Here is a 280572-nt window from a genome sequence, read left to right as displayed (position 1 = left end):
TGATCACACTGTATGAACAACAGATCTTTTAAGTTTAGCATTATATCATGGTTTTGATATACTGATCAAATGTGCAGGGTTTTTTGTTTCTAGTTTTGTGAAAGGATTTGTTCAGAAGTTACACCACACAAAATCAGGAAGTTTTGCATCATTTCAATTTCTTTCTTTAATAACTGATAAAACATGCCTCTTTTTGTTTGATATATTACTTTTCATCTTCTTAGAAATTGTATTTAGCAGGGTCCCTCTGGAGACCAGCCACTGTGCTGAATGGGCCACCCTGCATAAAGAAAGTTTTACCTACCTACCATCTATTCAAATAACCTAAGTGGAATTTTAGCTGTTTATCTCTAATTATTGGTTCTCAAACTGAAATCTTTCAGTGAATTTTTTGCACACCTTGGTTATTGTTGAATTCTTATCCTTGTAGGCTATCTTCACATAATCAACGGTGAAAGTAACTGCAAACTCAGCTAGCAAACAGTACTTCTTTGTCTTGTTGTCCATCAGACTGAAGTTTCCATGAGGTGGAGGTAAAGTTGGTTTTGGAGTCGTTGTTGGTATGGGAGTTGTTGTCGGCTTAGCCGTGGTTGTCCCATTGGTTGTTGGCTTGGCTGTCGTTGTTCCATTACTTTTGGTTGTCGGTTTAGCTGTCGTGGTTGCATTTTTGGTTGTTGGTTTAGCAGTGGTGGTCGGTTTAGCTGTCGTGGTTGCATTTTTGGTTGTTGGTTTAGCAGTGGTGGTCGGTTTAGCTGTCGTGGTTGCATTTTTGGTTGTTGGTTTAGCAGTGGTGGTCGGTTTAGCTGTCGTGGTTGCATTTTTGGTTGTTGGTTTAGCAGTGGTGGTTGGTTTAGCTGTCGTGGTTGCATTTTTGGTTGTTGGTTTAGCAGTGGTGGTCGGTTTAGCTGTTGTGGTTGCATTTTTGGTTGTTGGTTTAGCAGTGGTGGTCGGTTTAGCTGTCGTTGTTGCATTTTTGGTTGTTGGTGCCGCTGTCGTTGTTGCATTTTTGGTTGTCGGCGCAGCTGTCGTCGCATCAGCACCATATCCAACACCTTCAGACAAAACAGCAAGAAAGAAACATTATTAGTTAACGACTGTCTGGACTTCTAAGCTACTAAACCAAGGAAGGCACAGTGGCCTAATGGTTGGCATATTGGACTTCAAATCGAGACTTTTGGGTTCAAGTGTTAACGAGGGTCAATATGTCAGCAAGACACTTCACTCTCTCAGCCGGGTGTCTTTACTGGACCTGGTGTATTGGGTACTGGCAAATTGTCAGGGCACAAATTGCTGGGGGAAAACTGCAGTGGACTAGCATCCCATCCAACACAATACTCTTTTATAAAATAAAATTATAAATTGCCACAGACATAACAACAGACGAAAAGACAAATAACATTCAAATTAACACTTCATTAACTTATTAAAGCAAAAACACAAAACAATTATTGCATTTGATGTAAGAAGACTACACATGAAATTTAAGCCAAGGCCACAATATTATTACCCACATTGACAATGTTTTACCTAGTTGATCAATGTAGCACCTCTGATAACTCATCATTAGCAGTTTATTATGTTGAAAAAAATGTACAAAACAAAATTTAACAGTCAGAGACACTTCGTGGATGGCAGTAATGCTGTCACCAGTGTAGAAGTTCTGGTCTCATCTCTGACATCTTAATGAATGAAAACTGAAAACTGCCACCCAAATAAAAAGGTCTTTTATGTGGTTTATGACCACAAAGAAAAAGCAGATTTTAGCAGGGATTATTAGAATCCAAAAAGAAGATTGAGGGTAACTTGATGGTTTGACTTATAGAAAACTGTTCAAAACCTCAATTTGCATTTGTGACAGATACAAATTTCTTTAAAAACTTGCCAAACTAGACAACATAATTCGCAAAAATTATACAGTTAACTCTCACTATAACGGACACCTTTGGGACCACAATTTGGTGTCCACAATAGTGAAAGTCTGTAGTAGCGTGAATTATTTTTAGTTATTCTCATTTGCCGGGACTTCAACTCCTGTCTATACTAACAGGGTGTCCATTATAGCAAGGTGTCCGCAAGACGGGAGTTGACTGTACTTCATACAGTTTTACAAGTCTTGTTCAGTCCCCGACTGTCATTCATGCATGACGGATAGAATAAAAGAAAATTTATGCATAATTAAGTTCCTGATGAAGTTCCTGTTTACTACTTGGTACTGCTAGTTGTTCACAGACTGTAAGCATTGCATGGCCTAAGCAGAAACCTAAGTACTAAATAAGAAATATGGCTAAAATGAAAATCTTACTAACTTTTAGGTTTTAGGTCTATATACTTCCAAAAGGGATTGGTTTAGCTACAAGTAATTCCCTTTTTTTTTGCAGGAATTGTTTGTGAACATGGTAAGGTATTGAAACTTCAACCCTATATGCACCGAGCACTTAGCCTAATTAAACAATACAGTCGAGAAAGTAATCAAGAAATACTGTGTATACAGCCCTGTTCATCCTACTATATTTAACGACAGGAAATTAGCAGATTCACAGAATTTCCTTGTTTCGATTTAATGAACTGTATCCAAAATGAACCTCAATTCATGCAAGCTTGCATGTAGCGTGATAAAGAACAATCTTGCAATGAAAATGATGAAGCATATAAGTTTTTAACACCCGATTTTAATGTGTTTATAAACAAACGATTCGACGAGCTAAAATTCTTTAACAAGCAAGGCGCACAATGGTCACAAGTTATCCAAATGACTCAGAGAAGCGGAAATTATGGTTTCCCACGTTTCAGGCAATTCTGTAATTCAATACGACTTTGCAGTATGGCTCTTTGATCCTTCAACGTTGTGTTTGAGAATCCACGGAAGGCAGAGAGGAAGGCAAGGGGGCAAAGAGAATGTACAAAAGTACAACTTTACCTTCATGTTTGATGGCTGCCACAATCAACAGACTGCGAAATTTTGGCGCAAACAATGAAACTTGCAGAATTTGCATAAGCTTACTATGACAGTAGAGTCACGTATAGAACAAGATGAAGCAATATCGACTACGAACATCAATCGAAAGAGTTTGAAACGAAAAAGCAGCGATCTAAAGGTGAATTTTGGCTTCTTTTAGTTATAACACCAATTCTGTCCAACACAAGGTCGATCAAAAGGCGCTTTTGATCAGTATGCTTAGCACTGCACAAACTTCGACTGATCTAAAATATAATGAAGAAATACCCATAACAATAGTGTCAGACGAAAAATACTCACCAAAAGCAACACTCAAGCAAACCAGGATCACAAAAAGCTTCAGCATCTTGAAATTTTCAGTTTCTTGCAGCCTTTGAGACTTGAAGCACGATGCCGTTGCGAAAGGACTGAAGTTCCCGGAAAAACTGTGATGTAAAAGACAAGTCACATGACAAACACGAGACCTCTACCCATAGTGCAATTCGGCTCGGCGGGGGCGGGAACGTGTAAGCGCAAGCACAGGCATAAACCCAAAAGACGCTTTATTACAGGGATAAAATGGGAACTGGATTTTGCCTTTTTTCACTGGAAAAATGGGATTTGGGTTACTGGGACTGGAAGGCACAAACAAAAAAATGGACTGGAATTTGGGCATTAATTAGACCGGGAAATGGTATTTATATCCCCGGGGCTATAATCCCCCTTTTATAGGACCCTCCCGGCCAGAAGAAATTACCTTATTGTTACTTGTTTTCGCAGGACTTAATTTTCGCGGTTTTAAACACCCACAGAAATGTAGTAACAATAAGGCACTCCACATAAGAAATTACAGACTAGAAACAAAGAGCAGAGAGGGGAGCATCCAAAAACCTCCCGAGGCCCCTTTGCAAGTAGGATGCACCGTAACATCTAATACAGAATGTGGAAATGGATATAAAAACATATAAAATGTTTGTCAGACTAAACTTAAAAGCCCTCGGCATTATGCCGTATTCACTTTTTTTTTTGTGTGCTCCCACCTAATTATATATAAACTCAACAAACTTATGTTAACTTTTTTTGTTTTTAATTTATTTGCTAGAAAAAAAATTCTTTTGGTCATTTGTCCCCGGATCCTCCAGTCTTATTTGACAAATCCAAGACCCCCTCCCATTGTTGCAGAAATATTGTTTCTTAAAGGAGCTCAGTCACGGACAACTAATTTTGAAAAAAACTGGCAAGTTTTTTCAAGTTTGTCAGTCGTAATCCGTCTTAATCTTCGTCAGACGAAACCATCCATGGTTATTTTCGGGTTTTGATTACTCTTTTGTTGTTTTCCTACATTACACAACTATTATTTTGAGGTTGGAAGTAATATCAGAAAAATGACTTTAAACATCGTGACAATGCTGACCATGTCCCTTTAAAACTGTTAGCTTCGCGTGGCGGGTGCTGCCGGTCACGGAAACAAAATTTATCTGAGCAAAAAACAGAAACGTTTTTTTGTTATTCGGAACAAATTTTGCTTCCACAACAGATGTTGTGAGTACGTGCAAACGGGAAAAGATTTAGGGAAACAATGTTTTAAATTTTTACCCTAAAGAGTGAGGGTGACCTGGATCACAACTTTTACTGAAAACTGTATAATGAAAATAGAGATTCAAAACTCATAATCAGTTACGGCTTTGCTAAACCTTCATCCCATTTCTTGGGGCAACCTCGTTCCCAGGGCCTCTGTCCTTTTCCTCCCTTGTCAACGATTGCCTTATACACAATCACTCGAAAGTCCGTCTCGGGTCGGTTGATTGCTATAGATTGATTGCTAGTAAGGAAAAGTGAGAAGTCATGGGAAGTCTTGTAGGGCAAGGTTTGTTCAGTGCTGTTACATGTAAACGTTTCCATTTTATACGCTTTTCGTACCTTTTACTCCCGGTCCCGCTCCTTCCTTTGTGGTTCCCACCGCCGTCCCCGCCTCTTTGTGATATTTCTATTGTAAAATATTACAGAATCTTGCGAATTTTGTCCTCAATTTCTCCCGGTTTTCCGCCACCTTGGGAATAAAACTCCCCACCCTTTCTTCTCTCGCCTCCCGTAGAGTTTTCGTCCCCTTTACTTCCGGGTTCCCGCCCTCTGCCCCCACCCCACAAGCGAGGCTTGTGAAGAAGTTGTTTTCTTTCCGAGGTATTAAAGAGGTGCGTGAAGAAGGTGGGGCGTGAGACAGAGCCGAAAGAAATGTGCCCCCTCGTGCTCTTAGAAAGTAATTACCCCTACACATTTAAGCTTAAGTGGTTGTTGATACGAAACTCCGCAGAATGTAGAATGAGTCAAGCAGCAAGTGAATATTCGCGTTCTTTCGTGTAGTCATTATCCAACCAAAAGCCGAGGATAGCGGTCCGGGCCCTTCTCCATGGCACGGCACTGACAGCTTGCAGTTCTTTTTTTTTTTTTTTTGCGCCGCGGGTTTTCGCGTCCCCCCCCCCCGCGCCCCGCCACCCTTCCCATACAAAACCATTACCAAAACCCGAGGCGACTTGTGGAAGTCTACTTCATGGCTTCTGATTGGATTAAATCTGCACCAAAGAATGTGAATAAATTAAAAAGTGGGTATACTTTTGTCTTCTTGCTGTAAAATCTTGCAGGTTTGCCACATAGCATTAAAGAACATGCATGTTGCAGGTAATAACAATACAAGCATAAAAACCCTTTAATATTGTTATTTCATACTCTCTGCACTACTCTACGGATCTGAATGTTGGAGAATGACTGTGCATGACTTGAAAAAGCTGCAAAGCTTTCACACATCTTGTCTCCGAAAATTTTGCACATCTTTTGGCCACAAAAGATCTCCAACAAAGAGCTCTTTAAATTGACAGAACAGGAGGACATGAGTATTGTTCTCACACGGAAACGATGGAGTTGGGTTGGTCATGTGCTCCGTAGAGAATCTACCAGCATTTCTAAAGTCGCTCTCAGATGGACACCAGAGGGAAAAGAAAAAGAGGCCGTCCAAAATCCACCTGGAGAAGAACTGCAGAAGCAGAACTTCATGCTCTAAATCTTACCTGGGGGCAAGCTTCGCGGCTTGCAAAGGACCGACAGGAATGGAGGTGACTTGTTGATGCCCTATGCGCCACTGGGCGTTTAAAGGATTGATGATGATGATGATGATGATGATGATGATTGTTATTTCATGCACAGGCACAATACTCGCTATGGTCAAGTAATGTAAGTAATGAGTATTTATTTAGGAAAATAACACCTGTCAATTACAGAGATAGGTCTGTACAAATATATAATACTGTCAAGAACTGGTGTACCTTTCATCATTATTTTAGATTATAACAGTCAAGAATAAATTTTTAAAAATTTACAGGTTTAGATAAGGACCTGGAATTGTCATAAAATATTTAATGTTGCATTTATTTAGTGGCTTGGAAGATAACACAGGTACAGACGTTCTTTTCTTTTTTCGGAATGTTGTTGGCTTATTTTGTTAGTTCTGCCAACAATATATGATTGAAAAAATAACAAATTTAGCAAACTGCAAAGTGGGCAGGAACAAGATGATTGAAATTGTTTACTGAATTGTACGCAAAAGCAGACACATGAATATTGACTTCAAATCACAAAGGAATATTGGATACTGGCTTGTCACAGAGAAATTAATTACAAATATTGGCCCAGAAAGATTGAACATTATTACTAACAGCAAAGGCAAATCACTCAATACAGCTTAGTCTTTTGCGACTAGACATTACATATATATGTTAAATATTTAACACCTTTATGAGTTAAACCACTTGTTCTTTTGCTGCTTTCTTTGAAATCTAACTGCATTAAAATATATACCTAATCCCACGCAATATAAACTAATGTAATCAGTCAGCAATGTTTGTAAAGCCACACATGCACACAAATGAATCTAAGTAACTTAATTGGCACTGAACAGAAACAAAATGCATTTGAAAGCAACAGATCAGAAGTGGTCAGTTATTTAATATTTTTGGGCAAAAACTCATTTAATGACCTTTTAAATAGTGTGCTTCAATTTGTATTCCCAGAAGGGAAATAATCATTCTGAGAATTACCATGAATGGATCTATGACATATAACAAGGTTTTCAATAAGAGCATGTGGCCAATGAAATAAATTCCGTGCAGTACACACTAATATTTATGCAACAAAAAAAATACCAGGAAATACAAATACAATAATACAAATGTAATCCTCACACTTCGTCATGAACTCTGAACTTATTGAAAACCCTGTTTCTGTCAATTATAGTCTTCTCATTCATGTACAGTGATCAAGCTCAATAATAGTCTAAGCTTTCAAACAACTTTCTCTTGATCACATTCAAAGTCTCATTTAAATCACATTTTTTCATAGCCAGGTCTCTTGCAGCGGCCTACAAAATACGTAATGATGAGAATGACGATGAGCCCAGCCAACACACATCCCACAGCAGTTGGCACAACTGTGTCCACAGGTTCAGCAGGGTTGCCACCAGAACTTGAAGAACATACATCAGCTAAAAAGCAAAAAGGACAACATTAGAAATTTCACTACTTACAGCAAAAAATGTACTGCATCTCAACAGTTAAGGATTCACTTTGAAAAATTAGTTGTTTTGATATTAAAACCTACTGGGGACCAGTACCACAACATTTCTGGGTTTTTTAGACTGATTTTTTTAATTCTCTTTGTTTTTTCAACGTTTTTCCAGGGAAAAATTTTGAGGTAAGATTTTGTTTCATTCCCGCTTTTTGGCATGCAAATGTACAGATCAGTAATATTTTAGCAACCAAAATTTTCTTTTGGCAACTTCACATAAATAGATAGTCCCCAAATGGTCACTAAGGGAAAAAAGTTAACTTGGAGGGCTGCTTAATTATAATCTAATTAATTATTATTTATCTCATATATGACCCCACAAGCTTTTAGCTTTAAAATTAATCGTGTAAAAACAAAGGCTATCTTTCAATCTTTTACATACTCTTTGCGCATTGTTCTTTAACATGCTATCAAAAAACTCTAGTATAAACAATGCTAAACTGTAAAAATTGGTTTATAAATAGATAATCATTAAATTTAAAGTTGATTTATTGACAATAAGGCAAACTAATATATTTGATGTTTTCTTACCATCACCAAATTCACTGCCAAATGGCTGCACTTGTATTTGTTTCATGGTTACCGTCACTTTGACGTTGCCATTTAACACTATGTCCAGGCTATCAACACACTTGTAGCTTTTCTCTTTGCTTGCTGTTATTACCAGCTTGCTGGAATCATTCTGCACTGCACTTACAACATCACTCACTTCAAAATAATATATCAAAGGAATTTTTAAGAAATCAGAAAACTATTACTCCATGTAGTCCACAGCTGCAGTGAATCTTAAAACTGGTAAAACTAGTACTTTTATTTACTCACCCCTATTAAGTGACCACCAGTAATTTAATCCACATAGTGTGGCCTTGTTTTAAAAAGCTGATGGCAGATAAGAGTGTGAATTCTAAAAGGTGACCACTGATAAAACATTCAAACACATGCTAGTTGGTGGGGACAGGGGGGTCTAAACCTCCTGCCCTCCCGCACCTTTTACTCCTGCTTCCCGCCCCTTTCTGTGGTGGTTCCCTCCTCTTTGTCCCATATCTATTGCAAAATCATGGCTGCAAATAACAGTAGGTCATTGGCCATTTACCGACCAAAATTTGCTTATGTCCGACAAATCCCAAGTGTGGTTGGACATGATGTCCGAACAATTTTTTGATCGTAAATCATTTAACAGCAAAGATGAATAAAAATCTGCCGTGAGTAAATCTCACTTTGTGTTCGGCTTTCGTAAGTCACTAAACAAGATTTGTGATGTCTGACCATATTTTTTTTGTCCAACCAAGATGGTGTCTTAGTAGGACATATGTCCTTTCAAGTGAAAATTATTTGCATCCCTGAAAATATAACAAAATGTTGCAAAAGTTTACTCCTTTTCTCCTGGTTCCCACCACCTTAGGAATCCTGCTTCCCACCATTTCTTCTCCTGCCTCCTGCCCCTTTTCTCCCAGGCTCCCGCCCCCATAAAAAAAGTCGGAATAAGGGAGAGAAAAGAACAGCTACAGCAACACTGACCTGTTCCATTATCATTAGTTTTCACAGTGAAAGCTAAGCTGGTTGTTTTCCATTTTTCGTCGCCTTTCATAAATGCCACGGACAGAGTCAGGTTTGTTGTAACATCATTCAATTTTGTTTCCCAAGAAAGAGACACAGATGATGTTTGATCATCGCAGGTTCCACTTGGTTGAGCATTCAAAGGAAGATCATAAGTAGTTGGACGTTCCTAAAAAATATCAAAAGATTGTGATCAGTGGACATCAATCAGTGTCACAATTCCTTTTTTTTTCCTTTTTTACTTAACAGAAAACACATAATTGTATTTAGGGGGGCAGGGGGTCCGAGTTTCTCGTACCTTCTTCTCCTGCTTTCCGCCCCTTTCCATAGCAGTTCTCTCCTCTTTGTCCCATTTCTTTTGCAAAATATAACAAACTGCTGCAAAATTTTTTTGGATTTTTTCCTGGTTCATGCCCCCTTGGGAATCCCACTTCCCGTCTCTCTTCTCCCACCCCATCCCTTTTCTCCTGGGCTCCTGCCCTCCTATCCCCCTCCACTATTTAAGGTAGGCTGGTGGGAGGCATGGCAGCCTAATGGTTGGTACACTGTGGACTCTAGATCAAGTGCTTCATGCCCTGGCTGTGGTCATTGAATATTCTTGTTGAGCAAGACACTTTACTCATTCAGTGCATCTCTAACTGACTAACTGTTAGGAAAACCTGATAAAGTGCTTTGGGGTGGGGGTGGGGGGGCTGTGACAAACTAGCGATTGATACTTCGAACATTCCCCGGGGTGGGTACTTGACCTAAGTTTAGGTATAGGGGTGCCGCTGGGGGTTTGAAACCCTGACCCTGTTTAGGACAATTAAAACTTAAAATACCTACCCTGTGTAGGACAAAATCCCCTATTTTAAGACCCTATTTAGGACAAAGGACAACATCAACAATCATTTACGCTTTATTGTGATGGCGTCCCGTACGCAATGTTTGACGCATTGAAATGCGAAAACACCGATCCCACCAAATAAAAAAAGCTTTTTATTGAATCGAAAGCGAAAACAATGTAAATACATGGACGACAGTCTTGCATCCATACCCTGTCTAGGACAGCTTCAGACCCTGTTTAGGACAGAGGAGCTTGAAATTATATACCCTGTTCAGGGCCGGAGGAGTCAAAAACCATACCCTATCCAGCAGCACGTCCCCGTATAGGCCATATAGGGAAGTGCCCCCCCCCCCGGGGAACATTCTACCTCTGAGCTATATAGCTTCATCCATGTTACAGAAACATGAGTTAAGCCACATTAGTTGTGGGTCATGAACATATTATTTTAATAATTATTATTAGTTACAGTCAAGGCGTGCCGCCTAGAATTACGGAATAGTTTTGAAAAACGGCTAACGGATTACATTTTTTTTTAAACGTTCAAATTCAATTTGAATATTGTAAATCATCCAACCGTAAACCAGGAACACGTGAACCTGTCAAAAATTAACCAATTTGACCCACTGATAAAATGTTTAGCCATCTCTTGTGCAAAGAACACTTAAAGTAGCACAACTCATTTCAGTGAGGTCACATACAATCACTGACCTAATCTACATCATACTGTATGTTTCGGTGATAAAAAGTGTTATTGGGCAAGCGCATTGTTGCAGTTTATGTTGTGCACGTTAGTTTGAAATTAACAGTCGACTCACAGTCGTGTATGAATGATCGCATATGAATTAGCTCATGTAGTATAATTAAACGGTTTTAATTCAGTTGATCACAAAACTCCGTGTTAACCAGTTAGTGCTAACCAGTAATGAACAGATCAGTGTTAATGAACAGCCGAAATCAGAACGAAATCAGCACAACAGTTAATGCCATACAGAGGCAACATGAAAAGTGAGTTGTATACAGTTTATCATGGTTTTTGTAAGTTTTCTACAAGTTGTATGCGTTCAAGTTATGTTGTTAGCTAGCGCTTGTAATCATTAAATACGATTGTTGAACCTCTGTGTGGCTTGTGCTTTGTCGACGGAACACAGTAGTCACCCATAATTGTTATAAAGATCAGCATAATGCACCCAAATAATGAAAGATTTAATACACAACTGTTTACAGAGCATAGTGAGATGTATGCCATTGGTTTTAGTATATATATTTTTTAATTGATTACCAAAACTGAATACAAAATGTACTTACAGTGTTGTTCACCTGGAGTTGGGCAGTAATAGAACAAGATAAATCCAGCAAGATGCATATTTTTCCATTTTTGTTAGTTACATTAAAATGGCCATATCCAGATAGTGGTGCTGGAGGCATTGGCATTGGCGTGGTATTATTACTAGGATCAACAGCAGTATTTGATCTAACCATCACCAGACCTTGAAATAAAAAAAATAAGAATTCAAAAATAAAAATATTGGACAAACTCCAGCCAGACTGGTACACACTGCCAGCGCTTGTCCCAGTTTCCATTGCTAACCCATCACAGCTTAACCCTCAATCTCAGGGACCGTGCAGCAGTGGGGGGAGGGGGGGGGGCTGGAGGGCTTAGCCCACCCCCCAATATTTCCAAATTTCCAAAAAATAAAGACTTTCTAAGAGAAGAGTCTCTAAAGCACAGGGAAACATCTATAAGCTCGAGATGGTGCAGCGTCGGGCAGCGAGATTTGTCCTTGGCAGATACAACAACACATCTAGCGTAGGGGACATGCTATATGAGCTCGGCTGGACTTCCCTTCAAAATAGGAGACAGACACTTAGACTCTGCATGATGTATAAAATTCATGAAGGCTTGATTGCCATGGAGGCCCAAGAGTTCATGACGCCACTTCAAAGGAGATCGCGGCACGTAAATTCAAATGCGTACAAAATTCCTCGCTCAAAGACGGACTACCACATGTACTCATTTTTCCCGAGAACGATACGAGAATGGAACAGCCTGGCCAATGAAACAGTTAATGCACCAAACTTGACGGCCTTTAAGAAATGCCTGCCGTCTGACCAAGTGCTAAGCAAACGATGCTGACTTTGACCTTTTTTTTGTGTCTATTTTTATTCATAGCATTTAAGCCTTTCTTTAATTTGAATAGTATTTATTTATTTTGTTAAGTAGTTATTTATTTTAATACTCACGAGAATCTTCACTATTGAAGGAGGTGAGTTACGTGGAAGAAGAAGAAAGCCCCCCACTTCAAGTTACTAGTCAGCCCCCCCCCCTCCCCCAATAAGAAAAATGCTCCGCAGTCCCTGAATCTTTTGTCAGGCCACTGGTACCCATTTTTCCTGGATGCATAGAGAGAGGCACTGTTTGAGTACTAGTTAATATAGTAGGAGTCTTGCCCAAGAACAACACGATGAATAATAGAAATAGTTTATCAATATTTTTTATAGCTGCTGCAGCGAGTGAGCCTGAAGCGAACGAGCGAGGCAGCCCTCTAATCGGCAATGGATTACTTTATAGGGTCTGCAATCACTTTTTTTCACCAAATGCAAGGAATTGTGGTCGGCGGTAAGATCAAAGACGCAAGGAATTGTGGTTTATATGCGCCAGTAGAAGATTCAAGATGTGCAGTTGAGTTTGTGTGATCCTCGCGCTAATGCGACCTCGTTGATTTACGCTTTGATATGTGACCAGGCGCGAGGCAGGATTTTAAACAAGTGACATTTTTAAGATAAATGAAACAGCACAGTACTCGGCTTTTCAATTGGAAATTTGTCACTCGAATCGACTCAAAACTCACTTCAGTTTAATTATACCGCTGTGACCCTTCCGGTGTGACTTGCAACTTGAAACCGACATGAAGGCCTGCGTGAAACATTGTGTGTCACGCAACAGGGGGGAAAGCCTGGCGTGAAACTTTTTGCATAACCACTGCCAGTGCTGTGCGTCATAAAAACATGTGATTGACCGAAAGTACACACAAAATCGGATCCTGCCTGAGCTCTTGGGCAGACTAAATCATAAATCGCTTCCTGAGGAATTATGTAGTACACGTCTGTTAAACTTTCATTAATCCTTCAACACCTTGCATCGGCCTCGCCCGCACTTCCTAACCTTTGGTTGTTACTGACTAGTATAGTTTTATTAAAGAGTTTCAGTTTCCATAAGTCTCCTTCAACTTATGTTTAAACTTCCTTGATATTGCTAGAAATGTCTGAAATATGGCTTGTTGTAATATTAATTCTCAGTTCAATTTTACAATAGTACAGTTCATAAAGTTACTGCAAGCATCAGTTCTACATCATTCTTCCGCTTTCATGCCCTTTGGCAGCATTTCTACCTTTTTGGTACTCTAGTTAAATAAGTTTAAATGAAAGCTATCTATTTACACAGTTAAGAATCTATTGGGAATTTGATGACACACTTTTACAAATACCCAGGGGTTTTCATATCACCCCCCCCCCCCCTTTCAACTCTTCCCACATCCTACTAGAGACAGGAGTATGACCAGTTCTTTGATCTTCGCTCTGCATAAGTCATCAAATCAGAAAGGAAAAGGGAGATACGCCCGTCGAACTCCAGCTTAAACCCGCCGATGGAGATGTTCAAGTTGGGTATTTAACATACAAATACGCAGAACACAACAGGCAACGTCCCAAAGACGAATCCTGCACGTTACAACAGAGGCCGGACAAATAATTTGTAATTTACATGTTTATAAAAGCGTAACGCTCCACAAAAAGGCTTTTCAGTCGCAAAATATCACAAAAATTAAAAGTGATCATGCATTAATAAGAGTAGTAAGCTTGTACTCACCCACAATAACATAACAACACAGTCGTAACAAAGAAGTCTTTGCAGCCATCATGCAGCTTTGTGTCGCAACAGGCTACTAGCAGATCTTGGAGAAAATCTTGTACTTTCGCACAGTCTTCCGATTAGCAAATCCGAAAATCGCAAGATGTAGCAGGTAGTGGATATTTGTTGTACGCTAAAGCGGTATTTTCTAATGCGATTTCAATATTTGTAAAAGAGCAATCAACCACGCTGCGACAAGAAAACAAATCCCGACCAGACGAAACGTACCACGTGACAACAGGGGCAGTCTCAAACTCAGTGGGGGTGGAGTAAGGTGGCCGAAACGCACTTCTGCACTCCCCTTTTGTTGTTGTTTTGTCTCCTACATCAGTTTCCATTTAATTCTTCTTTAATTTCTGAAAACATGATTAAGCAATTTCGATTGGCCAATGCCATTTAATTGCAGAATTTTGTAGTAGTACCGGTAGGTTTTTTTGAAAAAATGTGGAGGATTTACAAATGTTGCTGAAAAGATCAGGACAACAACAACAATAGTTTGTGAAGGGGGACAGGAGGGTGGGAGCCTGGGAGAATAGGGGCGAGAGGTGGAATTCCCCATGTGGTGGGAGCTGGGAGAAATTGGGAAAAATTCGCAACATTTTGTTAGATATTTGCAAAAGAAATGGAACAAAGAGAAAGAAACCACTCAAGGGGCGAGAAGTGGGAGAAAAAGGTACAGGAAACGGGAGTAGTGGAGTAAGAGTTATTGGAAGCAATAAGCAATAGCCTGCAAACAGGTATCTATAGCTGATGTATCAGATTCCCACATGGCAATCATGTAAAGCAGTTTTAGTTTAAGTTTCTTACTTTAGCTTAATGTAACTGATGGTTTCCCGTGTATAAATAAAGTTTTACATTACATTACATTACCTGTTCGCAGGCTAGAGGTTCAACTGTATCATGAATTTATATTTATTTTCTTTTTCACCTGTTCACAGGCATTGGGTCACATACACATGCAGCAAAGTCAAAGGAGCCGGCAAGCAAATTGAGGCAGTGGGGAGCGAGAGCTTCCCTGGTTCCCATTGTTCCCTGCCTGGTCTTGCGCATTTGAACCAAAGGTGAATCTGCTCACAGGCTACCTATTTCGAAACCATCTCAACAAAGATCCAAACAACAACTTTTTACAACTACAGGAGCCAACTGTCTCCTAACTTCATACTTTATTTACATCATTGACTATATATTTTCAGGGCAAGAAGTAATGTACAAATAGTTATTTTTTAATTCTTCATTGGAGGTCATCGTCATCAAAGAGATCATCAAAATCTATTGAGAAAACAAAACAAATTTGTACGGATTAACCCTTGTGATATATTTATTTTTTGTAACAATGTGGGCATCAGTTGTAACATACACTTACGCTGTTCACAGCCCCCTGTTTTCTCATAGTTTTCTTTAAATGTTGAATACAGGGAAAAAAATCATGAGGAAACTGGATGTCGGGGGGGGGGGGAGCCAAGGCACTTCCACGAATCGTTAGATTGTTTTCAAAACCCCCCCAAAAATCCCTACTTAAACCAAGCTACCCAAAAAAATTCTTGCCAAATTTTCCTAACCAAAAAAATCCCGGAATAGAAAATTGCAAACCCCAAAAATCCTTTGATCATCCCCATCACTTGAAATCCCGAGTACTCCTCCCCCCCCTGGGATCCATGTGGTGTCTCTGATTGTTTGTTATTACTCGCTTAGTTGTTATGACTCAATCAGTTTATACAACATGGATCTCTATAAAGCTAAGCCACCAGTACAGAATTTTGGTTGAGTTCAGAAAGTCCCAAATGCAACTCAATGGATGGATTGCGTGCCAAAAATGTTTCCTTAAGCTATTAAAATCAGGACGAACAATCATGCAAAATCTGAAAAGGAAAGGATGAAGGATTTTGTGAAGAGTTTTAGAGATTGAGCTGGAGGACTGGGGTGTGCAATTTTTTTCTATTTTTGGATAAATATAAAAGTCTATGAACCACTATAGCTAGGAAAACATGAAAGGGGGCGTCACAATCGATATTTAAACCTGATATATAGTACAGAAAGGTATATATTTACTGTTAAAAAAGTCCCCATGAACTGCTCTCTCATTTGCTGCTAGTTCAATCAGCATTCCACCGCCTGATGCAGCCTAGCAATGAAGAGCAAGGAAACAAAACCGGAAAATATGACCAACAGTACACAACGTACAAATTTTCCTGGAGAAAACAGCTTCACAGATTAAAATCGTTTAATACCTCGTCCATTTCCATCCACCCAGCATCTCCATCAGGAAACATTTCATCTTGGGCCACAACTGCAGGCTTCATTTTGTGAAACTATAGCGCAGAGTACTCAAGAAATTTCTGAGGAATGAACGTTTGAAAACTCGAGTGTATTTTCAACATGAACGCTGCGCGCGAAAAGAGTAGTAGTTATATGAAGTACCAACTTGTCCTGACATTTACCGCTGAGACATTTTTGAGCCTGCGAAAATACAAATGGTGGTCGCTGAAAAACACTTTCATAGTTATGATATCGTAGCCCTTTGTTGAAAATTAAGGATACAAAATGACTATTTACAATTTGTATGTATTTGATCGGAATGGCACATGTCTTTATTACGAGTCTTGGAACAGAAGGAAAGAGTCGAATATGTCCAAGGACGAGGTAGGCTTTCGATTCAACCTAGACACTGTCATACATGTACTGTATGTACTTGTGATAGTTTTAATGAACCCACTTTCTGGGGTTCGACTGTACTTTACACAAGCTGCTTAGTTAAATTAAAATAGACAACAAGCTTCTCGTCTTGCATTATGAATTAATTTTGCTTGTTTTAGGAATTCAAGCTGATGTATGGAATGTTGTATTCAATCAAATCATTTGTGGCTCGGATGTCGCCCTCTGAATCGTATCCTCAATATTGTTTAAGCACTCTTGAAATATCCATCAACTTAGCAAGTTCATAAGAAGCTGTTAAGACGACATGCTCCTGTTTCATTCAAGTGGGAATCAATAAAAAATGGCACGCAATGCATGCAGAAGCGATGACGTTTCACAAGGGGTCTTACATAATTTTGAGGAAATTTGTCAAAATCGTATCGTAAATAAAAGTAGCTGACACTTTGTGCGTGAAAAAGACTGTTATCCAACTGCAGCTTACATTTTTCAAACATAAGAAGCAATGTAAGTGATTGTATAAATAGCATAGCATAGTTAGGATCTGATTGAATTTAAATAAATACAGTACTTATAAATTCACAGGCAAAAGATGCAATTAATACATTTTCTTTGTAGATTTGCTCAATTGAACAACAGTTATATTTTATTTTATATTCTAATTTTTTTTAGATTTCCCTATGTTGTCTCAACAGAGATTGCGTTATATTATAGTGTGACATCTGATGAACGACATACGATACGCGCTAGCAAGCTTTTAAAGAAAGGTCAAACGGTCTCTTGCTCACAGCGGCCCTTTATATTATAAGCATTAGAAATTTCTGTCTACTTAATCTAATAGATCCCATCATTTATAATTTATCTCGTTCGTTTATACATTGTAGTGTTCCATTCTAACTGCACGGGAGTATTTTGATTTTGTGTTCTACGCGGCGTTTTCTTGTTTTAAGTTAAACTTGATTTCTGTTCGATCGCGACAGAATAAAAGCGCCCGTCGTGCCATGGCAATAAGCGATTACGTCATCGCTTAAAAAGATGTGTAGGCGAGGTTCACTTCCTGTTCTCTGTGCAGTGTAGAGAAGTTCTGAGTTGTTCCTTCCTCAAAAGTCAAATTTATCAAGTGCCAAAAATGGTTCAAACATCAAATTTTGATTGTTACATTTATCATACTTGAATAAATCTTTTCAGGAAGTAGACCATGTTGGAAATTTAGCACTATCATGAATGTGGTTGACCTTCCATGCCTCTGAAGACAGGGCTATAGGCAGGTGGGTGCCATGGGTGTGTCCGCACCCCCTCACAGGCCACAAAGGTCTGCCTAATCTGGGAGTGAGGGTTAAAATGATTTTCAGAGTGCAGGAAATGTGGACTTCAAGAAATTGTTTTCTCAAAATTTCCCGCAGGAAAATAACCCGGACCCCCTAGATGCTCATGCCTCTGGTGCTCGCACCCACCCATGCAAAATCCTGCCCACAGCCAGGGTATAATTATTGTAAAAACCCATGACTAAGTGGCCACTTATGGGACTGTTGTATGCCTGGTCCACTGGGGTAACCGGTCATCTACCTTATTTAACTTGTTTATAATTATTTATGTCTGGTATCTGTCATGAACAGTTGTTTTCCACTAATGAAATCCTTAACTCAAAAGCAGAAAAGATGGCTTCTTAAATTATAGAACAAGCAAGTACAAGCTGCATTTCTATGAAACACCAACAGGGCTCAAGTTCATCATGAACACAGATTTGAGTGTGGGAAGTACAAGAGATGTTCTCTTCAATATATACAGCAAGGTAAGTTTCTGTCAGCTTGATAGGAAATACGAACAAATAAAAACAAAAAGGCTGACTGGTCAGTCTTTCTGTTTTTATTTATACATTTTGCTGATCAGTTGCACCAGGATTTGGTTCTTTGATGTATTGCTCGTTGGCCCTTTCTTAAGTTAAAACTGTTCACTGATAGGAAATGCAGTTTAATCTCATCTCATCACCCACCACAGGACTTGATCAAAATTACTGACAGTTATTTCAATAAATTAAACCTTTCTGTGCATCACAGGGTACAAGAGTTGGCAACTTGTAGATGCTTGCATAATATTCCCAACTAACCTCAGCCGCACACCAATGCATTTGTGTTCATGAATACCGATAGTACTTTTCTTTATACTTTCAGATTTATGTTGAGTATGTGGTAAAGAATCCTCTTTGTCGCCTTGATGAACCCATTCAGAGTGAGCTGTTTGCTTCCAAGTTGGACACATATGTCAGAAGTTTGACTATCTTCAACTGAGCATGCTTTTACAGACATCCAAGATCCAAATGGAACAAAAGTTTTGATAAAACATGATGGACTAGTAAGACTGCTAGCAGTCCTCCATTTTCCTTTGTGGACTGTTAAGCAAGAAGTGTAAAATACAAAAAAAATGACTGTGAAAAAACTGGTTTCCGTTATCAGTTTCTCTGGTATTTTCACTTCTCATAGGGTGATCTTTGATCCAGAGCAAAATGAAGTGTAAAACTGGAGGCCAGTGTTTGTAATATAGCAAAGTCGAGTCTGAAAAATTTTTTTTTTTTGTAATGTGGTGACAGAAAGGACAAAATAATGCAAGTGTTCATAGTAAAGAGAAGCCGGTAAGGTGATGTTTAGCAATCATGTCAATTAGCTTAGTGTGTCCACTACATTATTATATATATATATTTTCAATCCTGTCGATCTCATGCCAGAAAGATTATTTCCCTTGCTGATTGCATTATTTCTTAGTGTTACAGTGTTTACGTTCTCAAACAACAACAACAAAAGTCATGACAGACAACTGTTTTAAATCAGATTAGACTTCTCTCAGGTGATAATTTATTGGAAAATAAAGCTATATTTGCTTCGCTCTGTAAAATGTATCTACAAGTACAAAAATAAATGACAATGAATAGAATCTATCTCCAAGCGTTAATCTTTGACTGTTTCCCAGCAGGAGCAGGTTTTACTTTGGTTTCTTTGCTTTGTTGCCCTGGTTTCGCTGCAGGTTTAGCACCATCTTGTGTCCCAGGATGTCTGAGCGGAGGGCCTACATGACTTGATACTTGTTTGACTGGCTGTTTGTAAACTTTTGTCTGGCCTGGTTGCTCAGCAGACTTCGTAACCTGGCCACCTGATGGGACAATAGGGTGACCACTTACAGAAGGGCCCTGGGGCTGACCACCTTGAACCTGAAGAACAAAAGTAGCAAGTCGGAAAGTTGAAATTGTTTCAGTAAACCAGAAAACTTGGTTAACTTAGTTATGTATGCAGACTCCCAATTTGCAATGACATCTACTTACAGAAAAGTATCATTGTGTGTTCTTACCTGTCGTTTGTGAAAGTTGGTGTCCAGACTTCTTCTAGCCTTGTTGGCTGCTATTTGTTGTCTGTGGGAAGCCTGGGGAGGAGAGTCCCTTACGCTAGACCCAGGCCCTGATACATGCTGGTCATGTGTACTGTGGCTTTTTGTGCTGACTGGGTGTGGTCCTGATGAAGCGTTGTTCCCTAATGAACTGATAAAAGAGAAAACAGCCATCAACCATCACTTTCACTGCTGTACACAATTAGTGCATATTACCAAGGCTTAACAACCAAATTATTTTTGGTTTTTGGTCAAAACCAAAAATAATTTGGTTCTAGTCTAGTTAATAAACCCTAGTTTATTAACGAATGGTTGCAGTTTACAATGCCATCAATAATCAGACGTCTCTGGAAAAATATATGATTATGTCTGTCAGTGGGTCAAAAGGTCGCGTCTTGGGTTGTAATGGTGTATTTCAATCCCTTTGTTTGTTTCTGTAAGCAGGGTTTGTAAGTTGTCAATGTAATAATGATTGATGGCAGCATAAAATGAAACTGTTGGTAGGTTTTACAACATACTTGTTTTGAACTCCTCTGAGGTAAGCAAATAGTTGCTCTGCTGTAAGCTGTGGCTGACCAGGTCCAGAGAACAGACCAAGCATTCTAGACAACTGACCAACCTGGTGAGGAGTTAGAGCCCCTGGGGGAGGAGGCTGATCATCACTGTCTCTTTCTCTACGGGGTGGTGTGTGAGGGGCAACTTGAGCTAATCTTGTATGTGGCAGTTGAGATGGCATCTGTTGAAAATGATAGTGGAGACATAATTAATTAATTAGTATTACAGTTAACTTCTGCAGGAGCTCAAGTCCCAGCAAATAAGAACTACTGACTGAGACAATAGTAGTAGTAGTTAGGCATTTGTCAAACCCGGAGGATTATGGATTTGTGCCTTGGGTGTCTGTCTGGGAACAGCATCTGTTGTGACTGTGCAGTCCTTTGTGGGAATGGCAATCCCTGTTGCAGTGGACGCAGGTGAAGGCTGAGGCAGGTCTCTTCACTCAAGACAAAAGTGACAATAATGCTGAGACAATAACTCTTCCACATGTAACTCTGTTATAACAGACTTTCTCTATTACAAATACCAAATTGTGGTTGTGCAGGTGTCCGGCTACAGTGGGAGTTGACTCTATTTCTGTGTTTTGATCCTCAATGTGAGTAATGCAGCACAATAAAGTGGAATTAACATTCATTCAAGTGTTTCTGAACTACTGACAGATAAATTAGTGCTGAGTTATTGTTTACAAATTTATGTGTTGTCCAAGATTTCACTCTTATCCCAGTTGACACATCTTGAGATGCTTGTACATACAAGCCAGGGAGGTACCTCTGCAGAGGTGTCCAGGAATCACGGCAACCCTAATACAGGGTTTGTCCTCCTTTGAGCTTTTGAAATTCCATGACCTTTTCCATGACTTTTCAAAGTTTTCCATGACCTAAATTTGACCATTTTTCTTGGAAATTGTCAGATAAAAGTCTTTCAAGCCACAACTTATTCATTACCTGAGTTGTAAAACCAACATCTCTCCTGGCTTGTGCTGGAATGCTGAATGCAGCTGGGGTGACTGTAGTCTTTGTGAAGGCAGGCTGTGTTGGGTGTCCTGTATGTTTAACATCCTGAAAATAAAATCAATACCAGTACTTCTTAGATCAACCACCTTGCATTTCAAATCACTTTTAGTCGAAGTTTTCTTATGGTTTCATAATGTTCCAAAAATATTTGATAAACAATAATCACAATACCTGATAGGAGTGACTACTTGAGCTTGTGGGAGGGTAGAGTGGGGTGTTTGCATGTCTTTGTTCAGTCTGATGATCTGATTGGATGGGAGATATCACTCCTGATGAAGAAGATCCATCTAAGGTTGATGAAGAAAACAAAGTACTAATCAATAAAGACGTAGCCAGTCCAAGGAAGCCGATGATGCTGTGGCACTGTGAGGCTGCAAGTGCTTTTGACATATTTAACTACTTTCAATAGGACATTGCAAAAATGTGAAATAACAATAAGACTGGTGATGAATACACTAGAAACCTTCAATTCAGAGTCTAAGATGTTTCTATTTTTATATTGACATGTCTAACAATAATTTAGGCTCTTTGGGTGTGATCCCTTTCCTTATGTATAAAAGTTTATATGTTTTTTTTTATTACTTTTATATAATGGGTGTTTAACTTTTAGCCTAACACACAGATTTTTTACTGTATAAAAATAAAATACATTTGTAAGATAAAAAAATCTTTTTTCAATAACGAAGTAATGCCCTATGATAGAAAACGTTTGAGAGTTTTAGGACAGTGAAATAGCACTCTAAGTACAAATTGGAAAAGTTCAACACAAATACTACAATATTTTACAGCCTGTCTAAAGTAAGTTTGACAATGTAATTGCACAAACCTCGCCCCTCGGCAGTCGAAGGAATTAACATCAGGCCATTAGGGAGGTGGTGTTTCTCCTGCTGTAACATGGTTCATACAAAAAATAAGAGTTTGTTACTTGAGGAATTTTTTTTCAATGTTTAGGAGATATAAAATTAAGTCTTGTATAGTACAATCTATTTTAGGTGCAGGAATGGCGCAGTGGTGAATGCGCTCACCTCCCACCAATGTGACCCGGGTTCGATTCCGGCCTGGTGCCATATGTGGGTTGAGTTTGTTGTTGGTTCTTGTCCTTGCTCCAAGGGTTTTTCTCCGGGTTTCTCTGGTTTTCCTTCCTCCACAAAAATCAACACTTCTAAATTCCAATTCGATCGGGAATCCGAGGGCCACAGGTTTGTCAGTCGCAAGACTGTTACGTGCTAGCCTACCCTCGTAAAATGAAGACAATTTATTTATTTACTTTTTTTTATTTTTCTAGGCATTCTTCTAAGTAACAAAGTTAGTATGTGTAGAAGTCTTTGGCAAGGATTTTAAGGATCTTGGCCTGAATCTCAAGGATCCAGAAAGACCTATGTAAATGATTGACGATATGACGATATGTTAGCGATTTTCAAAGATGTACTCATAACCATGATGTACTCCATGGTTATGAAAACACCAAAAGCAAAACACTTAATATACCTTTGTTTAAATTTACCTCATATTGTTGATCTCCAGGTGACCTTTGAAGAAGCTGTAGATTAATAAATGAAATTCAATAATATGTACATGTGAGGAGACTGGAACTGCTGGCTCTTATTTGTTATCTTAGTTTAAGAATTTACCATTTTCACATAGTGATTTAATTCTGCCTGACGTGATTCCTGCTCTTGAAGTTTCTCTGAAATAGTATCCTCAGTCGTGACAGCTGTAGGTGAGAATTGCCTGTTGACCAAAAAAATGCAACATGAATTTAAAATCGTACAAAAAAGATATTTGTAAAACCGTTTTTATATTTTCATAATTCTTTCAATGCAAAATGAGTCATACTACCCAAAATATTAATCTCAACCCCTTTAATTATAGCCCTATTTTGATTCAAAATGTAATTTGTTTTGTTTCCTTGTGATGCCCATACCCACATGGCTTACTATATATGAACACAAAGTATTCAATACTACTAGTAATGGTAGCTAACTCACCTTTGCTGCTGAGTGTGGAACACTGACAATAGAGTGTTATCTGTTTCTAGTTCTTGTTCCAGAAGGGTTCCTTCCTTGTCATCAATACCATCCCCATTGATTACCGACTGTAAAGAGTCAGGATTATTTTAATTCATTTGTAAATAATAAATTGATATTGATTCTGCAGTAAAGCCCTAAGGCATCATACTTTTCATGCAGGCAAACTAACAAAACTGTAAAATATTGTTGAGAAACTGAGCCTCTTAATTTTTTTTAAAAACACACGAACATACAGTACTGTATCTCAGTATAAGAATGAATTATAACCACACCACTGAAGGTCATCATCCTTAAAAACTGGTCTGAACAGACAATGAAAGCTTGTCAGCATACCATTAACCATTTTTAGTCAGCAGTACCCTGTTGATAACAGTACGTTTACGTATGTGTACTGAAGGGTCATCCTGGGTAAACAGTTGATTATTATCATTATTTTTGGTTGCAAGGTATTTTATTGATCTCATGATCAGCTACTCATGGTAGCTTGTGTTTCCTTATTTCTTTGCGTATGTTAAATAAGCCCAATTAACGAAGTCATACTGAGTGCAAGTTACCTGTCCACCGATGATACTTCTGTCATTGTCAACAACAGCATGAAGTGGGAAAAACTCAAGACCACCAGACTGGTCATGCGATAACACCCCATGCTTTTCACCATCGCCATTCATGCTGAGATAACTTGCCGAGTACATGCCACTGTCTGTGTGTGAGCTATCGTGGGTAACATACACTGGTCTGGAAGATGGATGAAGACTTGACAAGGATTTTTCTGGTATTTTCTGTTGTTTTTGTTGTTGTAGTTGTGAGGATGGAAACAGGGCTGCTGTGATCGGCACTTTATCAGGCTGGCGTTCAGTGTCTTTTCCCCATTTGAAGGATGCATCTTTAGTGCCTTTCATAAAGGAGCTGTGATCTTGGCTAAACTGAAAAGAGGATGTCTGAAAGATATCAAAAGAAAAATTCTAGTACAGTAGAACCTCAATATAACGAATGGCCAAGGGACTGGCAAAATATGTTCACTATAACGAGGGTTTGTTATATCGAGGTTCTTTTCCATATATTTTACAATAACTGGGGCGAAGAATATCGTTTGTTATATCGAGGACTTCGCTATATAGAGGTTCGTTGAATCGAGGTTCCACTGTATTAAGCAACCAGTAGGGTTTAAAATTGAGCCACTGCATTTTACAATGATCACTATGTGGTGGTAAAATATTTATAATGTTATAAACCAGTGGTTGATCATTCATTCATTACTTAAATAAAGATATCAAACAATGGTTTCTTAGCCAATAAGTTTTATCTACAGGGATCTGCCCAGGCTGTGGATTATTTCAATGCTACGTTGCTAACGAGGCTACATCAGATTTACTGTTAGTAGAATAATTTTATGGTTTGAATTGTTTAAATACCTGTTGTGTTCCAGATAAGGGGGAAAGCGTAGTAGCACTGGAGTTTAATAGTTTAACAGCTTCATCACAATGTGCCTGCATCATATACTGCAGTCGGACTGACAGTGCTTGCCTACAAATAAACATTGAACATATTGTAAGAGGCTTATGTATTTACAACCTGCAAAGTAATGGTATAATTTTAAAACTTACAATGAGTTGAATTACAAAAGTTCTGCAATATTATTATATTACAGAATCTGAATTTACCTTTCTTTCTCCATGTATTGTCTTGTGTTGGAAAGTGATGCCATCTTCTCTTGGAAACCACTGATTCTAAGAAAAATAAATACCAGGAACATAACATAGATCTTCAGGAATGTTTTTCACACTTAATTAAATATGTAAAAATTGACATTACATTCGAGAAAAAAACTTTTTACTTCAAATAGGGAAAAGAAAAATTTTAAGAGTCATTTACAGTGTAGTATTACATAAAATATTTACATGCCATTGAACATCTGTAGGTTTAAATGGAAAACAGTGCAAAATCGAAAACTGAATGTGCATGTATACCTCTCTTCATATTCATCAGTTGTAGACTTCAGCTTAAAGTCTTTTCTTTTTAACTCCTGCAAAAAAATTGGTTAGATAATAATTGTTCAGCCTTAGTACACAATGGTATTTAGTATTAGTAACAGATCCAAAATATTTGCTCAAACGTTGACCAGGCAGAGTGTGGGTAGGGCTTTCCATGCTCGAGAAAGGGAGCCAAAAATGTTCAGCCTTATGTTTTTGTACAACCCTTGCTTGATCTGTTTTTAAGTGGACAACATGGACGGTATGCAACTGCATTTCAAAATCATACTCTGAAGTTTAAACCCAACTACTGATTGGGTTAAAACCATTTTTTTGATGTCGAAGAAACAAACAAACAAAAGAATCAAATTCTACATATTGCAACCCACAAAATGTGGCCTGTTGTACCCCCTGAAGTAAAAATTGTTTTATGAGATGTCCGCTAAGATGACTGATGACAGCATAAAACAAGGCCATCAGATATGAGGTGAGATTTACATTTCAGAGTTCACATGATTTTAAAAGTGCAGACTAATAATTATTATTCATTTGTACCAACCTCATGGAATTTAGAAAGCTGTTGCTCAAGGTCTTCTTTATGTTTCTTATTCATCTCTAGAAGCTTTTGGAAAGATCAAGAACATCATTCAGCAAAAGATTGTCAGTGATTTCTCAGTTATTCAATATGGCAATCAAGGGTCATTGAACTAACTTCACTGCAGGGCCACATGAGCATTAAACAAGTCAGTCTCCTGAAATTAATTTATTACCCTGACTCGTAACACAGCAGGGACCCTGCCGCAGCACACCCAACCTTCTGGCTCCGGCCACACTTTCAGAATTGGAATCAGTGGTAGTGGTATAAGAGAGTGGGAGTAAGCAGGACCCTGGCAACATAGACCAGCATGGTGCAGGCCATGCCACAGTCACAGTAACCCCACCTTCCAACCCAAGGACTCACGCTCTCTGAGCTAGTTGACCAGTGGAAGGTCTTATCTATCAAGGCAGCTCAAAGAATTGGGAGAGAAGGGGATAAAAAACAACATTGTGATGTCCCAGCAAAGTATAAAGTAATCAATTTATGTAGGTTTGAAGAATACTTAAGTATTCTCAATTTGGAAAAAAATGAACTTTGTTTGTGAAAAGTGGCAATGTCAATGTCAATGCCTTTTTTTTGTTTTTACGGAATACCTGTTTTCTGTGTGATTCCCTTATCTCTGTTTCGGTTTTAGACATTTGCTCATGGATCTCCTCCAACCGCTCTGTCATCTGTTTAAAGGTAAAAATAGTAAATTATTAAAGAGGTCAAAAAGTGTTTTGGAAATAATATAATTTAACTTCTAACTTAGAGGTGTTAACCTGCACTGCTTACCTCTCTCTCCAGTTCAGCTTGCCTTTCTGTCTCCTCCTTGGTTCTATTTGCCTCATGCTTAGCTTCCATCAAGCGCAGCTCCATTTTTAAGCTCTCCTTAAAATTAAGAAAGCAATTCCTTATAAGTTACAATGAAAGTAAATTAAAGAAACACAAAATGTCAACAAAGATAGCCTAGAGCTTATTTAAGTCTTTTGTACAAACCTAAAGGTTAAAACTGAAAAAAACAACATTGAATCACAGTCACCCCGCTCCGTCCTTTTCAAGTCTTTAAACGTGTAGACAAGAAGACTGACTGCAAGAGTCAAGCTACTATAAACAGGGGCAGATCCAGTATTTTTCCAAGGAGGGGGTGCACCACCAAGGAATGGCGTAACTGACTTTTTTTTTTTTGCAGAATGCCAGTTGTAATGCTATGCAGGTCGTCTCAGCACAGGCTTACCATCCTATGTTTGTGAGGTCACAGCATGCCCATATGAATATTCAAATTTCTTCACTTATTGCTATCGTAAATATCAAAGCTTTCTAAAATCGGCTTTTACGACTCGTATTTGTAATAAAATAAAGTAGAAACATTTTCGCATTGTTTAGGTTTGTTTTTATGCCGTTTTCTTGGTGATTTGTAGCGCGCGAGAGCTGTTTTGGGAGTTTAAGTTTTCGACTCGTGTACTGAATACAAAATTAATATTTACACAAGGCGTGCAACTCCGACGTCGAAGAATCCGGTACCGCCTCTGGAATGTAGGCGAAAAATCAAATTTCCTTGACTCGCTTTCATCGGAGATCCCGGTCCTCGAAAGAACAGTCTTCGAACTATAGTCTGGCCTAATTTGAGTGTGATCGGTTCACCCCGTTGCTCTTTTAAACTAGCTGGAATATCAAATTAGGTCGTAAATTTGCCTATTTACGATGATCTGTACCACCTACTTGGACAATTTATGCAATATTCGCTGAAATTGGTCAAAATTACTACCTATGCTCTCCCCAGAAAGCAAAACATGTTTCACTGCAAAAGTCCTCTGGGGTACCCCAAAGAAATACTGCTCGGAAAACACGACGGCGAAGCTTTCTGGGGAGAGCATAGGTAGTGATTTTGACCAATTATAGCGAATATTGCATAAATTGTCCAAGTAGGTGGTACAGATCATCGTAAAAAGGCAAATTTACGACCTAATTTGATATTCCAGCTAGTTTAAAAGAGCATCGGGGCGAACCGATTGCACTCAAATTAGGCCAGACTATAGTTCGAAGACTGTTCTTTCGAGGACCGGGATCTCCGATGAAAGCGAGTCGAGGAAATTTGATTTTTCGGCTACATTCCAGAGGCGGTACCGAATTCTTCGACGTCGAGTTGCACGCCTTGTGTAAATATTTGTATTCAGTACACGAGTCGAAAACTTAAACTCCCAAAACAGCTCTCGCGCGCTACAAATCGCCAAGAAAACGGCATAAAAACAAACCTTAACAATGCGAAAATGTTTCTACTTAATTTTATTACAAATACGAGTCGTAAAAGCCGATTTTAGAAAGCTTAAATATTTACAATAGCAATTAGTGAAGAAATTTGAATATTCATATGGGCATGCTGTGACCTCACAAACATAGGATGGTAAGCCTGTGGTCTCAGGGTGTGAGTCACCGATCACACCACCTGCACCCTCCCCCAAGATCAGCCCCTGTATAAAGCTTTGTAGCTGCCTGAGGAGACAGGAAATAAACGGCTTAGAAAAGTTCGACTGAATAAGGCCAGAAATACCTTTTCTCTGTTCCTTGTATCAAGCTCCATTTCAAGACGTTGGACTTCTTTTTGAACTGATGCAAGAACAGCTTGGCCATCCTATTATTATGACAATGCAGAAATCAATTTTTGGAAACATGGAAAAGCTGAAGCAGCAAGTTGTCATTAGCTAATAAAGTTTCAATAATATTATTAATTTTCAATTTTAAAAAACATACTTGCCTTAGATGTCTGTATTTCTTTTTGAAGCTTTTCCTGATTAAATAATTAAAAATGTTAACAGAAGTGTAGATCTTGAGGTAAATTTTTTATATCCCTTTTTTGCACACTTAAAAATTTATTTTCATTTATTAATTGGAAAAGCTTGTACATAACCATTCCCTTTAATTTATGCACCCCTCTCTAATAAAAGTTTTTCCCCACGTGAAATGTCTTGAAAAGAAAAAAGCCATTAGTTCTGCGATTCTGAACACTCTAAAATCTGGTTACTGTTGCAAAACAAAACTTATGAAAATAATTTATTACTTACTACAATCACACTAGATACGCAAAGGCATTTTTGACCCTATTCAGTTTAAACAGAATAAAAAATTGTACCTTTTCTCTTGCCAGAGTCCCCTTGTGTTCAGCTTCAAGACTGCTAATCTTTGACTGTAGTTCTTCAGAAATCCTCATTTGCTAAATATAAACAGTTTAAATGGATTACTTTGTGGCTTTAGAATTTACTATCGAGTACATATCTATACAACCTGTAAATGACTTTTTTTTTAAACAGTCTGGTTACATCAGAGGAAGAAATAAAACAGATTAAGAATTAAAAACCTGACAAAATTGGCCATTTTTTTTTCAACATATGCTTTTCATGACATTGCTCTTTCAAACTTGTATTGTTAACCACCCCATTGAAGGTCATTGTAAATTTTAAGGGGGTGGGGGACCTCAAAAGCCAAAATTATTAAAGGAAAGTATGAAGCTAAACTGGAATTTCCAGAGGGATGAGGAGGTTCTACCAAAAAGCCTTCAGGGGGGGAGGTATGGATATTTTCTGGAACAATAACATCATTTGCTTTAAAAATGGAGATACAATGTAAGAACAACCATAATTTGTTTACTTCATTCAAAGCTTGATCAGCCTGAAGATACTTTTGCTCTTCTTCTTCCTTTTCCTTCATCACTTGTATTTTTTCTTGTTCCATTTGTGACACTGTTTCCTTTTCTTTTGACAGGCATTCTAGTAACTTGCTTCTCTCCTCTTTTTGTTGCTTCAGCTTAAAATAATTCCAAAACTAAGTTGGATCTCAAAATATTTATTAAAGTTACAGGCTGTTACCATCATTACAATCTTTAATTTGCAAAGGCCTGTCTTCATCAAATGACCCTAACTGGTATTGATCTGTACAAAATAATGCTTATGCCATAGCTTGCTCTCTATATTTGTTTTACTTCCTTTGCTTTGAAATCAAATCCTAAAAGAACCAAAAATAACACCTGATTAATTAACTTTTATTAGTTATTTCTTTTACATTAAAAGATTTTACTACCTGTGTCTGTTTCTCTCTTTCAGCTTGTGCAGCTTTTTCTTGCTCCTTTGTTAAAGCTTCCACAGCTTGTGCTAACTCTTTCTCAAACTGCAGCAACATCTGAAATATGACAATAATCAGTAAAAAAACTTTACATCTCTTGACAAAAGTGAAACAATGCAAAATGCGAGTGAAGGTAATTTAGTGCCACATACACTGTAATCCCTAAGTTACCCAAAGTCATGCTAATCCTTATGCAGAGGTCAAATGTTAAAATCCCATTTTTACCACTGGCTTGTGTGGTTTTTTGATAGTTTCTGCTATGTTTGTAAATAGCCAACTGGTCTGCCTCTACCAGGTGAGATTTTTTTAACCATTATTATATTCACTTACAATATTTTTTCAGTGATTGGTTACACAATCCAGTACAACACTGTTACCTCTTGTTGTCGTTGTTGAGACTGTTCCGCAGTTTCTCTTTCCACTTTCAGCTGGTTGATAATGGCTACTTTCTCATTTTCATGTTTCTTCCATCCATCAACAACTTTAGCTAATGTCTGCAACAAAAGGATAGTTAAAAATCAAAGTTCAACCTTTCCAATTGTTCTTTGCAGAGACATGTCACTCTTTACTCTCTGCAAGTAAAAATGCAAGGCTTCAACATAACTGAGTACCAAAAGGGAAGCATCACCACACAAACCTTGTCAAGTTGTTCAATCATGGCATCCTTTTTCCTTTCCGCAGATACAGCAACTGCTAGCTGTTGCTGAGTTTCCAGTAACTGTAATACAATAATTAAATAGATCCATTTATCTCTCTTACTGAATACATATTCTGGGTAGTACTGACTAGCTATAGTCTACTGTGTCCAAATGGTTTTAAATAACAGTATTGTATTAAGCATGACAGTGTCAGATGTATGTGGTGTCACAGTTTCTGAGTAAGTCGTTTTATTACTGGTACATCGAAATGTTCTTACTTTTCCATGCAGCTCTTGTATTTGTTGCTCACAGTGCTACAAAAATAATAATAAAAAAATGTTTAGCTGTATTGTGAAAAATGTATTGACAAAATTGCTACAGTTTGAAGTCTATGATTGTTCAGAGCAGTTTTCAAAGTTATCACTCTGGCCAATCATAAAGCACACAGACAATCCAATGAACCAATCAAAACTCAAAGCAAGGACATGTCGCAAGCACAAAGGATGGGAAAACGTGTGCGAGCAAGTCATGATTGGTTATACCGTTTAAGTTATACTTCAGATCTGATAGGTTGAGAAAGTGGCACAGTCAAGTTGTTTAAACTGGACAATCACTTAGCATAGTAATGCAAAACCAAACCAAACGGGAAAAATTATTACTTTGAACTTGACACTCAACTGAAAATCTTTCTAAAGGGAAGAAAAAAACAAACTCCCCCCAAAAAACCTGGGTCAGTTCTCTGCCATACAGTAAACACCCGCATATAAGAACACATGAATTCGGAGGTCAGGCTGATCGGGTTCTTATTTAATGGGTGCTTAGTGACAAATCAGCCTCAAAGTGTTCTTAAAATGTTCTTAAATTCTATATTAGTAATACTACCCAAAAATGCCCCTAGATGTAAAATTAGCATAAATCTCAGAATAAATTTTCTTTGATTTTAATGATCACAATCAATACAGTATCATTGAGCCTATAGATGAGATGGTTGGCTGTCCTTCATTATAGGTAATGATGAATAACATCACTTGTTTTTTATGTAATTATGACACCTTTTCCATTTTATAAGAACATGATAAATTTTTCAGGCTGATCTTGTTCTTATAACTCAGAGACTCAAAGGACAGTGCAGAATGCAATGGAGTCGACAATTGAAAGTACATGTATTGTTTGATGTTCGTGTTTTTATTTGCCTTATTTTACTTGCAATTAGATGTTGAAACACCACTTGTATTCTTTCCCGGGTTTTTGTTACGCTAATCTTTGAAAACGTAACACGATACTTCTGTTCGTTTGTAACAAGATACTTTTGTTGTTTTCCTTGAAAATGCCGTAACGTGACCCGTGGCATTTGTCTTCCTTTCAATAATAAAGCCAATTATTTCACTTTAATTTAATTAAGTTGCATTTTAAACTGCACGAAAGGCTTTTCTCAAAAAGTAAAGAGCAAATCTAGTCAAAAAACATCTCTTTCGAAAGGTTTTTTTAAACGCAGTACAATTGTTTCCTGGTTATCAGGAGTTTCACGCCGAAAATCCCGGTGCAAGTTTTTGCATTACTAATTACGAAAGCGCTGTGAAAGTCTAAAAATCTAATTAAATTAATTTGCGGTTTTCTCTTGGCGCCACGAAGTCTGCAGCAATCCTACCACAAACACGCAATACACGCGATGTTCATGAGAGTTCCAGCAAAAACGTATACTAATTTGCGCATGCGTTTGGCGTAAAGTACGTTGCCCTAGAACGTCGAGTAGTACCACAAGGAGAACAAAGGGTTTTCTGAAACAAATATATACCTTTGAGATCTTCATATGAAAGTAACGTAGATGTGCTCCAGGTTTTACCTAGGGGTACGGTCAGGTGCTCCCCACCCCCACCACCCTTCACAAGGAATAATTAATTAATTGTTATTAATTAATTAATTGACTATTAAAGTTTACACCTTAGCGGGTTAGCGGACGACAGCCCCAACAAACCATCACAATAGTGCATTCTGCACTAAAAATGGGGCTTTATTGGCCAAATTTCAGCCTGGTGTTCTTAATCCATTTGTTCTTATATGCGGGTGTTTACTGTATTCTCCTTTCTGACTGGTATAAAATGTAGGTCTGAGGACTCGGTGGTATGTGTATCAAAACAATATTCCTTGTTGACGAGTTTCTTAATTCTTATCAGATCTCTGTTTGAAGATGTATTGATTAAGTAATAAGAAATCAGAAGTTGATCATCACAAACCTTTCTTCTAAACCGTTCCTTCTCCACCTGATCTCTCAGCAGGGAGTTCTCAGACAGAAGTGTTTTATCACTTGTAACTTTACTGCTAGGAATCGCCTTAAACCTTCTTTCACCAGAAAACGACACCATCTGTCTGCTGTGATGATCATGAGATGGCATGCCTTGCTCAGCAGTTTGAAAATGGACCTATTACAAAATTTTAAGATTCAATTGCAGGCTTTCAAACTGTGAGACCTCTCTCACCTTTTTTGACTACAAGTAGTCCCTCCCTTTTTTAGAGTCAGTTAAGTGGACAAGCACTTGAGAAATGAGAAAACACAATGCCGAGGCCGAGGAAAAAAAATGAGGGGCTACAAACAGACAATGCCAGAGCGAGGACTTTCAAGGCCCTAAATTTGTTTTTTTAGGTGTCAGAACTGAAAGCTGCAGGACAATTTGCGTGACTCTTAAGTGACGTTAGTTGGAAAACTGGTTTGGACCGGTAAGACAGCCATGAGGCAGTTGAGTGAGCAAAACATGTGAGATGTTAAGTGAAAGTGTAAAATCAGAGTTAAACTAGAGTGGGAATAAAACTACTGTGAAAATCGTTGTGACAAAGGCTTTCAAAGTGCATATGAACCTGGCCTGATATCACTGGCTACAAACAGAAGTCAGAACAAAAATAAAAATAAAAAACACAACATTTTCCAATACCTGTAGTTCAGATAGTGGGGAAGAGTTTGGCAGTAGTCTTTGTAACAAAGATGTAGTTTCCACACTGGCGATGGATTCTTTATCAGCTTCATTACCTTGTGTTTCATAGTCTATAACAAAAACCTGAGCTGTCATTTGTATTCTACTTCATAACAACAAAATCACTTACAGTAAAAAAAAATTTCCAATCTTAGCTAAATTTTTAATTAAAGAGGAATTATGTCACATATGAACCTAGTAAATAACCCAGCTTGCCACTGGTCCCCCTGTACCTCAGTGTTAATAGGATATCTAAATGCTGTGGGGAAAAAGAAAGGGTTCACTTTCCCTTGAGGACTCATTTTAATTTTTCTTTGTTCCACAATCATGACAACCTGAATACAGTTACCCAGGTCTAATACATGAACTGGTGCCAATCTAGTTTCCAGAAGATACACATTTAACTGTTGCTCAAGACTTAGCTGCTGGAAGAACATTTGTAATAGGCTAAAAGGCTCATGATCTGACTACAAAATCTGAGATGTTTGTCAGGCCATGGTGGGGATGCAGGGTGCTTACCATCTTGTCAGAAGTGACTGGCCAGATCGGTGGTTTTGAATGTAAAATTAACCTTTTTCACTGCTTTGACAGGACAAATCTGACTAACAACAGATTCTTGAATAATACCGGTCAAGTTGGCCAGTTCTGACTAATGGTAAGCAAGCTAAAAAATATCATACTGATGTTATAGCTCTTTAGAGATCCATGTAGTGTCTCAGTGATTGGCTTAATGCTCACCAATTTATCCAAGACACTACTGAATATAGATCTCAAAGGAAGAACCTCAGTCATCAGTTTAAAATCTTTAGGATTAATTTTCAGACATCTCTCAAACAGGGGCTAAGCAGCAGAAGACATTCACGTAAACCAATCAATAACAATTTATTATAACCACTCTTGTTCACCTGCAGTTGTTGTACTTGGGGCTTGTTCATAATCTCCCTGATCAGTTAATCCTTTACAGTTCTGCAGCATTAGTTGAAGATGTTCTCTGACTTGCTCCATTTCCTGAATATCTGTATTTGTCATACTGCTTAACTCCCGTGCTGGCTGAAAGAGAAGAAATTGATGGGAAAAGATAGTAAAGAGGAAGGAAGTGGTAAAGAAAAGAGGAGAAATAGCAACATACATGTAATCAACACAGATGAACAAAAAAGAGGAGGTCTGTCCTTTTCTTACAAAAGCGTATCATCTTATAAACATCAAAGCATAAAAAGCTCCATCTAATACCACATTTATTTGACTATAAGCCGACTCCGGCTATAAGCCAGGACCCTAAACTTTTGTTCATTAGAACCAGTAAAACTCTGACAAAAAACAGACCCAAAACACTCGGCTATAAGCCAAGACCCATTTTTTTTCATCCAACATTATGTTGGGTGGACCAGTTAAACGATCGAAATGTTGTTTACCACACAAAATGCTGAATGAAAATGTTTGATCTAGTTAAACATTTTATTTCCAAGATTTGGCATGATCATTCATCCAGTATGTTTATTCAACATGATGTCCAAGCAATCATAGAGACGCAGTCAAACCCCTTAATATGGCAACCAAAGGGTTAGTAAGAATTATTATAGACAGAGATTGCATCAATTTTAGTTTCTTTGGGAACAAGTAAAATGTCTGTAATACAGAGCTGTCTGTATTATGGAGGTTTCCTAATGATGATGGGAGCAACTGCAGAATACCCCGCAAATGACATTCACAGAGTCGGGACTCATTGAAGGACAAGGCAGGAAACAATAGGAACTATTGTTATTCAATAAGATGAATCTCATTAGCAGGGTAATTTCTGCACTTTAGCCTGATGATCGATGTTTAACTATATTCGATCATTAGCCTCACGTTGGACTTAAATTCTTACTGGAGCTTCTCTACTCTGCATAGAGTATCCTCCATTAGCCATGTGTGGAGGAGGTGATACGTCAGGGGTAACAGGGTTGAACAGTTGTCTGTGTTGAGTCTTGATGTCATCTGCTACTGACATGGTGTGTGTCAAGGTGGAATCATATGGGACAGATGAAGCTGTGGATTGCGGACTGTAATCCATGATGGAAAATTGAGGATGGTGATCTAGAATGTTCTAATAATCTGGAAGAAAACAAAGTTATAGGAGTTTACCATTTTACATGTAGGTTTTTCTGGTCACCAGTAAATAGACAAGCCATACCAAAAATCCAGTGTAATAGCCTTCCCTGGACAACCTGACCCGTTCACTTGAAGGGTAATTGATTGGCAAATGAAAGATCTGAGTGTAAATTTAATATACAGCAGTACTAAGCTACAGGGATGCATATAAACACATCTGACAAATGAAGATGAAATGTTCAACATGACACGAGCATGGGACAAAGAAAAATTCAGAGTCCCTGACGGGAATCAAACCCATGGCCTCCCAGATACCGGTTGGGCGCTCTAACCAACTGAGCTATGAGAGACTCGTGGAGAGCTGGGCCATTTACTAGGTTGATATGTGACACGCGTCCTACGTACTGCTAGAAACAGCAATGTCGAAATCATCAAGTTTGTAGTAAATAATAAAGGTGGTAAATTTTCTTTATTATTTACTACAAACTTGATGATTCTGACATTGCTGATTCTAGCAGTATCAGGACGCGTGTCACATATCAACCTAGTAAATGGCCCAGCTCACCACGAGTCTCTCATAGCTCAGTGGTTAGAGCACCCAACCAGTATCTGGGAGGCCATGGGTTCGATTCCCGTCGGGGACTCCACGTACATTCGATCAGGCAAATAAAAAAAACTGTGTCATATACACTTTAAAATTTACCATCTTTATTATTTACTACATCTGACAAATATCATGTGGTGAAACTTTCAGCCAGGAGAGAGTAAAGATGCAACAAGTTAAAGATAAAAGGGAAATATAGACTGATGCGGTCATTAGGATCAGTAGAATGTCAGTAATAAGATAAGATAACTGTTTATGAGCAATCAAGAAAGCGAATGCAGGGCTGGCTGCTGAACGATCAAGTAAACTTATAAGAAAATATATTGGGCAGCCGCGAGCTCATGATCAAGTGTTCTGCTGCTAAATTTAATTGCGATCTGAAAAAACGCCCAAGGCAACCAAGATGCAAACACTGAGATCCCTTCATAAGCTTATATTCATTAACAACGAAACTGTGTACAGCAAATTGAAAACGAAGCATTTGACAGGGCTCTTGCTGGAAGAATCAATATTGCATCAAGTGACCCGTCACGCCATCAGCTTATGAGGACGAAATTAGATACAAACAAAACCAACTTACCTAAATAATGTGCATCGGAAGGAGATCCGCTCAATTTGGGAAAGAACAATCGTGAAAATAAGTGTTGAAATGCAGCAACAAAACACTTGACTTGAACTCCGACCGTTGTGAAAGGCAAACAAATCGCAGAGTACACTAGTACCAGTCCCCTACGTGAAGTATCCACAGACTCACCGGTAGAGGGTAAGTCGGAAAAAGCCTCCATCGATTGAATTTTTTCTTCATATACAACAGCGGTTTCATAAAGAACTTTATATAAGGAATGTAACATTTCAAAAGTTTTAAAACTGTACTAAAATTGTTTTGGGCTATAATATCACCGTCAGACTGAGAAATAAAAGCACTCTCTCACCCCACCCTACTCAGAAGTTTTGTTCACTATTGTGGCGGGAAGTTTTTGATCTCCGCTGCGAATTTTGTCTTCGTTCAGAACTCTTCACAGGTCTGCGCTTGTAAATGTAAAACTTGCGGGAGCCGAATGGAGCCTGATAATATAAATCCCACAGAACATGAGTATGAGACTCAGTTCTTCGGTTTTACACCTGAATCCTTTGTAGATGGAGGTATATCTCTTATTTATCTCTTATTTCAGTTTAACTTTCTGCGGTCGCCATTGAAACAGTGGCAGTGAGCGATGAAGGATCAAAATATATTAAGCGAATGATCAAGTTCCTTGTGATATAAGCTTGCTTTAAAACTATATGCATATTTTGCAGTGTACAATGCAGTTAACGATTATGTTGTTGACTGCTTTCAAGAACTGGAAAACCTTCTCAAAAGCGAGGTAAGTTCGAACTATAAACTGGAGGGACCGACCCCCCCCCCCCCCCGTCTCCTTCTGCAGAATGAATAAATGAAAATGGCAGTGGGGGGTCTTGATCTAAAAAGAATTAGTATCCCCACCTCCCCTTTACCCTTTTGCTAAAAGACACAATTATGCCTGATAGGTTTAAAATCCTACCTTTGCTCTGCCCCCTCCAACTGCTTTTCAAATTAGAAAGGCCCCATCTTAACATTTTGCCCCCCCCCTCCCTTAGATATAAATCTAGCCTTTGCTGAATGCTGAGTGAATAAAAGTGTTTTTAACACAATCTCGTGTTTTAACTTAGCCCTCCTTGTCAAGTGACGTTACAGAAGAACAACTTCATGCGGTAAGCAAAAAAGTGATTGTAATCTGTCAACTTAAATTAGGAATTATTAAACTCTGGAAATTTGGGCTATTGCTCAAAACATCAGATTACCAAATTTGCATGCAACAGTGCTTTTATTGCTTTTTATCTGTCAGTTGTGATTGGTAGATTTCAATCCATTTTGTCTGTTTCTGTTTTTCATGGTTCATTGGCTGTCGCATATCACTGAAAACCGCAATAAATTAAATTAAAATTAAAATTTGCCGTAGTTGATAATTGACACTGAACATTTACAAAACTTCACTGCGTATACCAGTACTTAACATGATTTATTTCATTTTATTTTAGGAAAGTGATAAAATGGCCAACAATTTTTACAGGAGCATTGATGTAGCTTTTGACAGATTTGAGGTAAAACAGGAACAAAGAAATGCTATTAATACTGCATGTAGGAATTTTACCTTGGGAAGATTATCATCTAGTTATTTCAATATGCAGAATGTTTAAATGTGGCTGAATTAAGGCTAAGTTAAAATCATGAGACAATGCTGGCAGTTTCCATTATAAGTATTTGGGGCAGTCCCTTAACCTTGCAGGGGTGGCTCGGGATTTTACAGAGCTCTCCCCTGTTGATGGTCAGGTCATTTTGTTTGTGTTGCCTTACGCACACATTCGCAAGTTTGCTTCTCCCCTTCCCGGCCCTCCCTTTTGGTAAGTATGTGGTAAATATAGTTACTGATTAGCATTGTGGCTGTGCCTGTGTGGAAGTCACTCACAGGGTTGTCATGGTTACCAACTGCACTCGGATGCAGTTCTTGGCTCCACCATCCTCTCAGGCACCTCCCCCATGCTTATGTATTGTTGATGAGTTTAAATTCAAATAAGTTTTTTTTCTTCTTCACAGGTCTATGTTAAGAATAATATATTCAAGATACCTGCTAATATTCTATTACCAGAAGATAAGGTTAGGGAATTATTTAGAGATGTGAAACCCTGTGTTTAATCTGTAGTGACGTGGTTAAAATACTGCCATTACTAGGGTAGGGTTGTACATTGGGCTAGTAATGGATAAAAGTCACTAACCTTCAGAAAATCCACTAGCCCTGGACAAGACTTTCTTGGCATGCCGCACTACAATAAAATGATGGCCACTAACAGTCAAACTGGTCCAAGTGGAAGGACTACCCAGCCTCCCTCAAGTAGTGACACTGCTCACAAACAGACATCAATACACTTAAATTTGTCACAAGCATAATCCATTCTGCCATTTTTTTTTCAAACTTAAGGTACATCATGACCATCAATACACAGTGGAAGATGAAAAAGAGATTGATAAAGAACTTGAAGAACTTGAAAGGAAAATTAAGGCAGTAAGTATCACTTAATAAATTTTTAATGTAATTTGATTATTACCGGTAAGCAGAAATTAAAAAAAAAAGAAATGGAATAAGCACTTGCCTATGGGGCAAGTGAAACGAAGAGTTTAATACTTGCCCAGCAGAAAAATATACTGTGCTTGTCCCGGACAACCAGACAGCACTTTTTTGAGCCTTGATTAAGTTCACTTTTAGTTTTATCAACCCTTAGCAATGTGATTTGTTAGAATCATACACATTTATTATTGTCTTACAGGCAAAGTATGTAAATTCAGCATTGAAGCAGGAAGTTAAAGACTTAGACAATGCTCAAGAACAGGTGACGTTAATTGATTTCACTATGCAGCTGATGTTTGTCTAAGTAATTAAAGCTGACTCATCTGTATGATCTACACATCAGTGTATGACCTACCACTGAATTAACCACAGAAAGCCGCCGAACTGATCATTTATTGCTAGCTGAACATGGCAGTTTTCTTAATTTTTGCATTGTTTTTTTTTATTTTTAGAAAACACTAGTCTCCTTGCAGCTGTCGTTTGGGGTCGTCACGCCACGCAACCTCCCCAAACAACAGCTGCAAAGGAGACTAGGTAGATGTAAAGCCTGCTATCAAGCCAAGTGGCTCATCAGGCTGGAGTTATCCCGGTTTCTGTAGCATTAAGTGGCTAGGAGTGTTTATACTCCCCCCTGGATGGGATGCTAGTCCATCACAGGGTTACCCCCCCCCCCAGCAGTAAATTTGCCAGTACAATTTATACACCTGGGTGGAGCCAGGCACTATGAGAGTAAAGTGTCTTGCCTAAGAACACTACGGCACTGCCCCAGCCAGGGCCTCGAAGCCGGACCGCACGATCCGGATTCCAGCACTAATCATTAGGCCACTGTGCTTCCCGGAAGGAGACTAGTATAACACATAATTGGAATCAAAATTAAAACAAAATTGCATCTAGATAAGAAGATAAGTTAACCATACAAGTTAGTTAACAGTGATTTATACCTATAAATAGTGTAAGCTAAATTCATTGCAAGCTGCTGTTTACAGTAAAATTAGCAACTATACTGTATGCAAAGGTAGTGAACTTCTTATAAATTATTTTTAATCTTTTGTTTTATAGCTCGACAATTTTGAAAAACAAATAGATGCAGTAGAGAAGGTTTTTGAAGGAGCTGGAGGTAAAATAAAATTGTTTTGAAAGGAATTATGAATTATAGTTGGGATTTTGTTACATTTAAAATAAATATTGTCATTTAATCATTTATCATGCAAAACAGACATCTACATGCAAGATGAATTTTCCAAAAAAGTTATTCTGTGGGGTTTCGAGCTATAGTTTAAAGTGCTTTTTCTTGTCTAAATTTTGATCATTAATTTTCTATGTGTGCCCCAGAAATTTTTGAGTAAAACATAAAGCTTGTACCTTGTCTTTCACAGTTGTATTGTGTGACCTTCATGATTTGTTCATGTCTCTGTTGTTTTCCAGGTTTAAAACAAGGCCTGACTTTAATACACGAGGAAGCAATGAAAGTTCATGATCTGTTAGCAGATGGACTCAATGCGGGTGCTTTCCATGTTCAGGTATAAAGCTATAATTCCGCTATGGTGATTCTATATGCGTGTTATGAGAATTTAGAAGATTGTGACCCAAAGTTGTATTGTCCTCTCCCTATTCTACTTTTCAGATGCCATCTGGTGAAGGATTGTCTACAAGCAAGAGCAAACAGAAGAAAATTAAACTAGGATGAACATAGACTTGATAAATCTACCACAGTTGCAGTGGTTAAAGTAAGAAATATTTTCTGACCCCATACCCATCACCAACATGTCCAGCAACGTGGATCAGATTTCAAGTCTTCTTTACCATGATTGTAACAGGCACACTGGTCATGTCATAAGTTACTTTCTCAAAAACTCAAATCTAAATCAGGGCTCAAAAAAACTGCTGTCCAGTCAGTATATTTCCCTACCAGAAAAGTAACTTTTCATGCTGACTAGCCTGATCAGTGATGGGTGGGGGGGGGGGGGAGAGGGCATAGACAAGTTGTCTAAACAGGGATGTAGCTAAGAAAACACTTAGCTGGCTCATCAACAGGCCCAGCTAGCTTTTCTGTCCTAGGCAGCTCTAAAGGTTTTGTCTCTGTTTTCATGTGAAATTTCAGCCGGATTTAAGTTCTCTTTCAGCCAGTGAAATAAGCTGGCAGCCAGCGCTTAGCGACATCCCAGTGTCTGCCAACTAAATCATACTGAAAAGTAAGCTAAGACAAGCAAACAATAGCCCTGGGCAGGCAAAATTTGAAAGCTGCTTGTTCAGAGGTGACAATGTTAGAAAAAAGGCTTGACTTCTGGCTGTTGTGGGAGTCCTGTTGTCATGCTCCTCTCAACTGAGTGCTGCAAGGAATGCTGGCTCACAAAGCAGATGGAAATCGAGCCTTGCTAGAAAGTTGACACTGAGGAATATGCAAAAATGCTTGACTGCAAGATATTGTAACTGCATGCCACATTTCCAGGAAAATTTGGTTGTATTGGTTTACTGCCATTTTGTATACGTAATTGGACTACATGCTGTCCAATTTGGAAATAATTTGATGAAAAGAATTCCGAGGGCAGCCAAAATTGGACGAGGCCGTAGGCCGAGTCCAATTTGGCTGTCAGAGGAATTTTTTGAATCTAATTATTTCCAAATTGGACAAGCATGTAGTCCGGTTACATATTAATTATATAACTTGTAGTCAGTCAATCCAGCGTAAACAATAAACTAATGTCCAGAACGGGAAAAGCATTCAACAATAGTAGGCATAACACAGCACATGCAACTCACTCAAAGCATTGTCTTCACAAACAAAACGTAAACAAAACAGTGCAATTTATTCACCTGAGTTTGCGAAGCTTGCTACAAAGTAAGTGAAAACACTGCATCAATCAATGAAAGTCGTAAACAAAGTGTCCGAAGAGCTTTACAACTTCTTGAATCTGACATACTGCTTTCCACTTTCTCGTTCGTACTTCATCGCCGTCTTTTCTTTTCGAATTTCAGCAAAAAACGACAAAGAATCGCATCTAGCTCATGGCGATGAATATCTGACAGATTTCTTGCTTCGCTTTCGCTGCACTTACTTTCACCCAAATTTTGTACTATTGGAGGTGTTTTTCTCTTGGTTTTTGCTTTTTTGTGTAGCTAGCTCTTCTGACAACGTAGAAAATTTCTCTTTGTTGTTACTTTTGCTGAAAAGCTCAAAAGGAAATAAGGAATGGAAAAACGTAGCAAACTTGCCTTATAAAAATTCCGCCATTGTCGACTAACAATGCGACAAGTTTACAGGGCTGACGCTATGCTTTGTGCTAATTGGCTACTGTCCGTCACATGTTGTTTTTTCTTCGATTTGATTGGCTGAGACAAAACTGTCCAATTTTTCTTAAATTGGACAGTTTGTGCATTTTACCTGAAAGTCGTAATTGAAACTATCCAAATTTAATCCCAAATTGGACAGTTCTCAGAAATTAAGTAAAAATAGCTGCGCTGACAATATAGGATTTACTGACAGCTATATAGTTAAGTCTGAGAAACAAAAATCCAATTTAATTCCAACATTTTCCTGGCTTTCATATTGTTGGGAAAACTAAAAACCACAGGTGGGTTGGGGAGAAAAAAGGAGAAGAGCTTGTTAGCTTCCACATGCATTCTTCTTCTTTTCTCTCTAACTCATTTTTGCATTTTCCCTCTCAATCTGAAAGCTTAGGCAAAAGTGCATCATACCCTTTTCTTTTATTGAAACAAAACCATAGAGTTATAATCTTTAAATATTTTTCTCACACACCACTGGTAGCCATGCCAGGCCCCCACAAGGCCAACCCCCACCTGTCCTTTATTACAAACGCAACAAAACCATACATGTACATCATAGGGAGTGTTACACAACGGCAAAGGTTACAAAAGATACAGCGCCAACTAAAAATCTCTGGGCGGGTGGGTAGGAAAAGGTCAGTAATGGCAGAGGCAACAAAAACAACTGCCCACCAAAGGTCACATGACCCTTTCCCAGGTCCCAGCAGTGTGTGAGAAAAACACTTCCCACTTATTTCGTTTCACTTTGTCTTAGCCAGTCGAAAATAACACTTTGTAACAAAATATTTATTTGTATTATATTTTCAACCTAGCTTTGTACAAACGTTAAATGCAAAAATAATCTGTGCTGTGTTTAAAGATTAATTTGCTAATCATTTAACTAGCTTTTCAATATAAATCCTTATTTCTAGGCCTATAGCTTGTTTACTATCAATAGTTACAGAGAACAGGTATACAACATCAGCTTTAAATACGAGCAAAATGTTAAGTGAATAATTTACCTGAAATGATCAAAATAAATATAAACAGAATATTTCAGTCAGTCTTGTCACTTGTACCCTTAGGGTGAACATCTCCACCCCACCCAGGCCAAGTTGATCAATATTTACTGCCACAGTGGGCTAATAAACTAAGGCTTTTACACTTCCTAAAAAAACCTGCAAGTACTACTGATTCACCCTTCCATAAATAATAACAGGGTTCGCACACGCCTTGAATGTCCTTGAATCTCAAAATAAAAATTCAAGGCCTTGAAAGTCCTTAAAATATTAATTGGCTTTCGGTCCTTGATTTTTTTATTGAACCTCAAAAGGCTTCAAGGCAATGAGAAGACCGCCAAAATAAGCGATTTTTTTTAGTTCTTCAGCAAGCACATTAACTGTTGATTTGGGTAAATTTCATGAAAAAAAGTCATTGAAATTTCCAAGAAGGGTCTTGGAAAGTCCTTGAAAAGTCCTTGAAGTTTTGGCCTGAAAAAGTGTACAAACCCTGTAATAATTTCTTAGTTTTTGAGAAAGCCTGTGACAATTTGCTCCAAGAACAAACTACACTGTTTTGCCACCACATCCTGTGGCGAACATTGCCAATAATATTTTATTACTGTTGGGGTGAATAGGAATATTTTGATATATAACAAAAGAATATTCTCTTGTATATAATGTTTGGTATCTTATCCTTGCTAGCAAGAAGAATAATTCTTGTAATTTATCAAACTGTGCCCATAATCCAGCCATGTTTAGACTTTTGCTTGTTTTTCAGATCAGCTTTCTTTTTTAAGAAGCATCCTTGCTTTGTTGTCAACCTCAGACTTTTGTCAGTTGTCAGTTGCCACGTACTTGTCATAAATAATTCCACTATCCATAAGGAGCCAGTATCAGATTTAAAGTTGTTTTGCAACACACAACAGTATCCTCAGTGAGCATGGGTAAATTCCAAAAAATCTTGCAAAATGGCGTGGCATTGCAATACAGCGCTAGCAATTGACATCAACATGCTCCCCAAGTAAGTCTCTGCACATGATCAGTTTTCTGTCGAGTCGACTTGATGAATCCAAGAAACTGAAGTTCAGATACAGCCTGGATGAAGCGAGCACTACAGCTAGAGTTAAGGTAGAACTGACAAAATAAAAATTTTTGTTTGATATTTACACCTATACGAATAGGGTAGAAATTATTTAGAAAGATACTGGAGTAGTTCACTTGTTTTCTGTTTCTTCTTTGGTGAGCCTTTTGGAGACTGATGTGCTTCTGGAGGCTCCAAAACAGCTGTGAAGGCCTAAAACAAAGAAAAGCTTAGTTGCAACCAAACCACACTGTACAAACATGCACCAAACTCACAATAGTGCAGAAAAGCAAAAAAAAATCAACTGACCTATTTCAAAAATAAGAAGAGTGATTAGTATTCTGTTGAAGCAAGCATTTTGGAACTGAAAAGGTTTTAGGACAGCTTGCACAAGACATGACTATGTGTAGGATTTGCTACAAACCTGAAGCCAGTCGTAGAGGTTTATTAATCTGCCGCACTCCAAGTGAAGTTTATAAGCTATACAAATGTCTGGTAAGGTGTCTTGAACTGTTCCCACATCTGTCTGACAACACTCACACTAAAAATTTAAAACTAACAATGTGAGGGGCTAGTTTGGCATGAAGGAATTGATATCAAAATGTTCCGGCAGTGCACTTAAGATTGCAACATGCAAGTGAACAAAAAACAAACCAACAAATGTTTAGGCTAATACTTCTAATTTAACTGACAGCAAAACCACTAGCTGAGGGCATTACTTCCCTAATTATAAGGGGGCAGGGGTTACCTAGTGATCGATAGCATTACATCACTTCATTTCCCAGCTTAAGTCTGGCATGAATGTCTAAACTGTATTGAATTTTATTTTATTATTTTATTGTTTCCAAATTAAAAATTCTGTTAGAAGCAATTCTAAAAAGATTAACATCTCCAAAGGTGACAAACAACAACAAGCTAAATATTATTCTGGGGTTTAAAGGGGCAGTATCACAAGAATCCTTCAAAAAGTCAAAGTCAAAAGAAATATTTATATTAATGAAAACTTTAAAATAATTGTATAGCCTTGTTAAAAATAGGGCCCTAATGGGTCCGTGTGTTCTGCTGGAATAACGTATCATCATTGATAACTGTCTTCGGTTTTTCGGCTTACACCAAGATAATTCGTCACGCAAGTTATTATGACATTTGAAACCTTTAAAAGTCATGTGCATGCAAAGCAACATGCCAGCTACCGCTGCGTACGTCACAAACCACAATAAGATCTGTTTCAGCGCGTATAAATAGCAAACGTGCAAACTGAAAACAATCCAATAGTTTTTTTCTGTCGATAGCTCGTTATGCTTTCACACCGACGTATCTTTGGTTATTTTTTATTTCACGTTAGCTAACGGGCGGTGAGGGTTTATTTTTTTTCACTCCACGGAAAAAAAGGCTGATCGCGTATTCGTCGTCGTTAGCGACCACTGCGTACGTCACGAGCCACAACTCTGAAAGCAGCTGAAACCCGTCGTACACACACGTACCAATAGAGCGGGCCAGAGAGCTCTTAGCAGGAGCCTGGGCTCCCCATTGTTACGCTCTTTTGTTACAAATTTTGTATTTACATGCACTTTTTTTATATCAGAAACCGAGAATTTTTTTGATTTTTGTTTATTTTTATGATGTAGACTAGTTGATTGTTAAGATAGCAAATTTAAATGATAGATATACCTTTTTATTAAGTCTAAAAATAGGAAAGTATCTGCTATCTATTGTTACAGACTTCCATTGTTACATCTTTCTATTGTTCTAGACATTCCATTCCCTCCTTCGATAGCAATATGTTCTGCTTGGCATTATGCCATCTGGCATAATAGCAGCAGAACACAAAAATGACTATAACAGTCCACTAAAGTAACAAAAGATGTATTATCATGAGTAACACAGGCATGAAACTTCAAACAAAAATTGAGAACAACTGGCAGACGTTTTCAAACTCTGACCATGTGCCATGGACAAATCGTTAAAAACAAAATACATTTCTCTCCTATGAAATACCCACGTAATATCTTCACCTGGGTGTTCTCTGCGCATCTTGTGAATGAGTGAAGCTATTGAGGCATAATTTTAGCTCCGTTTGGCGAAAATGCATCAAAATCGCCACGATACTGCCCCTTAAAGGTTTCAGTCATTGCAGGTCTTAACAACAACAATACCTCCCAACGAAAAGGTTCCAATCTTGTAATTATGTACTTACTTGAAGGTAATGCTGTGGATTGCTGAGAGCTGTTTGGATAGCTACACGGGGCATCCCTACCAAGTGCTAGGATCGATAAAAATATCAGAGAAACTCTAGATAAGTATGGAGAAATCATGTAATCATCTATATATTGAGTAAAATTAATCATTATACAATGACTCTAACCAATCGTAACATTACAAAAACGTCTAGTACAACAGTTAAACTTAGAAAACAAACCCAGTAAACACATTGGAATAATATGCAAAAAGTTTGCAACTTATATCAGATACAACTAAAAATGCTTGGGGGTTGCACTGTGTTGTCACACATTTTATACTCTTATGCTGGTGGAATAAATATTACTATCATAACATAAACTTTATTTTCTCGTGCACTTCAGTGAGCTAAACTTGTACACAAACCTTTTTTATCTCCTGTACATTGTCATAGTACATCACTTCATTCAGAGGAATATTACGTGGACAGATCAAGAACTTTCTGATGAGAAAGAAATGATCAAATAGTTATTCAGAACATAGTTTGTTAGTGGTTTGAGGCTGAATGTTTTTTGATGTTACTTTCCAAGACGTTTCGGCTAGTCCACCTTAATTAATTAAGTGTGTAAAATGTAAAATGCCTCTTTTCTGACCTTATATTTACTTTAAATTAATAAATGGCGGTTACCCAACTAGTCAGTTTAGCTTTTCAGTTATTTTGGGTGACCAGCAACTGTATGTATTTTTAATTTATATATTGTTTAAGTAGTAACTAGTAATTTTGCAGTTCAAATAAACCTTGTTGTTGTTGTTGTTGTAGTCAAAGCACTTACAAACCATGACATCCCCTGACTACAATTACACTATTTTTAAAAGTATTCATAACACTACTCTCCAACTTATCTCACCACACCCTCTCTGATAAATGAGCGGTACCTCTATAAATTACTATAACTGAGCATTACCCCAGTTATGAAATGAAATTCTGTTTGATTAGCGAACTACATTACCCCAGTGTGCTATCCAGTTCCCTCTGTACCCCACTGCATGTATACAATCCCCCACCTCAACCCCCATGCTAATAGTATCCCTGGCCCTGGATAATTACACCAGAAAAAGTTCTCCAGAATATTATTGCCCGGTTAGATGCTTTGTAATAGTGTGGGCAAGGTACAGATCCATGTGACAAAGTACAAGTACAGTGTATTTTTTTACCTAAATATCTCATCAAGAGTGTCAACTGTTTTTTGACGTAGCTTATCATATGGAGATTCTTTCCTCTTCTGCTTTGCTGCACTCATTAGTCGCTGTTACGAGATTAAAAAATAAAACAGAAAAGGAAGTAAGAACTGAGGTGGAAAAAGAAAGTGTTTGAAATACCATACCACTCTGTAAACCATCATTCTAGGTTAATTTTGAATATAGAAAGGTGATAGCTCATGAGGACAAACATTTGAAGTACCTCTTGAAGTTCAAATCTGTTTGTAACAGATGAGAGTGTTTCCTTCTGAGTTGAAGTTGAACTCTGTTCTCGAGTCTCTTGAATCTCTGTAAGTAAGAGCAAAGGTATATATGGCATTTAATCACAGAATGGTAGCATAAATATTTTTAACAAATATAATAAGTTTAACCTGTCGGCAAACATCAAGGTAACTCAAATAAGGATCCCTTCTAGGAATGGTACCTATAATGGGGACTGTTCCTAGGGATTTCCCTTTGGGACTGCCACTGCGCCCCGGGGGGGGGGGGTACTCCCTATAATGGCCTATATGGGGAGGCTCCGCCCAAAAGGGGTACCTTTTTCAGGCTTAAGGTATATGAAAGGGTAGGGATTTCACAAGTTTAGGTATATGAAAGGGTATGGAAATCTGTCGTTTAGGTATTTAAAAGGGCCTTTAATTAAATTATTTCGAACAGACGCAATTTACGGCTGTATTATTTTAATTTATTAAGCGCTACATGAAAATAACAAGAAAACGTCCTGTTCTAATTCTATGCCATGTCTTTTAGGTATATGAAAGGGGTACCTTTTTTCAGTAATAGGTATACGAAAGGGGTACAATTTCTGTCAAAAATGGTATATAAAAGGGTAAGGGGTCAGAGCTCGGGGCGGAGCCTCCCCGTATAAAACGTTTTTGAGTGCCCCCCCCCCCCCCCCGGGCCCACTGCGCCTCCCATCATAAGGATGTAGTGCCTACTATTTAATGTAATAAATTAATAAAAGTACTTTTTACCACTGAGATCGTTAAACTGTCTAAGAAGTCCATTGACAATGTCTCTTGATTCCCTGAGCCCTTGGCAATAACTAAAACCAATTTAAGACAAGTTAACTGTAAGTAGATTGTTACTGACATGGTAAACAAGCAAATGTTTCCCAAAACACTGTAAAATTGTATGTGTTTACCTTTTAGTTTCAGGCTTATCTAAAGCATTTCCCAACACATCAACACATTTCTGAAGAAGTGGAAGAAGTTCGTCTCTAGAATATACTCTGTGAATAATTAAATCCAAATTAAAGAAGCTAGACCATGCCACCCATCACTGAAAATAATGCTCTTTATAAGCCTGTAAACAGTGGAAAAATGCCTACATTGGAAAGGACAATTTGGTACAGTAGCTATGACCAACCTAATTATAACAATATTATGTAATTATCTTAAGCTACATGCAGGTGTAATAGAATAATCAAGCCAGAAGCTTATCAGGAAGTTAAAAAGTGTGACACTCTTATTTGCCGCTTCTCTTTTTTTTCTCATTTTGACTAGTAGAAAACTAAGTAGAAAACTCTTGAATGTAGTCTTTTAAGAGCTTTGCATTTCCATTTGCTGGGTGCATTTTACACATTCACGGCTGCTCTTGAGTTTCTGGATTACCGTATTTACTCCTTTTAATTTTTTGCATCTCAAGTGCAGCGCTTATTCGAGGGCGGCACTTATTTGAGGGCGGCGCTTATTTATAATTTGGACGCCATAAAGAATCTTATCTTTTACAGTAATTGGAAATAGCGTCTTTTGATTGTCAGTCTTTGTCTCTTGCTGAAGAAAGAAGTAGCGCTAGCTGTCTTGCCGAAGTTCGCGGCCTTCACAACATTTACAGACCTGCGAATTGCAAGAATGTTGGATAGAAGAACTAATGGGCGAGCGGTAAAACAATAACATTGAACTGCAAAACATCGCTTTTGATGAAAAAGAAATTTCCAAGTTTGTTTTATAGTTGCTTTGTAGTGCTGTTACTAGTTAAACGGAATTCCTCAAATAAGCGCCGCATCGGGACTGCGGCGCTTATTTGGGGGCGGCACTTATTATCTTTTTTGTCCCAAATGCGGCGCTTATTCGGGGGCGGCGCTTATTCGAGTAAATACGGTAAACAAATTATAGTAACAAATTGTTATCAAAGATTGATTCTAAAACATCAAATCATACCTAAGCAAAGACATAGCCTCTTTATATGCATCCTGATCATAGATATTACTTGAAAGACTGTTTTCATAAACATCACAGGGCTGATGGCATCAAGAAAGAAATACTTATTACAAACATCACTAACAGTATCACTGAGGTAACAGTGCTACAAGGTACTGTACATTTAAATCTGCTAATACTATTTGAACAAACTGACCGCATGGCAACAGACAGCTGACCATGAAATTTTGAAAACATGAGATCATATATTTGAACTGCAGATAAAGAATTAATGAAGAGAAGATTTTCGCAGTTATGAACACAATTTAAGCAATGATATCATTATTACAACTTAAGCAGTTGTGAAAAGAAAGCTGGAAAAAAATCAGGCTTGCCCAGACTCGAACCAGTGACCTCTGCGATACTGGTGCAGCGCTCTAACCAACTGAGCTAACAAGCCAACTGGGAGCTGGTCATTAACACTAAAATTGGTTCGTAATATACCCAGGAAAGATGAAGATAAAATTATGAATATATGAAATCATATAATTATTATTATAACTGCGGATGATCATGTTGACAAAATATATGAAGATTAAATTGAAGACCAATAGGGTATGTGCCTCACTTTTCCGGTTGGGCGCAAATTAAATGGATCACAAATAGTCCTATTCTAAGACCTCGACTAAGAACAAGTGCTAATTGTCTTGATTTTTTATACAACCTTCTTTCCAAGAGGATGTCGTGGTAGATTGCAGGTGAGGGCATGTAGACACTGTAGAACTGGGAAGAAACACCAATGATATGTATCAAGATCATCCAGCAGCTCAGCTATTACATCCTGCAAGAATTAAACCAAACACAAACTTCCAACAAAATAAGAAGTATTGTAGTTAATAAGCAATCAGGGGTAATCTGAGGTTTTGTTTTGATCAGCTAATTAAATGAAACAGAGAAACAACTTTCATAAAGATAGAGCACGCACTTGCTTCAGCTGTTTCTTTGTCTGAGAATTAGCTGCTTGGTTTTAGAGTTTAAGGCTATTGTCTAAGATTCTTTTCTGTAACAGTTTTATAGAACCACTGTTGACTTTAGCACAGAAATCAGCCACGATTTAGAAGTGTCTTCAAAAGCACTTTGTATCCATCTTGTTTTGTTGATGATCAAGATATTTCCAAAATATAGCTTTGCAGCACAATAATGAAAAGGGGCTAACTTGTCACCCCCAATACTACTTACATATCTGTGACTCACCTTTGTGAAGGAATCGTCCAATAACAGCTGAGGTTGCTTTGAAGGTGGTTCACCTTCAACGTATCTACAATAAACAGACAGGATATCTTAACATCTTCATCCCTCACATTAAAAACAACTCAGTCTGGGTAAAGTTGGTCAAATCTAACTACATCAGAGCATAAAAAAATACAGCGTCAACTAAAAAGCGCACAAATTATGACTTACCTGCGGAAAGACATTGTTTTTCTACACATTTCCACTTGTTTGTGACTCATTTTATCCAGAATACCTTCCCTGTCCTCTGGTGAAACACAGCAAAGAACACTTAAAGGACTCTCAAAATAGTGTTCCATTAAACAAAACTGAAATAGAGAAATAACAAAACATACAAATTAGTGTCCAACTGAAGTAAAAAAGCCCCAGCATCCAGAGCAGGAGGACGCGATGTTTAGATTCTGGGCAAACCATCACTGGTGAAAAATAAAGGATGATCTTTAGGATTTTTGAAGGTCTTCAAAGACCTACCAAGATCCTCTTTAAAGATCTGTTAAAAGATCTTTAGTATGTCTCTTTAAAAACAAAGATTTGATTTAACATCACTGCAAAGGCAAAATTCTTAGCAAAGCTCCTTGTAAAGATCCTTGGATTATTGATGAAGATCGTGGAAGATAGCTGGGAAGAAACTGAATAGCATTCCATCCCTAACAATTCACAAAATGTCATTGGATAATACCTGAAGTCCTCTGGCAAAGTTTTGTAGTGAGAAATCATGGAACAGAAAATTCTCATAGAGGAATCTAAACACCCTTGCACCAAGCTTGAAAGGAAACTTGGCCGTCATCAATACCTACAACAAACAGGGATTGAAAATAAGACAACAGACCTGTTTTGTTTAGGATTAATTAGCATTTAATGTTGGCATTAAATGATTTTGATTGTCCAATCAGAAATAAGACAAGCACTCCAAAGTTGACAGTTTTTTAAAATCAGAGTGATTTCATAAAACCAGTGAAATCGCCACTTAATAAACAATCAGATACTGTTAGACATTTATTCCTTCATCCTCTGTAATGCTTAAATTCAGGATTGGGACTTAATTTTGACTGCTACTTTTCACCATCTAGACAAGTGGCTTTCAGAACTATGATCAGCAATGAAAGTCTTGGAATGATTGAGACTAGACTGGAGCAAGTGGGGTAGTTTTAAAATGTTTTCATCCTGGAAGAGTTTGTTAATTTTGTCATTAGAAGTCGCATTAAAGTAAAAAACATCCAGGAAGTGAAGATCAGATGCACTTGATAACTTAATAAACTAGGCTCTTGCACCAGGAATTCACCGAGTTATACAACCTTGTTTATGATCTCCAGAACACAAATGTGGGATGGTTGTGATTGAAATCTCTCGATGGACAATACACTAGACACAGCATGTGGAAGAACTTTGTGAATGGTTGTCACCGCTGTCGCAATACCAAAGACTAAAAGCAAGGGAAGTTCACTCAAGTATTGGCTGCAAAACAGAAATTGAGATATCAATTTAGCTGAAGTCCGTAGTAAAATAGCAAGTGATTTGCTGAAAGATGAATACTACCCATTTGTAGATGCTAAATAACAATCTATCTTTCTGCATTTTTTGAAGGCCGATGATACTAGATTATCTCTCTGCGCACATTGCAGACCTATGATGCTAGATGATCTAACACTCTGCACACAGTGCAGACCTATAATGATAGATTGTCTATCTACTCTCTGCACACATTACAGACCTATGATGCTAGATGATCTATCTCTCTGCACACAGTGCAGACTTATAATGATAGATTGTCTATCTATCTCTCTGCACACATTGCAGACCTATCATGTTAGATCATCTATCTTTCTGCACACATTGCAGACCTATGATGTTATTATCTATCTCTCTGCACACATTGCAGACCTATGACGTTATTATCTATTTGCACGCATTGCAGACCTATCATGTTAGCTCATCTATCTTTCTGCACACATTGCAGACCTATGATGTTATTATCTATCTCTCTGTGCACATGTTAGCCCTGTGACAGTTGGTTATTTTGTGTTCAGTTACATTTTTCCACAAGTCAAGGTACTTGGTCAGGGGTGGCTTTTACTTTCTTCCCTTTTGAATGCATGTAAATTTAAAATCAAATATTAAGATGAAATGTTTAAAATTATAAATGAGGCATACCTGCAAATTGTCACAAAGTTTTGAACAACAGTGGGAAGGAAACCTTCAAAGTCCTCAAAAATGACAACCAAAGGAGGGCGATCTGAGAATTGAGGAACATTGGTTAACTGATATTGACAATGAATGAACAGTTTATCAACTGAAAAGTCACATAGAGTTAATCAAGACTTACAAATGAAGGGGAAATAAACTCACTTGAGTATTGAGACTGCTGTTTGCTGCGTCTTCGTTTTGAGTCATTATTCTGAAAGGAAATGATTCAATCAGTTAGTATTGTCATTAAAGAAATGCCTGTAACAAGGCTGCAAATAACAGTTGGTCATCGAACATTGACTGACCAAAATTTGCTAATGTCCGACGAAATCCCATGTGTGGTTGGACATAATGTTCGGACAATTTTTTGATCATAAATCATTTTGCAGCAACAATGAATTTTTTTTTTATTATTCATTTAGAAAATAACACACACAAAAAATACTTACAATATTACAACGCTATTTACAAAATACTATTTACAATTCACAACACAATACAGTGGCAACGGATCAGAAATATTACAAATTAATATAAGAAGTGGTGGAAATCTTTCCCTAAACAATATAAAGAATAAGCGAAGAAGTTGTCAGGTAGCTATTAGTATATACTTAAAGAAGTTGTTCTATTCTATATTTATAAATGATTTTACTTATTTAGTCCAAGATTAATAATGAATCGTTCTGGAATTTTAATTTTATAAATATAATAACACATGTATAAAAGAGTGTAGTTTAGCTTTCTCTTTAATTCATCATTCGGTGTATTGGGAAGGCCATATAAAATCTCTTCAGTATTGAATGAAAAGGACGAGTTGTTGGTTGAATTGAACCACTGCAACACCTGACAGCAACAATGAATGAAAGTATGTCCGACCACAATTTTGATTTGTCCGACCAAGATGGTGTTTTAGTAGGATATATGTCCTTTTAAGTGAAAAAAATTATTTGCAGGGCTCCCTGCTGTAAATAAAGTGAACTGGCTGTTAAGTTAGGGAGGTGAGATACAATCGAAAAGAAACAGTTTTCCTGTATTCAAAATCATTTTACAAATAGGTTAAAAAGTCCATGGAACTTCTTACAAACCTTGGTCATCTTCTTGTACCAATGGCAAAGCACGGGCATAGTAAAACTACTGATCTTCTTGGCTTGGCCAGGAGGGCTAGGATCATCTTCATCCTAGGTTACAAAATAACATGTCAAGACTGTCTTCCAATCATTATATAACATTTCTATTATTTAGCACTCAAATGGATCAGGCAGCTTAGACTCTAACTGATAAAGTGTACATGAAAGCAGCAAAATAATAGAATAATAAAAATATTATACAACATACAGCTAAACCTCACTGTGCAACTTGCAATACTTCTGCCCTTAAGTGTAAAAACACCTTTTGTAACCTTTTTCCTTGTTAAGCAGTTAGTAACATTTTGCTAGCATACCTTAGTATCAGCATTAATCTTAACCTATAAATTAATCTTTTTCTTTGTGTACATATATGTATTTATTTTCTTGTCACTGTATTGTATTTCATTGTTATTTAATTTGTATTGAATAGTTATTAAAGAAAAATCTCCCATAAGTGACCACTTTTCCAAAGTACCAACTGGAAAATTTCCCCAGTCAAATCACTATAATCAGAACCTCTCGTAAGAGACCCCTCCACCCCCTTCCCTCCCCCCACCCCCACCACCCATTGGATGTATTTGTGCATGGATTAAGCCTTTGAAATTACTATGGTTATGACTCAAAATTTAGACCCCCATGTGGTCTGACCAATCGTTAGCAATCACCTGAGTCCATAACTTAACATTTCGGGTGGTCACTTACAGAAGGTATGAATGTTTTTATCTCTAAATGTTTCTCTTCAGAGAGCAGCTGTCCAACATTGGCTTAAGTCTAACAAGTCTAAATTTTAATTAGCCACATACAACTAAACACATGAACTGTTTTTTACAACTTACTTGCACATCATGCCCAATGAACTGTGATATTACACTTTTCATGGTTGCTTTCATAACTAAAGAAAAAAATTACCTCCAAGTGAGCAGCAAATTACAGTTGAAATCTAGCTGCTCTTGGTTGACATTCTCCACTGATATACGACGATGCAAGGTTTACAACATGACCTCTATAATTTTTAGTGAGGGAGCTCTGCTTAAATTAGGCTTGGCTAAATCTATTTAATATTTAAAATAATAGTGTATTCTGGTGTTAAAGACAAATGATGAGTAGTGTGCAGTTGTAATAAAATTGTTGGTCTTTACAGCAAAAAATCAAAGATCTTATTCACTGTTAGTTTTGACTGCTATACTGTTAATGTTGTGGTTTAAATTTATCTTTGGTTTAAAACTATTCAAACCAGTTTTAAATTTTAGTTTTCATTGTCTCAAATTCAAAATCATTATCTGAAACAAAGGGAAATAAAAATCAAACTGGTTTGAAAATTTTTTAACCAAAGATAAATTTGAACCACAACATTAACATGCTGAGCTCTGATCTCCTTCGACCCTCCAAAATTCTCATCCCCAAAACTACATGCAGCAGCCCTACAAAACAGAGTAATGGAGATATTTCCCTCCAGAACTTTATGATCTGTTATGAAACATAAATATATTTAACCTGCACAATCTTTGGACCGCAGCAAGGCAACAAAAGGTGTAACTTGACTGTTGAGTTCAGTGGCCAGCTGAGAGAATATAACATCATGATCTGGCATGTTCACCCCTGCAAAATATACAATAATCAGTCAGTGTAAAACACAGACTGCAGACCCGGGGTAAAATGCAGACTGCAGACTGCAGACCCGGGGTAAAATGCAGACTGCAGACTGCAGACCAGGGGTAAAATACAGACCAAGGGTAAAGTAACGAAATTTGAGCACAAAGCCATTTTTCCCCGCCGGCTCCTAAGTTTGAAGGAATGTACATCAGACAATGTTTCGCACAAGTGATTATGAAAATGAACTGGCAATAAATGTCATAAATAGATTTTATGCCTACATAAATTTGGTCAAATTTAACTTTTTGATACAGCAAAGTCACTTTTAGCTCCCCAATATTTCCGAAGAAATAAAGACTTACTAAGAGAAGAGTCTCAAAAGCCCCCCCAGGGCTCGAAAAAAACTTGAATTCCAATTTGCCCATAGGGCAAGTAACTCTCAAACTTTGCTTGCCTGAGCACTTTCCCCCTTTGCCCAGGCTCTCAAACTAATTAATAATTCATGAAATTAAGTTAATTGATTGTTTGCCTGGGCCCTTGCCCATCGGGCAAGTGAGCATGAAAAGTCACTTGCCCGGCAGGAAAATCTACTTGTCCTGGACGACCGGATGGGGGTTTTGGTGAGCCCTGCCCCCCTCTTCAAGTCACTAAAGTCAGCCTTCCCCCCAACCCAATTGAAAAAATGCTCTGCGGTCCCTGTTTAAAAGCTCAAAAGTGTTGAATGAACTGACAAGTGCAAATACACAACTGCAAGTTTCGTATGATAATTCAGTCCAAACACGATTTCCTATTCAAAGAATAGTATACTGATGACAATGTATCCTGGCTTACCTGTTATCAGTGCAGCTGTAGGTATTTCCTGTATAACAGCGGTCCTTTCAGTCTCTGAGGATTTGACTTTGTGTGCACTCTTGATGAACTCCATAAGGTCAGAAAATATTTTGCTATTCATCTGCGACTGCAGACCCTTTGAGGATAAAACAAAATATTAGTGACATTTTCAGCTGTTCTCCAGGATCTAAAAAACAAACAAAGCAAAAAAAATGATGAACATTTTACCTCAATCTCACTTCTTATAGAGCCCCAACACTCTTTATAGTTTGCATATCTCAGTTTGCGATGGGCTGTACTTTCTCCAATAACTTCTGGAAAGTAATCCTCTACAAAAATATAAAGAAATTTTTTTTCAGAGATCAACCTGTTACACAGGACACCCAAGCTCATGATAAAAGAGCTTGGGATGCCTCTTCCAAAGATAAGGTTTACATCAACTCTCTCTCTTAAGGTATCAGCCACCCTTCAGGACTGTCCGCGTGCAGATCGCTCTAGCCCTTGTGTTTTTAATACAAGCCCCCAAAAACCACACATTTTTTGAAAGCTGATATTTCCAGATTATGGATTATTCCTTTAAAAATGGCAAAAACTTAACACAAATGCAAAATTGAGACATTTTTGGGAAAATATATGTCTGCATAAATCAAGCTCCAGGTACCCCGAAAATAAGCAGAAAACAATAGACATCGCATTTGCCTCTAAACGCATTCCTCTAAAGTGCCGACATGATACCCCCCTTTAGAAATAAAATGATTTTTCAAAACCCTTTCAGAAAAAAGTCAACTTTTCCGTAAACCCTTCAGAAATATTCTAAATATCAAAGGATGCCGACAGGGCTACTCCCTCTGGCCCCTCAGAAATGACTTTTAAAGCCCCTTCAGAAAATCTCATCTATGGGGGGGGGGGGTGGGTGGATATAAAAATGGAATGGCCCTGAGTGACAAATAGCTTGTACTGATTTACAGTCAACTCTCGTTATAGCGGGCACGCTTGGGCGTCGTTTTGTGTATTTTCAACAAGGCATTTTCAGTCAAACCTCTTTCGCCGGGGATTTGGATTTTGTCCGTAATAGCGAGTGTCAGCAATAGCGGGGTGTCCGCAAGGCGAGACTTGACTGTACTCACCCCAGTAATTTTAAACATAGTACAACCTAGACAAAGGGTGGCACTTGATAGTGAAAACGGTGTGGGGAAATCTTCAAAGAATTTTTTGGCAATGGTTTGCAAACCAGCTGAGGATGCATTCTATGTACATTTCCACGCTGAATTGAAGATGCGCCAAGCTAAAAATCTGTTTCAAGATTCTTCATTATTCTAACCCAAAATAACTCATCTGAACTCTACGGTGGCCTGGAAGGGACATCGACTTCTTTTTTTATTCGCGACTTCTTTTTTTCCTCGCGACTTCTTTTTTTATTCGCGACTTCTTTTTTTTTCTTCGCGACTTCTTTTTTTATTCGCGACTTCTTTTCTTTCTTCCCGACTTCTTTTTTTATCCGCGACTTCGTTTTTCCATCCGCGACTTCTTTTTTTAACCGCAACTTCTTTTTTTATCTTCGCGACTTCTTTTTTTCCATCCGCGACTTTTTTTCGATCCGCGAGTTCTTTTTCCTGTCTTGAGCGGACTGCGGGCTCAAATAACCTTTGCAGTCAGCAAGCAATATGGCAACGGCAAGTGATGGTCGGACAGACAGGGAGGGGAACGAACAATGCATGGTAAATAAAGGTGACGGGCCTACACGACTCCTACGTTCGTGACATTAGAACATTTGCCGTTAAATGTTTAAATTTGGTCTTTCGACCTTATTTGCTTCTGACTTCTTTCTGAGAGTACTGTTTTTTTTGGAGGCATTATGTATTGAAGAGAGCCGTCAGATTGCATTGTGGCCAAGGCTAGGGAGTGTCTAGATTTCATTAGTCCGCGCTGCGTGGTTTCCGTTTGTAGAGTTAAATGACACCTCTAAATCTGCACTCTGCCACAAGTTGTGCTAGTTTAGTTTGTTTTGGCTCAATTCTATTTGCTAGATATGCTTTAAGTTCTCAAAATGTCAGCCCTGGAAGGACAAGATCTGAAATGTTCCGTGAAAATGTAAACTACTTGCATTTTATTGACGCCAGGCCCGGCATTTTTAATCAATAATGTTGCAAGATGTATTGTCTTGTCACGGATTATCTTGGTCCGGCTACGCCAGAGACTGTTTCAGCTTACTATGAAAAAGCTGAAAGTTGGTTTCAGAGAAACATTCTGTGTTGTGTTGTAAAGGTTATGCTTCTTGCGTTATTTTGATCGAGCGCTCTGTCTTTTAAGCTCGATGTTTAGGATTTTTTACCTCCCTTGTTCGTTGCGTTACTTTGGCACCACATGATTCAATAAGAAGCGCCGCGGATTGGGAATAATACGTGAATTTTAAAAAGAAGTCGCGGATAAAAAAGAAGTCGCGGTTAAAAAAAGAAGTCGCGGATGGAAAAATGAAGTCGCGGATAAAAAAAGAAGTCGCGAAGAAAACTCAGAGACTCAAAGGACAGTGCAGAATGCATTATGGCCAATGCCGCCAATCAATCGACCACATGATAATAATTTTCCAGGGTAATTTCGCTTGAGAATAAGTCAAATGAGTTCACCTTTCAGTTCAGTATTGAAGCAGCAAATGTGATATTTGTGCTTTTCGTGCAAAGGTTTGTAACATGATACCTTTGTTTTTCTCTTAGACTGCTATGATGCGTTTAAGTCTAATTAAATTAACGCCACGGATTCTACAAGAATCATACCGCATTGTCTCCTTCAGCATTTAGAAAACGACCTAAAAAATTACAAATTTTCAGAACAGTGCACGAGCAGAGCACAAACTATGAATTACAAAGCATAAAATGTCGAAATTGCGACTTTTCCCCCGAAATTGTCGCTAAAAATTGCGGCTTTTTCCCCGAAATTGTCGCTAAAGCATTTCGTGCGCCAGATCATGCTCTCGCCACGGTCTGGTGAACACGTCACACGCTCACTCAAGCATGAAGCCGAGAAGCACGTAGTGTGAAGATTTCTTTCAAGAAATGTCGGAACCGTCACGAAAGCATGTTCAAACAACTTAAGAGGCAGAGGTTTTACAAAATAAAACGGAGGTTAGTTCAACCGATGGAGAACAAATCAAAGGAAAGGAAGTGACGGATGTAATATGATACTGTTGTTTTTCTCGCAGATCGCTGTGATGCCTTTTAAGTTTAATTAAATTAACGCCACGGATTCTACAGGAATTCTACCGCATTGAAAAGCACACCACATTAGGCTTTAATACAAAATTTCTAAACACGTCCCTGTTATTTTAATTTTCGATAGCTTGAATTTCAGTTTGATATTGAAACAGCAAACGAGATACTTTTGTTTTTATCAAAAACATGTAACATTACACTTTTGTTTTTGTCGAAAACGGATGTAACACGATGATATGGTAACGTGATTTATTTTCTGCAAACAAGGCGACATTGATTATAACACAGATATTATCACCTTTTCTAAGAAAACAGCGTTGCCATATCAAGAATTATTTCACATGAACTACTATGACGCCTTAGTGTTTAATTCAATTAATTTGTGGTTTTAACTTGGCGCCACGGAGTCTACCGAATCCTTCTGCAGAAGAAACACGCAATGTTCGTGATGTAGACTGATCTGCGCATGCGTTTAGCACAAAGTTGCAGAAAGAATTGTACCACAAGGAGAGCATAGTGCCTTCTGAAACAAATATATACCTTGAGTTCTTCAATTGTAAGTATCGTAAATATACTCCCCGTTTTACCAAGGGCACACGGTCAGGTTCTCTCCATCCCCTCCCCCCTTTACAGAAATAATTAATTAATTGATATTAATTAATTAATTGGTGATTAAAAGTTTACACCGCGTTAGCGGTTTAGTGGTTTAGTGATTTAGTGGTTTAGTGGTTTAGGGGTTTAGCAAACGCCAACCCACCAAACCATCACAATAGTGCATTCTGCACTAAAAAAGAAGTCGCGAATAAAAAAAAGAAGTCGTGAATGGAAAAAAGAAGTCGCGGATGGAAAAACGAAGTCGCGGATAAAAAAAGAAGTCGCGAATAAAAAAAGAAATCGATGTCCCTTCCAGGCCACCGTAGAACTCTAGTTAAGACATGCCTTCGATCGTACGCCAATACGCCATGCTTTTTTTTTTTAAATCCACGACGAAGATCTTCAGCGTCAAGATTATGACAGATTTAATTACTAACCTGTACCTGCGACACGCTTTCTTGGTGAGTGCGGCACAGATTTCTTGATCAGAAAGCAGCCCTAAAGTTTCAAACATTTCAATGCATGTTAAAACAAGAGTCAATTCAATTTAGTCCAAAGAAAAGTGTATTCAAACTCGCAAACCTTGGAAACTGAGCTTGTCTCCTCCGCCATCTTTGATAAGTGGCAAGTACTTCATGTAGTTCCAATTTCGCGGGCGCATTACTTCGGTCCCAGATCTCCGCGTGCAGAAGATTTCTCAAGACCGTCCAGACCTCCTAGCTCCCCCAAACCATTTCACAGACCTCTGACTTAATTTCAAACATAAAATACAGTAATATAGTCCCGTGTCTCACGTACAGGAATAACTATCTGTTTGCGGACAGGGCTTAAAAAATAACTCCTGAGTGTCGTGGGAGAAAATCAGTTTTTCTATCCAGGGTTCTATCTAGGATTTTTCGTTTGGGGGAGAAGTTGCGAGTGGCCGAAGGCCACGAGCTTCTAGGGGGGTCCGGATATAAATGGATATGTGCTGAGATGCAATCTGGTGTATTTTGAGACACAACCTTGATATATTTTCACCGTAATTTTATATTGTTTTTTGGTCATCACATGATTAGGTTTTGACAATGTTAGCTCGGCTGAGACGAAGAGTTCCTATTGCGCTATTTATACACTACAAAGAAGTGAATAAAAGAGATAAACAGCGGCAATGTTTCAGTTCTTAACTTATCTTCGTAGCGATGGAAAATTTCTAGATAGCAATGTAACTGCATGTACACTGACCTGAATGATATATTGATTTATCTATGTACTGTATAAATTATCACAAATTTTTTTTGGGGGGGGGAAGCTGGGCTGTTTGGGGGGGAAGCTTCTACCCCTGAACACCTCTAGATAGAACCCTGTATCCTGTAAGAGTTTCAGAGCCAAAAACACACGGCGCCCCACATAACCAGACTGAGCGAGTGAGTGTTGACACAACATGTTGACATCTTGCTGTCAACGCTAGTTAAACGTCAAAGTTAGATAAACGACTGCTCCCGCAGTCTCGCACTCCCGACGTCGAAGGAAAGGGATTAACATATATTGCACTTATTCCTCGCGCAACATGCTTAAAGGAACGAGAAATACACATCTAGTCCACTTATCCTTGTCGCAACACGCTTTAAGAACGAGAAATACCCATTATATTTCGTGACGTTTGTATTCAGTTGATATGTAAATTATCTCGACTGCAGGGAGCAGCTCCTAAAAGAGATGACGATTTCGGGAGTGCGGGGGCAGCTATTTGGACTTTTTATTTGGCGACTTTGTGACTGTGGGAGCAGCATTTGAAGATGTGAAGAAGTGGGCCGGTTATTCTGCTACTAGCCGAAGAAAAGTTGAATCACGTTAAATGTTTTCACGCTCATGCAAAAATCAAGGCGCTCGCTGTTTAGACTTGGCTGTTACGCTCGGAAGGCGTAAAACCGCAGCAATTTGATTATTAGCGTTGCACATCATGTAGGTAGGTAGATAGGTAGGTAGGTACAAGTAGGTAGGTAGGTAGGTAGGTAGGTTGGCATCCACACGGTTTAAACATCAGATTTGTAAAATACTATATACAATCCTTACAAAAATAATAAAATTCTAGTGATAAGCTAATTATAAAGAAAAAGCTGCTTTCCACAAATGCCGTGCCTTATAGTACTTGTTTTACAAAAGCTTTAGTTGCCGAAGGGACTCTGTTTGTCTTACGTTGGAAGGAAGGCTGTTCCATAAGATTGCGCCGCTATAGGTAACTATTTTTTAAGAGTTAGTGCGCGGTAATACGACATTAGGTTGTATACGGTTTCTCGTTTTTCAAATGTCTGTTAAGACCACTGATGCACGCACCCGACAAAACAGCTGACAAACATTTCTTCTGTTCAAAACCCAGCCACAGAGCTGAAAGCAAACCAATCACGATTGATGTAAGAAGTTTAGGGGACACTCATTTTTGTGCATCGACTACCTTGAAAAGTGTCACAAGAAAAGCACGCACTGCAATCACTAATGCGGAAAGTGATTCAGTTGTTTTGGAATACTGCTCGCAGCTTCGTCGCTCGTATATCACGCCCACTCGCTTTCGCGTTCATCCCTACGGATTCAGAGGCGGTGGAGCGTTTTGAAACGTGGGGGGAAGGGGGGGCATCGTAATCCAAGCCAAGCGCATACCCGCGCCTTCCACCGCGGGAGTGCATTCCCCTACTCAAATTTACCAAAATGTCTTTAACCGAGTGTCCGTTGTGTCCGCAATCAAATTGTGGCAATGCATAACTTGGCAGTTCAGACAATCCTGCTTCATGGTGCTTTTTGGGTTGTTCTTTAGACGTCGCAGGGCAGAAATGTACGCTTTGAAGTCGCTGATGTCCTCTCCTAGTAGCGTTTTTGGGAATTCAGTTTCGTTGAAAGTCCCTCACCATATTATTCCACAAAGAACGATTCTGATAAAACGATTTGTGTTTCTACAAACCAATTTTATGCTGCACTAGCGATACTTTTGGCACTGAAATAAGAGGTGGGGGCGGGGGGGGGGGGATTTTAAAGCATAAAAGAGACTGCTTGCGTAACTGTTTTCAGATCTTTGCACATGTAGTAGGTAATTCAATTCAATTCTTTATTTCCAATATATTTATTCTTTTTTACAAAAAGTCAACTAAATCTGCTACAGAAGCTCATGTACATAATGGCAGGAGATCTCAGCCAGCTCTGCCGAGCTTTTCTAAGAACCGGGGGGGTACTCGACATAATTTCGGGTAGGGAGGTGCGGACCGGCCTCCTAAACCCTGACCCTGTTTAAGACACGAACCTCTGATTTTTCCACCATGTTTAAGACAGAATGCCAATTTTTGATACCCCGTCTAAGACATAAACAAGTACCTCACTGGCTTTGTTGTGATCGTGAATTAAGCTAAGTATCAATGCCGAAATCAACCTAAGTCAGCAATACGGAAGAATTTGTGAATATTCGGCTTGTTACACCTCTGCAGGCATATAAGCCTATCCTGTTTGACATTGGTCCATGCAAAGATACCCCGTTTTAGACAAAAAGGGGTTACCCTTTTACGCTTTTTCTTCTAATTTTCGTTCGCTGGCGAACGATGACTTGACATACACGCTATGAAAAAATAATGAAGTTTTTTTTAAGTTGATCAGGTATTCTTAAGTATGAGAAGATTTTGCTCTGTCGAAACAACTATAATAAGGAAGAGACCATTTAAAATTAGCTGACTGTGATCTTGCATATTATTGAAAATGAAAAATAAAGGGTGAAAATCTTCCAACTTCAAAGTTGTCATATTTGCAAACAATTTTATCTATTTAACTGAAATCTTCTCAGTCAGTCTGTTACAGACTGTTATTACATATTTGAGCCCTAAAAAGCTCCTAGCACTTATTCTCTTGATTGTTTAACTGCAAATAGTTAACTTTCATAGGTTAAATATTACCAAAAATGTACATTTATGACGTCATAACTCCATGGGGGTTCACCTATCAATCAAAATCTCATCAACAGTAGAAAGCAAATTCTGTGCTCTTAAAAACCATATATAGTTTACCATGCTTTCAACTGTGTGTTATGCTTCTGATACCAGTGAAAACAAACCTTCTTAGAAAAGTCCACAACAAAAAAACGGTTAAAAGGTTAATCGAAAATAATTACTAATATAACTTGGTAGATAAACATTAAAGTATGAATACATAAAGAGTGCCATTTGTTCAGTATATTTAACTCGTATATATTTTAGAATCTTTAACGATAGGAATAGTGGCCTAGATTTTTCTCTGTAATTAGTAGATACCAACTACCCCGACTACGATCTCGAATATGTCATATTAATTCGGTGGAATAACTCCCCCGAATGGTGATCGTTCGATTATAGAACACAAACTCACACTGACGCTATTAAAGTTCAAATGAACAGAAATTTCGATTTTTGTTATTTTTTGCCCATGTGTTTATTAAGAGCCAAGTAAACATTTCCCAAAGTTTCAAAGTAATCAGACATAGCGTCGCAGAGAAAATGCAAGTTGAAAAATGCTTTTTTAGGCCTTCATAATCGTAGAGTGCTCGGAAAAATTGTCGGAAAATTCTCGGAAATAAAAACTTGTGACGTCATAATTGGTGTTTTTGAAGACGACCGCAGACCGATTCCGCAGATTGCACCTTAAAATTTAAATAAATGTGTTTAGTGACATTTCAAGCAGTTATTTTGTTCTCAGTCGGCCGTTTTTCAGTTGATTGATTGATTGTTGGTTGTTGTTCAGAGAGGCGCATAGGTAGAATGCACGCTGGTATGAAAACAAATTAGGAATCTTTATTGTTCTCTCTCATTAGCATTTAACGTTAATGAGCAGAATTATCTGCACTTGCGTTAACTATGCACGTACGTTTTGAATCTTGGTACACTCAAAGCCGTTCTCTGCCGAACAACAACGTGAAATGACGAAATTCTGCATATTTTGGACAATTCAAAGTCAGCCACGACGGCTAATCTTTGGTTTTTCTTTTTTGGGGTTGAACGCTTTCTTTGAATATTCATGGGGAGCTAGTTCTAAAAGCGATAAATAAGCTGATATACGTCCGGAAAGTTGCGAGATTCTCACGTAAAATATAAATTCATTTTCCACCAGACGTTGCCGTTGACGTTGCCGTCGGTGCGGTCTGCGGAATCACTCTGCGGTCGTCTTCAAAAACACCAATTATGACGTCAAAAACTCGTTCCATTCCTTCCATTTCAGTGCGCAGTCATTCAAAAACGTTTTCGTGAAGCCTTCGGAAACCTTCGTTTTTTTTTGCTGTAATTCACGCTTGGCTTGTAAGGCTCGGAAAGCAAAACTCTTTTTTACTCAATAATGTAGTTTTGCGTTTGGTTGGTTAAAATGGCATTTGAATCTTTCATGGACCTTAACAATTCTTGACTATAAATCTAGTTCAGATTGAACATAAGACGGCTTAAACTCACGCGAGTACGTGCAGTTATAAACGTGCTAGACGTCTCATACCTTTGATTCTAATCTTATTATCAAGGCCCTGTATCATGTTCTCACAGGAACCATTGGAAATCACAATCAGTAGTATTTGAGAATAAAACGCAAGATTGTTATTATTATTGTAAGCATTACTTTAGTTATCATTCAAAGTTTAGACCGGTGAATACTGGTTCTACGACTTTCAGCTGCATTTATCAAAAAATCCCACATGCATTATGTACTTTCGGCAAGTATTTTACTCGTTTTTAATGAGTTTCGAAGTGTTTGTTCTCGTTCTGTGCAATCAACTTCTTCATTCCAAAACGTCTTGAACATATCATGATAAACCTTGGGGTTAAGGCATTCATTGTGCAGATCGTCGCAAACTTTACAAGCATCAAAACTGCCAATATGCTTATAAGCAAACTCCTGTTTCCAAGAGAAGTATTCATTGTATGAGTGTCATTTTTATCAAGGAACAAAAGTATTCTGCCAAAGCTTTCACAGACGGGAAGTCTTGCACACTTATAAATGACCCTTGTGGGACCACATCAGGTCCATAATAATCTTTGGCGAGTACAATTGGCACTGAATTCCTTCCGAGTGCAGTCCAGAATTTCTCGGTGATATAATCTGTGCAAACTCCATTTTCAAACGCTAGAAAAAATTTGTAGGGCCTGAAAAGATGGTCACAGTTGCTTGAACGCGAACACTGGTTGTCTTGTCCGTAGACAGAAGAACATTTACCATAAATATCAACTTTGATGTATTTTAGAAGTTCCTTGACATACTTTTCTCGTAACGTTCCACAGTGCGAAACAACCCATAACACAAATTTATTTTTGTCTGCTGCATAGTTAAATTCTGGTGGATTTCCGGCAGATGGCAAACGAAAATATCGACCATAAGGATAAGGAAAATCCGAATCCCTTTTGTAAGTAATTGTCCAATTAAAAAACCCATCGGGTACTGCAACGCCATGTAGAGAGTCACTCTTTGCAGTTTCATGGCATAAAAATGCCATTCGTTGACTGGGACACCGGTATTTGTGAATTTGTTGTAGCTCTTTAGTTCTGAGAAATCTTGGCATATCTCTACAGTGAAAAATAACCAGATCGCTTTTTCCTATATCGTATACATTGTAGGAGATTTTACATTTCTTTTCCGGGCAATAAGCATGAGGCAGATTAAGCTCCGTTGAATCGAAATCGGGCCAAGGTTTGAGCCCAAACCAAGGGGTGAAGAATAAGATCATCTTTGTGTCGTTGCTGTAGCACGTTCGATTTGGCGTCCTTTGTGTCCCGCGACAAATCCAAGGCTCGAAATGTCGATGTTCGGATACTTTATACTGGAACAATCTGATAGAGTAGACCATCCAAAGGAGAAATAAGCCTACCAAGATTGTTGCGCACATTCTCCGGTTGATTCTTTTCATAGTAGAACCGATGATTGCTGTTTCCAAAGACAGTATTGCGTTCACGGTTCTGGTAAACTTTGTTGTTGGTTTCGCCGAGTTTTGTTTTATCTCTCTCCTCGCTTTCTGTCTCTTCCCTCAGGTACTGTTACTCAACAACAAAAAGTACTCGTCTGGTTTTGTAGCTGCTTCCTACGGTTGCTTGGATATGACGTGTCCGCAGTTTTGAACGTCGTTTCTTCTTTTTCTTCAGGTATATATCCAGGATATACTTCTCGATCGCTGTATAAGCTGATAAATATATGCCAGACTGGTGTTTGCGTATGGCATTTCAGTACAAGGCTTATTCGCACTTCAGTTTACGCTGTTAGCTCAAAGAACTATTGAACCACAATGTCACGCGAGGTTAACAACTATTCATAGTCAGTTTGAATTGGTAATTAGCTGTACAAAAGACGTGCTCTGTGACCCTATGTGCAATCTGCCGCGCCAGCGAGCAGTTGGCTCCCCGCCAACCCTCTCTCCGTGAGGAAGTCAGGTTTTGACGTCTCTGCGGTCTACTCAGCGATCTAGTGAGCCTGCTTTGGGCTTGTTCCAGGCCGAGGCGATTCACCATAACTTATCTTCACCTCATCCATCTCATGAATAATAATAACCAGAGTAGAACTGAACACTGTCAGGGCCGTAACTAGCAAGAGGCAGGACGAGGCACTTGACTCGTCTAGATTTTTGCCCAAATTAAGAACAAAATATGTTTTGTTGGGAAAATAATGCACAGTTGAACAAGATTGAGTTTTCTCAAGAAATGCGTCATGAAAAACGTCTCTGAAAGAGTTTCGGAGCCTTTTGATTTCAAAATGTTCTGGAGGGCTTGCCCCCAGAACCCACGAGCAAGTTTTTGCCTCCTCTATGGCAAGGCTAAGAATTTCAGATAGGTCCGCGTGGCGTACAGATGGTCACTAGGGGCAGACGCCCGTCTCATCCTTTCGGTAAGTTTTTGTTTTGTAGGAAGGGTATTGAAGGTCACGCATTCTGATTGGCTTAGAACGGGTCATCTTTCATCAGCCACTTGAAATTGCCAGGATGGCGGAAGGGGCATGGGAAGGAGGGATTGTTTTCCTGGTAAGGGCTTTCTAAGTCACTTATTCTGTTTGGCCTACTACTATACGGCTCATCTCTAATCAACCACTTGGAATTGCTTAGATGATATTCGGAAGAGGGATTTTAATTACCTTGCGTAATATGCATTTTGTATGAACTGTTTAACTCAACAAAAAATCCTCGCTTAGAACACAAAACAAAATAGAATCGGACAGTTAGAAAGGACTGGTACAAGATATAAGCGAAAGAGACAAGTTATATTTCATGCGTTTTAGTGTAAGAAAGAAAACAGACATCAAAGCGGTGTAAACAATCAAGCAGCCTTTGGACCTTACTGGCGGCGAAGTATCGTATTCTTATGTCGGTTTTCACGCTTCAATATAACGCAAAAAAGGAAATAACGCTACTAGGCCCGTCTATAAAGCCACAGGGCTTCGTGATATAAAATTATTTTTTTGTAGCCATAAGTGTGTTTTGTTACTCCACTAATTTTATTGGGATTCACTTTAACGCTGCTCTTGCAAGAAAATTAAAGCAAACTTTTTAATAGAGATGAGGCAAGTTTCTGTTTGAAAGTAAACATGTGAATTATGTGTTCTGTAAGATGTTTCGTCTTACTTCAGCACCAGAACAATAGCTGAGAAGATACGTCAGCTATATTGTTTTGGTTTTGAGGTAAGACGAAACGTCTTAAATTGAGATTTTAGTTTCTTTTCTGTGTTCAAATTTACTGCTATAAAGAAGCTTCTATAAATTCTATTTTGCATATCAGTGTGATAAAGGTACTACCATTCTAAGGGAGGGTTCCGGAACCCCTCTTTCGCGTTTCAAATACCGTAAATGACATATTAAATTTTAGGGGTCCTAGCGGCGGCGTTAAATAGATATGGGGCGTTTATTAGAGAGAGGCGTTTATTTCACTTTAACTATAACAACGTCAACAAAACAAATATATGTTTAACGCATAGTTTGCTCGTTTCAGTCATTTCCGTGTTTATCCATAGTAGTATAGTAGGCAGCGAATTAGCCGCTTTCTTGCGGTGCAATTTCATTAGCGTGCGGCTGAATAAATTAACTTGAATGACGTTATAGACACATGAATAAAATGCGGTAGATTTAATTAAATTGTGGGTGTATTATTTTTATCCTGGTTGGTATGACCAGTTTGACAGGATTTACAGTAGCGGTTTAACGTATTGCGCTTTTTTTTCATTTTATTTAAAATCACTGAACCATACAGACTAATTATGCAAGCCTCTTTTTGCATTAAAGGGATACTCTACACCACATTTCAACTTTTGCTAAAAATGTAGCATATGCACTACAAAACCAATTGAGAAACAAAAAAACTGGGTAAAATAAATTCTTATGCCTGAAAATTACGCCAGAAAAGCGAAATTTCACTCAATTTGAGGACCGGAAGTGAAACGGTCGACTTTGTGGACACGTGATGTATGACGTAGAAAGGAGAACTCGACAAGGTCTTTGCGTGTCTATGATAAAGTAATCATATGGAATCAGGGGAGTCGAGTAGTTCTTCTTCTCGTTCTTCTGAAGTAAGCCAGGAGGATTCTACCAAAGAAATGTCACAGGAAAGCTGTCAGGGGACTCAGCCGTACCTGTTCGAACCTTACGACAGTGAAACTAGCCCAGATAGAGATACCACAAATTCGAACAAATGAATCCGATGAAGGACAATTTGCGATTGCAAAACAGACTGGTGAGCGATCAATCTTCTTCTTTATATTGTGAGATCTTTTCGTTACAACCCGTAATTTTGTAACAAGATTTCATAAGCGAATGAATAAGCTCAACGTTACAATAAAGTTTCCTGCTCATATTCCTTTTGTTGTGAATTATTCTGTGTATTTTCGTGTGCGTGTCGATGTTTAATATTTTCCCGGTGAGAGTGCGTTTGTATTGTTTACATCTACATGTGATTCGATTTTTTAGGTGCGATTATATGCACATATTTCGATCGGAGATTTTAGGTGACAGTGTGGAAACTGCTAGAGACTTGATCAAGTTGTAGAGTGCGCGCATTTGGTGGGCCGTAATTGACTGCGTCGTGACCGAAAAACAGCAACATGATAGTTGCGCAATAGTATATACGTAGAGAAGCCAAACTTGCCTTCAGCGCTACAGCTGCTTCGAAATTATACAGAAACGTTTTCACTGTATTCTGGGTTTGGGTGGCCAACCTCTACAATTATAGACAATATTTCCTCTGCATAAACTGCCGATTGTAACCCCTTGTTATTATCTTCACCTGAAGTCGACTGCAATCCTTCTTTCTGTGTATGTTCCGCGGGGATATTAAAATAGAACAAGAACATTGAGAAGCTTGAGAAGCTTAAAATCGGGCGCTTTGCCTTGAAAGGCAGGGTTCAGTACAGCAGAAACCACGAAGCAGTTACTTAAGTAGCACTCAGTCCGACTGGGTTTGTGTAAGTCACGGGGCTTGCATGAGCTGTATTAGTGTGCATAACATAATATCTAGAACGTTGTCGAGATTGCATTATTACTTAATGACATGATGGTTTCAATTTATAAATGTATTTCGCACAATACAAATAAATGATTGAAGTAGACGACTAGAAAATGTAAAGTTTTAAGACTTAGCAAAGTGCAGTGTATTGGTAATACTGTAAGGTGCGGTTTCACCTGAAGGTCGTGTGCTTTTCGGTATTTTCCAGCCATTGCACTTTGATGGGACAGTACTACAACTGTTTACCGGGGAACTACTATTGTCAAGAAAATGATCACAACTTGTTGATAAATGATTGGAAATTTGTTTCATACCATTACTGTAATAGCAATTGATGAAGGATTTTAGTCCTGAACCAAAGTATAAGGACTGGGAAATACTGAAACCCATTATCAGCCACCTTAAACGGAAATATCTTGTTGGTGTTTCAAGGAATCCAAGGAAACTTCACTCATCCCATGTATCTATGTATTGCGGTATTTTGTAATTTTTTGAGTGATTTTTGGGGATGTTTGGCAGGTGATAGTTTTTTTTTAAAGAATTAGTAAAATTTAGACAACTAAGAAATATTGAAAATTTAATGTGAATTTAACATTGGAATTTGAAGTTAGAAATTGGCAGACGGACACCAAACAGTCCCGTGACATCCTGGAGTGTTTTTGCATGGGGGTCAACTGTGTGATGATGTTTCCATTTTTGTCTTCAATCCCCACTGATAAAGAACTGTTGTTGGTGTTATGTTGGTGTTATCACATGTCAAGCCTTTAACAAGGTAGAAAAGAACACAAGGATTTAAATTATTCTGGTGCTCAATTTTTGCGTAACTAAAATTAATGTTACTCAAATTCCTGATGGATTCTGTCTTAAACTGTTACGAGCTTAGTATTTCCAAATTATTGCATGTCAATGTAAGGCAAGACAAGACATGCCTTGGTTCTTATGTAATTCTCTTAAAAAGATATAAAATATTGACTATAATTTTTTCTGTGCTATGGTAATTCACAGTGGGGTGGTCTTGATGTGTCTTTAACTTGTGGTATATTATTTTTTTTTTCTACATGGCAGTGTGCAACTGTAACAGGCTACCAGAGACAACGAGGTGTAATAACTGTGGCCAGTGCTTCATTGGAAGACAACAACCTCTATGTCAAATGCACAAAAATACTATACATTTAATGGACTTGACCCTCTGCGTCTTTTGTAAACAGAAACTGTAAAGAAAGACTGAAAGAGGACTTGTTGGTGAAATTGGTTTGCATCAACAACTATTTTTTATAACGTTTCTTAAAATATATACTTTGCATATGGTTGTACCAGAAGTACATGATCTAGAAGTCGACATCTCTGGTAATGGGTCTTGTGCTATCGGATTTGCGTGTGTGCTATTTTTAGAACAGGCCTCGCGCGCGAGACGCGCGAGAAAATTACGTAGACGGCTTTTGGCGCGAACTAGTAACCAATCGCGTAAAAGTATTTTTTACAGCGCGCCTTTGATTGGTTGAACAAATTTTTGAAGTTGAGCAAGAAGAGCCGAACTGCTGAAAACAAGCGAACGGCACCACGAAATTTCTTACTGTTCAAGTTGTTGTTTATCAAAATGTGCATTTAGTGAGGATTTAAACCTACCGGATACGAATCACTGGTCTCCTCTTCTGTCGATGATTACAGCATTGAAGTCGCTAAAAACATTGGAGCATCCGGTAGAATGTGTTGTGTTTTGGACCCAGAGTAGAGTAGGCAGCGAGCGTAAAAGAACCGACTGCTTCGACTGCTCAAATTCAAAATGTAAAGACACTTCAGATGAATGGAACTCAAGAGAAAAAGACGGCTATTACATATTGGAGATGCCTTTTTACATCTTGGTACAGGTTTATTGCTATTGTAGAAAAGTCCGGCTGTCCCTGAAGTGGTTAAAATCGAGCGCATCGACTGTCAGATACACTGAAAGTGCGAACACCAGTTTGATCCATGCATGTGACAACAACTTTCTGCTTCACGATTAAGCCCTTTTTCGAAGCCTAAAAGGACAGGACGGCTACACAAGAGAAAGAAAAATTTTGGTGACTATTTCTGTGGTTCTAAAGGTGTCTTTGGAGTCCTTATGCGTGCAGAGCGGTGAAAGCACAATATTTCTGAACTCAAACAATTGTAAGGGAAGCCCGAGTACCGCATTTTAGAAATGCATGCCGTTTGCCTTTCGGATTCGGAAAATGGAGGTTCTTTTCGAGAAGTAAATCTGAGAACTTTAATTTAAGGTAATGTACTTGTTTATATATAAATGAAAATGCGAGTTAAATTCACTGAACGATCATGTTTTCATTCATGCTTTTCCAATATACCTCAAAGTGTACAGTTAGTTGGCGCCGCAAATAAATAAATTATAAATTTTCTATTTGTTGTTCAGTAATTAAGCTTAAATACGACGAAACTTTATACTTTCCATATGAATGTTTAAGGTACTTATGTTCATAACTCTCTCGTTAAAATACAAATATTCTGCATGTTTGTTTTGGGAGGTCGCTTATGGAAACCGGCGACCGGTTGTCTTTTCACTTGCCTACAAACTTCAAATTTCAACACTGTCAGACGGTTATAAATTAAAATCAAAATTTAAGAGTAATACGACTGTCAAAACGCTAGAGTTAAAAAAATAATGGCCAATGAAAATAATGTGTTTTCAATTGTTGTATCGCTCGCTTTTCGAAAATATTCCCAAACAATTTTTAGTTGGCAGTTTTAATATCGAAATTCAGAGAACGAGTATTCCAAACGAGCTTCAAGTCGTGGTTGTTTTTGTAGCTCAGGAGCAAAACAATATTATTTTGTTGATGTAAAGACGTTCAGCAAAGCGAAACATACTTTCTTTAACCAAAAACTAAATATTTTATTCTACCAAAGGTTTCGTTTTCTACGGTTTTTGTTCCCCCTTCGAGCGCGCATAATTTGCTTGTGTAATATTAAATTCAAGGCCAGCCCAGTCCTCGAAATACAGTACCGTAAATGATCTAATAAACGCCCGGGGCGTCTATTAAATTTTAGGTGTCCTACAGGGGGCGTTAAATAGATATGAGGCGTTTATTAGAGGGAGGCGTTTATTTCAAATTAACTAAAACAACGTCTACAAAACAAATAAGACACGAAGTTTGCCGGCGCGGAGTAAAACAGAAAACAGAGTTTGTGAGTAGGAGTCTAATCTATTCTGCGCTAATGCAAAGCTTGGAGATGCCGTTCATATTCGATATCGATGTTTTCACCGACATCGGGGTCAACCATGTTGGTCTCGTGGGCCTCTTCGATGTTCGAATCAAGCAAAAACCTAAATAAATTGCGTGATTTTACTCTATGGAGCGTTACCTTGGTTTCTGAGGCGATCTTTGGAGGGGGCGTCTATTAGACACGGGGCGTTTATTAGAGAGAGGCGTCTAATACAAACTTTATACCTCAGGGGGGGGGGGCGTTTATTAGATACGAGGCGTTTATTTGAGAGAGGGCGTTTATTAGATCATTTACGGTATGCCAAAACTCCCCGCTCTCTAAAGATAAGTCCTTGACGGTTCTTGTCGTTTTTCGGTGCCTATTCATCTTCGGCATCTTTCTCATCCACCTCTCGTTCTGTCCTGTGTCTGTCATCACACGAAAGAAAAGCTGATTCTCAAAAAATCTGCCACAAAAGGAAATTGACAAAAACAATATGAAAACCATATATCGAAAGTTTCTTATTCTAAAATTTTATCATACGTCTTAATTCAGAGCTACAAAGAAGTTCCTCCTTTTGAGTTATTGATACTGTTCTTACAGTACCTCTTTCCACTAGCGAAATTTTACAAAATTCCTTCGCGGCGAAAAGGTAGCGCGAATCCAGAACAGACTCCAATCGAGAGTGGGTTAATTCTAGATTACTATTAATTAACTATTACAACATTCATTTTTAAAATAGTTTCCCAAGCCGACTAAGCTAACTAAACGTCGAGTATATCTTTCAGTAAACAAAACATGCCGTTATGACGCCGGAAATCCAGCTCACGCATACTATACCCCGTGACTCACGCAAACCTCCGACTTACGTGCTACTACAGTCATTCCTTTCTAAACATTTTTTTTTTGACCACCACCGTACCTTTCTACCCAAAAAACTCATGAAACCGCCCGGTTTTAACCTGTTTTAACCTTTCAAAAATTAGAGCGTTCGAAACTAAATAAGATCCGTAATCACAAACAACATACAGCCGTTTACCAGCACTCTTTAAAACTCCTGAAACCCTTCAAAATCAGGCAAAATAAATCTTTGAAATAACCTTTATCAATGTTTCTTATTTTTTATTCAGTTCTATAAAATGCCTTTCATACACTACTGTCAAACAAAAATTTCAATTTCCTCAAAGTTTCAAGACAAAAGAATAACAAATATTTCGTGCACAATGTAATTTGATTAAGCCAATATTATCACGTCTAAAAATACTTCAAGCAATTCAGTGAAAACCCGTTTTTTTTTCGTATCAACGAAAACCACTTTCGAATAATCAATACATGAAAATAACAATAAGATCAAAAGGAAGAAAGGAACCTTTCTAATTATTTGAAGACTTTCAAAGCCGTGATATTATGCATCCAAACCGCGATAAAATTTAATTACAACAAAATCCAAGTTCTCATTTTGAAGTCCATTTTTTTCAGTTGATACCTTTATCCAACTTGTGAAAAATTCCATTCAAGTTCCTATTAATACTGTACATTCCCAATGTTTTGCTCAGGTCTTCAGAAGCGTCTTACTAACCAAATCTAAAATAATTCCAAAACATGCTGTACAAACATTCTACTCTTTGTGACAAACGACTTGACGACCAATTGTTCAGAAATGAAAATCGACACAGTTCTTGCTAAATAAAAAAAAAAGTTTTACGGCGGAGTCAGGCTCAAAAAATATACCGCAAGATCACACCCCCATTCATAGTCAGAAACCAGCAAACCATCTAGTTTGCTAAAAAAAACACTGCGTGACATCAATGACGTTACCTTTTTCATTTACAAAAATAACTTTAACTTGTCAAAGTAAGTGCAATTTCACAATAGTGAATATCAGTACAGTATGGGGCCCAGTTCTCGGCCGGGTCCAGTTCTCGGCCACTTTGTGTTTAACGCGTTTTTTCACACTCCAGTTGAATTAAAAGAAAAAGGTATTTCCTTCAAACGATAGACTGATTCATGTGCTTTAAGTATCTTGAGTTTGATCGTTCAATTCGATATAGAAAGCTCACACGTCGAGTTTACGCGGAGGTAGGTGAATTTGCATTCCCGAAAAATTTGTTTGTTTACGGCTCCTTAAAATTCATGGATGTAGTTAAATTCGTATTTTATCCAAAAGCCCCCACCATACGAGCTAATTTTTGGCATGTGAAACGTAGAATAATTCAGCTTTCTGCTTTAGTTAACTTTTCGTTGAACCGTTGTATTTTTTGGTCTTAATTTACTTCGAAATTTTTTCTTGCGACGTTTGCGTATTTGCCAGTTCTCGGCCACCCTGCTCGCTATCACAGCTTAGCGCTTGGTTTTTAATATAATTTCATCTGCTGCTGCCAGAATGAAAGAAATAAATGTTTTAAAAATAAAGTTCAATCTTATCTCTAAGTTTTGAGCTGACTCTTGTCTTGTCTATTATTTCTACAACACCTAAATCTTTCAAGACCTTTTCACTGCAAAATAAACCATCTAAATGCACGGGTCACACAATGCGGTTTTGCCAGAACCTGCACATAGGCAACTAGGCGCGTTAAAATCCTTCTTTTCTAAAGTAAAACAAAGCCTCATAAAAATAATTTGGGATCGATATAACATAAATAGGTTTACAGAGTGATTTTATGACTGTGAAAATTAATTGAGCATTTTTTTTACAGATAATTACGCACAAGCTTTTTAGTGGCCGAGAACTGGGCCAAGGTGGCCGAGAACTGGGCCCACAAATGGAGCTTTTATTTTTATTATTGCTCGGGCAAATTAATTTTTGACCGGTCGATAGCTTTACACCAAAAAGCTGAATAATGTAGCTAGCTCTGGGAGAAATTTCAAGTTCCTGCGGTTCTTCTGAGGTAAGAAATACAAGTTTACGTCAAAAGTGGCCGAGAACTGGGCCCCATACTGTACTTTGCCCCGTAAGCTTTTTTCTCTGTCCTTCCGCCGAAGCAAAAAAACACAACCTGATTACACATTAACCCAAAAGTCGACCAAGTGTGCCTGCAACGATTTCCTGTCAAAACTAAAATGAAAACCATTGCGGTATGCGTCACCCGTAGCGGTTTTGTAGCAACCCCCAGCTATCCCCGTCTTTTTGGCCGCGCCAGGAGACTACGCTCTAGGACGACCAAAGGGTAAACTATAAATCGGCCACGCCCGATTAATAAGACAGATAAGCATAATTCTGAACGAAGTTTGCGAACAAATTTCCCCCGCTTTAAATTTATAGTGACAAGTTTTAATTTCTTTTCAAACTTACCCTAGTAGCTTTTTGTTTATTATGATAAAGCTCTTCGTAGCGGCTTTGTATGTGCTTAGAGACCTTTTTATGGCACGGCGCCATCGTCGGGAGAGAAGATGTTTATATCGCATTCTCGCTGTTTCTTTGTGTCTGGAGGACCACACTTGTGAAGGCCTACTCCATTCTTGTGCGTGTTAGTACATCCACCAGCTATACAGCCATGTGGCATTTCAGGGGCATTAAAATAACGTGCGCTACATCCTAAATTCCCAGGTAAATAGTGTTGTACATGCACGCGGCCGAGGTCGCGTCGAACTGTTTGGGCTGGTATAAATAAGTTTTCACATATAATGGGCACACAACAATACTGCTGTTCAATAAACTCTATTTTACTTTATTGGTTAAATCAACGTCTTCATATACATGTTGATAGCTAACTTACACACGTGAATATACTTTCGATACAAAGAATCTTTGGATTACCATGCAGCGATTTAACTTGCAAAATAGTGTGGAAAAATTTATTTACGAGAGCAGAATCCGACGCCAAAATTATTCACAGAGAGAAACTAGTTCTTCTATGGTATTTAAAATGAAAGGGTTGACTATATTTTGGCACTACATACGACATGGAGAGCTTTATTATAGCTCAGCAGATCTTCCATAGCGTCAAGAAATCTTATCGGTGAGATTTTGCGAGTTCTCTCTTCTACGTCACTTCCGGTTCTTGAGCAAGAGCCAAAGCTCAAGCCGCAAGTCAAGAAACATTCCCCATTTGGAGGAAAACTAGGAAGATTGACCGCTTATAACTTTTCAATATCTTTTATTTGGGTTATAAGCTATCAATTTTTAAAATATTGTTCTGGGGTATAGAGTATCCCTTTAATCAAAAACAGCCGACATTATTGTTTTCGAACAATGGTTTTTAAACTACTCGATACGCTTGAGTGAACTCAATGATAAAAAGCGCTAACAAAAATGTCCTAGGCAAAAACGTTTGTAAAATTATATCTCCTTCACCGCCACAATTCTGTTGTTTTCCTCCACCACCACCACCACCACCATGTGTCTATGACGTCATTCACGTTAATTTATTCTTCGCCGCACGTTCATGAGATTCCAACGCAAAAAAGCGGCTAATTTGGTGCCTTCTATACTACTATCCTTTTTCAGCATTTTAAAACCGTTCAAAAACCAACAGTAGTTTCTTTTCAAACGAAAAACCAAGAGGCTCGATGTGTTAAGATAACCTGGAAATTTTAGTGAACTTGCCGGGCCAGTGTACACATGTACAGGTGTATCTTAAGTCTCGTCAGAGCTCATTTTTTCAACAAACATTGCACAGCTCGATCCTTTGAGTTTTCCGTTCATATTTGTAAGTTTCCTCCTCGTACATGATTTTCCACGGAAGTTTGCCAGCTGACCTTATTTTTCTTAATGAAGTTATATTGCTGTTCATTCAAGGGTTGCTCTTAGTAAGTTGGCTAAGAAAACCAATTCTAGAAATCGTAATAAGCTGTTCACTTTTAATTACCTATGTTTGTTTTAGCTTAATGTAAGTTCGTTATTCTTATTTCAAAGTTGCCATTTTTAATATAAGTTCTCGCTTTGAATTTGTACACTTCCTCCTGTTGATATAAGTTCGGTCTTGTAATTGCGATCGTTTCCTTCTTTATTGTATTCAATAGAAGGCTTTTGTTCACATTGTAAACACCTAACTTGTAGCAACGATATATAAGGAGCTACGTTGTAAAGAACTATCGAACATCGGTGATTACATCGACGGTGTGATTGCATCAGTGGTCACATTGACAGTTGTGATTACATCCTCGAGTAATAAACCTCCAAAACACAGTGCCAAAGGATAAACCTTTCGTCACAACAGCCTTTAATACCCAATATCTCTTGCGATATTTTTGTCTTCCCTTACGTCTTTGCCGTAGGTAAAAAGAGAGAAGGAAACCCTTGTCTACAGCAGGTGCCATTACTTTGGCGGCAGGCAAATCAAGTTTATACCCGCGATCTCCTTGCTTTTTGGCGCCAAAATTCAGGATGGCGGACATTAACGTACGTACGTTCAACGCACTGAAAAAACGAAACGCGTTTTTATAACTTTTTAAGCGACAGTGAAAATTTTCCAACGTACGATTTTAAAAGCACGTTTTAGGAACGTTAATATTACGCGACAGTGGAAATCCTCCTTCGCTCGGAAGGGGTAAAATCGCAGGAATTTGATTTTAGAGTAGCATATTAAGATCCCTCTAGGTCACCAGATGGGAGGACGGTAAACCAGATTGACCATGTCTTAGTGAATGGACGCATGAGAACATCAATCCTTGACACCAGAGTTACGAGGAGCAGACGCATACAGTGACCACTACCGTGTGAGAACCAGAATAAGATTGAAGTTGGCAAGGACTGAGGGGAAAAAGATAGCAAGGGAAAGGTTTGACGTATGCAAGCTGCAAATTGAAGAGATCAGGAGGAGATATAACATTGAGATGAGGAACAGGTTTGAAGCCCTAGGAGATATAGAGGAGCCGGAGGAAGAGCACGATTTGATTTTGGCAACGTATAGAGATGCTGCAAAGAAAGTTATCGGGAGGTCTGATAAGCAGAGCAAACCATGGATAGGTGACAAAACGTGGGAAAAGATCAAGGAGAGGAAAGAGGCAAAAAATGAAACTGGAGGGTGCTAGAACGGAACGACTAAAACAGAGAAGGGAAGAGTAGTATAATGCGAAGGACAAAGAAGTGAAACGGAGTGCTTGGGAGGCTAAGAGGAATTGGAGAGAGAAGAGGGCTGCAGCAGCAGTACAAGCCGCGGAGGGAACGGCGGAGATAACAAGTAGGAGTGAAAGACAAACATGGAGTGCTTAAGACAGAAATGCAAGAGAGGCTGTACAGATGGGTAGAGCACTTTAGTGAAATATTAAACAGAGATGACCCAGTGAATCCTGTGGAAGAGGATGAGATTGAAGAACCGGAAGAGATCGGGGAAATAGATTTAGGAAGTTGGCGATTACCAGAGGTTAAGGACGCACTAAAGGGGACAAAGCCTGGGAAAGCGCCTGGAGTAGATGAAGTGGGCCCAGAGTTATTGAGAGCGGACATGGAAGACACTGTACATAGGCTAACTACATGCTATAACCGGCTTTGGGAGACTGAGAGGTGGCCAGAAATGTAGAAGAAGGGACGTGTTTTCAAGATATTTAAGAAAGGTGGTTTGCGGGATTGTAACAACTGGAGAGGACCTTACTATGCGTCATTAGTAAGATATTCCGTAGGATGCTGCTAGAGCGAATCAAGAGTGGTGTAGACGAGAAGCTTCGAAAGGAGCAGGCTGGGCTTAGATCAAAGAGTAGTACAACTAAACAGAATATGTTAAGAAACATCTTGGATCACGCAAAAGAGTGGAGGACGGGTCTATATGTGCACTTTGTAGATTTTGAAAAGGCCTTTGATTCGGTACACAGAGAAAGCCTATGGAACATCATGAAAAGCTATGGGATACCACACAAGATGGTGAGAGTGATCGCACGCATATACGATTACCAGGACTTCGAGTGTGCAGTTGTTGATGGAAGTGAGACATCAGAATGGTTCTAGATCAAGTCTGGAGTAAAGCAGGGGTATGTGATGCCAGGATTCTTATTCTAATTGGCCTTGGATTGGACCATCAGGGAGGCAACAGCAGACAAGAGAAGAGCAATACGGTGGAATTTCACAACGGTGCTGGAGGACCTTGACTTTGCAGACGATATTGCACTACTGTCATCCAAGATTAGCGACTTGCAAGAAAAGACTGGGAGATTGGCAGTGGAAGCAGCCAGAGTAGGCCTCAAACTTTATGCAAGAAAGTGTAAGACACCGAGGACTGACCCATAATGTTCGTTTAATAAAATATATACTATTTACAAGGCTAAAAAAGTTAAAAGTTGTAAAATTAAAATGTTTAAAACCACACGCAAACAGCCGAAAACGTTTGGTTTTAACATTTTAATTTTACAACTTTTAACTTTTTTGGCCTTGTAAATAGTATATACCGAGGACTGCGTTTGCTCATAGTTCGGAGATCATCGTAGTTAATGGTGAGGAAGTAGAGGACGTTGAGGAGTTTGCATACGTAGGTGCTACAGTAAACAAAGAAGGAGGAGGCAGTAAAGATATTACGAACCGACTGCAGAAGGCACGTGGTGCATTTCAGAGACTAGGGAAAGTATGGCAGCCAGAGGAATAGGAAGGAGAACCAAGATACGCCTATTCAAGACTTTAGTTCGACCGGTCCTGCTTTATGGCTGTGAAACATGGAAGATCACTAAAGCTGATGAACGAAAACTGAACAGTTTCCAATGTCAGTGTCTGAGACCGATCAAAGAATTACAAACAAGAGAGTGGTAGAAATGGCAGAGGTCAATGACATAAGCTGCGGAGTACGACGAAGAAGGTGGAACGGGCTGGGACACATACCTAGGAGAGAGGGTGCGAACGACTGCTTCACAGTATTGGGAAGGACACCAGAAGGTCGAAGAGCGAGAGGGAGGCCAAAGACAACTTAGAGAAGAACGGTGGAGAAGAAAAGAAACGAGGCGGGGTGGACAAGCTGGAAAGTAGCCAAAGCGGTGGCACGGAAGTGTTGGTCAGGAAGCGGGACGGCCTTATGCGCCTACTGGCGCAATGAGTCATGATGATGATGATGATGATGATGATATTAAAGGCCTGGCTAAACTAGGAAACATTGTTGCGGAAACATTGTTGCGGACGGAAATGTTTCCCAGTTTAGCCACCCGGGAAACATATTTTTCGGAAACAAATTTTGCTTCACGGAAACAAAAAATGTTTCTGCCTCAAGTCAAAAACATTTTTGCTTCCCGGACACAAATTTTGCTCCCGAAACATATGTTGCCCAGTTTAGCCACCCTGGAAACAATGTTCAACTTGACTAGTTCATGCGCATGCTTGACAGTTTGTTCCCGGAACATTGTTTCCTAGTTTAGCCACCCGGGCAGCAAAACATTTTCCTTGCTCCCCGCTAATTTAGCCACCTAGGAAACATGACAAGGAACAATGTTTCGGCAACAATGTTTCCTAGTTTAGCCAGGCCTTAAGATCACTGATGCGCGCGACAAAACAGCTGACAGAAGCTATTTTCTTCTGTTTAAAACCCAGCCATATAGCTCATGTAGGAAGTATAGAGGACCCTTATTTTGTGCATCGATTTCCTTGGACAGTATAACAAGAAAAGTATGAACTGCAATCACTTATGAGGAAAGTGATCCAGTTTTGGTAAGCCTGGTTCTCATATAATCGCCCCGATCGTTTTTATCGCCTATGTCGCTTCAAAAAGTTTTCTTGCGATAGGGGCGATTATATGAATCGCCGGTGTTCTATCCTTCTAGCTTCTCTTTCCCTGTTTCGCCGTAAAACAGCAATATATAACTGACGAAATAGGAGGCCACGAGTTTTGCTCTTTCATTGAAGGCTGTCATTGTGTTCGATCTAGGACTCAAATGATTGTTTTTCGTGGGTCTTCGCTCATACCAGGCGATCGGGACGATCATATGAGAACCCCCGATCGCTTCCAATCGCTTCGATCGCCTTTGATCGTCTCAGTTTTTGCAAACGATCGATGCTGTCAGTATGCAATAGAAACGATCGGGGCGAACATATAAGAATCAGGCTTAAAAGTGCGTAACTGTTTTCAGATCTTTGTCTGAAGCTCCTGTCTTTGTACAATTTTCACACCGAACCATTAGCAATCAAAAATCAGTAGTATTTGAGAAATAACACGCAAGTTTGTTATTGTTATTGTAAGCATTACTTTAGTTATCATTCAGAGTTTAGACTGGTAGAAATTGGTTCTACGGCTTCACATGCATTATTTTAACTGGTACTTTTAGCAGGTAATTAACTAAAACCACCCGTTATAAATGAGTTTCGACAGTGTTTGTTCTCGTTCTGTGCAATCAACTTCTTCATTCCAAAAAGTCTTGAACATATCATGATAAACTTTGGGTTTAAGGCATTCATTGTGCAGAGCGTCACAAACTTTACAAGCATCAAAACTGTTAACCTGCTCATAGGCAAATTCCTGTTTCCAAGAGAAGTATTCATTGTATGCAGTGTCGTTTTTATCAAGGAACAACAAGTATTCTGCCAAAGCTTTCACAGACGGGAAGTCATCCACACTTATAAATGACCCTGGTGGAACCACATCAGGTCCATAATAATCTTTGGCGAGTACAATGGGCACTGAATTCCTTCCGAGTGCAGTCCAGAATTTCTCGGTGATATAATCAGTGCAAACTCCATTCTCAAAAGCCAGAAAAAATTTGTAAGGCCTGAAAAGATGGTCACAGCTGCTTGAACGCGGACACTGGTTGTCTTGTCCATAGACAGAAGAACATTTACCATAAATATCAACTTTGATGTATTTTAAAAGTTCCTTGACATACTTTTCTCGAAACGTTCCACAGTGTGAAACAACCCATAACACAAATTTATTTTTGTCCGCTGCATAATTAATTAATTCTGGTGGATTTCCGGCAGATGGCAAACGAAAATATCGGCCATAAGGAAAATGAAAATCCGAATCCCTTTTGAAAGTAATTGTCCAATTAAAAAACCCAACGGGTACTGCAACGTCGTGTAAAGAATCAGTCATTGCAGTTTCATGGCATAAAAATGCCATTCGTTGACTGGGACACCGGTATTTGTGAATTTGTTGTAGCTCTTTAGTTCTGACAAATCTTGGCATATCTGTACAGTGAAAAATAACCAGATCGCTTTTTCCTATATCGTATACATTGTAGGAGATTTTACATTTCTTTTCTGGGCAATCAGCATGAGGCAGATTGAGTTCCGTTGAATCGAAATCGGGCCAAGGTTTGCGCCCAAACCAAGGGGTGAAGAATAAGATCATCTTTGTTTCGTTGTTGTAGCACGTTCGATTTGGCGTCCTTTCCGTTTCGCTACAAATCCAAGGCTCAAAATGTCGATAATATACTTCATACTGGAACAATCTGATAGAGTAGAACATCAAAAGAAGAAATAAGCCTACCAAGATTGTTGTGCGAATTCTCCGGTTGATACTTGTCATAGCAGAGTTGATGATTGCCGTTTTCAAAAGAAAGTATTTCGTTTACAGTTATGTAAACTTTGAAGCGTAATTTGCATTTGAAATGAGTTGAGTCTCACCGAGATTTGTTTTCTCTCTCTCGCTCTTTGTTTCTTCCCTTAGATACTGTCACTCAACAACAAAAGCATTCGTCGTATTTTGCTGATGTTGTAGCTGCTAGCTGCGGTTGCTTGGATGCAGCGTGCCTGAAGTTTTGAACTTTGTTTCTTCTTTTTCTTCAAGTGTTCAGGGTATGTAAATGAAGTGGAGCTCAATCGCTGTACATTGTATAAACTGTTCGCGGAGTTAATAAATACATTACCACTTGATAAATATTTGCCAGACTGGTGTTTGCATATGACACTTTAGTAGTACAAGGCTTATTGGCACTTCAGTTTTATACGCTGTTAGCTCAAAGAACTATTGAACCTAAGTCACACAAGGCTGTATTCAGAGTGAGTGAGTCAGTTTGAATTGGTAATAAGCTGTACAAAAGACTTGCTCTATGTACACTACCCCCCAGCGAGCAGTTGGCACGCCGCCTAAACCTCCCTAGCCCTTGTGAGGAAGTCAGGTTTATAAAAGTCTCTGCGATCTACCCGGCGATCTACTGAGCCTGGTTTGGGCTTGTTCCAGGCCAGAGCGATTTCCCGTATGATTATCTACATCTCACGAATAACAATAACCTGGGAAGAACTGGCCACCTGGCTCCGTTTTTTAAATAGGTCCGCATGGCGTACAGATGATCACTGCATACGCTTTATTATAAAATCATTTTTTGTAGCCGTGTGTTTCGTTACTCCACTTATTTTTTGGGATTCACTTTTACGCGCTGCTCTTGCAAGAAAAAGCAAGAAAACTAAAGAAAACTTTTTATTAGAGATTGAGGTAAGTTTCTGTTTGAAAGTAGAGATTTTCATGTGAATTATTTGTTTTCTGTTCAAATTTACTGCTAGCGAGAAGCTTTTATAAATTTTATTCCCTATGCAAAATTGGTTGTCATTCATTTCTTTTGTTTGGTCAAGTTTCAGAAAATGTTGATGGTGACACTGGAAAGTAAATGGAATAAAATGCTAAACTGAGAAGTTTCAGTGTTTTTGGTTAAAAGTCTGCAGATTTGTGACTTGTTCAATTTTAAGAGATTTGATGGAAAAAGCCGCCCTGGCCTGCCTAGCCTCGTTTTCATGTTTTTGGCCATATAAATGCCCCTGTAACTTCCCGTTAGACAAAACTATAGCCTTGAAACTTCATTCATTGATTTACTTTGACTTGATCTTTAAGTAAAAATGATTTAATTTTGTTGACAAATGATTCTTCTGGAAGCTGAAAGTCAACGGCAGCCATATTTGCATTGCGCAGGAGCCCATGAACAGGTGATGGGCTCCTGCATTGGGTCTATATCAGTGCGATAAAGCTACTACCTCCCCAGGGGAGGGTCCCTGGGGTTCCAGAACCCACTCATTGAGTTTCAAATATTGCAAATGATAAGATTTGAGAACAGAATCGTCAGGCAAATCAAGAAAAAGCAGAGTTGAAATGAGAAACGCAAGCTTCTTCAAGAAATTTTTCCTTCTTATCTTACCAAAAGGAAATTAACGCGGATTTCAAAAATTTGCACTAGTTTAAGTCGCGTTAATTTTTTTAAACGTTATTTCCGCACCGTTAATAAAGTGGAGCGTTAGTTTCCATTTTGGCCCCAGTTTCTCGACACAGTCCAAACGTTCTTGACTCTTAGAAAAAGCATTATTTAAGCAGGGTGGAAGTCTGTCGGTATCACTGAAACTGCGAAGATCGCTCGAAGCGGGAAAGTAGCACGAACATTGTTTCCGTTTAGGATTTTACGCCTATTATAAAAAAAAACACTTGTTCGTGTTGTCACGACAACTTGTTTCTTTGTGTATATCGCGTTAATTTTCTTCATTTTAAAATGTTACCCCGTCTTTCGCGTTAATTTCCTTTATTGCCGGGGAAGTAATTTTTTGCGTTAATTTCAAATACCTTAATTACCACAAGCGTAAATTTTTTATAATAAGGTAAATATAACATACACATGCTTTCTGAGCGGCTGTATAACGACCTTTCATGAGTGACTGATTTCGGACATGAATGATGGAATCCCCCTTTTAAAAGACTGGGGACGCCCCTGGGCTAAGCTGTGAATAACTTCCAGACCGTCAGGGAAGTTATACGATCAAACTTGACAGGAGATATTTCTGATAATATAGATGTCACGACACTTTACAGCTAGGCTAGGACTGTCCCAAAAATACTCGGAAGTGTTTTCATATTTGGAGCAACATTTTTCTGTTCTAGTAACTTTTTTCTAAACAGTTTCTAGACCGAAGATTGCTGTTTCCGAATGTTGTTCGAAGGCCATACAAACGTTTCTGATCATTGGTAGAACTTTTTTGATGATAAACGAAGTTCCCCGAAGACTTCAAAGGAAGTTTCGAAAATGTTTGAACTCACTCAAGAGATGGAATTTCGTGACAAACCAATTTTACATGGCACTTGCATTATCTTCGGTGCCAAAACGTGGGGGGACTGAGCCCCCCAAATGTTGGCTTGGGGGACTACAGTCCCCCTGCCCCCCCCTGCTCCGCCACCTATGATGAGGGTATATTATAGGAAGACATACAGTCCAACAACCGCCATATTTTGTTCTTCCTTGACTGCAAATAAGAAATAATTGCACAACAAATCAACCATAAGGAAACTCAGAATAAAAATTCTGCACCAGATGGGTGCTCAGAATTTTTTTTCTGAGTTTCCTTATGGTTGTTTTGTTGTGCAATTATTTCTTATCTGTTATCTATTTATTTCTATCATCTGGACCCATTATTTGACCACACAATTTCTGGACTGATTTAGGCCTGGTTCAGACTCACAACATAACAACAAAGCACGACGATGATGATTATGTCGGTAGTGTGAACCAGGCATTACCAAGCTTTTTGTTAGCATTAATAGTTACAGTCGAAGCTCTCTTAACGGACACTCTCGTAAGCGGACAGCTCTACTTACGGCCGCCTTGTATAAAACCCCGTTTTAACTCCCTTACAAACTCTCTGTTTTTACATTCTCGTAAGCGGACATTCCCGTAAGCGGCCGCGGACACTTTCAGAGATTACGACTTAAACTTTTTCTTTGTTTTTAAGCTCCCGTAAGCGGACAAAATCCTATTTACAAACTCTGTATCTTGTTTTATATCAATCAACTTCACATCGCCGTTCGTCACAATGATTTTACAGTAATTACAGTACCATATTTCAGTGTTTGTTTTGTCGTCATCCACGTCCGGTTACATGTCGAAACACCACTTACATGCCTAAGTTCCCGTAAGCGGCCATCTATCCCCTACCCCTCTAGTAGCCGCTTTATACCAGAACCATTCTCGTAAGCGGCCAGCTCCAGTTACGGACACTTTTTTCGCGTCCCGAGGGTGTCCGCTTACGAGAGCTTTGACTGTATTTTGCAGTGACTGGAACCATCTTTTAGAGAAAAAATGTTAGTGTTCAGTCTTGACCAACTTTACTACGTATTTTTAGAAGCGTTACATGGCTTACTTCAGATTACTCTGGTTCCACACCCAAGGGGGAGGGGGAGGTCTCAATAAAGTTTATATGGGGAGGCTATGCCCCAAGGTTGACTCAAGGGTCCACTCACCCTTTAATTTTATATACCATTACTGACAGAAAAGGCAACCTTTTTATACACCTTCCATGGTAAATGGTACCCTGTTCACATACTTAACTTTTCACTTGTGTGACATCTGTACAAGATATGTTAAAATTGCCCTCTTAAATACTTTCTTATACTACAAATCATGAAATCCTACCCTTGTATATCTGAGCGATTTTCCAAGGACCTGGCCACCCATCACCCAAAACACTCCAGGCTCGCTACAAGTCCCTTTGGGCGGAGCCTTCCCATACAGTCCACTATAAGGACAGGCGCGTAGCTGAGGTTTTTAGAAGGGTGTTCGTATTCACAGGAACATTTATTAAGGGGGTTATTTAATTTTGCGCCGAAGGCGCGAGCCTCTAGGGGGGTCTGGGGGCATGTCCCCCCAGAATATGTTGAAATCTAGAGGCCCGGAAATGCTATTTTCAGCATTGTCTACGTCAATATTTCAAACTCGATGGAGTGTAAAATAACAGGTATTTTTAGTCATAACAACAATATTTCCGGCCTTACATTCATACATACATACCGGCTTAGTACACTAAACGTTTTACAAAAGCTTGACATATGCTGCAAAGGCATCTCTATTGATACTCCATTTATCAAATCCCAAACGCCTGTTAAGGAAATATTTTTTCAAGGATGGGATTATTTTAACTACATATAATACTAGGTCACTAGGATCCATTCTGTAAACAATTTAATACTTTTCCGATACTTTTAGCGTTTTCTTGCAGATTAATTTAAAAGCTGCAACACTCAAAGTTTGTTTTCCATTCCCCCACTATTTGCTAAAAGCTGAAAATCAACAGTTTGTGTTTTCAGTCCTCCATTATTGACCTCCAAAGGGGGTTCGTTCGAACCCTTCGAACCCCCCCTTCTACGCGCCTGAAGGAGAACTTTGCCCCTACTTGCATGACTAGTAGAGTGCAGGTACTTAAAGTTCAACCTGTTGCCTTCTAACAGACTTAACCCTTTGTCACTCTCTATCAATAAGTTTTAACAGTGTTTGTTCTCGTTCTGTGCAATCAACTTCTTCATTCCAAAAAGTCTTGAATATGTCGTGATAAACCTTGGGTTTAAGGCATTCATTGTGCAGAGCATCACAGATATCACAAGCTGCATATCGAAACCTAGACCTCTGCTCATAGACAAACTCCTGTTTCCAAGAGAAGTATTCATTGTATGCAGTGTCATTTTTATCAAGGTACATCAAGTATTCTGCCAAAGCTTTCACAGACGGGAAGTCTTGCACACTTATAAACGACCCTTGTGGGACCACATCAGGTCCATAATAATCTTTGGTGAGTACAATTGGCACTGAATTCCTTTTTGATTGCATTCCAGAATTTCTCGGTGATATAATCAGTGCAAACTCCATTTTCAAACGCCAGATAAAATTTGTAAGGCTTGAATAGGTTCTCACAGTTGCTTGAACGCGGACACTGGTTATCTTGTCCAAAGGTACCAGAACATCCACCATAAATATCAACTTTGATGTATTTTAGAAGCTTTTTGACATACTTATCCCGAATCCTTCCGCAACGCGAAACAGCCCACAACACAAATTTATTTTTGTCTGCTGCATAGTTAACTAATTCTGGCGGATTTTCAGCAGAAGGCAAACGGACATAACTGGCATAAGGTAGATGGAAATCTGAATCTCTTCTGTAAGTTATCGTCCAATTAAAAAACCCTTCTGGCAAAGAAAGGTCACTCTCTAGAGGGTCATTCATGGCAGTTTCCTGTGTTAAAAACGCCATTCGTTGACTAGGGCACCGGTATTTGTGAAGCTGTTCAAGTTCTTTAGTTCTGACAGATCTATCATATGGATCATATCTGAGCATATCTGCTCCGTGAAAAATAATCAGATCACTTTTTCCTACATCGTCTATGTCGTAGGTAATTCTACATTTCTTTGTTGGGTAATCAGACAGATAAAGTTCCGTCGTAGCGATACCTGGCCAAGGTTTGAGCCTAAACCAAGGAGTGAAGAATAAAATCGTCTTTGTGTCATTGCTGTAGCACGTTCGATTTGATGTCCTTTCCGTCACATTACAAACCCAAGGCTCGAAATGTCGAAAATAGGTTTCATTCTGGAACAAAATGATCGAGTAAAGCAGTAAGAGAAGAAATAAACCTACCAAGATGATTGTACGTATTTTGTGGTAGATTCTCAGCCTTCTGACACACATTCGCATTTCGACGGATTGATAGCGTGTGAACTAATAACATGTACTGATTCCACATTTGCATACCCAATCATGCTGGACCAATATAATGTAGTAACAAAGAAATTTCGCGATTGCAGAATACCCGGCCACTTCATTTACATGTGTCGGAACGCTTTATTTTAAATTGAGTTATCAAATTGTCACAACAGCAAAGTTAATACTTATACCTACCGGTAATACTTATACCTACCGGTTCAATAAATGTTTGAACGAGATGTTTTAAAAGTTATTAACACAAACGCCACTTCTGAATTGGTGAATTGAGCAAGACGCTCAAGAGACTTACCTTATTGTTACTTATTTTTCACATGGCTCGTTTTCCTTTGTTCTTCCAAGCTGATTATATTGAATAAACCCCGCTAATTAGCATCTGTCTGTAAAGCTTGTTTGGCAAGCATATTGATTGTTTTGGTCGGCGTATCAAAAAAGGAAAAAATAACCTGTTTATTATAAAATTTAACAATGTGGAAACCCCAGTGCGTCTTTTCGGAACCTTTTTCCTGTTGTTAAGTGTGTGTCGGGAAAACACATTCAGCGTACCTACATCAAAACAACGTAGAAAAAATGTTTCTTATTGATTTAAGCCACTGTTGATACCTCGCCCATGTGAAAAATAAGCCGGTTATTTTTAGGCTCCTCGGCGATATGCGATTTATTCACCTCGGGATGCGCCCTCGGTGAATAAATCACATATCCCCTCGTTGCCTAAAAATAACCCTTACTTATTTTCGCGGGACTTAATTTTCGCGATTTCAAAAAACGCGAAAATTAAGACCTGCGAAAAAAGGTTCTCGCGAAAAATAACGTCGCGAACTTAAAAACCCGTCTATATAGTTCGTTATGACTAATCAATGACTATGACTAATCAGTTTACCACATAATTATCTTGGTACAGTCGTCAAAAAGCTCTACTTTGTAACACAGGAACATGTCAAACTGTTTTAAATTTCGTTTTGTTATATGGTTTCGTTCAGTGTTATTGGAAACAATTGCTGTGGAAAATTAAACTTAGTTGTGCCAATTTTGAGACATACTGTTTGTTAATGCAGACCAGTATTTTGACAATTTTCGCGAAATTTAGTTCCTTTAATCGTACTTTTTTGGCCAAATCGCGAAATTTAGGTCCCGCGAAATATGCCCGTTGCATTTTCGCGAAATTAAATTCCCGCGAAAATAAGTAACAATAAGGTATTAAATTAATTGCGGTTTGCAGTTATTTAATGCCACGGAGTCTCCAGTAATAATATTTAGGAATCTAAAGAAGATAAGATTCCTTTCCATTTCTTCGACTCTTTGTAAATATACCCACTGTGTGCAAATGGTTTATCAAATGTAATTTTTACCACGGTCAGGAAAGCTAGCCTCCTCAAAACGAACGCTCGAATAAGACGAATAACAAGTTTGTGTTGGGCCTTTTGCTGACGGCGTGTGCGTTGTTAGCAGGTGAGCGTTACGAAAAACACGTTTTTAATCCAAGGTCAAACTGCCCCCGTGCATCACAACTCACCAATTCCGCCTGGCCTCCTACAAATCTACAATCTTCGAACAAAATAGCTCACTACAACTGTGTCAGATTGCTTCCCCCTTATAAACTTCAATTTGATTGGTTCTGATAGTACCTGAAATCTGATTGGTGTGACAAACATACTTCGCTGAGTCACTGACTGACTGACTGACTGACTGACTACACGGCCCAACACGCCGACTAAGAGCTATTTTTGAAAAAATAACTCAAAAAGGGAACTGTCAGCCTCGTAAATACCCGCGGGCCACCTTAACTGCTAGGATTTTATTGACACTTGAATGACCTCTTGAATAAGGTTTTATCATGATGATGATGATGATGATCATCATCATCGTCATCTAGCTTTTCAACAACCTGAGAAGGGTTCAACTTCAATTCAACACTTTCCAGGTGTTTGTTTAGTTATACTACACAGCAGAATTCACCTGAGTTAAATTTGACAACAGCTGTTTGTAATAATTACAGTTTGTTTTGTTTTTGCAGTCCCTGTTATTCTACAAGTAAGACTTCCTCATTTTTCTCAGGCTAGTTGAGTCTGCCCCCGTGCATCACGTCTCCTTGTGCAAGGCGATTTTCTCACATGCTTGCATGCTTGGCCCACTTGACTGACCGTGAGGAAAATGAGCAACTTAACTCGTTGTGATTGGAACCATCCTTTAGAGAAAAATTGTTAATCACCAGTCTTGACCAACATATTGGCTAACTAACTTTACTGTGTAGACTCTTACCGGTCGTTAGATTCAGCTATGTATTGTTAGTATTTTAAAAAGCTCTTGTTATGACAAAGGCCGGATTACTCTTGTTTTCATTTTACACCCTGGAGGGGAGGGGGAGGGGAATAGATGAGGAGTGCTCTAGGTAAAGTCTGCTTCGAGCCTAGTGGCCCATACAGGCCGGAGCTTATCCCGGTTTCCGTAGCATTAAGCGACTAGGAGTATTGCTACTCCCCCCTGGATGGGATGCTAGTCCATCGCAGGGTTACCCCCCAGCAGTAAATTCGCCGGTACCCATTTATACACCTGGGTGGAGAGAGGCACTGTGAGAGTAAAGTGTCTTGCCCAAGAACACAAAGCAGCGCCCCGGCCAGGCCTCGAACCCGGGCCGTTCGACTCGGAGGCGAGCGCGCTAACCATTAGGCCACCGCGCCTCCCACAAGTGCTCTAGAGTTAAGTTTAATATGAGGAGGCTCTGACCTAAAGTCCAAACACTTACCCTTTTATATACCATTTTTGACAGAAAAAGTAACCCTTTCATATCCCTTTCACAGAAAATGGTACACCTTTCACATACCCGTACAGAAGAAATACTGCATTCCTTTTCCAAACGTTTCATGTGTCGAGTAACCCTTAAAAAAATTAAATACATCAGCTGTTAAGAGCATCTGATTGAGATATTTTGAAATGCCCCTTTCAGAGATTGCTACCCCTTTTGAAGGAAAATAGGGAGTATTTTTAGTGCTGAAGATGAAAGCCTCTAAGGGGTCTGGCGGCATGTTCCCCGGGAAATTTCTGGCATTTGACATCATTTCTGAGTTAGTCTATAAGGTCTTTATTCTTTTCACAGACATTATTGGTGCTTTTCTTTACTGTTGTTACACTCAGATTGCAAAAGAGTACTAAAGATTAGCATTTTCCCCATGTTTTTTGAATTTCATAAATCAGGAGAATCTAAAAAAATTGGGAGAGCAGGAGGCAACGCATCAAATTGGGATACTCCCGATCAAATTGGGAGGGTTGGAATCTCTGCCTTTTAAATGAAAAAGGAACCCCTTTCGGAATGAGCCTCCCCATATAGTCAACTAAAAGGAATATCCTCCCCCTCACCAGGGTTCTACAATATTTGTTAGTTGGTGCATGAATTTTATCACTGATAGAGTGCAGGTACTTAGAGCTCACCCTGATACCTAAGCAACCATCTAACAGACTTGACTTAACTTATCCCTTGTCACCCCCTATCAATAAGTTTTAACAGAAAAGATACAGTCCACAGTCCCCATACAGTCCACTATAAGGAGAACTTTGCCCCTACTTGCATGACTGGTAGAGTGCAGGTACTTAAAGTTCAGCCTGTTACCTTTTAACAGACTTAACCCTTTGTCACTCTCTATTAATAAGTTTTAACAGTGTTTGTTCTCGTTCTGTGCAATCAACTTCTTCATTCCAAAAAGTCTTGAATATGTCGTGATAAACCTTGGGTTTAAGGCATTCATTGTGCAGAGCATCACAGATATCACAAGCTGCATATCGAAACCTAGACTTCTGCTCATAGACAAACTCCTGTTTCCAAGAGAAGTATTCATTGTATGCAGTGTCATTTTTATCAAGGTACATCAAGTATTCTGCCAAAGCTTTCACAGATGGGAAGTCTTGCACACTTATAAACGACCCTTGTGGGACCACATCAGGTCCATAATAATCTTTGGCGAGTACAATTGGCACTGAATTCCTTTTGATTGCAGTCCAGAATTTCTCGGTGATATAATCAGTGCAAACTCCATTCTCAAACGCCAGATAAAATTTGTAAGGCTTGAATAGGTTCTCACAGTTGCTTTAACACTGGTTGTCCTGTCCATAGACACCAGAACATCTACCGTAAATATCAACTTTGATGTATTTTAGAAGCTTTTTGACATACTTATCCCGAATCCTTCCGCACCGGGAAACAACCCACAACACAAATTTATTTTTGTCTGCTGCATAGTTAACTAATTTTGGTGGATTTTCAGCAGTTGGCAAACGAACATAACTGGCATAAGGTAGTTGGAAATCTGAATCCCTTTTGAAAGTTATTGTCCAATTAAAAAACCCTTCTGGTAATGAAAGGTCACTCTCTAGAGGGTCATTCATGATAGATTCCTGGGGTCAATTCAATAAAACTTTTACACTTGTAATTTACACGTTGGACCGTTGTTTTTACAAGCGCACGCGAAATCAAGTTCAATAAATGACGTTACAAGCCGGAGTTACAAGAGTCCGACTAGTAGTTACAGGTGTGGCGCTACGCCTGTAAAAACTGAAATTAAGCCACTTCAATAAAACTTTTTACAGGAGTCCAACTTGTTTTTGTCGCACTCGCCGCTTGTAAACTACAAGAGCAATTTACAAGTCATAAGTCACTTGTAAGCTTCGAAGACAAGTCGTTACCGGCTTTATTAAAGGAGAAAAACACGACGTCTTTGAGCGAAGAAGAAGTAGAAGAACTGTTACAAGACAGAATTAGACGAAAGCCTTGAAATGTTTAGCAAATACGGCTTCTTGACGTCAAAATTCACGCGACTTCAGATAGGTGTGTTTGCAGAGCATGGGAGGGCCAAGAGGACAGGCGATAGGAGCTATTGCAGTATTTTCTTTAGATCTGTGAATATGAGTGAGTCGATGTCGCAATGATGGGAAATGGACTAAACGACACTTTAAAAAGAATACCGAGATTTCTCCATTATTTTGTCATTAAGTACAAAGATGACATTACTTTACGGTCTGATGATATGCATATGACGACCCCTAAGAGACTACAGTGTAAATGAATTGAGAAAACTTTCAGAGGTAAAAGAATGAAAGGCAATGATGGCTTCCGTCCTAGTCAGTTAATGATTATAGTTTGATAAATAGCCCCCCTCTCTCCAATATTTTTTACAATGCCGGAGATTCACCAACATTTCTTGACTATTTATTTTTATTAATTAGCGGCGTGATAATTACTTTAAAAAAGTGATACAACTCCAAAATAAGTAACACGAATTTATTGACTTCCATCATCTTGAAATAACTTCCCCAAGACTTTTTTATCTGCAGTGACTTATTCATTGTTTGGACTCTCTAGGTCCTTCTTTAGCTTTTTTAATTTTAAGTTCGTGCAGTGTTGCACTTCCTTCTCCTTGTCTGTTACGTTGTTTGGCCTTTCTTGTGACAGTTTACGATAAGGGTAGAAAAACTATCATTTTATTTTCCTTCACGAGCTGTGCTATAAAACAGTAACTTTTGTGTTTTTTACAACATGCCATCAAAATATCGAGTAAAATTACTTTGCACTGAATTACTTTGCACTTGTAGCAAACAAGCAAAATCGGCGTCATTTACAACTGCATGGCTACAGTTGTAACTTACACGTGTAGTAAGACTCGCGCTACACGTGTAAATTCCGGTGTTTGAATTTTTTTATTGATTTCTTGTATTAACAAGTTGGACTTTACATGCGGTTTTTACAAGTGTAAAAACTACAAGTGTAGTTTCTTTATTGAACTGACCCCTGGTTTAAAAACGCCATTCGTTGACTAGGGCATCGGTATTTGTGAATCTGTTCAAGTTCTTTAGTTCTGACAGATCGGGGAATATCTGGACCGTGAAAAATAATCAGATCACTTTTTCCTACATCGTCTATGTCGTAGGTAATTCTACATTTCTTCGTTGGACAATCAGACAGATAGAGTTCCGTCGTAGCGATGTCTGGCCAAGGTTTGCGTCTTAACCAAGGAGTGTAAAATAAGATCATCTTTGTCTCGTTGCTGTGGCACGTTCGATTTGATGTCCTTTCCGTCACGTTACAAATCCAAGGCTCCAAATGTCGAAAACAGGTTTCATTCTGGAACAAAATGATCGAGTAAAGCAGTAAGAACGATAAGCCTACCAAGATGATTGTACGAATTTTGAGGTAGATTCTCAGCCTTCTGACACACATTCGATAGTTTATATGAATGTTGACAGCGTGTGAACTCCCGTTGTGAACTGTACTAAAAGCGATGCACTGATTCGTCATTTGCATTCCCAGTCACTCCACTATAACTCCGGATAGTACTTGGTGTAAGAACCAATATAATGTCCTGAGTTCGGCACCAAAATGCTTGTTGAAGCTCAAAACCTAGATTAACTACCCGGGGGTGGGGGGCACTCCCTATAATGGCCTATACGGGGAGGCTCCGCCTGAAAGGGGTACCTTTTTTACGCTTCAGGTATATAAAAGGGTAGGAATTTCACAAGTTTAGGTATGTGAAAGGGTAGGGAAATCTGTCATTTAGGTATTTAAAGGGGCCTTTAATAAAAATATTTCGAACAGACGCACCTTTTGGCTGTATCATTTTAATTTATCAAACGCTACATAAAAATGAGAATAACCCTTCCTGTTTTAGGTATATGTCATGCCATTTAGGTATGTGAAAGGGGTACCCTTTTTCAATAAAAGGTATACGAAAGGGGTGCTTTTTCTGTGAAAATGGTATATAAAAGGGTAAGGGGTTGGACCTAGGGGCGGAGCCTCCCCGTATCAAACCTTTTCAAGTAGCCCACCCGGGATAAACTACTTTCGTTTCATTAAATAAAAAGACGGCTATCCATGACATACATATGGAAAGTGGTCGTTGAGTTTCGAGTAATTTTGTGACAAGTCCGGCTGCGACGCAGGCTTAGTGTTAGGTGTTCTCTTTTGTTCAGGTTGGATGGGCGTCACCGCCAAAAATAGGGTCCAGCCAACCCGAGGGGGGGGGGGGTACTCTATATATTTCTGGGTGGGAGTGTGCCGCTGGGACTCGGAAACCCTTACTCTATACTAGACCCTGTTCAGCTGATTTTGCAGCCCTTTGCTAGACTAAACACCGAAAATCGCTACCCTATCCCAGACTTGCCGTTTTCAGAACTGTATCACGGTTTGTGCTTTTAATGGAAAACCATCTGTCAACAACATTGCCGCGATGATTTTATTTACGTTTAAGAAGGCCTCTTCCTCTTCCGAGTCTTTATTCCTATTCTGGATTTTATTCCTCGTACTACTGATCAGTTTTCCGGCAAATGATACCCTATTCTAGACCAAAACGGCTGATTTCTATACCCTATCCCTGACTAAACTCCTTGAAAACCATACCTTTCACAGCGGCACATACCTATATAGCTGCACAGATCGCACCGATCAAACCTCACAAGGAGTTGCGATGTACCGCTGGCCAATCAGCAATGAGCCAGGCATTTGAATCGGGCTTGGATTTTTGATTGGATTTGGCTCGGAAAACAAATTTACTCTCCTAAAGCACTGACCAAACGTAACGTGCACTTGCGAGCAAGTCTGTACGCAAGTTCAACTTGCGATTACTTGCGTTACCGTTTGGCCAGGGCTTAATGCTAACCACACTAACCCTACGCCTGTCAAACCAATCGGGAGTTTGCCAAGTGCAGTAACGCTATTTTAAGGAAATTGTTAAAATTACAGGCAATTTCAATCAAGTACAATCAGATTATGATCATTACCGTCATTATCATCATCATTGGTGCGTATAGTGGGCATGCCGGCAATGAATTCCTTTTGAGTGCAGTCCAGAATTGCTTGGTGTTTAATCTGTTCGACTCCATTTCAAAACGCCAGAAATAAATTATAAGGCTTGAAAACGTTCATGATTTACACTTTTTTGTACGCAAACACTGGTTGACTTTTCCATATATGACGCAGCCTGATGACGTAGATTAGCAGTCAAGAACATTTACCATAGGGTGTCGCTTAAGGCCGGGGCACACCTCAAGTGCAAATGATACTCTCCGCATGAAAAGCTGGTTTGATGAACGATACTCACAAAATCGTATGCATAAATTTGAGGCGATAAGGAAACCTTTGTGCGTTTGCAGTCTTTAATTGATAAATTGAGTCCCACACATAAAAAAAAATATATATATTATTCTTTGGTTTAACTTTATTACGAAAATGCTTTTTTCACCAACTTGTTCTCATTTGTGAAAAATATTTGGATATTTAAAATTCATGTAATCCCATTATAAGAACATTACTTTTATTAAAACTAAATAAATCATTTCTCATCACACACGACTAGCTAATTGCCCAACATTATGAAAAGTTAGTAAGAAATTTAGCAGAAAATTCTTTAGAAAAATTACTCATCTTTTACAAACCCCACCATTCATTATAAATGAACTACCATAAATGTTTGAGCGTTATTTTAAATCTTAAAGCCCTGTCCTATAATAATTTCTAATTTTTTTTTACCTGTTAACTCTGGCAACTATATTCACACTCTTGATTCACATTATAAATTTCAACTCACAAACTTTTGTAAGTATAATTCAATTAATATTACCTATAATGTATTTAGAGCAGTTTTCAACTGAGTGTCGTAAACTGGCCAAAACCCAAGAAATCACTCTGGCCAATCAGAAAGTACACACAATCCAGTGAACCAATCAAAAATCCAAGCAAATACATGTACCTGGCGCACAGCACAGGAAAATGTGTGTGAGTGAATCACAGTTAGTTTTGCTTTAACTTTTGACTGGATGAGAAAGTGGGGCGAGTTTTCTTAAGTCAACCACTAAGCGTAGTAATGAAAAACCAAATCAAACGCAAATCACTTTCTACACTCAAGTGAAAATCGCTCTAACTTAAATCATGATCTAATTACTTATTAAATGGTTATCATATTATCGGTATAACGTATGTGTAGCTTATTAGGCTGGCACTTGATTCTGGTTTCCATAGCAACAAGTGACTAGGAGTTGTCCATCACAGGTTACCCCCAGCATTTTTGTCAGGTTGCCTAGGCAACCCACTGGTATCCAATTATTATTAACTCTCCTAGGTGGATGTAAGGCACTGTGAGAGTAAAGTGGGTTGACAAAGAACTAACAACACAGTGACCCTGGCCAATGTTTGAACATACACCCATGATCCAGTGTCCAATATGCACTAACCATAATAGGCAAATGCGTCTCCCAGACCCACTAGAAAATACTCATGTTATAATAGATAATTTTTTTTACTTACATATTTTTGAAGTATAATTGAATTATTTTGCTACCTAGTGCGTAATAAACTTGGCCAAAGTGGCTAAATTAATCCTAATACGTGTCTCTGTTATTCAGTGAATTCCGGTCACAGGCACGACAGCAACTATAACCGTCTCTCGTGCATGTGTTGTATAAAGGTGCTGCTCTCCGCATAAAATATGTCTACATCAACGTAAGGGGATGTGCAATCGTTTCTGTGGCTGTGTCAGCCATTAAATAGTGTTACTTACTTTAGCTTGTGATAATATTATCCTGCAAATTTTTACAACACCTATGATCTGATTCTTTGAACTGAAACAGCAGAATTCTATTACAGTTTCTTAATATTTAACATCTTTTAGATACAAACAAGTTGGAATAAATAGTTACAACAGAACTACCACCAGTCTTAATTTTTGCAATTGAAACTGATATCTGTGAATTATCAATTAATAGAAGCTTTGTCACAAGTAATATAAGTCAGTTTTTTTCAGTCCTTTGCTTATTATCTCTCTCATTTGTCTCCAATCAAAACAAACTTATTTCATTTATTATTACCTCTTCAACGCTTTCCTGTTTTTTTTTTTTGTTTAAACTATTTTTTTGGAGGCCCTGTTGAGGGGGGGGGGGTATGTTATCCTTTATGCCAATAATTTGAGACAGTTATTCTCTATCTCTAAAATTACCAAAGCTGTTATCCCTATTATTTGATTTTCATTATCCCTAAAATTGAGTTGTTAATACCTTATCCCTATAATATTAAAAATAAACATTTATCCCTACCCCTAGAAAAATAATTTTGTGAGTTATCCCTTATCCCTAAAACCCATAACAGGGCCTCATTTGAGGTTTCCTTCAACTTAGAAAACAAAATGGAAGAATCGAGTACTGATCTAGTGGCACGTTACATTTAATTGTGACAAAGCCTCTTTTGAAATGCCTTTGTATAAGCCGTCATGGACAAGTGGAAAAGATTGAAGGAAAATGCAGAGATGACAAAAGGCCTGCTTCTTGTCAATCTTGTGATCTTTTGATTCATCTTAAATTATATTCTACATCAGCTTCTGCACAATCTATTTAACTCTGTAATTTGTTCTTGGCCTGGACATTTCAAAACTTTCGCTCAGTTTGAACTTATATATTGTTGCAAAAATTAAGACAGTTGTTAGATTGAAACTTTTTTAACTTAGTTAATAACTTACCAGTACTTTTAAAACAAGTGGAATTTCAAAATGAAAGTTTATTTTAAATGATTATTTACTAGGTATTATTATTTCAGCAATTTCATGATGAGACCAAACAGTAACAGAAATATTGCAGCGTTATGTGTCACAGTTGGAAGAACATCCTTTGATGAAGAATCTTTGGAAGAATAAACAAAGGGAAGCCAGTCCCGGAACAGCTGAAAAATAATAATAAAATTTAGAACACGTTTTATCAGTCTGCCACAAACTTGGTAAGCAACTTGCTTATCAACAATTTTGTAGTTTTTTGAAGCCATGATAAATTTTAACAAATTAATCTACCAACCTTTAAATTTGTGGGCTTTCCAAGACATCGTAACCTTAGATCTATGCTACAGAACAAAAATAAACAAAATGACTGTCAGCAAGCACAGACCAAACATGTATTATTTGTATTTTATATGGTACTAATCGGGAATGCTTGTCATTCCTTTTATGGGTTACAAAGATATCTCGATACCACTGAGGGTGTTCATAGTATAAGTAACACAAATATGGGCTAATGGTTGGTGTGCTAGACCTGACATGTGGTCTCAGAGTCTCAATTTCTTTTACAAGTCTAACACTTGCAGAAAAGATTTTGCTACAATACCCTCATCTTGCAAAGTCTCAGATTTACCATTTCTCCTTCCTAGACAGAACCTCCACATATATCACACAGTTAAATCACAAACCTGAAAAGAACGTGATAGTATGATCCTATGGCAGCCAGTGTATGCCATATTGCATGAAGCTGCGTAAATGGTCTTATAGGTGGAAACAGTGCACTTCTTACATCCCTGACAAAAAAGAGATAAATACAGAAAATTTTAAATGGCAGTGACTCCAGTGATTTTTTAATATAAAATTCAATTTTTTTGACTTGAAGTTTTTGTTATAATTTTCTGCAACTGCCTGCCATAGGAGGAAGAGTTAGTCTAAAAACTCGAACTGCAAAAATAAATAAATAAATAAAAGAAAGTAAAAAAAAGATAATGCTCAGCAGTTTCAGCAGGTGCTTTTGAAGATGGATATTAAAATTATTAAACAATTTACTTTCTGACAAAATTTTTCTCTTGCATCCATGATTTAAAGGGACTGTGTCACGGCTGAGTTTAAAGATTATTTTATTAAGCTTTGCCAAATACTCGCTATGAAACTTAATATTTGCAAATAAATTACTTCTATGTATCTAAATGACAAAAAATAGCTTTATTGCAGCCAAATGTGTATCCCGGGCGTTATAATTTATAGTTACAAGCAAACGAGACTAACTTTGAAAACTGTTCAGCCCACCAAGATTTCAAAAACCCATATCGCAATCCATTTCAATCTTCGTCACTTTTGGCCATCCACACCTTCTTAAATGTATTTGTTGTGTTATTGAAATGTTCCTTTACTGTTTTAAGAGGTTATTTTTTATATTTCACTGAATTTGTTGGTCATTTTCCATGCCTAAATTTGGCTAAAATCCGTGACACAGTCCCTTTAACAGTTTTTTTATGGGGTCGGGTTGCTGGCCTCACGCTCCTCCTTTACCCGGGCTTGGGACTGGCAGGGAACTGGCTGTGAGCCAATTCCCAGGCGGAACTGTAATAAATTTGTTAAGATGGCAACATTTGAGTACTTCTTACCTTACATACGGACAAAAGTTGTTGTCAATGTTCCAGAGAATAAATCCAACAGCATAGCTATAGAAAGATAGTTAATAACTTTTAATTAAATTCAAATCATCAAATCATGATTGACTATTTTGGTATTACCTAACTTAAATGTTGTTTATGAAAACTGTTTGGGAAATTATACACAACAAAAGTTTTTACCTTGCTAGTGATATGGTCAATAACCTTTTCGAACCATTGTGTTTTCTGCCATAAAAATAAACACAATAAATTGCGTGGCCAGCTAGGTCAATAGCTTAAATATATAGCCAAATTAGCCAATCACAATGCTAATCTCTTATCAATCAAGCTTGCTTGGGACTGAATTAGAAGAATATCGGTCCTCTTTCTTTCTTGGACATGCAGTGGAATCCTGATTTTACAAACCCTAGATTCCTTAAACCTCCCGATAACTCGAACCAAAAGTCATTTCCCTTGGATTTGCTACACTCAGTCAAACACTGTAATTTCTCCCCCTTCCCTGCCCCTGTTTTCTTCAATTCCTGATTTCTGTAACCAATTTTTTTTCCCCTTAAATGGTCGGAGGTTGGAGAACTCAGAATTCCACAGCTGTATTAGTTCTGACTGAGTTTAGCTGTCAAACTTGGCTAATAAGATAATTTAATTGTATGAAATGTCTTGCTAACAAATTAATAGAAATCAATATTGGCATGACAACTTCTTTCTTACCTACAAGCCATAAGAGCTTTAAGAACAAGAGTAGCAACAAGGACACCATAAGCCCACTGCCGAAAAAACAAAACAAAGAAGATTATAACCATTACTAGGGAAAAAAGTTATGTAACAGTGAACTTGAAGGTATTCAATAATGTTTTGGCATAATTTTTATGTTCAAGCTTGATTACATTCAACACATACCTGGAATATCAATGGGTTCACAACAGTCAGGTATACCTAAAGATTAAAACAGAGTAAGCTGTAGTTCATACCCTATTACTTAAAATAATATACCACTGGATGAAGCCCTGCCAGGGTAAATTCCGCCCAAAAAGTAGCAACAGCACATAAAATAAAATCGCCACAAACGACAACCCTTGTGAAACAAAACTTAAATTCCGACAAGGACAAGCAATTTTCCTTCAATTCAATTACCGGCAGCAACAGGAAGAGCGATAAAACAGTAAAACAGTGACACTAGACATTTTAAAATTTAGACAAGACCCCCCGGAAGGGCCTCTTGGATAACATAATAAAAACTTTTTTTGACTACAGGGTTTTTTTTTGTTTTAATTTATATAGTCAGCATAATCCTTCGTCAGATTTGAACTGTTTAAACAAAACACAGTTGACAAAGTGAGAGTTAGAGATAGCCTGTAGCAACCCCCCTAGAGGAACTCCCATGTGAAAGGGGTAGGGGTGCCCGTCGTCTCACTTAAGATAAAGAGAGTAAAGTACCTGTACCTTGCCCAAGAACAGAAAACAATGACCCCTAGAACCCAGACTACGTAATTCAGAGTCCTGCACACTAACCATTAAGGCCACCACCCCTCACACTAAAGAAATTACTATATTTATAGCAGCTTACCAAAGTGACCATGGCGCAACAGACAATAAGAACTAATGTGAGTGTGATGTTGTGCTCCCGTGGGCGATACGAACACTGCCAGCTGAGTTGAAAAGAAAAATGTACACAATGAATTCAATATGGATGCACTAATAAATATAACCGGTAACTACAAATAAGATTCACTGGGTTTTTTTTCGCTTATCCTTTCGTGGGTTCCAGGAAAAATCCATATCCACTCCAAAGGGGGTCATTGGAAATTCCAAGGGGGAGGGGTTTCATCCCCCTTCCATCGGAAGGGTATAGAAAATTTTTGAAACAACATGTACATTGCTTAAGACTTGTGTCAAGGGGATAGCAAGTCAACAGTTTTGAATATCAGGAAAAAAAGCTTAAAAGTAACCTAGCCCAGTGTAAGGGATAACAGTCTTTAACCTGCCTTTTAAAACCCTTTCTGCAAATGTAAAATATGGCCACTTGGAAAGCTATGTCATAAAAAATATATATATTTTAATTAAAGGTAAAATATTTTTTATTTGTAATTTTTCTTTTAATGAATAAATTTTAACTTGTAATTTTATTTTAAATAAATATAATGAATAACACACAAAAAAATACAGTCAACAAGACTTACATGCAAAATATCAACACACAAGTACCATAAATCATTGGCAGTTCATCAAGAAGCTGTGAAACAGAGAAAATACCCCATGAGTTAATCACACCAGGAAAAAACTGACAGCGAAGTGAAAAGGATTGCATACAATGGATTAAATTTAAAATATAAAAATGTTTAAAACAGATCTAAAAATATAAAATGATACTCTAAATTTTCGATCGCCTTCTGTGATCTTCCTCAGAGAATGATGGATTTTTTTTGCAAGGTTCGCAGAATTCTAATAAGCTACATCGACGTTATTGTTCGTTGTCCCCCTGGGGAGCAACTAGCGATGCGTAAACAACTAGCAACTAGCGATGCGTAAACCCTTGGGAAGGGCACTCTTTCGTTTATAGTGTTTTTGTCGAGGAAGGAATGCAAGGATTCCAGAAACAGTCTTTTGTTCTTGCTGCTTACACCTGTTTCAAGAATTTCGGCCTAACTTGGATGTATGTCGTGGCCGATGGATTAAATTCAATAACTTACCTGCATTTCATAAAGCAGTGTAGCATGAAAACATAATGATCCTATTCCCACAACTGGAACAAAAATAGTTATTTAGGTGTAAAACAAACAATAAAAAGCCAGATTTATCTTCGAGTATATTTAGGGTACTTTTAATTGGAAAACACATACATATATGGCCCGCATATACCTTACGTGTATCACTTAACAAAATATCCATACCTTCCCCACAGAAGGTTTTTTTGGTTTGAACCCCCCACCTCCACCCCCTCTGGAAATTCTAGTTTCACTTCATACTTTCCTGTAAAAAGTTTGGCTTTTTAGACTTTCCACCCCCTCTGATTTTGTGAGGTGGGTATGGATATTTTCTGGAATCACACCTTGACAGATCAAAACATCAACTGAGAACAATAGATGGTTATCTGCCGCTCTTAGACAGACCAAGACGTTGGACATGCACACATCTTTTTCTGCTTACAAGTATAAATGAGTCAGAGCAGCCTGACAACATACAACTAATTGGAGAAAGGTTTTTGGAAAAAAGCACAAATAAAAGTGCACCTGACAAGACCAAAAGGTAGTATGGGTAGAAGTTGAGAGCTATTGCACCTGCTGAATACTAATGAGATATAATGACACCACAAACGCAAATTTGTACGTCTTCTTTCTCTTCAGACATGTGGATACAAGTAACTTTTAGCTGCCCTGAATTTTAGAAGAATTTCTCAAAGACATGTATTTATAAAAGTAAAGCTACAGAAAAAGGCCTCCTGAGAGGAAAAACAAATCTTTACGTGCAAAAATACAAACATGTATATTTCCTCTAGGTTAATATGCAAAATTGAAGCGAATACCCAGAAAACCTTTCGGTCTTGTTGCATGCACTTTTGTGTTTTTTTCTGACAAACTTTCTCGAATTAGCTGTATATACTGGGCCAAATCATGACATGACTTACCACACAGTGAAATAAATGACAGGGTGTAGCGTCTCTCCAACTTATTCTCCCACGTTAAAATTGCTCCAAAGAAAGGTGGGATCAAAAACAACCAGTTGCTTATTGTGTTCCCTGGTAAAAAAAAAAAAAAAATAAAAAATAAAAAAACATTCGCTAGAGGATGACACAATATATAGTATGATGTATGGGATGTTGATTGACCACACTGCATTATTCAATATTTTGTCAAATATTGGTCGAGTATTTGAACAACAAAAGGAATTTAACATATATGTTTGTAAACAGTGAATACTAACTGTGTTTTCTTTAGTAACAATGTCTGAAAAAAAGTCTAGATCGGGATGGGAGGAGGGGGTGTTAATTTGTAAATTTAAAGGACCACACAAGCTCTTAACCTAATTTTGTTTTCTATAAGGTATTTTCACGATCTCTGTGGTCGTAGGTCGGTTGCGCTAAATGGATCTGCATCCGGCTACAAACACGCAATTGTCTTACATTTATTACCGATTGAAATTCACATGTTAACAGCTTTGCATACAAATTAAACTGACACGTTCGTCCTTTTCACTAAATTAAAATTGCACTACTTTGCTAGAAAGGTTAATCAAGGAAACCATTTTTTTCCAAAAACATTAGGTACCCCGTGGTTGACACCATAAACAAACATTAAGTACAGCCCGACGTTACTAATCGAACCAAATCGAACGTTCGATTAATCGAACTTACTCGAACTGAATCGAACTGTAATCACGCGATTAGGTTCGATTAAGTTCGGTAATCGAACAGAATCGAACTCTCACAAAAAATTTTGAGTAATCGAACTAAATCGAACGTTCGATTAAGTTCGATTAGGCTCGATTAAGTTCGACTGGGTTCGATTTGAAAATCATGGAAAATGGATGTTGATTAAAAAACAACGGTCGTAAAATTCACGGTCTAATTACATTTGGCTGCAAATGGCGGTATGTTCCCAATAAACGGGTGTGAATACGAGTGTCACAGGCGCGGTTGTTTAGCCCAGAACAACGAATAAATAAACAGAAAGGAAATTGATGTCAATTTTATTACTGTTTGTCGCTTATTTCTTCACATTCTTTCAACGTGTTTTGTACTCCAATTTGATCCAATTTGTTTGCTTGCAAGCGACCATAACACAGGAATTCACAGAACAGCAAACATTGAGCGAAGAAGACAGACTAGGAAACGACCTAGCTGATGGCTCAGAGAAGTTGCTCAACAGTGTCCTTAGAACAGAATGCCGTTTTCAAGTTATTTATTTTGATTCTAGACGGCATCGCTTGCTAAAGATATTGATCATTATATTGTTTTTTCTAGCCACCTCTGTAGATGTGAACATGTTTAAGTTCATTGAAGGATTTTTTGCATGTGTTAAGCTGTTGAGCGACCTTTTATGTGCTGAAATCGCTGAATTTTTTTTAGAGATTGCCATACTGTTAACGACTCTGTTGCTAATTTTAATTGCTTTCCTTGCAAATATGGCGGTTTCATTTATCGCACGTTATCTAGATCTCATAATCTTAAGTAATGAATTCCGCTTTCAAGGACGGGTTTTTTGCAGTTAGGTTAACTTATGTCAAATAACTTGAAAACAGTTTTTTAGCATTGTTTCAGTTTATAATATTTTGCTTGGGTTATAGTGTGCGCAGCTGACGGTTTTGTTGGGGAGCGAGTGAGCGGCAAGGTCGCTAGAAACAATCGGCAAAGTGAAAGAAGGCGAGTCTTCGCAGTAATCTCCCACGCGTGCTTTCCGACGAAATCGCCAGCTACGCAGACTACTTGGGACTCCATAGGTTGATAACATGAAATAGAACTAGAGTGAAGGAGGATTTATTTTCTATTGTCTGTTGAACTTTGCGTTTCGGGTTTTTTTTGCCGAAAGTCCATAAATAAAAAATTTATTCATTTATTACTGTTACTTAGACAGACTGTTCAATTATCTGGTTGTATGAGGGTGAATTTAAGATTTGTCTTTTGTGTTCGATTAAGTTCGATTTGGTTCGATTAGTTCGGAAATCGAACGGAATCGAACTCTCTCACACAAAGTTTTGGGTTCGATTCTGTTCGATTATCGAACTAATCGAACCGAATCGTTCGATTAAGTTCGATTCAGTTCGATCAAGTTCGATTACCGAACTGTTCGATTAGTAACGTCGGGAGTACAGAAACTATTTTAGCGTGACATTAAGCACGATCGATCTGAAGCGAAAATCGATTGTTTCTAAGCTTACGTGTAAAATTGTGAGCAGATTTATATTAACCTTCTACAACAACAAAGCAATACAATGTCTTTGAACAAACGTTGTTTTGAAACAATGCGGTAAACTGTTTTAATCACTTGAAAGCAACTTCGAGTTTTCGATCAACAGCTGCATTTTCGAAAATAAAACACCACTTACAGAACTCCGCGAGGAAGGAGGTCACAGCGTAATTTTCCTCGCACCAATCGATGGTCGAAGTTGCTTCGCCCCAAAATCCTTCTCCATTGGAGCTCGTAGACAGAGGTGCCATTTTCAGTATCGTCCACGCTGTGCTAGTGGAGTTATTAGCTCAAGTGTAATTGCACACCTGTAAACGATCACGCCCCTAAATATCTTATTCAAAATCATTATTGCCTCAGCTCGGCTCCGCGCGGAAATTTCCATTTGTGATTTTGTAATTATTTCCCCGCGCGCCAAGATGAAAGCCAGCGGTGTGCCGCAGAAATAAAACACCCGCATAGACTTGTGGGATGTTGCTTAGTCACTTGAACAAAGATGGCGACTACAGAGACCGCGAGGGAAAAAGCTTTGGTTAACTACAGAAAGAAGCTTTTAGAACACAGAGAGCTCGATGCACGCTTAAAAGAAAGTATGTATATTATAGTTTTATAATCGGAAGTTGTTTAGATCGAAACAGTTAATGTTAATTTAGAATAGCCGTCGATTCCATCGAAGCAAAATGGATCTTTCATCTTTTGGTATAGAAAAAATTTCTCTTGTTGTCCGTGATGAATGAGAATGATTAAAACTTTAACTTGGTATTAAATGAAACACTGAGATATCGATATGCAAAGTATACCACTGGAACAGGTTTTAGGAAGTCATTAAACACTCATTGCAAAAGTAAAGCTTATAGAAAATCCTTGATTGAATTTCTTTATTATTTTATCTTTAAAGTGAGAGAACAACTTAAAGACTTGAGTAAGGAGTATGACAAATCTGAAAATGACTTGAAAGCTCTCCAGAGCGTTGGTCAGGTAAAGTATGCTTAAATTTATCAATACATTTTTTCATTCTCTTTTGTATTTTTATACCTGCAAATGGAAATATGAAATGACTGTTTATTTGACTGAAAAAGTTAAGTTTTAAAAGTAACATTTTATCCTGTGTTTTTGTTTTGCCCCTTAGATTGTTGGTGAAGTTCTTCGGCAGCTTACTGAGGAAAAATGTAAGTTTTCAGATGTTAGATGAGATTACGCGTACCTTGAATTAAGTTATTTGAAGCTATTTTTTAATGTGCCCCACATAAATTGATCATGTTTAAGTAGGTGTCCACTTACTCAGGCTGATCAGTAATGCACTTCAGTGTTTTTGTCATTGTGTCAAATTACATTACTTGAAGGCGCGAGCGCAAGAAACGCACTTTGAGTTTTGGCCAAATTGAAAATTGTCACAAACAACTCCAAATTTCGCACGCAAGTTCGTTTACGTGTGCTTAACATTGATCTGTATTCAAATTCGCTGGGTCTAGCTTCGTTTTTTAGAAATTACGTATGCAAAGAACAAAGGCGTTTTGCAAAGCTTACGTTCTCCACAGTCAGCCAGCAGTATGAGTTTTTCGACACATCGCGTGTAAATCTTTCCTTCTAGCGTTATTTAACTGTCCGGGGAGGTTGAAAAACGTGTCAGAGCCACGCTTTTAGTTTCTAGCTGCCATATTGAGCATTCGCTTTAAGAAAAGGACTGGACAACACATTGTGACGCGATGTCACCTGATAGGTGTCACGTGAGAGGAAAGAGAAAAAAATGGCCGTTTGTTCCTGAAAATCAAACCTTTGGTTAGTTTTAGCGTAAGTGCGGCTGCCAGGTGGTTGAAGGACATCATTAAGTCTGAATACCCGTAAGTTTACAGCATCACTCGAAGAACTGAGTGATGTTTCTGCCTTTGTTTTGTACAACAGCGCTGTTTAGCGCTTCGGAAAGAACGTTGCACAAACCAAGGTAGTTTTGAGCCTGGCCGCATAGAAAGCCTAAAACAAGAGGTTTCTTGCCGGGAACTTCGTCAACGCGAGTTTTGCAGGATCCGCTTGGGTGCTGCCGCGACAAAGTTGCCGAGAAGTGACCTGGTTTTAGACTTTAAAAAATTCTTTATATGTTCCGCAGGCCACCTTCCCTTCGCAAAATTTTTTCTGTGTCTCATTAAATATTCATCAATCAATCTATTGATTCGTGCGAACGAAAACCTCAGAAGTTTATCTTGTTTTTGCGGGATTTTGTAGATGTGTGATGATGTAAGGAGTGGAGATAGAAGTGAAAGCAAGCCGGCGGCACTTAACTGAAAGCAAAACTAGTATAAAGTGGCAACACCAGCAAACGTATTCAGTCTATCACAACAATCAATCTTTATTTCACTTTCACCTCAAATTACAGCTAACGGTAACAGATTAAAATAGTCTTGCCCGAAACAACAAAAATTAGCTAGCCGCAAGCAGACTGCAGTGAAAGCTAGCTGCAAGCAAACTGGCATGAAAGCTCACTGCATTAAAAGCGCGATCTAAAGGTTGAGGCGCGACTCTGATCCTAAACTTAACTTGAAACGGCTTAACCCTAATCCCTTGGGGTTAGGGTTAAGCTTTTTTTTTTTTTTTTTTTTTTTCGCGTTAGGGCTAGGCTTTTGTGTTAGGGCTTAGTCTGTAACCCTAATCTGAAACTCTAACCCGGACCCTACGGCCTTGGGGTTACCTTTTGCATTAGGGCTAGGACTGTAACCCTAAAAATTTAGCTGACTTCATCGTCTTGAGAAACAAAAGGTTTCCTTTGTTTATCGTTTGTAAAAGAAAAGTCAAAAGACGTCGCGCCAGCAAAAACCTTGTCTTTTTGCATGTGTTATTTTTCGAAAACGAAGGAAAGACCAGCAAAATTAAATACAGGGCAGTGTTGAGCACACGTAAACGAACTTGCGTGCGAAATTTGGAGTTGTTTGTGACAATTTTCAATTTGGCCAAAACTCAAAGTGCGTTTCTTGCGCTCGCGCCTTCACTTAATGTTTTTTATAAAGAGAATATTAAATTTATCACTCATCTTCCCTCTTATTTTTAGTTATCGTGAAAGCCACGAATGGTCCACGTTATGTTGTGGGTTGTAGAAGACAGGTATGCTTGCTATTACTTACATGTGAAGCTTAAAACATCCATGGAAGGAAAGATCATGTATTGAAACTGTTTAATCTTAACAGGTTGATAAAAAGAAGCTCAAGCAAGGAACACGAGTTGCTCTTGACATGACAACCCTTACCATCATGAGGTATGTGTGAATATAATTGTGCAGAAAATATCCATACCCAGGAAGGTCATTGCAGGGCTCAAAATAATGTTCGGTCAACAGAAAATCCGGGGAGGGGGTACTCCCTATAATATACGGGGAGGCTCCGCCCGAAAGGGGTACCTTTTTCGTGCTTCAGGTATATAAAAGGGTAGGGATTTCACAAGTTAAGGTATACGAAAGGGTATGGAAATCTGTCATTTAGGTTTTTGAAAGGGCCTTTTATTAAAATATTTCGAACAGATGCAATTTATGGCTGTATTATTTCAATTTATTAAGCGCTACTTGAAAATGACAAGAAAACGTCATGTTTTAAGTGTAAACCATGACTTTCAGGTATATGAAAGGGATACCTTTTTTGATTAAAAGGTATACGAAAGGGGTACAATTTCTGGCAAAATGGTATATAAAAGGGTAAGGGGTAAGAGCTCGGGGCGGAGCCTCCCCGTACAAAACTTTTTTGGGTACCCCCGGGGCGGAAAATGTCTGGTTAATTTGACAATTTGTCTGGACAAAGTTTCAGTTTGCCAGTCATTTTGACCAGTCACATACATGGCTTTTAAAATGATAACTGATGACCAGAAAAGTAAATGCCGGTAACATTTTTGATAGCAATTTTTCTTTAAGCATTAACTTAAATTCTAATGACTTATTGACAGACTTATTCAGTTCCAGTCTATTAATTTTAAACTTTGAACTGTTGCAAAATTTCGTCATAGAACATGCCCCTGGCTTTCTACAGATGAATACCTGTAGTTGTCTATTTAAACTTGAGATCTTTAGCTGAACTGCTTATCAAAGAGGATTAGAACCTATGCCTTTGTCACTCACTTTTTAGATATCTTCCTCGGGAAGTTGACCCTCTTGTGTACAACATGTCTCATGAAGATCCTGGCAACATTTCATATTCTGAGGTTGGAGGACTCAGTGAACAAATCAGAGAACTCAGAGAGGTTTGTCCTTTATACTGTGTGTGGTTTGAAATTCTAAGGAGATGTATAGTTGTTATTCAATATTGACCAAGCTTATTCAGCTCAGAGGTAGAAATAAGTTGACTTGGGTGCTTTTTGGTTCATGTGAACTGAGAGGAAGTTGAGGTGGAGGGTTGAACAAACAAAATATTTTTACATCTGGGCTAAATAAGGTCAGTCAATAAGGTTTTTATTGTTTCAATAATCAAAAATGGTGCTGAAAATGGCCTGTTCATAAAAACAGTTAGGCTCAAAATTCAAATGGTCCAGATCAAAAGATTTGGATTGCTTGTTTTGCCTATGAGATTACAGTAAACTAGAGCAGACAGAGCGGGAGACAACAGAATGATTGTAATTGGCTGAATTGTAGTTATTTGCTTCAGGCAAAATGGACGAATAAATTTATTTTAATGATGATCCATATATTTTTGCCGCAGGTAATAGAACTTCCCTTGACAAATCCAGAACTGTTCCAGCGAGTCGGAATCAGTCCACCAAAAGGATGCCTTCTGTTCGGTCCTCCAGGTAATTGCAACTCTTAACCCGATAAGCCGCAATATCCACATACAAATTCTCCTGACTGATTTCCATACATTTTCTTATAGTATTTGTTGGGGAATTTGTAAAGAGATCTAAGCAATTTTTCCTTTGGTGATCATTTTATTAGACAAGTTCTCATATCCTTTTTTCTTGATGAAGTATTGATATTGTGAGTGAAAATTTGATGTTGGTCACAGTTAGGTTCATAGTGTTTCAATGTTGCAAAACATTAATAGCCCTGCATTTTGTTATTAGTTCAAAGCATTTATATTAAACTTATATTTTTTATTTGTAAAATTAAAATTTGAGGAATTCTTAATTGTAGGAACTGGGAAGACACTACTTGCCAGGGCTGTTGCCAGCCAGTTGGATGCTAACTTTCTTAAGGTAAGTTTTCCCAGCTAATAAAAGCTATAAAAAATTTTTAATGTGTAGTTTTTAAATTGTTAATAAATGGGAAAGAGAGGTAAATCAAATGGCACATACCGTGTAATCTTTCACAATTTGGTTAATGTCATACTAAACTGTCATTGCATCATTTCTTGAATACCGTAGCTTTGACTTTTTACCATCCCGATGACTGGCTGCCTTTGTTGTTTAAGTATATTTAACTGCATTTTATTTTCCTTTAGGTTGTGTCCAGTGCAATTGTTGACAAATACATAGGTGAAAGTGCAAGGCTTATACGAGAGATGTTTGGTATGCGATTCTTGTTCGTATTTTCTGTAGTTAAATTAATATACGGTAGTGAATGTGAGAATTAAAACATAAGTTATATGAATTGCCATTTGAAGCACTACATATTTGATGCAACACTTACAGTATTCATAACATTTTCATTTCATGGGTAGAACATTTAATAGATCTTGCTTCATGCACAGCTCAGCAGTAGAATGTTTCTACTAAAACTGCAATTAAACTATGGCTTTGTTTTGTGACTTTTTTATCTACATGAATTGTGATGTGACTTTGAAGATCTCTTTTTTTAATTGATACTTTCTCTTTGGCAGCCATTTCCTTATTTTTTTATGACCTTTATGATGATGACTGTTGCAAATGAAGACTTAAACGTGATTTTCTTGTTTTACAGGTTATGCCAGAGATCACGAACCTTGCATTATCTTTATGGATGAAATTGATGCTATTGGTAGGTGACCTGATCAAGAAATTCTTTGAAATAAATTTTATTTGTAAGGTAGTTTTGTAAAAGGTCCATCTACTGCACAGATCATGATAAATCAACACAATTAATGTGGTGACATCAAGAGACAAAATGAGAGGTCCGTATTTACCTTATGGTTAGCACATTAGGCAACAGATTTGCTGAGTTTGAACATTTAAATCTCAGATTTAGATGTTCAAACTCACTGTCCTAGTAATGTGTTCTTAAACAACACAAATAGTGTGTTGAGTGTCACAGTGCCTCTCTCCATTCAGGCGTATACATGAGTATTTGTACTTACAAATGGTTGGAGTGGCCTGACAAAAAGCGTTGGGGGTTCAACTTTGATGATAGTGAGCCAGGGGGGTGGGGGAGTAGCAATACTCCCAGTCCTTTCATGACATAGAAACCATCGTTAACGCCAATTGGCTGCACAGCTTCTGGTGCATAATAAAGAGGGTCTCAATGGGGTTAACCGTTATCCGTAAAACGGCCAAAAAGTTAGTTGTTATTCGTAAAAATTGGAAAGTTTTAACCGTTAGCCGTAAAATATCGTCCCAGAATGGTATTAAGACCAGAAATATGTTTTTCAATAATGGAAATTAAAAGCCAGCCACCCCATTGAGACCCTCAATAAACAGACTTGGCTTGTAATCACGTTCTGGTGCTTGTAGTCTAGTTTCAATTATATTGATTTATTAGTTTTCACTTAATAATAATATCTGGTGTAATGTATTTAGGTGGCCGTCGCTTCTCAGAGGGTACCTCTGCTGACAGAGAAATACAAAGAACACTTATGGAGGTTTGTAGTCCACAAGTTGTTTTATACATACACAATGCACACAATTTTTATTTAAACTTAGATTTACATGGTAGCATTGCTGCTGATATCTTGAATGAAAGGAAAAGTCAAAGAAGAAAACCTTGCCTTTTAGTTTATAACAAAATATAACGTTAGAATCACATTACCTATAAAAGTGGTTTTCATTGCCGCTAATGCAGCCCAACACTGTGTTTTGAAGTGACGCTAACTATTCATATAATTTGACGTTTTTTTTCAGCTGTTAAATCAAATGGATGGCTTTGATGCTCTAGGACAGGTAATTGATCTGTCGTGTTTATTTTTAAGTGTCAATCTATGTCCTCCACACATCAATACTTATTTTATATACAAGAAAACTAAAAACTCATCCTTTCCCTCTCCTCCCAGGTAAAAATTATAATGGCTACAAACCGCCCCGATACCCTCGACCCAGCCCTCCTCAGACCAGGCCGTCTCGATCGGAAGATAGGTGAGAGAATACTATAGATAAGACTCGTCCTGAACACGCGAAAAAAGAAGTAGACGTTTTCTTTCTTTGTCTTACAGAAATACCGCTACCAAACGAGCAGGCTCGTATGGATATTCTGAAGATTCATTCAGCGAAGATCACAAAGCACGGCGATATCGGTGAGTGAACTGGAAATGCAACAGTTAAAAAGACGCAAAATGACGTTTCCCTTTTCCTTTTGTCCAACTTCTTTGTTTTTAAACTGAAGCAGTTGTGAGTACAATTGTGAAAATATGTCTGACTCTTCGCATTTTTGAGCAATAAACCAATCAGCGCTCGAAGGAAAAAAAACGTAAGCAGTGGCAAGCGCGGGAAAACATGTAACCTGTGGCAAGCGCGGGAAAACTTGTAACCTCACCTGTGGCAAACGCGGGAAAACTTGTAACCAGTTGAGAGTGCAGAGAAACATGTAACCAGTGCCAAGCGCGGGGAAACGTGAAACGAACGCCAGGTCGCGTGAGTCAAGCCACGATTACATCTGATTGGTTTAAGTATGTTGCACGTGCAAAGATCATTGGGAGAGCGCCATAAAAGTTTGGCTACAGACATGGCACAGCAGTTGTTCTAGAAACAAACCTTGTAAAAATAATGTCTTCAAATAGTAGTTCTGTTGCACCTCCGTCGCATCTCCTGGTTCATAAAAATATGTTAATAAAGTCAAATGTATAGATACAATTTAGTTTTTTTTCTGTGTGTTGTTCATAAATGTATTTTTTTTTCTACCACAGATTACGAAGCAGTAGTAAAGCTATCCGACGGATTCAACGGCGCAGATCTGAGGAACGTTTGCACTGAAGCAGGTTCGGGTTTTTAAAATGATTCATTTTCGTTCAGTCCATATGATAATGGTGTATGTTAAGCTGTAAAGTCCAATGTGAAGTCGTAATTGTCCCGTTTATTCAATGATGGGTTTTGTTGGATCTTGTATGCACTTTACACTGAAATAGTTAACTGTTATGATTATCATGAGTGATTTTGATTTTGCTTTTTCTTCTTTTCTTCTCAGGTATGTTCGCCATTCGTGCAGAGAGAGATTACGTTATCGAGGAGGACTTCATGAAAGCTGCACGTAAAGTCTCCGACAACAAGAAGCTGGAGTCCAAACTGGATTACAAACCTGTTTAATGTGGACCTGAATGTTCTGTTGCTATTTTGCTATTTTGTGTAAAACACTGTATTTCTTTCAATAAATCATAAACTAGAATATGACACAATGATATGATTTCTTGCGTTAATGAGATAGTACCGTATTTTTATAATGAATAAAACTTTCCAGAAGAAAACTTCTCATTTTGTACTTGGCTGCGTGACCAGGCTTTGCCTTTAATCGCATCCTGGGCTGCTAGCAGAATGGGAAGGAGCGCAAAAGAACATTTTCCGTGCTCTTTCCATGTTTTCCCCCCCCCCCTCCTTTTTTTTTTTTTCCCCCCCTAAAAAAAAAAAAAAAAAAAAAACCCCCCCCCCCCCCACCAAAAAAAAAAAAATATGGAGACGAGAATTTTAGGCAAGCCGATGAGCCTTGTAACGCAGGCTAATTTTGTACCAGACCATCGCCTCCACCGACAGTACTTACCTGAAATTGAATGAAGCAAACGCAAGACAGCTGTGCTTAGCCTGTAGAATACGCTGTTTTAGCGGAGAAGAGCGCGAAGTGCGGGCAGGAACGCGAAACGAAAAAACGCTCGTGTTCGCGCTGCGCGCTCTGTCCCGGTGTAGTCTGCTGGCTAGCTATGCCAGCCAGGCTTTCAAATTCGCTGGCATGGACAGGGTAACTTGGATGCTGCGATGCAAGTCTACGAGTGACGAACACCGAAAATTTTTAAAAGCCCCCACCCCCATCCATAAATTAAATTTCATTCATTACACCCACCCCACCCCCAACAAGAGCTTCTCTCAGTACGACCCCAGGGAGCTGGATATGCCACAGAATGCGTGGCGATTTTCTAGCCTCCTGATTGGTTGCATTTTATAATGGCATGGAAAAAACATCATACAAGACGTATCTTCTTACTTCTGTTGTCAAGTTAGCGCGGGCTCAATTAAGATGGCGGATGGCCCGAAGCCAAAGGAGGAGAGAACTTTGTTTGTTTTCGCGGTTTCTTCTCAGCGTTACATCAAGTTTTAACAATGCGGCATTGAAATGGAAAACTAAGTTGAACACAAAGGACTGATTTCGTGGTATCAAAATGGCTACAGACCCTTCACCACTGTGCTGTTGTGAATTCCGTAACCTTCATGGCCAAAGAACTCACATTCTTGCATTTTGTTGTGAATGCGATGAACTCGACAACGCCGTAGACCAATGCCTCAAAGGAAACAGAGTTCCAAGAGAGAAGTTGAATGAAGTTTCTATGGTTATTTCTGATCGCATTCGCGTCCCTTGGTTCAACGGCGCCTTAAAAGTGGAGTTCGACGTTCTTGTCCCTATCCTGTTTTTAGCAATTTCTCTGTACTTTGCCTGCTACAGCTTCGTCTTTACTGTGCTTGCACTAGTCTACGTGCCGGTGTTTATTCTTATTTATTATGTCTACGTGTTAAACCAACGGAAAAAATCTTGGTTCTTTGTAAGTTGGGGTTTAACATCTCTTGTTGGTATCTTTAGTCTTTATCTCTTGCATGTTGCTCCTTTCTATTCATATCTCAATTCTGCCTTAATTTCCACTGGTTTTGGTCTTGTTTTACTGTTATACTTGCGTGTGGTATTTTCAAGAAGTCTCCTTGATGCTTATGCCTTGATTTCTAAGCCACTCCCTCAAAACAAATCAAATATTGATTCTACTAGTTACAAGGATCTGAACTGCTGTCTCTGTACTGAGGGACCCTTTATTAGAGCCAAGCACTGTAGGTAGGGTATGATGTGTTTATGCTGGTAAAACAGGGAGGTAATGCCCAACTTGAGGAAAAACTGGTTTTGTTCCCCCCCCCTTAAAAAAAAAAAAAAAAAAATAAAAAAAAAAAAAAAAAAAAAAAAAAAAAAAAAAAAAAAAAAAAAAAAAAAAAAACCCCGCAAAAAAAACCAATTTCCTTCAAAAAGGGTTGGAATCTCTGGAAAAAGGCAATGGAGGGGTATTAGATGCCCATACATTTTGACCACCCAGTTACGAAAGGGAAGCTATTTTCTCAAAAAAAGTTGTGTCCCGGCGACCAGGCTGGAGTGTTCAATTGGAAAATTTTCTTCCCGGTTGCCGATATCTCGGTTTCTGCAACCGAAATATCGGTTACCGGGCTGGCCCACCTTCTCATTTGAAAACATTGAACATTTTACAAAGAAAATAGGAGTGAGCCGAGATCTCGATAACTGGGCCAGCCTGGTCATCCGAGATCATTTGAAGAGGGCCCCCAAAGCTTGCTTCTTTGCCGTCTGTGCATTTTTGGGCATTTGTCAGTAGTTTACCAAGCCTAGGGACCTGCTCTCCCCCTCACCCTTATCCAAAAAAATAAAAGACCCAAGGGGCCAAAGATTGTTTCTTCAATTCTTTCCCTCTCCCACTGGTGAAACAAACCACCAACACTCTAATTTGGTGTCAGAATCCCCAGTGGTTTTGTCCAAGATTTGTAATTGTGGATGGTAAATTTTTTGGGGCTCTTGTTGTACATTAATTATTGTTTTGATTTAAACCAGATTTTTCATGTAATTCATTGAGAGCCTTTATGCATGTTTACGTCAGTGGTTAGTTTACCACCAAGCCTCACTTTAGAAGTGCAAACTTGTATTTTTTTTCATGAACCTAAAGCAGCAAAGACTAAAAAAAATACTTTTTAAAAGCTTCACGAAGGTGGCAAAGGGTTGAGAATAATTAGTATAAAACAAGGATTTTGAGCTTGTGACGTTATCATGCACAAGGCCTTTTGGTAGCAGTATAAATTCATTACTTAAAAAATGTGACCTCTCTTTTCTTATGGTAGGATTTGTGGCTACTGTGTTCCAAGATCAGACCACCACTGTGTTTGGTGAGCAACAAAAAGCTTTATTAGTTTTTTCATGATTTACATTCTGTGATCATCATGTTAGAAAATGCTTTCAGATAACAGATATTAAATATTTGTTTGAAACATTTCTGACACTGACGTAGTGAAACATAAAATAACATACGCAATAAAACTCCTTAAAAAGACGTTTTGACCGAGAACCTTCCAGACTTTCTTTGGTTTAAAAATGGCGAGAAACTCACATCTGTGTTGTGATTTTTTTTATGCAGGACAAACTGTTGCATTGGGCAGCACAACCATCATTCATTCCTTGCAACTATCATCATATTTATTGTCACAGGAGCTTGGGGAGTCTATCTTTCATTTCTTACCATTTGTAAAACTGAGGACAATAGTATTCTTCCTATGGATTGTTCTGATGTGTATTCTGATTCCAGGTAAGTTCATAATCTTATCAGTTCACACCATATTAAGTGACTGCTGCAGCAGCCATTTTATCATCTTTGTAATCAAACATTGAGCCTTATTAAACCACACTGGTACAAGGACACCTATTGAGAAAATCTACAGCTTCATAAACAAATAATGTTGTTATAGAAAACTTAAGTAAACCTACTTTCCTATTATGTAACAAGAACTGGTGCTGCCTTTCAACATGCACTACATGAGAAGGGCCAGTCCAGATTCAGAAGAGGTGGGGGGGGGGGAAGGAATTGTGACGAGGTGCACGCCCCCCCAACTAGAAATTCTTACACAGAGATGTTGCTTACTGCATTCTTGGGCATTGGTGACCAAAAATTAAGGCTTTGGAAGAAAAAAAGCAGGGGGGGGGGGTTGGCCCTCCTCGAAATATGCTCCAGGATAGTTATCTTGTTTCTTTCCTAAGTTTCTGAAGGGAAATTTTTTGGTTTGAAGAAAGATACCGTAATTAAAATATTATTATTATTGGCAGTTGATAGTTATTTATCTTTTCAATGTAATTTCAGGTCTTCTGTTGTGTTTGTGGCATCATGGTACACAATTATCTTTATTTTGGGAATGTTAGCACTCCTGTCACATCAGCTGCTATTTGTCAGTTTCAACTTGACTGGTGACGAGTTCCGAAGATCTTCCAGAAAAAAGCCATTTTGGGAAGTCATGTGGAGACATCGATATAACAGGGGATTCATTAGAAACTGGATTGAATTTCTTTTTCCCCAGGATATTAGATCTATTGCTGAAGAAGTAGTTTAAAGGAATGTCTTAATAGTAAAATGTATATATTGTTACAAAGTCAGCAGCCAAGAGATGCCATGGAGATGATACTAGTTATGCAATGCTTTTGGGTGGTATCAAATATCCCACAAGTCACTTATATTTTCTTGATATACACATGAGCCTTTAGGTGAGCGTGTATACCAAGAAAGTACAAGTGACAAGTGGGAGATTCTATAGTATACCACGTTAAAGTATTGTGAAACTATTTTATACCATGCCATAGAAAATACACATACTAAATTTCGTCAAGAATGAGATCGCAGCGCACCATGGGAAGGTTGAGTTGAATACTGTCAAATATACAACAGCTTTCCTGAATTCTGATTGGTTGTATTTTCTATGGCATGGTATAAAACAATTTATGGAATGACCTTATTTTATTATGGTCAACCTTATATTTTTATGGTCACACCACCTTTCGTTGTTAACACGAGTTGATAAGTTGTTCAACCCTCTCACGACTGCTAAATTCACTAGTCCTGGGCTATCAGACATGCACTTCTTTGCACACTGGGATGTTAAATTTCTTACTACATGTTTCAGTGTGTAGTATCACTGTATATTTTCACTAAAACATCATTAATTTTGTATTTTTTGACTTCAACTCTCCCTTTGGGCTTGTCAAAATAGCCAAGACTGGTAAAAATTTACAGAGATGCTACACAGTAAAATGCCTGATAGAAATATTTTATTTCAAGTATTTTATTGCTCATTTTGGAGTTTTAGAGTTTGCGTATTTTTTTTAGTTTGTAAAAGAAGGGAATAATAAGGCACAAAATAAATGTTTAAATAATTTATAAAGAAGACTCTGCTTTCATTTTTTTTTGGCACAGTCTAATTGTAAGCCTGCAACATGCTTCCCCATGAAGTATAGGGCAAAAAAGAAAGACCCCCGAGGGTTCTCAGGTAAAAAACCTTACCTGACTTGACAAATTAATAGGAACCTTTTAATGATTTGCTGGGAGCAGTAAGAACTTGACTTGATGGAATTCCTTGTTGACACCTTGCCTTAAAATCTTATCTGGAACCCTAAATTTGCCAAAGGGTCGCTGATGTTTTTTGCCCAATGCTCCACCAGGGAGCGCATTTGCAGGCTATTTAATGGTTAGTAGAATGGACTTGACGGCCTTATGTGCCCAAGGGTAAGAAGAGGATTGAGTGAGTGAGTGAGTTTAATGGACTTGTGATTTAGATGCCCACGTTCAAGCCTGTACAGGGGCACAATTACAATGCCTCTCTCTGCCCATGAGTATAAATGGGTACTGGTAATAACATCTCCCGTTTTAAAACCAGGAACCAGGGTCCATGAAACCCCCATCACCCCTCCTCATTCTGGGATGGGTCAGGAGCCCATGGGTGCTGACAAAGAGATGGAAGGGGCTGGACGATGGAGTCCGTCGGCCGTCGTTCGCCAGCCCCCCTCCCCTCCAGTGAGGGGGAGACGGGGGCTACCGTCCGTTGTTGACAGGTGCATAATTGTTAATGCTGTAAAATTGGAGAGTTTCTGTCAGGATTCTCATAGACTTCACACCAAGCCCCATTCTCGTCCCCATAGCCCTTTCGCATCTCTTAGCCGGCTGGGCCTTGGCACGAAAACGAAGGGCTCTGGGGACAAAGGATTTCCAGTCCTAGATTCTAAGACTTCCGGTCTTCATGTATGCAGTCATGACGTTTCAAAAGAATGTATGAGAGAGTCGTTACGTTCACGACTTCCATTTAGGAATTCTTTGTTCCAAACAGCCAATCAACAAAATTCGAATTAATTCAAAAGTCCTGTGTCCCCAGAGCCCTCCGTTTTCTCGTGCCAAGCCAGCGAAGAGAAACGAAAGGGCTATGGCCGAGAATGACCAAGCCCCATTTGCTGTTGCTAAAAGATATTGGTACCACCCTCTCCCGGTCAGAACCGAAAATCGTACGAAGTCGAGGCCATTCGGCGGGAATCCTCGTCAGATCAAACAAGTGCGCTCCATAGATTTGACAAATGCCGGCTTTGTTGAGTTTATATGCGAGAAATCAAGACTGTTTTGAATTTTCGCGTTCCTTAAGCCATGGGGAAAACTTTAGAAGAGTGCTACGAGGTCCTTGGCTTGGAATATGGCGCGACAGAAGGTAATATGTTTGAAAAATGTGACGATTTACCGGCCGGTTTGTGTGTGAACTCCCATGCAGGAATTTTCACACTCTCTCGTTGACGTTCGCAAGCTTATCAATCAAACTCGTATATGTAACCATTCTTAGTTTTCGTTTTTGATCAAATTTCTTTAAGTTTGTAAAGTAATGGTTAAGTCTTATTTTTTTGGAAACCACAAACCAGTCATTCGTGACCTGAAAATATTTACAAGAAGCTCATCGCCGGGTTGTATGCTTTTGTCATACACAATACTTTTGTGCATGATCGTTGAAGGGTGACAGTGTCAAACCTGCGTTTTTGTGAAGTATATCTTTTGTTTTATAGTGGACAGAACCTCTCAGATCAGGCGATACAGAACACGAAAACTCTTCAAAATTTTTGGAAAACATTTGTTTGTTGTTATCCGTTCTTGAAACTTAAGAGATTTTAATTATGCATCTTGCAGAGCCAGCGAACATACCGGCATTTAAACAATTCAATATCCTCGGACGATGTAATAATAATTATAATAATTAATGTAGAGTGTTTGTAGATTAATTTGTTGTCAGCTCAAGATACAAAAGCCTGGCTTGAAAATAATATTCTTTTAAACATCATAACTTGTTTAATTTTACCACTCAGAACTTGAGTCAATGACATTTAAAATGTTGTGACCCAATTTATTGAGATTTTGATTAAAGGTCGGCACACACGAGGGTACTAGTCACAGAGACTTGTCAGGGACTACTAGTCCCTGTGACTAGTCACACACACTGTATACAGGAAGGGACAAGGTTGCCTATTTACCGAGTTGGATTTCGAGTTAGGATTTTGAGTTGGATTTTCGAGTTGGATTTTCGAGTTAGGATTTCTGAGTCAGGATGAAACGAAATCACCGAAACAAGCAAAACTTCAAGTTTTCTGCCACTTACCGTACTATACACTCCGTTTAGCCTACTATGCACTCCAGTTAGCCTGTTTATGGTTTGCTTTCAATAATTGTTATGGGTTTTGCTTCGCCAAAAAAATCCTGACTCGAAAATCCTAACTCAAAAATCCAACTCGAAATCCTAACTCGAAAATCCAACTCAAAAATCCAACTCGAAATCCAACCTATAAGCATGCAACTAGTTGCAGGGACCGACCACTTTGGTTTTTGATTGGTTGAGTTTTTATTTTGGTTGCAGGGACTAGTCGCACAAACAGTACACGCAAAGCTGGGTGAGCAAATTGTCATGGAAATAATCCCTGCGACCAGCCCTTCGAAATTTATTTAAACCAGTTTGAATTTAAAGGACATGTTGCAGGGACTAGTCGCACAAACAGTACACATCAAAGCTTGGCAAGCAAAATTTCTTTGAATTTGTGGGACTAGTCGCCAGGACCAAAATTTGGATGCTATGAAAAGATTTTTTGACGAAAATGGGTAGTTCACACGAAGGGAATAGTCCTCTGGCGTGTGCTGACCTTAAAAAAATGCTTCAAAGTGGACACCCTGAGTAATACCAAAATCCTCAATTTTAACTTCCCAGTCCAGTTCTTAAATAAGACCATATAGGAACTTATGTTCAACATGCAGCCATAAATGGAAAGTTTGTTTTTAATTTCAGCTGAAATCAAGAGTGCTTATAGGAAGAAAGCTCTACAGTGTCATCCAGATAAGGTACCGGTACTAACTTACAATCTTGTATTGCTCAATATCAATTAAATGGAAGCATCACAAGCTGCGCGTGTGCAAGTTTGTAACCCTCAATGTTAATCCAGTGACAGAAGATGTCCTGCGAAATCAAGTATTTTGCTCCTATCCAAGGTTGAAATATCATATTTGATTAATCAATTCTTGTTTGCATCTTGAACCACTCCCTTCAGCTTTGGATCATTGCAATCAGCCAAAGAAATCTTTTTCCAACCAGAGCTATAATCATGTTGCTTGCCGTTCGTACCCCTTGGAAGACCTTGTGAGCTCTTCCATAACAGTGTTTCGCAGGACATCTTCACTTGAAACATAAGCCACTGGAAAGTTGTCAAAAAGAAGTTTAAAATTAATCAAAAACTTTCTCTTGTGGCAACAGTACAGCACGCAGCACTTCAAAGTGTGTTTGAAGCTTTTATTTATCCAGCATGTATTTTCCACAGAATCCTGATGACCCCCTGTCAACACAAAAATTCCAAGAGCTTGGTCATGCATATCGAAGGTTAACAGGTAGGGGGCTATAATTATTGCAGCTTAGAATTCAAAAATCTTCATCTTCATATATATATTACACAATTTAATTTATTAAAATCAACAAGGTGTTTCACCATTAAGTCACCCATTCAAGTTTCCATAAGTTGGCTAATCTACATTTACATGTACCTGGAAACCTCAAGATCATTTGATCTTGGATGTAAGAAATGATGTGATATTTCACATGTTTCTTTTTTCTGTCAGGTGAAGAAGATAGTGACAGTGATGATGATTATGATGATGATGACATGGAACTATGGAGAGATGTATGTGAAATTAAGAAATAGACCTCATTAGAATTATTGTTTTGAGCACAGGATGTCAATACCTACTGCATGCCAAACCTTTCAATGACATGTAATGTACTAAATAAATGCATTTAGTCTGTGATCTTGACTTAATGCATTAGTACTATTTAACCCACCCAACAGAAAGGAACATATTTTACAACTGCTTTAAATAAATGCAAGCAACACTTGTATTTACTCTTGAATGCAGTGTTTTTTAATTAATACTTTACAATTTTAAAAATGAGAGAGTAGTTCCCATTCTAATTCTGGTTAATTACAAGTACATCATTCTTTTGTTACAGTTTTTCTTCTTTTTGTTCAGAGATGAGATCCTGGCGAGAGGTAATGTTTGTCAATACACATAGACATTTAATTGAGCTTTGACGAAGTCTGAGAAAAAGAATGTAGATAAGGCTGATGCGGGTGCAATGGTTGGTCTCAATGAGATTAAGAGATCAAGCTAGGCCATTTGCTCTCCAGCTGATGAACATGGTTTGATTTGATAGCCAACAAATGACACAAAGTGGGCTTAAAATAGTACTTGTGTGCAACATTCAAGGGAGGAGATGTACTCCAAGATTTCGTCTCTAAACTTTCAAAAGTCAATGTTGCTTGACAGATAAATATTGTGAGAGATCACAAAAGAAAAGGGACGTTTCAAAAAAGTCTCAAATAGAATGACCTGCAATACAGTATCTTTTTGTGTAAGTTACTTTAAGATTTTGTGAGAACTGATTTTATAAATTGATCCTACGCAGAAATTATTGTGGCTTGTTAGATAGCTACCTGAAAAGTCCAAAATGGTTACTTATGTGTGGCAAGAAACAAAATTTGAAATAAATGCAAAAATCAAACACACATGTACCAGTACTGTTGGTGGAAAGTTTAATATTTTTTTTTCTTTCTTAGTCCGTTGCAAGTGTTATAAGTGTGGAAGGTATGTACATTATTTTGTAATAATTATTGTAGAACTATACATTGATTATAGTATGTCTTGTAAGTGGTGTTTGTTAGACACAAGCTATTGATTTTTTTTTTCAATATAATTTTTTCAAGTGTTAAAAAATAGCTATGTGGACATCCCTGCTGTTATATTGGAAACACCCGTGATAGATGAATCATGAGCATGAGCATGAGTACTAATAAGAAAAGTTATGATCTGAAATAAGAGGCTTTCTCATGCATGGTTTGTCATGCATCAAATCTATTAGAATGGAAAAATTAATGTTGTTTTCCAAAACACTAAACATTTGTTTACTCTTAAGTGTGTGAAGCTAATTAGGGAATACTTTGTGTGCATTCTTTTTTGTAGAGCGGGGGAAAACGAAGATGATGATTTTCTGGCCTCCCTGGCAAAGGTACATGTATACTGTGCAACCTTAGTTAAATCAAATGAGTGCGGTTCACCTTACGAAGGTTCTACAGGGCTTTGTGCTGGAATGGGTTGAATTAAACATTTACTTTCAAAACAATATTTTTGGAGTTTTCCTTTGGTTAGTCTCTGCAGCCATGCAATGTTCTCTAGGGAAGGGGAGCATTGTGTGATGACCCTAAACAACAGCTTCAAAGGAGAATAAACTTTGGTTTAAAGAAAAACAATGTGCATTGTAGGCAGCCCTTAGGCCATTGGAATCATGTATTCATACGGTTCCAAACTAGATGTACAATGAAACTCAGACCTGTAGCCCTACAACAACATACAGTCGAATCCCGATAACTCGAACCTTCTAGGGAAATCGAAAAAGGTTCGAGATTTCGGGAGTTCGAGTTATCGAGGGTAAAATTAGTAAGAAAATGGCCTGAAGGGGAATCGAAAACGGTTCGAGTTAGCGGGAGTTCGAGTTACTGAGGGTTCGAGTTATCGGGATTCAACTGTAGTTGCATTGCATAAATCTGTTTACCATTTCTGGAATAAACATTATTGGTTGTTTTGTGAATTGCAGGAGCAGGAAGAACGGTGCCAATTTACAGAAGAAGAGGTACTTGTTCTGACCAGGCTTAGTCTCAATTTTGTAAATTCTGATAGCATGCATCAGCTTTACTTTTAGTGAAAGTTTCAGTAGTTGGTGACCAGTTTATCAAGACACTATTCTTTATCTATTCTGTAAATTTTAAATTAAAATAATTTTTGTATTTATGTCTAAAAACGTAAAAAAAATGCAAAACATAGATCTTGTTCTTGTCATTTTGCTGTCCTTTGAATTGCAACATAATTATTGGCATCCTTGTGTTTACTGTAAGTTCAATTCATACAAAGCTTTATTAGTAACATTTTTAAGCGATGGTGTGACATCGCTTTATGCCATCGAAAGATCGGTTCGTTTTGTCTGTTTGGCCTGATCGAACAGAAAATCAAGTTTAACTTAACAAGAAATCGCCGCGTAAACACAAAAGCAATATACTTTCATGCAGTTAAAATGGAACACTACAATGTATAAAGGAAAGAGACTAATTATATATGATGGGGTCTATTAGATTTAGTTGACAGTAATTTCTAATTCTTATAATACAAAGGGACACTGTGAGCAAGAGACCGTTTGACCTTTCTCGCAGCTTTGCTCGCACGTATCGTTTGTCGTTTATCCGTGACATCACACTACAGTATAACGCAATATTTGTTGAGACAACATAGGGAAATCTAAAAAAAGTATAAAAATATAAAATAAAATATAACCGTTGTTCAATTGAGAAAATCTACGAGGAAAATGTATTATTTGCATCCTTGGTCTGTGAATTCATAACAGCTATACAATCAAGTTTTTCCTCATAATTATGTAAGACCCCTTGTGAAACGCCATCGCTTCTGCATGCATCGCGTGCCATTTTTTTAATACTTGTTGATGATTTGTTGTTAAAAATCCTCCCTAGATGGCACAGTTCACAAGCTTTACAAGTCTCAAGGAACAGAGAGAGGCAAACAAAAAGAAATTTTGTGATGTAAGCACTTTCACCTTAATGTTTATAACAGTACAAGGGAAGGTTAATGAGCTCTCTTCTTTGTTGTCGTATTAAAAGTCAGGTTGTATGGAACAGGAAAAAAAAACTTCATGACATACATACAAAAGGTTGATTCATTGGATTGCTATAAAAAAATTGATCATGGTTGCTACAGACTGCTGTACTTAAATTATGAAGGCAGGAATAAAAGAAGTTTCATAATACTACAATAAACACAGTAATGTCTGTTTGGCTTCATAACCAAGCACATATATTTACCCTTGGACATTCTATTCCGAGAAGTACTTAGTTTACTCATAGAAAAGGTAAAAAACTGTGATCATTGCGGAGAATATTGCAGTGCATGATTTGTGGCAAATGCAGTTTGCTAACAAGGGAATGTTATTTTAAAAAGGAGAGAAACCAGACAAACAGCAAACCTGAACAGAAAGCAACCAAGGGAAATAAGGTAAGAGAATGAATAATTTAATATTAAATATGGTTTTCACTTAAAAAATAATCTGACCAATATACAGTATTAACAGGTTGTTGTAAGATGGTGATAAACCCATTAAGCTCTGATACATGTTCTTGTTACTTGTACATGTATTCTGTACACACTTATTATTGTCGAAATTTTGTTACTTATTGTTGTAAGTAGTAGACAAAATATGAGTGGGAGACCTGTATAAGCGTTTACAATGGCGAGCTGATAGGTGAGCCATTGCAAACGCCCATACAGGTCAGACGCGAATATTTTATACTTCTTGTGAAATGAAAACAATAAATTGAATGCAAAGTATTGTTATGCGATTCGGTAGAGATCTGTATCGAAAGTTAATGAATACTAATTAGCTGAGCAGGAGTTTGTATCAAAAGTTAATTCTATTGTTTGATTTGTATTGGGGTTTACAGTTGTGTACATGTGATCTGAATACTGTGCTGGGATTGGTTTGCACCCTCATGACTAGTTAATGAATTTTACAATGATAAATATTTAACTTGTAGCTTGATTTTCTCTTGGTGGTCAGTTTTAATTTGCACAAGCTTAATTTTTTTTTGTGATTCTTGTGTATTCTGGTGATTTTTGCACTGTACTTCAGATGTATTATAATTTAGGTGCTGCCTGGGAGGTGAGGTGTCCTAAAGGTTAAGCCTGGTTTTCATATGTCGGCAAAATCCCAGGTGATCGGGGATTTTACCGTTTCCCGACCATCCCAGATTTTGCCGTATATCGGGAAAATCTGGGATCAGAGTCGCCTTGATCGGCAATAACAGACGCCATTTTTAGTTGTGAGGGGCGGTGAGAGACTGGAGCTAAGCAATTAAAAGATTGGTAACGAGCTAAAACTATCGCCGACGTCCCCGACACTAAGAATTGGAGTTTTCATATATCTTGAACGATCGCCGACCATCGCAGAAATCTGGGACCCGTCGGGAAAATAGAAACGCTCCCGATTCTCCAGATTTGTCCCCGACCATCCCAGATGATCGGGGATATTTACGATTTCGAGTTTTCATTAGTCGGCAAAGTCTGGGACGGTCGGGAAACAGTGAAATCCCCGATCGTCTGGGATTTTCCCGACATATGAAAACCAGGCTTTAGCAGGCTGGACTTTGGATTGAGCAGTCGGGGTTCAAGTCGTGGCTTGGGTCATTGCGTTGTGTTCTTGGGCAAGACACATAACTTTTGCAGTGCTTCTCTTCACCCAGGTGTATAGATGGGTACTGGCAGAATTAATGGGGGGTGGGGGTAACTCTGTGATGGACTAGCATCCCATCCAGGGGGAGTAAAAATACTCCTAGTCTCTTAATGCTACGGAAACTGGGAAAAGCTCCAGCAAGATGGGCCACATTGGCTCACTGCAGACTAAACCTTGACCTTTCCTTAAAATTGAATTGCTGCTGTTTACTGACAGTACTTTTGGTTCTCTCCTTGTAGCCAAAGTTAAAAAGTAATAAACAGCTTAAAGTGGAACAATGGAAACGGGAAAAGGTGAGTTCGAAATGAAATGCAACAACTGCACCTTTCTCTTTCACTGTATTACCTAGCATTTAAATGAATCATTTGGCATTTATTTTTAATGTTCACAGGAAATATCTGAAATAGCAGCTCAAATTAACCAACCAAATCCAAAGGTACAAGGAAAAAAGGTAATAATCTGCAGTAATGTGAATCCACATGAACACAAACCCAAAGACAACAGTTTATGTTTTAACAAGCAATGACCTGATCCTCACTGTGAGCCCAACAATTTATGTATGTTTTACTCGTTTGTCTTGTTTTAGGATTTGTCAAAAGATGCTAAAACCAAAGAGCTTCATCAGCAGAAAAGGTAGTGTGTGGTTGATAAAAGATTTTTTGGTCATGAATTCCATGTGATAATATTTTTTTACTTATTTTACTTTACAGTTTTGTTCATCCTGGAGTTGCTGGTGAAGAGAAAGTTGTTAAAGAACACACAGAAGGTGGCTCTAACAAGAGGAATGCAAGGAAGAAGAAGAATAGGAATGTATGTATTGCAGCCTAATCTGTATTTCTTGCTACAAAGTGTTAAATTGTTGTTCAAACTGTATAGGTTTGAAGGACCTGGCATGCATTTCTCAAACCTCCTGAAGCCATGTTTAACAATTCACTTTTTGTTGATTTTAGTATGCAATAAGTATGCAATGAAACCTTACATTGATAAAACATAAAGTGTTGGTTTTTGGTCTGACACCACACTTCTATTTGATAGAAATCAAAGTTACCATATAAAAACAGCTCTTGGCCCTGAAATGGCTTCAGAACATTTGAGAAATGCGCGCCTGAAGAAGCCATAGCGTTACTTATCAAGTCATGCCACCATGGCTCCAAAAGGGATATTAAGATCTTTTGTAACCATTAGCACCACACTGCTGAACTGATCAGAGTAAGATAGATGTATATAAATGTTTGCACTATCTACCAAGTGGCTTGGATTGTGTCTGATCTTTATTGTTTTAGCCTCTTGTTACTGAAAAAAAAAAGGGGGAGGGAAACGAAAAAAACGAAAAAAAAAAAAAAAAAAAAAACCAAAAGGGGGGGGGGGAGGAACCCGGGCCACATTGGTGGGAAGCGAGCGCCCTCACCACTCCCCCACCCCAGCTCCCCCGAAGTGGGTTGTAGACATTATAATCATGCCTCTCTCTTTTCTCTATTTAAACGCTAGTTAATTCTACTCACTTTTTTTTTCAGAAATCAAGACAACAGAATGACATAGAAGCAGACTCCAACCAGAATAATGGCTTAACCAAAAGTACTCTTGATGAACAAAAACTAGCATCAAGTTTTGTTGTACAAGATGCCGTAAAAAATGTGACCATTAAACCGGAAACCACCAGAAGGCAGGATGACGTGACAGGAAGATTGCCACGTTACACCCGTTTCATTAGTCCAAGGATGATGAAGGCTCGTGCTCGTGCACAAGATTCAACTCTGAATAGCAACAACAATGTGCAAGAGAAGGTATACAACGTAATAAGATTACCACAGACAAGATTAATCAGTCGCCCAACCAGCCAGTCAGTCAGCCTGTCAGACAGTCAGATATTAGTGACCTATAGATTGGACTATGAGTACGAGATTGAGGATGAATATGAGTTTTCAAACCAAATTCGTGTGACTCCTATAAACACTTATCACACCAATCTTATCCCCAAGGGTAATTTATGTGTTGCAGCAACAGGAAGGAGTTATAGTTTGGGGGATACAATTGGCTCGAATTTCCAACTTCATACTCGTACTAGTACTCGATCTCGTAGTCAATCTAAAGGTCACTATTCAGGACAGGCAGACTGTCAATCAGTCGGGAGTCAGACATTCAAGAAGACAGAAGAAGAAGCCAGTCGGACATTCAGAAAGAGACATCAGAAAGACAAGACAGACTGAAGTCAACAGGTATGCGATAAACAAGGTATTAACAGCCACCTCCATCCTCTTGCCTGGTGACAGAAGGCTCCCAATTTAAAATCTCTGATAATGTTTTAAAAGGTTGTGCATTAGCCTTTGAACAGACTCCCTTTTGCCACAGGTTAGAAAACAATCGTGGTCTAGGGTATAGGGCAAAAATATTTCGACCCTTTTTTTGGCCGTTTCTGCCACTTAAGAAGCTAAGCTAGCTTTGTGTAGGAACCAATGGAGAACGCTTCATTGGCATTTAATCAAGATTAAGGCATTTAATCAAGATTGTGGGGGTGGGGTGGCAAGGGGCGGGGGGGGGAGGAGGGAGGGTTGAGAATGAAATCTGTAGTACTTCTGGCAGTGACCATCATTTTAGAAGTAGTTCATTTTGTTTTGTACAGCAAACTGGAAGAGGATGGTTTGAAACCCAGAAACCCGAGACTGCACCGAGACCATCTTATGGTGCTAATAACATCTGGCAGAAGAGACAGGAAAAACAGCAGTTCCTGGCAGAACTACAGCCGTCTAATCAGAATGATGAAGAACTACAGCTGCAAATGGCTTTGGAACTGAGCAAGAAGCAAGCGGAAATTGAGGCACAGCAAAGGTACCAGAGAATTTCCCTCATGGCAAACCCTAGGGATATAATTAACAGTTATAAGATCAAAATAACTATTTACAAGGCTATGAAAATATTTCAAAAGTGAGAAAGTGCGAACTGTTAAACAATCAAACCCTTCTAATGACTCTGAACCCATTCGCCACCCACGCATGGTGTCCGTATTAGAGAGGTAGAGTTTATATGAAATATAAGTAAACTGTCCGTGATAGAGCAGTTTTCAATTGAGTGCCGTAAACCAAACCAAAGTATCACTCTGCCAATCACAAAGAACACAGACAATCCAGTGAGCCAATCACTCGAGCAAATCATGTAGCCGTCCGGCGCGGGAAACGTGCGCAAGCGAGTCATGATTGGTTTTGGTTTTACTTCTGTTGGCTGGAAGTGGCGATGGTTTCTCCATAGTTCAACCCACGCGAATTCTCACACTCGACCGCTCTAGGGAGGTGTCCGCATTAAAGAGGTGTCCGTAAGGAGAGGTTCGACTGTAGGAACATCAAACTCATAACTGCGTGTGTCTATAATGTCTATTTAACTGCAAGATCGAAGCTTGTAATGAATGATAGTTGGTGATTTAGGTTGGACAGATCATTCAAGTTGTTATCACATTTGATTATTTTGAAGGAAATGCGCAATATAAATATTAAATATTATTATTATTATTATTATTATTATTATTATTATTATTATTATTATTATCCCATTTGTGAGTTGTCCGGTCTTTGTCACCGCTTTTAAGCCTACGTGATTTAATTATTAGAAACCAAGTAACGGTCAATAAAATGACAAGCAATAAGGATCAGTGGATGTGGATCATCATCATTGGCAAGGATAGAAATTAACTGTACAAAAAAAGGAAAAAAAGAATTGTAGAAATTAAGCGGCTGTCTTTCTTAAAAACACCCACTCAAATTCGCGTCAAAAAATAATTTTGCCTGAAACTCTGGCAACTGAAAGACTTTACTGAGGCTAAAACTAAAACAGATTTGGTTTGATTCAAAATGATTTTCAGGCCGCGTTAGGAGCCATTAAATATTTTGCCCTTTTCGGGCCTGCTGCAACATCTGAAAATTTAGAATGTGTCAGTGTGCAAAATGACTTATTGCCTATTACTTCTCATTGCTCTTGACAGAGAAATCAGCATGTTGGAAAAACAAATGGAGGAAACACTTCAGATCGAGAAACAACTTGAGCAAACCACTGGCGAGGAGGAGAGTCAGAGCGCAACAGCTACTCTCACGGGTCCTGGCAGTTTGTCACCTCACGGGGATCCCTGTGGGGTGCGAACCAGCATCACGCGAGGTTGAAGATTGGGAAGTTGCATCTGCTAGCGAGGATGAGTGGCAAGAAAGCGAACAAGTGTCAAACTTCTCTGTGGAATATGCTTCTAATGATGATGATGACATTTCAGAGCAGCTACCCAAGACCAATTATGATGGCCTTCCACTAGAAGAAGTAACCAGTAGCGGTAAAGATAGCACAGCGGTGCCCAAGTCAAACGTGCAATTGCCGCAGCCCATCAGAGGCCAGGGTTCCCAAGCATTGGATTGTTGTCCATATGGGAAGAACTGTTGTTTGGGAAAGCGCTGCATGTACTCCCACCCTCCATCTTTTGACAACAGGAAGAGCCAAAAATCTGTGGAAAACAGTTGCAGTTCTCAAGATCAGTGTGATCGTTCCAGTAGCGAGAGCGCTGAAAAATATAATCTTGCTTGTGACCTTACAGAAAAACACATCGCGCCTACTACGTCTTGTGAAAAGCTCCCTGATGCTTCAGAAAGTACTCATCCTGGGGACAGCACTTGGCAACCACACGATGCTTACAACTTTGACGAATCGATGACAAACAACTCCTTGCATCCATTACATCCAGAAACGTCTGCGAGCTGGGAACCAGAATCTGAATCTGATGACACTTGTACAACACAGCAAGCCATTAATGCAGGAGACCTTGTTAAGTTTGGCAGTACGACCAGTGCGAGTGCAGCAGGATTTAGTAAAGAAACGAATCCGTGTGATCTAGCCAACGATAAACTCGAGAATTTAAGCCAGTCTCTCTCTCCTGGCCTGGAGTCACAGTCATCTCTAGAAGACAGGTCTTCATCGAGTCAAGAGAAGCCCAAAAGTAACAATGCTAATGATCTACAAGTTCCTTCAAGCGGTCACCTGAAAACTTTAAACGGCGATCCAGGCAAAGTTAACAATGGGAATTCCACAGGAAAGGAAGCATCCGATGTAGACAGTAATGCTACAGGTCCAACTGTTTACGTGATTGCAGATCAGTCCCAGTTTCCTTTCGGATTACCAGCTGCCAGTGCGCTCATGCAGTCAGCTGCTACCTTGCCGCCTCTTGGTAATCTGTCAGCTGGCGCAAATCTGCAAAATTCACCACAAAATTCTCAGCATTCTTCAAGTTTGCCACTTAATTATGCAAGTCAGATGTCTTCAGCGCTTCCAGCCAATCTGATTGCACAAACTTTGACAGCACATCCTCAGAATTCTGGACCTGCTGTAACAATTCCTCAAACGCTGTCAGCGACTTCACAAAATTCCGCGAGTCCACCTCACTTGGTGCAACTCGACAAACTCCAACAGCCACTTCACAGCCAAACACTGTAGCTTCCAGTACTTCGACACAAACTGCAGCCACAAATGGATACCCAGCTGTACCAGGTTTCCCTTTCCATCAATCGCTTGGTGTAGCTCGACAAACTCCAACGGCCACTCACCCCCCACAGCCAAACACTGTAGCTTCCAGTACATCACCACAAACTGCAGCTTTAAATAGATTCCCAGCTGTACCGGGTTTTCCTTTCCTTCCAAATGTTTTCCCATTCCTCAACCCGGCAAACCTTGCAGCTAATGCAAGTCTGATGGCGGCTGTCGCTGGTGGATTACCCTTTCCAATAATGCCTGGGCCCTCTAACAGTGTGCAAAATCAGCTAGGAGGAGGGTTTGTGATGAACCAACCAATGCTGCCGCCTTACTTGAAGACCGATCTAGCAGGTGGGGTGTCACCGCTGAGTCAGTACTTTCCAATGCAGGCTCAGCTAAATGGCTTTCCGGGAATGACAGGGGAGGGGAACGGTCAGGTGCCACGCCCATCACAGGCACAGCCTCCGCCTCCACAAGCAGGAGTCACCAATGCCCCTCAATCCGCAGCTCCTACCGTGCCACAGCCATTAAAATTTCCATTTCCATTCATCGACCCTCAAGCGTTTGTGAACATGAACGCGGCGATGGCTATGGGATTACCATATTCGATGCTTCAAAATGGCTGTCAAACTAGTTTGCATTCTGGGCTAGCTCATTCACAGGTGCAAGTTAACAACAAAACTACAGAGCAGTGCAGAGTGGAACACACAGGAACAGCGGTGACAAAGCCTACGGACATAAAGCGTGATTTGGGAGAGGAAAGCGGAGGTCCTGTTAGCTTTGGTAGTAAAACTTCATCTTTAAGAAGACCCGTTACAGGTAAGTTAAGGATTAAATCGATTAAGGAAACCACTTTGCATAAAGCGTTTAAAACGGAGAGCTAAGTGAGCCTGCGGTTCAGTAGAAGTTGTTTAGTAACCTGACATAGAGCGGTTTTCACTTGAGTGTCGAAAGTAATTCGCGTGTGCATTTGTTTTGCATTACTACGCGGCACCTTCTCGGCCAATCAGAAGTAATCACCAATCGTGCTCGCTTGTGCACGTTTTCTCGCGTTTTGTGTCGGCTACATGTATTTGCTTCGAGTTTGATTGGTTTACTGGATTGTCTGTGTCCTTTGTGATGGGCTGAAGAATTACTTTGGTTTTGGTCTTACGACACTCAATTGAAAACTGTTCTAATCTGATGAGGCAACTGCTCGGTGCTTTTTTCTGATTGGGCAATAAGAATCGGAAATCTACGAGGATTTGCCGAAAACGTTCAGGCTGCTCGTGCTTTTCGGAATGCTTCTGCAAAGACTATCCAGAAACAAAGCTCGCTCTCTCATTGGCATTAGAAAGTGGCAGAAAAAGATAACCGCGGTTTTGGCACTAGGCAAGTTGTTCAAAGGGTGAATAACGCTATCAACTTACAACGGATAAATCACGATGCATTGGATAAGCGTTAACGACACCCGGTGAATTGCGTTATCCAACCTTTAAACAAATGTGCACTGTCCAAAATTTGGCGTATGAAATGTGTCCCCGTTTGTGTTTACAGCCATCACTCGCATGAATGTCGTCAAAACAAATCGTGTTTCAAAAAGCAAAACTTAGATTATCAAGGGACTACAAACGATAATGCTGCTAACGTAGGATCTCCTGAGAGATCGAATCAGCTATAAAATAAAATAACAAACAAGACTGCAAGGGCATTGGCTGATCGTACTACCTTAAGGTTACTATTTTTAGCGACTACTTATTTAAGCGATTTTTTTAGAGCAAGATTTAGCGACTATTTTATTAAGCGATTTTCCGAAAAATTTAAAAAGATAGTGATTTTGTGTAAACCAGTTTTTAATAAACATATATCTAAGATGGAAATAAATGTTCATTAAAAGAACAAACTCTCTTGAAATTGAGCGAACATTTGCATTGCCAGAAAGAACAAAGTTACCGACATCTATTTTTAAAAGAATTTTTTAAGTCGACAATGCTTATTTTGTTTCCCTTTGGGGTGGGAGGGGAGGTACTTAAATTTAACGAGTATTAAATTTGACCGAGACAAATTTTAGCGAGCACTAAATTTAGCGATTTTAGCCGAACTCGCTAAAATCGCTAAAATTAGTAGCCGCTAACAATAGTAACCTTAAGGTACATGAAAAAGTAAACTTTGCGAGACACCAACATGACTAGAACTGATAGAGCAGGGTTGCAGCCGTGGGCAGCTGTTTCGTATAAAGCACTTGGTTTGTTTATGACTGATTTTGTTCAAGCAGCAGTATTTAAGTTTTATTTTTGTACTTGCAGTTCCAAAAGTCATCCAGCACCAGGCTTCGAAATAAAGTTACCAGCCAACAAGTTCCTTACCACTACTAACTCACCCCTACTGGGACGCGTTGAGAGCATAGAAGAACTGACAGTCCTGTGACACAGCATGCCACAGGACACCAGGAAAACACTACATACAAGATTTTGTAGACTAGTTCTATCACTTATAATGACAGTTACGGCTGTGGTTCAAAGTTGTTACAAAAAACACTAAGGTTTACGGAGAAATAATGATTTTATATTTTCTAAGATTATTTATTGTTGATGTTCAATGATATCAATTATTTTCTTTGTTTTTGTAAAAAGGGACATTTTCTAAAGAAGCAAAGCTATTTATGTGGAAACATATACAAAGATTTATATATATTAAGATAGTAAACCAGAGGGTTCGTTATGTTACTTTTGTAAGAGTTATGTTATAAGTGCGCGACCAGAGACGTATATTTTGTCAGAATTTCAGTAATTTTCTTTTGCTCGGTTTAGTTGTTTAGTTGTGTCTTGACCACGAGCAATCCCTATTTTTCCTAAGAGATGGGTCCGGCGAGAGCGGGAAAACTACTCACGCGAAAATTGTGGACGAGACGGACTGATTTTTCGTGCGGTCAGTTTTTCCGGTTCTTGCTCAACCATCTATGGGGAAAATTAGAGACTGCCCTAGTCTAAGGTGTTTCAGTTAGTAAGTTGTTAGATTCATACGGAACTCTGAGCTTTATATTAAGATGATGTACATGTAAACCGTGCCAAAAGTGGAGATTATTTAGCTAGATTAAAAAAGAGCTTTTCTGTATGTCAAAGGCATTAAAAGATTTAAATTTATTATCAGTAAACCGGGTTTTTCTTTTGTTTCGCGAGAATGCGAGTTCGCTAGGCAAAATCGACAGAGAAACTAATTCGAAATTGGCCACGTTAGTACGCACAGATTTTTAGAAGTGTGGCTCAGGAAGATTGGGAAATCAGTTAGACGATTAACCGTTCAAGCATTTTCGTTCTTGCCCACACTATCATATTCTGGCTGCAAGTCTACGTTGGACATAAGTTCTGTCCAAAAAATAGCCAAACAAAATCCATTCGTGCCCCTCCAACAGCCCAAGCCCCGGGCGAGGCGTTAGGCTGGGGGCGGGAGGCGACTAACGAATAAATAAAAGCTTCTCCTTCGAAGAGGCCAGATTAGCCTGCGTAGCTGGCGGTATTGTTGGGTTTCGAAGCGCTCACAAGCAAGCGGCACAGCCGCGAGTGACTTGGGGTGGAGGAGTTGGTATTTCAACTCCTCCTCCCCAAGCTACTCGCGGCTGTGCCGCTCGTTGTCGCGGCTTCCGGCGCCGCTTGCTTGTGCGCCAAACCCAACAATACTTCCAGCTACGCAAGCTAAGGCCAGATGGGAGCGAGATACCGCTCGCGGTGACAGGCCCATCATTCAGGCAAAAAGAGGGTCAGTTCATTAGAATTAGAGCCTAAGACCCTCCCCTTTCCCCACCTTCCCAGCCCCCTCGGCCACTGTTGTAGAAAACTGTCAAAGAACTTGAAGATCCTTTCCCCTTCCCTTCTCTTCTGTTAGTTATAACCCCGCAGAGAAGAACGTTCAGTTGGCCAATATTTCACGGTTAATTAGTTTTCTGAAATTAATTTTCAATGTAAGTTGGGTAGTTACCACACCTGGGATGTAGGGTGAGCAACTAGCGTTGTCTTCATGCGCGAGGACTGGAAACGAAATGACGATGTTTTGTAAACTGAAGATGCAAAGAAAACATGGCGGGTCCCGACATGGATGCTGCTTGTATTACGTACGAAGCGATTTCTTTTGAACAAGATGTGTTTCCGAGAACTAAAGAACCCGTGTGGATCCTTGGAAAGCAATACATTACTGACAGAGGTAAGGACAATTTCAGGTCCTCCAATGATCTCCTGAAAGCCTTAGATTCTAGCAGAACACTGCAGAGAAAATTTTATTTTCAAAAGTATAAAATTATAATTTTTTGAGTCTTTTGTCAATGCATTGATGCAATATGTTGCAATTGTTGTTCATTTTTAATTTTTTCTCAATGTTGGTATAATCTTGTGCGAATTGACAACGGAAGCTTTTCGTTTATGTAAAATTAAATGTAAGCTCACCATAAATTCACTTTAAATCGAAATAGGATATTTTCGAATAAATGATAGTCAAGTTATATTTGCCTCTAGCTTATGTTTTAAGCCTATATCATTTGCTTTCTTTATTGCAGTTTTTTGGTTAGGATCATTAATGCATAAAAAAGAATTCAATTCACATGTAGCAAGTTTTCACAAACTGAAGGTGAAAATTATGCTGGGCTTGCAGTTTTTAGTGAACTGGAAACTTCAAGCATTGACTACAAGAGGAATGATCTAATTAACATTTAGTAGAAACACAGCTGTGCTCTATTGGAAATCCGCGAATTTGATTGGTTCTCCCATTGTTTTCTTTTCGCCGATAGAACACAATCGCGCACGCGTTGCTCTTTACAGGGTTAATTTTTCTTGATTTTTGGCTTAAAAGTACATAAAATTTTAGGTTTTGGACTACAATTCTTTACAGTTTCTACCAAAAAATTAGACTAATTGTTAATTAGACCACAAGCCCAAGTTTTCAATGAGTGAATAGTCAACAAGGTGCAGCCAAGTTTACAATCACTTATAGAAATCAAGGGCAAGCAGTCTGCATGGATGGGACGCTATTCCATTGCGGGGCTACCCCCAGTATTGAAGTAGCTGGTACCCATTTATACACCTAGGTATGAGAGTAAAGTGTCTTGCTCAACAACATGACACAGTGACCCTAGCTAGGGCTCGAACCTGGACCACTTGATCTGAAGTCCAGCACACTAAAGAGGCCTTCCAAGGAGTGAAGGGGTGTAGCCGTGTCGCAATGTCACATGTTTCTGAGAACCCATGTCGGCTAGTTTACAGCTGTAAATGTCGCTGTCGTTTTTACCCTATTGTGTTGCTGTTTGCACTGTGTTGCTGTTGCATTTCAGTGCTATAATGATGTCGCTTGTTGCTATTAAATTGTTCCTGTGTCGCCAGTATTCAGGGTCATTTCGCTTGTCGCTTAAACCCCTTGCAATTGGAAGGCCTTACTAACCATTAGGCTGCAATAATAAGGTCCACTGACTGATTATAGCTGCATTTCAGGTGTTATTAAAATACAGTTCAGATTGGGAAATTTAGGGTTGCGCATTGGCCAGGGTTTTCTGTATTGTATTACTGTACAAGATATTTTTTACCCTGGTTTGATTGTGAAAAGAGAAGAAAGAAAATCTCTGAGACCAGGGTAGAAAGAAGCCAAATTTAAACATCATCCTCTACAGCTTTTTTAGAGCCTCCAAAAACTGTTCATTACTAATTGTTACTTCTTACAGTTTGTATGTTTCTAGGTTAAGAAATGTTTTAAGAAGGAATTAGACATTGGTCAATTGAAAATTATTGTTGATCTTGGAGATGAATTTTTCAACAATGACCCCCACGAGCATGGGACAAAGAAATCTGAGTCTCCGACAGGAATCGAACCCATGGCCTCCCAGATACTGGTTGGGCACTCTAACCAACTGAGCTACGAGACTATACCATCCCAAACGTGCAACGACTCGTTCGAGACTCGTTGGTGAGCTGGGCCATTTACTAGGTTTACTCCTGCATACTGCTAGGATCAGCAAGCTCGAAATCTTCAAGTGTGCAGTAAATAATGAAAATGGCAAATTTTAAGCTCAGTGAAAATGGAGATGAATTGTTGAAAAATTCTTAAAATTTGCCATCTTTAAAACATTTCAATTTTTTCTTGTTAAATTATATTTTAGGAGAAGATACAGTCAGCATTCTTAGGGACATCAGGTCTAGATTGTGGTGCACATACAGAAAGAATTTCCCAGCAATTGGTGAGTAATAATTTTTTGTTACATTAGTATAATGCAACAAATCATTTATAATTAAAATGGGCAGTGCATTTTGTTTTGGCTGCAATGAGCTAAGTTGTTGTTAAGTTTTTTACAGTTATCTGTGTTATAATAAAAATTCTTCAAGCATGCAGTTTGGCTACTTACAAAATATGGGTATTTTTATATTTATATTTATTATAATTACTTGAAAGTGGTTGTAGAACTGATTCAGCAGAAAAGAATATTATGTAATACATCTGTGGTAGAAGAAAACAAACAAAAATATAGGTAGAAATTCTCAGTCATATCACACAACCTTTTTGCAGAAAAGGTAAAATTGTATTATTGGTTGTACATTTGAAAATTATGCTTTAAAACTTACGTTTACAATTTGAATGTGAAATACCGGGAAACAAAAATAGCATGTACATAGTTACTTTAGTTATGTAGTTATTTTCTTACAGGCGGCACAGGTCCAACTGCTGACAATGGTTGGGGTTGTATGCTGCGATGTGGACAGATGATATTTGCACAAGCTTTGGTCTGCAGGCATCTTGGCAGAGGTAAGCTCTCCATTCATTTACAGTGAATGAATGAAGTGGCCTGGGTTTGAATCCTGGACCTGGTATCATATGTGGATTGAGTTTGTTGTTGATTCTCATTCTTGCACTGAGGGTTTTTCTTAATAAGTTTCTTCAGTTTTCCTTCATCCACAAAACCAGCATTTCTAAAGTCCAATTTGATCTGGAATCCAACAGCCACAGCATTGTCAGTCCTATAAAACTGTTATTTGTTATTTTTTGTAAATATTACTATTATTATTAGATGTACGGTAAGTTTTATTTTTCTTTCCTTTTTGCAGATTGGCAATGGGATCCTGACACAACACACCCTGTTTACATGCAGGTATGTCAATATTTTGTGATATGGGCCTGTAGGTTTTCAGTTCCCAAGTAGAATTTGAAAGCTAATCTAAAATTTTAGGTAAGAGGTGATCTGTGATTGAAAGTGAATATACTTGCATGGTTTTCAGATTCTACAGAATTTCCTGGACAAGAAGGACAGTTTGTATTCTATCCATCAGATAGGTGAGTACATAATTTTTAAATATACTTACCGGTATTTTTATTTGTAGTGCGGAAAAAAGCTTCCTCATAAGACAAATCATATTTTTTTTAATCTTGATTCCATTTTCAAGTGAAAGAGTGAACTGTGTGACAAATTTGATTTGTATAATTTGCATAAATACTGAATATGAGTTGCAGGTACAGTAAGTGGCCTAATGCTCACCACACTGAAGTCCAGGTTGAGTGGCCATTGTTCAAGACCTCACTGAGGTCATTGTGTTGTGCATGGAGAGATGCACTATGACAGTAAAATGTCTTGCCCAAGAACACAAAGCAATGACCGCAGCTGGGGCTTGAACCCACAGACCACTCCATCTGGAGTCCAGTGCACTAACCATTAGGCCACCATACATCCTAAAGAGTGAGGCCTTCCAAGGGGTTTTGGCGACAGGCGACGTTGCTCTGAAATAGCTAAAAATGTAACGACAATCTTATTCCAGAGCACTGATGGGGTGTATATTTGCAACAGTGACAATGTTTCCCTCACCAAATAGGTGACAAGTGGGTTCGAAACGAGTGACAAAGCGACATCAAAATCCCCCTCTGAGGGCCTTAGGAGTATAAATGGGTTCCAGGTCACTTTTGGGACAACCTTACAAAATGTTGGGAGGAGGTGGGGAGGGTAAACTGCAGTGGTACATCATCCAGTCAAAGGGAAGAAGCAATACTCCTGGTCACTTCATGCTACCAAACCTGTGATAAGTAAGTTTAGGCAACTTTAACTCAAGTACAGACTTAACCTTGACTTTTAATGAATGTTACCTTATTTTTCTGACCTTAGCTCAAATGGGCGTATCAGAAGGCAAACCAGTGGGGAGTTGGTTTGGACCAAACACCATTGCACAAGTACTCAAGTAAGTTTGAACCAGAACTCAAGGTCGTCTAATTAACTCTTGGTGTTTACTGACAAGTTTAAAGTGCTGTGCAGAATATTTAGTTGTTATACATCATTCAGTTCCAGAATGACATCAAAAGTTCAATTCTTTCATTATTTTTGTCCAGATGGACGTAATTTTTGTTTTCTTGTTTGTCAACAGAAAACTAACATCTTTTGATGACTGGAGTTCATTGTGTGTACATATCGCCATGGATAACACAGTCATAATTAATGATATTAGTAAGTTATGATGATAATTGAAGGTATAGATACCGCCCTTCAAAAAAAAGTGTGTCGCAGCGTGAACAGAAGTCTTTTCTCTGGCAGGCTACATACTAGATACTGTATATATATTAGGTAATTTACAAGGGTCAATTGTAAGAAATATTAACAAAGCCACATAAAATCGTCCCTGACTGACAAATGTCTTTCCCATTGTGTTCCATTAAGCTTATACAACATAATTTCTTTCAAAGAAAGAACCTTAGTATTTAGATTGAAACACCTTGTTTTGCATTTAGAAACTCTCTGCAAAAGAGACTCACCCACTAAAACTCATGGAGAGACGACTCGCTACAGCCGGACATCAACAGGTAGTGAAAGACAAAGAGGAAAAACTGGAACAGACACAAAAGATGGAGCAAGACACAGAAAACAAGCATGGAGACCTCTTTTACTCTTTATACCACTCAGATTAGGACTGTCTGAAATGAACCCTGTTTATAATGAGCCATTCAAGGTAAGAGAAGGGTATCTTTAGTCACACATATGAGTAACGAAGCCTTGAGAACAAGTCAGCATACAAATGAGCAAAGCAAGCTGGTGGTGAGCCAGCGAGAAAGTCAGGCTGCTCTGATCTCTGTAAATCTTTCCTCTGTACTTTTTCGGAGTAAAGTACAATATGGTTGCCCAAATAGCAAGGCATTCGGGGTCGTGGTGGGGATGAAGGGATCTACCTTTTAAGGTTGGTTGTGTTAGGGTAGGCGCGGTGGCCTAATGGTTACACGCTCGGCTCCAAGTCGAACGGCCCGGGATCGAGACCTGGCTGGGGCGCTGCGTTGTGATCTTGGGCAAGACACTTTACTCTCACAGTGCCTCTCTCCACCCAAGTGTATAAATGGGTACCGGCGCACTTACTGCTGGGGGGTAACCCTGCGATGGACTAGCATCCCATCCAGTGGGAGTAGCAATACTCCTAGTCGCTTTATGCTACAGAAACCGGGATAAGCTCCAGCTGTCTGGGCCACTTAGGCTCGGACACAGACGTTACCTTGTGTTATGTTGGCTCATCCTCGGTGTAAATACCAGTGTAAAAACTCACCAGTGACGTAAAGCAAAGAACGACCAAGACAACAAAGAACCTCGAAACAATATGAAAACAACTCCAAAACAAAGAAAAATTTCTCAAGTTTTTACACCGAGGTAAACCCCTTTACTGTAATGATTCGATTTAGCGCCCGGGGCGCTTATTTACTTATGGCTCCTCGAGGGAGGGCGCTTATTCGAGACAGGGCGCTTATTCGGAACAGGGCGCTTATTTAATTTTTCGAGAAACAACCAAATGTAACAGTTAGAAATTGTTAAAAGTACAGTTACTTTTAAAATAATTGTTCATTTTAGCAGTTAGTGTATACATGAAATGTACGGTGAACGGTCAGGAGTTTATCTAGTTGACGTCAATGACTTCAGTAGGGCCAGTTATCCACAATAGGGGCACTTATTTGAATAGGGGTGTTTATTGGAATAGGGGCACTTATTTACAAAAACACATTCGAAGGGGGGCGCTTATTCGGAAGGGGGCGCTTATTGGAAGGAGGGCGCTAAATCGAATCATTACGGTATGTGAAGTCTTAATTTTTCATTCATATCTTTCTTCTTTTACTCTTTTTCAGGCATGTTTCACATTTAGGCAATCTGTAGGAGTCATTGGTGGAAAACCCAATCATGCGTATTACTTTATAGGATTTTACGGTAAATGAAATTTGATTTTCCTGTGGCTCGATGAGATTCTTACTAGTACCCCATTTTCTCATCAGCTTATGATAAAACGGAAAGGCTTATTTTTGAACAGGGTTACACAAGGGCCGATTCTTACGTCAGTGTAACGCAAACGCAAGGATAAAAACATTTGAACTACTGTGAAGGGCCGGATACACGGTGCAACAATGAGCGCAACATTGCACGCGACAAAGTAACAGCGTATGTCCAACCCTTTATTCTACTTTATCATTCAACCTCGTAAATATTCCGCAACAGTTTCAGTTATTGTCGCGTGCAATATTTATGCAATGTGTAAACGCAATAAGCAAGGGAATGGAAACTATTTTATTCCTTACGCTTGCAGCTTGCGTTTTGTCGCAGAGTCGTCTGCAATTGGACTGTTCACAGCCCTCTATTTTTTCGTAGGTTTTCGATCAGTGAGCGCGGAGAGGAACGGGAAAGAACTGGACGCCAGCGCAAGCTCGCTTCGCTCGCCCCCTCCCCCTCCCCCTCCCCCGCGCTCCACGCTCACGCTTTCGACACGCTCGCTTCGCTCACCGATTCTCTCGCTTTTTTTGCGTTGAAAAATAGAGAGGCTGTGGGCAGTCTATCTGCAATCGTCTATATGTATTTCTTGTTTTCGTGAGGGACTTGTGTACGGTCAGGCAACATTATGAAGAACTTACTGTAAAAATTGTTGAAAAAAGTGTTCTCTAAAAATGAACATGTCAATTCCCGTTTTCTCGCCTTTATCCGTTACGTGTCGACGCAATATTTTTCTTTTCTTCATCTTGTTACATTTATTAGTTCTCTATTTCTTAATACGTTTGTCTCCCTTGTTTTAGTGGTGTTCCTCTTTTTAATAGGGCTTGCGTCTAGTTTCGTTTGAGAGATATGAGAGTCTTAGGATACTTGACATTTCAGGCAGTTTTCACTCTTAGTAACTTGACTTCATTCTTTTCCCCTTCTGACTACAGGAAATAACCTGTTGTATCTCGACCCTCATACAACGCAGCAAGCCGTGAACCCGGAAAGAATGAGCCAAATCCCAGACGAGGTATGGATTTTATGAAAATGTGCACTGCAGGACAGTTCCCGGTTTTCTTTTTTCAAGTCTTCTTCGCGTGAACTCATACGAACTTTTAATAAGCCTTCCTTTGCGCTTCCTCCCCAGACTCCTGACTGTGGTGACTTTGACGCTCCCGCGCGTGTTCACCAATCCTGAGGCTTCTCGCAGACTATGCGAACATGGGAGGGGTGCGCCACCTTAATCGCCGCCTTTGCGCTCGCACCTCGCTCCCGCCACACTTTTTTTTTCGAGAGAAAAGAGGTACTCTTTTGATAACTAATAAAAGTGCCCTCTTGAAAATCAGTTCTTTTGAAGAAAAGGTGCATTGCTTCAAATCTTCTTGCGTGCCTTCAGCGGAAATAGCAACAAGGAAATTCAGTTACAACAGTTTGTTTTAGTATTCAGGGTTTTTTTGTTTGTGTCTCGTAGAGTTATCACTGTGTGTATCCGAGCCGGCTGAACATTTCAGATCTGGACCCATCAATAGCCTTGGTAAGGAGAGCTCATTATACTAATTCAACACCAAGAGATCCTGTATTTAAGAATATCAGCCGCGTTCTGAGATAACCTCGAAGCTATTAAATGCATCACATTCTAGTTGAGACGGCTGCACGGTACGCAGGCTAACTCTAGATTCATATTAGCTACTTAAAGATTGGGGTCAACAATTGAACTCAGTAATTTTCCAGATTAGTGGATGATTTGCGTTTTAACTTTCGTGTTTCGACTTTGCCTGATCATAAAATGGCCTTTTATTAATTCCGTGTACAAAACGTACTTTCACTCGAGGATTGAGAACCTGATTAGCGGCAAATCCAATTAACGCTAATCCAGGCCCCCGGGTCGAGCGTTTTAGCTCGGTCGTGACCTGGTGTCGTGTGTGTTCTTGAGACAGACATTTTACAGACCGTGTTCCCCTTCCTCCGCCCAGCTTAATAATGTAAAAGAACTTACTTTAAGCTCGTTATTTTTCGTTCACGCAACGTTCTAATATTTCAGTCCGCCCCTCCGCGGTAAAATCGAGCTATTTTAATTTGTGGCCCACGCATTTGCAAAGTTTACATGCGCAATAAATGGAAACTCTTGAAGGCCTTCGTACACATAATTGTCGCATCTATGAGATCTCTGATGAGTCTAAAAATAGCTTGTGTCCCCAAAAAAGGTCATTCTTAATTTCTATTGTACATGCATAAGACCAGTTCTAGAGTATTGCGCGCCGGCTTTTCACCATAGCCTTCCCGCTTACTTAAGCGACGATATAGAACGTGTACAGAAACGCGCCCTATTTATTATCGATCCACACGCATCATATCAGGATAACCTATCATGTTGTAATCTAAGCTCCCTAAAGGAACGACGTTCTATCCTGTGCAAGAAACTCTTCAATAAGATCATGCTCGATAGTAGCCATAAATTACATAAGTTCTTGCCACAGGAAAATGTAAATACGTATAACTTAAGAAGTCAATGTCATTTTCAAGCATATAAGGATCGAACCAATCGTTTTAAACATGGCTTTTTTCCCTGTATGGCAAATTTTTAATATAGTTATAATAGATTTTAACAGTTGTATCATATATGGTTTTTTTTTACATAATTTACCTCTTTGTAAATTTTTACGCAATTCAGTTTTAGACTGTTATGTAAAAATATCAAATAAATTATCTATCTGAGTCTGTTGGCAGAGACGAGGACAGGTTTGCGTGTCAAACTAGCCACGAAAATAACATTTTTTCCGTGAAAAATGTTTAAGTATAAATGTTCCTTTGCTGGGACACGCGAAATCACGTGTTCTTTTTCCAACGTCCAATGAAGTAACTTAAACTAAAGAAAATTTCGTAAAACGACATGAATCATGTGTATACCGTAGTGGTTTCCAAACAGATTTTTCCTTTGCTTAGGTTAGCAGGCTGAAGTTAAGTCTAAATTTCACTCGGAGTCAAAGAAAAGTCGGTCACTTCGGTTCTAAACTTTGAAGTCTGTGGATGAAAGCCTAGTGTGTGACCATTCAAATTAAAAGTATTAAGCAATACTTTCATGTGGTACCGTTTATTATGCAGATTAGGCTGTTCAAAGTGGTTCTAAACTTTTAAGTCGGTGGATAAAACCCTAGTGTGTGATCATTTAATGAAAGCTATTTGCATTACTTGTTTCCGCGCGCCTTCAGAAAAATAGATTTTTATAGCCGAAGTTTGATTTCTATCCCCATATTAAGGTTATATCTTCCGTTAAATGCTCAAAGACAATGTTTTTCTTGGGTAAAGTTGCCTACCACTTATTTCAGAACAGTTTAGACCAAGAAACTGCGAAATCCCCGTGACATAGTCCTTTTAAGGTGGCTCTTAATGTTATAAACATTCCAGTCTATGATATACTGTCGCATGTACACCAATAATGTCGAAGAAAAACTTTTAGTACTGGTTTACAGTAAACATTTTCAGCCTCGCCATTAGACTAGTTGTCTAAACTATTGTAAGCCACCTAAATGGCTTTCATTAATTGTTCTTTTTTTAACTGTAGGGGTTTTTCTGTAACACAGAAGAGGAGTTTGATGATCTGTGTACACAGATTCGAGAGGTATTTCCTACAGCATGCAACGATTTTGATTAACTACGTTGTTTTAGGAAACGTTAGAATTCAACAGGCAAGCGGAAGTCGCAAAGGGCGGGGGATGTTTAAGAAGTAAAAAAGATTAAACATTAAAGCGGATTGCAAAGCTCACCTTGGGTAGGCAACGGCCAGGAAAAGGGTTTTTCACACACCACTGAGAGTTCTACTTAGCTAAGCCAAACACCATTGCCTGACATTGTAGCATTTTCACCAACAGAAGACTATTGGTTCGTCGAAGTTTTTGGACTACACTTGACTATACAAACTGAAAACTAAGGGTGGGCAGGTGGGGGGCGCTTAGTCGCGGCGAACAGGAGATTGTGAGCCACCACCGGCGAATGTGAGAAGAACGTCTTTTTTCCAAACGGAGACTCAAGTAGACGCAAGCCGAAAACTTGCGTCTACTTGCGTCTCCGTTTGGCCAGGACTTGCGTGAACTTGAGTTGACTTGCGATGACTTGTGTTACCTTTGATCGAGATCAAATTTGCACGCAAGTCAACGCAATTTTCTCGCCGTTTGGTCACCCAACGCAAGTCAACGCAAGTATTGCTGTTTACTTCAAGTACTGAATTGCAGCGCGCGCAGTAGCATTGGAATGGCTTTTTGACAACTTGCGTGTAACAACTTGCGAGTAAACTTGCGAGTCCGTTTGGCCAGCCAACGCAAGTTTGTACGCAAGTTCAACTTGCGATTACTTGCGTCCACTCGCGTTACCGTTTGACCAGGGCTTTGAACAGTCCATTCAAGCCATGTTTGTATGTACTTCAATAAGTGAAGTAGATGTGAATCTTAGTTGTTTTATATTCTTTGCAGCATATCCTTTCCGGGCACAGGAGACCCATGTTAGAGCTGGCGAATGATAGACCACCTCACTGGCCTTCATTAGAAATACCGCCAAGGCCTGGTGACGAGCTCAACTGTAGCCAGCAATCAGGTCAGTTGACTACGCCAATCACGTGACGGGAAAAAAGGTCGAAGGAAACGTTTTATAAAATTTTAACTCTTTGCGAATCTCAAGCATGGTGTTTTAACACTTTTTATTTTCTTTTTTTTATAGATTTCACAGAGCTTACTTACGAGTCAGACGAGCCAAAAGAATATGACACTGATGGAGAATATGAAATTTTGTAGTCTTGGAAGCAGCAGTGAATTTAGATTCTTTCATATTTCATTTTTGGGGCTGGTAGGACTGAATAAATGGGTTCTATTCAACAAAAAGTTTTTACGTGCTCTGGAAATGGGAATAAACGGGAACAGAGCTAGATAGGCATTGTGGTAGCTAGCTCGTTTCAGGCTCTCAGTCGCGGTAACAAGTGACGTCCATATTTCGGGGCCAAAATTTTACGTCATGCCGCTTTGCCATCTTCCTGGAAACCGCGGGCTCAAATTGGAGCACGGAAAAAAATTTCTTCATTCACCTCTTCGTTTCTCCGCATGCGGTGCAATTTCTTTCCTTTAGAAGAGAGCCCAGAACAGGATTCGTCCAAGCAAACAACCTAATTTGATTATACACCGCTGTTAGCCCATTATTTAATTTTTTGCTTCAAATCCGTGAAGCAGTTATATTACGTGGATTTAAAGTCGTCATGCGTGTTGCACACGCGCGTCATGCGTGACGCACGCTCGTGTGTCGCGTGACGCGCACGCCAGTGCTGCACGACAAAAAAACACGAAAAATAAAAAATAAGCTCCGAGGAGTTTGTGTGTTGAAAGGAAAGACTAGCTATATAAGCTCTGGAGAAAAGAGAACTTTACTTTCACTTCAGCACCGGGTTTGACGTCCCATTTTAGTAATTTGCAAGTTTTTGTTTCAGTTGAAAATTTAAATATATTCTTTATTCTACATATTATTTGTTAAATATGGTGTTTTGGGTGGAATTTTCTTTTTCATAAACTATTGAATATGATAAGACAAAGGGACGATTGTAAAGAAGCTTGGTGTATAAGAATGGGAATTTAATGTATTGTAATGATTATGGAAGTTGAATATATTTTAAGATCACGATGTTTCCTTGTGAAGAGGAAAACAAGTAATGTATAGGAACCAGGAGAAATATTTTTAATGTATAATTCAAAATAAAATATAATGAAACTTTTGCATTCTAGTTTTGACTCTCTGTTTCTACTGAACAGTTCCTCGATTTTGGAGAAGGCTAATTAGACAGCCTCAGGCCCCGTCCACACTAAACGGATAAATTTTAACAGCATCATGAAATGACGCGCGGTGCGCCAAAAATTTCGCGTCTTTTTGCCCCTTTCTGTCCTTGAGTCAATAAAAAAAGATTTTGAGGTTTCAATTACGGTATTCACCTAGCAGGGACTTTACGCTGAAATAAAAAGTCGGAAATAAAGGCCAATTGAGGACTTATTGTCTTCTGGTTATTGAACAACTTTGGCTTTTTCTGGAATGAGACAGATTAGAATGGGTAAAACTCCTCCCTACAGCTCTAGCATATCTTGATACTCAATCCTTTTTGCCAAAACAGTTTCTTCAATACAATATTAGCTACAGAAAGGGATTAAACCATTTCAACTGCAAAATATTCAATGTTCGCAACGACTAAGCGCCCCCCACCTGCCCTAGTCCAAAAACGTCGACGCACCAATATAGTCTTCTGTTGGTGATAATGCTATAATGTCAAGCAGTGGTGCTTGGCTTGGCTAAGCAAAGCTCTCACTGTCGGCCCAACGTGAGCTTTGGAATCCGCTTTAATGTTTAATCGTTTTTCTGCTTAAACAAAATATTCAATTGAGCAGACTTTCAACTGATCAATTCACAGTGGATTTAATGACAAAACTGTTCCCAATACACGAAAGTCACATCCCGAAAGTTGTATTAAAGGTGCTTTGTCACGAATTTTACCAGATTTTATATATAATAGAGCACTAAAACTGTTAACAAGCGTCTTTGGCGGATGGCTCGGATGGAAATGGATTGCAACTTGAAAAATTAAAGCTTAACTTTTCAAGTTGTTTCCGCGCGTCTTTAAAAAATCGATATTTATAACTGTAGCTTGATTTTAATCTGCAAATTAAGGTTATATCTTCCTTTAGATGTTCAAAGAAATGCTTTTCATGGGTTAAGTTGTCTACCACTAATTTCAGAACAATTTAGGCCAAACTGAAAATTTGCAAAATCCCCGTGACGTGGCTCCTTTAAAGACAAAACTGTATCCAATGCAGAAAAGTCACATCCCGCCAAAAAGTTGTAATATTTGAAACGCGAGCAGCGTGTGTGTTCTAACTCAAACAAGGAACCCTACCCTCGGAAATGTCAAGAGTGTCGCGAATTTAACAATGTTATCATGATAAATCTTGACGAAAGAATGAAATCCACAACCCACGATGAGTGCAATAAACTGAATGAAATACCCAAAATTAAATACCCGTGTAAATTATGGCGTCATTTTGACCGCAGTGTCGGACAAAACACAGAAGGACGGAAGTTTAAAAAATACTTGTACTCTTCAACAATTCGTGTGAGGTACAAGTAAACAATCTGATAAGGGTTACGTAACTTCCAAAAAATTTAGGAGAAAGCGGAAACTAAAATAACTAACAGTTTTATTTTTGTTAGGAAAACGGAAGCGTTTGTGGTGATAAAGTATTTTTTGGTCGTGGCAAAGGACAGCTTTCCCTGATTCCTATCGCGTAGCTGTTTTTCAAAATATAAAAAAAAAATATTCAGATATGTTGTCCTCGAATCTATTTGTTTTTCATGTATGTTTCCTTTAAGACAGCGTTTAAGAGTAGATTGCGAAAGTGAGAGTGGTTTGTTTCAAGAGTGTGGGTGCAAATAAAACAGGATTAGAGATTAGCTATCGATATAGAACTGAGAAGGTCAATGCCAACGTATCGGATTGGACACATATCCACAATTGCTCAAAAACTGTAGAAATCGCGCGCATGAACGACAAAAATTACAGTCATTACTAAAATTTCGCAAACTGACTAATTAAATTCTTGTAGTTAGTAACACTGAAAACACTTTGTCGTGCCACGCGCGCAGATAGCTACTGGTGGCCTGTTTGAAAAGCAATTTAGAGACCCAGTCAAAACACGCGGAAGAACTAAACAAACCAAATCATGACCCGCAGTTGGGGGGATGTAAGATTACAATTTTAGAAAGTGCAAAAAAAAAAACTTACATGATGATCATTCAAAGCGCTAAGCTGGGCGGAATTACTAATCGACATAATCTAATCATTCGTATAAGGGGTGTGTGTGCAAAGCTGGTTTGCGCTTAAATATCGCCGCGGAACTTTTGCAAACTGTAAAACGCAATCGCACATCGAATTATTCACGAGATACGTGCCAGAATGTTCGATCACTGATCACATTTTATCGCCATTATTTAGGAGTTGGTGACTGACAATGTTTCCCATCTAAATCAAAACCATGTTTATCTCGGCATTGCAAACCTGGCGCAATAGATAACTAAAATTTAATGCTTTTACGCTAGCAAATCTCTTTTGTATAAATCTGTCTTTCTGCGCGTATAAATATCCCATCGATTTCCACCCCCCGAAGGGTAATAAACTCTTCATGAAACAGCAGTTATATGCAGTCGAGTGTCGACACGTACTTTTTGACCTTACCCCAGGCTACCTATATTACAGTTCTCAAAGACAACATCGGCAGAAAATTCGCATCAAGACAGGATATATCTCTCATCACTATCTTTATTTGTATTAAATCTTACAAGCTTGGAAGTGAGCCTGAAAAAATAGATTGTAAAATAAATTACTTTCTGTCTTCGAGAATGAACATTTGTAGATTTCTATCATTTAACGCGAACGATGACATTCAATTTTTTTTCTTTTGTAAATACGATTCTGTACAAATTTGACGCAAGAATTTACAAAAATGTGTTTTTGATTAAAAAATGACAAATCTAGTCATTCAACCTACTCAGTTGCGACATGTGTTTTATTTATACGCCTGAATTAAAAACGAAACGAATCTATGATTTGCGAATTGTGAAAAAAGAATTATGATCTCGAATTTCTATCTGGCTTTTAAATAATGGTTTCACAGTAAAAACAAACGATTTACGTTTGTGTAAAGAAATGTTACAACAAGCCGCAAAACTCTGACTGCCCAAAGTCCAACGTCGTAAGAAAAAAATGCTTACAAGACGACCAGTTTTTTTAAACGTTCAGTTGCTTAGTACACTTAGTACAGTCTCAATAAAATGAGCGTTCAAGTCAGCTTGAGGTCTCTTCTTTTACAGGCAGAGCATTCGCTGAAATGGCATTTTTCGGTGATGGTTGAGCCAAAGGGAACCATGACTGCATATTCCTAGACGCGTTAGAACTGTTCAGTTGAAGTTCTGCTTGTGATATCACGGCCAAGCTATCGGTACCGTCCAAAGCCAGACCACCATTTGCAGCCTTCAAATGCATCTTTAAATGCTTTCTAAGAGAGCTTGGATGCGTGTAGCTCTTCCCACAACTTGGTACTCGACATAGGTACGGCTTATCGGCTGTGTGGACGTGGGAGTGCTTCTTACGATCGCTCGAGTTGGCGAAACGCCGATTACAACCAGGAAATTCGCATACGAATGGCTTCTCTCCTGTGTGTGTACGCTTGTGAATCTTCAGGTTTTCTGAGCGCGCAAACGTTTTCCCACAGTTTGCAAATGGGCACGAGAAAGGTTTCTCCCCAGTGTGAACGCGTATGTGATTGATAAGCTTGTACTTGGCTTTGAATGGCTTTCCTCCCCTGTGACATTCATTCCACATGCAAACGTGTGAAGGTTGGCCATCCGTTCCTCCCACGTGCTCTAATGAAAGATGCTTCACTAACTCCTGTATGTTCGGATAAACGTTATCGCAGGGAATGGATATTTTGTTCCTTAGAAGGGTCCACCTGCACACGAACTCTTGCTTTCCTTGCGGTCTTATGTAGCGGAGAAATGCGCCGTTAGATGACAATTCCATGGACGGTACTGCACTAGTGGGCGAGGGCACATAGCTGGCTTTCACTGCATTCAGCGGGCTTGGACGGGCCAGCGCGATGCTTCCTTGAGTTTCGCCATTATTCACCGGTACACGAGAGGTCTCCGTTTGGGATTCGCTACTGCTACTGCTCGACTCCGACCTCGGTGACGCTTGAACGTTCGGCGAAACAGCGACGTGGCTGTAAGTGGCGGCGTGTTGCGCGTCTTGTGCGAACGCTTGAGACGGCAGCGGAGCTGGAGCGCTGGAGAAACTCGGAATATTGATAGCATGGAGGGCAACGTTGCTTGTTGTGAAGATCGTTTGTTGAAACGCAGAAGGGGGCGGTGTTGGAACAACGAGATTTGCCGCCGACGAAGCTGTCACGTCCACGGAGATAGTGTGAGCTGGTAACGACACAGAAGGCAGCGTTACTGCGTGTTCACGGCGTAGCAGGAACTCTCTTCCACGAGCAGCAAGCGACGAATACGCAGCTGGGACAGGATAATTGGTCTGCAGGTTAAACGCCCCTTGAGAACTACCCCCTGATAGAGGATGGATAAAATCGTGCGCGCCCGTCCGCAAACCGGTCAAATGCATGGGAGATTCCGCATACGCAAATCCATGGCTGGCTTCTTGAGTCATTTCAACGCTATCAGGCATCATTGGTCTCTGTAGCCCAAACGGAGGGATGGACGGACTATGGCTCGTCAAACATTCAAAAATGCTCGGGTAATTTCGCGTCAGAGGACCAGCCTCCATTTTTTTCTCCTTTCTTCTTCTCAAGCAGGAGTAAGTTTCAAATCTGCTCTCTTCTGAGACTGTTGACTTCTTCACACGACCTTGCAATGAAAACTACTTGCAACACACAGGAAGCCATTGGGGGTAAATTGATGTTTATCTGCCATTGGCTGGCGGTTGTATCTATTGACAGCGCTACATCACATTCGGCCAATCAGCAATCGCGTTGCGTTATTTGCGGTACAAATCTCGAACCATTACATGAAGGCGTGGTAAATGATAAGCTTATGGTTTTCACACGTATGATCGATTTAAGATCTGATAGCACAAGAACGAATCAAAACACCATTGCATAAGAGGCAGAACTACTGGCAATGGGTCTTGAAGCTTGACTTAGCCTTGATTATTTGTTTTGGTACGTCCCAGGGGAGCTATGTTATAACTTCCGAACCAACTTGTTGAAATATCCGACAGTGTCAAACACATGATATCCAGACCAGCGTGAGAGAGAACAAGAAAACAACAAGTCCAACAGACTTTTCCTTGGTTGCGCCAAACGATTCTCACGAGCAAAGCAATCCACAAAATTTAAAAGATGAAATCGGCTCTAAGTAAAGCTATCACTGTGAGATTGATCTAAAATGTTGCTTTGTTCTTGTTTTATTCCAGAAACGCGTTTAACAAAAGTTCAATAGAATTATAAACTGTCACATTCGGGTGTGAATTTTCCAGGCATTATTGATGGTAATTGCTTTAACCAACTTCCGGCGAGTTTAAAGTTTCCGGTCATTGTTGTCTTGCGGTGTGTTTACAATGACAGTAAACTGTTCGGTTACGCAGTTTGCCTTCACGTCTTTACGCAACCTAATTTTCTTCGAAATTCTTTAGATCTCCCTTAAAATACTTACACTGCAATAAAAAAAAAAACCTTCTACTCAATTACCGCTAGTTTCTAACGACGCGAAACAATCACAATTCTAGTGACGCTGTTTTCTCTCATAGCTACCTTGTCTTATCTGTCAACTTAGTAGTAGAAAACGACGCCATTACAATCACAGATCTAAAGATATAACAGTGATTTCCGCAGGCTCGAATTCTTTGCAAAAACAAGTAAACGATCTTGGCGTATTTTCCGAACCAGCGCAATTGTTTGGATTGCGTTTAAATCAAAACAAAGTCTATCTCAAAATGCGCTGAAGTTGTTTGTGTCTTTGCAGACTAACAGAGATTAAATCGGTTGCCCTGAAGTCGACCTTTGCCTCTTGAAAATGAGATCATCCCCGATAACGGGATAATCAACTTGATATCCCACAGCGGGGTCTGTTAATTTGTCTTGTCCGGACTTGCCGTGCATGCAGACAAATTTACGACATTTACGCGCAAGTGAAAAACACTAAGCTTTTGGCAAAACATGTTACCATGAAAATAAAACGGTTTTCCTTTAAATATTGTTTTATGTCGTTTGGGAAACAACCCAGTCACTTTATCTTGTCCGGACTTGCAGAACATGCAGACAATCACGATATTTTAATACGCGCAAGTATAATTTTCCGCGCTTGAAAAAAATAACATGATTATAACGAATGTATCATAGTGAAAAAATATTCCTTTTATTTCGGGAAGTTGAAACGCTTTCTCCACTACATTATAGTTCATGCCTTATTTAAGTTCATGCCTTATTTAGTCAAAGAATTCTTTGTTTTCCTAACACAAACAAGGAAAATGTTTGGAGTGATAAAAATAATGAAAACGGTAATGACCGCTGTGTTCGTAAGAACATCGTAAGAAGGCGCGAGTGGAAAAAACAGCCGCGCAAAATCTTGGGGATTCCACTCGCGCTTTTTTCGCTTTACTCTAGACGGGGTAAGGAAAAAGTGGGCTGTTTGTAGTGTATTTACACGAGGTTTATCAACGGGAATAATTCGCTCCATTTCAATGATTATTTCTCTTCGCACCTCATTCAGTATTTGCATTTTTATTGTCCATTAACGTAAAAGTACTAATCAAAAACTGTTCAGTTCCCGGGGTTCAGTCACAACTTCTGTCCTGCGAATGCCGGCTATACAGTATAACAAATAGCAAGAACACACGTACACAAAAAGAACAAGAACGATAATTTAATGAGGTAAGTGAAGTGAAGTGAGGTAAAGTCACCTTTATTCTTAAAACAAATTACAACACTTCTTCCGAGAAAAACCATTTTCCAATAATTTTCCCTTGCAAGAAATACAGAAGTGCAAAAAGTACCTCCCGGCCCAACGAATAATTGATTAGACGAATGAAATTAATTAATATGACATTGACAAATAGCCTGCCTGCAGGCACTACTGTGCATGTGTTTTACGTGAAAATCGGACGCAAAACTAGAAAGGATGCCAGAGAGCTCATAGACTGTCTACAGCCTCTCAAAAAAAAGCGAGAGAATCAGCGAGCGCGTTTTGCGCTGGTGTCCAGTTCTCAGGTTCTCCCCCCCCGGGGGGGGGCTCCCTAATCGGATAGGGGTGTGCCGCGGGTTCTTACCCTGACCCTATTTAAGGATAAGGAAGCAAAAATTGATACCCTTTTAAGGCCCAACCCGAAAAATGACACCCTATTTAAGGGGGAAGTGTTCCGTGACGACCCAAATAGCAGCTAACGCGCACGGCCAAACACAAATCTTTATAAAATCGCTTTACTATACTTGAACGGATTGTTCGGTTTTAAGATACCTTTTTTTCGTTTAGCTGGGCGTTTATTAAAGCTGATAGAATAAGGTAACCTATCTAAGGATCAGCGGGAACAAAATGCCAAAGGAGCAAAACCATACCCTATCCCGCGGCACATACCTATATAGTCCATATATGGAGTACCCTCCGCTCTCACCGTTCTTTCCCCGCGCTCATCGAACGAAAAATACGAAAAATAGAGGGCTGTGAACAGTCTAGAGAGCTCATCCTATTTCTTTCACACCTCTCGAGTTTGCTCAGGTTCGGGGAAATACTAAAAGGAAAGCATAATAAAAAGTATAGTGACATAATAATTGCTTCTATAGTTCTAACCTACGAAAACGCGAGGAAAACTTAGCCTAATATCGTACCAGCCTGCACAACAGGCGGTTTGCAGGCTATTATCGTACGTAACCTGCGTTCTGTCTCTTTTCCAGTTTGAGAAGATAGGAAAGCGATGAGGAAGGAGGGAAGAAATTAGAGCACGAAAGGGGAAAAGGAGGCCTGATCACCAGTTAGCTATAGCGCTAAAAGGGAAATAAGTCAATTTAGCAAAGATTTCAAAATAGCAACCACACAACAAAAATATTGCTTCTCTTATCCAATATTCGTGTAATTTACTTCATAGTTTGGATACAATCAAATAAAGGAAAATTGTTTAATATCTTACAGTAAATATAATGATTTGGCGCTAAATTCGAGTTTTTAGCTTTCCAAAAATTACCTTGCACAGCACATGAATTCCAGGCATAATAATTTAACCACCCTAAATAAATACATTAATTGTCTTTAACGTTTTTCAATGACTGTCCTGTCAAAGTTTTTGAGTATTCACACTTGAGTAAATTTTGAAAAAAGTTTTGTCACGACAGAAATTCTTATGAAATAATTGCAAGTACTGAAAACCTGGGAGAGGAGACCAACAAATTCAATTTGTTTAATGTATTCATTTTACACGCCACCCTTAGATCTGCACGACTAGAAAACATCATTGTCTATTTCTATTTGAAGTACAACATTCTGTGAGGACATCAGTTCAGTTTTCATAAGCAGGCAGATCGGCCTATAACTATAGAGGCTTAAAAGCAGGAGGGCCTACAACCGGCATCATACAGTATTTCCCCCCGGAACTTAAAGTCGAGAGTCAAAAACGCGCGGGAAAAAATGTGACGTGCGGCAAATTTTTTCCCGCACAGAGACAGCTCGAATTGTCGTCTCCACCAAAATTTTTGAACAGTCTTTTTCTTCCTCGTTTCTACTTAACCCTCTGGATTTTGCTTCTGCTTTGACGATTCCTAAGAAAACACAGAAATATTGCTTGCAGTCTTTAAAAAGTTGCGTTGGTTTTGCTCCCAGCTTTTCAATAGCTAAGCTAACTTTTCATTTGACCAAAGACCTTTCAATGGAGTCTTTGTAAAACGGCCTTCCATTTCCAGAACAGTATTTCGTATTTCCTTGTGAATTTCATTGATATCTTTCATAGCATCTACAACCTGAAAACAATCACGAAAACAATGGGCTCCTGAGAAAATACGTTCAAGAACAACTAACAAGGCCCTAGCTTTTGGTGGGGTGGTGCGGTCCGATGCTAAATCGTGTCCCGTTTTTTTTATACTCTGTAACTTTATTGCAATATTTTTTTCCGCTTAGCCCAGCCACTTAGCTCGATTAGCCTTAGCTATTTCTAAGTGGCTGTGCTTTTTTTTTATTGTTAATTTTTCTCTTGCATGTATTTACTTATTGTAAAACTCTTCTGGGCACGAAATAAAAGATTGTTGTTGTTGTTGTTGTTGTTGTTGTTGTTGATGCTAGCTCAAAACCCAAACACTTCTTCAGACTAATATGTGATTGTCCATAGGGACAGATCATAAAGTACGGGGGAGGTTGGAGACTTTGAAAAATTATTTTTTAAAGACAGGTTTTCAGTGGCCCACCCCCGAGTTCTTGGAAAAAATTGGGGTGGCCCACCCCTGGAGTTGCACAGAAAAACTTAGCGGCCCACACCCTCCCCGATACCCAACACTTATCCTGCATCATTTTTCAGTAAAAACACAACACATGCCATACCAGCACTTGAATTCACCACCCAATCCAGATTCAAACATGCTTATCAACATGCATGTCTCTCTCTCATCTCCCAGTCCACCACATATCTCTATTCTTGGTTTTCACATGACGTCATCAAAATCATAAAATCCATCTAATAGCCAGTGAAGGATAAAAATCCTTTACTGGCTATTAGATGTCCTTAATATATATAATCTTGTTTTTTAGCTCGATAGCATTCGCCGTCTTAAAGATTAAAGGGGCTATGTCACACAATTTTAGGCAACTTCGGCACTGACCAACTGGTCATAGAATTAACTGAAATATCACAATAACGGCTTAAAACTGTAGAATAACTCAAAAGAAACACAGAAAGGCCTAAAAGTGGCATGGATGGGCAAAATTTGAGAAGATTAAAACGGATTGCGTTTGGGTAAACTTGAAAAATGTCGGCCTGCCTTTTTTCAAGTTCATCTCAGTTTGTATGAGTGTCATTTACAATGCTCAAAAATCATCCTTGTTTGTTATGTGGCCGTGATTTTGCCAATAAAAGACTTTTGCTCTGCCAATTTGAAGTTTAGAGCTCTTAATTAACGAAAATAAATATAATTACTTTAAATACCTTGACATAGCCCCTTTAAGTATTTTGAATTTCGGAGTTTCACGCCACACAACATCAAAGATGGCCGCCAGAATGCTGTCACATACACTTATAAAATGCCTCATCCTGTGATTTTTAACAATCTGAACAAATAAGTTTTTGTGAGAAGTGTTTATGAGAATGTTTACTTGTTCATGAGGGTGATCTGACTGCTCTTTTAGCAGAAGTGAATTTCAGATGTTTTCATTGATTTCCAGCCGCAATGATGGTGCCCAAGCAGTTGGACTCCAACAGAAAGGCATAAGAGAGGGCAAAATAAAATCTTTTCTCTCTCACATTATATTATCTTAATGACTGGTCCAAGGGAAACAGTTAACTTTGTTTCCTGAGAATTTCTGCCTCTGGAAACATTGATATTCAAGGGAGCAGAAGCATTTATTAAGTGATTTGTTATAAAGCACAACAAAGACTTAGAAAAATGGCGGTCATTGGTCAACATTCATGGGCTACAGTGTACTATTACCTTCTTATGTCATAGATTTTGCAATGTTCCCTGCTAAGAGACTTTTGGCAGGAAACAGCTTTATTGTTAGATGTCAAGTGATGTTGAAGCAATAATAATACGAGCATGCGCTGTTGGCAACCCTCCAAGTTTATTTTTTTCCTTAGTGGCCATTTGGCCACTGACTGCTCAGGTTTGGTCGCCAGTGAAAAATTTTAGTAGCTAAATTAAGCTCACGCTTTCAATCCTTCTTCTCACTTTTAGTCGCCAGGCTGGCGACTTTTGTTCCAATTTAGTCGCCAGCTCCAAAATTTTAGTCGCCATGGCGACTAAAATGGTCTTAACTTGGAGGGTTGGTTGGGGAAAAATTCCAGCTATAAAACAATTTCAGTTAAACTTAACGATTTGTATAACACCACAAAGATATTTACTTCAAGGTCCACAAAAAGCTCTCAGTCTTCTTAAGAAATGTCTGGCTCTCTGCACACATTACAGGCCTAGATCTATGATTATTATATTTACTAGACAAATGTTTACCTTCCAGTCATTATTCTTGAGTTGTTTATATATCTCTGCTACTCGTTCCTGGAATTCAACCTTCTCATACCGTTCCTCACCATAAGAACCCCTTGTCTGTGCATCTTCAGTTGAGATGTCTAAGTAGAAAACCACATCTGGATTTGGCAGACCTCGATCAGGGTTCTTACACCATGTCACATCAAAACCCTAAGAGAAGTTGATGCGGAGAGGTAAGTTTCTAAACGAACTACTGTATACGCCAACCAACTAATAAGCATTTCCTCTTTATAGTGGACACTTGGACAATCTGCTTAATAACATTATCCTAGAAATATACATTTTTTACCAGTTAAAATGAAATAAGAGTTCTTTATCCTTCAGAAGGTCTGTTGAATGGCAAATGCGAGACTGATATCTTTTCTGCGAGCCTGGGACCTTTTTAGCCTTGCAAAAGAAATCAAGATTCCAAGAAGGTGGCAAAGAAAAACCCGAGATGAGGAGACCACTGAAGTTTGGCTAAAACTTTGCGAGACACACATTTTTGAAAGACCATTCACCACCCCTTTCAGACAAATGCTCGAGGAATTTTGGAAAACCATTTGAATCAAACATTTTGCAGCAAAAAAAACAACAACAACCTTCAGTCTAACTAGAAATATGGTAACTGCTTCTCCCATCAATAAAACAGTTTGTAAGCTTTTTCGTGTTCAACACGTCAGCATAGCTCTGTAGCGCCTTTTTCAGATGCAGTATTTGGGTTTTACAAAAGAGCACTAATTAATTTATTAATTAATTAATTTATCAATTACTGAAATAACTAATGAATTAATATCTGTTCAGGAGTTTAAGATCTTAGCCAAAAATAAATTAACAGGAAAACAACATGTGCAGCACCACAATGAAGTGAAAACAATTTCCAAGAAATAAATATTTACTAACCTTCGCTGCAGTAAAAGCAACTCCAGAAAATGCATAACGATCCACTATCACAAGGGTTCCATTGTCTAAAAGCTGCTTAATTTTTGGCCTAACAAAAAGGGAGAATAAACATCTAGTAAATCTGCTCCAGGCATATACAGGTTGCTAGTCCCTAGGGGGAAGGGGGGGCTCCACTGTGAAAGGGATGGCCCCTGGGGTGTAAACTATGATTTTTGGGAGGCGCGGTGGCCTAATGGTTAGCACGCTTGACTCTGAGTCGAGCGGTCTGGGTTCGAGGTCTGGCCAGGTGCTGCGTTGTGTTCTTGGGCAATACAGTTTACTCTCGCAGTGCCTCTCTCCACCCAGGTGTTTAAATGGGTACCAGCAAATTTACTGCTGAGGGTTATCCCGCGATGGACTGGCATCCCATCAAGGGGGGAGTAGCAATACTCCTAGTCACTTAATGCTACAGAAACTGGGATAACCTACAGCTGAATGTTTACACTTGGGTCAGACACAGACTTTACCTTTAGGGTATTCAGCACAGGACACCAATAGTTTTAGCCATCAAGGTCTCATTCAAGGATGTACGTGAAGAAATAAAAAATGCTGTTATACTGTTTTGGTGGTCTAGACTGATCAGCATTAAAAACTGTCTTTTAGGGGTCTAAAAAGCTTGAGCTACAACCAGACTGGTGTCCTTTAGGGGTTTAAATAAAATTTCTTGATGAACATCTCCATCCCTCTCATATCAGACTCCATCCTGGATGCTAGTCCATTACAAGTTACCCCTTGGATGGAGAGAGGCAATATGAGAGTTAAGTGTCTTGCCCAAGAACACAACACAATGATCCTAACAGACCTTGAACCTAGACTGCTCAATCTGTAGTGCAAGATCAGGGCTACAAATAACACTTGGTCATCGGACATTGGCCGACCAAAATTTGCTCATGTCCAACAAAATCCTAAGTGTGGTCGGAAATGATGTCCAGACAATTTTTTGATCGTAAATCATTTTATGGCAACAATGAACAAAATTAAACCTTTAGTTTTTAGTGATGTCTGACCAAAATTTTTTTTTGTTGGACTCATGATGGTGTCTTAGTAGGACATATGTCCTTTCAAGTGAAAAAAATTATTTACAGCCCTAAAACATACTTACTGTTTGGTCACCATATATCTTCCAGAAGGCAACCATTAAGAAGAATGTCAACATTAAAATATTACCTAAGCTTTGACAAGGAAATTTGACTTACACAGCCTCCCATCTGTTTGCGGAAAACAGTAAATGAATAGCGTGATCTTCTAACTCAGTTGTTCCCTGCAGATATGAATTGATGGAGTGTCCGATGGCTGTTGTTCTATCTGAAAACAGAACCAGAACCAGGGGGACATTAGCAAGAATATCACTTTGACTAATCCAACCAAAAAGCACTACTGGAGAGTCGTGGCTGACTACTGGCAAAAATACAATCTTATTAGTTATTCAGCAGGTTTTTGGCCAAGATTTGAAAACTGGGTATCTGACGTTCTATGGGGCTAAGGTGTCACCCTTCTAGCCCAGGGGGCTCTAGGGGTAAAGGTTAAGCATGTAGGACCATGCAGGGTATGCATAGTCTATTTCTAGTTGTGATTTGGACAGATCCATATTTGCTAAAAAAAAAAGTTATTAATTTTCCAGGTCATGTCTGCTGACTCCATTCACAGCCCCAAAAGAAATTACTGTCAGTGATGATTATAGGATGGATATGTAGTTAGCAGGAAATGAACCCTTCCCCCCCCCCCCTACCCCCTCCAACCCCATCATTTCCAGTGATCAAAATTAATTTGGCAACATCTGCACAAACGACCATCTTCCAGACCTGAAAACCTTTTTGTAAACATCTGTGTGTCTCCAGACCCCACAAGTAGAACATATTAAAAAGTTTTAAAACAGAATAGTTACCTGGAAAGCGTAAATGAGCAACATCTCGTCCAATCGATTTCAAATATTCTACAAGCATTTGACACTGTGTTGATTTCCCGCTTCGATCGCATCCTTCGAACACCACCAAAATACCTCGACCTCTCCGAGTTATGCAGTTCATTGTCATTTTCAGAAATTGAAAAGTAAACTACGAGCTCCAAGGAACAGATCGAACTGTCGAGGGTTTCTGCAAAGCGAGGGCAAAAGATGGCGAAGGATTAAATTTTGGCGGGGAAACAATCATGGCCGCCGATCCGTGACAGTTCCAGTCTTCCCTCAGCCCTTGGGGTAAACCGCTGACGTTCGAGGTGTCACGCATGCTTCGCGCGCGTGTAAAACACGCGTGACTCACACTTGTTCGAACAATGTTCATTTCCCGTCCAAATAACTGTTTTAAAAGAAATAACACTTCGGAACCAAGAAAACGTGTACTACTAGTCGTAAGTACAGGTCTATGTCGGGTACAGGAATTGAAAAAATAGAATAAAAAATATTTTGATATTAACCTGAACAGGGTCGCTGTATAAAGGAAAAGGTTTATTCACTTGGAGATACAGTATTGAGACCAAAGAAAAGACTTATTTAAAGAGCCTATTTAACTGTGACGCGCATCAAAATGAAGATTGATATTGAATATTCGCCCATTTTCATGCAAATTTTAAAAACAATTTTAAATTCCTGTAATCAGTAAACATTGCTCTTCTCCAAACAACCGAAAATTATTGCCATAACCGCTTTAAATACAATACTAAAAAAAATATTTCCAAATGCCATTTCACTTGTGATAAATAGGAGATTTCAAGATCATAAATAATTAAGTTACCAAAACAAAATACGTACATGCAAATTTTCAGGACACGGCTTTTTGAAATATATATTTCTCAGTTGTGAAAATAATATCACAATTACATTTCATGATACAACTGTACATAATGTTGACAAGCTTGCATTGAAATGACATTGCACTTGTTCCAGATGTTCCACAGCGTATACAAAGCAAGAGATTATTTTTTATAACCAGCTTATGAAATATTGATGACTTATAAAACGTCTTGATCTTCAAATAGCTCCCATTAAAAGCGCAATTGCTTTAAAGAAGCCTGCCTCGGTTAGTCATTTTTTACAAGAAATGTCATTTTACAATGTTATTTACTGAGGTGAGGAGAGATTTAGAGTCAACGCAACTGACAGAATATGGTTTTCTTGACCAGTGAGTCAGTACACGACTTGAATATCTTTCTATGAATGATGAATGCCACTTGATCCAAGAAATATCTTGCTAGCAGTTTAGTCACTAGACTTATCCTTGAAGTTTTTAACAATGCCATAGCAATGCTGTCAGTTGTATTGATGATTCATTCCTACTGCTAAAGTCTTGCTTCAATTTTCGTTCATTTCAATCAGTGCTTGTTGTTCGCCGTGCTGTAAACGTAAACGACCAATAATGCAAACAACCCAACCAAAACAGGCAACGCGATGGTTAAAACCCTTTGATGTCCCTCGGCGTTTCCTTGCTTCCTTTCTCTTTTCATTTTCCTTGATTCTTTAGACGCTTTTCCTGGTAGTTGCCTCATGTTTGGGTGAAAAAGGAACTCGGAGAAATGGTTAAAATCGCCAGCAGTCAACGTTCGTCAACAGTTGATTTATGTCACGCTTTAGTGACTCGCGATCGTTTCATATAACGACACGTCATTGGTTTACAAACGGTCAATATTGTTTTCAGAGTCGTCGTTGTTTTCGAACAGCGGTAGTAAACAAAATCTCAAATCAAATTTTCATTATATGGGGACACACACACACAATTCATAAGTGGGCTCTCGATTCTGTCAAACGTTTTGATGTTTGAGGCCCTGATAGGGGTTTTACGGATAGGGTTAAGGATAAAGTATAACAACTCAATTTTTAAAAGGGATAACGAAAATCAATAATAATAGGGATAACAGTAATAACTGCATTCAAAACTGTTGGGATAAGGGATAACGTATTAACCCCACCCAACGCCCCCCCCCCCCCCTTCCCCTAACAGGGCCTCGTGTTTCCATATATTAAGACTTCGGTTTAGCCTCAGAGAAATCTCTTACGTGTAATTTTGTAACTGAAAAAAGCATGATTTGATCTTGTTTATTTGCCTGGATACAGAGATAAATTAAAAAACTGTCTCTTCACAGATGGCAAAGTCCTATCCAGTCCCGGGTATCCTGCGACAGCCACCCCTCTGCTCGCTCACGGCTCGGCAAAGGGCATTCTGTCCTCCTCTCTCTTCTAGATTTCCTTAAGGAGCGCCTCTGTGTGGGAAGGAAGCTTTATATCAAGAATCGGAAGATTAATCTCTTCTAGACGGCTTAAAAACTTTCGTTGCCTTTTCTGGGTTTGTAGGGCTCCGTTGATAGTAGGTTAAAACTGTAGTGTTTATGACTTTTTAATAGCAGGAACTGAGTGTCCACTTACAAGCAGACCACCTTCGTTGGTACGCGGTGTCAGCTACAGTTAGCCGAGTCGCCCTTAGAAAGTCACCCAAGTTATCGACCTGGGCCGGGTTTTTCAAAGGGTGGATAACGGTGGGTGGATAGGTGAAAGGGTGAATAGGCAGGGGCGTATCTAGCCTATAGGCCCGTAGGCCCGGGCCTACAAATTTTTTAGCCCACTTGTATTTTTAAAATGTGATATCAAGCGAGTAATTGTTGCTGAAGCACTTTCAAGATGAAATAGAAAGCGATATGCATTATAAATATCGCAACTACCCTTTCTCGATTTATCAAGTCTCTAGCAAGTAGAAATTCTTGGCTGCGTGACACTTGTACTTTAAACATAAAAAGATAAAAAAAAATACAGTTCTCGTGTTCGAGTATGAGGTGCAATTTAACAAAATAGCGTTCCAAACGTTTCGGGCTTTTTTTAATAGCACGACGTCTTAGTTCACACCACCGACAGTAGCCGGTCTGGTGTTAACGTTGAAACTTTTCCATCACGCACGCTCGCTGCCGCACCTGTGATCAAATTCTCTTGTCCTCGCCCTGCAGGATCCCAAATGTTTTATCGTTATCAAGACTGCTTTCACCTGCGAAAAGCCGGCTTAGTGTATGCAATCTCTTGCCACCGTTGTTCTGCGATCTACATCGACGAAACTGGCCGCACGCTACAGCAACGTTTCGTTGAGCGTAGCATCGAGAAAAACCTGCCAGGCTTTCCTGTCGCAAAGCATTTCATACAAATGGCCACACTATTCAAGATGTACAAGTCCGTAGCATCATGTTGCATGCTGCGATGGGAACAAACAACGAAAACGTCAGGAAAAGCGACTCATCTTCAATTTGTGAACAAGCCAGCCGCGCTGACTGAATGTAGTCGTCGCGCGCTCATCGCGCGCGCAGCTTGCATTGGAACTTTAAATCTTTTTTCGTGGCATTAGCAAATTTCTCAACGAAACAGCAACTTGGCTTCCACTGAAAAAGTGCTAAGCTCGAAACGTCTGGAAGGATATATTGTTGAATTGGCACTTTATACCCGAACTCGAGAACTTTATTTTACAAAGTGATAGATATGTGTCGTTAAAGACAAGTGCGTTTATATATTTAACAATGAGTGAAAATGACGGACCACTCTCGGCAATGAAATGCCAAAATTTAGGTGCTGCCGGATTGCACTTTTGAGGGCCTTTATCTGGAGCATAACCCCGAACTCCCCCCTCCCCCCCCCCCTCTCCCTCTAGAAGCGGCCAGGCCTACAACTCTTCAGAAAGCTGGCTACGCCCCTGATAGGTATTGACAAAACAAACTACGCTAGCGATCCTCTGCCGGGATAGTAATTTATACAGTCGATAGCGTTGTCCAACCTTTAACAACTGGGGCCTAATGACTAGTCCAGTCCCTCAGTCATGAAGCGGAAAAAATAGTAGCGAGGGACTGGACTGAGGTCGAGGAGCTGCCGTTCCAAGCGTTAGTTGGAATAAAAGAGCAAATCGACAAATTAATTTACCGTGAAAAATCGGTCTAATTTTCAATATGTCCAAGCTTCAAACCTAGTTAATTTATCTTATTAACCCCCTGATGATAATAAAGAGTACCAATTTCTTACGCCATGACCTCTTTTTAAAGAACATTTTATAGAACAAAGACTAAATGAACTACAAAAATAATCTTTAAAATGATCATATATTATTTGTCATCAAGCAATCAGAATTTCATTTAAAAAATAAATCACTCATTAAATACAATGTATTTGACACCTCCCACACCACAGCCTTAATCAAATTGTTTGACAAATTAAACGCTATCCGGCCAAACTTACGCCAAACTTTCGAATCAGGTCCCCTTAAAGACATTGCTTGTGTCAAACATAATTTACTGAACCACCAGACTTGAGTCACGAAAAATAAATTACCTGTTGTTTTATCTTTACCCCACCCTCAAACTTGATTCATAATTTATTACCATCGTCAGATCACATCATTGACTGCTCTGGTCTCGGCAAGGGATCAATTTGTTTGCCAACAGCCGCTTCCAAGAAAATGTTCCTTCGTGTTGAAAGGAAATATGGTTGGTGTGTGGTGCTTCAAGGACGATGACAATGAATCAATGGATCTTTTATTCGCTTATTTTCCTCCTGTGGATTCGCACTTGTTTGTGCTCCAGCCAGCCGCAAAATATTACACTGACAAAACTCAAGAACTACACTGCCCTAGCACTGGATTTTCTGAGAGATTATGAAGTTCAAGCAACACGTATGTACTCAGGAGAGAGTGAAGCCTCTTGGAGATACGAGACGGATTTAACCGAAAACAACAGGGAACTATCCGTCTTTAACTCGACGTTCGCCAAGGCATTTAGCGTAAAGGCCAGTAAAAACGCCTCTCTTATAAAAGATGTCGATCTCTCAAATGACATGGCACGTCAGATTAGGATAATTCGCCGAAACGCCCTTCCCAAATCTGCCAAGGACATGAAGCTAATAGATGATCTTATCTCTAATATGACAAATATATATAGTAGCGGTAAACTTTGCAAGAAAAATAACTATACTAATCAAACCCGCTGTATGGAACTCGACCCAGACCTCTACTCGCTGATGGGAAAATCACGTGACTATGATGAACTTTTATGGGGATGGAAAAGCTGGCGAGACACTGTTGGTCCTCCTATGAGACCGCTGTACGAAAAGCTTGTGGGCTTACTTAACTCTGGGGCGCGTGATCACGCATGGGGGGACTACGGGAATTTTCAGCGTAGCGAATATGAAATGGGAAACGACTTCCAATCAGCTATCAAAAAATTATGGAATGATCTGAAACCGCTGTACCAAGAACTTCATGCTTATGTGAGGTACAAATTACGTGAGAAGTACCCTCAGGTGCCCTCAAATGGAACCATCCAGGCGCATCTTTTGGGAAATATGTGGGCCCAGGATTGGAGTTTAATCTATGATATTGTGAAACCTTTTCCCAAGGTCCCGTCTCTTGACGTCACACCAAACTTGATCAAGCAGCAGTACAACCCTAAAAAGATGTTTAAGCTTGCGCAGTCGTTCTTTGTCTCTCTTGGTCTCGATCCCATGCCTCAAACGTTTTGGAATAAATCTGTCATCGTGAAACCAAAAGACAGAAAAATGGTTTGTCATCCGTCAGCTTGGGATTTTTGCAAGGGTGACGTTAGGTAAGATAATCAATTAACAGGAAAATCGCTACTACTAATTGCTTACCGTAATAGATAATATTAAAAGATAAATAACTTTACAGGGTAACACATTACTGGTTCCCAGTATTTAAGCAGTAAAAACAAACAAATAGTGTAAATAAAGAGAAATTGTTAAAAATTCCAACCGGTAGGAGGCTGACCAGTTGGCTAAATAAAAGCTTGGATGATATAAATTCGGGGACAGAAGGGCACAAATCCATCAAGATAAAGGCAAACAGACAGACAGACAGACAGACAGACAGACAGACAAACAGAGGGATGGTCAAACAGACAAGCGGTCAGTCGGACGGACGGATTCTGACTGGCTTACTAACTGACTGACTGATTAATTGATCGATCAATCGATTGAGCGAGCGAGCGAGTGACGTCTGAGTTATCATTTCAATTCCATTTTTTTACGATGACTTTACTACTTCTTGATTCGGTGAGCAAGTAAATTACAAGATAGGAACGAAAAGAGTAATGAATGAACAAAATAAATGAAAGTAATGATTAAAAAATGTCACGCTAATAGTATTGTGGCATATTTCTGGCTTAGGATAAAGATGTGCACTGGAATGACCCAGGAAAACTTGATCACTATCCACCACGAGATGGGACATTGCGAGTACTACCTCGCATACAAGGACCTCCCTTATGCTTACAGAAGTGGAGCTAATCCGGGCTTTCACGAGGCCATAGGGGACACTATTGCTCTGTCTGTGGAGAACCCTAAGCACCTGAAATCAGTGGGTCTATTATATACAGTTGGAAACAACACTGGTAAGTTATTCTCCTAACCGTGCGACTTTTATGATAGGAGCGTTGTATCGACTATCTATCGACCTTTAATAGTTGACTCGAGGCTTCGCCCCTCGTCAGCCGATAGAAACCTCGAACTTGCCGTTATTGTTAATAAGCTGAAACCTACTGCTATAAGCCGAGAGATATTGCGGAGCCAGCAGTCAGTTTTTAGCGAGCTACTTATGATTTTGTTTCACCAACTGCAACCTTCTCTTACATAGATGCCAACAGGAATCATGAGCACTCATGCTCAGAAGAGAAGAATCCCTTTTTCGAAAATAACCGTAAATAAACCATCCAAAGTTGCCCCCTCGCTACCCTTTAGTTTGATCATAAGTATGCAGTGTCGATCTACATTTTACGTGTTCATTTCGTCCTTCCAGAGGCGGACATTAACTTTTTAATGATGCAAGCTTTACGTCGTGTTGCACCCCTCCCTTGGACGTTACTTGTCGATCAGTGGAGATGGAAAGTGTTCTCTGGAAGAATCACACCTTCTAATTACAACTCAGAGTGGTGGCGACTGCGCATGCACTACCAAGGTGTGTCGGCACCAGTCCCTCGGACAGAGCTGGACTTTGACCCTGGGGCTAAGTTTCACGTTGGCGCCAATTATCCTTACATAGGGTAAGTATGTCATAGTCGCCGACATGTTTTCCGTCGCAGTTTATTTAGTAACCGTGACAGTCCTGTTTTTAAAGCAACGAGACGGTAAAATCTGTTTGAGAAAAATACATCTTATTGTAACTCATCGCCTTCCATTTTCGACATATATATATCTAGGCAAAGGCAGACTTCCTCAGCTGCTATTTTTGAAGCCTAGTCCCTCGCGTTTTCTTTGTAGTGAGTAGAAAACACAAGAAAAGTCCTGGAAACGAGCAAGTCGACTTGTGACGTCATAATATGGGGAATCACGTGTTAGTGGAAGAAAACGCTTGGGTACTAGGCCGTCATCGTGAGCAATAATGTGTACTCATTGCAGACCTATCAAAAGCTCTTAAATTTGGGTTGTGATTTGCTATTTTTGTTGCCATTTTTCAATGCTTTTTCGTTTGTTCTGCAGCTATTTCGTCTCACTCGTCCTCCAATTCCAGTTTCATCGCTCACTTTGTAAACTTTCCAAACACCAAGGCAAGCTGCATGAATGTTCCATCTACAAGTCAAAAGAAGCCGGTAAAAAATTCAGGTACAAACGTTCACTGTTTAGTTCGTTCCTTGGGGAATCCTTGGCCCATCATTAAAACTGTTTAAAATGTATTAAGGATCCTTGTTTCCTTGTGTGCCGCATAGGAAGTGTGTCTGTTGATTGAATATTCGCTATGTATATTAGGGACCTGTCATTATTTAGAGGGAGGGGGCTGATGCGAATAGGGGGAGGGTCAAAGATTTTTATGCAGGGAAAAAGGGGGGAGGCCACATAAAGTTATGCACGCTTTATAGGGAGCTTTGGGAGTGAGTGGGTAGGAAAGGGAGGGTCATAAAAGGAGAGGGTCAGGAAATGCGCCTCCCCGCACCAGCCCTACCCCCTCAAACCTGTCCCTTACTTCTGTTTAAAATAAATAATGTCTTTATTTCGCTCATTAAAATACATAACAAACGTTACAGTAGTTTTTGCTTTCCATAAAAATCACTCACTTTCCTTATTATCTTTATTCAATAAGGGAAATGTTGGCCGCTGGCCGAAGCCGTCCTTGGCCCCAGACCCTTTACCATTTGACAGGGGAGCGCGAAATGACAGCGAGCGCCATATTGGAATACTTTGCACCTTTACAAGAGTGGCTTGTCAATTATCGCCTAAAAAAGGGTTACGTTACAGGCTGGAGAAGGAAAAAAGTGTTATCCACAAATCCAGTCGTGAATGGTGCTAGAAAAACACTGCCTTCTTCAACGCAAAGTTCACCAAATGAAAAGACTCAACCGCTTTCCAATAAACCGCAAGTTGACTTGAAAGGGAAGAGCTCAACAACACCTGGTGACAAGAAAGGAACCACTGAAGTCACCTTCCCTGAAGTAAAGAAGAACGACGACGCTATTAATTTGGGCAAACCGGATTTAAAGGCTGCTTTGGCGGCTATGGGACCAGCATTGAAAGCTTCTGAGGAAAATTCGGCCAAAGGCAGAGATAATTCGCTTCTTGACGCTAAGTCCGCCATCTTGGGAGCTAAACCAATGTTTGTTCCAAATAAAATCAAAGATCAGTTGGTTTTAGGTTAGAGATCGTATTTTTTTTTTAATTTTTCCTAGTTTTGAAACGTTATTCCGTGTGCGATATCAAGTGACTTTTATATTAGTTCAATCTTGTCAAGAAGTGTGTGGGCTCTTGAAAGGCATTTTGAAATCTCTACATGTCGCTTGAACACGCATGATAAGACTACAAAGCAACCTTTACTTTGCGTTACGTATAGCCGAGTAAGAGGGAAACTGGGGAAGAGTATGGCTCACACAAAACTAAGCCTGAGGCTCCTCACAGGGTTTTCGGTGGGGGTCCGCTGGCAGTGGTGTGGTGCGGTGGATTTCTCTCTTTTGCGCCTGCCTCGCCTTCCCTCGTTCCCCGCGCCCTTGGCCTCTGTGGAGGAGAAAGGTTTTACCTCAGTTTCCCATAAGGGTAGGCCACGACTAACAAGTATGGAATAAGAGTTGGCACTAAGATGAGCACGCAAAAAGTAGACTGCAGTCAAAATTTTGAGAGAAAATTGAAGGGAAAAGAACTGTTTTGCAGTCTTCGCGTGCGCAAAATAAATGACGATCCAAGAACGTGGGAATGAGATTGTCAGCAAAACTGCATCGCGCGAGCCCCGCGCGACATACACGCAAGTTCACTTCGTCCCAACTAGCACTTAGAATAAACGTCCATTGACAATATACCCGAGTTTATTACGTAAAATATATAAAATAAATTTTTAAAAATAATACTAATCATTATTATAGTGTTCTTAATAAAGTGCATACATTGTGCTGTTGTGTTCCTTTGGAAGTTATTCTCGTCCTAGGCTCGTCCTTATAGCTTATCAACGGAAACCACACCAAGGCCACTTGCCTCCAGCTTTCCATTCCTGGCTTAGCATTGCTTATGTTTTTATGTGCGTTTATTAATAATTGTGGTGTTCGCTTTTTATAGTCCTAATCGACATATTTTTCTTCTATGAATGAATAATGAATAAACATTACGTATTTTCTCTTTAAACCATAGCTTATTTATAATTATCTTACTTGAAGTAGGGCTATTTCAAGCTGGCCAAGAATAGAACAGCTAATAACTCTGAAGTTCTCAAAGAATCAACGAATCAATAAATCGATTTCATCGAGCTGTCGCCAGATTAATAAAAAAAGCGTATCAAACTCAATAAAAACTTTTTTCTAAAATATTTCCATTTAAAATAACTTAAATCTTTTAAACAAATGCAAGTTTAAACAGAAAGAAAGAAAAATAAGGATTCCTTTTTCTGTAGCCAATTGTGACAATTTGACTTTCTTTCAAAATATTTATTTGCTACCTAACGAGAAACAATTGCATAGAAGTTAAAAAGGAGACTAAATGATTACACAGTAAATTATATGATCTAAGTATTAAGAGCCACTTTTTAAGTGGAGGAAAACAACTTGGACTTTAGCAAAAACAAGCAACGCCCAACAAGCTTTTTTTTTCGTGTGAACAGCAAAAAATCCACATGTTTCGTCTGTTTCTACATGAAAAGGATTAGTTTCTCTGACGTTTGCCGTATATCATGGCGCTTAAAAAACTCTCTATCATCCCAGCTATTCTATATAGAAACGGGGCTTTTCTCCCCCCCGCCCCCCCCAATTTCCCCCCGTAACGGGGGGGGGGAGGGCAAAAAAAAAAAATTTTTCCCCAAAAAAAAAAAAAGACCCCCCCCCGGGCGCCCACCCGGAACCGCCCCCGGAGCCCGCCCGCAAAACAATAGGCCACCGCGCCTCCCCCAGCTATTCTATATGGAGACTAAAATGTTTCAATGTCTTTTAAAGACGATAAGTTAATCCGACAGTATATTCAGAAAATGAAGATTTCCCGTCGCTCTGTCGCTTTAAAAGGTACTCACTTGGGGAGAACAAGTGCCTTTTGTCGTTAAACCCTCGTGAATTACCCAACGACTATTCGATATATCCGACCAATCAGACCTGTCGGAGGTACATAAGGGCTTCCCAAGTTCCCTCAAAACGGTTACGGTTGTAAAGATATCGCAGTCTCATTCAGTTCTCGAGAGATTGGATTCCAGTGGAAAAGGCACTTGTTCTTACCGTACTGTTCTACATGAAATATAAACTGAAAAACAATTTCTGGGAGGTCATCATTGATTTCCAAACGAAATATCTACACTTTGGGGTAACTGGTTTTAAACACTTTTGTCTTCTCTAATATCCCACTTATGGCCGGATTAACGCAAGTATTGTTTAATAAGTACTTTATTTTTTTTTTTTCTTATTTACATTTTCATATTATTTTATATTTTACAGAATTTGGTTTATTTTGGTGAACTTTTCTTAACGAGGACACTTTGTGATGCCTGTCATGAGGAACGTGCATCTCAATAGCGTTCAATCCTGGACATATCTGTAATATCCATGGCCAAAATGGAAGGCTCAACTTTGGCCCTTCTGGAACGTAACTTACGCCAATTAAGGGATGGTTTTGCAGTCGATTAACGTTACGGCTAAAATGCATTCAGTAACGGGCAATTTGCGTAAACTTGTCACATGACCTTGCAAGCCATACAAAAAGTATCGTGGTAAAAAATGGATGCCAGAAATATAAAGAGCATGAAGAAATTACTGTAGTAAGGTTGTCAATTTTAAGACCACTGAAGTCTATTTTTCGAGCCACTAAACTGCCATTGAAATTTACAACTACATAATTATCATTGGTCTTAAACTAGGCAATCTTACTAATTTCATCACGCTCTTTCCTGGCATCTTCCTCGATCAATAACACAAGGCCAAGTGACTGGGTTCCACAATGGCCCTACCAGTCGGGGGAACAAGTGCCAGTTCATGGCAACATCACTTTCCCAAGAAGTGACTGAGCCCGCGGTTTTCATCCCAGACGTTGCTAAGGAACATGACGTATTTGTACGCGCGATTGCTTTCGGAGAACGAGTGAGCGCTCGCGCTAATTTTTGATTGGATGAAATAATTCAACAATTCTTCGAGTGCTTCAACGAAGATTTGATTAAACCGGCTCTTATTCCCCCGACTGTTCTACTGATTATCATAAAATTGAGTAAATAGGCAACTAATGCGTTACACAGTTGCTACAGTCTAATCAGTTCACCTACAGATATGTTCCACTGGCGTACTGCCTGGCTGTCATTGATGGTCCATCGCGTCGTGCGCCGTGTCCATTAAAATAACCGTAAGGGGCCGGGTAGCTGTGTCTAAATTTCTCTCTGTTCTCCGTATTGTTTTTACTTTTGGCAAAGTCTCGATCGTCGTCTGGCTGTTGACTGTACCACGGGCCTTTGGTTGTATTTCGATTCCTATCATAAAACTGCGTGTCATCTTCCAAAGGCTGTCTAGTGCCATTTGTGTAAGGAACGTTCCCTGAGGGGTATTGTTCAGTCTCGTATGGGTGTGGCTCCTGCCTGTATTCGTAGGGGTCTGGGTATGGTACAATTCCTCCTTCGTTCATTTCGTCTGCGTACTCATCAGTTATTTCTTCATAGACCTCCTGATATCCGATCAGGTTTCCATCGTTATCGTAGACCCCTATTATTCTCCTTTTGTAGGAACTCTCGGGTTTCCTTGGGGGCACTTTGTATGGATCCGGATATTCCTCTAGTTGACCGTCATAGTCGTCAGGATACTCCCCACCGGGGGCACTCTGGTAAGTGTAAGCCTCCTGAGGGGGCTGCAGTGCCGGCTCCTCTCCTCCCCAGCCATACGGCGGGGGCTCAGGCCACCTTTCGCCATTCTCCTCGTTTGGCTCCCTGGGGTAATACTTGTCCCTGTCATCGACGCCGTTCTCTGGGGGCACGTCGTGGTGTGGGGCATGTGCGTGCAAAAGACCATCCAATTTAAACTGTTCCTCTCGGCTCATCGCCCTGAATCGTCTGGGTTGCACTTGTTGGTCATCTGACTCGTCTTCATCGGGATACTTCTCAGGCTGGTCATTGTCTCGGCTTGGTACTGGTTGAAAGGCTCCTGCATTGAGACGCACATCAGAGCCCTTAATAAAAGGGAACCTTTCCGGATCAATACTCTTTGGAACCTGAGGCCTGGGCAGGGCTTGAGCGCTGATGAGAATTCTCTCTGGCTCTGCGGGTGGAGATGAATAAGAAGGCGGTAGTGGAGCGCTTTCAACTTCTGGCGCCGAGACAACCACAGGAGGAACATCTCCCTCCTCACTTTCTTGCGAAAAACTTTCTTCATCGTTGTCCTCTGGTTCAGATGGGGCCAGCTCTAATGGATGAGTCACCAAAGGGTTACCTTCCGCGCTGTAGTCCACGGTGACCCCAACAGGTTCTCCGATGATCACAGTTCCTGGTAGCTGGCTGACAGAAATTTCTAGTTCAGACCTGCTGCGGCTAAGACCGGCGGTAACAACTCGGCTTCGAACGCGTTCTTGCACTGATACACCCAACTCGACTTCCGGTTTTCCTTCAACGTCAATCGTTAGAGAGGTTGTTTCCGACTTGTCTGGTACCACAGGCCGACCAGCCTTGAGTTCAGCGACCTCTGCGCGACTTAACTCGTAGCGTTTGTACAGAGACTGGATTTCTTTGGACAGCTCAACCACGTGAAGGCTGAGTTTTTCGTTTTTCTTCTCGCATTCATCTAGCTGACCGCTTTTTCCGTCGAGCTTTTCTTGGACCTCCTTCACATTGTCCTCCAAGAACCGGATCCGATTGTGAAGCACGGATTCGTCTTTTTCGGAGGCTGGTATCCTGCTCTGGAGCAGTTGTATTTCCCTCTCGAGCATGATAATATGGTTATCTTTGTCACCGTCGTCCATTTCTTCAATCGCTCTGTTCTTGTCGCTCAGTTCTTTTCCTAGTTTATTTATTGTGTCTTCTCTGGACAGCAGCTCTTTCTTGATCCACTTGGCTTGTTCTTCTGCCTGCTGTTTTTGTTTCGAAGCTCGTTGAAGCTCGATTTCAAGGTGAGTGATCCTTGTGTGTGATTTGTGAAAATCTTTGCTCAAACCTTCAATCTCCATATTTGCTTGGCTCAGCTTTATCTCGACCTCGGCGAGTTTTTCTGAATCTTTCCTCAGCTCGCTTTGAAGATTGTTCTTCTCTTTCTGCAAGGAATCTTTTTCGTCTTCAACCTCGTCCAATTGAAGTTTCAAAGACTCAAACTTTTCCTGCCAACCGTCTTCGCTCGTCTGCCGATTCAACGATCTCTTTAGCTCTTCAAGCTCTTCTAAATGCCGTTTACACTCTTCTTCTTTCTTTCTTAAAGTCTCCTTGAGTTTCCTCAGCTCTTTCTCCAGATCTCCTGTATCTTTGGCGAGTTTGAGTTCCGATAATTGGCGGCGTAGGGTGGCAGTCTCGGTATGTGCGTCATTAAGTTCCCGTCGTACCTTGCCATATTTGGTTTTGGTTTGCTCGTGCTCATCTTCTGTCCTCTCCAAGTTTCGCTCCAGTCGCTGCCTCTCCATTTGAACGGAATTCTTCTCTCGTTTAAGCTCCTCGTGCTTTTGCTTCCAGTTTTCATCATCATCTTTTCTTTTAAGTTTGGCTTTCAAGTCAGATATCTCTGCCTCCAGCCGACGAATCTTCTCCTCCAACTCTTTGCTTTTACTTTTCAGTTTGTCTGTCTCGCTGATGTGCAAATCTTCTTCCTCTTTCAGTTCTTCGCTTAGATCTTTAACTTCGTCCTTCAACTTTTCAGTTTCTTTCTTCAGATCTTCATTCTCATCGCACAGCTCGCCATACATCAGTTTTCCTTTCTCGAATTTCTCTTTCAATTCTTCGAGGTCATCGTCAACGTCTTCCTTCTCCTTGGCAAGTTTTTCGTTCTCTTCTTTCAATTTCCTTTCGTCCTCAAGTATCTTGTCGTATTTGTCCTTCAACTTCTCATACTCTTCTATCTCTTCTTTCAATTTCTTTTCGTCTTCCAGAATCTTGTCGTATTTGTCCTTCAACTTCTCATACTCTTCGATTAACTCGTCTTTGGTATCATGTTCTTTCAGTTCCAGGAGTTCCTGTCTGGCCTTTTCCAGCTCTCCTTCGATGTAGTCCTGTTCTTTCAGCTTCTCCTCCAAGTCACTTATAATGTTTTGATCCTGAGCCTGGTCTTTTCGCAGCTTATTTATGACCATTTCTTTCTCTATAAGCTCTTTTCTCATCTCTTCGCATCGTTCATTCAGATGTGTGATCGTCTTGGAAAGCTCATCTGTAGTTTTCTTGGCTCTGTCTTCGGATTCTTCTAGGCATTCTTCGACCTTTTCTTTCTCTTGTTTGGTGCGTTCCAAAAGCTCTTCGAGTTCCTGAATTTGAGACTTGGCGTAGTCTTGGCTTGACCATGAATCTCCAGACTCCTTTGGCACAGCAGCAAGAGTTGGGGTTTCTCCGACAGCCACAACACGCTCTTCAGTAAAATCATCGGTTTCATCGAAGTCACTCAAATCATCTTCAATCGGAGCCAGTGGAGCGCTTTGTACAACTCGAAGGTGCTCAACCACAACTTTTTCTGGATCTTCTTCTTCTTCGTACTTAGATTTTTCTTCGTCCATGATGTGACCAGCTAGTTCGCTCTGTAACGAAATCACCTCGTCCCTCAGCTGTTCCAGTTCTTCTGTCAGCTCTTCGTTTTCTTGCCTCAGCCTGTTTCGTTCATCTCCGTCCTCTTGATCCAGCTCGGCTGCAAACTGGGATAGCTCTCGCTCTTGTGCGTCATCTAGCTGTCTTTTCAGCGAAGCAATATCATCTTTTAAGTCTTCAATTTCCGCTCTCAGTGCGGAAATGGTCTTGTCTTTGTCAAAAACGTCCTTCTTGTAGAGTTCTGCGCGGACGTGGGATTCATTCAGTTGCTTGGTCCACTGCTTGGAGTCCATTTCTGCTTTGTTTTTGCTGTCGACAAACTGCAGGTACAGAAGTTCCTTTTCTTTGCAAACTTCTTTGAGATTCATCTCCAGCTGTGAAATCTTCTTGTTTTGAACCTCGAGTCTGTTGGTGCCTTCGCGGATCAAACTCTCTCGGCTGTCTTTCTCGTCTTCCAAATTGCCTTCCAACTCTGTAACAAGGCCTCTGAGATGGGACATTTCTTTTTCAAGCTCGATATTTCTCGCTCGGCTATTGTGGCTGTTTTCTTCTGCTTCGTTCACTTGCGCGAGGTAGTCCACAATCTGATGTTTCATCTCCTCGATAACTTCGTCATCGGCCGACAATTTAATTTGCAAGTTCTTCAATTTCTCCTCGAGATCGTCGACTTCCTTTCGCAGTTCGTCTTTTTCTTGCTGTAGTTTATCATTTTCCGTGGCGATTTCTTCGTACTTGAGTTTTAAAGACTCCATTTCTTGCGTCAAATCATCGTCGCCACGACCACAGTATTTACATTTTTTCTCGTCATCAATGGATTCATACTGCGGCATTGTGTCACGCAAATCATTGGAATCTGTCGTTTGGTATTTATCGAGCTGGGTTACCAATTCATCGTTTTCCTTTGTAGCGGCATCGAGCAGATCCTGTAAATTCGCGTTGTCTCTCTTAATTTCTTCGGCTTTCTCTTGTTCCTCTTTGTATATGCGAATTGTTGCCTCGAGCTTTTCGATGGTAATTTTCAACAGCTTATTTTCCTCCACAACAGTCTTGAAAGTGATTTCGTGCTCTGAGAACGTTCTGTGATAAGAAAACGCCGCGTTTTTCAATACGCCTATCTTTTCCTCCGTATTCTCGCAGGCGTTCTCGAGGTTGCGAAGCTTCGTGCGTGTATTCCTTAACTCCTGCTCGAGCTCGCCCAGTCTGTCTTGCGCCTCGAAGAAGCGTGTTTTGAAATCTTCGTCGGCCGGAAGCTCTTCGACTTTAAATCTGATCTTTTCTTCCGTAGTCGTCGAGTTAGTTGTTTGTGAAACATACTCTGTTTTCTCTCTGTTGACTTCCAAATCGAACGCGGCCTCTTCAGAGTCGCGTGGAACTTCGCGATCATTCGTTCGATCGAATGATTCTCGATTCGACGAAACTGCATCACTTGTGTCCGACATGTTTGGAAGGTTGTTCAACGTTGTCACTGTTAAACGGATACAAAACAGCTCAGAATGTAACGTATACTATTCCCTAAGTAAATATCTCGCGTTCCAAGGTCGTGTATGTACACGCGTGCTAAATGACAGGAACAATGTCACGAAGAAGCCAGAAATCGAGGCGAGCGATTTCGTAAAATGGCACAGCGATCGCTTGTTCGATCGATCGGTTGATCCGATGATTCGAAAGACAAACAGGCCGAACAGACCGAAAGTCAAACAAATTTGACCACAGAATAAACAGATAGCATCAGCAAAAGACAAGCGATTAGAACACTAGGGTTCGTCGCAATTTTCATTTACGTCAGACGACAACAACGAAAGCAATCTTCACAATACTAGACACATGTACATAATTAGCCGCTATTGCCTACAGCAAAAGCGAATCTGACACGAAGTAATCGTTTAGCAAGTGTTTTAGGTGTAACAATACCTGCTATTCCCGTCTGAATTCAACTTCTGCAAGGTGTTTATAACATTTCGCTGTAGCTTCCTGCCACGAATCCGCAAGCAACAGCAACCGAATTAGCGAAATATACGAGTGTTTGATATGGCACTCCGCGTCTAATTGAAACACCTACGTGGGCAAGTCCCGTGAGAACTGAAAGATTGGCCACTTAATATAAAAGACTGCACAACCAATCTATAAACGGTTTGCGAGGAATTTGCATACCAATAACGACGAAGTCACGCTCGAGAAAACGAGAAAGAATTCGTAAAGAGTCACGCTCGAATTCACTATCCGTGGCGGATAATTTTCACACTTTTAGCAATGGACAGAATGTTGTCAGTGCGATCCGTCACGTCACACTGGGCTAGTCAAGTATTAGCTATCGGATTAGAGAAAGTTCTCCGTTTATTTAATACATTTCTTTATGTATTTATAACTTATATGCTAAGCGCAAGCCTTTAATCCTAAAGCTTGGCAAACATTTGGCAGCGGTTTAATGTTTGTCGCGAAGAATATTTTGTTTTTAGACATGGAAACTGTTAACTGATGCTAATCACTTCTGTAATCTAAGACGATGGTGTTTGAAGAATTTGTAACACAATGTTTGCGCGTTCCTTGAATTCTTGACGGAAAAATCCGAGGCCTGGCGAGCTGGAGAGTAGAGACCAAGAAAGACTCCAGCAAGCGAAATTCTTTGTTCTGATAGTAGCCATAATAAACAATGCTTTTTTGTTTAGAACTTTCCAGCTGCTTCGCCGCTGTTTTTCATTAGAATGTTACCCTTCACGCCCAACTTTTAAAAAATGTGCGTTTGTCAAAACCGCAAGATAATTTCGTTATTTAAGCCCGGGGGTGTGTACCAGTAGCGCTGAGCAGCGAAGGGTTTTGTTTTTGGGTATGACTTGTGATTACGTCACCTGTTCAACTTTAAGCCTCGTTTACAGGCAATTTTTAGCACCTTCAAACACATTTTTCGTTTGAGAATAATTCTTTCCATGGCTTTAAAAATTCGTAGATGAAAAACTTAACGGGTTTACTTCAATAAGAGTTGAAAGTAACTAGCCTGGCACGATTGGAGTCAAAGTTCCCCAGTATACGCGGTACTTTTCTGCAAGTTAGACTCTTGATCTAAGGTCTGAAAAATATTTTAAGGGGTTGACATGATGGGCCTGTGATTTACAGGTAAAATTCAAATATTATTTAAAGATAAACAAAAGCCAAGCAAGATTCAACGAATTGCATTATCACCACACAATTTATGTACAAACAAGGCATAAGTTATGAATAAAGACAAGAGGCGGAAATAAACCTGTGTTCAGGCTAGCAACCCGACGAGCCAAAATGTTTTCATTGTTCGACAGCCGATTAGTAGTTGTAAATTACCGGATTATATGTTAACGGAGGCTTAATTTCTCTTATGCTAAGCTTTTGCTCGGAACTAAATGCAAAAATTAATATGAAGGATAACACAACTAATGAGTTTATTTAGGGTCAGTAAATGGGCTCCTGGTTTATTAATACGATCTAATAGTATTCTTTCATCCATCTTAATAAATTTGATTTGTACACATTCCTTCACGATCTTCTTAGCTTCCATTACCTTGCCGAAATCCTATTATATTCTTATATTTACGCCACAGTTTGGAATAGCAAAAATAAAAATAAAAGATCTAAAAATAACTGCTGTTGTCGTTGTTTTTCGACAGGCATTCCTTTGTAAGAGCGCGGAGGGACTGGACCATTCACGAGGCAGCCAACATGGCGGTAAGTATAATTTTTCGCGAGCTGCAATTCGAACTGATGAAATTTTGCAAATTTGTGCTGTTCTTTGTTCACAGGCCGAGGAGATGACACCCTTAGTCAAATCTGAGTGTTTCAGTTGAGGCACAATGACGAGAAACTTAAACCGACTAGCGATTAAGTGTAAAATTGTCTTGCCTTGTTGTCTGTGTGTACAGTCGTGTGAAATTTGTTTTCGGTGGTAATGTAAGCCTGTGTTTGTTAGTATCGTTGTTTATCTGTATACATGTGTAGTATTTTATGTGGTGTGTAATTTCTAGTAACGTTCAAATCAACAGAGCGATGATTAAACCCGAGAAATGAGATTCAAACGAGCTTAGCTGGTTTGACAATGATTGTGTACACTTGATTTCTGAGCTCTGTAGTAGAACTGTGTGGTGGAGTCAGGGTTTGTTCCTTTAAAAGCAACATCACTGTTAATCTTTGCAGTAAGTTTATTATCGCACATCTTTAAAAAAGGGAAGCTCATACCATACTTCACTTGGGACTGAATGTTTCTTGACCTTTTTGACATATGTGGGTTGTTTCTTGGTGTGCGACAAATGCAGACTTCAAACTGGCACTTTTCCAGTATTTATCATGTTACCATTACAATAAACCATAAACTGGCACTTTTCCAGTATTTATCATGTTACCATTACAATAAACCATAAACAGGCTAACCGGAGCACCATTCAGGGTAACTGGAACGTTATTCAGGCTAACTGGAGTGTTACTGAGGCTAACCAGAGTGCCAGTCTGCAGTCTGTGTTTGTTGCACACCCGTTGCACCTATCACCTTAACCTAATGCACCTGTCAGTGTTAAGCTGCAGGGAAGTGGGGGTGGAAGGGAACACTGGGCACAGGCAGGGGATTTGTTCATATTGGGGACTTTTGACCATTTTAGTGGACTTTCTAACACAATTTTATAGAAGTTGATTGAGTGACTGTTTTGACCATCCACACAAGCCCTGTAATGGGCATTTGAGAAGAAAATCTCAGCTAAGTTTAAATGCCCCTCCCATAACCAGCCTCCCCCTTTCTGTAGCTTAACATTGATAGGTTCACAATTTTCTTGATGCATAAGGCTGTCACTCTCTCTGACCAACCGGCCCTGTTTGGTGCTCCCACTTTACTGCGGTTTTCACAAACATGCGTACTCTGAAATTCAAACCTCGTCAATCATCTTAGCAGGCCTCTCAGGAAACAGAAGTTCACTTCAACCGGGTCAAAAGGTCATGTCTGTTATGATTGATAGGTTTTAATCCATTTTGTTAATTGTTTCTGATTTTTAAGGTTTGTTGGTTGTGGCCATAATAATGACTGATGGCAGCAAAAACGCAATTGATGTTAGTTGGGTTTTGAACTTCAGAGTTCACATATTTGTGAAAACCGCAATAACTATACCTCAGCCTTTACTTGGTGGGATCTCTTGCAGGGACAAAATTTCCATCAAATTCCAACATGTCTCTATGTTTGTTGGCAGCTTAAAAGCAATTGAATAGTTTGTAATAATAACATAATTTCTAATCAGAAAATAGCAGAAGCAATCATGGGTCAGTACTCCAAAAGACTTACATGTATATGTTACATGTTTGTCCATTCTCTTTGCAATTGTGTCATTTCCCAAATTTATTTGGTAAATTAGTCTTAAGTTCTGACACCTTTCTCTGAGCTTCAATATGAACAAATGCTCTTATGTCGAAAGTTGTCATAGCAATTGCGTGCTTTTCAATTTTGATATTTTTATATTCATATATAACAATAATAATTATTTTAAACTTCCCAAATAATGTAGTACGTTCTAAGTCCAAGTACATTCTTCTCCCCAGAGCTGCTAGTCCCTCTTAGCCGGCAGAGCCTGGGGCATGGGGAACAAGTGGCTCTGGGACACATGATTTGATTGGCCAGATCTTTAACAAAGGGTAATCAAATCAAGTAAGATCCCTTTGTTGTTGGGGATTTTAAAATGGTTGATTTGATTAGCTGATTTAAATTCTCTTTGTTCAAAATCCAGTCAATCAAATCATGTGTCCCCAGACCCCAGAGCCACTTGTTCCTTGTGCCCAGGGTTTGCCAGCTAAAAGGGGCAAGCAGCACTAGGGAACAAGAATGAGTCCTAGTCGTTATATCTATTGTATCACTTTCTCTGTCTTTGTGTGTGTGTCTCTATTTAATTTTTTTTCTCTCTCTCTTTATGTGTGTATTATTCCAGGTAGCCAGTACTCACATTTTATTAACTAATTAAATATCTCAAAATGTAAATAATTTTGGAAAAGCGAGAAGAACAATAAAAGATTGTTGTTATGGTTGTTATTGTATTGACTTTTACTGTAATTTACTTATACAGTCAAGCCTCCCTTAGCTACCACCTCTTGAAAGGTTACCACCTCCTAGGGGGAGGGTGCAGGAGGTGCACACCCCCGCCCCGAGATGAACTGCAGCTTTCTAATACAACTGGAATTCTGCCAAAAAAATCAGTTACGTCATTCCTTTGTGGTGCACCTCCTCCTAAGAAAAATCCTGGATCCACCCCTGTCCTGAAACCAACCACTTTTCCAAAATACTAAAATTTTGCATGTGAAACCACCATAGTGGGTATTTAAAGTGTTTGTGGGTTTACGGATGCATTTCTGCATCGATTAATCTCTGAAACGACTACAGGCTATGAGCTTTGACTCAAAAATTAGACCCTGGACTACGAGCAGCCCCTATTTTTTCGTAGAGTCTGTCGAGCGTGGAGCAAAAAATAAATGACCACGCGAAAAATGTGGATTAGACCCCACACTGCCTGACCTCTTGTAAGTGAAAATTTAGGGTGGCCGCATTTAGCTTTTATTATTATTCAACAGATGCGCGCGCTGCCCATATATGGTCAAAATGTTAACGATATCTGTCATCCGTACATAACAGATATCCTGCGATATTCGTAGGTTGCGAAGATTCGTCTGAAATCTTGTAAAGCGCTGCATAATTATAGTTTTTCTACGTGCAAAATGTGTTTTGTTGACAACTTGTTGAATAATAAAACAATTATCCTGCTCAATCTTGCGGAATATCGTCTGATTTTCTAAGTATCAGGCGATATTCCGCGCGATTTCGCAGGATAATTGTTAATTAACTACTGTCGAGACCAAAAAGAGCAATAAACCCTTGACAGTAGAGGGTCCTGTACAAAGGTATAAATCCCATTTTTCCAGTCCAATTTTAACCAAATCCCATTTCCTTCCCAAATTTTCAAAGCCCCAGCCCCAGTTCTATTGTTTTTTGTCTGTAATTCCTATCCCAGTGACCAAATCCCAGTTCGTTCCAGTCCCAGTGACCCAAATCCCATTTTCCCAATGAAAATTTACCCAAATCCCAGTTCCCATTTTACCCCTTCAGTTTAAACAGGTGACGTTATCAGTGACATATCATACAAAGCGCATATATCAGTAGTTAATAAACTGTTTATAATCCAGAGTTACAATTTACCCTTCTGGACGTCATTCTGGCTATGCCGGGATTTAGTCAACAGCGAGAAGAATATGTTAATATTCAATATTTCCCAATTTTCAAAGAGCCAAATTTCAAATTCACCCGTTTTGTGCGATAAAATGCTGTAAAAGCTGTAAGTGTTTGCAGAGTGCGTGACTGTAATCTGAACCAATTACGTGCCAAGTTTTAACTGGGCCGTGCAAAACAAAAGATAGTTTCACTTTCATCAAGGCGTCGGCTTCGATACTGTACATTCGATGTTTCGAAAATGTAGAGGAAAATTTAGAGATGGTGCCACAACAACCCTATAAGAAATCGACTTTGATCGCCAGCCTGGAGCAATAACGAAGAATCAAGGTAAATTTATCAGGTAAGAGTGAATTATTTTGCGTGCGTGAGAATCGAAGGAAATCCTGAAAATGTGGCGACGGGGTCGCGTTTCATTTCCATTTTTGTGGGATCTGTGAATCTTTTGCATAAACGCCGAACAAATTTGCACAAATTGCGATTTTCTGCACATAAACTTTCTAGCGAGTGCTGTTGCATTAATATTCAAATTGAACTTGCTTTTGGGAAAGAATGCTGCTATAAGCGCTTGATAGCTGTAAAAAATAATTGGTTGAAATGTCCCATTGCTTCTGAAACATGGATAACTGTGTTCTGACTGTGTTGTTTATTAAGAATACCACGGTATTTCGAATCAACCGATCTAAATCGCGAAGAGATCGCTCGTGCGTGACACAAATTAGATAATGGCTTTTCACTAAACGGTTACCATGATGTTTATTTAAAATACTGACCTCGTGTTATCCTCACGAAAGGGGATCTGGATCACCTTTCACAGAAAACAAAACGGTCTTGATGAAAAGGCATTTCACGTTTCACGAAAAAAAGGAATTCTATCGCGTGATAGTTGATGAGGCCGAAGCCCGAATCAACTATAACGCAAAGAAATCGAAAGCGAATAATCTAATTGTTTTAGTATGAATCTACTAGACGTTCAAAACAAAACAAGACAGGCTCATGACATGATTATATTGAATAATGATATAAAATAGGTCACGCCGCGCGCGGCCTGCGAATACAGCCGCCTCGGCAGCCGCCTCTCTTCGAAGAGAGGCGGCTGTGTTCGCATAGCCTGCGCGCGCGGAATCGTGGATAATTGACAACTGTGCCACATTGCATTGGCTTCTGTGTGCGCCTTTGCATTTCATTCAAGATTTATTGAGGCCGTTATTCGCTCGAAACTGAAACGAAGAGCCGAGTTTTTTTTTAATTGTAAAATGACAATCAAAGATATACGGACGTAAAAGTGCCCTTTGGAAGCCAAGTTTTAAATCAAGAAAACGTCAGTGAGTAGAAATTTATGAAAAGTTGAACACAGTTTAACGAAAAAAGTTATTTTTTGCAATGGAGGCGTGCAACCATGGAAGCTCAGAATGACTGTGGAAGATGGGTGTTTGACTGCTGATTTACTTGAGAATGACTGAGGTGCCACGGTGGAAAAACAGCTGGATTGGTTCTAATTTTCGTCCTGAATTTGGAGCTGAACATTGGAGCGATTCTGAGTAGCCAGTGCCTTGTGTGATGGCTCTTCTCCGCAAACAAATCCACTCAAAATATTCGACATGTTCTCGTTCTGGTGGAAAGATGCTCTCAGTGCATATTTGTGGTGAAGTATAAAATCATTTAACTCTTGTTTCGTTAAAAATCTCCATTCCATGTTTCGTTGCTATTTTTGTCTTCTCTGGAATCGCCACGACTAGTAAATTCTCCAAATCCTCGTCACAAACATCACAACAAACACTTCACCGTATTTGCCTTCGAGGTGTATTACTTGTGATACTGTGCACTGTGTCCTACAACACCTTTTTAAAAGCAACAGTTAATAAATTTTATTATCAAAATAAAAATCTTTCCATTTACAGCATTTGCAGCCTCAGGGCATTTGCAGGTTGCAGCCTCGGTAATTTGTAGTAACGTCTAAATCTACAGAGCGATGATGATGATGAAATCTGAGAAATGAGTTTCAAACGTTGGTAGTTTGAAAATGATTCTTTTCACTTGCCGTTCTGAGCTCTGTGGCCAGTTAACAGAACCTTGACGTAAAGTATATGAAATAGTTCATATATGTGAACTGCGGATGAGATGTAAAGTGAAGAAATGATCCTCGCAGTGAATTGCAATTTAATATAGAAATGTATAGTCACAGTTTGTCTTAGCTATGTAAGCAGATTCGTTATTGAAACTTTTGTAATAAAGGAACATTCATACTTGCCTTAGATCAATATTTTCTTTTGTAGTAAATAATAAAGATGGTAAATTTTAAGCTCGGTGATAAATAATGAAGAAATTGTTCAACATGACACGAGCGTGGGACAAAGAAAAAATCTGAGTCCCCGACGGGAATCGAACCCATGGCCTCCCAGATACCGGTTGGGCGCTCTAACCAACTGAGCTACGAGAGACTCGTTGAGAGCTGGGCCGTTTACTAGGTTGATATGTGACACGCGTCCTGCATACTACTAGGATCAGCAATATTTACCATATTTGTAGTCTCTGATTTTTGTAATTTGTAGTAACGTCTAAATCTACAGAGCGATGATGATTAGTATGGGAAATGAGTTTCAAACGTTGTTAGTTTGAAAGTGATTCTTTTCACTTGCCGTTCTGAGCTCTGTGGCTAGTTAAAAAGCAAAGTCTGCGTTTGAGCCAAGTGGCCCATCAGGCTGGAGTTTCTCCAGGATCCGTAGCATTAAGCGACTAGGAGTATTTCTACTTCATCCTAGTTGTGATGTAGTCCAGTCCCTGAACTCTCTCTTCCACGCGCTCTTTACAGGGGCTGCAAGTTATCCTGGACTCTCTCTTCTCGCGCCTGGGTTCAACCCCTATAAAGGGCGCGCGGAAGAGAGAGTCAAACTGGGACTGGACTAGGTTGTAATGCTGGTCCATCGCAGGGATACCCCCCCCCCCCCCCCAGCATTAAATTTGCCGGTACCCACCGTTATTTTACATTACTTAAAGACTTGCAAAGAAAGCGAAGAAATGTATATGATAGGAATGAGTTTTTGTGACATGAAAGAAAGGCCACAGTTTGTCTTAGCTATTTAAGCAGATTTGTAATAGAAACATTTGCAATAAAGGAACAATTACACTTGCCTGTCATCAGAGAACTATATTTTCTTTGTTTTTGTGTTTACCCTATTTAAAGTCTCTGAATTTCTGTAGTAACGACTAAATCTACAGAACAATGATGATGATGAAATCTGAGAAATGAGTTTCAAATGTTGTTAGTTTGAAAGTGATTCTTTTCACTTGCCGTTCTGAGCTCTGTGGCTAGTTAACAGAACTTTATATAGAAATGTATATAATAGGGTTAAGTTTTAGTGTGACATAAAAGAAAAGTCACAGTTTGTCTTCAGTAGCTTGGTATGTAAGCAGATTTGTAATAGTAACATTTGTAATAAAGGAACATTCATACTTGTTGAGTTCTTTTTTTTTCTTTTTCTTTGTTTACCCTATTTAAAGTCTCTGAGTTTTGTAATTTTTAGTAACGACTAAATCCACAGAGCGATGATGATGATGAACTGGTCTGAGAAATGAGTTTCAAACGTTCTTTATGGTTTGAAAGTGATTCTTTTCACTTGCCGTTCTGAGCTCTGTATAGTTAACTTATGATTAAGATTTAGGCTATTTATGCGCCTTTAACAGTCAGTTGACTTCCTTAGTTTTACCTATGTAAGACCATGTAAGTAGATGTAAACATTTGTTATAAAGGAGCAATCTTACATGCCTGAGAGATATATTTTCTTTCACTTTTTTGTTTACCCTATCTGCTTTTTGTAGGTAAAGTCTGCGTTCAAGCCTAGTGGCCCATCAGGCTGGAGCTTGTCCCTGTTTCAGTAGAATGAAGCGACTAGGAGTATTTCTACTCCCCCCTGGATGGGATACTAGTCCATCGCAGGGTTGCTTCCAGCAGTAAATTCGCCAGAACACCTTGGTAGAAAGAGGTACTGTGAGAGTAAAGTGTCTTGCCCAAGAACACGACGCAGTGCCCCGGTAAGAACCCGGACCGCTCTATCCGGAGTCCAGCGCTCTAACCATTATGCCTCCACCCACTTAACCTATTTGTAGTCTGATTTTTATGTGTGTAATTCGTAGTGACGTGTTAATACACAGAGCGATGATATTGATGAAATCTGAGAAATGAGTTTCAAACGTCCTTAGTTTGAACGTCATTCTTTTCACTTGCCAATCTGAGCTCTGTGACTAGTTAAAAAGTAAAGTCTTCGTTCGAGCCAAGTCACCCCCTCACCCATCAGGACGGAGCATTTCTCGGTTTCCGTAGGCGATAAGGAGTATCTTTACTCCATCCTGGTTGGGATGCTATTCCATCGCAGGTTTATCCCCAGTATTAAATTCGTCGGTACCCACGGCTATTTATCATAACTTTAAATGCTTGCGAAGAAATGTATAATGCAGAGTCGAGTTTTTGTGACAAAAGAAAGGTCCTGTTTGTCTTAGCTATATAAGCAGATTTGTAATAGAAACATTTGTAATAAAGGAACAATTAAACTTGCCTTAGATCTATATTTCTTTGTGTTTCACCTTTGTTTATCCTATTTGTAGTCTCTGAATTTTGTAATCTTTTGTAATCTGTAGTAACGACTTAATCTACAGAGCGATGATGATGACGAAATCTGAGAAATGAGTTTCAAACGTTGTTAGTTTGAAAGTGATTCTCTTCACTTGCCGTTCTGAGCTCTGTATAGTTAACGTATTTTGGCGGCTTGAACAGTCACAGTTAGTTTTCTCCCTTAGTTTTACCTATGTAAGCAGATGTAAACATTTGTAATAAAGGAACAATCATACATGTCAGAGATCTATATTTTCTTGTTTACCCTATTTGTAGGTAAAGTCTGCGTTAGAGCCCAATGGCCCATCAGGCTAAGCTTATATTGGTTTGACCCGGTTTCAGTAGAATGAAGCGACTAAGAACATTTCTACTCCCCCTGGATGGGATGCTAACCAAAGCAGGGTTGCCCCACAGTTCACCGCGGTCAAACGTCTCAGGCAGGTTTTCTTTCCATTTCGACGTTTTTTGTTCAAATTGAAGTGTTATTACGAGCAAGGATAGATAAAAATAGTTGCCGAGTGAAAGCATAATCCCATTCCCTCAGGTAAACCAGTGTTATTACTTTTTAAATGTTTCGCATCCGAACCAAAGGTGCTTTGACAAATGGCGCCGACAAGTCCGCATATCGCTATTTTCAAACACGTAGAACTTTTTTAGTAAAGCTCCAAAAAACTTAGTAAACCCTTAGGATACCGGTTATGTATCGAACTTTGAACTGTGAAAATTAAAACCTTATCTTTGCAGTACTTTTCTTATTTTTTGCATATTTCTGTCGTTTGACCGCGGTGGAGCCCCACAGTAGTAAATCCGCCGGTTCCCATGGGTAAAGAGGCAGTATGATAGCACTGAAAGTGTCTTGCCCAAGAACACAACGCACAACCATTAGGCCACAGCGCCTCCCATTTACCCTATTGGTAGTCTGATTTTATGTGTGTGACGTGTAAATTCACAGAGCGATGATGATGAAAATGGGAACTGATGAGTTTCAAACGTTGTTAGTTTGAACGTAATTATTTTCACTTGCCGTTCTGAGCACTGTGGTTAACTTAACGTGAAATTTATGCAGAAATTCTGCGCCTTGAACGGCCACGGTTAGTCTTAGCTATGTAAGCAGATGTATTAAAACTGTACCTGTAATAAAGAGAGAATCGTAAATGCCTGAGATCTATATCTTCTTTATTTCGTTTTCCCTATTTGTAGTTTACGAGGTTGCCAGGCAACTGTTAACACATTTTGCAGTTTAGGCTAATCACAGCTTCAGTCACACAACAATGAGCCAGTCCATGTCGTGTCTTATCGTGACATTACAGCGTCAAAAAAGAAAACACATCAAACTATGCCAGTATATCGCCATTGATATAAAACAAAGTTTTACTTTAATAAAACATGTCTGATATGAAACCTGCTTACGTTGGATAAAAAAAACATAAGTACAACAGGCAACCAAGTTCAGGATATGAACAATCTTGCAGTTCTTCGGCGAACAGCGGATGCCACTTTTTTACCGATTGCGTGACAACTGAAACAACGGCTGCGAAGTATTAAGGGGAGGGGGGGGGAGGAAGGCAGGGGGTCCGAACCACCCGCTTCCCGTACCTTTTCTGCTGCTTCCCGCCCATTTTCGTAGTGGTTCCCTCCTCTTTGTCCCATTTCTTTTGCAAAATATAGCGACATAGTGCAAAAAAATTTTCAATTCCTCCCGGTTCCCGCCACCTTGGAAATAACGTTTCCCGCCTCCTCTTATCCCGCCTCTTCTCTCGGCCTCCCGCCCTCCTGTCCCCCTCCTATTAAACCTGTCCTTGATTTAAACCACAGGGACAGTCAATTATAACCTGGAATTTTAAACCATTGTATGTGCAATGTGTTATAACAGGACAATAGCCTCCGAAATTCATAGGTGTGGTGTAGGTTTGTCACACAAATGCTTTAGGGACGTGACAACCGAAACAAACGGTTGAGTAGAAGACTAAACAGAAGAACGTCACACCTTCGGTGGAAAGTGGTGTTTATTTTATTTAGTTGTGTTAATACCTATTATGGTAGAATATGATGGTAATATGGTTCAATGGTATGATGGCAAATGCAAAACGGTTTACATTCTGTCACTCATTATACCCAGAGGTTAATCGTTAACCTCTTGGTTAGCAACACAGATGCATCATCGATGAATGAAAGCTAGACAACAAGTGTCCTTGTAAAGAATGACGTGGCGAGGGTATGCGTTTGTGCAGGTACATGAAAAATGAGATTTTTTCTTAGTGGCGTGGAGAATTGAAGCAGGTGTGAATTGTTCAGGTGCTTCAAAATACATTGCCATTTTTCACCAGCACTTCAAAGATATTTATTGGCTGGCTGTGGGTGCATAGCCTTTTTCAGCGCTGTTTGGCGAAACGGGAGCCTGTGAAACATTAGGCTTTTTATCAGGTCTTGCACTAAGTTGCTTAAATTCCACTTCTGTACAATTTCTTGCCACTCCTCGCCAAAGCCGTTAATTGACCATATCAATGTCCAACCTTAAGAAAGTTATTCATGTTCAAGAGAGGTAGTTTTGTTTGTTGTTCTGTGATGGATTTACGTAACGCTCTTTGTGATGGAAACTTCGCTACAGATTGTCGCCTTTGCCAGACAGTGTTGCTCATACTCTGCAATGGAAATTCATCAGTTAAAAAAGGCTCGCAAGTAAAACCGATCTTTAAAGTTAACAACTTATGCTTATATCCTGTTGGGGGGGGGGGGGGGTTGTACTCCCTATAGTAAACTAGTAATAGTTCTCACTATAAAGCTGTCCCCGCCTTTTTATAATTTGTTTTACAGCAATAATCTAGGATTAGTGGAATCTTTTGTCGTCATGACATTGTTTGCTACGGAATTTCTTGTTGTGTGACACCGTTGCATCCTAAAAATATTAATTCACAAGTTCAAGTCGAATATATTACCTAGCGCGCGGAAATATTAACCTAGCGGAAATATACACAACACATTATTCGTGGTGACAACACGCAAGCTTATTTCCTGGCTTATAACATTCAAAATTAACTTTAATACTAACAATAATTTCCAGGCCAAAAAGCCTAAAAATTCCGCGAGTAACAAAATATGGCACAGTTCAAAGATTCGAGAAAACAATTTTTGATTCTTATTCAACCCACTCTTTGGATCAAATAATCTGACAGTTTGTTAGCGAAACGAATTACCTTGTATTACATTTTTGTTTATTACTCGTATACGATACAAACCCCCGAAAGCAAACGTTGACGCTCGAACCAGCTCCTGGAACACACGTAGCCAAGAACACGAAACCAATTGCTCGAAATCTTTCGACGTATTACTAACAACTGCTTCAAATATCACTTAAAGCAGAGAAACCGCTCGAACAAATCTGTGAACACGCGTAAACCAAAACCGGAAAACGAAATGCTGCTAGAAGATGGCGAAGCTCGAAGGTGACGAAACGCGACCTCGTGGTTGCAAGTACCCGACACCACCGTGCGCGCTTGCTAAAATATTACCCGTCACGACCGTGCGCGCCTAGTTTTGTCAAATCGAGAACGCTTCGCCCATTACAAACACATTTCTTACTTTTTCAACAAATATTCTTTGTCCTTGTATGTATACACCCGGGGACTCCTAGGGTGCCTCCTCGGGTTTTGGCCTCTGGGCCAAAACCCTGCGGGGGCAAATATATGGGGCGGCTCCACCCGAATGGGGTTTCTTTTTTGGCTGGAGGTATCTGAGGGGTTTACAAAGGGCTTTTCAAAATAAGGGTTTGGACCTCGGGACTGAGCACCCCCCCCCGTATGAAACCTTGTTGAATTCCCCCCGGGTGATCATAGTGCCCTGGTCCATCGTCTCAATTTACCCATGTACACAATTTGTGTTGCGTATTGCTTTCTGTCGTCGTACAGATCTAGAGGTCAAAATGTTCGATCCTTACACTTCTGTCCTGAAAGATGTGATTTGTGGTGCTTGTATGGATTTGTAGTGTTTGTATGGCTATGTGTAATGCGTGTGCCAGTATAATGTTCATTTTGATGTTACTCTTTTCTATTCTTAAATTTCAATTAAATTACGAGTATAGCTCACCGGTAGCTGTGTAGATTCAGTGTGTTCATCCTCCCAAGAGGCCACCTCGGTGACTTGTTTCTTTTCTTTCTCGTGTTTTACCGAATGTCGATCAACAGCTCCTTGTATTTGTAATCCTTGGGGTAGGGATGGCAGTGCGACCGAGCGTGTAGTCAAAGGGAAGTAAAAGTCTTGGGAGGTTGTTGGTGGAATTCCTTGAGCTTGCCTCGTATAATGGCTTTAAAGGAAAATAATAACGGGGGAATTTAAACGTAATGACAGAACTTAAACTTGCTACAGCCCTTTTGTAAATGTCTCTCATACAAGAAAATCAAGGCGCTTTAAATAGAAGAATAGTGCCTGGCCAACCCACAAAGCTGTGTTTTGCTCCTGGTAAGCACAAATACTATCATGAAGAATTAATAAACGTTCTCTGGCTAAAAAATTAAAAAAATACAAGTTTTCAACTGTTGGTCATCAATATAAAACTTTTCGCCTAGGGTTTCAGGCCTCTCTGTGGGTGGAAAGGAATTAAGGCACTCAATGTAATGAATATAGTATATTGATGCTAGCCTTGAAAGCTGATTAAAGTTATCATTTTGTTTGGGACTGCCAGCTTTAAACCTTTCTCGGGTTATGTACATGACTCAAATTGAAAATAAAGAAAATTTTATCTGCCAATGTTGCATGATTTTCGAGGATTCTAAACGTCGCAAAAATAAAGGGTATTGGTGTAGATACCTTTGTGGTTCGTCCGTCTCGGCGAATATATTTCGTAAATCTTCAATCCTGGCGTCCACATGTAAAACTCTGTCCATAACTTCCTTCTGTTTTAGTAACAGCTGCTTCCGGGACCAGTTCTTAACCTTGCCTCGCTTTTTTATCTTGCCCTGTGAGGTTGAAGATGGAATGGGTTCCGCAGTCTTGGGCCCAGCTCCCTGAATCATCATCATGCCCCCTCGGGACAGCCCCGCGGTGGCAATAGACGACCGCCCGCCAGTTTGATAGCTGGACACTTGTGGAATGATTGGCGGGAAAAGAGCAGATTCCTAGAAGAGGTAACCTGGTTAGTCTATTTAAGCTGGAGATCCTCTACTTTCAATTTAATGAAGGCGCATTTTTTTTTATTAGTTTGTGTAAAGTGGGCCAGATCTGCGCGATAGACGCTTTTCGCTTTGCGACTCGTTTGCGCCGCTTTGGGCTCTTATTTGATTGAAAAAAAAAAAAAGATTAGAGAAACCCTCTGGAATCAGGGTAGGTCCAGATCGAATAATTTTTGCCATGTGATGCACACGATTTTACCGACAAGCACAAGACTCTATTTTATCCGTTAAGGATACACGGTTATAACAAAATGAACCTTTTAGTTTTGGAAATATGATTTTTGTCTTTGCTGAATCAAGCTTAAAAATATCGGCAGTGTTTCTGTAAACGTTAATAAGCTGCGCTGTCGGTTTTAATGACTGAATAATGGATAAGAATGACGCAGTGTGTGACAAGTTCTTCAACATAGTCTTACCTCAGGTTTAACAACGTCAGTGTCCCTACAACAGTAAATTAAAAATAAAAATAAAAGCATTACAGAATTGTTCACCTGACAATCTGAAAACTGTTTGCTGACGATTGAGTCGAATTTCTTTCTTCTACCTGCTTTGTCTGCGACGGATTGTGAGGTTTGCTTGTCTGACCAATCATAGTTAACGCAGATAACGTGATAAACCAGTCAGAGTGGAAGCAAAACTATGGCGGGAAAAGGCGTGACGTGGCAAGCCAAGTCGTGATTTGGTTTTGGTTTGCTTATGATTGGTTAATAAAAAAGAAACAGCGTGTTTGCCGTAGTTGGTTAAAACAGTTCACGTGTTCTTTCTTGAACCAATAACATTACATGTAATTGTCGTGGAGTGTAATTTGAAATTGACAGTAAAGAAGGCTTTTAATAAGAGGTCAAATTAAAAGGGGCTCCCCTTCCCCTAACAGTAATAAACAGCTCTGTTTTGCACACTTAATACTTGACACACTTAATACGTTTTGACATAACGCAAGATCATTTTAGTTGTTTACCTTTCATCAAGCGTCGATAGAATCTAGAGAAAGAATCAAAAATAAAATAGGTTTGTATTCTTTGTGACTTGTGAATGTTAAGCTTGAAGTAAAGGCGATTAAGAAGTAAAGACTTTATACGGTATACATTATGAGAGAGAAACCGAAGAACCGCACGTCTCTCCGTTCTCGAGTTTCCCACTTGCGCGTGTATTGCGCTCTGAGGTCTACTGTCAAAATCCTCGCTACTCCACCTGTTCTACAGCTGACTAGAACCTTGTTTGGATGAAGTCTCTCAAACGTAATTCGATCGTATCTTATGTTTGACTGATGGAGAATTATTAAGGAAAGAGAAAACTTTGCGTGTTTTCATTCATGTCTAGTAGCTTTTTGTTAGATACGTTGCTAGCAGGTTCTTATATGGATGGTGTTAGGGCGGTGTTAACTGACGACTTTAGGATCGAGAACTCCGTGAGCGATTGGTTGGCGGGGGGGGGGGGGGGGGGAGTGACATCCCCGGCCTTTTATCATTTTCATAACATCCCTGTATCCCTGTTTACCGAGGAAAGAAACTAACACAAGGTTTAAGATTTGATGGGAAGAGCTTTCTAGACATGGTGTGGCTTACTTTTATCCCGACGACTGGTACATCGTCTTTTCTTTCCAGATCAGATGGTCGTTGTTTCTGAAAGAAAATCATACGAAGCCTTAAAAGGACTGTGTCACGGCTAAGTTAATTTTATGTTATTAAATTTTGTCAAATATTCGCTATCAAACTAAATGTTTGCAAAGAAATTAATTCTATGATTCTAAATGACAAAACCATAGCTTCATTGCAGCCAAATGGTCTCCCGGGAGTTATAATTTAAAGTTACAAACAGACAAGATTAACTTTGAACACTGTTACGTCGGACCACATTTCAAAAACCGAAATCGCAATCCGATTCAATCTTCGACACTTTTGGCCATCCGTACCTTCTTTTGAATTTGATGAGTTATTTAAATATTCCTTCACTTTTTTAAGAGGTTATTGTTATATATTTAAACGAATTTGATGGTCATTTCCGATGCCTAAGTTTCGCTAAAATCCGTGAGACTGTCCCTTTTAGAAAAAGGAAAAAAAGAATAGACGTTCAAAGAATGCCAAAAGGCTTTGGCGCCTCAATTAATTTCGACGCTTAATCAACTTTCAAACAAACGTGTCATAACGCAGATTTATTCAGGAGAACCTTTACCAAGCCTGTTTACCTACCTCTCTGTATTCAGTCCACAGATTGAAGAATTTCTCGTACAAAGTTAGCTGTAAAGTAAAGGTATTTTTTTAAAAAATTATAAATTTGGTTTTTGTTTCTAACAGCTATTCTTGATTCAGCTTGATTTGCTTATTTCGTAACGGAAGAATACAAAAATCGGACTTTTATATAAAGATGTAAAATTTATTACAGTGTGACCCCGTTAATTCAACCATAATATATCGAGGCGTCGTGTGCGGCTCAGAAAACTACGTAGACCGTATCCTGAACCCGATGTTAAACCGGTATTGTACGTTACCGAGAGTGATATGCGGAATAATCAAGGTTTTAAAATTTTAACAGGGGCCTCGGCTTTTGATCATAAAACTCCGCTGCTAGTCACAAAAATAAGAAAGGTACCAGTTACTGAGAGGAGACTCTGATCCTTGTAGCATGGCTTGCTAAAGGTTCCCGCGCGTTCCTGCGTTCTAGTATGTACAGAGTCATTGAAACTCCATTTTATCACTGAAATCTAAATCAATCTACAGAATCATTGAAATTAAAATTGTCCACACTGTAAAGGAAGTTTTATCCTTATTCCTTTAATGTTTTCTTTATTATTTCATAGCATAACTGAAAAGTAGCCTGCAGTAACTGTATAAGCTGCGCGTACTAACCACATTAAATGAAAGGATTGATTAATTTGTTGTAAATCAATAATTACCTCGTCCTGTAGTTGATGACTCAATACCTGAGCTGTAGATTGGATCGCTATCAGGAAACAGAAAGGATCAACTTCAGTGGCAAAATGGATATTTTTGAAAGAAATGGAAAGAAACTGGAAAAGCGCAAGTGAAGACGAAAATAGGAAAACAAACGGGGAAAGAAAAGTTTTCCAGTCCCCTCATTTCCGCGCCTCTTCAGAAAACCTGTTAATGTATTTTCTTGTTACCCCTAAATTTTGTATCTCACCTAGCATAATTACCAGTGACATAATTAGCAACATCATTATCATAATTTACTTACTATCGATAGCATGTTGCGCCATAACTGTAACTTGTTCCTTTATTTGGTCTTCCGAAGGGATCGCCCCAGACCCCTCAGCGATATGTTTCACCTCGTTCAACACGTGCGAGCAGCCGCCGCCCCTGTGAGGCTGGAGCGAGTAAAAAAAGTTTTTTAACGTAGACCACTTGCTGTTCTTGACGAAAGCTGCGTCAAAAACATCACCGGTGTCTTCAGGGACTTGAAATAGAGCAGCTTCTTTATCCTGGGTTATCATGTTACGGCTAGTTCCATCCACTGCCTTTGCACTGCGGCTATCTTCTCCTTCTTTAACCGGCTGCGGTTCTTTTGAGCTGCGGTGATCCCCAACATCTTTGCCGTACTGCGCTTCTTTTGAGTCGCGATCACCACCAACTTCTTTGCTCTGCTGCGCTTCTCTTGAGCCGCGGTCACCACCAACATCTTTCCGTACTCGTTTCTCTTGGCTGCGCTCACCACCATTTTGTTTGCTCTGCTGGGTTCTCTTGGCCGGTCCCCTCTTCTTTCTGTGCTGCGCGTCCTTGGCTGCGTCACCACCAACTTCTCTCTCTGCTGCGCTTCTCTTGGCTGCGTCACCATCAACTTCTTTCTCTCCGCGCTTCTGTTGAGCCGCGGTCACCCCAAACTTCTTTGCTCTCCTGCGTTTCTTTTAGAGCTGCGGTCACCCCCAACGTCTTTGCTCTGCTGCAGTTCTTGTGAGCTGCGGCTATCGTCACCTTTCCCTTGCTCCTGAGCAGCGTGTGGAACATTTTGATCAGGGAAGAGGGTGTTTCGACGCACTGCTGGCGGTCCCTGATCTGTCGTGACTGCTATGTCACGCTGATCTGTCACGCTACCAGATGGCTGTTTGGTAGGCAATTCAATACCAGCAGAAGCAAGCGTGTCTTTGTTTTGTTCTGTGAGGCTACTAGCCTCAGGATGTGCGCTTTCTACCTCTGCACTGATACTGTCTCCCCTTCCCCGTCCAAACATTCCGTCAGTTAGTGTATCGATGAGCGGAACCTTGGAATCTCTTCGATGGATAGTTCCTCTTCGTTCCAGCTGTATCGATGGACGTCGCTTTTTGCTCGCAAGTATACTTTGTCTGCGGTGATCGGATGACATAAGAGCTTTGACAGCTTTAGCTCTATCAAACTAAGGGAAAACATACAAGAAAGGCACATTAGTACGACACACTGAAGAAACATAAGAAGTAATCTCTACTTAGCGAAACAAGAGACGCCAAGAGGTTGCAGCGAGGTAACTGTTTTCTGAACGAGATTAAATCAGAAGTTTTTTTTCTTGTTGCATGAGGTGCAAAGGAATGTTTTTTATAATAGCGTACTGCTTTCTAGAAATTTTAGTTTATTGATTACTTAACACCCCGCTCCATAAAATACCTTGTTGTTTCTCATCTTACTTCACAACTGATAACTTTTCTCTGTGAAATTTCGCTCTATATTAAAGAATAATCTTGTCTTTGTACGAGAGGAGCACTTCAAGCCAAGTAATAACCAATCACAACAAACGTAAACAAAGCAGTTAACCAATCAGAACTTGAAGCAAAATCTTTCAATCGGTAGGAAGCGCGGGAAAGCTTGTAACCCGCGCCAAGTGCGGGAAACATGTAACCAGTTCCAAGCGCGGAAAAACGTGTACCCGCTCCAGCACAGAAACATGTCCAGTTCCAAGCGCGGGAAAACATGTATCGCTCCAGCGCGGGAAAAACATTGAATCAGCTCCAGCGCGGGAACATTTTCAGCTCCGCGCGGGACGTGTACCCGTGCCAGCACGGGAACATGTAACCAGTTTCAAGCGCGGGAACGTGTGCCAAATCACGAATGGCTCTGGTTAAAGAAAATACATGTTGCACGAGCACAGTCAGACGAAACCCAATTCCGGAACTAAACTTACTGTCGAAACCCAAATAATTATTCATCACTTTAATTAATTACCGATATGGGACCATCGTCAGAGGACTCCAGCATCTCTGAAGCCTTCTCACCAAGGTGTGTATCAATCAATAATCGAGTGGTCTTTGCTGTGAAAGAAAATAAAGGTCATCTGTCATGATCATTGACGAATCAAATGTGTCTTTTGTGAAAACTGTTAAAAGCACTCGAAGAGTTTTAAATTATTTACATTGTCTTTCAAAAAATAGCAAGAAGCTGTTATCGAACACCGACCGAACCCCCCCCCCCGGGGGGGTACTCTGTATATTTTTGGGTGGTGGTGTGCCGCTGGGACCTTTACTAGGCTAAACACCGAAAATCCCCACCCTATCCCAGACTTGCTGTTTTTAGCTTTCACTTCCCAGACTAAACTGCTTGAAAACGATACCCTTCAAAGCGGCGCATACCTATATAGCTCAAATATGGGAGTACCCCCTCCCCCCCCGGCCGAAAGCCGACTTACTTGCAACTCCCACCCTCCTTTCCCTCTCCCAGACTGAACTCTGCGACAGCATCACAGAAGAAGCTTATTGAATATCAATTACAAGCCGGTATTGGCGAGAGAATATAACATATTTTTGTGTCATTGTGTGTTAAAAAAGGAGCCCATTACCAGGCTAGGAGCATGCACCTCCGTATAGATTTGTGGGACGGCGTTTTCACAAGAAAAGTAATATTCAGCTGCCTTTCCCCAAATCCTGCTTCCGATGTCAGCTCTCTTTGCGGAATCTAATCATCCGCGAAGTTTCCTCGCATATCCGCTACGTCACTTCCCAGGTGGACAGGCACTGTGTTCGTTCACAGTCTTTCCTCGCTTGTGTTGCTATGACCAATTCGCGGGATCTTATCATTCTTCATCCGTTCACAGACCAGTTGGAGTTCCGCTCCGGGTAATGGCTCCTGGTTATAAGTGGTTATTATAATGTTAAAATCATAGCACCTCCTTGCTGAACAAGGCCAAATCCATATTCCACAAAACCAGAGATCTCATCGCACAATCGATCCGCCTGTAAAGAGAAAGCAGAAAGATAACTGGATTAGAAAAGCAAAGAGAGCAATAATAGGGATTTGTATACTGTACTACAACGAGAAATTGATGTTGTCACTGATGACGATTATAAGATCAATCAGTGAAGATTGACCTGAAATGTCAATTGGTTGTTAGGACATTAGACATCAAGGACCCAAACCAGATTAGACAGTTATACCGTTTTACATGAAGTAAAAGCTTAACTTCGTCTGCCTAACTTGAAATATAAATTAGGTTTTAGTTTTTTCCTGGCGCTCGAACCTACGATCACACGACTCAAATAATGTCGTTATTGAAATGTTGGCTGCAAACGAATCATTTTTTACGGTTTAAGACAGAATCAGCCACAAAGGACTTTAACCGCAGTGATATCAGATTCTCTTTCTAACGTTGGCAAGTCAGTGTAATCTACAGGGTTTATATTATACTGTCTTATACAGCTGTTTCGAGAAAGGTATTCTGTCCTACAGGCGCCAATTGTTCAAACGATGATAAACCCTATCCACCGGATTCCCAGTAAATTACTATCCAGTGGGTAGCGTAGGTTAGGGTTTAAACCTTTACAATAAACAATAACAAGCTTTGTAATTATTATCAACTGGATCAGGGTAACCGCGGAGCATTTTCCGCAGCCGCCTGTGGATAGCGATTTAAGTCTGGCCCCAGTGTCCAAAGGGTGGATAGCACTACCCACTGGATTGCGATTTATCCGGTGAATAGCGTTATCCACGCTTTGAACAGCCGGGACCTGTAGCATAAAAGTAGGCGACAGCCTGTCCAAACTGGTCTCTTCAACGTACCTCGTCCTTGATAAACATCATGGCAGACTTTGTTTCTTCTTCAATAACAGTAGGTGATGCGCCCGCCATGATGGCTTCAGATAGTGATCTGCGCCTGTGCTGTGGCTGTCGTACCACTGAGTGTCGCTGAGTGATTCCTTCAGACGCCTTGCGATCATAGTGACTTGTCTGGGTTCCCTTAAACAACACAGTAATTATTATAGCGATTTCACCGTCAGTTGTCTATTTACTTGAAAAAAAAAAACAACAACAACAACGCCTGCTTCGATTATAAGCGCCGCCTAGGAATGATGCAGCATGTGAGAAGTCAAAAATGCTACTGAGCGCCTCCTTCCAAAAAGAGCAGCGCCTCCCAAGAACACGGCTCATATTTAAAGCACTAAAGCTCTAAATCGACGTTTCAACAAAGAGGCTTACGCTGCGATGCAGCTACTTGATTGCGGTCAGGAAGAACAAAGTAGCATTGACATGACAAACTGAATTTTTATTGTTGTTGTCATTGTTTTTAAAAAAAAGGAGCTGGATTTCCACTATCATAGTGGGCGTGAATTCTAAATGGTTTTACGTGTCTAAAATGAAATAGAGAAATTGTATGGACGGCTTGTGTCTGCTGAAAATCTGAACCACGTGCCAACTTCATGCAACTGAGGTGCAGTTGAGAAAGTCAGTTGCATCACGGCTACTTACTTTGTCAGCTAGCGTGACCATCCTCGCCTCCCTAACTTTCACGTAAGGTGCCTTTTCTTCCCTGCATTCACCCACCACTAAGTCACGTCGTTTAAATCCAAGTCCTTTCGTTTCCTTTTCCTTGGCTCTTTTAGTTTCTTTTCTATCTTTTCCTTCCAACACCTCTCCTTCCTCCTCCCCCTCCTCCTCCTCCTCTTCCGTTTCTTCGTCTTCTTCTTCATCGTCATCTTTTTCTTCAGCCTTTTCTCCCTCTTTTGCTTTGCTGGCCTTTCTTTGCCTCTTTGGTGATTTTACTGACTTTTGCTTCGGTTTCTTTCCTGGCCCCTTTAATGTCGATGCCTTCCTTGGTTTCTTTGTGGCCTGTTCCTCTCCTGAGTCCGAGTATTGTTCGGAAGATCGGGGTGCAGTAGACTCTGTTTCCACGGAAACTACAACAACACACATTACCCTTAACAACCATTTTTGGATTCAAATGATTCTGCGAGTAGTTAAGCAGAGATTCAACCAAATGGAAAACAAGGAAATGCGCATGAAATTGTGTGTGAATGCGTGAAAATGGAGAGTATGACCTCAACGCTCAGTAGCTTCATACATCCTTAAAGCCCAATGATATTGAATTACCTTTAATGGCTGAAGCTGTCTCAGACCGCAATCTCTCTTCTTTCACTTCTGCTTCAGCCAAGGCCAACTCAGATTTAACGTAAGCAGTTTCCTAAAAGGGAAGGGTGGGATATTAGACATCACACCAACTTTCCTTAAAAATATATTACAAATGTGAAGCTAAATAAAATAAAATAAAAAGTAAAAATAAAAATAATGTCTAAAACTTTAAGAAGGACGAGGCTGCAAAACGTAAATCCACAAGGTATGTGTGGTATTTGACTTTAAACTTAAAAACACCAAAAATTAACCAATCAAGCGATGATTACGATTCGAGACTCAATTTTTTAGACAAAGATTTTGAGAGCATAGTTTTCTGTGGGAGCAAAACTGACCCCAACCAAAAGGTTAGGGTAGATTTTGCTGTATTTGTGCACTTGGCGACGTTTAAGTCGAAAACAAGTCTCTGCTTAGTTGGACATTTCAGAGGCAAATAGAGACGATCTGGTGGTAATTAGCCTTAACACCACCTGTTACGTTTAAACCATAGTTATAACTATGGTTTAAACCAAGTCACGGTTCGTGCGCAACTAGCAACTAATAGTCGCGGGCAGCTCTTTCTTGGTCTTTCTTACTTCTTAAATCTTGTAAGAAAGGCCGCATATATTGTAAAGAAGATTCCCACCTGAACAGATAGACTGACAGCCTAAGCCTCCCAAACCCGAGGGTGAAAACGGGTACGAGATTAAGCCTAAGCCATATGGAATTCTAGGCTGGTTAGGCGTACCAAAATCGCGCAAAATGGTTATTGTTCTTGTGTCATTTACTTAAAGTGTATGAAAAGTTTTAGTTAAATTTGCCTCGAACAACCTTTGAAATAAATAGATAAAGCCCTATTTAATGAAAATACCTTCTTAGATGTAGACAGCTGTGCCCTAAGTTTGTTCAGGTCTTCTTTCAGTCGCTCAATGTACTCATCTTTCTTCTTTAATTCCTCTGAATTGTTGGCTAGTCGTGTTTTGTACACAGGACACTTAGGGCACTCCCTGGCATGAGCAGATTTGGCCTGACGCGGTTCCGATACCTCTAAACTTGATGATGGTTCAATACTTGCCTCAGTCCCTGCAGGCGCCTTCAAATACGAACATTAATTATCACACATTAGTATATAATTACCATGTGCACAAATAATATTATCATTTCATTTATTTGCGGATGAAAAATTCTTTAGAAAACAAGGACGACTTTCACAAAATACGCCAATGACAATAGCTATAACCAGAAATCCATAAACAGATAGGTCTATTACGGAGTCTTGGTTCAGGCCCCGCACTAAAATTGATTCGTTAATACGCGTCGTTAGTTATAGAAAACATCCGTAGCCTGATGCAATCCCGTTGAATTCAGTTTAGCGCGGGTCTTTGATTGCTCAAGAGTTTTTGCGCAGAAGATAGTTTCTTTTTCTTGAAAAGTCTGTTGCTACTGCAATATTTAATTGTTACGTATAAAGCTCCGCATCTCATCAAATGTCCACTTTTATCTTCACAAACTTCTGATAAGACATTGAATTTACTATAACTTTGTTCAAACCTCCTTAGAAACAGACAGCGAAGCTAGCTTTCTTTGAAGTTCTCTGTTTTCCTGTAACATAAAAATGACAAGCCCATTATAACTCCTGTTTCATAAGTCAATACCCAATTCCCTTTATGACACACGACTGCGGGGACTCATAGTAGTTGTATTCAGCGTTGGCTGAATACAGTAAAGGACATGTTTTGATGAATACAACCACCACGATTCCCTGCAGGTGTTTCTTATAGAGAGAACTGGCAATTGGTTCTTCAGCTCGGTGTTAAACTCGCGACTAAGAGTATTGCTACTTTCCCTAGAAAAGAATAGTAAACTTTCTCTGGTTACCCTAAAAATTTTGCACAGTGACCCAGACAGGACCTTTAGATTTGTGTTGCAACGCATTGAGTGAGACGATTTATCATACTACCGAACGGTGCTGCTATCCAATAAAGAACAATACTGCGAACTGACAGGTTGACGTGAACTAGTCCGGCAAAAGCCGTGCTGCCCAGCACTCGATCCGCGCACGTCAGCAATTCATTTATCCGTGCTGATCCTATCGGTATGCATGACGCGTGTCATATATTAACCTAGTAAAATGTCCCAGCTCACAACGAGTCTCTTGGAGCTCAGTTGGATAGAGCGCCCAAACGGTATCTGGGAGGCCATGGGTTCGATTCCCGTTGGGATTCAGACTTTTTCGTTGTCCCACGCTCGTGTCATTGTTAAACAATGCATCCTCATGATAAAAAAAAAAACTAACCAACTGTCTTACGTCGGCTTGATCAGGAAGATATTTAGGTCTTGGTCATTATGGATGCACCTTGTAGGGCGTTGGTCCTTACGCCATGACCTCAAGTCAAATAATTTCCCGTCCAGCCCTCCCACTTAGTCAATAAATTTGTGATACTTACTTAGTCACGTGACTCACCTCCTCCAGCTTAAACGCAACCTTCCGCGCGTCTCGGACTTGAGCCTGCAGTATGTGAGTGGCACCGGTGTCCTCGCTCAGGCCGCTCCCACCCAGTTTTATCTGACAAATAATTAAGTTTTTTGTAAAAAAAAAAAAAACTCTTTAATGCTGTAACAACGATTAGCAAGAAATTACACGAAAGAAAGTGTGGTCTGTTATCATCTAAAAGCAATACGGGCTGTTCGCCATTTACGCGGGGAAACGTATTGGTTTGCGGTTTCAACAACAGTGGTACACATTTACCCGGGAGGGAAATTCCGTGTAAGATTTGGAGTGTTTTTTTTTTTTACCAGATCAGAATTAACTCAGAGCGCCTGGAAATGAGCTGAGTAGCCGATTGAAACTGGTAGAAAATCTCGAACAGCATATCGTGAGCACACTTTCCGTTTGAATACTCCAACCTTGTCCCCAGGGTCGTCTCCTTCCCTTCAACTGGAGCGAGAGAGAAAAGACAGGAAGGGGGACAAGGTTTAGAACACTCTGATTAGGGTGTTCAGTTTATTTTGGAAGTTTTGAGGTAGAACAAATCAAAATAGTCTCACCACTTACATTCAAAACGAAATTTCTCGAATGTTTGGTAAATGGTAAACTACCACAGAGATTACAAGGAGGTAGCCTGTGTAGTTATTTTTGCGCGTTTAAAAGAGATCTAGAGTGCGATCGCGAGAAGGCCACGCGAAAAAGAATCTATTTTTTCCTCGCGTGGCCCATCGCCTTTCGCGTTTCCCATACGCGCGCTCGAAACTACGGTGCCTGCCACGCATGCTAAAAAGGAGGGTGCATCTTTTATATTTTTAATTGGCTCAAAAGGCCCCCTGTAATTTTTAAGTTATTAAATGTACGTTAGACTGAACCAAAAAAAAGATTTTCAAAGCTGAATGCAAATCAGGATATAAACACGTGTTCTGTGCAAGAGGATTCTGATAACATGTCATTCCCTCTGATTACCTCGTCTACTCCTTCAGCCAAATCTATTTCTGCTCCATCGATTTTGATTTTATCTCCGTCTTTTCTCTCATTTAGAACTTTCCGAAGATACTGCAAGTAAACAGAAAACGAGATAATTTAATTAGTAAGTCTTTAACTTGTCTTTTGTTTATTGTTCATTATACTAGTAAGACAAAACGAAGAACGCGAAACATTAACGAGATTAGAACGAAACAAATTACATTTAGGCGAAAAGAATCAGTGTTCCGATGGATTAAAATTCTTAAATGGTGACCAGCTTGCAACGAAGTCAAATGTGGAGAGTGCCACACAGATAAACACCCAGCGCATTGGAAAACAAAATAAACACTGCTACTTTTAGCCAGAGTTGCAATTAAGCTAGCTAATTCTAGCTAAGTTCAACTTTTGTCTAACGCGCTAAACTAAACAAGTCAATTTATGTGGTATTAGTAACTCATGCTATCTCATTCTAACCACTTTGCACTGTTTTAGTTCGATTTGCTTCGTTTGCAGTTGGTCCTCCACCAAAAGTTTGTCGTTATTCAATCGAGTCTTATCCTTCTCAAGATTTTTCACGCTCTACAAAGAAAAAAATTAAAATCACAGAAAAAAGAAGAAGTCAGAGTCCTCATGCCCTGTACAGGAAGCCTTTCAGTATTGGGAATCAGATTTAGTTTATTTTCGCCCCACTTACTTTCTCCTGTTTGCTCAACTCTCTTTTCAAACTGAAATTAGAATTATGCATATACCATTAATCGATTTTGGAAATAAACTATCATTGAAAAAGAAGTCAACAAAATTAATTTTACGTATTTAGTCGCATTTGCGTGGTTGTGCAGTACACTGCATGTGCAAGTTGCACAATACAGGATGCTGTTAAAATGCCCTGTTGAAGTGTTGCTCCGACTGATTCCAAAACTAGAAATTGGGTTGTGTTTTTCGATACACATTGCTGTCTTGGTTAAACGCATTTTCTGATGACGTAACAAAACATTACCTTGTGGCGCGCCCTAGTGATACGTGTAAATCACAGCCAGACGCAGCCTTCAATACATGAAATTGAGATGCCTGTAGGTGGGAATCCCTGGGCTGCCTGTTCGGGGACTTACTTGTCAATATACTCAGTCTGAGTATTCAGCGTCATGATAATTCTATTGAGCTCCTTCTCCAGAGATTCTTTATCTAAAATAAAAACAAAATAATCTTTTTACAGCTTCCTTTATAATTTTATCAGACGAATGTTGAAGAAGGCAAATGGAGACCAAAGAATAACAAGCGGAGGGCGCAGGTAAGAACAGGTATGAGGAGAAAACCTCCGCTCGTCTTCGACGATTTCTGGTGAAAAGGATAGACTGTAAGACTGTTAACAGTCTGTTAGTCTTGCTGGGCCCTCGGATTCGAGTCGAATTGGAATAAGATGTGGATTTCTGGGGGAGGAAACCGGAGAACCTGGAGAAACCCTCGAAGCAAGAACGAGAACCAACAACAAACTGACCCACATATGACGCCACTTCCGGGAAACGCCCGCCACTTGTTGGGGGTGAGCGCTCTCACCACTGCGCCAACCCTGCTCCCGCGTTGACATTCTGTCAGTTGATAAGGCTGATAACGGAATGAAACCTGTTACAGAGCACACTTTTTTTCATATGGAAGGAATACATTATGATGCATAGATTTAATTATTGTCTTACCCAGTTTCCCCTCGTGTCGCACCATGTTCAGTATATCGACCATTTCACCTGCCACAAGTTTCCACTGTTGCGTATCATCTCTTCGAATACTTGATCTCCCTGAGGAAATTAACACAAAATGGTTACAATCAATCTACATACTCTGCCATGCGATCAAAACTTCGATCACTTGCAAATTTATGGAGCAGAAGAGAGCTCTCTACTACGAGCTGGCAAATCCTTCGAAGGGTGGAAACTTCGGACACCTTTTGTGCGATTTTCGGAAAACTTCTGAAGGTTCTCAGACAAGAAAAACTTGAAAGCTTATCCAGATAAATTGGATTCGTGTACCGAGTTGGCAATCTGAGAGGGTATCGGAAGTTTCTCTTTCAAAGGCAAAAGTTTGTTCGTAACAAATTGCTCGTCTTACTGTTGAAGATGTCTTTTCTTTGTTGCACGGCCATCTTCTTGTACATGTTCAGTTCTCTTTCCAACTGTCGCTTTTCTCTTTAGAAGAAATAATAATAATGGTCTTTTCTTAGAGAAGAAATAAATGTGTTAAGAAAATAAAATGCGCCTGGCCTGATCTTCTTGTAATATAGTTACTGGGGGGTAAAAGTATCCTGGAAGCTTGAGCCAAGTGGCCCATACTTGCCGGAGCTTTTTCCCGGTTTCTGTAGTATAAAGCAGCTAGGAATATTCTACTCCCCCGGCCCCTGAATGGGATGCTAGTCCATCGCAGGGTACCCCCTCACATTATTCGCCGGTACCCATCTATACACCTGGGTGGAGCGAGGCACTATGAGAGTAAAAAAAAAATTCTAAAAAAAAAACACCCCCACCCATTAATTTACTTTTAAATAAAGTATTCATTCATTCATTCATTCAAGTGTCTTGCCCAAGAACACAACACAATGATCCCGGCCAGGGTCAGGCCTCGGACCCCGGACCGGTCGATCCGTAGTCCAGTGCACTAACCATTAGGCCACCGCGCCTCCCACAAAAGTATCCATTGATTGGAGAAGAATTCCTCGGATAAATAATTTTTGAGAGTATATAAGCGAAGTGAAGTTGGTCACAGAAGGTCTATTTATCTGGGATGGGGTGGGGGAGGGGGGGAAGTAATGTCTCATCTGCGCAACCCTGTTGGATAGAACGTTTTAATTTTTTAAATAAAAATAAAAACTACTGGTCATAAAGTAAAACATACTGTTCCAAGCTCTCGGTCGCTTCTCCTTTCTTCGATAAATCGAGCATCTTTTTATTCATCGTCTTTAATTTGTCCGTAGTTTCTCTGACATTTTGGAATGTATCCCTGCCAAAAAAAAAAACAACAACATGAAAAAAAACTTCAAAATGTGCAAATCGAACCATTCCAACATTTATATCATGTCTGGCGTAATTTAAGTTTGGAAATCAAGACAATAAAACTAAATTAAATTCAGTCGGGCCAACTCTTCTCTACAACCACAGTCCGAAGGTTTTCCGACTGTTATCGACCAATCGTAAACTCCCGCCGACTGCCACCAACCACGGCCTATAAACATCCCTGACAAATTTCACTTTCTCTGAGAGACTTCCCCCCGGTTGTCGAACGTCTCCCAAAAAAATTCTTCTCAGAACTACCCTCACCCGGACAACACACATACAACTACTATACTCCTGGGTTCAAACCATTTACTATAATCATTAATAGTGCGGGCATTCCATTCGCTGGTTCCGCGCGACAGTTGTGACGTCAGCATGGCTCTACAGCTTTTTCAAAACTAAGACGCAGGCACAAGCAATGGTCTTTGGGGAAGTGTTTTTCACTTTCTCGACTTGCGCCGATATACTTTTTTCTAACTAATTTTGCTGTAGTTATACTAATTAAATCTTGAGTTATTGTTTGTACTGACTGTATTGCCCGCTGTGCCCCTTCTACATCCATAGAATGCTCTTTTCTGCTTATAGCTTCCAGCTGCAATGGAGATTAAAACATGTTAGCAAAATTGAAAGAACAAATACGGAGCTGGAAAAACTATTAACACGGGTCACTTGTGTTTCTCACGGCTTGGCGCCGTTTACGCGCGTACTTGCTTCAAGCTCTCATTGTGATTGCTTTAAGGTGGATTTCCACTGACGCGTAATTTTTTACGTGCGTTTACGTGCGTGAAAACATTTAGAGTCAATGTATAAAGGACTTGTATACACGTTTACGCAAGTCGTTCAAACATTGTCTCTAAATTTTTTCACGACTAAACGCACGTAAAATACGCAACAGTGGAAATCCAGCATTAGTTTGATAGTTTCACGACGCTTTGTTTAAATATTGTTCTATGTTACTAGACAAGGGAACGAATCCCATCAGGAATGATATCGGTGAGGTAATAAAACAAGAAATTAAACTTGCCTCGTCCAGTACCTCCTCTTCGTCCACGTCAAGAGACTGAAAGAAAAAAATTTACGAAAAAAAAACAAAAAATTAAAAAAAAATGCTTTTTAAAATTTGACGTAAAGTTTGTAAATGGAAATAAATAACCCGGGAGTATTGGGGAGAAAAAAAAAGGTAAAAATACGAAAACAGAAAATTTGAAACAGTACGTTTGCCGAGCTTGAGAATATCTTTGCAAACACTGCAAAAGGATATCATCTTCAGAGAACTCGATGACCAAACGGTAAAAAAGTTTTTTTTTAATCGAAAAAAAAAAACAACAAAACAAACAAACTCAGTGAAATGAGGAAGACTACTTACATCTTGTAGGGAATACAGCAGCTGAAAAGAATTAAGTAAAACTAACTGTTAGTGATGGTTTTTATTTTGGTAAATTAAGAGTAAAATAGTAATTGGTGTTTTCTTTTGGGTTTGGAATTTGCTGAAAAAGAAAATAAAAATTAAAAAAAAATATATATATAAAAAAAGGGCGAAAACGAGATCTCTCTGCTCGATTTAACCACATTGTACAGGTTTTGTATGATCCGCATTGCGTTTTCTTTGCAAGTTCAGTAATTTTAGTGTCTGGTCAATATAATTTTTGCAAGATTAATAACCAACAAGTGAATGAACGAGCAAGCGAGTGAGTATAAGTGAGTCAGTTGGTTGGACTTAGTAAATAATTTCAATACTATTAATGTAAATGTTCATAGTTGTGCATACCTCGTCTCTTTCACGACACAAAGATTTGTAATCAGTCAACAGACTTTCCATGGCCATCTGTGAGAAAAAACAACGCCTTGGTAAATTAAGTGATATAACGCGTTGATCTTTTCCAACGAGTTTTTTTGTCAGTAGAGAGGAATGGAAGCAGTACGTTTTATGACGTTTCCGGATGTTCGGGTTGGTAGCAATGACCCATACTAAAGCCCTGGCCAAACGGCAACGCAAGTTGAAAACTTGCGTCTACTTGCGTCTCTGTTTGGCCAGGACTTGCGTGCACTTGTGTTGACTTGCGTTCACTTTGGTCAAGATCAAATTTGCACTTAAGTAAACGCAAGTTTTTCACTGTTTGGCCACCCAATGCAAGTCAACGCAGTTTTTACAGTTTTCTTCAAATATTGAATTGCAGCGCGTAGCATTTTAAATGGCTTTTTTGCAAACTTGCGTGCACTTGCCACTAAACTTGCGTGTCCGTTTGGCCACCCAACGCAATTCTGTACGCAAGTTCAACTTGCGACTACTTGCATCCGCTTGCGTTACTGTTTGGCCAGAGCTTAAGCCGAGGGGTTTGCGATTGAGCGCGTGACTAGCCCAGTCTAGCGCGCGCCGAGCGCAAGCTATTTCCTCGCGCGTGGTCCTAAGCTCTATTTCCGTCGCTCTCTGCTGTCCGATTATTTTCCCTATTTCGGGGTTCATTGAGCCTAGAGTAGGAGTGTAGTACACCGTCACTCACCGCTGGGCAAAAGAAAAAGATAACACAGATGTAAAATCAGTAAAATTGACACTCGATGGAACAATAAAGCAAATAAGGTATCAAATATGATGAAAAGACAAAACGTAGTGTTCACACCTGTCCACTGAGATGTTCCTGCATTGCAGCGTAACCCTGTGGAATACAAACACAGAACAAAGAAATCAGATCACTTGCAAACTGGCATATTGGTTGTTTACGCACTGGATTCAATGCACAAGGAGTAATAAATCTTGAAAATAATTGTTTGAATCTGTATGTTTAACTTGAGAAGCAAGGAGCAAGTGTTAAAATACATTGATTTGAAATCACATTTTTTAAAAGTTATGCTTTCAAGTTCTTGCATTGTGAATTAAGGTGATTCCACTGAAATAGAAGGAGTATTAAAAAATTTCTGAAACTCGGTCCAGGTTACAATTATGTTATGAGCATTAAAAAAATGAAATAAAAAATGGGGGTCACCGCGCTAGTTTTTGTGTAAAATGGATGGGAATTATAGTAAATATACGACCCGCGAGGTATATATTTGTAATCCGAATGGGGAACTATTGTTTCTAGAAAAAAAGCATTTTTGCATTAAAGTATTAGTCTAATTCAACAAAATAGACTTTGATCTTATATTAAAAACTATTCTTATTGTACAGGAATTAAGATAATGAAAGAAATTAAAGATTTTGCTTCGTGCGCACGTTAACGGCACTACCTAAAAACGTGTTTTTACGGCATTAAAATTAAAATATCTCAATGTAGAGTATTAAACTTTTCTTTAAATCGCTATATATTGTAGACAACCGTATGACATTTAAATTAATGCATTAAAAAATGGGGGTCACCGTGCTCGTTTAAGAGAAAACGACTATTTATTTCCCTACCGAGCTTAGCCTGAAGGGAATCTCGTAGTGTTCTGTGTGCGCGCGCGCTCGTGCGCGCACTAAATGACGCGAAAACTTATGCGCAGCAAGGATGCGCAATGCAATTCCGTGGAATCACCTTAAATGCAGTATATGAGAAAGTTAGGAATATTTTAAGCAAATGAAAGATCATCGCAGTAATGTACTCAACTTAAACAGTTGAGAAAAGCAAGCCTTGCTTTTCTCAACTGTTTAAGTTGAGTACATTACTGCGATGATCTTTCATTTACTCAAAATGTATATCCGCAGTACAAATATATGAATTTCATATATTCATTTCATAAAAGTTAAGAATGTTGTGACATGCTTTTACCCGGGTATCAGTGCAGGATCTAGGGGAGAGGCTTAAAGGGCTCCCTTTTGTTGAGAATTGAGACGAAACTAGATCCGTCACTAAATATTTCCTACTTTCCTCAGGAAAGCAAATAATCTGATTATAACTTGCTGGGAGCTGCATCCTCGGAGACCCAGGGGCGGTAAGTCGGTGCGAAACGAAGTAAGCTCGACAAAAGTCGAGCGGCGAAAGTTTTCTAGGACTGAATGAGCCCCTTCTTTCCGCCCTTCTTGAAAACTTTCGCCGCTTCGAGTTTTTCCGGGTTACTTCGTTTCGCCCCAACTAACTGCCCCTGGGTCTCCGAGGATGCGGGAACTGTTGATCCAAACTGGAAACAAAGAAATAGGTCATAAACGCTACAAACTTATAGAATGCTTGCTAAGTATAGAAACCCGGGTTTACAACTGGATCTAGCTGATGTTGAAATTAACTGAAACAACTGAGGATTTTTGTTTTACCTGTTGATCCTGGTCATCGTACATAGACTCGTAATCTTTCAGCAACTGAAAGATGAAAAGGAAAAGTTTAATCAGCAAAATATCCTGAGTCAAACAGCGGTCAAGATAAAATTGAAGAGAGGGGTTGCGATCTGTTGTCAAAAATAATTTTAAGAAGTTAAAAAAATATAGATAACCGGCTTTATTTAGACGCAGTTGGGTTTAAAGCTAGAAGCTTGTGAGGCTGTGTATTCCCGATCGAATTGGAATTTGGAAGTGTTGGCTTTTGTGGAGGGAGGAAAACCGGAGAACTCGGAGAAAAACCCTCGGAGCAAGGACAAGAACCAACAATAAACTCAACCCACATATGACGCCGGGTCCAGGATTCGAACCCGGGCCACATTGGTTGGCAGGCGAGCGCTCTCGCGCCAGATCTTCTTGTGTTTCACCCAAATTACCTAAATCCTATTCGATCCATATGGCAAATAAGAGAGTATTTCTAAGGAAACAACTGCATGCACTTTCACCTTTGATATTCGATCAGTAATACCACTGAACTCTTGTCCGATCTGACTGGGATTCTGTTCTCCAATTCCCACCGCATGTACAGTTATTGGAAGATCCTCACTAGCGCCGACAGGCTCAGGTTTATCTTCATCTTGCTCCTCGGGTGAGAAGAGATCTTTTCTCCAGCTGGCCTCATATTCGGATTCTTGGGTGTCTTTCATCAAGGACACCGTCTGCAAATCAAGGCCTTTCATCTGAAGCTTGTTCTTTTGCTTCTTGCGGTATTTACCATGCTTTTGCATAGCGTGATCGTATCTTCGCGACATGATTCACAACTTGATCGCTTTTCACATCTCAACAACCACTAAAATTGTGATGGAAAGTTGCGAATCATGCCACAAAATCCCTTCTGATCTAGAAGAGGGATTTTTTAAAATAAAAGCTACATAGCTGGTCTGTAGCGTAACGTTCTTAATGGCGCGCAGAATTCGCGTGAATTGTTTGATATTCGATTGTAATTAATCATTACAATTGTGACGTTATAGGCTTGACTTTGACGTCATAATTTCTCCTTCGGCTGTCTGTCATTGTTATTCGAAAAACAGGCCTTCAGTTTTCATATTAAGTTTTCTTCTATTGCAAGGTCTGTCCCCGCTAACAAACCGTATAACACTGAAGGAAAGGTGTACCGTCGTTTAAGAAATCACATGGAACTGTAAATGAGGTAGGCTGGCGAAAAGCGAAAAAGATAAAGAGATTGGATTGTCCATTCTTTACTTTTTGGGGCTGTTTAACTTGCCGACTGGAACAAGTTGTTCTCTTAATAGATTCGATCAAAAGTCCCGTTATAGGCACTTGGCCTTATTTTTGTTCGAAAGTTTTTTTGGTGGGCTTTTCTATTTTTCTTAGAGGTGGCCCATTTCATAAATCGGAAAGAATTTTGAATGATTGTTCTTGTATTTGAAAGGGACTTGGCGTCTGAAAACTATTGGGTGCACATATCAAAACTGCACGTTCCAACTTTCTCAACATAACGATGTGAACATCAGATGCACATTGACGCTCTTGCACAAAATATACAAAAGGACCCCAACAGGGGTGGGGGAGTTTTGTGTCTAAGATTTTCTGGGCTTCTGGGCTGTGATTGGTGGGGACGAGTGTGTAACTGAATGAGGTTACTTGAAAAAAGAAATGATCCTCTTGTTGCTTACAGTACAATCAAAAACTCATTTGAATTTTAAAGGAAATTAATGTTTAAAGTGTCTTTATATCTGATAAATACACGGCTAACCCAATAACCCAAAATCTAAATCTGTTTGGATTTGACAAAACGTGGACTCTTGGATCCGTGCTTGAAGGCCAACGCACCGGCTGGGGGGCTTGCTAAAGTCAGCTTTTTGGCTTGTTTCCGCAAAGACTTTGCTTTGAAATGTGGCCAGGACTGCTCCCGGCTTTTGGTTTTCTGGGGGCTGGGCTCAGTAGCCTTGAGGCCACTAAGAGCTCAGCTGTGAACGGGCATGGGAAGGCTTCCTAGCAGTGCCCCTGGGCTCTCTAAAACCCACAAGGGGAAGGGAGGGGAGGGCTAAGAGAGTTGCTGGCCCCTGGCAGTTCTGAGAGGCCTTGTTTTCTTAAATCAGGGCAGTAATATAGGTGCAAGAATGAAAAGATCTACATCAGAGGTTTTTAAAGCCGTTCAATAAACGAACAGTTTGTGCTTTATCAAGTTAAAACACTCGGCTGTGCCTCGTGTTTTAACTTGATAAAGCACTTCTGCTCGTTTATTAAACATTACAGCAATATTATGGCAAATGAGCCTGACAAAAAATCACTGCATTCAACAGTGAATTTTGTTCAGGCTTTTTTATTGCAACTGCTTAAATTGCAAACTGCAATTATCATTAAATTGCTTACAAGTTACAAAGAGCAGGAGGTGCAAACATGAAAGTCTACAATGATAAATTCTTCATACAACTATCCACAGTTCTGATTTCATTCCTATTAATCACTTTTTAGAAAAAAAATCGGTCCGCACTGCGTACATGTATTAGTGCTCAGCTTTATTGAGCTTTGTGCATTATTGTATAATTTGTTCGGTCACGGTAGCGCATTAATTAGGATTTTGTTGCATAGACTAGAGTTGTGGAGAAAGGGTCAAAATATCAAGCTTCAACAGTTAAACAGAAAAAAACCGGTAGAAATAATAAACAAGTGCAAGGTGATCTAGGAAGGCTATCTGGAGTAGGCATAGCTTACGTACTCTGATTGGTTGATTTAGCATGGGTAGACGCTAACAAATACCTTCAATTGAACGTGCGCGAATTAACAGACAGCATGAGACCACATCACGTTGATGTTTGTTGACATGGTTTATGTCTTAATTATCTCAAATTAGACTTGCTTTGTTTGTTGTACATTGTCATTGGTTGTTTACTTTGGGTAACGAGGCAAGAACGAGTGATTATCGCTTACTATTACCAAGAGAAGAAAACTGAAAAATACTTTGAGTATGCTAACATGTATGAGAAACCTCAGTGTAACTTGGTTAGTATGACGTCATAATTTGCCGTATATGAAGCACTTACTCAAATTTTTAGCATTACAGCATTGTGTCTGCGCTTCGCACTAAACACAAAAATGTTGATCAAAGTTGGCCTATGTTGACCTGTTTGGCTTTATGGTCATGTGTTACTGTTTTGAAGTGATTATCTTGTTTCAAACCAACAAAAAACGGCCACAAAGCCAATAAGGTGAACATGGGCCTTTAAACTTTGTTCACACCAATTTTAAAACTGCACTGTTCTAGGTAAGAAAGGATTTTGACAAGAGAGAAATATTTAAGATTTTAAACCAACAACTGGAATATGGTATGAAGAGGGCTTTTTATTTGTACAACTGCAAGTACAAGAATTCAAATTAAATCCTTGAAGGGTACAGCATCTGCAAACAGAAAAGAAAATCACCATTTATCACAACCCAGTACCACAAAGTACATTTTCTTGAAAATCTTTTTCCAACTTATGAGACACAAACCAAATGAACTCCCTTCATGTTCAGGTAAAAAAAAAATGGATAAACTAGTTTTCACTTATTTAAATTTCTGAGCTCTGCTCAAGTGTAGTTAAACATCAAAAATGCTTAATTACAGCATTTCACAAACATTGAAAATGTATTTCATCATAGCTCAGAATTTGTCAAAAAGTAACCTTTAAAATACCTGACATACAATTAACTTAAAATAGAACTGTTGCCATTAAATAACATACCACTCTGACGGTAGCGCCCATTGCTTTTGGTGGAAGATTGTGCCTGAATCGGGCTCGGACAACACCACTGTTTCCATGAGGTCTGGTAATCTTTCCCCACATCACTCGGATTTTACTTGCTTTCTTGTCTCCTTTGGCTACTGTCTTACTCTTGGCCCGGTAAACAAATGCAACACGTTTTCCGAGGTAGAAGTCGGTTTCTTTCTTGTCACCAACTCCTTCAATCCTTATTAGGGAGGTGTTGGGTTGTTGGTTCCTCAAACCTCTCTTGTAGCCAAGGACGATGCCTTTTGTATACAGGCTAAAAGAAATTACTGTGGTTATTAGTGAGAACTACATAAGATCAGTCATTTTATACCAAATGGTTCATACCCTTTAAACCATCTTTGTAAGCTAATAACCATTTCGGATATAGAAATTATAAGGAACAGTTATGAAGATAAGATATTTCAAGCATTTCAAAGGCCTTGAATTTTGGTTTTCTAAGGACTTTGAAAGTGCATACAAATCCTGAAACCTGCTCTGTTTGAGCTTTATGATTGATTATTGGAAAATTATTACTACAGGAGAGGGACATGGGGGTTTGCGATGTTGCGGTGTTGCTAATTTTTTTATGCGGTGTTGCGGTAAATAAAATCCTATCTTGCGGTGTTGCGGTGATCTCAAACCCTGCGGTGTGCAAAGTCTGTGTTTTTAAACCTACGGTGTTCGGTGAAACGAAATTATTAGCGGCGTTACGGTTTCTTGTCTAACACTTGCAAAACTGCATTTAGCTCTGTTATCTTCGTTAATCCGTCCTTATTTGTTAAAAACACATACCATATGTTTAATTTGTAACAAAATACAGTCAAATAGTGTCTAGTTAATCTTTAACCTAATCCTAAGACGTTTTCATTGATAAGTAACTTGATTATATTGCGGTGACAGTGTTTCGTCAGTGTATTATTTTTGCGGTGATGCGGTGTTCAGGGTCCCCCCATGTCCCCCTCCTACAGTCATGGCCAAACTTCAAACATTTAAAGTGGATTCCATATCTGACCAATCTTAACCAATCACATCTTCCAAAACAGTTGATTCCCAAATAGTCCCAAAGCCAACAAATACAGCTAGTGGGTTCAAATAGATGATGGCTTTAATAAGTGACATCCTTTTTAATAAAAAAATATTGATTGCCAAAGCTGCTCTTTAGTCTCATGGTTACATGTACAGCCATTAAATAATCTCTCCGGACAAAATCGATCCTTAATTAACACAAATTAAGCTAAGCTTTTCCTGGAACACACTTTTGAAATTAAACTAAGCTTATTACCTAAAGCTTCGAAACATTGTGGCACCACAGCAAATTGAAGGAAACCATTACAACACGATTAAAGCATTTATCAAGCTGAACTTACCGCGTAGGTTGTGACATTTTAATCTTCTAGTTACCTGAAATAAACGGAACAAAAATTAGGATTTCAAGAAACAACAATCTTTCGACATGGCAGCCATGTTGATGAAAAACGACGGCTCAAAATATAACAAAAAATTAGAGTTTGCCCACGATTGAATACACAGAGGATAGGATTACTCCATAAAGTATACTTTAGACGTGTAAAAGATGGAATAAATCAAAATGCTGCAACGATGGAAAAGGATTTTATTTTGCACTCACTCTGTAGCCAGAAGCCGAGATGTCGACCCGAAGAGAAAGAATGAGCCTGCATCAACAGACTTAGGCGGTCAGCGATACGCTAGTTTCCAGACTTCCTGGGTTGTCGTTTATAGCAACAAGAAAACATGGCGTCTTGAAGTGACTGGCGAATTTTCGGTATTTTAATTCAAGATATTTCTGAGACGTTATGGGTTCCGAAAGAAGAGCTTTGTCTTCTCGTTCACCTGCAACGAGGTATGAAGTCCTTCTTGTGGAGGATACTCCAGTGAAAGGTCTTAGCGAAGAGCGAATGACCACTTGCTTTCATGTTTTCGATGAAATCATTCCAGATTTGGGAGTTTACAAGAAAGTTTTGAAGATGCTGCGAGATGAGCTATACGAGGCTGTGTATAGCAATGAGTACACGACAGTTCCACCTAAGAAAGGGAAAAACAAAACGTCTTACATTCAGCGTGTTCCGTATTTTGTGCTCGTTAATCGAGTTTTTGAGGAACGCGACAAGAACGCGGACCAACTGAAAGCAGACATCGCTGCACTGGAAAACAAACTTGCTGAGAAAGATAAACAACTTGAAGAAAGCGATCAGAACATCGAACAGCTTAAGAAAACACTTAAAGATTGCAGCGATAAGATTTACAACATGGAAATCGAAATGGAAAACAAAAACCTGGAGCAAAGGAAACTTGAAGCTAACATTCAATATGAGCAAATGATGCAACAAGCAGCGAAAGACCGGTACGAGAAACGCATTGCAGGTCTCAAAGAAGAGCTCTCTCAAGCTAAGGACAGAAATAAGTTTCTTGAAAAGTTTAAAGATGGTTATGATGCCCTTGAAGAGGCGTTTAATGATTCAACAGTGTTTGAAAAGAAGCCCCTCAAACCTGCTGTTTTGACAAGAAGAGCTCAAATTATTCAAGAAATTGCTAATGCTAAGCTTTTAGAAGAGCAGCTTCTCACAATGCAGAATGCAGTTATTGAAGAATTTGAACTCTTTCTGGAGGAAAACAAGGCTACGCCCACAGCTGAACTCGATTTGAAGAGCAGCGGAAGCAACTTTCATGTAACACCAGATGATGAACACGAGGTGAGAGTGAAACTGGAAGAAGATCTGCACAAAGTTAAACTGAGATTCAAGCAAAATATTGCTGATATTGAAAATGAATTCCAGCTCATTGAAATTCAGAGGTCAAGTCTTGAAGATCAGTTGGCTGAGCTTGAAGAAGACGCAAAAAAGACAGAAAGAGAAGCCAGTGAAAAAGCAGAAAGAAAGAAAAGCTTATTTTCTGTTCAAGCAGAAAAGGACAAGAAACTAAAGCCAACAGAAGACGACGATGAAGAGATTGATTTTGTAAAGATTATGAACAGTGCACATCATCAAGATCCATTTATTGCACATGAGAGAATCCTGAGCAAGTATTCAGCAATGATGTACTATTCCTGCAACCAAGGAAAGAACTACCATGAGTTTAAAGATGCCAAGTTTTGTGCTAGTTGTGGTGAAACAACATTACTCTGCCCACACAAAGTTACAGATCATAAGGTTGTTTCATTGCCCCATAACTGCACACACATAAAAATTATCAGACCGACCGTGCATATATCGCGTGAGGAAAAGCCTCCTGTTCTTGTGACTGAAACCCCTGACAGTATTCGAGCATTGTCGGCAAAAACAAACAGCACTTTGTCATATGGAGATGAGTCAATCATAAAAGCACAGCAACATCTCACCACGTCATACAAGTCCCTTTGGGATGACTACTATTCCCGTACATCGATCCGAAGACAAATTCCCAGGGCTCTTTCTGAGGATCGAGTGTCGTCCATCATTGAACAGTTTTACTCATCTCTCATTTGGCAAGATGATTACGCAGTGGAAGATGAACAGGTTGTTTCAGTGGTGGACACGTTGTACTCCTTCTTCCATGAGAGATACTTGGTTCCCGATGTCACCCACCTGGCCGTGTATGACTTCATTACAAGTGTAATCAAGTTTGCACCAAACAACAAGAGTATTCAGTTGTTTGCTCAAGCAATGTGTGGCAACTTGGACCCTGTTGTGATCCGTTATGTCCTACTAGTCAATGACTTCATTGATCTGGTTGAGTGGCTGGCAGTCAAAGACATCAGGAGTTTTGCTCATGTTGTTTATCCCTTCATGAATGAAGAAGACATTGAACAGTTCTCTATGGGATACACCTCTTTCGGTGAGAACAAGATTTCCAAGGAACTGGTTTCAGAGTATTTTCTGTACATCATTCTGAAGTACAGAGAACCTCGCTTTCAAGAAATGGAAGTGAAGCTTCTGCAGCAGCCAGGAAGGAGACCTGGATTCATGACAGATATTGAATATGCTGAAGCTATTGACAACATCTGCCCTCTGGCATCAGAGCGATTGAGACGCCGTCTATTTGTGGAGTCTGTAGAGCACATGGGAAGCACTGATGATTCAGTCTCAGTTATGCGCCTGGCACAAATCACTGGTTATCTCACCCTACTACAGTTGACGCCCGTCATTAAAAATTCAATTTCCCAGAAGGTTGAAGATGCACGTCTTGTCACCACAGAAGGTCAGTCACCCACTCCTGATGTTCCAGTGAGCAGCAAATCAAAGCCTGGGAATTTCTTGACGACAAGCACTGCACGTGCAGTAGCAGCTGAAAATGCCAAGCGCTCAAGAACAAGGCAACTGAAAAGGATTGAAGAGTATCAGTATGACTAGCAGTGGTTCGTAAAAAGCAAAACCTTCTAAGGCTTAAGTTATGACCTCTGCGTCATGTGATCAGATTCAGAAAGCTAATGTATGTACATATGTTTATGTTGTGGTTTAAATTTACCCGATTGAAATCATATCACCTTTACTCTCGGATCAAAGTTGTTGTGTTTACAATCAGGTGCACTTTTAACTGTTACGATATTTCAGAGTGTGTTACAGAAGTAAAGACTTTTAATGTAAGCAAACACAAAACAAATGACAATACTACATTCAAAAGAAACTAAAAAGAACTTTTTAATTTTGGAAATTGATCATCTGCATAGTGGCTGTTGTAGTGGTGAAGGTGAAATCATTATTGGCTCAATGTCTGTACCTGAACGAAAACGCAACATCGCTGGTATCAGATCAAAGTTGTTGTCTTTTCAATCAGGTGCACTTAAAGTATCAGTGTGATTAAGTTGCAAAAGTATTATAAGCAGACTTTTAACCCAAGAAAACACAAAAGTTAGTTATGCAAACACTGCTTTTGAGAATAACTGGAAAAAGAACTCTTTATGGTGAAAATGGATCATTTATTTTTAGTATATCAACAGTTTGAATACACAAGTTTTCGTAGAAGATTATTTTTTATTTGTTTTAGATAATGGAGATTTGGCATACAGCAACAGTCAGAAATCTTGTATTTTACACTTTCAAGAGCAGGGAGCACAGGTTTTCATGCTTTGTTCTAAAATCATGTGTTTTAACTACCCAAATTGGTTTGTATGGGGTTACACATGATCATTCACAGTGTTTAAGTTGAAACTTTTCTTTATGTAAGTTGTATCTGAAAGTCAGAGGAGATAAGGTTGAGAGAAAATGCCAGGAATATGGAAGGGGCCTGCAGAGAGTAAGCTTCATTTCCACCCTTCTCCTGCTCCAAAATTATTGCACTTGTTATGCAAGTCACAAAGTTCATTGTGAATACATTTAATGTTAAACTTGTAACAAGATTATGTAGATACATCTATACATTGTATGTAGAAGAGCATATTTTTGTAAAAAAAGATTTCATGGATAATAAAAAAAATCTTAACAGTTGTGTTCAGTAGTAGTTACTGAAACAAGTATTGTTGTTTGCATGATGCATCTGATGTCATACAGCTACAAAAACTATTGGTCCTGCAAACCTGGTTGTAGACAACTATACACTAACCATTTCACTCCTGAGTACCATGATATAAACATTTGTGAGTTGTTAAGGGTTAATCTAAGGAAACTTTTATGTAAACACATTGGCTAGTGAATCCAAAATGATACAAAGCCATTAAAATAAACTTTCAAATACAGTACAAAGATTAAACATTGATTTTTTTTAATAGTCTTAGAGTGTAAACAGACAACAATGATGCAACATCCACTACGTTGCTACCAGTGGCAAAAAAGAATGTTTCCTACTTTTAAAAGAGAATAGACCCCCCTGCACAGGCCCCCTTTTTAAAGCACGAAAAGGTACATCTTTACTTTGTCCTCTCCCTGTTTTGTGCACCTCTATATCTGCCACTGGTTACTATACACCAACCAAAATAATAAATTTTTTGACAATGGTTCACCTGGTCAGACAAGGGTGTGACAAAAGTTGCCTTTTCCCAGATTTAGAAAGGTAAAGTCAGCATTGAGCCTAGCAGCCCATCTTGCCGGAACTTACATGATCTCAGTTTCTGCAGCATTTAAGCAACTAGGAGTGTTTCTACTCTCCCCTAGATGGGATGCTAGCCCATCGCAAGGTTACCCCCAGTATTAGATTTGCTGGTACCCATTTATATACCTGACTGGAGAGAGACTATCAGGGCTAAGTGTCTTGCCCAAGAACAGAACAAATTGACCTTGGCCAGTGGCAGGGCTTGAATCCGGACTGCTCAATCAGGAGTCCAGCATGCTAACCATAAGGATACCACACCACCAATCAAGGTCTTTGAAAGGAAAATGGAATGTTTTGTTGTCTGGGCAACTAGAAATATCACTAGAAAGTATCAATGGATGTTTCTTGTGTCATGGTTAAGAAAATGTATATAAACATTACTTAATTGAAAAAAAACTATGAATCATAATCATCATCTTCATTCTCATGCTTTCGCTTGAGTGGCGTGATTAAGGGCTGCTGAGTGCTGGCCACTGTTTCATCCATGCTTGGAAGAGCTGATACTGTGAGCATTGAAGCTGGGTTGACTGTGGCCTTAGCGACTGTGGCTGGTGCACCTGTTTTAGGCTGGCTTGTAATGGGAGTTGTTCCAGGTTCACTTTTTACCTGACAAGTGAAATGAATTTTTAGTAAGGGAACATAGAAACTACAGATCATTTTTTTTATGTTAATTTTAAGTCACTTTTTGCTTGTTAGCACAGGCACTTGTCAGAGAGTTCAAATGAAGACAAATTGTAGTGCAGATCAAACTCTAAAATGTTATGAAAGGTCCCCAGCCTGCTGGAAGACATCTCAAACTATTGTTTTATCATCAGTGTCATGCAAAACACAGTTGGTTCTTAAGTTTGGATCATATTGTTGTTAAAACTCATATATGTTTCTCCCAGTTTTAGCTTTTTGTGGAATTTAACAGCTGAAATATGGAATTAAAGATAACTCCCAATAAAGAAACAACAGTTTTCAATTTACATAACATGTTGCGACAGTAAAATGTGATGCAACAGCAAAATATTGACCATGAATTTTATCATGACTAAATTTTTCTGATGGAGTAGACATTGTAGATGGAATGTGTTGCCATGGTGATGCCTTTAACTCCCTTATCTTCTCCAATTTAAAATTCTGAATGGTTCATTTGGTTATAAAAACAGGGATCCCACCTGTACAATTGGTTTTGCTGTGGTTGCCACTCCAGCCTGTGCCGTGTGGGTACCAGCAACAGTCCCCTTTGGCTCCTGTTTTATTGTTACGCTGCCGACACCTCTAGAAGCTGGAACAGCAGTAACATTTGCCGCGGCTCCTGCTGATGCTGTCACTGGAGCAGTGACTGGCATTTTGACAGTTACAATAGTAGTTGGAGTAGCTTTGATTGGAGTTGATACAGATGACTGGGAAATGGTTCTTGCTACCACTGGGTTGGCACGAACTTGAGAATGCTGTTAAAAGAACAAAAGTTGTATCACAGCAGTAGTAAGAACAAGCAACACTATTGTGTTGAGCCAAGGGACTACTCAGGGAAAAAGAGACACAAGGAGAGGGGGAGAGTATATATGATTATTTGCACCTCCCTGATAGCACTTTTTCTAGATAATTCCGGCTGGGGTTCACAAAGCTAATAATTCCTGCCTTTAATGTAAATTAAGCAATTTACATGTGTAACCCTGTAACAATATTCTAATGCAGAGGATTCTTTAAGCTATAAGAATAAGTTTTGTTAGGATTTATAAATAGCTGTGGCAAGGTTTTGCTTTAAAGTGCTACTATGATGAAATTCGCATATTTTCTTTCGTAGCCATTTTAAAATATTAACAAAATCTCTTTATGAAATGAAAAATGCTGTTTACTGTTTTCCAATATCTCTTTCCTTTCCAAAGATATTCAAGTTTTCAAAATATGCAAATTAGCAAAGCGATGACGTCATAGACTCAACCAAATTTTGAACAAATATGAAGAAAGTGATATCTCAGCCAATTTGTATCTGAAGTCTCTGATTTTTTGCAGAAACACTCTGCTAGTTGTATTTTACCATTTGACCTCAACAATTTGGTTACCATGGCATCACACTAGGTTGCAGATCCCCTCAATGCTAAAGGCTTATCTGGCAAATTCTGGCATTCTTTATCGTTATTAATTTTGTCAGTAATGCTTTACATGCGTGATAAGGCAAGCATATGAAGAGATTAGGCAGACGTCTTGCCGGGTTTCATTTTTCCAAACTGAAAAATTCTAAAATATTAAAAATAAATTGGTGGGGACTGGAAAGGAGTGAGTTGCCATGCTAACATAATTTAATTATAGCTGCACTTGTGTCACCTGTAGAACTATTAGTCTGCCAAGTGTCAATGGTCTCTGCAGAAAAATGGCCGAGATAAGTCAATTTTTGTACCTGACATAAAATTGGGTTGAGTACCTTATTCTCACTTAATTTCGCGAGTACTAAATTTTGCGATTTTCGCGATTTTGAAAAAATCGCGAAATTTAATACTCGCGAAATATAGGACACGCGAAGTTTAAAATCGCGAAATTTAATATTGTACTGATAATTTAAAAAAATAATGAAACTCAATGTGTTTTATCATGGGTATTCTAACATGTCTGAGCTTCATGTTTAGTGTTTTTTGTTTAATTTTGTCCATTAGTTATCTCCCACTCTTTCAGTCGCACTGTTCGAACTGTTCTCTGCCGCCAAGTTCCTCAAAATCTCGCTCTTGCAGTCGTAGAGGAACCTATTAGGGATTTAGACTGTTGAATACCTTATGTTTTGTTCTGTGTATATTGTTTTGTTTACTGTTTTTAACATGAATTTTACGATGACTTTCATATTAATTATGTTGTTACAGTTTCGAGGTCAAAGCTTCATATTGAAGAATAGATAAAAATCGCGAAATTTAATACACTCCAATTGCACCTTCCTCTCAAAATCGCGAAATTAAGTACTCGCGAAATATGGCTCTTGAATTTTCGCGAAATTAAGTACCGTAGTTATTCGGTTATAAGGCGCACGGTTTTTCGAGAAATATCTGTTTTTCTGTGGGAAGTTCATGCCAAAATTGGGGTGCGTCTTATAGCCGAGTATTTTCGCCCAACAAAATCTTATGACCGCCATTTTACTGGAACTTACAGTTAAAACAAGAGAAATGAAAACACTTAATGTTGGTTATTGACTTTTACAGTATTAAAGATATAAGAAACATTAAGTTTAAACGCAAAGTTTATTATCGCGTATATAAAACAAGTTTTAGTAACACCTGTATATGCCAGCATTTTGTTGAAATTAGACAAAGAAAATCAAGCATACTCATTTGAAACAAACCTTTCTAAGCGTGGAAAGTAGAAAATGACTTTAGAAGACAAGGACAACACCAAAAAAGCTTGAGAATCTTTGTAAAACACTCGATAAACAAAGTTCGTAGCGATACGAAGCATGCTTGATAACTTGGTAACCAAGCTACAAACGCAGTGGTCACTGGTAACAACACATCTGCCACGTTACTAAGCAGCTAAGTTCGAAGCATGAACGGTGGAAAGATGTTTTGCTCAAGTGGATTTACGTCTTTTTTAGCAGGAAATGTTACCTCTTTACTTGAAGATTGTGCCAAGGAGTATGAACAACATTCAAACATTCAAATTTTGTAAGAAAAAACTGTCCTTAGATTGATCACTACATCTTTTCAACTCTCCAACTCATGGTGCGTCTTATAACCGAGTGTTTTTGGAGAATTTTCAGTTTGTAAACTTGGCATAACAATGTTGCCAAGTTTGGGGTGCGTCTTATAACCGAGTGCGCCTTATAACCGAATAACTACGGTACTCGCGAAATTTAGTGAGAATAAGGTAGATGATGTCATCAATCCCCTAATTTGCATATTTTTTATGATTTTTTAAGCTTCAATATCTCCAGAACTAAAAAAGATATTTGAAAACGGAAAACGGCATTTTGAATCTTTAGTTAAATACTTTATGAAACGCTAAAACAAGCAAGGGGTGAAAATTTGATCATAGTAGCACTTTAAAACTAAATTTGATTTATAAGCGTGTTATTTCCCCATGCTCTTCATAGACTTTACTTATCAGAGTACCTGGACTCTTACATTAAAATTTTGTTTCTGAGACTTGTCGAACTCTTGCATACATTACCTTTTTCTGTGTCTTGACTTTGTAGTTTGTTGAGGTCAGACAGTATCGGTCGGGCGGCAGCCGTAAACCACTCTTTGTTTGGATCTGAGGTAAAGGATGTCGATTCTTCTGACGAGCAATCTCAATGAGGAACTAAAATGAGAAAGTTGTGACAATGAAAATGAATGAAACATAAGGGTGACCCTAGCAGCCATTTTAAGTTGTCTTACCTCCTTGTTAACAGTACACATAAATGAAAAAATGGATATTACACCAACATACCTCTCTTGGAGGTGGATTAGTGTAGGAATGGTCTAGTCTCAACTGAATAGCTAGCTGCACATCGTCTGCATCAAGTTCTTTTTTGCCGGCATGCTTACAGTAAACAAGAGCATCCTCCAGTACAGTGGTAATGTAACCTGCAGGTAACAGACAAACTGAGTTACAAATTTGTCCTTCTGATGTTTCCATAAAAAATAAAATATGAACTGTAAAAGCTCTGTTAAGTCACCATTCTATTACAAAGCCGGAAAAGCGACGTAAAACTTTGCCTAAAGACATAAACAAATCACTTAAAAACACCCAGGAAACTGGCATGAAAATTCTGAAGTCCTGAGTTTTGTCCTGAGTTTTTGTTAAAGACACAACTCACGGTAAGTGTATTCCAGCATCTGGTTGATAACTCTGGGCTCATATTCACTGATTCCCATTTCTTTTAAAATAGCTCCCATGACTAAAGCATCTTTTGGCGTGCTTTTCGCTGGCAAATTCCCTTCGCCCTGTTCATTGTCTGTTTTGTCCGCCATTTTGTTGTACTGCAATGGGAGAGACCGCCGTCTTGTTACTGTGAGCAAAATCCCAAGATTCATTGCAAACACTCCACTGTAACAAAATGGCGGCTGCTTTTCCTTCAGAAAGGAGTACAAAAGATGTTATAAACGCAATATTGGATGACTATGAAAAATTAACCAAGTACGTTATTATTTATAAATTTTTGGTGCTGCAAGGCTTTTCACTATTTCTGAAACTGTAACTTTAGTAATTCAGTAGATTAAGGTCGTTAATCCTGACAGCTTGCAGTGTCGAGTGTCTGTGCCGCTAATTGTAGCTGTTTTTGAAAAGATCTAAGTGTATCTGTTGTCTCTAGGGAATTATTCGAGAGTCTGTCAGCAACCTCACTGTACCGGACAACAAAACAAGATGCAAGCTCTGGAGATACAGCAAAGGTAAAGTGTTTTCTTCAACTTTGACTTGGTCTTAAAACAGGATTACCATCCTATGTTTGTGAGGTCACAGCATGCCCAAGGCATATGATTATTCAATTTTCTTCACTTATTGCCAATAAATATTTAAGCTCTCTAAAATCGGCGTTTACGACTTGTATTTGTAATAAAATTAAGTAGAAATATTTTCACATTGTTTAGGTTTGTTTTTATGCCGTTTTCTTGGTGATTTGAAGCGTGGGAGCAGTTCTAGGAGTTTCAGTTTTTGACTCATGTACAGAATACAAATATTTACATAGGATGGTAAGCCTGTGGTCTTAATGAGACTATTATCAATAGATCTTTTTCGCTTGGGTGGGTTGTTTTCCCATTACAGACCATGTGATGTTCTTTAGAGAATTTTCTTTTTATCCACATAAAATTTATTCATTCATATACACACGACTATTTGAAAATTTGAAAGCAAGAATTCTCAAGAGTTTCATCACATGGTCTGTAATGGGGCAACAAAATGCCCTAGTGAAAAGGGTTTATGATCTTGCAAAACAAGCTTACATGAATCGAATTGAACAACAGACTCTAGCTGTATTGTTGATTCTTTACATTTTTTTTCCTATAGGCTGTTGACCAGCTAATTGCAAAGGATAAAGAACTACAAGCAGCCATCAAACAAGTACAGGAACAGCAAGCACGACAACATGAAATCCAAACAGTGAAGGAAGAAATTTCAAAGAAGGACCAAGAGATTCTTAGTCTTGAATCTCAGCTAAAGGAAGCTGAAAAGTTACTGGTGAGTGATGATCAAAGCCAGCATGACGATTTAACTTACTGATGTTATGCTCCTATAAGTGTTAAGCCGCTGGGGGGGGGGGGGGGCAGGGGAGGGGAAGGCCCGGCATAGGCAGAGAATTTGACAGCAATATTGTTTGGGGAGGAGGAGGCAGGGCATAGGTAGATAGATAAATAGAAGATAGATACCTTTCTCTTATAGCACCGGTATAAAAGAAACTTTTTCGAAAATAATTGGCGCGAGGTTGAGGAAGAGCCAGCCTCATTTCACCATTTATTGGCAGGGGATTTGACAGCAATTGTTTGCCCATAGTTGGGACTTTTGACCATTTGAATGGTCTTTCTTACAACATTTTTTTTGAAGCTAGAAATGCTCTGGGGTTGGGCATTTGAACAGCAACAGTCTCAGATAAGTTCAAATGCCCGGCGTATGCCCGGCCTCCCCCCCCCCCCCTCTGGCTTAACATTGATAGGTGCATTAGAGCATGGTGTAGAATCATGTCACTCATATATTTTTTTTCTTTTTTAGTCCCAAGCATTGTTCCAAGCAAAGAAAAAGTTGTCTGCTATAAACCAAGCAAATAAAGGTAAGTAGAAAATTTGCTTTCAAATATCGAGTTTTTAAGGGTGCAGGTAAGACCCAGAGAGTAATTGAGGAAAAAAATGGAGAGAAAGTAAAAGCTATTTATAACAGTTCTGACACAGTTGTTTTATTTTGACAAGGAATGGTTTCATCTGAAGACCTGATCAAGTACGCTCATCGAATTAGCAGCAGTAATGCTGTAGAAGCACCAGTATCATGGATGCCAGGTTTGTCCAAATTGAATACTTTTAACCTTCCTCCTTACATCTCTTGTAAAATAATCATGGTGTGAGAATGGGGATTTTGTAAAATCAATGTGTATGTTACAGGAACATGGCTTAATGTAAGCAAAGAGTCGCAGTAGAGTGAGGCCTGCCCTCCTTGCAAATCCTCTAAATTCTTAGAACATTTGAATTGACGTTTATCCATTTTCCTCAATCGTGAGACAAACGAATAAACGTTCATTCCTATCTTACACCACGATGAACAATATTCACATCTGACATTGAACATTTGAATTGCCAAAAAAACTTATGGTTTAACACAATGGCCTCAAATTGTACATCATTCCTTTGTCTTTTCTTGCATTTATTTTAAGTTGTAGCCGATAATTTTAGTAGTAGGTACATGTAGGTGACATGACCTCCTACTACAATGGCTCATTGTGGTCATTGTTTCAATTTACACAGTTTTCCAAATTAATATTGTTGCCAAATTAACACTGTCATGTACATTTAGGTGATCCTCGGAGACCATATCCTCAAGATATTGAGATGCGATCAGGATGGCTTGGGAGACTCATGGAAGGCGTTCCCAGTGAAACTGATCAGCCTGTAACTGGTGCTTCATCTCTCCAAGAACTGACGCAACCTTCAGTTTCCACAACACACATGTCCCAACCTGTTGGTGGACTTGGTAGGATTACAGCAAGGCGCCCAAATGTGTGACCACTTTTAATTTATTCACATTCTTTCATGCAGATTTAATCCAATCAGAAGTCAACTGCAAGCTATCAAAGGCTTTTGATTGGATTAAATCTGCACGAAAGAATGTGAATAAATTAAAAGTGGTCACACATTTGGGCGCCTTGCTGTAATAATGATAATAACTTTATTAAGTTTGGTCCAATAGATTAAAATGTTTAATGTTTTTTCCCTATCTCCTTCAAATCACAACACCCCCTTCAAATCATAGATATATATTCCAGGATATTCCCAGGATATGTTCCCAAGGTAGCATAGTAAACTCACTGGAGGGTGTAGTAAACTCTCTAAACAATGCAGTATGAAACACAAAACAAGTTTTGGGGTTGGCATCTGGGAGGGGGCTTACCTTTCTGAGGAGCAGTTACTGTGGAGAGCTTTACATCGCAATAGTTAGTGTTGGTAGATTCAATCTGTATGTATTTTAGGTTACATTAATTTATGGAACTAATAAACTATTGTATTTTGTATTTCTTTTTCAATAAGGTCTTACCAATGGGCAAGCAGCTTCATTTCCCTGGCAAAGCCATCTTTCCGGTGGACAATCTACATCACTACAGGTGAGAAATGATTACAGAGCATTTTCAGTAACTGCCGTTCTTTAAAGCTCTGCGCCCATTGCGGTCCCATGAAGCTAGAAATGGAGCAGGATGTTTTTACCTTTCTTTCTACACCGTCTTCTACTTTCTTTTTATAGTAATAGTAAAGTTATATTATATTGTAAAATTCATTAACTATTCATGAGGGTGCAAACCAATCCCAGCACAGTATTCAGATCACATGTACACAACTGTAAACCCCAATACAAATCAAACAATAGAATTAACTTTTGATACAAACTCCTGCTCAGCTAATTAGTATTCATTAACTTTTGATACAGATCTCTACTGATTCGCATAACAATACTTTGCATTCAATTTATTGTTTTCATTTCACAAGTAGAATAAAATATTCGCGTCCGATCTGTATGGGCGTTTACAATGGCTCGCCTATCGGCTCGCCATTGTAACCGCCCATACAGATCTCCCGCTCATATTTTATCTACTACTTAAAGTTGCATAGCTCTTGCACTTAACTCTGCTTTCTGTAGCATAAAGTGGCTATGAATATTGTTACTCCCCTGGACAGGATGCTTGTCCATTGCATGTTACTTCCCACATTCTGTCAGGTTGCCCCAACAATTCGCTAGTACCCATTTATGTTCTCGGCTGGAGAGGGGAGCACTGTGAGAGTAAAGTGTCTTGCCCAAGAACAAGACACAATGACCCCAGCTAGCAGGGCTGCAAATAACAGTCGATCATCTGACATTGGCCGACTAAAATTTGCTAATGTCCGATGAAATCCCAAGTGTGGTCGGACATGATGTCCGGACAATTTTTTGATCATACCGGTAAATCATTTTATGGCAACAGTGAATAAAAATCTGTCTGACCACAATTTTGTTTTGCCCGACCAAGATGGTGTCTTAGTAGGACACGTGTCCTTTCAAGTGAAAAGAATTATTTGCAGCCCTGAGCTAGGGCTCGAATCCAGACCACTCAATGCAAAGTCCACTGACCACCATGCCTTCCCTTCTTATATTAAAATGTTTACTAATGGATTATGACATTTTTTTCTTTCAGCATGACACTTCCTCAAGCTTGGATATGATAGCTAATAACCTGACGAAGGAAGTGGCTAATGGCAGGCAAGAACAGGGTGTGGATGAAGTCGAGTTCATGTCGTCATCATCGTCATCGTCTTCCAGTGACAGCCCATAAATTTGTGTTTGTAAATAACTGTTAATAGTAAATAAAGGATCTCTCAAGTTATGACTGGCATGTGAGGTTTATGTGTCCATCCTACGTTCATCCCCAGGGATGAAATTATTGTTCTGTTTCGCATACCCAGGCATTTCACCAAATAAATGGCATGGGTGTGTTTTATAACTACAGTTGAACCCCGTTATTTCGAACCGTCAGGCAAAACAAAAAATAGTTTAAAAATAGCGGGAGTTCGAAATAGCCGACAGTAAATGACTGAAGGGCACACCCAAGAGAAATGGGTTTTAGTTCGAAATCACGGGGAATTCGAAATAACCGGGTCCGAATTAGCGAGGTCTAACTGTATAAAATATGCCCAACCCACATGGAATACCAAACAACTAATTCGTTGCAACAACCAATAGGAAAAGTCGAAGTGAAATTGATGTTATTTTAAACTTCGCTGTAGAACTACCCGGAGAACAAAACGTTTAAAAGTAGCCATAAGCCGTTCTTCACCATTACCAACATGTTAAACGTCGGGTTTTTATTGACTTTCGAAAGAAATGATATATTTGTTTTATATTTGTGTTTTCTTAGCCTTTTCCCAGATCTCGGATATGTTCTTTCCTCTCAATCAAAGCAAAATTGGTATTCTAAAGTCATGAAGAAAATGCTTTTCTCCGCCAATCAAAACCAAAACATCAACTTTTCGCGCCAAAGTCGATGGAAACTGAAAGCGAGCGGTCTAATTGGCCATTTTCGAATGGTCCTTGCCTCTGTTCCAAAACGAAGTCCGATGTTAAGCCCCCCGTGTAACCAATGGTGGGCGTTTTAAAATACAAGTCTTGAAACTTTACTCGAAAGGAGAAATCAATGAAAGAACAGCGAGGTAACTAGAATTGCAATAAGTAATTTTTTTTGGTTTAACGTTGGATTTTTTGGTGTTCATGTGAATTTACCAAGTTAACGCTAAGATGTTGCATTTACCTGGATTTTATCCTCAATCCGCTAATCTACTTTGGAGCTTAGCGTTTTCCTCTTTCCTTCTCGTAAATTTTTCACGCGGCCACGCAGTAAATTGTCTATTTTTTTTTTTTGCGTTTTCGTCGATGCGTGTTCGTCAATGCTTTTCAGGTTCGCGTGTGCAAATCATTTGCAAAACTTTCTTCACTTATTGTTTGAGGATGAAAAAATCGGTGGAAAACTCGGTGGCTGTTTTCGCAGCTATGAAGAAGACAGAATTTGCCAAAATGTCAGACACATGTAACAGCTGTTAGCATTTAGAATAGTTACTACAGATATTTGTTTCCCTGTCAACATGGTTATCACCTAACCACACTGTTTCTGTGTGCGCTCAAAAGGCAAACTGTACGCCCGTCCACGTGGGAAAAGGGTCGAGAAGAAACACAAGTTATGTTAACTTTTTTTTTAGACATGCAAGGTCAAACGCCTCACGTTTTACATGTGCTGTCGAGTGGGACGATCGAAATTAATAAATTTGGGTACAGCCACTTACTTGGTGTCATTAAAAACCAACAATTTTCAGCCTGAAACAAAATACTATGGAGGCCTTTGAAGTACTTTAAGTGGGAATTGTTATACAAAACGCATCACACTCACACGACAAGCGAAATGAGCTTTCAGTTTGTTTTTAAATTGTTGTTGACCAAAAGAAACGTTTTCAGAGTCTCTTTTCATTGTATATTCTCAGTGGGGAAGAAGAAGAAGACCCTAATACAACTTATGCTCGCTTTGAAAACTTCACACCTACAAACGGTTTTCTCAGAGTACATAATTTTTAACTCAAATACTGATTCGCTATCTGATAACAATTAGAATCTGAAATCGGAGGGATTTTTTTCCAACGAAAGACGGCTATCATTATATTTACAGCTGAGTGGCAAAATAAACAACCAATTACACACTGTACTACAACGTTTATCCGTTTATATATACTGCGAAAACTTCTCAATCTATGTTTTCCTGCTTATATAGCAACAAGAAATAAAAGCGTGAAAAATAAGCAAACGGCCTCAGAGTTATATAAATACATGCTACACGGTCAACATGTTTACGGAAAGGCTTTTATTCTCCGTACGTGCAAAGTCTGACCCTCAATGCTCTTCAAGTCTTTATTGTACTAACATGCAGGTTTAAAACTACCTGTTAATAGATACGAAATATGAGCGTGGGCGAGTTTTTCGAAATAATATAAATTTTACAAAGTCTAGTCAGTCGAGTGTATTCCGAGAGAGTCAGCGAAGCAGAAGACTTCTCATGCTCAACCGAGTAGTGGAAAGCGAAGTATTGAAAGACAACTGAGGTAAGCACATTTGCACATTTATATTCAATTAACTGAACAAAAAAGACCTTAATTGTTGCACGAATCTTGTAGGCTAAGAAATGGTCAGACCAAAATTATAGTAGGCGCTTAGGAAAATGGGCCACGAGCCAAGGTAGTCAAGGGAAAGACAAAAGAAGCAAAGAGATATGATGACAAAAATCTATTAGGGCGAAGGTAGAGAGCTTTTTATTTTCGTTTCACACATAAATGTTAGAAAGTCGCACTGAGGGCCTTGCAGCCATGAAGAAAAACTCCATTTACAAAAAAAAACAAAAAAACCAAAACAAAAAATCGGGAATGCAACGCAGGCTTAAACATTTTATACAACACAATTCATTTTTGCCTTGCTAGAATTGAAAATTATCCAAAAAAGTGCTGCGAAAAGTAAACGGTTTCCAAGGAACGGAAAATTCGATGATTTTTTTCAGGGTTTAAGCAACCAGAGAACAAACCGACTTAGTTCATTCTAGACTAGCCGTTCTTTGTAGTGTAAATGGAGTTGAAATCTATTTTTCTGCTGAGCGCTAATTCTGTAATTCTATGAATCCTTCCTGTGAATCCTTTTCTCCTCTTCGTTAATTTTTTTCACGTGGCCAAGGTGGGGTAAAGTTTCAAAAAAAGTGTGGGTTCGCAATGTTTAAAGATTATGCAGGCTAGCATCAGGCCCACGCGATATCAAAGTGAAAAGCCCTTATAACGATTCATTTTCGGTATTGAGTTGTCAAATCATCTAGACATTATTATAAATTCAATTCAATTTCAAAATTGTTTTTTTTTTACATGAAATAAAATCGCGAATTGCAGACTTGAAGGTGGTAAATAGCAACTATTGCCACAGAACCTAGAGCTACCTGCACTGCACTAAAATATTTTTGTAAAATCTGCATAAATTTGTATAAACCATCTAAACTTATTCTTGTTTTCATTTTTATTCATAAACCATACAATTTTAATTCACAAGAAGAGAAAAGGTTTATAAACTTGCTGCAGTTGAGTGTGCGAGTATTATAATTTTCTTGTTTCGAAGATTCCAGAAATATCCAATCTCTCTTTGCATTTTTAAAATTATTTTAGCCATCAAAAAGGCTGCGTAAGCAAACAGTTTCTAAGGAACGGAAAATTCAATAATCAAAAGTGATCAAAATACTCCCCAAAATTACAAAGCAATTCAATTGTTTTTTCAGGGTTTAAGCAACCGGAGAACAAACCGACTTTTTACAAGCTGCAAAGAAGACAGAAAGGCAAAATGTCGGATATGTAACTGCGAAGTGTACACATCATTCCATAAAGATTCATTTATACCCATTCGTCCCCCTCACCCGAAACGCAAAGTAAACACCCACGAACAGAACAGAGAGGATCCAACTTCCATACACGCACGCAAAGCTGCACGTGCGATATTTTTCGTTCGTCACGCTGTCTTTTTTCTCAGAAATTGCGTGACGACGTGACAAGTCCCACTTCTGTATTGGGAGGTGAGTGGGTTTATTTGTTTAAAACACACATAACCCACGCGACAAGCGCGTTTAACATGTTAAAGGGAACTTTTTGTTGGTTATTGATTATGTAATTTTCAAAAGTTTTCTTTTTTTCTCAGTGGGGAAGAAGCTAGGCCCTAATACAAGTTTATATGTTCAGAGCTTTAAAAAAATTCAACTGAATGATGCAAAGGAGATCATTTGTATTTTACACGTGCTGTCGAGTGGGGTGGGAAACAAATTCTAAATTTAGATACTGCCACTTAGCGGAGTGACATAAAAGTATAATTACATTATAATTTTCGCGAATTTTCTAAGTGAGTGTTCAAACAAAACCCGTCTCATTCACAAGACAAGCAAACAGCAACAGTTATATAAAAGTTGATTATTCATTGTCTAATTTACAAAAGACACTTTCGAGTTCTCCTTTGTTCTCAGTGGGGGAGAAGAAGCATGAAATACAAGTTTTGTTAGCTTAACTGAAAAAATAAGCTGTTTTATCAAACGTAACATCACGCAACTTGTACTTTGCACGTGCTAAAAAAGGGCGGGAAACTAGTGCAGAGAATTTTCACGTGCATCAAGTGGGTCCCCGGCCCCGTTAAGGCACTGGCAAACGAGAACACCACAAATGATTCCCTATTTGCCCCCGCGCGCAACATTTGTTACAGTCCGAGACACAAAAAATGTTTCTGGTTTGTGCAGTGTGTCAGCAACAAACGTTTTCCGGTTTGCGCAGCATAGAAACAAAATATTTTTTTGTCCCGCTCCGTTGCTCGCTCAAGAAACGTCACGAGCAACAATTTGCCCGAAACAATGTGTCCTCGTTTTCCAAGGCCTTTACGCCGACCACCAACGGCCATCAACTTCTGGTGGCCGTATTAAAGGAATTCTTGGATCAGTAAATGAGTGTAAGAGCTTTTGTTAGGTCCAAAATGACATTCGACTGTAGAACAATAGAGGCGGTCAAAGGGCGGGTTTCAACTCTAGTCTATGAATAGCTTAAATAGTTTAACTCGAATTAAAAAATGTTATACAAATAGTATATATTAAATAATTATGTGCGAATAAGGTACCACGCTGGTTTGCAGTGTTTCTGAAGCGTTTTTACTGGCTGTTGGAAACTTATGCTCCATTGTGGGGTGACACCATTGACAAAACACGCGAATAAGTAACTGTTCAAAAAGTTTTTTTTTAGGCCCGGTGGCTGTACTAGAATGCTGTATCTATTGTCAGTATCCACCACTGAAAACAAAAGCACACATTTGTCTGAAACAAATTCTACGCTTGCACGCGATGAGTCACATCTGAAATATTTCGAAACATTAATTTTATTTTTAGTTAGTCAGCTAATTTTAACGTGGAAGTATTCCAGTTGTACGGCTCTTCCCCCTCAACGGAACTTTGTTTGAACTTGAACTCAGAATTTCAGCTTTTTATTTTTATGATTTTTATTCTCGTGTGTGTGTAATTGGCCAATGAAAAACAAAGCGACACGCGCGTGGGAAGCTGTGGAGTTCATCGGTCGTGACGTCAAGTCTGTGAGAGGTAACATATAAATGATAATTTTTCTGCCTCCTTGCCTACTCCACCCACGCAACTCGACAGGTGAACACTGCGCGCGCTCGTTAAAATCAACCAATACATGGCGTACAGCACTGAAATCGGTACGAAACCTTGATAATTAGAAATAATCTTCACGCGAAGTCGCAAGACAAAATAATTTTACAATTTAAATGGAACTAGGGTCTTCTTATCCCTACCAGAACTACGAGATTTCTAGCGCAACGGTTGCAAAAGATCGACGTGGCTTCAACATCCCAGAATTTTTTTTTTCAGACACCGCATGTTGCACGATCAAGCTGACGGACGACATAATTTTTACTATATAAAATCATTGGAAGCTTTCAAGTCCTGATCCCGTCGACAAAAGCTTGACTTTATAGTCGGAAGTTCACAGTGGCGGAAGTTCAGAGTTTAGCTTGGCAACGGATTGAGGTAACAAATATATATGTATATATATTTTTAAGAGAGTGTCATTAAGCGAGAAAAAAAGTTGGTTAGAGTTGGTACTCGTACTCGTTTCGGCTTCCTGTTACAAAAATTCTATTGAGCGAGCTGTTTTTGGCTCTTAAAAGATTTGAAATCAGTTCACAAACAAATAAAACCAAAAGTCTCGCGAAGGCATCACTGAGCTTCGTTCACGCCGTGTACTCGCCTTTCAAACTCTCGCTTCCGTTTATATCGTTAACCGATATGAAATCGAGCCGAGTTTCGTTTTAAGAATAACAAACTTTGATCAGCTTTAAGATTTGTTGGCCGATTTTATAGGGGAATGTTTAAAAGTCCGCTGGATACTTAAACATATACACGGTTCAGGTGTATAATTTTCACATCGTGCGTTAAATGTACTTTTACTGGGCTAATTCCGACTTAGTTTCGACTAAACATTTTGATAAAAAGTTTGTACGAGTCATCTCAATTCTACCAACTACACCAATGGGAAACTTAAGCTTAAATTTTAAAATATTTTTCTGAGCTGCGTCAAATGAAACATGAAACATAGATGTTATGTTGTTATTATAATTATTTTTTCTTACAAAGAAATACACTTTTTGTTGATGCTTTGTAAATTTCAACACCCACATAGTCCTTTACTGTAAATGGTTTACCATTCTCACCGAGTCTCAAATTAAATAATCCGAAAGCTTTTGGCGAGTAGCACGTAAAAACCTCATGGCTTTCTTTAAATACAATTCCCACCTTTTTTTAGTGGTGACCGTATCGATACAACAATTGTTTTATTTTAAAGATGCGTTAAATTTTTAAAAGAAATTAAGGCATCCTTCATTGCCGGTTATAATGAGGCAAATTTTGTCGAAAGTGTGAAGTTAAGTCTTGGCTAAACATAGAAAAGAAGCTTTTCTAAAGAAAAAAAAAGAAGAATTGAAATTCGAACAATATTTTTGACTCGTTTCTGATTCTAAAGAACTAGTCTTGGCTGTATGAATTGTATTTATTCCTTTCTCGGTTCTCAGAGCTCTGAAAAATCAATTGGTTGTCACCTTTCTACAGATTAATGACGCTGCAAAGATTTACTTTGTAATTATTGAAATTTCGGACGCGTTGGCGGATAAGACAGAAAACCACTTTGTTCGCTGTAAGAAATTTCGCATTTTGGTAAATTCAATGAAAATATTCGCTATCGAAAGATTTGCGCAACTTTTGTTTGAACGAAAGTTTTCAATTCAGCATGTTTTGCCTAACTCTAAGGTGCCTCTTTGCGAATTTTTTGAACATATGTCCGTAGTATTAAGAACTGACTAACAAGTAGACCATTAAATACTAGCAGTTCTAATATGTACAGTAGCAATGATTCTCGCCCATCGTGGATAGTGCGATATAGATAGAAACATCAAAGGCAAGATATACATTAATCGGTCTCTTTTCAAGTTAAACGGTTAGCAAATAACGGCGACCTTGATTATTATCGCTGAAGATTTTTCGTCTCACTTTCGCACGCTACTGCGGAAACTCATCATAGTTTGGTGGCGGATCATTCATTTATGAGGTTCCCCCCCCGAAACAGTTCGCTTTTTCCACTTACTGTAAGATCGAGCAAGCACAAAGTACTGTTTGTTTTTTCAGGTCTATACCCAAATCAAACTAAATCTGAAAAGGCTATCACGCGAACATCGCGCCATAGTTGTATTTTTTGTCGCCTACGTACAATACGTGTAATTATTTCCAGAGCTCACAGCTACAATACCACAAGCTAAAATCGTGCGCGAGTATCTTTGATATGAAAAATGCTGACCACTGCATTTTTCGAACAGCTGAACGTACAAAAAAATTGCTTACAATTTCTCATTAAAAAAAGTTCTTCCACAATCTTCAAAAACAACCAGTTTAAAAATATTGTTTCACTTCATCAGTTCTACTGTAAAAAAAAAATTGAACAAGAACGATGAAGAGAAAATGAAATATTACGTGCGCGTGCATGGAGTCAAGTCGTAATTTCGGGATGACAGGTCTCATGGTCTGTCAAACATTCAAAATGAAACAAGAAAAAAGAATAAACCAGTTAATTATTCCATCGTGTAGGTACTAAAATAGACTTCAATTTCCAATATACAGCCACAGGAAGATGCAGTTTTCAATGCAAATAAATATTACTAGCAGTAGCATGTGAAGTTAAACAAATTTGGATTTTGATTTCATATTTTGTTTATAACGGTATTAAATCACATGGGCTAGGTCATTCGAATAAGCTTTGAAAATTAGGATAACTCTTGAGCTGTTAGCCGAAGGCGCAGGTTTACTTTAACAGTTCGCTAAAACTGACGAAATATTGACAATCTTATTGAATATTCACACGAGGAGATGGAAAATTTTCCGCACATCAGTCAAATTATGAAGAAACCCGCAATGTGAACCGTGCGTTTGAACCACTGAAACTACTAGGCGTTTGTTAAGCGCTGCATAAGCAAATTTTCAATACGATAGCTAAAGTACTTGCTAAATAACGGAATAAGAACCATGTCTTTGGTTCTTTTTTATACTATCAAAGATACACATGCAGAGGAAATGGTCACTGGGTCAGTGTAGACAGTTTAAAAACAAACATGAAAAAGTTCACTATATCTGGTATCGCAGACGACTTAAAAATAAAATGTAATAAATGATGTTGAAGTAATGTCCGTTTTAGTAACCGTACCTTTTTAATTAAAACAGCTTTTCATAACGTGGTCTTCTCGTGAAAAGATTTTAATAATTGATAAGTCTAAAGCATTAACGTGGCGTGGTAATTGGGTGGGTTAGAAATTAAAACTCTAGATGACTCAGAACAGACCTGCTAAATGCAGCTTCTAAAACCGCAAACTGTAAATGCGTTCCCAATTCGCGGACCTTCGTGAACACAAAAAGTTTGGTTAAGTGCTAACAACTAATCCTGTTAAATACATTGATAATACATTGAAATTCCCTGTATAGGACAAGTAAGCAAAGAAGGTTAAGTTTTAATATAATGCCCTTTTCTTTTCTAAGCTTTGAACATTCTACATGTAAGGTCAGTCTGCCATACTTAACCGAAAGTACAACTCCTCGAATCGTTGGCTTTGTAAATGGTTGCGAAATTGAACACTCTTTTGTATTCTTCTGTACGTCCTTGTTTTATATAGTATATAAAACTGTTTATGAATCTCTCGAGGCTTGTATGTGTAAATAAACATCCCGTGGGGCTTGAAATAATGCGATTTAACCGCATTAACTTCCTGTATAGAAGAAATACGGAAAGAAAATTATTAAATGTTAAAAACATGAATTTCTTAACCAATCAAGTGGTCCTTTGTCTTCCTCGGGAAATTCCCTTTAGGTCTTCCTGTTTTTTTGTATTATATATATACCCAGCTGTTTTAAAAATAGCCCAAGATTTAAACTGGTAAAAAGTCAAATGGAAAATTGCTTTAAAAACTTAGCAAGACGTAGGTGAATGAATTTAAAATCCGTCCGACAGCACAACGGCGCCATAAGAAGTCGAAAGTATGTTCATTTGCAACTTTAACATTTTATTGTGACTTAAAGCCCGGGCCAGACGAGGATGAGAGTTAATGAGAGTTGACTCTTAATTATAAGAGTTTTAAACTCTCATCAACTCGGGCAGGGCCAAACGAGTTCGACAGTCCCGGCGTCAAACTCTCATCGTCTCTCATGAAAATTGGAGCACGTTCAAAGTCGATGAGAGCGCACGAGAGTCGATGAGAGTGCATGAGAGTTCCATGCCAAACAAGAGTGTGAGTCTGAACTCTCATCAACTCTCATACTCGTTTGGCCAGGGCTTAACATTTTGCTCTATGCTTTGCTTTATTAAACATTTTACAGAATACATTTTTTTAACAATATTAATCTTTCTTTAATGTAAGGTTACTGAGCACAGAAAACAGCCTGATTTCTGTTAAGAATTCTTTATTTAACATCAAGCTGTTTTAACAAAATGATGTTTAGTAAACATTGTGCTGTTCTAACGATGTTTGAATTGGCGCCCTACGAGCTTTTCTTCACAGAAAAAAGGCTCTATGTCTCGACCTTCTTGCAGCGTTCTTTACCAAAGAAAGCAAAAGCCAAGAAAACAAATTTCAGTTTTCCATTTTAACAATAATTTATCGAAGCTGAATAAACTATAAGCAGTAAATAGGAAAGACTCGCTTTTGCAATTTTTTTATTTTGTATAGCTCATGTCAATTGTCTTGCAAATACAGGAAGGTCCGGACTGAATTCTATTAAGGAAGGCTTAGTTAACTATTTAAAAATTCTTGGCTATTTTCCTAAAAATGTTTACATATATAATAGTTTTTAATTGTTCTCAAGTGTCGCCCATCTTTCTGGAGGAACTCCTCGTGTCCGTGATTGTTTGCACGTGATAATTGTGAAGAAAAGCGTGCGTGGGTGCGTGATGCGTTACTGTGAGCGTGTTAATCTGCGTTGCCCGGCACAGGTTTGTAAATAACATCAGAGCACGCTATTTAGGCGTGAAAGTTAGCACAGAACGTGAGAGTAAGTGCGTTTTTTTTTGTGTTGCATTGTTAAAGAAGACTGACTCGTCCTGAATTGGAGTGGAATGATCCGCTGCCTCTAGAGGCGGTGAAAGTCGTCTCAATAAACATTTTACTGTATATTGTACGACTCTCATCGTTTTTGTGGCAGCCTCGTGAAGCTGGACCCGTTGGTAAAATCGCCCCCCCCCACCCCCTTTTCTTCTCAAACCCAAAAAAAAAAACAAAACCAAAAAAATCTCAAAAATACCCTCATTCCCTATACACTGAAAAATCTTAATCTGGGAAGAGTTTATAGAACTTTTTTTACATACAAGTTACAACAATTCAAATTAAAGCTATTGATATGAGCCTTACTTGATTACTTTCATGTGGTACTGTTTACTATATATATATGCTGTATATGAAAGCTATGATGAGCATCGACTGTTCACAGCCCTCTACTTTTTCGATTCTCTCGCTTCTTTTGCGTCTTGAAAAAATAGAGAGGCTGTGGACAGTCTATGATGAGCAGTATTAATATTGCCAAATAACTTTGATACTATTTAGGGTAAATACATTAAAAGCTATGATCTGCGTGTACTTTGAGGTTAAAAGAGAATCCATGGCAAGTTGTAACAAAAAAGATACTGTTTTTGCTGTTGTTGTTCTTCAATGTCTTTCAGATTTAAAAGCTATTTCCACCTGGTGCACCGCGGCCCCCCCCCCTAAACGATAACTTCTTGATTAAGATGAACCCGAGCTCCGGATGAAAACACAGGGCACAAAATGGGTTTGTAAGGCAACCATCACTCAGTGCATTTTGGAAGGAGGCGAGTGTGGCCTTGTGGTTAGGGCGCTGGACTTGTAATCTGGAGGTCCCAGGGTTCAAATCCTCCTCCCTGCCACCAGATGGATTTGTGTTCGGTCGTCCCCAATTCAACACTTAAGTCCAGGATTGAACGCAAGTATTGTTTAATGAGTACTTCATGTTTGACTGTATTTGACATTTCCATATTACTTCATATTTGACAGATTTTGGTGTGTTTTGGTGAACTTTTATTAATGAGGACACTTTGTGATGCCTGTCATGAGGAACGTGCGTCTTATTTGCGTTCAATCCTGGACATATCTGTCTGTTCTATTTATACTGTTTCTTTCCTTATCTACAGCGTGCACAATTAGCACAGCAGCCGGCAAAATACTATGACACTTAAAAAAATGACTTTTTTTTATAACTGCTGAGCCACTGCGCAATGGACAAATAGATCATGCAAGCATGGGACATGCTTATGTAGAGAAAAATACGTAAAATTGTTGCCAGAACCATCGCTGGTCCACCTAGAAAAAGAGGACAAATGCGGTGCTCTTTCAAGCTTGGACACAGACATTTGGCCCCCCGCGTGACTCCCTTTGGGTCACGCTTATGCACCCGAATGAAATCACGTGCTTGTCTGGTCTGTGAAAATTAAATAAAGTGACTATTGAAAACTGTTTCAACTGTGAGTGTTTTTAATTTGTTAAATGTAAGTAAAGCAATATCACAATATCACTCCTGGCCAAATGGTAACGCAACTTATCACAAGTTGAACTTGCGTTGGCTGCCCAAACGGACTCGCAAGTGCACGCAAGTTGTCAAAAAAGCCATTTCAATGCTACTACGCGCGCTGCAATTCAGTACTTAAGTAAACAGCAAGACTTGCGTTGACTTGCTTTCGGTGACCAAACAGTGGAAAACTTGCGTTGACTTGCGTGCAAATTTTATCTCGACCAAAGTAAACCACGAATCAACACAAGTCCTCGCCAAACGGACAATAGTCCCAGGGGAATCCAAGATGACGACAAACGTCTGTCTCAAATTCATTTTGTTATCTTCACCTAAAGTTTCAACCACGAAGTATTTAAGCCTTTTAAAACAAAAACTGCAGACTAAAATGTAAATAACAGGCAAGCTCGTAATGTTTTAATTTCATCTTTACTGCCACTTTTCCTTTAATAACCCAGATCATATTTAGTTCATAGACTCAGAAAGTATTCAAATCATATTCAAAATTACACATCTCAGGGACACTAAACAAACCTATATTTGAATTAAATTCACAAGATTTCTAACGAATTTACCAATTTACAGGAGTATACAAGTCTGTACGAGCATTTATAAGGCAACGATATCACGTGAATTTCACTTGTTAAAAACTTCCTTCATGTATACAGCTCAGTTCGAATTTATAATCCTTTTAATAAAGAAACTGCCAAATTCTGTACTGGCAACTCTATATCGCTCAGAAAATTGAAGTCTTTAAGCTATTGCTACCTGGAAAAGTCGCCTTGTTTCAAAAAAGAACGAGAAAGAGACGACAAATCTGGCGATTAGTGAACACGAACTCGTTAACTTGCCATTTAATACTGTTTTCGTTTATAAAGGATTCTTATTTTTTTAAACTTGTTTTTTTTCTCCCTGAACGCCCAAACAAGACGACGGACGACAATGCCTCGCAGCTAATTATAACGCTTATTATATGTGAACGTTTGCGTGACATTGCAAAACGAAACCGAACTAAGTCACGCAAGCAGATGCAGAGCAAACTAAAGAACAGCTCAACAGTTCTATACATTAATCTTTGCCGACTGCTGTTTTTTTAATTAAAAGGACCTATAGTCAGAGTACGACGACGAAATAAAATAGTCAGTGTCGCCGACTCCCGCAAAACACAGTCAATGTAATCAAAAAGATAACTGCGTAATGAATTTAATACATTTGAAAAAAAAAATGTCTTTAAAGCTACAGAGCCATTCCGCGTCTTGTGCTGCCAAAATAATCCTGCCCTTCGATTGGCTAAAACAGCGAGGCAGCAATCGCGCCACCATACTGTAATCGTCATCAGGTAACCATAGAAACACAGGACTGGTGATGCGCATGACTGGAGGATGTTCCGCTGACTCACTGCAGTGTGTATAATAGGTATTTTGTTCATAGTTTCTCTTTGGAAGGGATCCAAATCACAGGCCCCGATTGCTGACGTATTACCTCCTTGCTTTTGCTGTAGATTTCGTCGTATGTGTCACCCTGAACAAGCGCTGAAAGAAAAAGAAAAAAGTCAATCTCGAATTTAATTTTGGATCACTTCGTACAGCATACTAAACAGTATGGAAGTCCTGATCAATAGCTTTCAATTGAATGGTCACTCACAAGGGTTTCATCCACCGACTTAAAATTAAGAACCACCCTGCACAGCATAATACACTGTAACACATAAAAGCACTACTCAATAGTAATCTTTGGATGTTGCCCTTCAGTAGCATTTCAGAGCATCATCTTGATTTGGAAAAACCTAATTTACATTTACTTTCCACACACTAATTTACAAATGCAATTTATAAAACGGGTTTCGTCTAAGACCTCGTCAGTTGATCGCTATACAAAGTTTCCAAGCCCTTCTGTACCAATCCCTTCTATTCCAAGTTTTATTACATGAATTTTCTCGCGGGATTACATCAGAACAGATTAACATGTACGAAGTTTGTGCTGTACCAACCAGTGAAATACTCTCCAAACTCCTGCTCCAGTTTAAGTGCTCTGTCATAGGTCTTCTGCGCCTGCTCCTCGGTCAGCCGTTTATTAAGTTCCCGAATGGAATCCACGGATTTTGGTTTTAAAAAGATGGCGATGGGATACAATGTCGCTACTTGAAGGCGCTTGATTGCGTAACCACTCACGTCCAAAATGCAGTGCTTATTCTGGAGAAAAGAAGATTTAGATAACGTAAGTCTTGCACAGCCTGAGCAGGCGGGGGGAATAAGTGCCAGTTTTTCCAAATCTTCGTTGAAGCACTTGAAGAATTTCCGAATCATTTCATCCAATTAAAAACTAGCGCGAGCGCTCACGAGCAATCCGAAAGTGATCGCGCGCACAAATACGTCATGTTGCTTAGCAACTTCTAGGGCGAAAACCGCGGGCTCAGTCACTTCTCGAAGAAGTGACGTCGCCATCCACTGGCACTTATTCCTCCGACGGACAACGCCGCATTACGAACACATCAGTTTTGGTCCCTTTAAAGAATCTCTTTTCTAGCTGACTACGAAAGGGAGTTACCTTGAAAAAATAAGGGGGGGGGGGGGGGAGTTGAGTAACCAATCACGTGAACGGAATGGATCAATGCATTTCATTTCACGTCCTGTATTCAAGATGGTGCTTAAATGGAATGCAGAATACCTTCTGATTGATACATTTTCAATGGACCTCTTTGTAATTTATCCTAGTACTAGCGTGATTCTGGGACTTTTTGGCACCCGAGGAAGAATAACCAAGACAAGTCGAATCAAAACTTAACTATTCCTTTTAAAATGGTAATACTATACAACGAAGATCTTTATACCTTATATACAACCTAAACTACGGGCAGTGCCTCTTTTTCCTTTGCGATAAAGAGAAAAAATGGCCGCGTTTTTTACGGGAGTGAGACGCACGTTTGCCCTCGGTTTTCTCGCTGTTATCTGTTATTTGCTACTTGCTTGACAAACACAGAGAAGAGGAACTTCTTGTAGTCTACACACAAACAACAAACTTGAGAACCAGTACCTTTTCGGCGACTTCTTTTACTGAATGCACACTTGTTCCATAAAGGTTCTCGTTATATTGCCCAGCTTCGATAAACATATGGTTCTGAATCGATCGCTCCATCTCCTCGCGTGACGTCACGAAGTGGTAATCGCGCCCGTCAACCTCGTAGTCTCTCCTCTCGCGTGTCGTGTCTGCCACGCAAAGAAGAAAAGTGTAAGTAGACGGTGGCCGGCTGGACGATTCTATTCAATGTCTGGCCGTTTATTTTACCTAATTGATTACCTATTTAATTTTAGCCTTTGAAGAAGGCACCAAGAGTACGTTTAGTGCGAGAGGTGCTGTGGACGCGATGTCAATGTGCGCGCGGGCGGCAATGAAGGGAGAAAAAATAGCCATGCCCCCCACTACTCAGAACTCGCGCCCTTGGAAAGTCTAAAAAACTACTACGCACGCATTTTTACCCAAATGCTGTCTTGTTATCCCAGTTATTTTACTTAATAAAAAATCTCTAGAGGAAGGGAAGCAAAAACTTGAATACAGTCAAACCGTTCCAGTTTTCATTTTCCCGTATAAAACATAACAATTCCAACTGACCTCTGTTTCAAAGAAGGAGGAAATAATTGCCCTAGGGTCGACTGTTAATCAACAGACTGCGAGAGATTAGAAACAGGCTTGGTTCAAATCACCAAACTGGGAATTGCACTCCTCGTATCAACAGTCAGGGTACACTTTACCTTTCTAAAAAGGCAAAATTGATTCTGCCAAGGTGGTCGTTAAAGAGAATTCCAGCTCTAGTTTAGTACATGACGAAAAGACGAGCGTAAAAAATACCTCTGATGACCAAAACTAGACAGCAAAAGCCCCCCACCCCCCTCCTCGAAGAAAAGGTTACATACGGGGAACGCAGCTGCCGAATTTATCCGGGAATTCAGAGATGAGGTCATCATTGATCCTGTCCTTAAGCGGACCCAGTACTATCACAGGTCTGGTGTACTGTAATTCGTGTTGTACCACAGCTTCATACGACAGAATGTTATCTTCCGCCCTGGCGCTGTAACTGCTCTCACTATCACTGGCGTTTGATGTGTAACTCGGCTCTACGTCGCTCGTCGTTTCATTTTCGGATTCTTTCTTGAAGAATGGCAGCTTCTTGGAAAACTTGAAGCTTCGCTTGCGGCCGCCCGTGCCTTCGTTGAATGAAGTCTGTGAAGGGAAGGAAAGAAAATAAACCTTCAGTTTAAAAGAGAAAAGGACTTCACAACGGTTTAACTGGAACTTGAATTTCAACGTTGGTTTTGTTGCTGCTGCCCTTTTTTGGGAGGGGGGGGGGAGGGGGAGAACAGGTGTCCAGTAAAAAAAAGCAAGCAAAATAACCGTAACTGATAATACTGGAACCAGTATTGCGATCAGTAACTGAAGGCATCTATGAAATGAAAAGGTTTTTAAAGGGACATGGTCAGCGTTCACATTTTGAAAAAAGTCCACCTTAACCCGAAATCAAAATACGCGTAGAGAACCTTCAGAAATCTGCTTCAATCTTCTCAGTGTTTTTTCTTCTTCTAAATTTTCCCATTTAGTGAAACACTGAGAAGATTGAAGCAGATTTCTGATGGCTGATGGTTTTGAAAAAAGTCCACAGTGGTATTTTTTTAAAACGTGAAAACTAGTGTCCAGGTCAGCGCGGTAAGAACGCTGACCATGTCCCTTTAAGCCGATCTGTTTTTCTCAGTAATAACCCACACAGCGGTCAAACGCAAAAATGACGTCACCTCCGGTTTTCGCCGCCTCGAACTTTTGACTCGAAAGTGGGCAAACTTTTGCAAGAAATTGTTAAAGAAATAGTACGGTGAAAGAACAGTTCAAGCTGGGACACTCAGTGGAGATGAATTATCAAATTTCCAATCCATAAGCGGCGTATAAACCTTAACTTTCCAGGGACGGCGTTAACTTTTGGCTTTAAAGCAAAAGTTTACGGAAAATTTAAGACTTTGTATGGAAAATTTTGGCGGCAATTACACATGAACTGCGCACGCGCGCTGCGTTTGACCGCTGTGTGGGTAATAACCTAAATTTTCGGTGTCTACTTTTCACCACACAGCGGTCAAACGTAGCGCGCGTGCGCAGTTCATGTGTAATTGCCGCCAAAATTTTCCATACAAAGTCTTAAATTTTCCGTAAACTTTTGCTTTAAAGCCAAAAGTTAACGCCGTCCCTGGAAAGTTAAGGTTTATACGCCGCTTATGGATTGGAAATTTGATAATTCATCTCCACTGAGTGTCCCAGCTTGAACTGTTCTTTCACCGTACTATTTCTTTAACAATTTCTTACAAAAGATTGCCCACTTTAGCGTCAAAAGTTCGAGGCGGCAAAGACCGGATGTGACGTAAATTTTTGCGTTTGACCGCTGTGTGACTTTTCACCTTCATCAGAGTTAGATGAGCTACGTCACGGAGAACGGATCTTGAAAAAACGGACAAGTTTTTTCAAGTTTGTTGTTCGTAATTCGTCTTAATCGTCGTCAGTCGAAACCATCCTTGGTTACTTTCGTGTTTTTATTACTCCTGTGATGTTTTCTATGTTAGAAAACTATTATTTTGAGGTAATCAGAAAAATCGCTTATAAAAATATCATGACGCTGCTCCTTAAAGTAACGAGTTAACCAACGAACTTTTACTTAACAATGATGAAGGTGAACAGTAAAGTCACCGAAAATTTAGGTTATAAAAAAACCCCAGATCGGCTGAAAAACTATTTCATTTCTTAAAAGGTAACCGTAATTTTGATTGCTCATTTGATTTGGAAAACGTTTCTTGCAGCTCTTGATAAAATAACACAAAATTGTGTGACAATTCTTCAATCCTCCATTCCAAACAAAAACGTTTCACACTAAGCCATTGGAGTTTCTAGTTGCAGCAACAACACAGCAACAACACACAGGTAAGGGTCTCGTAAAAAAAATATTCACCTTAGTTTTGTTATCCTCGCTGGTTCTTGAAAATTTCACCGACTTCATTCTAGACTTTTCTCTTCTCTCGACTCTGAAGGATAAAGAAAGTTCATTTTACGTTATTACACAAGCTAACTCGAACAAGTATGTTTGCAAATAACACTCTAGAAACATTCTTGGAGGTGAGCGTGGCACACTGGGGTCAATTCAATAAACCATTTACAAATGTAATTTACAAATGTAGCTATTGTTTTAAAGGTTGAAAACAATAGCTAGACTTGTAAATTATACTTGTAAATGTCTTATTGAATTGACCCCTGGTAAGGGGGCTGGACTTGTAATCCGGAGGTCCCGGGTTCAAATTATCCCCATCAGGTATCTTACGCTAATAAACCGAATTTTGCTGAAATCAAATTTGATGGCATTTATGTGCCATCGGATTCCTATGCAAATACTTCGCGCCACTTTGCAATGGTCTATGGACGGGGCGAGTTCCTTCACTGCGAAGTAAGTTGAGTTTTTCAGTAATCAAAGATTTAACAGCCTCTTCTACATAACGTAGTGAAATGCTCACCATCCAAAGAGGTATTAACTACACTGAGGTCAGTCAGGTTAATGCACTTACCTTCTCTTACTAGGAATGACACCTCTCCCTTCCTCCTCCCCCAAAGCATTCAGTCGTCTGGCCTGCCACCACTCGTCATCGCTGGCATTGGTCACGTGAAGAATATCGCCATACTTGAAACTGAGGCCCTGACTGGGAAGACCGCTGTCCTTTGTTTTGTCGTAGTCAAACAAAGCCCTGAACAGAAACACGAGCATTTAGTTTCTTAACTGCAAAGTACTTCATTCTGCGACAAGAACTGTACGCTAATAAGAAAGATATTTTGTAGGAATGCAGCTTGGTGTATAATTCAGAATTCATCATTAAAGCTGCGTGGTAAAATAGTTGTTAAAAGGGAGAAAATCTACTCGCGGAATGCAATATTATTCGCGAACGGAACAAAATTGAGCACAGACAGCAAGGTCACGGTCTAACATATTTTTTTAAAAATTTTTATCACATTTTAACATCTGCTTTCCACTTAAACTCCCACACACTGGTCTCACCATCTATGACATTTCACATAAATTTCAGGAAATGCGAGGGCACGGAGCCATGAAACCGGGAAAAAATGTGACGAGGGTGCATTGAAACGAGACAACAACAGTCCTTATTTTTCTTTCTTATCACGAACTAAAATGATCACAAACAAAACTGCCTTATCTTGAAACGTTTAACTTGTCCACTAACATTTAATTTTGAAGAAATCCTATTAGTGAAATCCTCTTATCTATTTCAATACCGACAGGTTCAAAATGATAAACACAACGTTAATTCGTAACAAATCCGCAAAGGACTTTTAAGGTGTTAAAACACTTATTTTTTCCCATCAATTAAAGACTCTGTTACCACCAAAAACGAGATTTTGAGTAATACTTCTTGTAAACCCTGGAGGATTTTTGAGCTTTAACACAAGCAAACCACAACAATTGTTTTAGCAAAAACATTACACTACTCAAAACATTTCACCCAAAGCATAGTACGTGGGCTATCAAAAAGGTCGAAACGACACTTTAGACTTCAATACTCCACTTGAAATCAGACAAAAAACACACACACAACACACACACCACAAAAACCGATCGAACGTAGATACAAGTAATAAAACCAAGAAAGTAATTGTATTTTTATCAATTTATATCAAAGCCTGCATACAGAAGTGCGTTTCGAGGTCAACAACAAAGACTTCAGTTTCGTTCTGGAAATGCCGGGAAATATTTAAGGTGCAGGAAGGATTTGTTGAAGGAAGGGCAAATTATTCGTTACTAATGGAAGCTGGTCGTTCTTTTACTTGATCTGAGCACGCGTATATAGCAAATTACAAGTGTGTTTACTGATTAAAAACGCTGCAGGGGGCATATTGAAAGCGTCACGCCTTTCGAGTGTTGAGTAAATAACGCAACAGGAGGGCTGTTTTGGGAAGAGTCACGCAAGAATGTACAAATTGCAAACACACCTTTCCTTTAGACCCTTCAAGGTAATGCCTTGTATTTTTTAATTCTCGATAGAAAATTTAATTTTATGACAGATAAAACTGAATAATTAGCCATTCAAAACTGTTTAAACATCTTGGATACTAAAAATAAGTGTGAATAGTAACAACATAAATATCGCCCAGATCGATGTCAAACGAAAATGACGAATATTTCAAGAATGCAACTGACTTCTAACGAGCGACACAGATCGAATAATACGAGTGGTTTTACAGAAGAACCGTTCGACGTGTTCCAGATGGTAATTGTAATTCAAACTCCGCAAAACCACTCGTTTGTAAAAGACATGGCGATCCTAACGACTCTCATACACTCTACACTATAACAGCAAGATCGACACGATTCGGAAAAAGCTGGGGTCTAAAATGAACATTACATGATAAGAAACAGACGTAAGAAATGTGCTTTTCAGTGAAGCGAGCTATTTATAAAGGAGTCGTTCAAATATTTACGATTTGGGCTTACCTCACATATAGCTGCCGCTTCACAGACGTTCGAAGAGTGCCCGGGCTACCACTGTTCATCATCTTTTCACGAATATCGTGAATCTTCGCTTCAAACTGGTTGTATTCTGTGCGAGGGAGACAGAAATACAACACGATTAGATAACTTCAAGAACACAAGGCAACCACGCGCTCGGATCGGCAGACAAAATAACTAAACAAGAACTGAGAAGCGATGGACTCGCTGCAATATGCAAATTATTTAGAATACTGGAGCTTTACGTACATCAACACATGCTGAAGGCTTGTTCATCAATTAACAACCGCCTGAAATACCCGCTAAGACTCGAAAATCAGATCCACGAAGATAAACGGACAAGAAGATTACCACTTGTAACGCAATATTCCTTTCGCAATCAACGCATCGAACCTTTAACCCGCCGGCCACCTTAACAACACAATATTGTTGTGTCGCGGCGGAAACTGACAACTCGATCAAATAACGACGATTCCGCTCTTGATTTAACTAGTTATCCACTTAGATTTCCCTTGATGACAGACAAATGTAACCAGCGATCTTCAACTTGAGCGAAAATCGAATCTTTTCCTGGGTATTCATATTTAATAGGCTCACTCGCCGCAAGTCTCTTGGGTCCAGCGTGAACTATTGTTTATCTATTCGCACCAGACCGCATAATGTCCATAATGCTCAAACAGACTCGAAACAAAACACACTGATCATAAATAAAAATATTAGTCAAGTACATAAACCAGACTAAACCATTGCTCCGAATGACGTCTCTTTCACACTGCTATGACATGACCGGAAAAAATGGGATTGTATACTCAAATATGCAGCAAAATTAAAAATTCGCTTTCACGAAAGCGTCAACATGATAAATTGATTTTCTTCTGTGTACTAATATTAAACATTCGGAATGGTCTGCATTTAAATTATAGATACTTCAGGGAATTGTTCCAATGAGAATTCGAGTGACATTTTCAGAACATGATTTCGGCAATTAAGATATTTCGGTGCTCTGTCGAATCGGAAATGTGGAAAGCTACACAAGGGCCATAAAAGTATAAATATTCAAATTTGTAACGACGGAAATTTACCACAATGTCGACACATCAAGAATATTTACGTCTTTTTATATGACTGGTCGATTTTTGACGTCTGGAAATAGAATAATCAAAATCAACACCAAATAATCAATCCAAGAAGCTAGCAGAATAATTTATTTACATTTTCAGCAAAACCTTTCTTTTCTTGCAAATGAATTCCTCGTTTTACTTCGAAAAACATACCGCTAGAAACCAACACAGTTATTTGGGAAATGGTTACTTCACGGAAACTTTTATTATATAAGTTTTTATTTCGTTAAAAATCATTGCACAAACATAATTGCATAAATCTCTGAAATTCTAAAAATAAACCAATCTCGCAAAAATAAAATAAACCCTTTTTGAGACAACACCTTTCTGCGCTAAATTACACCAGGGATTACAGACACCACATGCGATATTTACAAACATTTTCGCAGGAAGTCAAATTGAAGCAAATCAAATATACACACATGGCATGATACCAGCTGAAAGATGGATAGGGCTACCCACGAAACCAGATTAAGATTAAATTTAGTGACGGGCTTTCCGACTGCTATCGAGTTTGTATCAATTTCTAAAGCCATGTTTTTTTTTAAAGACAACGGTAGAAAGTAAACGAAAGCGCTCAATATCAAAATTGCAAATTGCATTTTTCGATTTCCGAGAAACGTGAAAACTTGTAAATACGGTACATTTGTAAATCTCAAAGCGAAAAAGAAAAGATTTTATATTAATAATTTTTTAAAACATCTTATGCGTATAAATTAAAAACCTCGCCAGCTCGCGAAATCGTTGGCGTCTCGTCTTCAGAGACTTCAGAATTCAATTCATTCAGTGCTTTATTTCGCTAGACGGGTAAATTAAAAACCTAGATAAAATCAAGAAGACATTTAACATTGAAACAGCACAAGGTTTCATTTACCTTCGGGTTTGTACTGAGCCACAATCGCCACGGTATTACCGGCGCCTTTTAGTGCAGCTGCCGCTTTCTCGTGTGTGGCGTCCTCCAAATCCGTGTCATTTACCTGAATAAAGAAAGAAAAGAAAAGAAAACAGGAATAAACATATAAAAGGCTCATTTTTCACGAGTTTAAATATTCAAGAATTTTCTCAAAATGTTACATTTTCAAACCCAAGCTATAAAGCTACCTCATTCAGTTACAAGATGTGTTGGTTGAATTTTCCAAATTGAACTAGAATGAATGGTCTTTCATTGCAGCTATTTGCAAAATTACGATTGATTGTTGATATATCTGGTTTCGTTATTTATAATTCATCACACGAGACTGCACCGCAGCTAGCGACTCTTTCACGGCAGCAATTAGACACAGAATGATTTAAGTGTGTCCAGATTTAAATTTTGATTGCGAACCGTGAAAATATTAGTACTTCTTAGTGAATGTTGATGAAAGCAGGATACGCCGATTACGAAAAAACTAAATAAACGACACAATATCTTTAATTTTTGCACTTAAAAATCGCATCTACATCAGCGCTTATATTTTCTCAAATGTTCAATTTAAGAAAAATTTTTTGAGAGGAAATGCAATTAAGTCAAAATGGCTTTACGACTGAAATGTTGAAAACCGTCATCTCCCAAAGGTAAAGATGCAAAGAATATAAATTAAAGAAATAATACTTGATATATTACCGACGTCATTAACGTATATTGTAGTTTCCTCTTTATAAAATGTTTGTTCAGCCGACTGATATTTGTTCCTCGTTTACATTTATTGAACGAGTTGGTCTTAACAGACAATATCCCACCATGCCATTAAAAAGAGACAGAACAACCCAGCCCACGTTCCCATAAAGCGGATAAACCTCTTCCTGCCGACTCTTGAACTAAAATGAAGCGAATGAAGCTGTTTTAAAACTTTCGCAAAACGAAATGTCTGGAACAAAACTAATCACTATCGCAAATACCGCAGGATTAAAGCGCGTCGAAAGCGCGGGAAAAAAACTGGTTTTAGCTTTGCACCTGATTGGTTAAGAGGACATTATCTTTGTTCTGATTGGTTCAAAGTAATCACAGCTGCAGTAGATCAAGGTAAGAACTTGAAGGCGCGTAACCAGTGGAAAGCGCGCGAAAAAAATTGTTTTTAGCTTGGCATCTGATTGGTGGAAAAGACATGATCTTTTCTGTGATTGGTCAGAGCCATAGGCGTACGGGGACCTTCTGACCTGGGGGGGCGGAGACCTTATTGCCCGAAAAAAATGGCACGGGTTTAAAGCCGAATAAACAGCCATATGAAATGGACAACAAAACGTGCGTTGAAATTGTTGTGTACAAACCTTGCCTGCTTGCTTAAAGGAAATGATAGTTCTTTAAATAATATCGTGGCGTTGCCCGAAGGTGTCAATGCACTGAATCCTTTTTCTTCGGAATGTTTTATTAATTCACTTAAGTTTAGCAAAAATAAAAGTATTTTTAGGAGGCAATTTACATTGTCTTCCCCACTTGAAAGTTATGTAAAATCGTGTTAAGCATTTAGGGAAAAATGGGTTAAAAACATCGTGTAAAATGTTTTGAGCTAGCCCTGAGAACTTACCATTTGAGTCAAAAGCATAAGCTTCATTACATTTATAACCGTATCGCAGCTTTGTTTCAAGGTCTTAAACTGGGTCAACCGCGCGCAAACGCTCAAGCTATGAAAACGCTGATTGCGACTGAATCAAGCTGAGGGGTCACGCAGAATTCGCGAGAAAAACGAATATGATTATAGCAATTTGCGAGAGGAAACGAAAGCAGATAAATGAGAAATTTGGACTTTTGAACCACAAAGTTCGGTATATTTCCAATACTTTTTATGTTGACATAATTCGTTTAGATTGTAATGTTGAGATTTGTCTGCTTATTTTCTATTTTTTCTCTGGCTTGTTGCCCGAATTCTTAGCATTTTGCCCGAAAAATTTTGGCACTGGGGGCCTGCAGCCCCCCTCGCCCCCCCCCCGCCTCGTACGCCTATGGTCAGAGCGGGCTGTACGCGTTTCTTGAACGAGTCACTCATTAAACGCAAAAATTCTAACATAATAACTTTCTCTCTCTATGAAAACTCACATTTCGGGTGCAGAAAATTGACATTCCCTGAAAGGAGAAATTGAATTTTCACAACATAAATCTTACCGAGAGAATCTGATCTCCTCTTCTCAGTTCTCCGCTCAGATCTGCCACACCTCCAGCCAGAATGAAAGAGATAAAAATTCCTTCACCGTCCTCACCTCCGACAATGTTGAACCCAAGGCCTGTAGGCCCCTTGTTTAAGACTACCTTCCTGGGCTCCCTGTGGAGAAATGAAGACAAACCTTTCACTACGTGTACAAGAAATCTCAACAATAAATTTCTAAGTTATAAAATTCCAAACAAGCGAGATTTCGAGTAGAAAGCCTGCTTGCTTCAGTGGTTGGTGGTTGTTGTTTATTAAAAGGGACGGATTCTAGTTAAATTTAGGTATGAGAAATGACCATCAAGTTCGTTAATATAAAAATAACCACTAAAAACAGTGAAGGAACATTTCAATAACACGCCAAATACAAAAGAAGGCACGGATGGCCAAAAGTGACGAAGATTGAAACGGATTGCGATATGGGTTTTTGAAACATTGTTCGGCTGAACAGTTTTCAAAGTTAATCTTGTTTGCTTGTAACTTTAAATTATAACGCCCAGGAGACACATTTCGTTGCAGTGAAGCTATGGTTTTGTCATTTAGATCCATAGAAGTAATTTCTTTGCAAACATTAAGTTTCATAGCGAATATTTGGCAAAACTTAATAAAATAAACTTAAGTCAGGCCGTGACACAGTCCCTTTAATTCTCTTACTTTCAGCTTGTCTAATAATAGTGCTGCATTACTTGGCATTACAATTTACATGCAATTGTACCCCGTTTCTGTTCTCACCTTGTAAAGCCATCATCCTCTGGTACAGCAGGCGCTTGTGGCTTTCTTGGCAAACTGTTTGTTTGTTCACTCGGCATGATGTCTTCTTGGTGGACGGGTGGTGGGGGTATTGAGACTACTGTTGGTTTCTCATCCCTAGGAGGGGATGGTGGGGGAGGTGGACCTGCCAAGAAATGTACATTGGTCACTTGTAATCCTTGTCCACATTACTGTTGATAAAGCTTAGTTGTGTAACACACTTTCTAATTGGATACATAAGGTTATAACAGTTATGATGTCAAGTTACATTTCTAAACTTATATTATATTACAAATAGAAAACTGGCCATTTATTTTGAAACAGGCCGGAAAAAAACACAATGGCTATTTAAAAGCTTTTGTCTAAACCAGACATGTTCATGTATCTGCATGAAATTGTCTATTTCTCTTAAATGTAACATTGTCACAAATTACAATTAACCTTGTGTAATTACAAAAATATTGTCAAACACCTTTTCTCCAGACACCATGTCCATATTAAGTGGTTCAATTTTAGAGAAAAATGTATGGGCTTTTAGTATATATGGATGAAAAATCACTGTCCTCCGCAATAATGCAGTGTCCTTATTGTACAGGTGACCATAAAGCAAGATTGTGACTGTAACTAGAACGTCTTGTTACCACAGTCTAACCTTCTGTAAACCAACACCCTTTGGACTGGAAAAAGTCTCCACTTTGGAGAGTGCTGCATTGGGGGGGGGGGGGGTAAAAATGCGAGGTGTCCCTCAGCCGAGGTTCAACTGTATGGCTGTACATTGGTGTAACACTTACTGGACTTGACAGCTTCTTGATATTGCGGAGGAGGGGTCTCTGGGTCGACAAACATCATGCCCACTCTGGCTACGACAATCACCACTCTATTCTCTGTTTTCTTCAGAGTGGCAACCGCATCTTCATGGGTAACATCTTCCAGTGATGTATCATTAACCTGCAGTGAGTTGGAGAGACAATGATTAAGTCTGTTCCAAATTCTAGCAACAGAAGCAGTCAGATGCTGCATCAGTAAAACATGCCTAGTTATTGTAACATGAAGTGACTAGGAGCATAGGCGGTGGAGCAGGGAGCAGGGGCAGGGAGGCTGTAGCCCCCCCCCCCAACAAAAATTTTGAGGGGCTCAGCCCCCCCCTCCCCCCCAAATTTCAGTGCCGAGAGTATCGTTAGGGCACCATAAAATTGGTTTTTCAAGATATTCAGTCTCATGATCTTTTCTTAAATCATTTCATCAGTATCATGCTTGGGCGGGCGAAATAATATAGAGTAGGACTTTCAACGAAACTCCTCTCCCAAAAATGCTACTAGGAGAGATCCGCAAGCTGTTATCATTGTATTTTACATTGCCTGTGGCATCGCGACTTCAGAGCGTACATTTTCTGCCCTCTGACGACTAAAAAACTACCCAAAAAGCACCATAAAGCAGGATTGTCTGAACTGCCTAGTTATGCATTTTTACAAATTGATTACGGACACAGCGGAAGCTGTTAAGATTGCAAAGAGGTCAACTATGCAAAAGACACTTGGAAAATATAAGTAGGGGTGTGTGCTTTCCCCCCCCCCCCCATGGGGGGGATGGCACTTGGTTTGGTGTATGACGAGCCCGTCAGGTTTTAAAACGCTCCCCTGCCTTTAAGGAGTATTGCTACTTCCCCCTGAATGGGATGCTGGGCCATTGCAGGGCAATGTCCAGCATTCGGTCAAGTTGTCCCAACAATTCGCCTGGTACCCATTAATTTATACTCCTGGGTAGAAAGAGACACTGTTAGAGTGAAGTGTCTTTCCCAAGAACATGACACAATGACCCTGGCCAGGGCATAAACCCAGACCTCTCAATCCTAAATCCAATGGATTAACCATTAGGCTTGCACCTCCCACTACAGAAACCACAAACACATTGTACTTCTTTTTCTGACAAACTGATAGTGTTAGCAATCTTTGCATCAGAACCCATAGAGCTGACAGTTTAATTGTTCAAATAAAAATGACAGTAGAAATCACTTACACTGCAATAGCTGTCTTAAATCTTAAGTTCAGTAAAGGACTGAAGCAGATGTTCAGGCCACACCCAAACAGCCCTGTCACCCCGCCACAAAGAAACCAGAACCCACTACTCACTCTGACAATCTTATCGCCCACTTGTAGCCTGCCGTCCTGCTGAGCTGCCCCTCCATCAATTATCTTGGTGATGTAAATGCCGTCATCATTAGGCACGTGTTGATTTCCCTTGCCCCCGGCAATACTAAAACCAAGACCTACACAAAGATAAACAGCACAGGACTCAATACACTTAAATCAACAAATCCAGTACCCTGTTCAAAGCATCCGGTTCGTTTGGGAGCAGCCAAAAGAACAGTGAGTGAAAAGAAAAAGACAAGGTTTTTCCATTGCTGTTCTTTGTGCTTATCCTGTTTTTCGCACTGCTCCCCAATTAAACAAATTACTGGAACAACCCATAAATGGTAACTGTTGGCAGATTGTCCACCTCTTGTTCCAACTCGAAGATAAATTCAAGATAACTTGGATGTTCAAGAACACAATATAGCAAACTTCCACACTGGAAAATAATTCATAAGAATTTAACACAATCACATTACTTATTCTACTACTTCTTATTCCATGACTTTCTAGGCCTGGAAAATGAAATTCTAAAATTTCATGACTTTCCAGGTTTCCCATGACCCGTATGAACCCCGGGGGGGGGGGGGGGACTCGCATATGAAAGTGACGGGGATGCTCGTCGTCTCGCTTAGGGGTGTAAATTTTGAATTTTTGGTCTCACTTAGGGTGTTCCAGGAAAAATGGCAATATTTTTAGCCAAAATGGTCTCGTTTAGGGTTACACACGCAGAAATATACAAATATCAATTCTATTCTTAGTTTTTTGGTATCCTTTAGGGGTCAAGAAAAGCTCGCGCCACACCCAGATTGGTCTCTTTTAGGGGTTCTTTTCAAAATTTCCGACAAGCATCCCCAACCGTTTCATATAGAAGTCCCCCCCCCCCCCCGGGTATGAACCCTGTCAATAGTAGAAACATCAATGCCAATTGATTTCAAAACGGGAAAGTATCATCATTGGCAAGGGAATTCCTTTAAGGTCATTGCCCTGTATTGCATTGCGCATCCTTACTGCGCAGAATTTTATGTGTAATAAGCGCGCGTGAGCGCACGCACATAAACAAAATGGCGGCTTTTTTCTATGTGGCTTAGTCCACGAGAGAAGTAAATTGTCGCTTTCTCGTAAACGAGTCTGGTGACCTATCAATTTTTTCTCATATTTTGGGTGTAGCGATGAAGTTCTTTCTGTAAAATGAAAACAGATCAATTATTGTGTTTAAAAAATAAATTATTGCTAAAAACGTGTACTTTGCTAGTACTCGAAGAGGAATTTTAAAGGAATTATAAGGAATATACAAGGTCTTCCTGCTCCTAAACGAATCTGGTGACCCCCCTTTTTTATTTCAAAATTTAAGTTCCCTTAAAGTAATAAACCAGTAGGCGAAGTTTGGTTAAAAAATTGTGTTCAGTTCTATTTCAGGGCAATGACCTTAAGTTGCAGGCAGAATGACACCTGTTGCTACTGTTCTTTGGTGAGAAACAATCTTTCACATGCACATGCTAACAACTTTTCACAACAAAGTCGCATTTTGGATTCAAAGGAGAAATTAAAGGGACATGGTCAGCGTTCTTACCGCGCTGACCTGGACACTAGTTTTCATGTTTTGAAAATAGTCCATGATGGAATTTTTTTTTAAAACAAACCTTCAGAAATCTGCTGCAATCTTCTCAGTGTTTCATTAAATAAGAAAATTTAGAGAAAAAAATTACACCGAGAAGGTTGAAGCAGATTTCGAAGGTTCTCTACGCGTATTTTTGATTTCGGGTTGGGGTGGACTTTTTTCAAAACATGAACGCTGACCATGTCCCTTTAAAGTTAAGGTTTTTTTAAAGGAATTACCGTCGCTTGCCTCTATATTTGTAAGTGTGAACACGCACCGTCAAAACATGATCTAATTGGGTATTGAACATGGCAGGTGGTCATCACACATTTGAAGATTAGCAGACCATAATGTGAACTTTCGCACTCAAAATGTTCACCACAAACAAGTACAGGCGAAACATTAAACCTGGAGTGCCACTCCTCAAAAGGCGTATGCATTTGACATAGATCAGGATCAATTTCTTTGAAAGAGTCTCCTATATCCAATTTGTGCACCATTTTGAAACTGTTGTGTTGAACTTTTGGCCAGAAAGGTGGCCAAACATGTTACAGTCTACCAAACTTAAACGTTTGACGACCAATTGTGCCACTTTAAAAACGAATTAGATCATGTTTTGGCATCACATGTTCACGCTTAGATGCCTTACCCTTCGTTCCTTTTGTCAATATTATTTCTTCGGTGTGCTGTTTTCCAGTGACTGGTTTTGGTTTCTCTTTCTTCAATGTCTAACAGTTCAAAAAATCAAACAGTTACATGTAGTTACACATGACTTCAGTTGTTCTACAGCACAATGCAGTTCCTGTGCTCTACTAACATAGTTCACGGGACATACTGTTGCATCATGTTGGAAATATTTTTAAATTTACACGTTTCGAGATAACTGCAATACTCTACTTAAACAGTCTTGAACTGTGCATTTCATAAAATGCATGCTTTGTTGATTATTACAGGTCAAGTTGATAAACATAACACACAGCTCTCATTAAGTTTTTAAGCAACAGTTACATTGAACTTATCACCCATAGTATTTCGCTCTGTATGAAGTGCAACATAACACCAATTGCCTATCTTCTTCCGTAATATTTACTGAACTCAGCTGTAACAGGTGTTTCGGGTAACGGCCCTTAATGACAGCCCTGTAACATACCTTCAAACATGTAACAAAGTAGTGTGAATAAGCCCCTTAAATTTAATTGAAAAATCAGCAAGCAAAGGAGTTAGTGTCCACTAGCCTGGGGCTACTGGATTTTGCAGTCGGGCTAGTGGACTTAAGCATTGGAGAGGCTTCTCACGAAAATTTGGGGTCGTAGTTTGTTTCGTCGACGAGCAACCAGTGTAAAAACTTTCAAGAGAATGTAAGAATTGAGTTTACATGACCTTAGTATTTCCGGACTTCTGCTCCAACGATTTTTCTGAAACTTGACTTTGGTGTGTATTAGGTGAATATAAGCTGATTCCAGAAATTTAGCAAAAATATATCGGCAAAATTTTGTACTGGAAGTGATTTTGTCCAAAAAGTGGGGTCCAGTTAAACGCCAGTAACATTGAAAATATTTTTCACCAGTGAAATCAAATTAAATCATATTATTACTGAATGATAGGCGAAAGTTTTCCCAAAGTTTCATAGCCATCGCGTCAAAGCCGAAAAAGTTATAACGCAATGTTTGACATCGACGAGTGCGCCTGGAATAACTACGGAGCCACCTTAATCCTTCACTTGCATTGTGAAGCATCATAAGCATCATGCTTGAGCATTTTTTTTTTTTTTGGGGGGGGGGGGGCTAGTAAATATGACTTTCAGGCTAGTACACTCTGGCCACAGCTTACCCAAAGGGCAAGCTGAAATATTCAATTTCTTTGCACCCAGAAAATGAAAGTAGATACATGTATTTACCAGTGTGACAACGCCGCCAGCAGCCTTCAAGGCTTCCACAGCCTGCTGATGAGAGACGTTCACTGTTGATACACCATTCACTGCCACAATGCAGTCTCCCACCCTGAAAATAATCCACAACAAATATTATAAGTCCCTTCCAATATTTTAAATAATTTGTATTCGTCTAAGGATTTCTGTATGTACCCTGGGTGCAGGAGGTAAAAAATCTCTCCTTTACTCATTCTCTGTGGCTTGTTGTTCTTTCCTCAGTCTTTCGCCCACCAGTCAAAACAAAAAATAACAAAAAAAAATGAAAAAAAAAACTTCTATTGCCCAGGGCTTAGTGATTTTTCTCACAAAAAATTGAGCTCCCATAATTTCCAATAAAATGAAAAATACTCTAATTATTTTCCTCTCCTTTGTCTTTTGAAATGATGATGTGACATGTGGTGATATGCAATGATGGCAATGTAACCATGACATTATAAGTGAAAGCAGAATATCTAGCAAATACTTTTTTTGACAATAACTGTAACTTAGCAGCTCACTTACTGAAGTCTACCATCCTCAGCGGCAGCACCTCCTTTGATGATCCTTGTGATGTAAATTCCAAAGTCGTTATCGATGTGAGGGTTATCTTTTCCACCACCAATACTAAAACCAAGGCCTGTTGTACCCTGACAAAACAGAAAAGAACATATTAAGCCATTGAAATACTTTGTAAAGCTCTAAAAGATGTTCAGTAATATTTTCACTTGTACATGTACACAATTACACTAAACCCTGTTAAAAGCCTCTAGATATCACTACAAAACATTTTAAACAGGATGTTCAACCATGTACATAGGCACATTGACAAACATTTTAAAGAGGGTCGATTGTACTCTGGCGGTCTGGCAAACTAAGTCAATTTTGAGCGTCGGTCTGCAGGAAAATTCTTTATCATATGGCGGTTTACGGTCAAGAAATTATGGCAGTCTCGGTCTTCAGGAAAAAATGAAAGAAATTTGTGGTCTAGAACGTAATAAATATGGTGGTCTGCAGACTGAACGACCCCCTCTTCTTTAAACCACTTCTTTGGATTCCATGTGACAAGTCGACCTTACTTTGCAAAGTTGATAATCCCACTCATGTGTTGAACCTAGCTAATGAATCAAGTACAGCAGAAGAGGGGCTTCTGAATCAGTTTAGTTTCACTGGCAGTTTTTATAATGTACAGCAAATGATGTTAGGTTTGGCAGAGTCACATGGATTATGGGTTGGGGTTAGGGTCTCCACAAATCATCCTTCTGAATCAGCCATTGACAGGGCTAAAAAGTGCCATCAATATGCCCAGGATGATGAATTAAAGAGAAAGCTAAACTACACTCTTCTACACATGTGTTATTATATTTATAAAATGAAACTCCAGAACGATTCATTATCAATCTCGGACTTAAATAAAATCATTTATAAATATAGAATAGAACACCTTCCTTAAGTATATATTAACAGAGATCTAACAACTTCTTCACCTTCTCCTATGTGTATTATATAGTTTCTTTATATTGTTTAAGGAAAGATTTCCACCGCTTTTTATCTTAATTTGTAACATTTCTGACCCGTTGCCACAGTTTTGTGAATTGTAGCCTGCAGAACAGGCGGTTTATTTTGCGGGTCGAAGCGCGAAGTGCTAGGTTTTTATTTAGTGGGTCACGCGAGGGGGAGCGCGAAGCGCGAAGGAAAAATAAACAGCCTGTAGACACACCATTGTTTATGCTCTTCCAACCGTTCGCCTGACGAACGGTTTTCAGTGATTGGCTGCTTTAAGCCACATGATGTTAAATGTGTGAAAAAACAAAAAGGCGATCAAAGTGTTCGCTTCCGCCCTCGATTTATTTCCGGTTCAGTGTGTTGAAGATTTTATAAAGGAGAAACACAAGACGCGCATCGAAGCATTATTAGAAAAGAAGGTTGTTTTGACTGTGCTACCGACAGGCTTCGGCAGAAGCTTGATTTATCAGCTCTTTCTGAGAATTTTTGTGTTAGCGAATGGTGACAATAAGTGCCATGAGATTTCAATTATCTACATTTGAATCATGTGGTGCCAACGGAGGTAAACAGTAAAATCTAATTATCTAGCTCAAGAGACAAAGCGCTCGATCAAACTTATGCAAGAATCTATGACACAGAATGTCTCTCTAAAACCAACGTTAAGCTTTCTCGAAGTAAAGCTACCACAGCCTTTGGCGAAGCCGGACAAAGATAAATGTGTCATCCGTGAAAAGATCACATCTTGCAACAATATTTATTATCCTGGTTATTATCAACCGGGCCCAGCATCAATTAAATACAAGTAATCTGCATTTTCACAGAATATATGTCAGACCTTGTCCTTCCAGAGCGAAAATTTAACAAATAGAAATGAGCCAAAACAAACTGAACTAGCGAAACATGTGGCAAATTACAGATTTAGAGGTGTCAAATGAGACGACCAACTGTTTTCGCAGTACTGATACTTGAGACCTGTTTCGTGCTAACAAATTTAAGCGTTCTTTGATTGGTCCCTTCTCAGTCTTTCATGTCAATCAAAAAAGTGGGCGGTAGAGCATGAACAATGGTCTGGCTACAGGCGGTTTATTTTTCCCTCGCGCTTCGCGCGACCTCGCAATAACCCCGCAAAAATAAACTGCCTGTTCTGCAGGCTATGTGAATTGTAAGTAGTATCTTGTAAATAGTATTGTAATATTGTAAGTATTTTTCTTTTGTGTTATTTTCTAAATGAATAAAAAAAAAAAAAAAAAAAATTGTGTATTATCAAAAAAAAAAAAATAATATCCTGCCTGGCAAGTGACTTTCAATGTTCCCTTGCCTGATGGTGTGGGCAATCGTACTGAAATGAAAACTACAACAAGCACACAACTGCCCCATGCAAGCAAAACTTGAGAATTGCTTGTCCCAATGGCAAGCTGGAATTAAGTTATCTTTAAGCCCTGCATTGATCTAAAGTCGCTTAAAATTTGAACTTTATAGAATTAAGTTTGACAGCACATGAGCAGAGTGACATTGAATAACGCCTGATTTGTCCAGGAACCTTGTTTATCAAGTAAGAACATACCGTATTTTCTCGATTAAACGCCGGGCCCCGAATAAACGCCCGGTCTCCAAGTTGTATTTGAAAATAAACCCCTTAAACAATTATCAAAGGTTTAATATGCTTTAAAAATAATGTCTAATTATAAAGCTGTCAAAAATAATGAATTAAAATCATTTCTTAGAAACATAGGCATTGAAAAAACTCCTGAATTCAAATAAACGCCGGCTCTATCGTGCCAAGTTTGAAATAAACGCCGGGGGCGTTTAATCGAGAAAATACGGTATATCTGAGTTTAATACTTGGCAGATTCAATTATCATACTCACCCTTTCCAAAGTTATATCCACATATTCATAATCACCAGAATCAGCATGAAAACCATTTTCCTGTAAAAGAAAGCACTGACAGTTTGTAAGATGTTTACAAATAATATTTATAGCTCTTGCACTCATAATACTGTAACTTTTTATCACAACATTAATACAAAGGCAGCCATGCAGGCAACAACCAGCACAGGTGATCATTACGGGGAAGATTGTCTTAACATAATTATAATCAAATTTTCAAAACCCATATTATAAGAATGTATGACTACCATGAGGCAAAATTTGTAGATTGATCTCAGATCTTTAAAAGGTAACTACAAGCAATGATATCTTGTTCCATGACATTAAAATGATATTCAGGGCGTTTTTGTTTTCTTTTACATCTTTTGATAGTAACAAAATATGAAATGTCTGGGATAGCAAGTTCCCACTGAAACACAAAAGGCACTGCAGTTATGAAAAGTAATCGTTAAAAGAATTTACACCATAAGAAATGCTTTCACTGACAACATAAAGAATATTTTATTATGTTGTTTATTGTTTACATTTATTAACCTCAAATTCTTTTTGCTATTCAAATTTCCCAACTGTCAAACATTTTTTTTTTGTTCAGACAGCCATTAAATCTTTGTTTGGCACATTATAGCAATATGTGACCTTATACAAAATATCACATTGCCTATCAAAGCTGTGCTCTTAAAATAATTGCAGGGTGCCCAAATGCTCTTATGTAAGAAATCTCGGGTGCCCAGCTCATACTTTGATGATAGCAAAATTATACAATTCACCCAAAGACAAAAGTAGGTCGGCTGTAGCACCCTGGCTCTGCTAGAGCACAGCTCTGCTTGTTGAGAAATCACCAGTTATTTGCCAAACTCCAAAAGTAAATTGAAGGATTGTAACTTGTAGATAGACAACTGTGAAAAAATCCCCACAAAAATCTGTGTCCTGAATGGAATTTGCACTTGTGACCTCAGGTTTAGCATTCTTAATCAGCAGACATGTTATCAAACAAAATAAAACACATAAGCAGCTACAGCAGTAACTATTTTCGTTGACCTACACCTTTCATCAAGTCTACATCATGTTATTTATAACATACATACTGCTTAAATGGCCTACTCTTATCTGACCCTAGAATATATTTACTTTTAGTGTTTTAAGATTGTGTTAGGTTTTTATCATCTGAAATTTGAAGACTTTGTCAAATTTGCCACAACTAAGTGTACAAGAGCTAATCATTCATACAAACTTTATGTCAAATCTGCCAGACTCAATTGTTATAAACATTCATTTTTTATTAGAATAGTTAAGCTATGGAATAATTTACCAAGAGACTTAGTGGAAGCTGATAGCCTCTAGCTATTTAAATCCAAGCTCAAATTGTACCAAAGGATCTTTGTTTTTATATTTTCTGTATTTCTTGTATTATTTTAGGGAGTTTTTACATAGGGTTGACCTCATAACTTCCTTTTCTAGATGCCTTTTTTATCTTTTGTTTTTATTTGTATACTTTGGTAACTCTGTTTCTTGAATAAAGGTAAAGATTGTATGCACAGGAGACGTCTGTTTGTAAACATACATACAAATAAAGCTATGAAAGATTCAACCTAAATTTATTACTTCCTCTGTGAAATAATTTATGTGTATGGCATCAACTGACACAAAAGCTAACAAACTTCATAGAAATAAAAGGCAAACAAGCTAAAGAATCAAGCAACACCGCCTTTCTATGCTTTAAACTTGACATTGAGTCGGGGAATATATGTAATATTCAGGAACAACTTTACTCTTTGTCATTAAAATTAAACCGTGTTTGCCCATCTTGAATATTTTCTTTGAGATTCATTTTACTGCATCTGACTGTAGACAGAAGGCTTCTAAAGGTACGTGATACACTTAAGTGAATGTGACAATAGCAATCATAAATGATTAATTAATGCAGCCATAATCATTAGTCTTGCACTAAGACATTTTGAAAGAGGAAAATATTCCAGTGAATGAATTTTCCCACTCTGGGCAGAAAAATGATTCTGTGACACAGAGTAAAATTTAGATTGATTGACATAAGTGAATTTAACATTCATTAAAAACATCAATGTACAATGCCTATTTAGGTTTCTAATAATTCAGAGAAAACCAGTGGTTTGAATTAGCATAGATGGCAACCACAAACCGTCCCTTGCTCTTTCATCAGCTATACATTTGCTAACAGCAGTACCAAAATGATTAAAAAGTGCTTTTAGTGGCTGCTAAGATTATTTGAGTTCTGCTAAGAGCTTCAATGTAAACGACAAACTCTTAAAATGTTCTGATTACAGTCAAATGCTCTTAGCCCACTTTGATTACGACTGTCAGCAGACAAGAACTGTTAAATGTTTATTCTGCCCTGATGTTTAAACTTACCACAACTCCATCAACATGTGTAGTTTCTGTGGTTGTTTTACTCTGTTAAAAGGTAAAAAATAACACAAAGCAAGTTAGATTTAAACAAAAATGTGAATAACTTTAGAATACAATGAATTTAGAAAAAAGATACAGTCAAGCGAGTCTGTACCGAACGGGAACCAGTACAAGATCTCAACAAATTCCTCATTCTAGAGTTAAAAGCCAAGTGCTTTTGGATAGTGAGGATCAGGGATTTTTTACAGTCGACATTTTCCAATCGAGCATGAATGAAGACACAAGATGAGCAAGCGGAATCTGCTGTAACACGAGACTTCAGGGTTCAGTAAGTAGGCAGTAACTATGCATACTAATAAGCTGCTTATGTCAAAACATCATGCAAACAAAACCACGGCCCTTTCATTAGCACTGAATATAAATTTCAGGCTTCACTGCACAAAAATTTAATCCTGACTTCACATGCCCAAAATAACTACTTCTTTGACAAAAATATTCTATCAAACTAATTTAAGATCAAGGCTTCACTTGTTTGAACAGAATAACAACTCAATGAATAACAATACAAGTATAACAAAGTAAATATGTTTGTAATGGTATAAAGACCCTGTGGGTTTCTTTGGAAACACCCTTTCCTGTTCTCCTTGACCTGTAACCCAAGAATGATCAACATGCATTTTCCTCTTATGTTATCAATTCATTGTTTACCAAACAGGTAATGAGAATTAAGAAAACCATCAACTAGAGAATATTGTTTTGATAAACCACTGAATTCTCAGAACTGACATTGAAAGAAATGTGCGAATGACAATAAGGGGAATTTGTATGCTGAACTTAGGAATAAAAAGATTTTTAATAGGCAATGCCCATTGTGAGAAATCAAGAAATAATCTAGCAAATTTAAAAAGTAAGTCACTAAAAACTACACTGAATTGAGCTGAATTAGCCAAAGACCTATCATCAGTTATATTTTAACAAGTTTGTGCTGCTGTATTGTTTTAACCTTAAGTATGAACGTTCTAATCACTTCATAATTAGTTAATAATGGACTGATCTAAATGTAGAAGGATTTTTAGCCAAGAAGCAATACAGAAAATTTTGTCTAATGAAAATGACATTACAATCTTTATTTTTATAATTTAGAGAGTGAAGTTTTAGAAGCAAGAGAACAAAATAAAGAGAATTAAACCATTCTTCAATAGATTATAAATTAGCTTTGAACTTTTGAACTTGTACACATTCCAGAGTACAGAAACAAGATTGTAGACATAAACAAGACAGCAGTGTATTCTTATTAATAGCATTAATCTAGTAATTCCAACCGGAAAGACAGACTCGACTCGTATTAGCTAGACAATCCTTTAAGTTATGTGCATTGTGCAGCCTGCAGTTAAGAAAACTTTTTTTTTATACCAACCATGAAAACAACTACAAGTCCTAATAAAGTGAAGTTTTTAAATCACGAAACAGTGAATTGTGATCAGGAAGGCTAAATATGTTCATTGCTGATGAAAGTTTGAACAGACATCAAGGCAACAGCAATTGCCTACTATGCCCATATCATGCAAATTCAATTTGCATTAATCCTAAAAAAAATTAACTCTCTACTGAATAGGAAGAAGACACTTCCAAACAACACTCATTTTTAACAGGGTTTTATTGAGTTTAAGATTAAAAAAATATTAAAAGAAGATAAAAAATATCCTAAAAACTAAGCACTGCAACATGTTGTGCAATGTGCGAAATTTTCTCAATTGCCTTCCCAAATAGGTTGAGAATAGACAATAGAAATGTTAATTGTAAAAGTGTCAGCTTATACAGGAAACTCAATTCTTACTTTGTTACATTTAAAATAAACGACACACAATGCATGCAGAAGAGAGGACGTTTCATGGGGGAGTCTTCTATAATTGTTAAGACATTTGTCGAGCCACCTGCATAAAACAATGCTGATGTCACTGCTTAAAAATTGACAGCAAAGTCTACTTTAATTACAAACCATACCTTAATGATTGAATAATCTAATGCCATTATAAGAAATAAAAAACAAACAATTTAAAAAAAAATAGTGGAGTTTTTTTATGGTTTCTTTAACAAATATTTCAAAAAATTTCCTTCAAAGTATTTTTTTATGCAACTTGCCTTTATTAGGTAGAAATATTGAATACTGCCATGTAATCGATGGAAATCACAAGCAAGATTGGTTAGAAAAGGTAAACTTGAAGTCTATACTGCAATATGACACTGATTTTTCCCTCATTAACAGGGCTCGAAATTGCGACCAATACGGTCGCCAATGTGACTAATATTTTCTCCTTGGTGACATAAATTTCTGGTTTAGTCGCCAAAATGGCGACTACATTTCTCTGTTTTGACGATGAATAACGGCCATTTTTTCAGAAATTGTGTCCATCCAGAAAACTATTTTGGTAGATCTTTGCTTCTAAAACATTCAAAATAAGAAAAGAAGTTGTATTGCTCCAATCCATCCTTTTGCTCTGCCCAAAACAATTTGTTCGCATCAGAAAACTTGCACGTTTGAAGTCGCCCTAGAATCCTTTGCAAACCTTGAGTACGTCATGTATGCCTATCGATTGTGTCTCTTGTAACACGTGGCTATTCGCCATGTTGATTCCTTCGAGGTTCCTTCCAGTTCTTTACATCAGCTACAAAGTTAGTGGCCACAAAGTCTTATAAAATGTTTTTGTTTTAAACCTTGTGATAAGATTGCTTTGTTCTTCTTTTCGAATGTATTTAGTCTTTTCTGGATTAAATTCCTACAAATGATTTTAGCACTTTTGAACTAGTCCCTATTGATTTTACAATCTGGCGACTTAAGGATTTTTTTAATTTCGAGTCCTGATTAATATAAATTATTGCCCAAGTACAAAGCATGTACATGTACACTATAACTTGATTGTGGTGGAGGGGGATCAGTATCCTTACAGTACAGACCAGAAAAAAGAGGATAATATGATGTTTATTATACCTTTTGCTCTGGAGAAAAGAAGACATTTCAAGTCGAGCACAGAGAAACTGGCTTTTAGCTAGATGAGTGGCCAGGTGTCCTGTGGATGCCCACTTCTTAAAGAAATTTAATATGAATTGCTGTATAGAAAGTTATTTTTTTAGCCAATTTGGAAATATTTAGATAAATTTGCACTAAAAACTTCAGAAATAAACTTCCATGCTTAAATTTTGTCCTCTCCAATCATACCCTCCTAGGAGGGCGGAGTCATGGGGATTATAGGAATGTTTGGATGCCCACTTTTTAAAAGCCGCACCCCAGTTGTTTGAAAGATGGATAACATCTATCCAGGGGATAGTGTAGTGTGTTTTGTCAATACTTATCCACTGGACAGTGATTTATCCTGTGGAAAGCGCTATCCACCCTTTGAACAACCAGGACCTGGCTAAAAACCAGCACAGAAGTGCACCATACCATAGAATATATGGCCAATTAAATTGACCAATCACAGTGCATGCACTATCTCAGAGCTGTATCAAAGGATTATAATAAACAAATAGAAGCTCACTAACCTGAAAGCTTTCTTGTTGAACACTTTCAACAATGCTTGTTGTTACCATGGGGGATGGTACCGTTTCCCCATTTACACCTCGCTACAAATAATAATAGTACATCAATCTGGTGCATAAGGTCAGTTGGTACAGTGCTTTATTTGGGAGTGGGATGTCATAGGTTCAAATCCCTGCCAGACAACTCACCAGGAACTTAAAATAACTGGTAAGATCATGATGGCTATGCATACAGAAACTTGTCAGTTTAGTTAATCATTTCTCACACATTACTGGGAGTCATGCCGAGCCGAACCACGCAGCCTGACCTATATTGATACTAACATTGTAATGAAGCATTACAATCGGACAAATAACTGGAAAAACATTGTTTGCATGAAAAAACCTGGCCAATCTGGCAGAAAGCTCATAACCTGACAGGGACTCACAAGAATGAAGAACTACAACTTCTCAAAAAAACTTGAACAAACACTTTAAGGGCGGGTGGGCAGGTCAGGTCAGCAATGGCTGATGGCAAAAAACAAACTGAACTTTGCACCGAGCCATGTGACCTTATTACCCCCCCCCCCCCACGCACACACACACTAGAATCCAGACTCCCAGTAGTGTGTGAGAAAAAGGTTTTCCGCTTCTTACGGTCCTCAGCCAGTGGAAAACCACACATCCTTGGTAAGGGGCATTGTCTCCTACACCTTCCCATATTAACTGGCAAGGGATGTTATAAAACCCATGTCAGTGATAAGGGTAACAGGCATTTTTTTGCAAAAGAGAATTATCTAAAGATAGTGCTATTCATCTGTAGAACAACTTGGTCCTGGAAACAAGGATATGAGATAACAGATGAATCCCGATTTCTCAAACCTCAAGGGAAAATGAAAATTGCTATGAGAAATTAGGAGGTTTGAGAAATTGGGGGTAAAATTACAGAGAAGTACTATCCAAGGGAAATGGAAATTTGTTCGAGAAATCAGGATTATACTGTATTTAAGTCCTCTGAGAAGGGTTCAGAAATATGAAACATAATGCCCTGAATGATTCCTGCATTACAATTGCAAATGCAATGTTACACTGTTAAGACGGATTCCGCTGAAAGTTCGAGCAACGAGTGAGAAAATTAAGTACCAAAAATCTACTCATAGTACAGCAGCATTTTGTATACTGTTTAAAAGATCTTATCGAAATTCATTTGTCTTAGTGACCCCGTAATAAAATTCTAAAGCATTCTCGAGAAAATTAAAGTCAAACCTCGTAAAAATGTTTATAACGCGCGCCATTTTGTTTTGAACTGGCGCGAAACATCCGTTTTAACTGAAATATTGACAATTTCAAATCCATTTTTCTCTCGCGGGGTCAGCTTGAGTGCTAAATTTTTGGCAGGTTTTTGTTAGCTGTACTTAAACTGTTACCATGCTAAGAGGTCTTTTTGGTAACTTAATTTTGGCCTGTATTGCTCGAATGTTGGGCGGAAACCATCTTAATATGCAACTAGTATGCCATGGCAAATCATTGCTCAACATAGTGCTGCGTAACATCACTTTTAGGTTGCCATCCAGACCAAGACAGGAAATTAAACTAATTGCTGCCAATATATCAACTGTGGAATTTCTCATGCATATCACTTTTAAATTTTTACTACATCCAAAAAAAATAACATGTAAAAATATTGTTTTTTTTACAGCATTGTTAAAACAAGCTTATCTAGGCTGACACAAACATCGAACTAATTTCAATTATCTTTTAAACAAAATGGCTGTATCACATCAAAATTTGCATAAAAATTAAATGCTCCTGATGTCTGGTATAAGGTTTTCAAAAGGAAAAGCTTGATAAAATGACTATTTTAGATTTTAAAAATAATGACAATTATGTCAAAAGCAATGGATTTATTAAAATGGTTTACTTTGGTTTGTTGCTGCATTTGAGACAACATAAAACTTAATTATCCCTGTTGGCAAGCCCATAAAAATTCTGAAATTAACCTTACCTGGGGTCTTAATAAAAACTAATTTCACCTAAACTGATTGCAGGTAATTGTGATTTATTCACAACAGTCGCAATTCAAAATTTCACAATACCCTGAAGGGACAATGTATATTCTTTGAGAGATGACCAATATTTGGGATCGAAATACACGCAAATCCGTCGTCTTAAAAATCGATGCACCTTGCATTTAGACAGGAAATGTCGAACAGGTTTGCTAATTTCATTTCATACATGTACATGTATGTGACAGCCCAGCCCTCAACTTCAAAATGTTATTAATAGCTATTTCGAAATTTCAACCACATATTTCCTGACAACCGCGTCACAAAAATGAAACCACGTTCATAAGAAACGTTCAAACATGCATGTGGCTAGCATAACTCACCGTGTCGAAATCCGGGTAGCTCGGAGGCGACTCCACCGGCGAGTTGTTCTCCCATCTTTGTACGGCTTCTTCAGTCTCTTCCGCCTTCTGCTCAGGTGTTTTTGTGTCATCCAGCAACGTGGTTTCATAGAACTCTTGTATATCTGAATTTTAATGACAGCAGAACTCGTACAGTTTGATAACATAACAGCAAGGGGCTGAAGAAATATTACAAACGCGAAACTCCAAAATTATATTAAGCTTTCATGATGAGCATATTTTGCCGAGCCTATCTTTAGGATCATTTACTAATTCGAGATTGTCAAGGCAACCCGAGTTTAAATCAAGATTAAACCTTCAAATTGTTATTTTTCAGAAGGCATTACTAAATAGTTCTCTCCACCAAATATAACTCTCAAAAATTATGCAAACATCAACCGAGCTCTCACCTAGAAGGGCCAAGAATAGGTGACTTTGGAATATCCGAATTACTCTCTCGATGGCAGTGCGAAGCGCTCGATCTTGCGGCTTGTTTAACTTTTCATAATAGCGCTCCAACAGCTCAAGAGCTTTGCCAGCATCTGAAAGAATTATATTTGAATTTCATTAGAATCATAGCAGTGAAACGATAACATAACATGAGTTTACTGATCACCGCAGTCTGCACTTCTCCGCGTGAAATCGAACACAGTCGACCTACCTTCCTTGCGAACGGGCATGGTTTGCAGTTTTCCACTACCCAAATGCGCGAAACAAAAAACAGAAAGTAAAACGAAAACTTATTCTAATGGTCTTCGGGCCCACAGACAAAAATGCCCTCGTACTAGTCCCGAAGGATGGCCAAATTTAGTTCAAACCGTTCCACATTCGATAGAATCAACATGAACGCCTTTTGCGTGCCAGCGGCCACAGAGTGAGTCACGTGCCCGTAATGAACCAATAGCGCGCGAGACAAAGGAATGAATCGTCTCTTGAAATCGGCACTTGTGATTGGCTGCAAGTTATGGAACTAATGTGTAATCCTGTGTGTATAAAATATAAAATTCGTTCCACGTTATTTTTTGTGGGTAGGTTCTGGACCATAACGGAAATTTATTTTATTCAA

The 280572-nt window shown here is 39.1% G+C and overlaps 26 protein-coding genes, 1 long non-coding RNA gene and 2 pseudogenes across 35 annotated transcripts in view; 10 read left to right on the top strand and 19 right to left on the bottom strand.

Moving 5' to 3' along the window:
• LOC144663913 (uncharacterized) overlaps positions 1-3411 on the bottom strand; it is a 7575-nt gene extending 4164 nt beyond the window's left edge. Inside the window, exons 1-2 of the mRNA XM_078524995.1 lie at positions 3257-3411; positions 400-1052 (exon numbers count right to left, since the gene is read on the bottom strand). Of these exons, the coding sequence (XP_078381121.1) occupies positions 400-1052; positions 3257-3302 (699 nt within the window). The 5' untranslated portion in view covers positions 3303-3411. The remainder of the gene's footprint in view (positions 1-399; positions 1053-3256) is intronic.
• Positions 3412-7134: 3723 nt separating this feature from the next.
• Positions 7135-14065, bottom strand: LOC144662250 (lysosome-associated membrane glycoprotein 1-like). Of its 2 annotated transcripts, none has more exons than XM_078523019.1 (5): positions 13798-14065; positions 11238-11419; positions 9068-9275; positions 8081-8257; positions 7135-7466 (listed from the first exon to the last, which is right to left on the bottom strand). In XM_078523019.1, the coding sequence occupies exons 1-5, from the start codon at positions 13847-13849 to the stop codon at positions 7309-7311; spliced, it is 777 nt and encodes a 258-aa protein (XP_078379145.1). In that variant the 5' UTR covers positions 13850-14065; the 3' UTR covers positions 7135-7308. The 2 variants fall into 2 exon arrangements, with proteins under 2 accessions (XP_078379145.1, XP_078379146.1); XM_078523020.1 differs by having other exon boundaries at positions 11250-11419.
• A 920-nt stretch (positions 14066-14985) lies between these two features.
• Positions 14986-16226, bottom strand: LOC144663202 (COP9 signalosome complex subunit 9-like). The gene is made up of 3 exons (XM_078524122.1): positions 16068-16226; positions 15889-15961; positions 14986-15108 (listed from the first exon to the last, which is right to left on the bottom strand). The coding sequence occupies exons 1-3, from the start codon at positions 16137-16139 to the stop codon at positions 15071-15073; spliced, it is 183 nt and encodes a 60-aa protein (XP_078380248.1). The 5' UTR covers positions 16140-16226; the 3' UTR covers positions 14986-15070.
• Positions 16227-16281: 55 nt separating this feature from the next.
• Positions 16282-18797, top strand: LOC144663201 (trafficking protein particle complex subunit 1-like). Its single transcript, XM_078524121.1, has 4 exons — positions 16282-16479; positions 16653-16723; positions 18145-18283; positions 18663-18797. Exons 1-4 carry the CDS (start codon positions 16381-16383, stop codon positions 18777-18779), a joined length of 426 nt encoding a protein of 141 aa, XP_078380247.1. The 5' UTR covers positions 16282-16380; the 3' UTR covers positions 18780-18797.
• A 513-nt stretch (positions 18798-19310) lies between these two features.
• LOC144662506 (uncharacterized) lies at positions 19311-37137 on the bottom strand. 2 transcript variants are annotated; one of them, XM_078523317.1, is made up of 29 exons: positions 37007-37137; positions 35599-35825; positions 34637-34781; positions 33693-33802; positions 33000-33185; positions 31044-31079; positions 30765-30845; positions 30505-30621; positions 30086-30184; positions 29657-29812; positions 29142-29222; positions 28767-28799; positions 28563-28643; positions 26807-26902; positions 26626-26703; positions 25994-26056; positions 25432-25487; positions 25126-25191; positions 24877-24988; positions 24019-24402; positions 23423-23529; positions 23066-23165; positions 22939-22974; positions 22261-22321; positions 21606-21721; positions 21366-21479; positions 20385-20602; positions 19831-20017; positions 19311-19693 (listed from the first exon to the last, which is right to left on the bottom strand). In XM_078523317.1, exons 2-29 carry the CDS (start codon positions 35782-35784, stop codon positions 19421-19423), a joined length of 3378 nt encoding a protein of 1125 aa, XP_078379443.1. In that variant the 5' UTR covers positions 35785-35825; positions 37007-37137; the 3' UTR covers positions 19311-19420. The 2 variants fall into 2 exon arrangements, with proteins under 2 accessions (XP_078379443.1, XP_078379444.1); XM_078523318.1 differs by having other exon boundaries at positions 22261-22318.
• A 270-nt stretch (positions 37138-37407) lies between these two features.
• On the top strand, positions 37408-41445 carry LOC144662510 (protein MIS12 homolog). Its single transcript, XM_078523324.1, has 9 exons — positions 37408-37569; positions 37723-37790; positions 38485-38547; positions 39041-39100; positions 39423-39506; positions 39769-39831; positions 40629-40686; positions 40995-41089; positions 41194-41445. The coding sequence occupies exons 1-9, from the start codon at positions 37485-37487 to the stop codon at positions 41254-41256; spliced, it is 639 nt and encodes a 212-aa protein (XP_078379450.1). The 5' UTR covers positions 37408-37484; the 3' UTR covers positions 41257-41445.
• A 2179-nt stretch (positions 41446-43624) lies between these two features.
• LOC144662507 (origin recognition complex subunit 3-like) lies at positions 43625-61952 on the bottom strand. Of its 3 annotated transcripts, none has more exons than XM_078523319.1 (24): positions 61902-61952; positions 61757-61817; positions 57748-57848; positions 57520-57655; positions 56590-56694; positions 55932-55987; positions 55054-55146; positions 54131-54179; positions 53936-54017; positions 53080-53239; positions 52464-52577; positions 51956-52092; positions 51749-51812; positions 51219-51335; positions 50516-50595; positions 49498-49584; positions 49328-49398; positions 48556-48641; positions 48309-48400; positions 47520-47595; positions 47113-47178; positions 45340-45456; positions 45040-45128; positions 43625-44945 (listed from the first exon to the last, which is right to left on the bottom strand). In XM_078523319.1, exons 1-24 carry the CDS (start codon positions 61929-61931, stop codon positions 44840-44842), a joined length of 2175 nt encoding a protein of 724 aa, XP_078379445.1. In that variant the 5' UTR covers positions 61932-61952; the 3' UTR covers positions 43625-44839. The 3 variants fall into 3 exon arrangements, 2 of the variants coding, with proteins under 2 accessions (XP_078379445.1, XP_078379446.1); XM_078523320.1 differs by having other exon boundaries at positions 61763-61817; positions 61902-61935; XR_013572463.1 differs by lacking the exon at positions 43625-44945 and having other exon boundaries at positions 45105-45128; positions 47113-47180; positions 47521-47595.
• A 4779-nt stretch (positions 61953-66731) lies between these two features.
• On the bottom strand, positions 66732-68243 carry LOC144663497 (glycoprotein 3-alpha-L-fucosyltransferase A-like). Its single transcript, XM_078524466.1, is given in 3 exon segments — positions 66732-67213; positions 67216-67239; positions 67242-68243. Coding segments are annotated over 3 exon segments (1197 nt in total). The 5' UTR covers positions 68191-68243; the 3' UTR covers positions 66732-66989.
• Positions 68244-81515: 13272 nt separating this feature from the next.
• LOC144664104 (uncharacterized) lies at positions 81516-82467 on the top strand. The gene is made up of 3 exons (XM_078525232.1): positions 81516-81829; positions 81911-82061; positions 82267-82467. The coding sequence occupies exons 1-3, from the start codon at positions 81516-81518 to the stop codon at positions 82465-82467; spliced, it is 666 nt and encodes a 221-aa protein (XP_078381358.1).
• A 1635-nt stretch (positions 82468-84102) lies between these two features.
• Positions 84103-85768, bottom strand: LOC144662420 (glycoprotein 3-alpha-L-fucosyltransferase A-like). Its single transcript, XM_078523221.1, has one exon. It carries the CDS (start codon positions 85324-85326, stop codon positions 84139-84141), a length of 1188 nt encoding a protein of 395 aa, XP_078379347.1. The 5' UTR covers positions 85327-85768; the 3' UTR covers positions 84103-84138.
• A 4239-nt stretch (positions 85769-90007) lies between these two features.
• Positions 90008-91229, bottom strand: LOC144664103 (glycoprotein 3-alpha-L-fucosyltransferase A-like). The gene is given in 2 exon segments (XM_078525231.1): positions 90008-90361; positions 90363-91229. Coding segments are annotated over 2 exon segments (1221 nt in total).
• Positions 91230-94604: 3375 nt separating this feature from the next.
• On the bottom strand, positions 94605-97524 carry LOC144662437 (glycoprotein 3-alpha-L-fucosyltransferase A-like; annotated as a pseudogene). Its single transcript, XR_013572439.1, has 3 exons — positions 97027-97524; positions 94873-95642; positions 94605-94720 (listed from the first exon to the last, which is right to left on the bottom strand). The product of XR_013572439.1 is annotated as a glycoprotein 3-alpha-L-fucosyltransferase A-like (transcript).
• Positions 97525-101754: 4230 nt separating this feature from the next.
• Positions 101755-109710, bottom strand: LOC144662509 (alkaline ceramidase 3-like). The gene is made up of 12 exons (XM_078523323.1): positions 109447-109710; positions 107030-107140; positions 106095-106147; positions 105585-105637; positions 104972-105053; positions 104305-104340; positions 104116-104171; positions 103588-103632; positions 103399-103455; positions 102460-102564; positions 102072-102117; positions 101755-101943 (listed from the first exon to the last, which is right to left on the bottom strand). The coding sequence occupies exons 1-12, from the start codon at positions 109556-109558 to the stop codon at positions 101812-101814; spliced, it is 888 nt and encodes a 295-aa protein (XP_078379449.1). The 5' UTR covers positions 109559-109710; the 3' UTR covers positions 101755-101811.
• Positions 109711-109763: 53 nt separating this feature from the next.
• LOC144662508 (26S proteasome regulatory subunit 10B) lies at positions 109764-117856 on the top strand. The gene is made up of 16 exons (XM_078523322.1): positions 109764-109897; positions 110206-110285; positions 110437-110476; positions 112348-112400; positions 112484-112551; positions 113408-113522; positions 113978-114065; positions 114406-114467; positions 114713-114779; positions 115171-115227; positions 115983-116044; positions 116304-116342; positions 116453-116534; positions 116612-116692; positions 117302-117373; positions 117580-117856. The coding sequence occupies exons 1-16, from the start codon at positions 109804-109806 to the stop codon at positions 117696-117698; spliced, it is 1179 nt and encodes a 392-aa protein (XP_078379448.1). The 5' UTR covers positions 109764-109803; the 3' UTR covers positions 117699-117856.
• Positions 117857-118185: 329 nt separating this feature from the next.
• LOC144662360 (palmitoyltransferase ZDHHC23-like) lies at positions 118186-122560 on the top strand. Of its 2 annotated transcripts, XR_013572431.1 has the most exons (5): positions 118186-119418; positions 120480-120524; positions 120773-120940; positions 121490-121831; positions 121888-122560. XR_013572431.1 is itself a non-coding variant. In XM_078523151.1 (4 exons), the coding sequence occupies exons 1-4, from the start codon at positions 118760-118762 to the stop codon at positions 121734-121736; spliced, it is 1119 nt and encodes a 372-aa protein (XP_078379277.1). In that variant the 5' UTR covers positions 118186-118759; the 3' UTR covers positions 121737-122560. The 2 variants fall into 2 exon arrangements, 1 of the variants encoding a protein (XP_078379277.1); XM_078523151.1 differs by having other exon boundaries at positions 121490-122560.
• A 1153-nt stretch (positions 122561-123713) lies between these two features.
• On the top strand, positions 123714-139640 carry LOC144664501 (uncharacterized; annotated as a pseudogene). The gene is made up of 19 exons (XR_013572819.1): positions 123714-123869; positions 125481-125533; positions 126007-126073; positions 126302-126363; positions 126690-126729; positions 127297-127324; positions 127700-127745; positions 128331-128366; positions 129256-129324; positions 129740-129793; positions 131267-131320; positions 131419-131478; positions 131614-131660; positions 131738-131837; positions 132542-132811; positions 133648-133853; positions 134998-136422; positions 136569-137339; positions 138806-139640. The product of XR_013572819.1 is annotated as an uncharacterized LOC144664501 (transcript).
• Positions 139641-140564: 924 nt separating this feature from the next.
• LOC144664500 (cysteine protease ATG4B-like) lies at positions 140565-151914 on the top strand. The gene is made up of 14 exons (XM_078525662.1): positions 140565-140696; positions 142636-142713; positions 143178-143276; positions 143576-143619; positions 143747-143801; positions 144622-144694; positions 144878-144957; positions 145239-145456; positions 146610-146688; positions 147675-147754; positions 148196-148258; positions 150287-150343; positions 151191-151311; positions 151435-151914. The coding sequence occupies exons 1-14, from the start codon at positions 140573-140575 to the stop codon at positions 151506-151508; spliced, it is 1245 nt and encodes a 414-aa protein (XP_078381788.1). The 5' UTR covers positions 140565-140572; the 3' UTR covers positions 151509-151914.
• Positions 151915-155468: 3554 nt separating this feature from the next.
• LOC144663623 (uncharacterized) lies at positions 155469-157169 on the bottom strand. Its single transcript, XM_078524631.1, has one exon. The coding sequence runs from the start codon at positions 157076-157078 to the stop codon at positions 155585-155587; it is 1494 nt and encodes a 497-aa protein (XP_078380757.1). The 5' UTR covers positions 157079-157169; the 3' UTR covers positions 155469-155584.
• A 3886-nt stretch (positions 157170-161055) lies between these two features.
• On the bottom strand, positions 161056-166595 carry LOC144662683 (thymidylate kinase-like). The gene is made up of 5 exons (XM_078523543.1): positions 166294-166595; positions 165605-165713; positions 164370-164457; positions 163449-163637; positions 161056-161255 (listed from the first exon to the last, which is right to left on the bottom strand). The coding sequence occupies exons 1-5, from the start codon at positions 166439-166441 to the stop codon at positions 161130-161132; spliced, it is 660 nt and encodes a 219-aa protein (XP_078379669.1). The 5' UTR covers positions 166442-166595; the 3' UTR covers positions 161056-161129.
• A 3878-nt stretch (positions 166596-170473) lies between these two features.
• LOC144663642 (angiotensin-converting enzyme-like) lies at positions 170474-175253 on the top strand. Its single transcript, XM_078524650.1, has 5 exons — positions 170474-171962; positions 172543-172766; positions 173171-173414; positions 173851-173973; positions 174449-175253. The coding sequence occupies exons 1-5, from the start codon at positions 170875-170877 to the stop codon at positions 174999-175001; spliced, it is 2232 nt and encodes a 743-aa protein (XP_078380776.1). The 5' UTR covers positions 170474-170874; the 3' UTR covers positions 175002-175253.
• Positions 175254-175640: 387 nt separating this feature from the next.
• Positions 175641-176772, bottom strand: LOC144662208 (uncharacterized). Its single transcript, XR_013572417.1, has 2 exons — positions 176716-176772; positions 175641-176529 (listed from the first exon to the last, which is right to left on the bottom strand). It is a non-coding gene; the product is annotated as an uncharacterized LOC144662208 (long non-coding RNA).
• A 478-nt stretch (positions 176773-177250) lies between these two features.
• Positions 177251-183708, bottom strand: LOC144663641 (uncharacterized). The gene is made up of 2 exons (XM_078524649.1): positions 183419-183708; positions 177251-182972 (listed from the first exon to the last, which is right to left on the bottom strand). Exon 2 carries the CDS (start codon positions 182944-182946, stop codon positions 178075-178077), a length of 4872 nt encoding a protein of 1623 aa, XP_078380775.1. The 5' UTR covers positions 182947-182972; positions 183419-183708; the 3' UTR covers positions 177251-178074.
• Positions 183709-195797: 12089 nt separating this feature from the next.
• LOC144664102 (uncharacterized) lies at positions 195798-202286 on the bottom strand. The gene is made up of 10 exons (XM_078525230.1): positions 202249-202286; positions 201690-202153; positions 201388-201434; positions 200684-200731; positions 200060-200116; positions 199453-199475; positions 198911-198935; positions 198133-198440; positions 197413-197629; positions 195798-195971 (listed from the first exon to the last, which is right to left on the bottom strand). The coding sequence occupies exons 1-10, from the start codon at positions 202284-202286 to the stop codon at positions 195831-195833; spliced, it is 1368 nt and encodes a 455-aa protein (XP_078381356.1). The 3' UTR covers positions 195798-195830.
• A 22-nt stretch (positions 202287-202308) lies between these two features.
• On the bottom strand, positions 202309-218499 carry LOC144662511 (uncharacterized). Its single transcript, XM_078523325.1, has 23 exons — positions 218015-218499; positions 217509-217553; positions 215905-215940; positions 215055-215111; positions 214653-214673; positions 214311-214346; positions 213817-213878; positions 213129-213233; positions 212349-212425; positions 211940-212038; positions 211358-211430; positions 210943-210973; positions 210723-210827; positions 210249-210338; positions 209259-209360; positions 208346-208396; positions 207666-207887; positions 206777-206867; positions 206156-206583; positions 205469-205645; positions 204579-204645; positions 203642-203727; positions 202309-202841 (listed from the first exon to the last, which is right to left on the bottom strand). Exons 1-23 carry the CDS (start codon positions 218318-218320, stop codon positions 202323-202325), a joined length of 2886 nt encoding a protein of 961 aa, XP_078379451.1. The 5' UTR covers positions 218321-218499; the 3' UTR covers positions 202309-202322.
• A 2359-nt stretch (positions 218500-220858) lies between these two features.
• Positions 220859-222990, bottom strand: LOC144662199 (large ribosomal subunit protein eL33-like). Its single transcript, XM_078522960.1, has 4 exons — positions 222912-222990; positions 222652-222685; positions 221258-221558; positions 220859-220931 (listed from the first exon to the last, which is right to left on the bottom strand). Exons 2-4 carry the CDS (start codon positions 222666-222668, stop codon positions 220908-220910), a joined length of 342 nt encoding a protein of 113 aa, XP_078379086.1. The 5' UTR covers positions 222669-222685; positions 222912-222990; the 3' UTR covers positions 220859-220907.
• A 47-nt stretch (positions 222991-223037) lies between these two features.
• On the top strand, positions 223038-225710 carry LOC144662198 (uncharacterized). The gene has a single exon (XM_078522959.1). The coding sequence runs from the start codon at positions 223099-223101 to the stop codon at positions 225628-225630; it is 2532 nt and encodes an 843-aa protein (XP_078379085.1). The 5' UTR covers positions 223038-223098; the 3' UTR covers positions 225631-225710.
• An 867-nt stretch (positions 225711-226577) lies between these two features.
• LOC144662011 (transcription initiation factor TFIID subunit 9B-like) lies at positions 226578-232248 on the bottom strand. The gene is made up of 5 exons (XM_078522742.1): positions 232074-232248; positions 231704-231840; positions 231443-231574; positions 228466-228741; positions 226578-227911 (listed from the first exon to the last, which is right to left on the bottom strand). The coding sequence occupies exons 1-5, from the start codon at positions 232225-232227 to the stop codon at positions 227702-227704; spliced, it is 909 nt and encodes a 302-aa protein (XP_078378868.1). The 5' UTR covers positions 232228-232248; the 3' UTR covers positions 226578-227701.
• Positions 232249-232279: 31 nt separating this feature from the next.
• LOC144662010 (mediator of RNA polymerase II transcription subunit 4-like) lies at positions 232280-236810 on the top strand. The gene is made up of 8 exons (XM_078522741.1): positions 232280-232393; positions 232569-232647; positions 233264-233434; positions 233963-234020; positions 234157-234243; positions 234755-234931; positions 235486-235559; positions 236622-236810. Exons 1-8 carry the CDS (start codon positions 232314-232316, stop codon positions 236757-236759), a joined length of 864 nt encoding a protein of 287 aa, XP_078378867.1. The 5' UTR covers positions 232280-232313; the 3' UTR covers positions 236760-236810.
• Positions 236811-249819: 13009 nt separating this feature from the next.
• LOC144663665 (disks large homolog 1-like) lies at positions 249820-280365 on the bottom strand. 2 transcript variants are annotated; one of them, XM_078524675.1, is made up of 21 exons: positions 280168-280365; positions 279917-280048; positions 279489-279631; positions 277124-277204; positions 273587-273628; positions 271181-271240; positions 268332-268456; positions 267798-267900; positions 266550-266628; positions 264301-264437; positions 262963-263119; positions 262154-262316; positions 261382-261538; positions 259177-259279; positions 257167-257272; positions 255230-255406; positions 254623-254695; positions 252554-252860; positions 251676-251848; positions 250633-250834; positions 249820-250174 (listed from the first exon to the last, which is right to left on the bottom strand). In XM_078524675.1, exons 1-21 carry the CDS (start codon positions 280184-280186, stop codon positions 250068-250070), a joined length of 2646 nt encoding a protein of 881 aa, XP_078380801.1. In that variant the 5' UTR covers positions 280187-280365; the 3' UTR covers positions 249820-250067. The 2 variants fall into 2 exon arrangements, with proteins under 2 accessions (XP_078380801.1, XP_078380802.1); XM_078524676.1 differs by lacking the exons at positions 277124-277204; positions 279489-279631; positions 279917-280048; positions 280168-280365 and adding an exon at positions 273738-274023.
• Positions 280366-280572: the final 207 nt, after the last annotated feature.

The sequence above is a fragment of the Oculina patagonica genome, chromosome 8 (assembly GCF_052425735.1).
Source record: "Oculina patagonica isolate OP01 chromosome 8, crgOcupat, whole genome shotgun sequence".
In the NCBI taxonomy this organism is placed as follows: domain Eukaryota; kingdom Metazoa; phylum Cnidaria; class Anthozoa; order Scleractinia; family Oculinidae; genus Oculina; species Oculina patagonica.
This window is presented reverse-complemented; position numbering and strand designations above follow the sequence as displayed.

What these genes read in the sequence shown, in the direction of transcription:
- LOC144662508 (XM_078523322.1), top strand. Translation starts at nt 109,804, where the DNA reads ATGGCGACTACAGAGACCGCGAGGGAAAAAGCTTTGGTTAACTACAGA. An exon ending in TGGATGCTAACTTTCTTAAG is followed by an intron (nt 114,468 to 114,712) that starts GTAAGTTTTCCC and finishes ATTTTCCTTTAG; the next exon opens with GTTGTGTCCAGTGCAATTGT. An exon ending in GAACGTTTGCACTGAAGCAG is followed by an intron (nt 117,374 to 117,579) that starts GTTCGGGTTTTT and finishes TTTTCTTCTCAG; the next exon opens with GTATGTTCGCCATTCGTGCA.
- LOC144664104 (XM_078525232.1), top strand. Translation starts at nt 81,516, where the DNA reads ATGCTGCTAGAGCGAATCAAGAGTGGTGTAGACGAGAAGCTTCGAAAG. An exon ending in GGAAGTGAGACATCAGAATG is followed by an intron (nt 81,830 to 81,910) that starts GTTCTAGATCAA and finishes TTGGACCATCAG; the next exon opens with GGAGGCAACAGCAGACAAGA. An exon ending in TGGCAGTGGAAGCAGCCAGA is followed by an intron (nt 82,062 to 82,266) that starts GTAGGCCTCAAA and finishes CCTTGTAAATAG; the next exon opens with TATATACCGAGGACTGCGTT.
- LOC144664102 (XM_078525230.1), bottom strand. Translation starts at nt 202,286, where the DNA reads ATGGTGACGCAGCCAAGAGAAGCGCAGCAGAGAGAGAA. An exon ending in GAAGCGCAGCAGAGAGAGAA is followed by an intron (nt 202,154 to 202,248) that starts GTTGGTGGTGAC and finishes TGGTGAGCGCAG; the next exon opens with CCAAGAGAAACGAGTACGGA. An exon ending in TGTGGACTGAATACAGAGAG is followed by an intron (nt 200,117 to 200,683) that starts GTAGGTAAACAG and finishes ATTTTCTTTCAG; the next exon opens with AAACAACGACCATCTGATCT.
- LOC144664500 (XM_078525662.1), top strand. Translation starts at nt 140,573, where the DNA reads ATGGCGGGTCCCGACATGGATGCTGCTTGTATTACGTACGAAGCGATT. An exon ending in TTACTTTATAGGATTTTACG is followed by an intron (nt 146,689 to 147,674) that starts GTAAATGAAATT and finishes TTCTGACTACAG; the next exon opens with GAAATAACCTGTTGTATCTC. An exon ending in TGTGTACACAGATTCGAGAG is followed by an intron (nt 150,344 to 151,190) that starts GTATTTCCTACA and finishes TATTCTTTGCAG; the next exon opens with CATATCCTTTCCGGGCACAG.
- LOC144662360 (XM_078523151.1), top strand. Translation starts at nt 118,760, where the DNA reads ATGGCTACAGACCCTTCACCACTGTGCTGTTGTGAATTCCGTAACCTT. An exon ending in ATTAGAGCCAAGCACTGTAG is followed by an intron (nt 119,419 to 120,479) that starts GTAGGGTATGAT and finishes TTCTTATGGTAG; the next exon opens with GATTTGTGGCTACTGTGTTC. An exon ending in TCAGACCACCACTGTGTTTG is followed by an intron (nt 120,525 to 120,772) that starts GTGAGCAACAAA and finishes TTTTTTATGCAG; the next exon opens with GACAAACTGTTGCATTGGGC.
- LOC144663202 (XM_078524122.1), bottom strand. Translation starts at nt 16,139, where the DNA reads ATGAAGCCTGCAGTTGTGGCCCAAGATGAAATGTTTCCTGATGGAGAT. An exon ending in GGTGGATGGAAATGGACGAG is followed by an intron (nt 15,962 to 16,067) that starts GTATTAAACGAT and finishes CTTCATTGCTAG; the next exon opens with GCTGCATCAGGCGGTGGAAT. An exon ending in TCATGGGGACTTTTTTAACA is followed by an intron (nt 15,109 to 15,888) that starts GTAAATATATAC and finishes TTTTCTCAATAG; the next exon opens with ATTTTGATGATCTCTTTGAT.
- LOC144662507 (XM_078523319.1), bottom strand. Translation starts at nt 61,931, where the DNA reads ATGGCGGAGGAGACAAGCTCAGTTTCCAAG. An exon ending in CTATAAGAAGTGAGATTGAG is followed by an intron (nt 57,656 to 57,747) that starts GTAAAATGTTCA and finishes TTATCCTCAAAG; the next exon opens with GGTCTGCAGTCGCAGATGAA. An exon ending in GGTACAAGAAGATGACCAAG is followed by an intron (nt 54,180 to 55,053) that starts GTTTGTAAGAAG and finishes ATTTCCTTTCAG; the next exon opens with AATAATGACTCAAAACGAAG.
- LOC144663641 (XM_078524649.1), bottom strand. Translation starts at nt 182,946, where the DNA reads ATGTCGGACACAAGTGATGCAGTTTCGTCGAATCGAGAATCATTCGAT.
- LOC144662506 (XM_078523317.1), bottom strand. Translation starts at nt 35,784, where the DNA reads ATGGATTACAGTCCGCAATCCACAGCTTCATCTGTCCCATATGATTCC. An exon ending in ACTGATGAATATGAAGAGAG is followed by an intron (nt 25,192 to 25,431) that starts GTATACATGCAC and finishes TATTTTTCTTAG; the next exon opens with AATCAGTGGTTTCCAAGAGA. An exon ending in TAAATCACTATGTGAAAATG is followed by an intron (nt 22,975 to 23,065) that starts GTAAATTCTTAA and finishes ATTAATCTACAG; the next exon opens with CTTCTTCAAAGGTCACCTGG.
- LOC144662420 (XM_078523221.1), bottom strand. Translation starts at nt 85,326, where the DNA reads ATGACAAGTATCAACCGGAGAATTCGCACAACAATCTTGGTAGGCTTA.
- LOC144663623 (XM_078524631.1), bottom strand. Translation starts at nt 157,078, where the DNA reads ATGGAGGCTGGTCCTCTGACGCGAAATTACCCGAGCATTTTTGAATGT.
- LOC144662010 (XM_078522741.1), top strand. Translation starts at nt 232,314, where the DNA reads ATGGCGGCTGCTTTTCCTTCAGAAAGGAGTACAAAAGATGTTATAAAC. An exon ending in GACTATGAAAAATTAACCAA is followed by an intron (nt 232,394 to 232,568) that starts GTACGTTATTAT and finishes TGTTGTCTCTAG; the next exon opens with GGAATTATTCGAGAGTCTGT. An exon ending in GCTCTGGAGATACAGCAAAG is followed by an intron (nt 232,648 to 233,263) that starts GTAAAGTGTTTT and finishes TTTTTCCTATAG; the next exon opens with GCTGTTGACCAGCTAATTGC.
- LOC144662199 (XM_078522960.1), bottom strand. An exon ending in TGGGCGCTACCGTCAGAGTG is followed by an intron (nt 220,932 to 221,257) that starts GTATGTTATTTA and finishes TTCTGTTTGCAG; the next exon opens with ATGCTGTACCCTTCAAGGAT.
- LOC144662198 (XM_078522959.1), top strand. Translation starts at nt 223,099, where the DNA reads ATGGGTTCCGAAAGAAGAGCTTTGTCTTCTCGTTCACCTGCAACGAGG.
- LOC144662683 (XM_078523543.1), bottom strand. Translation starts at nt 166,441, where the DNA reads ATGACAATGAACTGCATAACTCGGAGAGGTCGAGGTATTTTGGTGGTG. An exon ending in TGCTCATTTACGCTTTCCAG is followed by an intron (nt 165,714 to 166,293) that starts GTAACTATTCTG and finishes TTCTGTTTTCAG; the next exon opens with ATAGAACAACAGCCATCGGA. An exon ending in TCAAGAATAATGACTGGAAG is followed by an intron (nt 161,256 to 163,448) that starts GTAAACATTTGT and finishes GATTGTTTTCAG; the next exon opens with GTTGTAGATGCTATGAAAGA.
- LOC144662511 (XM_078523325.1), bottom strand. Translation starts at nt 218,320, where the DNA reads ATGTCGCGAAGATACGATCACGCTATGCAAAAGCATGGTAAATACCGC. An exon ending in TGATGTTTATCAAGGACGAG is followed by an intron (nt 204,646 to 205,468) that starts GTACGTTGAAGA and finishes TTCTCTTTACAG; the next exon opens with GCGGATCGATTGTGCGATGA. An exon ending in CTGACGATGGTCCCATATCG is followed by an intron (nt 202,842 to 203,641) that starts GTAATTAATTAA and finishes GTTTTCCCTTAG; the next exon opens with TTTGATAGAGCTAAAGCTGT.
- LOC144662250 (XM_078523019.1), bottom strand. Translation starts at nt 13,849, where the DNA reads ATGATGGCTGCAAAGACTTCTTTGTTACGACTGTGTTGTTATGTTATT. An exon ending in AACTCCAGGTGAACAACACT is followed by an intron (nt 9,276 to 11,237) that starts GTAAGTACATTT and finishes GATATTTTTTAG; the next exon opens with GAACGTCCAACTACTTATGA. An exon ending in TGGCAGTGAATTTGGTGATG is followed by an intron (nt 7,467 to 8,080) that starts GTAAGAAAACAT and finishes TTTGCTTTTTAG; the next exon opens with CTGATGTATGTTCTTCAAGT.
- LOC144662509 (XM_078523323.1), bottom strand. Translation starts at nt 109,558, where the DNA reads ATGGCACCTCTGTCTACGAGCTCCAATGGAGAAGGATTTTGGGGCGAA. An exon ending in AAAGCTCTTATGGCTTGTAG is followed by an intron (nt 103,633 to 104,115) that starts GTAAGAAAGAAG and finishes TTTTTATGGCAG; the next exon opens with AAAACACAATGGTTCGAAAA. An exon ending in AACTTTTGTCCGTATGTAAG is followed by an intron (nt 102,565 to 103,398) that starts GTAAGAAGTACT and finishes CTTTTTTGTCAG; the next exon opens with GGATGTAAGAAGTGCACTGT.
- LOC144662011 (XM_078522742.1), bottom strand. Translation starts at nt 232,227, where the DNA reads ATGGCGGACAAAACAGACAATGAACAGGGCGAAGGGAATTTGCCAGCG. An exon ending in CTAATCCACCTCCAAGAGAG is followed by an intron (nt 231,575 to 231,703) that starts GTATGTTGGTGT and finishes TTCTCATTTTAG; the next exon opens with TTCCTCATTGAGATTGCTCG. An exon ending in CAGCAAAACCAATTGTACAG is followed by an intron (nt 227,912 to 228,465) that starts GTGGGATCCCTG and finishes TTCACTTGTCAG; the next exon opens with GTAAAAAGTGAACCTGGAAC.
- LOC144663642 (XM_078524650.1), top strand. Translation starts at nt 170,875, where the DNA reads ATGACAATGAATCAATGGATCTTTTATTCGCTTATTTTCCTCCTGTGG. An exon ending in TACAGTTGGAAACAACACTG is followed by an intron (nt 172,767 to 173,170) that starts GTAAGTTATTCT and finishes TCGTCCTTCCAG; the next exon opens with AGGCGGACATTAACTTTTTA. An exon ending in GAAGCCGGTAAAAAATTCAG is followed by an intron (nt 173,974 to 174,448) that starts GTACAAACGTTC and finishes TTATTCAATAAG; the next exon opens with GGAAATGTTGGCCGCTGGCC.
- LOC144662510 (XM_078523324.1), top strand. Translation starts at nt 37,485, where the DNA reads ATGGAGCCTGATAATATAAATCCCACAGAACATGAGTATGAGACTCAG. An exon ending in TGAATCCTTTGTAGATGGAG is followed by an intron (nt 37,570 to 37,722) that starts GTATATCTCTTA and finishes CATATTTTGCAG; the next exon opens with TGTACAATGCAGTTAACGAT. An exon ending in CGGGTGCTTTCCATGTTCAG is followed by an intron (nt 41,090 to 41,193) that starts GTATAAAGCTAT and finishes TCTACTTTTCAG; the next exon opens with ATGCCATCTGGTGAAGGATT.
- LOC144663201 (XM_078524121.1), top strand. Translation starts at nt 16,381, where the DNA reads ATGACTATTTACAATTTGTATGTATTTGATCGGAATGGCACATGTCTT. An exon ending in CGAATATGTCCAAGGACGAG is followed by an intron (nt 16,480 to 16,652) that starts GTAGGCTTTCGA and finishes TGCTTGTTTTAG; the next exon opens with GAATTCAAGCTGATGTATGG. An exon ending in TCTTCAATATATACAGCAAG is followed by an intron (nt 18,284 to 18,662) that starts GTAAGTTTCTGT and finishes TTATACTTTCAG; the next exon opens with ATTTATGTTGAGTATGTGGT.
- LOC144663665 (XM_078524675.1), bottom strand. An exon ending in GCTGAGGATGGTAGACTTCA is followed by an intron (nt 267,901 to 268,331) that starts GTAAGTGAGCTG and finishes GATTATTTTCAG; the next exon opens with GGTGGGAGACTGCATTGTGG. An exon ending in CTGGCGGCGTTGTCACACTG is followed by an intron (nt 266,629 to 267,797) that starts GTAAATACATGT and finishes TTGAACTGTTAG; the next exon opens with ACATTGAAGAAAGAGAAACC.